This window comes from Anthonomus grandis, chromosome 7, assembly GCF_022605725.1.
Source record: "Anthonomus grandis grandis chromosome 7, icAntGran1.3, whole genome shotgun sequence".
Lineage (NCBI taxonomy): Eukaryota > Metazoa > Arthropoda > Insecta > Coleoptera > Curculionidae > Anthonomus > Anthonomus grandis.
In genome coordinates this window covers 16903531-17191888 of record NC_065552.1, presented here as the reverse complement: position 1 = coordinate 17191888, position 288358 = coordinate 16903531, and the positions used below count along the sequence as shown (strand labels likewise).

Genomic DNA, 288358 nt, shown 5'->3' with positions numbered 1-288358 from the left:
TTGTCACAAATATTCTGGACTAGAAACTTCCTGCTTAGGCCTTCGAAATTGTACGCCGTACGGTCTTGCTACGCTGCGATGGAGCGCGCTGTCTGCTTGCAAGATGTGACACTAATCGCGAAAAGACAGGTTATGGCCGTCTTGACTGCGGATAGATAATTGGAAACCCCCGAAAACACTAGACAAATCCGTCTCGATCGTATCAAAAATGGTAGTTTCCAAATAATAAAAAAGTGGACTGTATAAATATGAAAACGAAATTTAAATTAAGATAGTTTTTACGAGGCTTGTCGGCAGTAAATATCTCTTAATTTTAATTTCGTTTTCTTATTTATTTCGATAGACTTGTTCGATAATGATGTATTTTATCGAATTTTCCTTATGAAACAGATTTATAGTCCAGGCATGCCAGTTCTTCAGAAGACGAGATTGGGGTGGATTGTTGGTGGTAATTTTAATCCACATAAGGTTCTCATTTCTGAGAATAGAGTGTTGGCTTGTGTTTCTTTAGAATAGAAGATTGATCAAAATTTGACAAAGTTTTGGGAATTAGAGATATGCGAGGAAAAAACTAGAGTTCTGTCGAAACCTGAACAATATTGTGAGGATTATTTCTCTAGCACTTTTGCTCGCAATTCTGATGGTCGGTTTATTGTCAAGTATCCCTTCAAAGAAAACTTGAATAGGTTAGGTCTTTCAAAAACAGGGATATAAAAAACTTGATTTATTTGGAAAGGCGCTTACTTAAAGATGAAGTCGAAATTTAAATTAAGATAGTTTTTACGAGGCTTGTCGGCAGTAAATATCTCTTAATTTTAATTTCGTTTTCTTATTTATTTCGACCACTTCTTTATTATTTGGAAACTACCATTTTTGATGGAGCGCACTGTCTGCTTGCAAGATGCGATGCTAATCGCGAAAGACAGGTTATGGCCGCCTTGACTGTGTATAGATAATTGGAAACCTCCAAAAACACTAGACAAAACCGTCTCGATCGGACCAAAAATGATAGTTTCCAATAACAAAAAAAATTGGACTGTATCAATAAGAAAACGAAATTTTAAATTAAGAAATGTTTACTACCGACAGGCCTCGTAAAAAACTCTACAATGTAATTTACTTCACTACTTGACGGCTTCCGGCTGTAGTGGGAGTCCAAGCAACGTTGTCACGTTGTAAAATGAATAATAATGTAAGTTAAATTAATACGATAAACAAACAGTTTTCAATTAATTAAATTACAACTTTAACAAATGAAATTACAAAAAATTTTTACAAAAAATTACAAAAACATTTATAACATATGCTCAAATATTTATCCACAAACATTTTCCATGCCTACATAAGCTCGTCTAACAGTTGAATTTAGTACGTTTATAAGCATATTAGGGGTTATGCTATTAATGGCTTCGATCACTAATACTTGAAGAAAGGTCCTCTTCACGCTCAAAATTTCGCCCATAGACATATTTTTTTAGATATCCCCACATAAAAAAGTCCAAAGTCCTCTTTTAATTCATTTTGAAAAAAATTTAGGTAACGATTAGATGTCAGCGAATCGTGATAAATAAATAGCCCTAATATGCTTTTACTCAAAATGTCTAGCCAAATATTAAAATCAAATCGATGCTGGTGCCTGGATTATTATTTTTTCTCGTGGGTTTTCTTAAGTTTTCATGATGAGAATTAAAACGATTAAACAATCCATTATTTGTAACCATACTTTCATCTGACCATAGTACCTTGAAAGGAAAATTGCTTTTTCTGGTGTACCATTCATAAAATGTTAACCGTCGAGTATCATCCCCGGGTCTGAGACCTTGACAACTCGATAATTAAAAGGCTTGTATTTGTTTTTTTTTAAACAAAATGAGCCGTTGATTTTGGCACTCCTGTATTTTTTGTATTTTCCTTGTTGATGTTGTAGGATCTTCAACAACTGATTGGAATATTGTTATTCCTTTTTCTTCATTTATTGCCTTATGTCTTGCGGGCACAGATTTTTTGAAAGCACCATGTTCTTTGAGGTATTGAAGCAGTCACCTAAACATAGAACGACCAGGCTAGTTTCTCTCAGAATACATATTTTCACACATGTTTGCAGCGGGATCACAATTTTTCCGACACAAGATTTTTGCCGACACTTCACCAGGTCCAGTTTTTTCTCGTTTGAAAACCCTTGTTCCATAGCGAAAATATTCAAAAAGGATCGATACTTAGCAAACTAAATTATAAGCTACACTTAGAAAATTATACTAACATAAATCAATAAATAACAAAACACATTAACTGAGAAAATACTATTAAATTAATTATCTAAAAATACTGAACACAATAAATGTCAAGAGAAATGTTTGAAATTAATTTGTTTATCTCGTCTCAATGAGTGGAAATTGTTTTTCCAGCGCCTACTCGTGCTAGGCATACTGGCTAATTCTGTATTAATATAAATAAGTCATATTAATAAGAGGTAACTTATACCAAGTATTTGCATTAAAGTAGTGGCCGTTATTAGCATTAAATTTTTGTTATAGCTGAGAGCAAATGTAAAAAAATACTTTAGTTAGTTATTCCTTGCTCTTTTTTAATATGGGTAAGCGCTTAATGTTTTTTGAATGCTCCTTCATGGCCTACTATATCACAAACAACAAATTTTTATAAAATGCGACATTTAACCATTAAACTTTTTTAAATATTATGTGTGATACATCGTTGAAATTGTTATTTAATAGGCTTTTATACACAGGGTGTAGTTTTTTTTGGTCCATATAATAAATGAAAGTTGATGATTATAACTCAGAGACGAAACGTCGGATTTAAATTATTTATGCATCAAAATGTAAACCACAAAAAGTGACAATGAAAAAGTGCTTTCAGTTTTTTGGTATATGTTAAAATAGAGCTGGTAAAAAATAAAAACCATTTTGCCGAATTTCCTTTTTTTCCAGATATCTTTGGAAGTATTCGGAATTTTAAAATGGTTAAAACTGTATTTAATTAAGGATCGAATTGCACAACTTTTCTGTAATTTAACCAACCTCGTTTTTGCTTATTGCTTTGTTGAGATCCCCATGCAGTTCATCCTTATCTTGGGCACCCTGTGTATTATTAAAACAACAATGCAAAACATTTACAATAAAAAAAATTCTAAAAGAGAAAAAAAAATTATCCGTGTCACTCTGTTCCTGTTTGAGCTAATCTGAAACCAACACCCTGCCGTTACGTATGCATATACATTGACGATTTTGCATACATTTCCATAATGAAAAGGTATTTTTTTAATTTTTGTTCATTAAGAAGAATTTTAAACTCTCGATGAATAGTAAAGACTTTATTCATTAACTGAAATGACAAATCACGTTTTCCTGGGCTTCAACTTGGGTACTTGTGTATGTGTAGATCAAGGTGTTTTAGTTATATTTTTTTAATAAACGTATTATCTTTCTAACAAAGCAATTATTAGGTTTTAGGTTAGACACTTAATCATTTAAAACCTCTAATTAATATAGATATTTTATGTTACCTTTCTTACTTTCAGACCATATTTTGTCAGTATGTCAGTGTTGTATTAAAATTTGTAAGTAACTTCTTTGATAAAAATATATTGCAAAACAAAAACAATTTTTAAAGAAAAAAAAGAAAAGAGGCTTTTATGATCGGCATTAAATGACAGCATTAAAAATATTATCATATAAATGCTTAACACATCATGATACTATTAGAGTTTTTTGGTTTAGTTTATATAATAGTTATTTACGTAACAAGTGTGGAAAATGATCCTTTTTGTCATGGCAGGTAATGTTAGGGAATTTGACAATTCTCATGAATAAAAAAAGAGGATTTTACACACGTGTAACATACAAAACTTTTTCTACTACTAAGCATTTGTCAACAAATGCTTTTTCCAAGTGTAAAGTAAGTACTTTAGGCACGGTATTAGAACATAGTTATGTAACAAGTATGTAAAATGATCTTTTTTTATGAATGGGAAATTTAACAAATCCCATGAATCAAAAAAGGGGATCTTACGCACCTGTAACATACAAAATTTTTTCTACTACCGAAAAAAGCATTAAAAAAAATTAAAAAAGTTACTACTACGAAATAATACGAAATGGCCACAATTGAGTTTTTACCCGATATTGATATAGTTTTAATCGCGGATTTGTCAATGATTTTGCAATAGCATTATTGCGAATGTTAAATATTAGAATTATACGATCATTTTCGCACACCGCCCTTTGCTTAAGCGTCATTCGGTACTACTTACACAAACTAGATAATTCATTTTAGTTCCAAACAAGCGAAGCCGTCGGTTTAGGCTGGATTTAAATAAAAACATTAGAGATAAATTTTACATGCAGCTGAGTTAACCTATACTACGTTTCAGAAATGTATAGCAATAAAACCTCATTAGTTAGGCAAGAGACCACAGGTTGATCCATTAATAATATTATTATGAAAATGTAAATACGTAAATTATTCTTCTAATTCTTTTACTATTATATTCATATTTTGTAGTTGAAAGTTGATTTGTAGGGTTTCTTGTATTTTAAATTTTCTAAAATTTTATATTATACAAGAATTAGTTTTATATGTTAATATTATATAAAACTAATAGGTGGCATAATATATATTTTTCAACACACACTGTTTGCTCCTGTTCGTCACCTATTATATATTTATATATATATATATATATATATATATATATACAGGGTGTCCAAGATAAGGATCCTAAGCATGGGGATCTCGGTACCTATTGGAGATACAGCTTCGGTTAAATTAGGAAAAAGTTGTGCACTTTGAAGCGTATTTAAATGCCGTTGAGAAACTTCAAAAATTTCCATGGCCTGCTGAGATATTTGGAAAAAACGGAAATTTGCCAATATCGATTTTATTTTTTCCTGGCTTTATTTTAAAAGATATCAAAAAACTATTGACACTTTCTCATTGACACTTTTGATGTGGTACGTGATGGTGCTTTTAAATTTTATATCCGACGTTTCGTTTTCGAGAAACCATCATCAACTTAATTTTTTTATATAGCGCGAAAAGAAAATACACCCTGTATCTGATTCCAATTTTTATTACAAATTCAATGATGTCACATTTTTTTTGTTAGTTGAAAGGAAAAATGCAAATTTTCTATTTGTTTAGCATATTTTTTAAGTAAGCTTTGGAAACAAATGCTTTGACGTATGTAAATACCTGTTACCGAGTCTGTCACATTTTTCTTAATATCTATTTAGAGAGTGATGAAGCTAAATGAAGCATTGATTTGCATTGTACATTGTACTACTTATAAATAAAAAAATGTAATCAGTAATAGACAAATGTTTTATGATTTTTCTAACGATATGCAACAAATAATGAATATATTTTAAAAATAACGAAAAAAGCAAATAAATTAACGCATTTTATAAATTTAATTTAAAACAGGTGTTCAAACAGGTTTCCGTTATTTTCTAGACATAAGTTTGATCTTCTTACAGTAGCAGTTAAAACATCACGCAATATCTCTGGCGTAATACTTTAAAAAGCGTTCTCGTAACTCCTGCTTAGTTCCAAAAGAATGTTGATAGACTCGGTTTAATAAATCCCCAAAGGAAGAAGTCCAAAGGGGTTAAGTCCGGGGATCGCGCTAGCCAAGACACTTCACTGGAGGTTTCAATCCACTTTTCAGGAAAACGCTGCGAAAGGTACTGTCGAACTTGCCCAGAATTATTTGCAGGAGCCCCGTCTTGTTGAAACCAACAGCTATTGACTTGTGCCAGAGGTAAATCATCTAAGCAGTCTTCTAAATCATTTTGCAATAAATTAAGATATCGTTCTGCTGTTAACGAATAATGGTAAATAAATGGACCTAGTATTTTGGTTCCTAAAATTCCACACCACATATTAAACCCAAAACGTTGTTGATGTCTAGATATTTTCTGAATACGCGGATTTTGTTGGACCCAATAATGACTATTGCGGTGGTTAAAGATACCATTATTAGTGACCATACTTTCGTCGGACCATATTATTTTTGATGGAAAATTAAAATCCTCTTCACAGGCACGTGTATACCACTCACAAAAATGCCGACGTCGTTCGAAATCACCAGGTTTAAGTCCTTGGCAAATTCTAAATTTGTAGGGGTGATATCTGTTTTTACGTAAAATAAACTGAGCTGTAGATTTGGCCACTCGTACATTTTTTTCAATTTGCCTGGTTGATATCTCGGGGTTTTCAATAACTGCTTGTAAAACATTATTTTGAGTTTCTTCAAGAGATTCCTTTTTTCGAGATAAAACAGGCTTTTTAAACGAACCATATTCTTTTAAATTTCGAGCCAACTCTATGAAAATGGATTTACATGGTTGCTTTCTATCTGGAAATTTATTAAGATACATTGCTGCTGTATTTACAGTATTTTTGTAGCACAAAATATAGCACGACAGCATGTCAAACTTCTCTTCATGACTATAATGACCACCAGGCATATTTGAAGATAATAACACAATTTTAGCAATAATAACGACAACAGTAAATAATAATAACAATAATTACTCAACAAACAACACCTCGACAATCACGGTAACAACAACGGCAATTAATATTTAATAAAAAATATGTGACAGAGTAAAAGGTATTTACGTCAAAGTGTCAAAGCATTTGTTTCCAAAGCCTACTTAATAATATGTTTAAAAAAAAAGAAAAATTGTATTTTTCCTTTTAACTAACAAAAAAAAATGTGACATGTGATACATCGTTGAATTTGTAATAAAAAATGGAATTAGATACAGAGTGTACTTTTTTTTCGCGCCATATAAAAAAATAAAGTTGATGGTGGTTTCTCGGAAACTAAACGTCGGATATAAAATTTAAAAGCGCCATCACGTACTACTTCAAAAGTATCAATGAGAAAGTGTCAATAGTTTTTTGATATCTTTTAAAATAAAGCCAGGAAAAAATAAAATCTATATTGGCAAATTTCCGTTTTTTCCAAATATCTCAGCAGGCCATGGAAATTTTTGAAGTTTCTCAACGGCATGTAAATACGCTTCAAAGTGCACAACTTTTTTCTAATTTAACCGAAGTTGTATCTCCAACAGGTACCGAGATCCCCATGCTTAGGATTCTTATCTTGGACACCCTGTATATATATATATATATATATAATAAAATATCTATAATATCTATCTATAATAGATTAGATTATAATAGATTATATATACATATATATATATACTACGTAATACACATAGATAAAATTTTTATTAATAAAAGATAAGGTGTGTAGGTTAACTATAAAATTAAAGAAGAAGAAAAAAATATATAATAGGTGACGAACAGGAGCAAACAGTCTGTGTTATCAGCTCTGATATCTCCGGTTTTGAAGGAAAAATGTATATTATGCCACCTATTAGTTTTATATAATATTAACGTAATATAAACTACTTTAGTGTCCATAAACGATATTATCTCATATGCTCAATTATTGTAAGGAACAAAAAAAATTAATTATTTACGTATTTACAAGGATTATGAACTTAAACCCTTAGCAAGATTTTTCGTTATATTAAATTCAACTTAATCCAATAAATATTAAGTACGTAAATTTACTTAAGGTATATAAGTTTTTATATATCTGCCAAATTAATTTTGACAGAATAAATTAATTTGAACTAAATAAATTGTTCAGAAGTACAATACCAGTTTTTCTTAAGCGAGTAAAGGAGTATTTTGTGGGGGTATTTTCTATTTATATATAACAATTAAGATTTACTCCTTATCTGAATTAATACTAAAAGTAATTAAATTAATAATTTAATTAATTAAAAATAATAAATTATTCTGGAAGTATTAAAAAAAAAAGATATGAAAATGACCTTTGATGCCTGGACGAAATTAGAAAAATCGGTTTAAAGGCTCCTGTTGAAAAATGGCTCTAAATGCTTAAAAAATTACGGATTAAAATTAAAGGTTACGGATCTGCTCAAGTCTATTACATAATTGTATTCGTTGACGGTAGTAAATAATATTTCAAATAAGGAGCGGTTTAAAAAATCTAAGGGAGGTTAATGCAGCCAGGAAAAGTTATTGTATTAAATTAAATACGATATTATAAACTATAGCATAAGACTTATATTGCAAATATCAATGTCGAATAAAAATATTATGTCCTGTTAATTAATATAACTGGTTTCCTTATATTAAGTAAAGCTTGTAATGTTAGTTATTTTATTTTAAAAATTAATTTTAATAAACAGCATCAATTCTTATTTTAAAGAACTTTCTATCTACTACCAATACAAAAATCATATTTTTTTTAATACATTTAGTTTTTTTATTATTCATTACATAAAATTATAAAAACATAAAAATATAAAAGTGCTTAAATAGTATTATGTATTAAAATTTCTTATACTATAATGAAATTTTTTTTCTTATTATTTTAAGTTACATTTTTTTTTAATCTTTAAAAATAACATACAATAAAATATAATAATTTATTTGGTGAATGAAGACTTTTTTTATAAAAAATTGCTTTCAGTGATTCAGTGAAAGTTATAAGAATTATGTTTATATAAATAGTTTATTATACTCTCTAAACTCTTATTTATATAGTATTTATAAAATGTTAATTAAATAAATATGTTTTTTTGTCTACAAAATTGTCATTTAAAAAGTTTTTGAAGACTACGCTGCAAATTAATTTAGGATATCTGCTAGAATAGAACCTGTTTTGTTTTTTTACAGGCCAATACTTATTTATAAATTATAATTATTTCAAAATGGCTAGAATTTCTTGTGACAAAAACATAAAAAAACGAAAAATTTTAAAAGAAAAGTAAAGAAAAATATTTTAGAAATCATATCAATAAAAAATAATTTATTCGGATTTAAATATTAGTGAGGCAATTAGATTGCCATCTTCATCAGAGGACATTTCTATACCTGAAACGTTGAAAACTAGTCAGAATGTTGAGCTATTAGATATTGATGATGAAGTGGAAGTTATAACTAGTACTAATAAGGTTAAGGAACTTATTGACATTTTTAAAAATATAGAGATCAGTAGTGAACTAAGGATGCCGGCAATAAACTGTAATATAAATCGAGATTTTTAATAAAAGGATTCCAAATATTCCTTTGTATCCTGATCTCTCAGAATAATAAAATCACTTAATGTGAAACAGTCGTGCAAACCTTCAAAAATATTTAACCAAAAACAGCTGATTTTTGAATTTTACACCTATAAGCGCCCTCTGTTAAGTGTTGATAGCGTTCGCGTATAGAACAATTATGGTTTAAGGGGATTCTTTATAAACTAAAATTATTTATTAATTTTATTACAGATAAAATAATTATGTTATATTATTGTTTCTTATAAAATTAAATAGATTTATCTAATGACGCCATTTTTTAATTGCATTTATTTAGGTTTATTTCCGCCATGTTGGTTTTCACGAATAAAAGTAAATGCATACGCAATTTTAAGAAAAACATACTTGTTTAACTAATTATTAATTTATATAGTATAAATGTAGGATAAAATTGAGCGAAAAATTGGCAATTTTGTTAATCCTATTTTTAGGATTTTTTTTTACTCATATACAATCTGTAATATTGCGAAGAGGTATTAAAAACAAGATGCGAATATGCAAATATATTATCAGTAAAATTCGTTTCGCTCGATAATATTTGCCCGGAGAATCCAAATAGCCATTCTAGATTTTTCCATTTTTTCCTTTTTTAAAATGTATGGAACTAAATAAATAAAATTAACATAATTTACGTTAATTTTATTAATCTCTATGTTTGTGATTAAATACTCTCAGTCAAATTGTGTTGATTGAAATATTTATATTTTATAATTGTCATTATATAGTCTTATAAAGATATTTTTAGCTTGGGCAATATACAAAGAAAAATATAGGTCATGTTTTTGATAAATTTCAGCAAAGTTTTTGATAGTCTTATCCAAATAAATTTTTAATAAAATTAATATATTTTGGTTGAAGTGGAAATGCCCACTCTATCGGAAAATTTGTCGGTAAGTATTTGAGTAAGAGATCTTAGCAGGTGAAAGTGGGTAATACTATTTCTGAATCCCTTTAAGTACATAGGGACTAACTTGGTATTCTCTTTTTTTCATCTGGAAGCTAATGTTACCTAAAACTGAAAATGTTATTGCAACAGAATATATTAAGAAGAATTACTGGTTATTTTCTATTCATACTGCTTTATCGCCCTTTAAAATATTTATTAAGAAGCAATAATATATGAGTCAGGTCAATTTCTTTCAAATGCATAGTAGTGCGATATCGTACGTACTTCTCATAAAATGGGATAAACTTATTACAATTTATTTCAAATTAACTAAAATCATATAACCTACATTGATTTGTTTTATTAAAGTTAAGTATTCTTAGTAAGAGAGAATTAGTCATAATATCTCCTTTTATTAATTTTTTTTATCTCAATTTCATTCCACGAATCAAATTCAAATATGAAATATGGTTAAATTGCATGACCTATTTAATGAACTCATCTACCAGTATTGGTATTATAATAAAGTATGGTTTGTTTTTTAATGTGGGTACCAAGTAACTTTGCCTACACATTATTAGTTTTTATTTGTGAACTTTTGTAGATAGCTTATTTTTGCTAACGGACTGCAAAAATTTTTAACCTTTTTAGCATAAATAATAAAATTAACTAACAAATAGTAAAAAATATATGTCTTAGATTCAGCTACAATCTATAGAAATGCATTCTCGTTGGTATTATAATGTTTTTTAGATACATTTATATTCTTAACCAAATTAAAAACACTCAGTATAAAACAATTTATTGCTAATATTACAATATTATAATCTGTAAACAAGTAATAAACAATTTCATTACCGTTTCCAAAGAACAACATGCACCTTGTGTGTATATTCATCTTTATTTTACTATGAGTTATTGTTAAAATTTGTAAGTATAAATACAACCCCGAAATATAGGCAAAGCATTAGATATTTGATAACCACTTCGAGCTGATCGTCTACCCAGCAATTGTCTGCAGCTCTCGGTAAGTTTCCTTATCTGAGGGATTGGCTCGGACCTCTAGGTTCCGCGGAATGGCGGTGGTTCCTCACTTGACTAGACTAATGTAAAAGAATACTAAAGTAAGGTAATAGTTAAAGTTACGCTCTGTATTACCCCCAGCCTATGGTCGTAAGGCCGGTTGTATAGATTAGATAAGGACCTAGTGATCCAACATATGCAGGCACGTTGCCTGAGTAGATTATGACCATACTCGTGGAACGCCGAATAACCTATAGAAAAAGATGAAAATGAAGAAATAAAAGACAGAGTGTAGGAAAATGACCAGAAATACATACGCTGTCATTACAAAACCAGACACTGTATACACACTTATATACACCAATATATCTATAGAAACAAATACAAAAAGAAAACTCAACACTAATTAGATAAACAATTTTTTTAGGGCTCAATGCCAAAGAGTAACAATTGAAAGTGCCAGCAGGAGCTATCTAGACACCTGTTCATCACAGCATATAAGCCCAAAATAGCAATACCAAGAAATTCTCCACCAGAAGCAAATTGCTTACAAAATTCAACACACTGTAACACCATGAATATCGCCAAAAGAGCACTTGAACTAGTAACATAGAAACTTACTCTACTTACACAAACCTTGACTCCAGAAAACCTAAAAAACCTAATAAAGAAAATAAAGCGAGCCATATCCCTATAATTTACACCTAATAGACTTAGATACTTATGTAGAGTATAGCCACTCAGGAAATCTTCGACTCACTACGTTTGGATCCCATAGATCTAAAGAATCACTTATTATCCTTTAACGGATGAATACTATAAACTGTTGGTCAATGAAAGAGAAAATGATGAAAGCAGAATGAAAAACAGGACACGCATTAACTGAAGCAAAAATGACTGGCTAACAAACTTATGATGGATAAAAAATTTTACTCTAAAATTTCCTTATCAATCTTACATAGCTATCTGTACCTGTCACAAAAGATCATCAGGCTCACGAAAATTGTAAAAAGCAAGAGTTTCTGCAGTCCTTCTGACATCATCACGTAATCCTACAATCTTAAAAGCAGACCTAAAAAAAATAATTTACGAATAACAACAATATGGGTAATATCTTTCCGTAACGAGAGAAGATATTTCCAGATACTACCAACTACAGATCCACCCAGATTTGCCGAAAATGTATTACAAGGTAAAAATAAAATTATTAACCTACTATCAATATCCGAAATAAGCGAAGATATCTATATGATGATGACTTGGAATAGATCTACCCATAACTTAAAAACTCTTTAGAAACACTGAAACTGGTAAATATACCTCGAACACAACTATAATATATTAATCGTAATCAAATTGATACGGTTCAAGAACTTCTTAATTTTTTCAAATAGCATAAAGTCGATAATTTTATGAAAAGGTTGCTGGATTATTACTAGTCTCGTACTAAAGTAATTTTCTCATATTATAAGGAATTATTACTATACCTTAAGGCTTAGCTAATTTCATATTCGAGTAAACTGTAGAAATATTAGTTTTAATAAAAAAAAACTAAAAACCGTCCAGTCCGTGAATGTTAACTAAAAATAAACCGATAAAATAGAACAAACACGTATTAAATAGATATAATTTTTCTCTAATTTCAAGGATTTATTAAATAGGTAACAAGAAATAATTACGAATTTTTATTCGTTGTAGATAAATAATTTAGTTTCAGTTGTAAGTAAATACTGTGCTGGCGTACCATTTTGTAACCTACACCGTCTTTTTTTTTAACGTTTTTATGGAAATAGGTACATAAGGAAAAAAGTAGTTATATTTAATAATGTAGGTGGTTTTGTCTAATATGACTAAGCAATTTCCAAAAAGTTTACGATATGGTTTTTATATTAAGACAATATTCCTAATGATATTTTTATATGCATTAGAGGAAATTGGGAATACTATTTTAAATTTGGAATTTTAAGGAGACATACACAGTGCCGGATTTAGAAAAAATACCGCTATGTCCATCATGGAAAATGCCGCCCTAATTTTTCAAAGGAATATGTTTCTGTATGTGTTACTTATTTTGAAGAATCGTTTACTACCTAATTTAAACTGGTATTAAAGGCATTTTACGTAAATGTATTTATTAATAAAGAATCATAGAAAATCATTTCGTAATCTTAATAACTTTCAATTGTTGTTTAGTATTAAGTACAATATGCGAAGTACAAAGTGAATCATTTCGTCATCGAATAAGAACTTAATATCTTAAATATAGATTTTCCTCAATTGTTCCGATTTTTACGAACTTAAGTTGAATCAATGCCAAATCCAGTAATCGATAAAAATGTTTTGTAGATATTTTTATATGCTATGCATATTTTTCTTAATTCAGAATCGATGTTGTCAAGTAGGACAAAAGTATTCACCCAAAAATTATCACTATCTAATAACTGGATTTCCTGAATCGCTAGCCTGAAACTTTTCTTTTTTGTTCTTCTGGAAACAGTAGTCTTAACTTTTTTAGATGTTATTCGGCCCTTTTTTTCTTAAGTTTCACAACTTATTCCTGTATCAGCTATGACTTTTAATCAGTCGTGGATAGTCTTTTATCATATAAACTATTTCTGCAATCTTTATTAGCAGCATACAATAATTTTATTTTATAATTACACTTTAAAAGTACAAACTTTTAATTTAATTAAAATTAAAGGTAAAACGGGTTCACAGATACAAATTTAGTTTTTATTCCAGTTTGCTTCTGATTTTATTATGTATGAGAAAACAGGTAATATTTTTAATTTTAGAAAAATTATTATTGCTTGTATGATTTAAACTAAAATAGTTATAGAAGTCTAAAATTAACCATTGTAGTAGTTCCCTTTTCAAAAGAGTATATTAAAAAAAATATATTGTAAATTAGTAGGAATAAAAATTATATTGGAAAAGATGACACAAAAATCGATCTTATCCTAGTTGCAATATTCATAATATTGTATATTCTTGTACTCTTATTTATATTAATAATTTTTATTTTCTGCATTTTATACTTACAACTATGATTAAGCCTAAAATGTATATTCCTTACATTAATAACATTGGATTTAATAAAAACTCTTATAAGTGTATATATAACTTAGTTTTACACAATATCCTCCTAAGCAAGACTCATATTTTGCTAAATCCTAATAAATTAAATTATTTCATCTAAATCACCTAACGCTTTTCTTTTAATGCTTTATAAGCGATAAGAGGGGAACTAGGCACCAGCCACAGGGTACCGCCTGTCTCCATATAAATATCAAATTCAAGAACTCTGAAGGCATTCACTGTACAATAGAGATACGAGATTTGCACAATGAGGGCTTTCCAAGTAAGAGTTTATTTTCTTTAATATACGCACGCAAATTGCACGCAAAAAAAACTCAATTGTTATAATGTTAAAATATTTTGATTTTTTTTATGTTTTGTTAGGCTTGCTTAGTTTTCACTTTGGTAGCTGTCATTGCTGCCGGAGATGGAGCTAAGAAACAAGACAAAAGAGGTTTGATCCTTGGTAACGCTGGTCTTGGTCTTGTCCATGGTGGAGGTAAGTTTGGACTTAATGATACAAAAACAATAATTTTCGATTGACAATTTTTTTCTATACTAGCCCTAGGAGTTGGAAACACACTTGGCTTGGGTGGAGTTGGTATTGGGTCATTAGGTAAGTCATGTTTAATAATTTTAGAGTTGTTTTTCTTGACACTCTTTTATTTAAATTTAATTGTTAAAGTATTTCAATTTTATTCTTTTTTTTTATAATATATATTATGTTGTAAGATCACCATTTTACGTATCCTCTACATATACCTATATTAGTTCACGAGTTAATTATTATGACCAAAATTTTTTTCATGTGTTTTTTATATTGGACCCTATTAACCATATTCTATAAAAATATATAGGATTTTATAAATTATATTAAAAAAGTATTTCCGATATTCTGGGTTTATTTGTTTTTTCATAATTTTCTTTTATTTTGAGTCCTTAAAATTTAGTAAGTAATCCCTAAAAAAGATAATAATGTTCTTCTGTCATTTTAGACCAATATTACTCTCCCAAGCAAATTAAACTTTTGATTAAAAAAAAATTAAATACATTTCTATTACTGCGAACCTAAATGTTATTCGTTTTTTAAAATCTCTGTAACTAAATTTTTTGGCTCATTTTTGATTAAACAAAATATTTACTACATTATCTCTAGATCTATTTGTTCTTATGTTTACTTTTTAGGAAGTGGCCTCGTAGCCGGAAATGGACTTGCTCTAGGTGGCGCCGGTCTTGGTCTTAGAGGCGTAGGTCTTGGTCTTGGAGGTGCCAATCTAGGAGTTGGTGGTGTAGGCGTTGCTACTGGCATTCGTACCGCTTCTTCTTCTGCTTCTGTTATTGACCGCACTGTAGCCCTTCCTACCCCAGTCGGTGTACCAGTCGACGTACCTCGCCCAGTCAGCGTACCATATTCTGTACCCAGGCCTGTTGATGTACCACGTCCAGTACCTGTTGATGTACCAGTTCCACATCCTGTTGATATTCCTCGTCCAGTGCCTATTGATGTACCTAGACACATTGCCGTTCCTAGGCCAATTGGTTAGTTGATCGATATAAAAAATCAAATAAATAACCGTCAGTAATTTTTTTAGCTGTCCCAGTTGATGCTCCAAGACCAGTTGGTATTCCAGTACCATCGCCTATTGCCGTAGATGTACCAGTAGCTGCCCCAGTGGCCGTACCAACCCCAGTGAATGTAGGAGCCATCGCTGTGGGTGGAGGTCCTGGCCTTGCTCTTGGAGGTGCCGGAATTGGTCTTGGAGGTGCCGGAATTGGTGTTAATGGACTAGGAATTGGCCTTGGAAATGCTGGACTCGGTCTTGGTGGTGCTGGGATTGGTCTCGGAGGTGCTGGCTTAAACGGAATTGGTGTTAATGGCGGAGCCATCGGTTTGGGTGGACATGGAATTGCATTAGGAAGAGGTATGCAGTAAAAAATCTGTATAAAGGAGTTGTTATTGTTAATTAAATTATTGTTTTTAGGCATTTTGGTAGGTGGACATGGCAAAATCCACTAATTAATGAGTTGTCTGCAGACAATATGTGCATAGTATTTTTTTAGAAATCAATTGTAAATAACATAAATTTAAAATAAATTATTATTTTAATATAAAAATGTAAAGCCTTTATTCTGGACTTCTGTGTGACGTTTCACACAGTCAATACGTGGTTTTTATTTATCAATTTTCTTCTTCCTAAACTTGTTCCATGAACCTTTCTCGTCCTAGTCGGAGATTACCTGAACCTATTCACTGGTAAACAGGTCGAATGATGGCAGATGCATTCTGGGAGAAGCAGGCTACCGTCCCGGAAATTGAGAACTATTGAAGTCGTTAAAAAAGAATCCCTTGCTCGGTATAATTGCCATCTTTTAATATAATTGCCATCATCTATAATACCCATCTTCCTAAGACAACTTAGGACACGAAGGAGAGAGAATGTTGTTTTCATATTTCTTTGTATGTTTCAATAAAAATTTGTATTCTATACAATGAACCAATATTACTAAAATTTCAATAAAATTATCTAGATCTGCTGTTATTTGTTAGCTGAATTCAATATGTAAAATATATCAAGTTACCGTTTTTAACATACAGCTAGTTAAATTCAAAAGTATTACAAATATTACAAAAGCTCTAGTACATTTAGTAACCTTCAGATTAAACAGGTTTCTAAGAAAAGTAAGAAAATATAATACTAACATAATAATTTATCCAAAGAGTTAATGTCACACAGAACCAACTGCCCTTGATTTATATATAATTTATGTTTTTTTTTTGTTTTTAATTTATTCTAGTATAGGGGGTGTGGTATACGTATTTAAGGAAACAGAAGGATATAATATGGCGATATTCATAAAAAACTAAACATGTAATATTTATGATTTATTATTTTCATATTGATATTAGAAAGAAAATATCCGTATAAATCCATTTTTGGTTTTTTGTTAAATAGACAATCTTTAATAATTAAATTTAGTAATATGTAAATATATCTTCACAAGGTTTTAAACATTATTGTTTATTCTAATTTTATTATAAAAAATTGGTATTACTAAATTTATTTAATATTCATCTTATTTTAATGATCAGTATGGTTTTAGATGTTGAAAAATTTTCGGTCCTGTTTATTTTTCATTCCAGTTTTATCAATAATTTCTTTATGAATAGTAGCAATTTTATGATTTTTATGGCGTGAGAGTTCTTAAGAAAAAAAAATATCCACAAAGAAGATCGAATGAATTTAAAAAATGTCGATAAATGAGTTTCAAATGTAGGTTGGTAAAGGATAAGTAATGGAAGCCCTGATTTTAGAAACCTTGTTTTAAATGGCGTTCTAAAATAGTAGACTGTATTGAAAAATGCTTGTTTGGGCGTTTCCCTCAAAAAATTTAATAAATTAAATTTATTTTATTATACGAAATGTTAATAAATGATATATGATAATTTAAAGGGGCTATTATCTTAATTCGAAGAGTTTCTATAAACGTGCCCTAAAATGATTAGTTTCATTTAGATACAGGGTTTAGAGGTTTTATTTCAAAAAAAGGTAATACATTTTTTTAATGAAGTGCCAGGAATGGAAATGTCAAAGTTAAACATTATGACATTTTGAATAAAAAAAACAGCCATCAGTAGCAAAAAGTAAACTTAATAACGCAATATATTTCAACAACTGTGCAAAATAAAAAATGTTGCATGTAAAAAATTGTAGTTTATATAAATAAAATTTGATTTTAACAATGTCTAAAAAGTTTTAAGAAAAAAGATTTACAACAAAAGTAAAACAGGGTTTTCTTTTATGTCAATGGCTTAATTTTTTTTTATTTAATGATCCATGTCCAATACATATGTATATATCCAAACCTATAAACCTATATATACCATATCACAGTATAAAGAACAAGACAGTAGGTTCACTCTCTTGCGGCCGTTTGAAGTAGGGACTTCTAAACAGTGCCGACTTTTTTTACGCGGTCGTAAATCATTATTTAGTTTCGACGGCAATCCTTTACGATACGGGGGGTGTTTGAAACATTTTTAATAAGGAATATTTTCGTACATCGCGGCTGGCAGCGTGTAATATATGGAATTTTTTGAAATTAAAGGCACTTTGTATTATTGTTAAAATGAAATTGAAAGAATATTATTAAGTATCTCTTTTGAACAAATAACTGTAAGAAAAACACTTGGTAGATAGCTTTAAAATTAAGTTTATTAGAATGTACACAATTAAATCTTAGCTTTACGTTCCTTTCATGCTCTTTTCTTAACTGACCAAGAAACTACCTACCTAATATTACATACACTTAATTAATAATAACTTCGTTAATATACCCATTTTTTAAATATTTAATAAAATTTACATAATAATGTGATAACAACACTCAGCATATGGAACTCGGTAACAGTGAAGTATAAAAAGGCAGTTAAATAAAAAAAACTTATTAAATGCCTAATTATTTGCTTTTTAAATAGGGGATAAAAGAACAAACCACTAAAATTAAAATAAAACGAAAATAGGTATTTTACAACCTAGAATTCATATAAATATGCAAAATAAATATAGTTTTACATTGGGGATTATAGTACACATCAATATTTTGAAACTTAAACCCTTAAAAACCACCCTTAATGACGAAAAAAATGCAGTTTTAAGTATGGTTAGACGGTATAAGTGGCTAAAATTTATATCATTCAAATGATTGCAATGCAGCTAATAATAAATCGGATAGCTTTCACTATTAAAAACCAACACTAATAACAGAATATTACCAAAAATTTTGCATTTTTTTAGATTAAAATCACGATTTAAAAAAAATATGTACTCTAAATCGCTGACACTTTTTGAACATATTATTGGTACCTATATATAGTCCATTGTAGAAGGCTACGCTTTAATTTTTAAAATAAATACATAATTTTTTATAATAAATTTTTTTAAAACTGCAATTATTTTTATTTTATTCCTAACTTTTTTAATTTTCATGCTAATGACTTACAATCAAGTTTATTTTTAAAGTTTTTGATAGTCCATACTTAAAAAAATGTGCTAGATATTTGTCTAAAAAACGTGATTTTTAAAAATTATTTCACGTTATTATTTTACGTCATTATATTTTGTTATCTAAAAAAAGGGTTTATGTTCACACAGTTGTATCTCAGCGCCTATAGCACCTAGATAAATCAAACAAAAGCCAATCTTTTATTTTTAAACCAACTTTTGTTTATTAGATTTTTTTGTAGGATCTCAATTTTCCGAGATATTTAAGAAATACTGGAGAAAAGCGTGTATTTTTTTAGTGAACTCATCCATTTTTATTTAAAAAAATTGTATATAGACTTTCCTCCATTTATATAACCTGGTATTATTTGCCATTACAGAGATTTCCATGATGTTTATTCTTATCTTGAACACAATGTTTAGTGATATTTCAGCCTGTACTAACAAAAGAATTTTGATTAGCTCTGAGTTGAGACCTCGTATTGTTTTTACTATTCACTGTATTGAGTCGGATAGTCTTTCCAATAAAAAAAGGCGGCCGACACTCTAAATATAGAAGAGTTATGGTGTCATAATAAAATTATATTTAATATTTTATAGCTCGAGTTTTAAGAAGCAATGAAAAAAATATTTATTTTTATCCAACAGTACTCTATTATTTGATGATAAACTAAATAATATGCATTAATCACAGCAGTAAATTATGTAATATTACTGTTTAAAATATTATGAAATCAGTCTTACCAGTGATAAAGGCTACGATTGAGGTAATAAATGATTTTTCTCTGGTGATCAATGACCTACCACTGTTCCCAAAAGAAAATGCCTCCCAGGCAAGATTTTTCTTTATTTATAAATGTTGTCCGACTCTATATTTTTTAAGAACAGATAAACGAGTGCAACAAGGTGAGCTAATCACAAAATAATATGGGTAAAATGTGGAATAACGTAGCTACTATGTACATAGTTACAAAGTAAAAGGCATAACGCAACAAAAAAATATATCCAAATTAAATAATTTAGATAAAATACGTAACGCTTTACAAATTTTTTAAAATGGTTAATTTCATATTTTGTTTCTTATTCTTTTCTTTTATTTGTTCCTTAATCTGTCTGTTAGCAAATTTTATAGTAAAATATATTCGGACCCTAATATATAAAGATACAAAATAATCACAAGGAAAATATTCGCATGGGTGTACAAACGAAATATTTTTGAACAAATCTTTGAGATTTTTTCCAATATAATTTGGGATTGCCATTTTGTTAAACTTTTCTACAAAAATATTTTCTAAATTTATAATAAAGTCTACGATTTGTAAAGGAGGCGCATTTAACCCTCCAAATTGTTTAACTTTAGAATAAGCTTTCGACTTTAAAAATACTGTTGCTTCATTTTTTAAATTATGGCGGTCAATATAATTTAAACAGACTTCACACGAATGATGTAACAAACTTTTTTTTAATAAGTAGCCAGTAACATAAACCAACGCATTACCATCAGTACTAGATATATCTCTATAATCATTTGTAAAAACTTTTAATGGATTCACCGTTGTTGGTTCTGGGATTATTTTTTTACACTTTTCTAATAGCTCAGGTGTTATTTCTAATAAAACTTCTATTATATTATCTATGCAATTTGCACCGTCAACTTGATTAAAATACTTAAGTGTAAATAATTTTTTAAATGCTCTTGAAAACTGTATTGGTGTTGGATTTCTAGAGTTACCACAACAATTTCTAATTTGCCCAAAAAAGTTTTCAATACAGTCTTGGTTTAGGTTTCTCGTAAGCAAAAATGTATACTTTTTAGATTTTAAGATTTCCCACAAGGCTTTAATGGAACTGATCGTTAATTTCCATCCGTATATAAAATGCATTTGTTTATTTAAACATTTTCAACCCATTGTTCTTCGCCCGATTTTTTAACAATTTTTATGACCTGCAAATTATCAAACATAGATTCGATTTCATCTAGAAATTTCAATTGTTTTTCAGTGCCCATAAAAGCGTCAAAATTGTTTAAATGGCAAGAATTTATTAAATCAAATAAACTATTCATTGTTTTAATAAATTTCGCGGTAACACAAGCATCTGGTGGTAAAACCTTAAAATCTATATAGGTCTCAAGGGCAGCTGCTAACGAATGACTGAAGACTTGCGCCGCATATTTTACTTTCATTTTCTGAAAGTTGCCAGGATATAGATGTTCATTAGTCAACTTATGACAAAGTCTATATTCCTTTTTTTTGTCACATTCATAGAAAGTATCTAAATAACACTTTTTTGCTGTCCCTTCTGACAACCGGAAGTTGTAGGAAAAGAAATTATTTCTAGTAGATTTTAGAAGATGTGGTACATCAAACAAGTAAACAAGTCTTATATCATCTACAAAGAAGTAAATATTTTCTGGAGTAACTTTAAGAAGTTTAGTAACTAATTTTCTAAAATTAGATCCCTGGTCTGAAACAACTCCAACCACGTTAAAGCCTATTGCACTTAATTTTTTGACACTTTCAAATAAAATTTCTTTAATCTCCTCCGAAGGTGCTGTGGAATTATAGAAAAAATATGCAATGGGTTGTTTCCAGTTACTGGCTATCCCACGCACCATAACTACTAACGCATTGGTTGCTATTTTTGTGCTATATGAATTATATGATTCCTGAAAACCCACTATTGTATCTCTTGATATGTCATAAAACAAATGTGATTTTAAGGTAATTTCGTCTAAACAAATGATGCAATCTTTCTCTTTTTCTTTAAATACTTTTATCCTAAGTTTAAGTAAACCAAATATAAATTCATTAAAACCTGGGTTTATCGTCCATTTTCTGGTAAAACGGTTAAGTGTGCTTTTTGAAGGTAACCTGTAAAATGTTGAAAATTGTTTGTATGCCTTGGGACCTAAGAAATAAACACTCAAAGCGAATTTCTTGAATTCATCAGTATACCTACAACCTCTTGGCGATTTTTTTAGTAAATTTAGCTGCATTTTTAATGCATTACACGATTGTTCTGAATAATTCTTTTCAAAATATTTATGAATATCTTCTATAGTTATTCCTGTTTCGAGTTCCATTTGGCATTTTCGTTTTTTTGATGATGTACAAGGTGTTGCAGCTTTTTCCAGTGTTTTCGTTTCTTCCTTTAATTTTCGTTTTCTTGGAGTATTGGCTGAGAGGGCCAATACGGTTTGTGTAGATTTATCTAAAATTTCCAATAAATATTATATTGACGATTCAGTTAAAAAACAGAAACACCCTGTGTTTGTACTTGTTTTTTTAAGGAAAGTTCAAAAAACTGCAGCAAAAGGAAAATATTTGCGCCATCATTGATGTATAATTTTTCAATTAAACCGTCTTTTTTATACTAGGTTTTTTTTTTCTTCAAGTGGCTTAAATCTAATATATTTCACCTTTTTAATGTAAGGTTGAGTAGATATTTACTTTTAATAAGAACGGAAGAAGTAAAAATCAAATCAATAATAAGACAGAATTAACAGATTGTTACCATAAAAAAAGTTTTAAAGGAACATAAAGAATATTTATTTCCCTCTTTTTTTAAATATGTAATAACTTTTATAAATACATGCCTCAAAAATTATTTAACTTATATACATAAATTTGTTATTATAAAGTATTAATAGTAAAAATAATAATGGTGATATTAATTATAACTTTTGACGAAATTTGAATATATAAATGTAATTTCATTTAAAAAATGCTTACATTCATATCGAAAGTGGGAGGTTTTTAATTCAAATTGCCCGATTTTAAATTTTTTCTGGACAAAAATCATCGTGTGGCTTTTTTTTTTAATGTAAATGGTTCAAAATGTCAAGAATTGAACGTTGTGCCTAAATTTTTTGTTATTATACATACCTCTAGCAAAAGCGTCTGTTTGGACAGAAATATCTTTATACCATGAACTAATATCTAAAAGATTTATAAAGAATATTAATATCTAAAAAAATCGCAATCATTCTATATTGTGTCGAGCTGTGCCAGGGATGCAAAAGGTACGTAGTTTTTTTAATTAAAGGTAAAAATGGACTTTTCTGGGACATTTTTCTATCATAGAAAAAAATTACAGTCAGAATATACATTTCAGACGAGTAAAAAGACTTTAATCCATCATCATTATTGGTAAAAAGATGCACATTTCAAAAAACAGAAGAGCTAATTTTTTCCTTTTTCCTTATTTTCACTTTGGTGACAACATTTTGTGCATGAAAATTATAAGGTAAATAATAAATGCTAACAGCCTTTCTTTCTTAATGTTTTACTGAATAAACATGAGCAAAGAGAGGTAAAAAACTATCAGAATTGAAGACTTTGTGATTAAAAATATCATAAATCATAAGAAATTCTCATGTATTTTTTTTAGGGTTAAAATTAGTTTGGTATTTATCATAACAACAAACATATTTTTTACTTTAGTTTTAGTTTTATTTACGATAAAATAAAAATAGGGTGTTTCCATTTTAAAAAATTAACTTATTTTGATTGATATTGATTAATAAAATTACGATGTTGTTATGGTTGGCAAACGTCATTTTTTAACTAAAAATTGAAATATCTCAAAAACGGTTAAACTTGGTTTAAGATATTAAACATAAAATGAGTTTAGATTTTTTACACAAAATGGAAAATTGTAGTAATATACAGGGTGTTGCATTGAAATTAACGGAGTTGATATCTATTTCCGGCATAACCGGAATTGTTGCCAGATTTTTAAGATTTTCATAGCCATAGTTCCCGGAGGACTACCCTATATAGGATTTATGTCGATTAAGTGTTTTTCTTATATTTTTGTTAAAGCTAAGTACCTAATTTGAGGGTTCATTCCATTTGCAATTAATGGATAATCGAATTTTTAGTAACCTCTAAAAATTTTACATGAATATTGAAAATAATCAATAATATCTTTACATATAAAATATATAAAAAAATATCTTAATATTTATACCTATGTATTATTGGGTATTTAAGCTCGCCCCTGCTTATACTGTAATGTAGCACCGAACATAAACTAGAATTAATAAAATAAAACATAAAATAGAATAAATCTTGTTCTTTATACTGTGAATGTAGGTATAATATGTGTAAATACTTTCTATTTGACCTCTTGCAAAATCAAGTGTTTGAAGAGAAACATTTTTGTATGATTTTGCATCGTTTTGATCTTGTTCCGTTTGCACAGCGGCCTCTTTGTAATCTCTAACCTCATCTAAAATATTTATTAAAATTTAAACATACAGAGGTATACACTAAAAATATAAATCTACCTATAAAAATGGCATAGGAGTTTTTAATTTCGGTTAAAATACTTACTATTTTTTAGCAAATTCAGCGAAGGCACAGCATTATATTGCAGGTAACTCTTGACATTATTTTTCATATAACTGTTCACGGGAAAGTGTAAATCGCAAATAATTAATTTACTATAACACTGCTCAGGTGTTAATTGGGCATATTTATGCGTACCCAGGAACCCTAATGCGAGTTTCCAAGTTTCACATCTAAAGGTATAATTAAAAAAAAAATAATATCGAAACAGAATAGTATGATAAGCTAATAAATAAAGTATAGATAATTAATTTAAATTATATTACCTAGTTTTATCTTTCGGGCATCGAAAAAATGATCTTCCCGGTTCCCTTTTACTCCTGCAGCCATCTACGCAACATATCGCCGGCATTTTTAAAGTACAAAATTTCCGCACAACGCTATTATAGTTCTAATATTGAAGACACCCCTGTATAACGCAGTCGCCACCGGGCAGCAAAAAAGAGTAGCATCAAAAAGCGAGTGAGAAAGGCAACATTTTGGGCGGCGCTTAGAGTGATCCTTCTATTCTAGTTTATGTTCGGTGACCATATATACAATGATACAGATATTCATTTTATATATCCATGTATTATCTGATATCACATACCTAAAAAGCTTTCTGTATAAATGTTAATTTTATTATGTTTTTTGACTTCCAATATATTGAATTCGCTCTGAAGATGCAAATAGATTTTGCGAAACGTCGGCAAATTTAAAAAGGTTTGGACTTTATTTTATTGATCCCTAAACCCAACAATATTCCAAACGATATAGTTAGTTTTTTTTCGTAAAATTTTAATGAAAATTTATAACTTGATTTATAACTGGTTACTAGAAAAAACATCTAAGAAGTGTGTTTCTATACCATAATATCCTGTGTAATTCAGATCAGTAGCTCAAAGCATCTTTGAAAAATGTATTAAAAACTTAACATAAAATAATATTTGAACGCCTTAAAAAAACAAGTATTTTAGAACCCAAATTTATATGAACTTTTCGATTTAGATCGGTCCAGAAATACCTCATGTAATTAACCCAAAAATATTAATGTAACCTGCGAAATAAATATACTCATTAGCTATATAGCTATATATATATATATATATATATATATATATATATATATGCACAATACTGTATATATATATATATATACAGTATTGTGCAAAAAGATAGCAACATTGAACTTTCCTGTTATATATCTTTTAGTATCTATTTTATAAGTAAGGTTTATATATTATTTACAAGAATAGTTAGAATAGTTAGAGACTGTTTATATTTTCATATTATCATATTTTTTGTATCATAATAAATAAAATACCAAATTGTTTTAGGCAAATTTATTATTCAAAAATATAGCAACAAAAAATAGTTTTGATTCTAAAAAAAAATATAACCCAACTAAATTAAAATTAATTCAATATTTCGTGTAGTACCCCTTCTCCTTTATAACATCTGCACATCGTCTTGGACTCAATTAATTTCATAATATACTCATTGTTCACTTTTTTCCAAGCCTTTTCCACTACTTAAAAGAGAATATTTGTATTAGAGCATGTTAAGTGCCTGATTTTAGTGTCAATGTAATGCCATACATTCTGTATAGGGTTTAGGTCTGGCGATTAAGATTGCCAGACCATTACATTTATTTTTTCATCGGATAGCCACCTCTTAACAAATTGAGAAGCATGTTTTGGATCGTTGTCATGCTGAAATATGTATATATATATATATATATATATATATATATATTTTGCCAAAATTTGGGAAGAAGACAAAAAAGGATTTTCTTTGGAAATTCGTAGCAGCTGCCTATCCATCCTCAAATTTGTTTTTCTGGGTCTACCAGGAATGGGCGCCGGTACAGCTGTTCCAGTAAGGCGAAATTTTTTGCAAACTCTGGATACGATTGACCTGTGAAGCCGTAAGCTTCTTGCTATGTCACTCTGCCTAACACCATTTTCGTAATGCTCTACAATAATTTTTCTTACATCACCAGAGACGGTTTTTGAGCGACCCATTTTAAGTTAATTCTGAGATTCAAAAATAACAACTTTACAGCAGGTAAATCGATATTTAACTGATAAAATAAATGCGAAACAAGAATGTTGCTATATTTATGCACATTGTCTAAATAAACAAACATGAAGTTCGTTACTCTGCATTGGCATTCTTATGATATCTCGGTATATTTATAAATAATACAGAGGCGTGTACTTAAAAGTAATGAAATAATATGGAATAAATAAAGGAGCAAATAATATTTTTGAAAACATCGCTTGTTGCTATATTTATGTACAATACTGTATATATAATTATACTTATAATTATTATACATTAAAATTACATAACTATGTATTTATAACCTAAAAAAATTATAATAATAGCTAATCACAAACGACGTAAGAACGTTGCCAAGTCGCTATCTTAAGCTATAGACCCATAGTATCGACTATAGTCGTATCACACCAAGCACTTTACCATAAGTGAACTTATATTACATTTCTTCCTTCCTAGTTGAAACTACAAATTTAAATGATCAGGAGATTTAATTTCTGTCCTAGGTCGACTTACGATTATTTGTAGGTTCAACCATTAAGTTCTCATCCTCCTTAACTTTAATCTTATTTCCTAAACATTATTTTCACAATCTAAATGTTTACCACTATTATTGTCACTAAACAAATCATAACTTTTATCAGAAATACTTATAAAAATATCATTATAAAACCTTCCAATCTGAATTATTTAATTCATATGACTTTTCGATTTTAATCCTGCTTCTCCTATAGGCTGACAAATAAATGTATTCTCACCCAGTTTACTGATTATTCCCGCTTTTATCCATAAGTCTTTATTAGGATTTCTATAATCTCCCATGTAAACTATTTCGCCCTCTTAAAAAACAATTTCTTTATGCCCATGGAAGTATTTCATTTGATCTTTCCTAGCCTTATCTCTTTTAGAACTGGTCATAAAATCTTCACGACTCTTAACTTTTCTGTTTAACATCAACTTGGACAACATTTTACCTGTAGTATAATGTGAAGTACTCCTTTGCGAAAAAATAAACTTACTGACTAAATTTGAGTTACTTTCATGTTTAGTCACCTTATCTGTTAAATATTTAGTTAATGAATGTTTTAAATTTTTAACTGCATTTTCTGCTGCGTCGTTTGTCGCAGGTTGATATGGTGGAGACGTTCTATGGAAAATACCATTATTATGACAAAAAATTTATATAATCATTATTATGACTCAAATTCTTCACTAACCAATTGAGGCCCATTATCACTAATAATCAAGTTAGGCAACCCAAACCTAGAAAAGCAATCCTGTAGTTTCTCTATTGCCTTTGAAGAATCTGTTGATGACATTTCATAAGGTTCAGGCCATTTTAAATATGCATCCAAAATTATCAGAAATATTTTACCTTTCAAAGGACCAAGAAAATCAATATGTACGATCGAAAACATATTTAGCTTCATCCCACTTAACTAGTGATACCTTATTTGGTGTTTTAGAATTTATCATACATGCCTCGCGATTTCTTACATACTGCTTGATACCACCGTCCAGATTAGTCCACCAAAAATATTGCCTAGTTAATGCCTTCATTTTTACCATACCGTTGTGAGCCTAATGAATTTCTGTTAATAACTGATCCCTGAATTTTATTGGAATTATTACCCTAAAACCCCACATCAGTATATCATTATCAAGACTAACTTCTAAATGTCTCCTTCTAAATAATTAAGTCCTCCTCTAAAACTACCTCTGGCCAGCCATCTCTAGTATATCTAAAAACTTTAATCCATTTTGTGATCTGCTATAATAATACAAAAAATAGTACAAATAGTTTTACCCCATATGAATAATTAATTTTAAGGCAGACATCAAGAAAATTTTACAATCAATAAGCATTTATTTCAAAATACATCCGAGATTTTATTAACAAGATGACGTATATGACTTTTATAAAATTGCTCGGTAAAAAACGAAACTAGCTATCTAATATAAATCACACCTATTAAGAACACAATCGGACTCTTTTTCAACGAATAATTCAATATTAAAGGTTCCAATGAAACGTGGACGCTTTTAATCTATCAAGACTTACTTCCATTTAGAGAAGCAATCGATCATAATGATAAAAACCAATTGAATGATGGTAGCTTATAAATCGGAAATTAAAACAGAAATAAGTATTCTTAAACAAATTTCATAATATGCAAATACAAAATATCAAGAATTAGTGCTAGATACTAAGGATATTAGTTAAAATAGCGAAACCATTTGGAAAACATTAACTGGAAACTTAGATGCATCAGACCGGCAATACTATAATGACTGCATTGTAATGTAGCAAAGTAATGAAGCAAACATTGAAATGCATATGCAGAAATGAATTTCGATGAAAACATCGATTATAAAAAGTTTTGATTCTATATACAGATATCAAAAATCGATGAAAAGACATTCAATAAAAATATCGTTGAAATGGAATGAAAAATAGCCGAACTTTTAGACGACTTAACTTTTTATAATGCACAAATCAAAGCGTTGGATTTATGTAAATCATTAATGAAAAAATATTAGTTGATTAAAGATACATTAAACGACGCACTAAGTGCAGTGACCTTCGCACGAGTTAACTATTCGAATATGCCAAACGCCCTTTTAAAAAAATACAATATCTATTTCGTACCAACTTAGCGTAGCTACAATTTCAACTGAGTGACTAAAAATTACAAATGGTGGATATTTATATGAGTAAAAAAGCAAGTTAAGCATAAGCAATGGTCAGCATTCTCCATAAGGGACTGTGACATAACTCCTCCACCCCTAGTGACAGCTCTACCGCTAAGGAAGCTGGATCGACTGCTGGTTGTCCTCTTGGCATTCTTTCTGGGCACAGTATCTTTTTCTCAATTTGGCATAACATAGGTAGCTAATCCCAGTTACCAACATGATATAGATAAGGATTGTCCAAAATGAGGGTACAGCGGCTACTCTGGATAATTCTAGTGAAGGGTCGATTGCAACTATCTGGCTCTGCAACTCCTGAAGTTCATCTAGCTTTATATCGGTTGATGTGAAACTTAGGTTTAGTAATGGCAATGGTTCATTGATCTTGTTTAGATCTGGAAACAGTAGTGGTTGTGGGCTGAAGTTTGTGGGTTTATCATCGTTAGTAATAATAAGTTCGTTGTTGACCTTGGCCAAACAGTTGTTTGGAATATTAACCATATAGGATCCTATAAGCTGAACCTCTTCTTCTTGTGCTTGGCATTTCAGTAGAACTAGTGTTTCTTTTGGTAAGACAAATAACCAGTTGTTTGAGCTAGATAACTGGTTAATTATGATGTGGTTAAGAACGACTTGTATCTGCCTACATATGGAAGTGCTTTTGACATAGGACAGCAGTTGGACTTCGCAAGGGCTAGATTCCTGAACATCTTGTAGATTAGATTTGTCACAGAGGAACAGCTGTGTGGAGACTTCTTGACAAGCCTGGCTTTGATATGCGTAATGCAATTTGTTTTTTATTATATATTTATTTCGCGGTAATATAACCTTAAACCGACTAAACCGACTGTGTACAAGGACAGGGGCAGCATATAAGTGAAATATCTCAAAATTTTCGTTAAATGTTACGGGAACATGTAGGATAAATGTAATTTTATTATTTAGAATGTAAGAGCTTATTTTTATTATTTTTTCTATTAAAAGCATGTTCTCAAGTTCAATTTTTGTTGGTAGTTGATTATTAGAACTTACTCGTTGTTCTAATTGTTTTAATTCGTTAAATAGATCTGTGGTTTAAATAATACTAGGATGCATCGTTTTAAGTTTAGCAAAAGTTATAGAGTTTTCTAAGTCTTGTAACGTAGAATCTATAAATTCATAAACATTAACAAGAGCATCAAGAATGTTTCTAATATTAATACAATTCTGAGTATGATCAAAATCTTTTAGAACATCAGCTATTTCATTTATCCGAAATTCCAACATTTCTTCTCGCTTAGCAATTTGTAAAATTGTGTTGTTAAATTTCTTTATAACACTAAGGATTAAGGAGTTTTGCTTCATTACACTTTGAGACAATTTATTGTCGTTCTTTTGCAGTTCATCGATGAGATGGTCGTAACGTTCACCATCCGCTGCATCTAAGTTACCGGTTATAACCTTATACCCGGTTTACATGCAGCCACTGCCGCTGCTACTTGGGCTGCCCACTTCATGCCCCAAATAATTCCAGGCAGATTTTAATTCAAAGTAAATAAGCAAGTAACTATTTACATGCAGCTCGCATCTACCTGCCACTACCCGAATTATTTGTGCGCATTATTCTGCGGCAGTATGGAGGATGAAGATGTTTTTGTGGCGACATCGCTTTGCGTTTTAAATGTACAGAATTATTTAAATGTGTTAAGATATGCTATGGAAAAGAAACGTCGACGTCGAAAAAGACGATGGTGGATGACAGCGATTCATCGTAATAGAACGTTGTAACTAATTTTTTACTCCCCTAATGAAAAAATTGACTCCAGTTTTTTTACAGAATAAGTATGAATAACTTTTTTAATGATCTGACATGTGAGGAATCGAGAGAATTTTTTAACTTTTGCCGAATGTCCCGAATAGACTTTGAATTTCTGCTTAATAAAATTGAGCCCATGATCAAAAGAGAAACTAAAATAAGGGTTCCAATACTACCAAAAATTCGCTTGGCAATAACATTGCGATATTTGGCCACTGGGGACAGTTACAAAAGTTTACATTATTTATTTAAAGTTTCAACGGCAGCAATTTCGCTGATTGTACCTCAAGTTTGTGGAGCAATTAATTCAATTTTAAAGGACCAAATTAAGGTAAGCAATAAACAAATACATTTAATTTAGAAACATGTTTATTTATTTTAAATATGTAATACATTATATTATAGTTGGCGTCAGACATAATTTATTTTGGTCACCTGTCAAAAAACCTGCTTTCCACCCTTCAAACAATGTAAATAGCAGGTCGCAACCATTGTTTGACTCCATGCAACTGAGTAACTGAACAAAACAGACAAAATGCTGTGAATCCCCTAGTTCCTCGCGTAATTCACATGCATCATGTAAACACGACGTTGCTGCTCGTGCTGTCTATCCTTTGACTTCCGTCCAAAAAACCGCCACCGAAGGGAGCTTACGGCAGCGGCAGTGGGCAGTGGCAGGCATAGGCAGCGGCAGCGCGAGCGACGTGTTTACATACTCGCGTTGCCAACTTCCCTGTCTACTTCCCTGCTCACTGCCGTGGAAGTGAGCTGCATGTAAACCGGGTATTAAATGCTGAGCCTACAATATTGATGAAACCCGCGTTTCATTCTTTTAGGATGTGGTACAAGCTCTTTAAGTTTATTCTCTACTCTATTTTGAATTAAATCTAATATTTTAAGATAATCATAATTATCTGGCAGATACTGAGGATGTTTAATTAAAAGTGTAGTGATATTTATTGATTTTCTATGCAATTTGTTCATCTCCAACATTATCGGATTAAGGTCATAAACATGAATTAAATTATATTCAAAATCGCGAATTTTAGCATGCTCTAATTTAATTGGTAGAATTCCAGAATTGTCTTCTAATTTGCTTAAGGTAATCCGATCTTGAGGTAATCCGATAGTAGCATGCAGAGTCGCACTGCAAATAATAATTTTTTTTTCTTAGCCTAAGTCTGTGGTTCCGATAAACTAAATGTATGCTTAATATGTAAAAATTAATATAAAAATTAAAAGGTAAATAAATCTAATGAAAACTTAAATTAATTAACCAACCTACTTAAATATATATATATATCTATATTTTTTAGTCGAAACTGTACGTGTTTCTTAAAGGCCGTTTAATATTGTCCATATGTATCTTTTTATGTTTGTCTCTATTTGTCTCTACAGTTTTTCGGTTTTCGTTCAGGTTAACAATATGTTCTTTTCCCGAGAATTTGTCGCTAAGTTTTTGCCGACTATGTTTTTTAATAAAAATCTTTTGTTCGGGCTTAAACAACTCTGGGCTATCACGTTTCTGGTTAATGTTTTTTATAACATATTCTTTATGTCTCATAAAAATTTTGTTAATTTTCGCGTAAAGGATTTTTGATTTATCTTTATGTTCACTGATGTAATCTGATAGTAAAATATGATCAAGATTAAAATCAAAGGGGTCATCTGAGGTTATATGTCCGTTAATTATGTCTATGGGTTTAAGTTTGGTGACTGAATGAAGGGTGTGATTATATGCTAAGACAGCATATTTTATTTTTTGGTCTATTCTTGAGTTTTTAAATCCTTGGGCATTTAAAAGTCTAATATGTTCGGAGATAGTGGAATGGAATCTTTCTATTACTCCATTAGATTGAGGGTGATTAGGCGAAATAAAATGAATTTTTATTTTATGTAATTGGAGAAGTTCTGTGATAACTGTATTTTTAAATTCGGTTCCATTGTCTGAAATAACCTGTTTGGGTATACCGTGATGTGAAGAGAAAGAAATGAGGTGGTCTGCTATTTCATTAGCCGCCAATGATTTAAGCATATAAGCTTAAGCGTATTTGGAAAAACTGTCTAAGATTGTAAAGAATTTTGTTTTTTCTAGGGTGTAGGTGTCAACATGTATAATTTCAAACGGTCGGGTAGCAGTAGGGGTTATATTCATTTCGATATTAATGGGATGACGTTCATACTTTGTTTTAATACAAAGCTCGCATTCATTTTGTACCGAATTTTTCAAATTTGGCCAATAATATTTTGCCTTAATTTTATCTAAGGTCTCTTCAATACCTCTGTGGTTACTTTTTCCTTCATGGTAGTTTTGAATAATTTCGGGTATATTGTTTTTATCAGTGACATCCAATCGCTTATTAAGACATCCTTTAAATTGAAGACTTGGCCATCTAAAATTTTTTCGAATAACTTCGCAAAAAGGTTCATAGACATCGTCATTTTCAAAATATAAATAATAAAGTTTATTGGGAACAACTATTTCCTTAATAAACTTTAAAATGTCATTTTCAAAATTATTTTTACTAATCTGATCCAAAATTCTTCTTTTCTTTTCGAAAAGAATTGTTATTCTTGGTTTTGTTGGTGAATGATTTACCAAGGATATAAATATTTGGTTTGCACCATAATTAATAGGAGCTTCGATTATTGGTACACCTACAATTGGATCCTGTTCTTGATTTGTATGTATGGTGTCATTTTCATCGGGTTCCTGTTCATGTTCTGGTTCCTGTTGCTCATCAGGCATCTCCCTTATGTCATCGTCGGGGTTAACAAACACTGAGGCTAAATCTACGTTATCATTATTGGTGTTATTTTCCTTAGACGTTGAGGGTAGACCAGTGCCTTCTTCTTCAAGTTGTTTGTCAAATTCTTCTATATATTTTTTCAGTGAAAAATCTCCTTCTTTAACCTGTAACTCGATACGAGATAGAGTATCTGCATTGGTGTTAGCTTTTCCTTTTTTAAAAGTGATGTTGTAGTCGTATTCTTCGAGTTTAATACGCCAGCGTAAAAGTTTTGAACTTGGGTCTTTGAGCGGAAAAAGCCATTGAAGTGGTTTGTGGTCTGTGATTATGTTAAACTTCGACCAAATAAGTATTCATTGCTCTTTGAAACGTCGCGGGGGCGTTCTTAAGCCCGAAAGGCATCCTTAGGTACTCACAGTGTCCACTTTCTGTGTTAAAGGCGGTCTTTTCAATATCCTTTTCATCCATCTCAATCTGGTGGAATCCCGACGCTAGGTCCAAAGTAGTAAAGTACTGACGCCTTCCTAATTTGTCCAGTAAGTCTGTTATATTTAGAAGAGGAAATTTATCACCAATGATCTTTTCATATAATTTTCGGTAATCAACAACTACTCTCCATTTTTGTTGGCCGGAAGCGTCCATCTTTTTGGGACTACCCAAATTGGTCTCGACCAGGGGCTATTTGATGGTCTTATGATATTTTGATTTAACATTTTGTTTATCTGACATTCTACTTCTTTTTTATGGATAAACGGGTATCTATAGGACTTGGTATAAATGGGAATTTCATCCCATTTATACGTATATTTGTTTTTATTGAGTGTTTTATTTTTGTTGTAAAAGTTAAGGGCTGGTCTTCCTGATAAAAAACGTCAGCGTATTTTTTACAGAGGTTAAGAATAGCTTCCTTTTCTTCAGGATTTAAATGATCTACTCTAATTTTTGAAGAATCTAATGTAGGATTATCGCAATGCACGTCATTAAAATTGTTGAGGTTAGTGTCAGTAAAATTTTTTCGAGAAAATTTTTCTACTTCTAATGGTTTAGAAAAATCTAAAATAACTTCGTCACAGGAATTATTTAAAATCGTGGTTAGCGCATGACCGTTTTTTGCTAAAGTTAAACATTCGGGGATTTCGCAATTATGTATTTTCGTGTGCGGTAATATAACTTCTCCATTTTGAATATTAGTTTTAATTTTTATGACTTGATCGGTTCTAGAAGAAACAGTTACACAATTAAGTTCCATTTTGGTCTTATGAAATTCTAATTTGATTTTCGAAAACGGCGTTACTAGAAAGCCTTTTTTAAAATCGATATTAGCTTCTAGCAGTTTCAGATTATCTAATCCTATTAAACCGTCAAAAACATTATGAAACTTAAATAAATAAAACTTTAAGTCTTTATTTTTTTGCAATTTAAAAATTTTTGAAGCCGGTACTGTGGTACTAAATTTGTGAGAGGATTTTTGAAAAACTGTGCTAATGATAAAAGGGTCATTGATAATTCGGTCAGGAAAAAATTTAAAAGCAATTTCCGGATTTAAAAATGATTTTGTTGATTCTGAATCGATTAAAAGTTTTATACCGTATTCCGGGAAAATTATATATGATAATTCGCTGGAATTCGAATTAGTAGAGTTCAAGGATATTACTATTTCTCGTTGCTGAGATGACTTCGCTTGCGAAAATTTGATTCCTGTAGGTGATGATTTTCAGTATTCCCATCATCAGCTGTGGTTTCGTTGGCCGTCTCATATGAACTTGTCGCCTCATCGGTTACTTGGTATTCTTGATAAGGATTGTCGTACACGTGCTCTTGGTCGTAGTACGTAGGTGCATTATAATAACACATCGGAGAATAATACGGGTCAACATAGTTAGCGTTTTCGTTATCATCATACATTTCTGTGGAATATAATTCCTCAAAGATGAAATTGGGTTGGCTGCCTGTATTTTGAAATATGTTTTGATTTTTGTTATGTGGTTGAATTGGCTTAGGGCCACTAGAACAAATGCTCATTGGTTCAGGGGCAGGCAGTGGTTTATTTTGGTTGGGTCCAAATACATTGATCTGATTTGGTCTGGGATAAATTTTAGACGACGGGAAAGGGAATCGTTGAAAATTATTTCCAGGGTTTCGTTGGAAATTATTCCCAAAATAATTTTGCCTAAAAAGGTTAAGATTTCCAGATGGAGGTCTAAAAATATTTGGCCTTGGCATTGGGGTTTGATGATTATTAAAATAAGAAAAAGATTGGGGTCTATTTTGACTGTAAATTGCGTTCTATTTTGTTGGGGTTGAGATGTATTATTTGATTTAATTTGAGGATTTTGTCTTATGTTGTTTTAAAAATAATGAGTATTATTTTCTTGAGTCACGAATTGTAAGGCTTGAGCTAAATTCAAAGGTCTCATGCATCGAATAGTTGTCCTTAAGGGTTCTTTTAGGCCAGAAAGAAAAGTTTTTAAAGCTAGTTCATTATATAACTGTTTTTTGGTATTTTTTCCTTCAATGCTATTTTCGTCTATATCAATATGAGAGCATAAAAGATTTAAAATATGAAGAACTCTATCGTAAAATTGGCTAGGTTGTTCATTATTGTTTTGTCTCAACATGACGGGATCCCTATTAAGACATGTTTCATCTCGTTGGTCCGCAAAGTTACGCCTTAAAGTATCTTTCAAATCGTCCCAAGTTGGAACGTTTTAAATATTTATGATAACTTTTGCTTGTCCGGTTAGTTTTCCAATTAAGCAATTTAACAAAAAAATATTTTAAAAATCAGCTGGGTTTGATGCCCTATAAAAATTAGTTATAAGACTTTCACAAGTTGATAGATAGCGATAAATCGTTAGGATTTCCATCGAATGTCGGAACACAATTAAGATATTCCGGTTTGAATTGACTCATTATTGATGCTTTTGTATTACCGTTATTGGAAAGCAAATTTATTTTCTTGAGAAGTCAATGCAGAATAATTGTCTAATCACTAATTACTACTAAATTATCGATTTCCAATTTAAAATTACTTTCAATAGGATTAAATAATTGATTTGTAGTGCTTGAGTTAGCTGAAGGTTCACTTGTTTTTAAAATATTTAATTCTTCGATTATATCATCAAGCTCTGACATTAAAACAAGTTTCCAATTCAAATTGCACCTACATTAATATTCCCAGGCTTATTGTTCTGGTGATATCCGGTCCTATAAGGATGATCCTTCCAGAGGCAATGTAGTCCTACTCGAAGCAGCAATCCTTGCGAAATTGCCCTATGTAGTGGCAGTTTCCCAGCAATCCAAAAAGCACTTAACGATTAACCACTTTCCAGATCACAGTTTATACAGCTCACAATGTTCTTAAAAGTCCGATGTACCGTCGAACTTAGCGAACCGTAGATTCGAATCCGTGATTTTAAAAGACTTCTACGATAGAACGACTTTACACGAATACTACCGTCTGCGCCAGTTAACTATTCGAATATGCCACTTAACGCCCTTTTAAAAAAATACAATATTTATTTCGTACAAACTTAGCGTAGCTACAATTTCAACTGTAAAAAAAGCAAGTTAAGCATAAGCAATGGTCAGCATTCTCCATAAGGGACTGTGACATAACTCACGTCTAAAAATACTGAATGGCTCTATATTGAAATGCTTTAATTTAGAAGATCTCTTAAACAAATCTCTAATTCTCTTAAAAGAAAAAAATTACCCCTACATTTTCAACTTCCCAATACATCGACATAATCAAATTGGAAGCTTTTCAGTCCAATACGAAAATAGCCAATTTTAGACAATAGAAAAGATCTATATCATACAATTTTAACAGTAAATAAATACATTGTACGCAATGATAATTTATTAGATAAAGACATAAACCTTTTTTACGTTTTCCACAAGAAGATCCTCCAAATTGCTCCAATGTACTTCGGTATCCCATTAATAGCGACGCCATCTGTCAGGTAAAACTCCTTTGTTTACACTTATTAACTTAAGGCAGCAAAGCTGCTCAAAACCTGTAAGACTTTGATTTATCATGGTTAGTTACAACGGCTGGTCGGATCATAATTACCATGAAGTGTGAAGGCTAGGCAATTATCACGAACAACCTGGAAGCCAATTATTGAATGATCCCTGAAGCCTTTATTGGATCAGCTTGGATTCTCGTAATTTGATTGGGATAAGGTTTACCTTCCTAATCACCGTATCACCTAAACGATTAATTAAAGAAACCCCTTTTTAAGCAAATCCATCGATAGTATTGATTTCCTACATATACTGTGAACGGTTGCCAGAAAAACATAGAAAGACAAAACTGAAGCCATTGCATCAATGAAATTAACCTTGATGACCTGAACATCACTGAATACAGTCTTAAACTTCATTCTGTAACCTCGTTTAATTTTCTGTTTCCTCGTTTAAGTTTAAATTAGATTTAATTATCTTCTTCTTTCCTTTATAATTGAATCGGTCATTTCAAAAATGACTTATATATAAGAACATAAAAAAATAACATTGTAGTTCCGCATTATAAAAAAAAGTAAACCAAATTAAAAAAAAAAAATTAGGACACATAGTCAAATTCAAGGTCATTTTCAGCATCTTCTATTCCATCTTCATCGGTTGGCCAACGCAGGATGTTTTCGTAGAAGCCCTTATGTTCCTCTAAAATACTGTTCTGCACTTGTCGGATGTTTTCAATTTTTTTTTGGGTTTATTGGCACACAGTTTCTTGGGTAGGCTCTTCCGAGAAGTGGAAAACTAATAGGTTAAGCTTTATTTCTCAACAAAGAAAAAGAATGAGTTTTTAACCCATCAATATAGTTACTAGGTAATATAACTCCCTTTCAGTTCCTCTTGTATTCATAATACATAAACGTGGATGGTGCAAATGCTTGTTTGAGAGCCTTAGGTATTCCTTTTCCAACAGACTCAATAGCAATACATGTCTTCTTATAGTATTCTGGCCACCATTGAACAAAATCATAAATCTGGTTGGATTGAAGCATAAATACTCTAAAATCATTACTGGCATTAGCAATAATACTATAATATTCATCCGGAACATAAATACGATCGTGTTTTTTAATTTTCCTTTTAATAACTCCAAAATTCCGGTCATTAGGTAAAAAAGAGTGACCTCGGATAGGAAAATAGTGCTGAATGTTATTAAAGCGTCCCGTGTCAGTTAGGTCAGAGAAAAACCTTATAAGAGTTTGATTTTTATTTTGCCCTGGAACAATTATCCGAAAATAAAAACAATTCCTTAACATTCTCATCCAGAAAATTATCAAAGTAGTGTAGTAAAATAGAGCAGATTTCATTTTCCCCTTTGTTGGCTATACCTTCATGATACACATAAAATATTATTTAAAAGTTATTTATCATATCATATTATCATAAAGTATTATTCAAAATGCCCCAGCACTGATTGAGGCACAAGTACCTTGGGAAGATACATTGACATTATTACCTGCTATCTTAATCCAGCAATCTCAATATAATGTTCAGAATGAACATAATTATGCTAGACCACTTTTTACTAGGTCTGACGAAAGGTATCATCAGTGCTTTGCTGCTAGGAAGTACCAAGAGCACAATAAGTGAAACAAGTTCCATTGTACCAGGTCACTACTGAAAGAGGTACCTCACCTCGATAAGGTGGGAATAAGATCCAGGGATTCTCCTTGAATATTTAAGAAAAAGGACCAATGAAATCTAGAATTTAGGGTATACATCAGTGTTAACTAATTTTTAATATCATACTCTCCATAAAGAATATTTTAATTACAGGGTTAGTTTTTATATATTACCACTCCCCTAACATTTTTGGGCACCCTCTGTACAAAAAAGTAGGTAGTAAACGTAAAATTTTTAGGGCATATTTTTGAGAAATATAGTTCTTATGTCTATAAATAATTAATTTATAAATTTGATAAATCGTAATTTTTGTATGATATTCTCAAAATGTAGAAAAAGCAAAATACAACCATGGACAGTGTTGTGCTAAAGCAGCACAAAAACAAATTGTATCAGGATCCCTTTTAAGACAATAAATTATAAACTTACTTTACAATTGACTTTAATTCTACCCCTACCCTTGTTAATTTGTTGATAACAGTGAAATTAACATTGTTAGTATCGAGCATTTAATTCTCAAAATAGGACTTAATATATTATACTTAAATCTCTAAAATATTGTCTTACATAGTTGACCCATTAGATCTTTTTTTGATAGCGTATTGGGCTGTAAAATCTCTTTCACATTCTCTAAAAATCAATGAAAAAGTGCATTATTAACAATTAATTTTTTTGAATTAAAAAATGTAAAAAATAAACTTAAATTACATACATTATCACTCTTAGCCTCTTTAAAAATTAAATTAATACACTTGCACTATTTCATAATTTTTTAGAGTTTGTGATCGAGATTCACAGCCTTTACGCTGTTAAAAATTGATTTAATGGGTCAATAATTTTAAATTTCGCGCCATTCTAAAATTTTGAATAGCCTGCCTTTCATTTCTATGACGGATCGGTATTACAGTAGACTATTTTACCGACTGTGACAAATGTCAATTATTTTAGTTCGGTTAGACCGCAACCGTATGCTGCAATCGAGTTTAGGGTAAAGATGGTGCCTACTTGTCACTATAGGATTGAACCCTCTCATACCGGTATGAAGGTTGAATGTGGCGGGGCCACGAACTTATAAATATACCTGGACTGCCAATTCAATGAAAAGTAAATGACCACTACTAGGGGGCCGCCATTTTACGTGATTGTGTCCTTTCGATGTTGGTCACTCTGACAAATTTTAATTGTGCCAACTGTAGGGAAACAAAACAATTAAGTTTTTGAGAGGTTATGTTTACAAAAATACAAAATAGTAAGTTACATATAGGTAAGAATTTAAGATAGTTACGTTAGATCTGTGGTTTTTCTAGTACTTCTTTAAGAATTTCGTTAAAATTTATGAAAGAAAGTAATCCTCACCTAAAATGAGACAAAGTTTCAATCAACTTAGAATAGATGCGTGCACTTTAAAATATTTGTTTTATCATTCTGATAATCTTGAATCTTATAAATCCTAATATCATGAAAATCATGATATTCATTTAAATTTTTGCTTGTATTTACTTAACAAATTTAAAACACTTAAAACACTTATTTTCTTTCTATTTTTACTATTACTAGTTTTACTTTCCTTCCATGTACAGTGTTTCCACATTAATAGGTACAACCATATATAAGAATCAAAATATAGATGATTTTATGAGGGTTTGTAATTATAAAGGGTTTATATAGAAAAAATATATTATTCTGTCAACAACTCAATATATTATTCTAATATAAACAGCACAGACGGACAATTCACAATAATTCGGTTTTGAGAAACTGAACCAAATGCCTTTAAATAAAGATGGTGATACAATATTCACGTATTAAATAAAGAGAAAGATACATCGCCTGTTCCAGACGATATACCCAAGCGTCGTTTACAAATCGTCAAAAACTATGCAATCCGCTATACTCACACGTCAAATGTCAACCTCATTACCGTTATTTAATATATTTTTTGAGTGACCAACATCAAAAGGACACAACCACTACAAAAATGGCGGCCACCATGCTGTGGTCATTTTTGGGTATCGTGGCCATATGCATTAGCAGTCCAGGTATATTTTTAAGTTCGTGGGCGGGACGGAATAGTCTGCCACCCAAGATGGCCGATTGATTCTGATTGTCTAATTTTTGACGTACATCAAATATGACAATAGTGACATTTTAACTGTCGTATTTGACGATTGTCTTTTTTAAGTTTTCTTTGGGTGGAAAACAAGCCAAGCCTCATGATTTTCTTCCAATTTAAAGTTTTTAAGTAATTTTATAGCTTTTTTTTTTGAGTTCTGGGTTGGTACATTATTTTACAAACGTGCCAACATCGAATCATTGTGCAACTCCATAGAGCAGGAGACAGGTAAATTTCAATTATGACATACCTAAGTGTTTTCTAATAATGTTTAGGTGTATCTTGGATGTATTATCATTTTCCAGGATATAATTATAGATTTAATCCTATTTTGGAAATATCTATGTCACTGTTCTCAATTTAACTTTTTTTTTACAATTCAGTTTTAATTCTTGAACCTTCACTGGGAAAATATGAAGTATTTCCTTTTCCTTGTCTTCATCTAGATTAAGATATTCATGCAAATATCCTTTCACTAGTTTATATATGAGGAATTGCCCAGACAGTCACAGAAATCATAAATTTTTTTAATTGCCATTGAATCCATCCTTACAAAAACTTCTCTTGTCTGTCATGTAAGTCCGACTAAAAATGTTTGCTCCAAACACTTTTCTGGTTCTTAAGTAGAAATGATATTCACATGGAGTATAAACACAATACCTATTTGTTCAATTTAACGAAAACAGATTGAGATATACTTCTCAAAAACTGATTTCCCTAATCTACTTAATGCACCTTAAGTTATACACATTTATGGATGGATAGCCATGGTCATTTAGTCAATTTAGAGAAAAAGTTTTAGTTGGTTTATAAATATTTAAAGTATAAAATTAAAAGCCAACTTCAAAACCACAACAATCTTTAAGTATTGGTCATTCTAAAAAACAGAAAAATAGTTGACAATCTAAAATGCCTTTGAAAAAACAAAAATCTTGAATATCCTCATTTAATACTCATGACTCTACACCTACACAATCAGAATAATTTTGTTTTTTAACTTTTTAGCTAAGATTTTAGTATGTAATATCTTATTTTTTAAAATACCTAAATTACCTGAGACATTTTGATAGTAAATGCTATGCTTTTTACAGTCCTATTTTATTTTTACTGACCCATAATTAAATTCATATTATTAGCTTAAAGTAAAATTATGGACTAATATCAAATCCTTTACGGTATTATTTAGAACCTTAATTGTAATCATAACTAATGTGATAATCAATACTTACTAATAATGAAAACTTATGTATTTTGGATCATTAGGATGAAATACTTTTAGGAGATTTAATTTTAACCCGATAGAATATATAATATTGTATACACAATACACTGTCTTAATCTGTTTTCTTATGTTTCATGTTGCATACTTACTGAAGACAACCCCACCTGACTTGTGACATCTTTACCCGATTGTGACTAATCAAAAGTGATATTTTGTGTTTATTTGCTTATACTAAAAAAATAAAATGGAAAAAACATGCATATTAACTCGTACATATGTATTTGTGTTATATCTAGTCATTCTTAATTAACTTATTTGCAATGAAAAGCTAGATTTATTTCAAGTGATAGGTTCAGTTTCTATCTTTATAAGAGCTTATATTTTGTTTTCCATAATTTGTGGATATATATTATTTTATTGCAATTGTATAGATAGTTAAAAAATATATATGTTTAATTTTTTATTTAGGTATGTTTGTTACATATTTCTTATCATGTTTTATACACTTATGGAAACAAAAAATAGCAGGTAATTTTTTTCTGAAACTCCAGAAATTAGGATTTTCAGTTAAAATATGCTTTATACCTGCAACAATTCTATTTTTGTTATTGAAGGTGGTAGACACTGGTACAGTGAAAACATCTTGTCGAACTTGCATTGTCTTATTTATTTATTTAATGTAACACATGGTGTTACTTAACACATGGTGTTACTTTAAATAAATAAATAAGACAATGCAAGTTCGACAAGATGTTTTCAAATCTATTTTTTACATATAAGGTGTTATTAATACCATACTTACAGTTTGCAGTATTTCATTTAGAATATATTGTAACTTTTTTATGCATTTTAAAATCCTTTGTTAAATTTATTTTAATTCATCTTAAAATAAAACATTTAAAAAAAAATTTAGCTTTGTTTTTTTTTATTTAAAATTTAGTCCCATATCTATCGGGCCAATTTATAATTCTTGGTAAGTATCTATAGCTAAACATCTTAAATAAGCAATGTCTTGAGAACCAAATTTAAATTAAATAATATTTTAGTTGATGTGTTAATTCTTGATTAAAGTGATGAGGGATGTCTGAGATGCAATATTTTTATTTTTTCTCAACATTTAAAATTAACGATTTTAATTAAATGTGGGTATTTCTAAAATGATAAGCATATTGTTTTTTTTTTTAATAAAATAAAATTCTATTTAAATATATCTCATCACTCGTCAGTTAACGCATCAACTTTGTAATGCAACTGCAAATTACTTGAAATTTAAATATCAGGCAATACATCAAGCTTAAATTTCCCGCCACATGCCACCTAAGATGGATGCCTCCGTCTTTGTCAACAACGTCAATAAAGCTGTCAACAGAATTTCTGTCTGTTCATTAGGCAACACACATTTCTCTATATTTGTGTTCTGTGCCTCTCATACTTTTAATTACTCTATGCTCAATGCTGTAGCCAATCTCAAACACGGCATTCTATGATGAATAAAATGTCCCCACACCAGTTTTTGTTTCATTTCTGTTCGGTGTTAAAACGACCCAAGTCGACGACTTAGGATGTTTTTGCAGCGAACGTAGAAAATCTACTTGTGAATTATATAAACGGAAGCGTCAGACTTGTGTCGTTTTAACACAGAATGTGAGTCTATGGTCGAAGAAATGTTTGGTAGTGAAATGTCAAAAAGCAAAATTATTGACTTCAGTCGTTTTTGAAATGAATGATTCAACTACATTTTTAATAAAACAAGTGTAAATAACAATGTTCGTCAACCATCGGTCATTTGACCCATATATTTTTCGCGCAGTAAAATCTGCCTCAAATTTCACGCAGACATGCGCAACAAGCGCACTCAAACTTGACCAGCAGCAATACAATTTCGGCGCACTCGCAGCAAGTACTCGCAGTCGCACCTTAATCTGACATTGGCCTACTTTACTTCAGTTGATGAGTTTTTTTTACATATTTAAAAACTACGATATGAAACATTTTGGTTCGAGAATTAATTAGAGGATCCTCCGAAAAAAAGACATAGTTACAAGGTAGGTTCAAATTTCATATGTTTTTTCGGACAATTTCGTTCGATCCTTTAATTAATAGAACCTAATTATTTACCTAGTTATTTACATAACACTAAACTTCTCATAGAGTTCATTTCATCAAAACAGTTTTATAATACTATCGTCAAGCATTTTTGAAACTTGTTTTCTGCTGTTCTACCTGAAGGATCTCGTAAGTTTTTCAAAAGTTTTAAAACGCCGCTTCACAGCGGCCTTACTGGGTCCATCCTAGTGGCGGGCTGGAGTTGGAATAAAACTCCTTTTTACGGAATTTTTCAGCAAAAAATCTGATATGTCAGATAATTGGATAAATCCACGAATTAAATAAATTATTGATTTTAATGTAATATAACGTTTTTGCCATTGTGACTATACATTATTGTGTATAGATTCCGGCGCAATATCGCTTTTTGTATTAAGAAACCAACACTGCTTAGATCACCCCTAATTGTACCTCTAAACGCCTTAGTTGTGAAGGAAATAAATAAAGAAGGATAAGCCCTAATTATTGAACGATTGCGCAATTTTCCATTCTTGATAAAAATTGATCCGTAAAGTCTATGATAGTAACATAAAATGAACTATATTGAATGACACGGTCAGAAGGCAGTACTCGAGAGGACAGTTATATAGTTTTAAAAAAAGTCTATTTAGACTAGCAGATATTTCGAAACAATATTGGCGGCCACACCAAGGAAGCGTTAAACCCATTTACATCATCGTTAAAAAAGACCGCAGAGCATACTTTTGATAACCTTCACAGATTTGTTACCGCTGAGATTACCGCTGAGATGTTAATAAGACTATAAAAAAAACTGATATAAGAAATGATCACTATAATATAAATCTATATATACACATATATAACTATAATATAAAAAAATAAAAATAGTGTTAATAAAAAAACAAGACTTCAATTATCTTAGTCATACCGAGTGAGCCGTACTGAGAATATACTAGTATACAATTTGATAAAAATGATACATTTTTTGCCGGGTGTATTTTGTTAAGTAGTATAATTGGCCTATTACATAAGCATCTTTCAATACCTTTACCAGAGAAACCTTCTGATAATAATTTAAACATAACAGAAGCTATATTAACACCCGCTACAAACATGCCTGATATGCAATTAATGATTCGGGCATGTTTCGCCTTGACCGTTATAGATTTGGTATCCAATATTCAAAACGTTAGTTTTAACTACGTTCACTAGGTGTTGTAACTTTTACCATTTTGTTAATTTTTTTATCTTTATCATTGTTTTTCATGTAAACATTATGTAGTGTAATGTAAGATTTTTTAATATTTTAATATATATCTCTTAAAAAAAATAGATTATTAAAATGACGAATAAACTCATCAAAATGCATTACTCTTGACTAAAAGATTGGTATTTTTATTTGTGGAGAAAAGTCTTTCCACCCTTCCTTACCCGCGATATTATAGCGTTTCCAGTAAGAATGGACTTCTACTTACAATTCCATGTTTTCTTTTATAGAATGACTATCTAGACCTACTTTTCTTCGGCTTTCCAACTGGTTATTTGACACAACGTTGCGTAAAAAATCCGCTTGCGTAATGTTATATTTTTATCTTAGACTGCATTTTAACTTGCTAACTTTAATTGTTGACTTTTATTTTCTGCTCTGACCGCGGTCGCGCCGTGCCGTTTTTTTTTATGAAAACTGCTGTTTGGGACTATCTTTCTTCGATTTTGTGGGGTAAGAAGTAGACGCGTTTAGTAATTTTTCGGTTTTGTAAGGCAAGTCATAACCAGGTTCATGCGATTTTCAATGACTGTTCAAATGTTAACAGAGCAGGGATAAATGCTGACTTATTTGATTTATCTTATTTTGCTTATTGGTTCTGAATTTCTGACTTTGCTACTTGAATACCACCCGCATCCATATATAAAATGCATCATCCCGTCCCTTTAATCATACAACTTTAAGTTATGCTTTAAATATAGAATGCTAGAATTTGCAATATATTTTTACCGATAAACTGCCTGTGCTAGAACATAGAGATTCGAATTAGATTTTAAGGAATAATTTTCTTGTATCTAAGCGTAGAAATCTGTTACAATATTAAGTTGTTATAATAAATGTGGGATCACTGTCTGATTTCTTCATTGTTTTAAAGCTTACGCGAAAGGCAATAGGGAACTCTAAGCTCTTTTAATTACTTAGAGCGACGCCTGAGGCATTGTTTTGTCGATTTTCCTTTTATTTCTATAGATAATCGTACAACAAAGATTGAGAGAGAATGTGTCAGCAAGTACCCTTGATCGCCAAAGTTACAAGAAGTATGTTTGTATTGTACGTAAATTAATTTGCGTACACGCAGAGAAACCCGCTATATCAGTTGACCGCGCTTAAACTTAAACGAATGGAAATTAAATTACGTCATGATCGACGAGCATCGAAATTTATTTGATAAGGGCTATAGGTCGATTTACCAGAAGGATGATATTTCCTAATAGCTTTGCAATTATATTATATATATTGCTTGCATATTTACATTCAATTCTTAAGATACTTGAACCTTGAATAAAAATATTACAGTTGTTATTCAAAAATTGCTTTTTAATTATACAAATTTCAAGAGGTCACATATGAATTGTTTGACATTAAATTTCACAACTAATTTGTTAGGCATACTAAGTCTTTCCCATAGTTAATTAAAGTTTAACATTCAACTGACTCATTACATATTTATACAAAAAGAAAACTAATTATCGCAAACTTGTTTAATAATGGAAACTAGCGGTATAATCTGTTTTTAAATAGTCGACCTGTCGTTTGCTTTAGTTTTTAAGTTTAGTAAGTGTTAATAATATTTTTTGATGCAGTGTAACTACATATAGAATGACTATCAAGTTTATGTTAGAATTTTAAAAGCCTTTCTGTCTGCCTGCAGATTTTCTAAATAGATTTGGAGGTTAAAGAAAGAACAGGTAAGATAAATAAATAAATTCTCTTAGATAATTAAGTATGCTTAGGTTATAATATTGCAGAAACACTTCAGAAAACATCTTTTTAATCTAATATATTTTGACCATTTCTCCTATTTTAAAAAAATCGTTGTTCAAGGTGCTTATAGATATACTTGCTATAAGGTGATGATAAAATGGAAAGTAAGTAGATAAAAAATGCTAAAAATACATTTTACTTTACGGATGATCGAATTTTTACTGTAGGTAGTTGAGATTTTGCATTTGCTTTGGTTAAATAATCCTCTAACATAACAAAGCATAAAATTTAAAAAGTATATTAAGCGTTACAATACAATTATAATTTTATAATGAAGTTAAAAGTTAAAAAAAATTAGACTAAAAATTTAAAAAAAAACTTTAACAACGATAACCTCTAACTAAATTTAATGCCTGCATAATTAAGCATAAGCAACTAATCAGCTTACTTATAACAGTGAATTTCAAGGGTACATATTTTTATAGGATTTTTCATCCTAATAAATTGCCCAGGTATCAACTTGCTACTTTCGGGTCCTTTAATACTTTTCCGTATTTTTCAAAATTGTCAATAAAGGATCTGTTTATATTCATTAATAACCACAATCTTAAACTATTTTAAACTGCCACAATATAATGCTGCTCGAAACTTCTTTTAAATGTTTTTTAGTTAATATTAATATTAAAGAACGACATGACTGGTAGTGGTTAAAATAGTTGAATTTTTTGGACAAAAAAACTTTCTTAGAAACTTAAATAAAAAATAAAACGCCAAAATATTAAATCTTCTCTGTAGCATCTCAGGTATATCTTGCTTGCATTCGTGCAATATTCGTCTATCAGAAAATCTTCTAACGGATTGGGTTATGTAGCATAAATGAAATTTAAATGCTTCCAAAAAAAAGATAAGAAAGACAGATCAAGAAATGTGGCATGCCATTCAGTATGACTCTTGTTCTACTTTTCCCAGAAACTTATAATAGTAATAACAGAAAAAAGAAGAGAGAGAGAGAGAGAGAGAGAGAGAGAGAGAGAGAGAGAGAGAGAGAGAGAGGGAGAGAGAGAGTCCAAATATGCAGATCTTGCTATAAAAATCAAACAAATGAGGCACGTGCATGGTGTTGAAGTAATACCTATAATTGTTTCTCAGCAACATTATATTTATTTATTTGGCTGGAGTACGGTCTCAATGCTTCTTTCTGCTTTTCTATATCAGCCTTATTTATTTATTAAATTATTAATTATAAAATATTATTAAGCGGGCTCTGCTGAAGGTGTGAGCTCTCCGCTACGTTAGTATTTTTGCTTCCTTTAGAGGCCTTTTTTGACTCTGCCAATAGGTTGTATAGTTCCTGTCACCAGCAAATCGAGGTTTTGCTAGAGTTGTGGAATCTCTATAATGGCTATGACTTTTTCTGTAATTTTATAATGCAAGTGTGGATGCTAGTGGCGTATATTCCCATTCCTGCTAATTCTATTGTAGTAAAGAAATGTATCGATTTTCCTAGGGTCTTGGTACATTCTAGAGATTACGACAATACAGTTTAAGGTAAAACTAATTAGTATCTGAATATCTGACATAAAAACTTTATCAAAAAACACGTCAATTAACAATTAAGTTTGATATAAGTGGGGTGGAAAGTTTTATATCTATTACAGTTTGACGAAAGTGTTAATAAAGGTTGGTAAAGTTCCAATATTAAAAATGAAGAGGTGTTTACCCACAAAAATTCATAAAGCTGCTTATCTCTGTAATTATTGTCGTGTCTGCCCTAACTAACATGATATCAGTTCGAGGCACATCCTGCAGCTCTATAATTTGCGACTGGCAGTTTTCTACTAGTTTCACCAGATTCCTGTTGGATGATAGGATCTCAGCATCCACCGGTAGTGTGTAGTTCAGAGTTGCCATTTATGTCCTCCTGTTCTATCCCAAAAACTAGGACGTATATAGATCAAGACCTAGACGGTTCAAAGAAGTGGGTGCGTAAAGAAGCCGCCCGACTCTTTGTCGGTCTTTCGGCGCTTTTTGATGGCTGGCCTTGCATTTTTCTGCTCTGCGGCTGGATCGATTTCTTTGCGTAACAACAAAACGAATCATTTCAGCATTTAATATTTGAACTAAAAAAAATTGAAATAACCTTAATTATTAAAATTATCCCACACTCGGCCATCCTGACTTATGAATCCGACTCGGATTCACTGTAATTATTAATCCATGGTTTCAAATATTCTGCACATGTGGAGGTATTCAATGGACCTTCATGTAATCCGACTCTAACGACATCATACCTCTCATGTGGCTTAACTTTCGTTATTTCATAGGGTCCTAGAAATTTAACACGTAACTTTAAACCAGGGCCAAACTGTGTTCTCTTTATAGCAACCAAAGCTCCTTCTTTATATTGTCTTGCTTTCTTTCTTTTAGGGTTAAATGTCTTCTTATTTTCCTCCTGAACTTTCACAATTTGTTTTCTCGCTTCTTCTCGTATCTCTTGCCTTCTTTCACTAAAATCTAAAATAAGTTCTTCCTCTAAGATCTCTTTTACTCTTAGATCTTCTTTATTTTTCATTTTAACACCTACTAAAACTTCAAAAGGTGACGTGTTTATGCTCCTTTGTATTGTAGAGTTTAGGGCTCTCTGTACCCTATCAACATGTCTATACCATTGGCAAGGGTTCTCCAAACTTAATTTCGTGAAGATCGGAATAATTATGCGATTTATCCGCTCCACTTGCCCATTTCCTCTTGGTACACCGGTAGTGATCGTAATGTGGTTAATATTTTCTTCTGCGCACTAATCTTTAAACTCCTTAGCTGTAAAAGCTGTACCACGATCTGTAATAATTCTCGCTGGATTTCCAAAATTCTTTTGTTGAAGTTGACTTGACTGGATATAGCCATACAAACTTGGAAAAATCATCAACAACCACAAAAATATGCTGATAATTTTTATTTGTCGATTGTAGCGGTCCCAAATGATCAATATGGTAAGTATTAAAAGGACTATCAGCCTTGGGTATGGGGTGTAAAATCCCTTCTTTTTTTCCCTCTTTTTTATTCCCCAAAATACAGCGAATGCAATTCAAGATACACTTATTAACTTTTTCCCTTAACTTAGGTATGTAGAACTCCCTTTCAACAACCTCCTCCGTTTTCTTCGATGAAAAGTGTCCTAGATCATGCGCTTCCTTGATCACGTTTATTTGCATTCCTTTAGGTACCACCACTAAATCTTTTCCATCTTTTTGTTTATATACTATTCCACTCCTGATAAAATAGTCTTCATAATCATGTGTCTCTAAAATTTTCTTAATATTATGTATGTCTTGGTCATTCTCTTGGGCTTTCTTAATTCTAACAATGGTTCCACTTTTTTCCTCAGTCATCACCATAATAATAAGATAACGACTTAGCGCATCTACGTACCGCATCTGGCTTCCTTTTCTATGCACAATTGTGTAATCATATTCTGCTAGCAATAATGCCCATCTTGCGACTCTAGTGCAAAGTTCTTTTTTGTCCATAGTTTTCTGGAATGCAGTACAATCAGTCACAATGCAGAACTTGTTTCCTAACAGATACACTCTAAATTTTTTCACGGCTTGAATGACTTCCAACTCGTAACTTATGTGTCTTTCTTCAGCCGGTGTAGTCTTCTTGCTCATGTAGTACACTGGATGTAATTTCTCATCAACCAGAGACTCTTTGCTGATGCCGTTTTGGTCTTATAGTGAAAAACGCACCATCTTTTTACAAGGAAGTCCGTATTTTGCTTTGCAAGCTGACGCAGCACAACCTCTTTTGGTGCTTTCTTCGATTTCTCCTTCAGATGCACCCAAAAAATTGAGTTTTTCTTATGCCTATCTGGAGAATCCTTTAGACAGACAAATATACTATTTTGTTTGTATGAATTGTAGTATCCCAGTATATATTTACTTCTTCACTCTCTTGTATTATTTCCAGATGGTATTTGAAATATGGTTGTCTTTCATTTTTGAATTAGTATTTTAATGACAGTATTTTTTTTAAGCGTTTTAAGATATTATGGCTTTAATATAGAGAACAATAATGTGCGAGAGAATCAATGAAGATCTTGAGCGTAATAATTTATTAGCGTCTGAACATAATCTTTGACTTAACTCTAAAAAGATAAAATTTGCTTTGGCATTAAAAAAAAAACGAGTGTTATCGCTTAAGAAAGCTTTAACTAAAAAAAAAATAACCTCTAAAGTTTATTTTCTACGTAATCTAAGTCATGTAAAAAGTATAATAATAAAAGCATTATATTAAAACTTGTATTTATTAACGGAGATATATTACATTCTCACTTTAAAAGTTTAATTCTATTCAGATTTAGTTTTTGTAATTTTATTTATGGACATTTTCTTTTTACGAATACCATAAGAATTCTTTATTTCAGTACTTTTCCTACATAAGCAGTTTAATAACTTAAACAAAAAGTTGATATTAAGATCCAAAATGACATAGTTTTCATAAATAATAGTATTTTAAGTACACCGAAGGACAAAATGGTCCTTTATCAGAAATTTTTTTTTACTAAGTGCACTTAAACTATAGAATTGGTTACATCAAGATTTAAAGGAATGTACTTCAAATTCGTCTAAATCCAAATATCTTTGCTTACTATTTAGTAGGCAGGATGATCATTATTTGATTGCTTTATTAAGTAACTTAAGGGCAAAATAATTTTTATTCATTTTTATATAATTTTTTTCTAATTCTGTTTTCTTATTATCTATTAATTTTCATGCACCGAGTAATAAATAGGTTCTATTATAGATAGTATTTAGTTATAAATGTTTTTTAGAAAACCACATAAGCCAAATTTACTATTAACCATATTACTAAACGGAATATGGTTTATTATGGTTAAGAGTAGCTTTTCAGCTAAACGTCTTCTGAGTGATCTTATTTTTTTTCTAATAGTGCATCTAGATATTATTGATACAAGTTTGGTCTCAAAACTTAAGACAAAATTCTGGCTGCTTATTTATTAAGCTGTGTTATTTTGATAATATGATATAAAAAAGAATATTAAGATATTTAATGCTATACTATTAAGAAAATAAAAAAATTATTAGTTTTAATCTGCAAATGCACTAATGTGTATTAAAAACTTATCTGATAGTACCGAAGAGGGATAAGTCTATATTATAAAGGCACATTAATATCTAAGCACTCTTATATTTTAATAGTAACACTTAATTTCGTTTATTTGCTTATTTTATGTATTAATTGATATTTTTTTAATGTACGTCTTTATTTATTATACTGTTATACCACTACATTAGTAGCACTACGGTTATTCTCCTTCCGTTTTTCATAGGCCAAGATACTGCTGCAACATGAAGAAAGTACCATAGAAATAAAATCTGCATTACTTGTCTCGTAATCAGAGAAATTGCTTTGGATTTGCCGGTCATTACATAATCTCATTCCACGCAAAATCACCGGAACTGTATAGAACGTATATTAGATTGAAAGTATAAGTACAAAATAAAATTTTTAAAACATGCAGAAGCCGCTTATACTGTTGGTATTTTTATTGACAACTTTTAGTGATTTAGTGCATCCACAAAAGAAGCCTAACAATGTGTGTCCGACGTTAAGGGATTATTTTAATATGATAAATAATAGTAAGTGTTGGTATGACTTTGCCGCAGAAATGACAGTGGTAAGTTTAAAAATTTTGAAATTTATAATTATAGAAAAAATTAAGAAAATAAATAGATATTTTAATATACATATTATTATAGAATAATGTTAGGGAAGATGCTAGGATGTTAGGATAAAAATATTTAAATTTAATTTTTTAAAGATATTTTTTATTATAATTTTTATTCTATATATTCTTTTTAATTTTTATTTCTATGCATGTTAAATTCTTCTCAATCTTTTGTGTTACCACGAGGCTCTATACAGGATGTTTATTTGATATTTACTATTAAATATGTACTGAATGTAATGAGGGCCAGTGCTTTTTCCAACCATAAAAAGTATTTTTAAAATCCAAATTTATTTTGTAACAAATCTGGTTTCTTTTACGTTTTATGTTTTTCTCATTAGGTACACATGTTTTGCATTAATTTATTAGAATATTTTTTTTTTAATTAATTTTTTTTTATAGGTAGTAGAAGTTTTAGCAATAACTTATAATTTTTTTTGTGACTTTTCGTTAAAATGTGAGGTATATCTATCGGGCATAAAAATATTCCTTCTTGGATAAAAATCAATGATTTTACTATCATTATAATATTAAATATTTAAATAGATAAAAATTGCACTTCAAATTTTGTTAAATTGATTTGCTTTGATACTTAATCTTAATTCCGTAAAATATATAAATATTAGGGTAATATATAAGGAGAATAAAAGTTTTAAAAATTATATATAGGATGTTTCAAATTCGACCCACAACGTGGAGATCATAAATGGAGATGGTTAAATTGGGACACGGTTGAGTGTTTTTGCGTTTAACAATATGCCATTTAAAAAATTTAAAAATTCCGAATGGTTCCGAAGATGTTTGAAAAAATCCGAAATTTCAAAAAACCGATTTTATTTTTTTCTGATCTTATTTCTTTTCCTATTTTAAAATAATTCACACTTTTGCATTGTGGTGCTACATGATAATGTTTTTAGATTTTTAATACGGCATTTCGTATTTTGCCAATCATCAACTCTGTTTTTTCTTATGGGCGCTATATTGGACTTTAAAATTTTTAAAATCTCTGCAAGCTTACGTTTTTTATTTTATATCACAAGAAATTTTTTTTTTATTAAAACCTGAATTTTTTGAAAAAAGTAAATTTGCTACTACGGTTGGGTATAATAAACTGAAAAGGCAATATATAAACTGTCATAAATATCATATATTTTAAATATCTGTATATTTATAAATTTATGAGTAACATAGTTAGGCATTTTAAAAAGTATAACGTCATTTTTTAACACAAAAAATAACTTATTTGGTGAAAAAACTAATGCCATACAATAATTTTTTTACCCAAAAACTCAACACCAGCTTATACAATTTTTGAGATTGGTGGGACATTTTAGAAAATTTATCTCAAATTACTACTCCATTATAAAAACTGTTAAAAAAAGCAATCGCTATGGAATTGATGGGAACGGACAGATGTTCATAAAAAATTCATAGACGATTTGAAAAATTGAAACAAACAATTTGCAATAAACCTATCTTATCCATATTTAATTATAAATTACACATTGCTGTGTATACTGATGCAAGTCGAGACGGGCTTGTAGGAATTTTAACGTAGAAATCCAAAAATAAAGAAAACGCAATAGCTTCTTCTATTAAACAAGCTACAAACATGGAGAAAAAATAAAATTGTTTCAAACTAGAATTGTTGGAAATTGTTAAGATCTTAGGAAGGTATAAATATTTTTTAAGTATGTAATAAATAAATATGTTAGTAATGCAATAAATAAGCATTCGATAAAATAGTGCTAATATTAAAAATATACTTTTAAGTGGAAATATTAAAGGTAATAGGAATCTATTTAATAAATATGACTTGAGAGGAAAAAAAGTATATGATCAAGCACTTTTTGGTCGTAATTGGCTGATGCCTAATGTAGCAAGCAGACCACGATGATTTGGATTACTTTTCGATTCATAAAACTCTAGAGCACATATAGCAAAAGTATTGGTTTTCAAAAATTAAATAATTTGTAACAAAATACAATCAATCGTGTTTGTCCTGTCTAGTCCACAAAGAAACTGGAATTAAAAAAACCTGATTACAAAGATATATTAGTAATAGTTAACGGATTTTCAATTTTTTTTTCACTTAAAAGCAGTACCTGATACTTCCACAAATGAAAAATGTTTTTTAAAAAAAATGTTTTTTAATATTTGTTTTCCACTTCTAAAAAAATTACACTTCTGTATTGAAATGTTTAATATTCTAAAGTACATTGTATATGTACCTTGTATACAAGTACTATTAGGTATGGGTTGTGAATATATAGTCACCAGTACCCATATAGTATAGTATAAGGTATTTGAATATTATTACGAACAATTTTATGAAATATTTTCTAATAACTTTTTTTATAGCCGGAGATTATTAGAAACAATGGCTACCCAATCATCACATACAAAGTGCGAACTCAAGATGAATTTCACCTAACAGTATTTAGAATACCAGGAGTTAATCCAAAAAAGCCTCCAGTGTTTATGCTTCATGGTGTTCAGAGCACTTCTGGAATTTTTGTCGGGTTAGGAAGAAGATCAATTGGTAAGTTATTTAATTAGGTTTTACTTTTATATTTATTCTATAAATATTTACTTTGTCCCTCTTAGGAGTTATAATTCATAATAAATTATTTTAGTTATTTTAGCTGCCTAAAGCTAATTTTATTTAGATTTTTTTATGTTTTAACATCACAAATTATCTTTTAAATTACAATATTATAATAACTCTAAGGGAAATTTCACGTGATTTTAAAATTAATGGTTACTTACGCTAAATTAATGTTTACTATGCAGATATTTTTTTCTTATAGATATTTGGTACTATCTGGTTATAATAATATGATATTTTAATATTTGTTGTTCGAAAATGAACGCAATTATGTTACCGATATAAATAAAATAATAAACGATATACGGATATGTATATTAATTTTTTAAACTTATATGTTCATTAATATGTGACGTCGAAGAACTGGCAACATAGGCATACTGAATAGGCAGATCTGGCACCGCCGTTCTTATTTCTTAGGACGCGCAATATTTGCCGGTCAGCTTTCACTGGTCAAAACGGTTTCGATAAACGGGTAGTGCTAAGTAGTGTGACTTGGAGTTTTATTTATTTTTTGACATCAAACTTTGCCACAATTGATGAACATCTCTGTATCTCCTTAGTTACTGAAATCCTAAAAGTCTAAGTCTTTACACATACAGGGTGTCAATTTAATAACTTTTAATACGAATATCTCGGTAAGAAAAAAAGTGAGCAAAACTAAATTTATTAGTACAAATGTTATACAGATAGGGGAAACTATAATCACTATATTTGGGTTGCGGGGTGAGGGTCCTCTTGGACGCTATGTACCCTAGCCCTAAAACTACCTCAAATTAAATGTATTTTTAGTAATATTCATAGTATTCGCTTGCACAAGATTAAAAAAAAGATAGAGTTACCAAAAAATTAAATTTAAATAACATAAAATCCAAGTCAGATGATTAAAATATATTCCATTTTAGGCATTTAACTTTTTAAGACACAATCAAGTACAGGGTACCCCAAAGAGAATAAATTTTACGCAAAAGTGGTCGTACCAAGCCAGGTGTGAAGCTGCATCAATTTCATTTAACTTAGGCAATGAAAATTATCATTTAGCAATTTCAAAATCTCTTTGTGACGAAAAAAAACTCCAAAAAGCTTTACGAAAAAATATGCTGAAATGATTAAAAGCAGAAAATTAAACAAGCAAAAACCAAAAAGGCTAATTCAAAAGAAAATATACAAAAAAGTACGTCTTCTTCATAAAAATTAAGGTCCAGTCAAACCTAATTTATTACCTGAGTAGTTCGAAAGGCAACATTTTTAAAAGAATGTCCAAAAATATTGATATTAACTGCTTCAAACTTTGGTACGGTATATAAAATGAGAAAAAGTTGTGAAAATCTTACTAAATTTCTTCTGTACTCCAATTCATAGGAAATGTAGCTACTAACTATGGAATGAACAAGGAGCCGTTTGCAATAAAGAAATTTGAAAAATTGTATGGCACAAGTTTCAAAATGTATGCTTGATGTAGACCAATATTTGCCATATTTTGCAGCAAGTCCAGATGGACTAATTAACGAAGAAGGAATCATAGAAATAAAATGTTCATCAACAGCCGCAAAACTTACAAAATAAGGTGCAATTAACCCCCAACCCAACCCAACGGTGGGACGGTGAAAACTGCGACAGCGCCAGCGTTGCGACTGCGAGCAAAAACGGTACTTGACGCGGAAATACGACGGAACTCCAAATCTGATTTGATCACGCGCTCTTAATTGAAGTGTAGAAAAAATTTAGTTGTGTCAATTGTTAAAAGTTAGATACCATTTTTTTTAAAAATTGGTATTTATTTTTTGTAACTATAGGGTGAGTTAGGTCAAAAAATCAAAAGAGATATTATCCCTTACCTCGTACAAGGTCTTAAAATTTAAACAAGTGCTTGGCTAAGAAGCTTTAATAGAGAAAAATATAAGCCCTCTCTTGTGGAAAATCAGAGTTTAAAGCTAGATCCTAGTCTCTCATCTCTTGTAATGTTAGGGCCAAAACTTTATGCAGAGCTAGCAGGTGGGTAGTCTTTAAGTCTGATTCAAGTAACAAGGGAAGATCCTGTAAATGCCTAGCTAAGGAATTATGCACCTTCTAGAAACTAGACTCTGTTAAAATACACTCACATAAAGCTAGTGAATATTTCAGCTATCAATGGGTAACGTCACAGCGACTCAAGCCTCATAAACCTAAAAAATTAGATTGGAGCTGCACTTGCTACTCTGGGTCAGCTGACAGCAAAAGTTCTGATTTTAAAAGAAGAAAAAAAAGAAGAAAAAGAAATACTCATATACATCAAATTATCCATTAATGCTAGCAGACTTCTTTTTGACCTTTATCATAAATACTCAAAGATGATTGTCAGAATATAACTCTCCTCAAAATTTCAAATTAAATCTCAATAAAGGATGGTCCGTTTTAAAAATAAATCCTGATTGCTGTAATAAGTACTAATAAATAGAAATATGTACGATCACAGATTTAACTAGCTAACGCAAGCGTTAGCTATTAAATTAGCATTGCGTTAGCTAGTTAAATCTGGTATGATGTATTCAAGTTATAATATCGATGGTATTTGAAATTGCGATATTTTTTTTTGATGAATTGGATCAAAAAGGATCGTTTTTTTGGTTTATTGTAGTTCATTTTGGTACATTTAAAACCTGGATATGAATGAAATGCTCAATTAAATAAAAAACCGAAAATATATGGTATTTTTTTTAATAAATAATAAAAACCAATTATAGGCCAATATTTTTTTAAAATGTTATATATAAAATGTAATGTAAAATGTTGTAAATATAAACCATAATTTTAACATTTACTTATTATAACATTTTAATTAAAAGATTGCTAACTTGGAGTTTTATTCAAACTTATAAAAGAATATTAAAAAAATTAGTTCAGTTCCTCGTCACATACAAAATTTATATTTACTTAAATTATTAAAAATATGTAACTTTAATTTACTTGCTATAATAATATAAATTTTTGCTGCTAGAAATATTTTAAAACTTGCTGCTGAAATATCACACAGACATGGATTTAACATAAAATCTAAACGTCTTGTAAAAGGCCAGAGAGCTTTAGCTAAATTATTGAGTATTACATCACTATTTAAATAATGTACTTTTCGTATAATTCAATCATTTTTTTTTACATCATTGACACTATCATGATTTATGACACCAGCCTCTGCAAAACTACTTAGAAATGTATACAAATTATGTTATCTGTTTTTTTATCTATACGAATTTTGTAGGTTAAATCACAGAGCAAAATTACGATTGTTACGGCAAAAATAGGCTTTGTAGAATTTTTTTCTAGTAGCTTATATCTACTTTATAATCATTTTTACAGATAGATGATAGCATGATCTTAAATCATCCACCTTCGTTAAAAAAATCTACAAGCTATTTATTAACATATATTAATAGTAAATTACTCTGTAACACACTCCTTTTTGGACTTGTAATGCAATCTAACGCATGCTCACTCTTTTAGCAGGATGAACACTTATTGGCACATTTAAATTACAGCACTTCCTCCTAATTCGCGCTGACTGTCGTTTAATGCTATCCACGAAAAAAAAAATTTAATAAACTGCAATCAATTTTAAAAACTCACGAAACAATTTGGAATAGCTTGAAAGTGTCTAAGTTGATTTTGCCGATGGTCACCAATAATTTCAAGTAAATATTGACAGTTAAGAGTCAGAAAACACAAAGCATGCAAATCCACAATATGGTAAATTCATGTAATTTACAAAAAAAAACCACTGGTGCTAGTCGACTTTATTTATCTCCAATATTTAAATATAAAATAATAATAAGCTAACCTTTCTTGTACTATTTTACTAATACTCCTAAAATGACTAAAAAGAGAAAACTGCTTATACAGGGTGTCCGGAAAAAGGAGGCTAATCCGCCGGCTAATAATTTAGGGTCATTATTCTATGATTTTTATTATAATAAGTAATTCAGCATTAATTTAGAAATAACAATTTACGTTTATTTTGTGAACTTGTTAAAATGAAAAATCTAGATTTTAAAATTAAGATATCTAATAAGCGGAATCTCAGGCCGACATTTACTAAGAATACTTTTTTTACAAGAAAAGATTGGATGAAAAGAATTTTTTTCTTAACTTTATTATACAGGGGTACAAAAAAGTTTTTGTATTTTTAACACATGCAATATACCGCAGGTGGCGCCCTCTGCAAGGTATAGCAAATCCGTGAACGGATTTCAAAAAATGGAAGCTACGTACTTCTGCTTAAGGTATAAATTTTTCAGTGCTGTGTATTGGGTTGTGTACAAATAGTGAAACCCAATAACTAATATAATGTGACCACATTGCAATCATTTTGAAAGATAGGTTTAGAAATATACAGAAAACACTGTGGACTTTCGCGTAATTATTATATTTAATAGGGAAAACTTTCAATTTGGCAACTGCGAATATTTATGTCAGAAGCTTGATAATGTAATTATTAATAGCAGTGAGTCTAGACGATGAAATTGACTAGAATAAACTTAAGCATATTAAAAAAAAATTCTTGTTTAGCGTTCCATGTGAATAATCTGATTTTTTTTCTATTAATATATTCTTTTCAAAGCACTCTTTCTACTCAAATCTGAAAATACTACAAAATCGGAGATGCCTATAGATACAAGACACTAACGACGCAAAAAACCTAAATTGATGCCCAATGAATTTTACACATAGGATGAACTGCTAAAAACTAACCCTCTAGGTAAAAATATTAAACCAAATTTAAGTAAAACTCTGATTACTTGATTAACTTTACTACAAAATAAGTGTACAAAAAAACTATGAGAATAATTAACTCCTCCCATTTTAAATCACGAATAGGGTTGCTACGAATGTCATGAAAGGAGTTGGTTTGAACTAAGGTTCATTTTCATCATTGTTGTCAGATGTTGCTGGATCCGGCACACTACGTGGTTTATTTTGGGGTCCACATTAAATGGATCTACTAAATCCTTCTGAAGCTTTGGTGACTAACTCTAACCTTCTGAGTTCTGAAGCAGCACTTTACCTACTTTGGTTACTTGTTGGTCCGGGTTCTTAAGCCGTTGGTTGATGAAGATTGCCCATATTATTAGTTTCAAGAACATCTGAAGTCTGTTTTCAAAGAAGGACTGTTAATACCTTTTCTATTCCATCTACGCTCTACCAGACTTTTTTTAATAATCAATCTTATATATCCAACAAATTTTATTAAGCCTAGAAAGTTTTTGGTTTTGAAAGATTTGCCTATTGCCATACAATGACAACCAAATATTTTTTGAATGTTCAATTCCTTTTAAAAGACAATGTTGACATTTTTCAATACAAGTTCTTATGGATAAAGCGTTTTTTGGTGATGTTTGCCTACTAAATATTCCATTGTAAAGTGATAGTCTTGAAGCGGTTATAGCCAACTTGCTATATGTCCTTTATGCTACTTAAACTGAAATAAACCATTATTGACACAATCTCTTCTCATTTTTGTGAGAGGATGGCTTCGATTCCAACATTCCGACATTCCGGATGACATATATATCCAGTCAACGTCCAACGTCCTTTTAGGTATTCGATACCTTAAAAATGGAGATATGCACAGTGCTCTTTTTAGCTCTTGAACACCAGCTAAATACCATTTTGAAGTTCGTGAGCTTATATAGACGTTTTGCAAAGTTGACAAAACTTCTTAAAAACTTCCTCAAAATCTTCTACACATTTTTTGTAATGTGTGCCAAGGCCCAAAATCAAACTATAGGGTTATACAAAAGCTGGTTTGGGATTGCCTCATAGAACTGAAAACCTTAGGAGAATGTAACTCAGTTAGGATTATATGGGTTCCGAGACATACATTTATTCCAGGAAATTAAATAACCGATGAACTAGCAGGAAAGGGTTCTACAGCACCTTACGCCGAATCAGAACCTGCACTGGGAGTGCCAAGAAGCACACCTCAGTGACTGGGTGAAAAGGAAACATCACGTTGTCTTAAAAGAACACAAAATTTATCACATTATATATATTAAGTAATTTTTGGGATTGCTTTTGGATAAAATGGGATATTTTGTCTCATGAGCCGTAGGCAAATGCGATAACTGTCAGGAATAGTATAGGAGATGGTTGGAATTAATATTGGAATATTAAATTTAATTAATTGGGGTTGGTGTTGTATTGGATCGTGCTTAGGATAGGATATTGGAGAGTTTTTGCATTGCTATGTTTTGAAAATGGCGTATTTTAGTAAAAAACTTATTTTTATTTTCTAATACAAAATATGGTTCATCCACGTTTTTTTGTTTTACTACATTATATAGACCTTTTTCTACTAAACAAAACATTTTTCGGAACATCATTATGTTACTCAATTATTTAAGCACCACTAACGTAAGTCAAACCATAAATAAATTTAACTATGAGTTAAGTATTATAGTCAACTTAAGTGATAAAATAAGAGCAAGACAAACAATTATATTTTAATAATAGTATGTTTTTTTTAATTTTCTTAGCATTTCAACTCGCTGATGCAGGATATGATGTTTGGTTGGGAAACTATAGGGGAACTGAATATTCTGAAGGGCACGAATCTTTGAATGTTACACAAAAAGAATTTTGGGATCATAGGTAAGTGTTTCTTATAAGCTTTTGCCCTTTAATACTAAAACTTTTATATTCCATTCCATTACCATTCTCAGATATTTAAAAAAAAATTGAAAAATTTTGATTTATATACTAGAAAAACTTACATGTAAGATAAAACTATAATATAGCTTTAAATTTATTTTTAGAAATAGATTAAGCAACCGCATTATTAAACATAACTGATAGTATAATTAGGGCTGCAGATAAGAGCATATGCACAGCTTAATTCTATTAGACTTCTCTATGGCATTTAACACTATAGATCATAAACTCTTTTCTTCAATCTTAAATTTTGGTGGTTTTCAGAGCACGCTATTGTACTTTTAATGGATTATCATTTAAATAAATTTCAGTTTATTGAACCATTAGATGGCAGATCAGAATATAGCAAGGTGAGTTGTGGTGTTCCACAAGTCAAAACTTGTGATTTTTGGTAGAAACAAGGAGAGTGTTAAATCTTTTATAACCATAATTATAGGTGATTCTTTATCATGTGAGAAAGTTTTAAAAAGTTTAGGGTTGTATCTATATATCGATTTGCGCTTTAAATTCCATATTAAAACCAGTCTACAAAAAGCATATATCCTCATAGACATTCACTATAGAAATTTTAAAAATTAAGCTGACACTTTAGTGTTGAGCCATTTTAACTTTTATGATGTGATTTACTCACCTTGCATAGATTTCATTAACCTACAAAAGATTTAACGGGTACAAAAATCTTGCTTAAGATACATCTATGGAATTAGAAAGTATGAGCCGGCTCTCATAAACTAAAAGACTGTAACAGGTTAAATATGGCGAAGAGCAAATAACTTAAATTTAAGATCTAAGGGGTTAATTACCCCACCACCTAACAAGACCCGTTTTTTTCAGCGATCTTTCTCTTATAACTTTTATCGGCTTTATAATGATATTTCTACAAATTTGAAAGCTTTATCGGAGGACTATTTTAAGAAAAAACGTTTTTTTTTTTTGTCTTCGGAGTCAAACTTGATCTTTTTTTTTATTGATTTTGGCTCCCTATATAAATCAATGACAAAATTAATAATATATATATTTATGTATCGGATTGTTTTATATGATTAACAAAATAAACACTTATTATTATTATTAATATTATTACTTTTATTTTTATTAAATAAATGTACTTGTATAGTACACGTAGCTTTAGTAATGACCATCTGATTTAAACTCTAGTTTCATATAGCATGCAATTTAAGAAAATACAAATTTGTAATTTTAAATAAATAATTGCGCATTAAAAATGCACAAAATTTACTGTATGTTTGCTTTTAGATTTAGGGTAATTTCTTCGAACAATAGTATATTTTATATTTTTATGGAATTTTGAAAGCTGAAGTTTATGCATTCGTAATTATAAAAGTATCTATATCAGACCAAATTGAATGATATCCGGCGATCATTAAATTAAAAAAAAACTATATTGAAAAGTTCTTATGGTGATCGGATTTATCACCGTTCGGCAGTGTTTATGGGGTCTAGAACCAAATTAAAAAGAGAGAAAAAAAAGAGTTTAGCACCAAATGTATGCTACTTAACTGATTTTTATGCCCTGTTACATTTTAAAGAAAGAAAGAAAGAAAATGTGCTATATTACGTAAGAATAATCTTGTGTACAAGCATCCTACAAGCTAAAAAAACAAAACACAAATACAATTTCAAAAATTGAGAAAACAATGAACAAAATTAAACACAAGAAGACAAAACTTTTTGAACATACTTAAATTAAAGATAACTAAATAAAACAATCAATTACTAAATAAAGGTAAATAATTTTGTAATATATATTACGTATATATTAAAATAGATATATCTATCCCAAAAGAATGCTTTTGTTAGTTACAAGATAGTATACATAAATAATTATCCTCTTCTGTTGAGTTGCGAGTAGGCGGCAACAATGTGAATTGTAAGCATCCCTCTTAAAAACAAAGTATATAGAAGAAAACAAATATTTAATACAAATGTTCACACGTAGTGTTGTCAGTATTTTCCTTTAAAATCCTAAAGCACTAATTTGGTCTCTTTTGCAGATCTTATTTTTTAAATTTATACAAAGTTCGGTAATTTGATGCCTAAATTAATCTTTAAACACTTTCTTAATTTTTTCTGATATATTGAGAATGATGTTAGCTGTTATAGTCTTTCTAAACTAATCCTAATAACTTTATAATACTAATAACTGCTAGTTTTTGCAAAGAAAGTTATCAATAATCAGTCAATCAATCAATGCTTTATATTCAAGAAATTATTACAATTTGTAGACAAAGCTGTAAAATTAAAAAGACACAAAAATACAAACAAAACACAATTAAAGAAAAGAAAAACAAAACAAAATTTAAAAAAAAAATAAATAAATAAATAGAATAGAATAGAATATCTACAATATATACAGATTAATACAATTTAAAAAGTGTAAGTAGTCAAAAATATTATTATAAAATATACAATTTAATGTATATCATCAAAAAAAAATCAATAAAAGATGACTCCATGTTAAAAAAAAAAATTAAAAAATGTTAAAAAAAGTAAAAAATTATAAAAAATCCTAAAATAGCTACACAAAGCAGTATACCTAAACATGTACAGATAGTAAAAATACATAGCTCAGCTAGTGCGAAATTTCAAATCAATGATTACAAAAAAAAAATCGTTAACTGTGTAAAAAGCTCTCTCCAGTAAGAATGCTTTTAATGCTTTACGAAATGCAAAAAAAGATGTGATGGATTTAATTTCCAATGGCAGATGATAGTGCATTTTTTTGCATTATATAATATGGAACTTTTGAACAACTCTGAATGTGGGGTAGGCAGGTATAGATCATGTTCCGTGTTTCTACGTGGATAACTATGGGAAGGCCTATCAGATGCTGAACCGTGTTTGCGTATAAGACAAACACACTCAAATATGAATAAAGATGGAAGAGTTAATATTTGAAATTTTTTGAAGAAATGCTGGCAATGACTTCTGTATTTAAGTCTCATTTTATAACGTAAAGCTCTCTTTTGTAGTCTAAAAATACGGTCAAATTGAGTTGCACTACATGTACCCCAGAATGGAAGGGCGTATCGAAGGTGCGATTCAAAAAGGGCAAAATAAACTGTTCTAGAAGTAGACAGGCTAAGCTCCTTAGAAATTGATCTTAACGCAAAACAAGCGGAACTTAATTTTCTTGATAAAGAGTCAATATGTGTGTCCCTTTTAACGAGTTGTCAACAGTTAGCCCTAAAATTTACTTTACAGAATCAACTTCGTCAATTATTGCGTTAAGTACAAAAGATTGCAAGGTATTTTTATAGGACAATATTTTAGTTTTGGAAATGTTGAGACAAAGGAGATTAGAGTTGCACCATGATTTGATAGTAGTTAAATCACTTGATACGATTCTATGAAGTGTAGAAATATCCGGATTACTCCAGGTAAAACTAGTATCATCAGCAAATAGACAGACTTTACCGTTAATATTTAGATTAGCAATGTCATTGATGAAGATAAGAAACAAAATAGGGCCAAGTACGGAACCTTGAGGCACTCCACTTTGTATTGGCTTGCAAGAAGACATAGTCGAATCAATTTTCACAGCTTGACTTCTGTTACTGAGATACGACTTAAACCATTTAAAAGGCGCTCCTCTGAACCCGTAATATTGCAACTTTTTTAATAAGATGTCATGATTAATACAATCAAAGGCTTTAGAAAAATCACAGAAAATTGTTGCTGTAGGGTGTTGGTTGTTTAAGCTAGAGTATTCATTATTAAAAAGAGAAAACATAGCATCATTTGTGCATTTGTTATACCAAAAATCCGATCCAAATAAAATCCAAATTGATGGGAAGTAAGTATTTTATATTTTAGCAAAAATGATTTTTTTAACCAATCTTTCAATAATTTTTGAAAGTGTGGGAAAAAGAGCGATAGGGCGATAGTTGGAAGACTGATCTTTGTCTCCTTCTCTATGTAGTGGAATTATTATCGCCATCGTAAGGCAGTTAGGAAAAACACTTTTTTGAAAATAACTGATAAATTAGAGTAATAAGATGACATAATGTACATTCGGGCAGATTTGAAAACATTTTGAGATTAAGTCCATCAATTCCAGAGCCTTTGTTTTTGATTTCCCTAATTGAACTGCAAAGCTCTGGTAACACTACGGGCGTAAAGAAAAAACTGTGGAAATTCTCATTTGAAATGGGAAGATATGAAAGTGGATCATGGGAAGGAGTTATGGTACTCATTAAATTATTTGCCAAATTTACAAAATAATCATTAAGGTTCTCAGATGAAGTGGAGATACTATTCGCCAAAGAAGGCTTATTTCTTAAAGCATTAACAATCGACCATGTTTCCTTAGCCACATTTTTAGATTTAGCCAGTCTCCTAATAAAATAATAAATATGTCTGCAAAATGCAATTGCAATAGTAATAAGTTAATAGTTAGTAAAGTAGACTGTAACGCTTAGGTGATTATTTAACACTTTCGCTGCCGGTAGATGAGCCTAGCATACTCTAGGTGCCAAGAAGTTTTTTTATGTCAGATTTAATAAAATGAAATTATCTATAGTTTTGGTAATTTATATTTTGATATAACAACAAATAGGAACATAAAAATAAAATTGAAAAATAGTAATTGTAAAAATTGGTGCCAACAACGCTTATAACGCTTGCGTTTGTAACTTGGTAATTTCCAGTTTATTTATAACTAATAATAAAATTTATAAAATATAAAAATTTATAGAATTACAAAAATATATAAAAATTTAAAACATTTATAGAAATATAAAAATATATAAAATATACAAATATAACGAAATACAAAAAAAATATTTACATTTTTACACTTTTTTACATAAAATAACCATTATATAATGCTTTATAAAAATAACAATCATAAAGAAAAAAAAACATAATTATCTCTTGCTTTTAATCAATATATTATCTCAATCAAATCCAACTTACGAAATTCACAAACCAACATTTATATTTAATAGATAACAATGTTAACACTATGCCACCACACAGAAAACTGTTGTTCTAACAGGCCAGTAAAAATAAAACCCCATTTGACACCTGAGGTATTAAACGCGGGACCCGAGTTGGAGGCACCTGGAAACTGAAGAACGCGGGTGCCGCGGTGTCGGCACTGGACGTGTTAACACCGATTACATTATCCTATTACTCTTCAATTGAGACTCATTTATTCTGCAACTTTTGCACAAAAAGTTTAAAGCTTTAGGCTCGTATTTTGATAAGCTGCGAATCTTTGGTGATCAAAATATTTACCAAGAATATTCCATTTTATGCTTAGTGCCTTATTGAGAATTATTAGTTCTTTTTAATACCAGTCCTTGCCTCAATTTTTTAGTTTGACTTTTGTTTCACCACAAAAAATACAGAAAATAAAACATAGATGTAACTTAAAAAATACTTTAAAAAATTAAAGTAAAAAAAAATATAATCTCTCCAGCAACATGGACGATGAAAAGTATTTTATAACGAAAGTTGTCTTATAGCTTACAAATTATAAACAATATAAAAAATAAATTTTCACAAAAAGCGTACCAACATTTTTATCCTTATCTGTTATAACCTCGAGTAGCTGTAGTATAGTTTTCTTTCGGCAATTTCTTTTTTTTTGGAATTCAAACGTGGCTTCCAGCAAAATATCCTTATGCCATTTTCATATGTTTTCAAAATACAGCGTAATTACCAACAAACAAAGTTTTCTACATTAACTTTGTTTTAATTATAACGCTGTTTTAAGAAATGGTTAAAAATACGACTATTAGCCTCTAAAGATTGTCTACTTCTTCTGCAAAGGGTACTTGTTGCTTTTTTAAGTGATTTATGTCATTCTCTAACAAACACTGCCGCATTTCTAATGCGTCGAATTATGGACTCTATATAACTTATAGAGTGTTAATTTTCACTTTTATTCTCACTCATTTTCTAACCAGCACCACAAACAATAGTCTAGTGGTGTGAGGTCTGACCATAGGATATATTATTTATTCTAGAAGAGTAGTTATACTCATAAATAAAGTTTCCCTAGAGTTAAATATAGCCATAAAAATATTTAATTTTAAAATTATTTATCGATTACAGCTATTACTCTAAACTTGATCCAAATTTAAACCGACCTATAATCTATAATATATTGAAATAATATCTACCGTTTCCACTTTTACTACCCAGCGTAGCTAGAATGTTTAAGCGTTGATTGAATATTTGGGTATATTAGTTTTTAGTTAATTAAGTGCAACGGGCTTTTTATTTGAAAACTTGACCCGCTTGAACACAAAATGGAGGAAACATAATGTTTGATGGAATTATAACTTGTATTAAACTTTGTTGGTAATTTTGTAAAAATAGCTTTTTATATATTTTTTTGTATTAATTTTTGTCTCAAAAACATATTTTGGTAAGTAATTATTTGTTTATAAAATTTAACTTTTAAGAAATTTCAATATGCCTCCCCTCTTAAGTATATCACTTATCACTTGACCACCACATAAATGACACCGTGTTGTATGTTCAAAAAAAAATAAAAACATAGTTGGCAGCATCATCCCATATCTTAAAAAAATATCGAACACGGCCGCGTAACCGGAGATTCCAGCGTCGTTGAAAACCTGACTCAGAAGAAGCCAAAAGCCAAGTCCACGCAGCTAAAATAAATCGTTCCTAGATTTGACGCTTCGCGGCAGCACCACACGGTGCACGAAACTGAACGGCAATCCGATAGTCGACCGGGTACACTTTTTAACACAGGATTGCGTATCTTCCCAAATATTCAATCAACGGTTTAAGTGTGCGACCACACATAAAGCGGACAGCGGATCGGAGAGGATAGCAGAGCGTTCGATTGCGTTAAATAAAATATACAGATCGTGTTATCGTGAGCTACGTAGATTTTTTTTTTATTACCCAAAATAATGGCAACATCGCTTGGTTGCGGCTTGCAGGCGGCGGAATTTTTCGTTTTTATTTTTTGAACCGGGAGTCAGCAGACCTCACTTTGCTGTGTTACTGTACGTTGCATTAATAATTTTTGAGCGTTATTTTCGTGTTTTTTTTCACTATGGCTGTTTATACCCCTTCCGAAAAAGTTCAACTAATTAAATGGTTTTATGGAGGCAATTCGGCAGTACAATATAGAGATTTGTTTTCAGTGACATTTAAGAATAGACTGATTTCTTGTGCAAAAATGGTTTTAAATGTGGTTACAAATTTTGAGACATCTTTTTGTCTTCAAGATTGTAAAAAAATGCCACACGATACGTCAAGAACCACCTGTTGAAGTGGTCCAGGATATAGAACGGCGGGAAGAAATGGTTTGCAGTACCCTAGAATTCGACATGGTCCACTAGAAGTGTTGAAGAGGAACTGGGAATGAGCAATAAAACTGTTGCTCGTATCTGGAAAAAATATGGGTACAAATGTTTCAAGCATTCAAAAACTCAGGAAATGTTTTCTGAAGACCAGTGGCGAAGAATGGAATTTTGTGAAACCATGATGGAAAAGGCAAATGAAAACGAATATTTTTTTTTAAATATTTTGTTTTCTGATGAATCTTCTTTTCCATTACATGGCAGACACAATCCTTCCATTGTTCGTTATTGGTCTCAGGAAAGCGAGCACAGAAGTTTTCAGTTTCGTACCCAGTATCCTCAGAAATTGAATGTTTGGGCAGGTATTTTGGGCGACAATGTTATAGGGCCATTTTCTATTGATGGCACTTTAAACGCCCAAAAGTACCTTGAGTTGCTGCAAAACCAAGTTCTTCCTGCCATTCAAATCCTACCTGATGTAGACCTGGGACCGGTTTAGTTTCAGCAAGATGGCTGTTGTGCTCATAACGCGACTAGGGTAAAAGAATTTTTAACAAATGCTTTTCCTAACCGCCTCCTTAGTGGGACTAGCGATATTAAATGGCCTCCTAGATCTCTAGATTTATCTCCAAATGACTTTTATCTGTGGGGTTACCTTAAGCAGACCATATACAAGCATGAATTTAGTAGGCCAAAAAATTTAGAGGAGTTGCGAAATAAAATTGTCGAAGGTGCCAATTCCATTTTACCTGAAACTCTTTTGGAGGTGCGAAATAGCTTTTACGATAGGTTAAGTTTTTGTTTAGCGGAAAAAGGCGGTTTATTTGAGCCTTTTATTAAAAAAATTATATGTTGTTAAGTTTGTTTATTAGAGTTTTATTTCTGATTTTTTATTATATTTTTATCAGAGTTGATATTTTATTTTTTATTAGAATAACGCTTTAATTTTCATTATGCAAAAGACAGCATATTAAACATTTTAAGATTACAATTCTATGCGGGTTTTACACATTGTCATGTCTGTAAAACCCGCATTAGAATAAATATTTTTAAAATGCCTGGATTTTCGCGTAATATTTTGGGACATTTTGTCGCCAAACGACGCAGCTCCCACGAAAGCCAGATGTTTACTAATCCCGTCCTCGGTCCTGCGGGTGTCGCAGGCACTCGTACTATTAGGTTATTTCGTATTGAGTTTTGAAGAAGTACAATTAAAATAAGCTTCTAAACCAGCGACATATGTAGCCAATATCCGAAACACTCTCCGCCACTTTCTCCGCTACCAGCTTTACGTGTTGCCGCTCACTATAATTCGCCATACGTAAATTGGTGCTTGGAATTTTTCCGGTAGCCGATAAAATTGATGACATAGTAGAGTCGCCAAAGGTCACGCTAAAGCCTTTATATTGGCAACATGTCGGTAGATACATTAAAGAAAACACAGTTACCATTTAGAGCAGTGGTTTTAGAGCTATAATAAAAGTTTTAAGAAACTATAATCGTTGTATTTCTTTAGTGTCATTCATGGACATTTAATCGATATTTTAAAATCACAATAAACTAATTTCATTAAAAGTTACTGAAATAAATCTTATCAAAATATTCCACTGACGCAATATATAAATTTTACATCGACAATCATTTATTTTTCAATTATATAATTTTCGAAACTCTAAGGTAGTTCTATACTAGATTGGTGTTATCGAAAATTTTTATTGTCATAAAACCTTTTTTCTAGATGTAGCTTCTTGCTTTAAAACCGTACTTCTCTTTCTTTAAATCTATTACTCGGCTTAAAGACCGCACCCGTTGTCATCAATCATCGACATTTTTTAAATAATTTTTCATCTTTAGATATACATTTTTATGGTAGGTATAGACTTCAGTATATTATTACAGTTAAGGCTAATAATCATAAAAATCGTAAAGCATAATGAAAAATATTATTTGAAACAATCACATCCTATATTATAAAAGATAGATTTTGATATAAATTAAACCAAATTTTGAATTAAACCCATTTGAATTAAACCAAATTCAACTAAACGTTAAAAAAGTGAAAAGTGTCAATGAATCACTTTGTAAGCATTTGGAGGTAACTGGTTACTAAAAGCTAAAAAAATATTTTAGATTTTATAAATACAATTTGGCAAGATTGCTAAAGAAATCTAATTTATTTTTGGCATTTTAATTAGTTTAAAATTACGCAGCTTTGATATAATTTAATTTTTGAGATATTAAAGATGCTGCAATAATTTTACTATAAAATGTTTTTGAAAAAAATGCTCGTAACTTAAAAAATAAGCTGTAACTAATAACAAAATTTTGCATTTATTGCGTTCTAGGTAGAATTATAAAAAATAAATCATATCATTCAAGAAAACAACGTTGTTTTTGTAAACGTATAACACTCTTTGATAAATTAGACGTATAGCTATAGATTTAATTAAAACAATTATTTTTCTACTACCGTGCGTAAAGTACTTTACTTGTTTACCATTTTGCAAAATTTTAAGCGACCATCAAAGTAGTCTTTATTTAGCTCTTGCACTAACCGATAAAATTTGAATTTTTTATTATTAGCTCCTATTCCATATTTATAGGCCTTTTGTTATGAACATAACATCAAATTTTTAAATGTTTTCAACAATTCGCAAACAATTCGTTAGGAATAAATTTGTCAGCATGCCGTTGATTAAACAGCTCAACATCATAACTAACAAATTTAAAAGTTTTAACTATCATCAAACACTTTAATCACAAGTCCTAAAACAACTAAACTGGCTTGACTGGCTGACTCTAAATGTGAAGCATCAACCCGAGAATACTGAAATAAGCCTAAACTAAAAATCAACAAAAGTAGCGCATTATTTTGAAAGAATTTGCTTTGACTAAATACGATAAGTTTTAAAGTCAAATTGAATTAATTTTTTTATGAAACGCATTTTTGGAATTTTAAAGCTCCATATGTATATTCAAAAACTACGCAGTAGCTTATAGGGAATAAAAAGTGCTTTTTAGTAAGAACCATTTAACTCGTACTCTCATCTAATAAAAATTGAGGGATTAAACCTTAAAGAATTTAAGGTTTTACTATATTTTCTACGTCACCACTTTTGCTCCTCAAAATCAAACTTAAGGTATTTTTGGATCTTACCGAAAATGTTTTTTATCATATGTTAATGCCTTGAATTTCTTATGGAATTTGTATAGGTAATTATGTTAAAAACGAGTATTTTAACTTAAGATTATCTATTTTACAGTGTAGATGAAATAGCCAAATATGATTTACCAGCAATGTTGCAACTCGTCCAGTACCACTCTGGTGACAAAGGCAAGATCATTTACGTTGGTCATTCACTAGCTTCAACTGCAGGATTAATGTTTGCCTCGGATAATCCAGATTTCGCGAACAAATTAGTACAGCTATTCATATTTTTAGGACCTGCATATAAAATGACACATATGAGAAGTCCTTATAGACTATTTTTTCCATTGTTTTATCCTGCTTTGGTAATGTTTTAATTAATTAATCAAAGACAAAAAAATGTATATTTTTTTTTTAGGATTTGACAAGTGCTTTAAATATTGTTCAACTGGTATCCCGAGGGTATGCTCGAAGACTAACCAGGCCCACTTGTATGGCCTCGCCTATAATTATGTTAGGTTGTGTCGCTCTACTTAATATGTTTATTGGACCTTTTACTGAAATAGCACCGGTAAGTATCGTAAAAATATCTTACGGCTTTATAATAAAAACATGTTTAAAAACAAATTCATAAATACCCATCTTTCGTATGAATAAAGAAAATAAAAAAGACATGATTTTGAATATTGTCATTCACTGTTAATTAATAATAGCACCAGATATTTCATAGTATATGTTGGTAACAAAAAAGAAACTCGACGCTTGGCAAAATATATTTGCAAATAAAAATAAAACATAGTTTTGTTTTATTAAAATAAGCACAATTGCTGTAAAATTTGCTACTTTTTCAGATATAAATATATTAGAGACCATTTTCTCCCTACAAAAAAATATCTTTCTAAATTATATTGCTTCCAAATTTTCATTTTAATGGTTTATTTAAAGTAATGATATATAACAAGTCATAAGAATTAAATCAAAATCAAGTTAAGACTAAGGTTTATAAATAAAACAGGCACAGCATACCTTATATGTTCCTGAAATTAAAAAATTCTTGACGTTAATCGTTTAACGTCTAAAATTGTAAAACATAAAATTTTAGACGTTATTTAAATAAATGGTTTTATTTTAGACAGACCCATTATAAGCAAATTAATGCTTTCTTTGGAAGTGTTTGTTACTAAACCGCATATCAAAAATGCCACCAGGTTTCTTTATATATTCGGCTAACGCTATGTGACCATAATTCTAGTCAGTTGTGGAAGACAAGATGTGCATTATTTCTGATTTTCATAAGGCTTTCAACGTTTTGCATCACAAAGTATTGGTTGAAAATATAATTCAAGGCCTTGAAAACTATCGACGTATATTAGTTGATAATACCCCCCCTTAAAGTATTTGCGTTAAAAGTAAGAAACAAACCCAAATTTCTGCAGTTCACTCAACCAAAAATTTCTACTTTATTAGGGTTTAATAAAATATTGGCTTATTGTTATTCTAATAAATTAATAACTTTGGTTCACTAAAACTGTAAAAAAAATAAAAAAATTACCATAGATCTTACTTACAACATCTTAAACCTCACCTTTCTAAACTATTTTGGGGACTTGTATCGCCCTCTCACTCACTCCGAGAGTGGAGTGGAGGCTGTCAATTGTCAGGATGTATTCGATCCATTATGGCGGATTAGGTTGCACCTGAGTCGTGACAGAGACTGGTTGTAAAAGTCGTTGACTTCCACGTGTCTAAGCTATGTAGCTGTTTTCTTGTACGATTGGTACAATAAAGTATTGTTATCCGTTAACAAGTGTATTATTTTGGTGTTTAAGAGTATAGGATCTCTCGTCTGGTGACTACAAAACCTACAGTGGTGACCCCGACGTTCATATAGTAACGGTTGTGCGTGTGCTGTAAGTTAGCAGTGAACTAGTACGCTATTTGCTAATTTTACCCTGGAACGGTGATGTGATCGCTCAGTAGTGTTGTTAATGAATTTTATTGAAAAATTGTGCCGTCTTCAGTATCCTTACCGCCAATTTTTCCCATCTGCCATCGTGTGCGTCCGGCTTTGTGATTGTTCGTATCGCTAGGCAGAATTCTGGCACGCAGTTGCTGCCGGTTGAAATTGTGCTGTGTGCAGCCGGCTTTTTCAGTTCGACTGTTGGCCGCACTTGTTGGTAGCGTTTGTACGGTTGCTGTTTGCCGGTTGCCGGATGTTTGGCTGGTTGCTGTACTTTGGGGCGCGACGTTTCGCCACTTGACTCTCGCATCTCGCCGTCTGACAGCAGGATCAGCTGATTTCAAACTTCAAACTTGTGATTGAGGGATCAGCTGATTTGATACTTCAGTGCAGTGCGTAAAGGTACAAAAGTTTAAATTTATTTAGTTTTTTATTATGGGTGTGTGATAATCATCCCTTTTGATTAATTATCGTCACTGTTTTTACTGTATTAAATATTGTGTTGGAAAACTATTTTTAATTTAAAATTAGATCATACTTTTTTATTTTATTCATTTATTTCACATATATTATTCATTTTGTTCCATTATGTCGTCTGAAGAGCTACAAGTGCAATTAGATCAAACTAATGCTCAACTACGTGATGTCAGGGACTAATATTGACTAGGCTAACGTTGTTGCCGGTAATGGCCGTAATGAAGGCCGCATCGACGCTGTTTCGCCTAAAATTCCCAAAATTATAACTTCTGATATTCAGTGCTGGCTTTTTCAGGTCGATGCCGCTTTCCGCCGTGCCAATATAACTGTAGATTCTACAAAATTCGATTATTTAGTTATGGCTATTGACGATGAGGAAGCCTTCAAATGTATCAGCTCAATAATTAAATCGAGTCTGCTTCCGGGTGATGCGTTTGAACAAGCAAAAGCCAAGCTTGTTTCACGTTTTTCCTTATCTAAGGAGGACAGCTTAAAAAAGTTATTAAAGGGTCGTGTCGATGTTAATTGCAAACCTTCTATAGTATTGAGTCAACTTCGTGATTTAAATGAAAGTAACCTCTCGGATCAAGTTCTTAAAACAATCTTTCTCGAGTGTCTTTCGCAACAACAGCGCGACATTCTAACGATTGTATCAGACAAGGACCTTGAAACTTTAGCCACTATCGCCGACAAAATTTCGTGTCAACCGGGTTCGAACGCTGAATTTCCCCAAGCTTTCGGGGTGTTTAAAAAACCCGTACCATCATTGCCAGTAGACCGCTCTGAATTTCAAAAGCTCGAGGCAAAATTTGACACCATGATGGAATCATTTAAGCAAATGCAAATGGAATTTAAACGCTTACGCAGTCGCGGTCGGTCACGGTCTGGGTCCAATCAGGGTCGCAGGAGTAATTCTGCGAAATCCGAGTTATGTTATGCGCATCAGAAATACCCGAATAACGCTCTTTCGTGCAAAGAGTGGTGTAAAATGTTCGCGGAATTTTCAGCTAAGCCAAAAAACTAAGTTCTACACCTTCCTGTTTGGAGGCGGCAGGTAAAGGTGTGATTGGACCTTCTCGACGTCTTCATATCCGTGACAGGACCACAGGTCAAATTTATCTTGTCGATACCGGTGCGGACATTTCGCTAGTGCCAGTCGATCCTAGGTTTCGCGACAGACCGGCTCGGCTAAAACTTTATGCCGCTAATAATAGCTTCATAAATACTTATGGTGAGGCGCTTCGTACTCTGAATTTGGGGCTGCGGCGCGATATATCCTGGAACTTTTGTATCGCGGAGGTTCCATATGCCATTATTGGCGCCGATTTACTTTTTCAGTATAATTTGGCGGTTGATCTACGCAGGAAATGTTTACTGGACACTTCAACTGAGCTATGCTCTAAAGGAATTGTCAAAGAGGCTCCTGTACACTCCATACATTGTGTGCTGATAGATAGTGAGTGCAAAAAAATTCTTTCAGAATTCCCAGAAATTACAGGCAGCTCCTGCAATATTCCTCCAAAAATTCCTAGAGTTTTCCATCATATAGTTACCTCAGGACCTCCCTTGTCAGCTCGGGCTCGTCGGCTACCGCCTGATAAGCTAAAGTATGCAAAAATGGAGTTCCAGCATTGGATAAACACTGGTAGGTGTAGACCCTCTTCTAGCTCTTGGGCAAGTCCCATTCATATGGTCAAAAAGGGTGACACCGAGTGGCGGGTGTGTGGTGACTATAGACCGTTAAATGCTGTCACCAAGCCGGATAAATATCCCATTCCCTATTTATATGACTGCTCCAGTGAATTACATGGTAAAAAAATCTTCAGCAAGCTTGATCTTATTCGTGCTTATCAGCAGATTCCAGTTCATCCTGAGGACATCGAAAAGACTGCTGTAATAACTCCCTTCGGTTTGTTCGAATTCATGTTCATGACTTTCGGCTTGCGTAATGCTAGCCAGACCTTTCAGAGATATCTCAACCAAGCCTTAAGGACTCTTGATTTTACCTTTGCTTATCAGGACGATATTTTGGTATTCTCCAAAACCATTGAAGACCATCACACTCATTTACGAGCAGTCTTCGAAAGACTTAGAGAATTTGGTCTTCGCTTAAATCCCGCCAAATGTGTTCTTGCCGTTAATGAAATTGATTTTCTGGGTTATCGCATTAACCATCGTGGTATATCTCCTATTCCTACTAAGGTTGAAGCCATTTTAAGTTTCCCCAAGCCTTCTACGGTCTCTCAGCTTCGCCGCTTCTTAGGCATGGTAAATTTTTACCATCGCAGTATTCCTACCGCGGCCTCCTCTCAAGCTCCTTTAAATGCATATTTCAAGGACTCGCGTAAAAATGATCAAAGTCCTATCATCTGGACGGATCAGTCTGAACGAGCTTTTGAAAAAGTTAAACAGGAGCTGGTTAGTGCGGTCTTACTAGTCCATCCCCGCGCTGGTGCGGAACTCCGTGTGGTATCCGATGCCTCTGACATTGCGATTGGTGCGTCCCTCGAACAACTGTCTGAACCGATTGATGGAACGAAGCAGTCCTGGGAGCCTTTGGCATTCTATTCTCAGAAATTGTCCCCTCGGCAGACTCGATACAGTCCTTACGATAGAGATTTGCTAGCCATTTACGAGGCAATTAAATACTTTGAGCATTATCTTGAAGGTCAGGAGTTCAAGGTTGTGACCGACCATAAGCCCTTGATCTACGCTTTTCTTCAGCGTCCAGACAAAGCTTCTCCCCGGCAATCTCGCCAACTTTCATACATTTCCCAATTTACTACGTGCATTGAATATATTAAAGGTTCAGATAATGTGGTGGCTGACTGTTTGTCACGTATTGAGTCTCTCTCTCTACCCATAGACATCTCTCTAAAACAAATTTCTGATTTGCAGAGCAAAGATGAAGAACTGGCAGAGCTTATTAAGACACCCCATAAAGACTTCTGTTTTAAAACCTTCGACTTTGGTCCTAACAAGACATCTTTATATTGTGATGTCTCTGGCGACTCCATTCGCCCCTTTATCCCTTTGCCATTACGGCGCGTGATCTTTGATCGTATACATAACGCTGCCCATTGTGGAACCAAATCAACTGACAGGCAAATTCGCATGAAGTACATTTGGCCCGGTCTGCACCGTGATGTTGCACTATGGTGCAAAACCTGCTTAGATTGCCAGCATGCCAAGGTTTCTAGGCATGTCAAATTTATTCCTGAACATTTTGTAACCCCTGATGGTCGTTTCGACCACGTACATATCGATCTGGTGGGCCCCTTGCCTCCAAGCAACGGCTTCCATTATATTTTGACAATGATTGATCGGTTCTCCCGTTGGGTAGAGGCCATTCCAATCCCGGATAAATCTGCCCAAACTGTTTCGCGGGCCTTTTATGATACATGGGTCTCTCGTTATGGGTCTCCCAAAGTTATTACCTCTGACCAGGGTCTTGAGTTTGAAGCCACCTTATTTAAAGCCTTACTTAGCCTTATTGGCACTCAACACATCCATACGACTGCTTACCACCCCGCGGCAAACGGAATGATCGAGCGTTGGCATCGTTGCCTTAAAGCCGCTTTGAAGTGTCACAATGACAAGAATTGGACGCGGACCTTATCCACGGTTCTTTTAGGGTTGCGCTCTCATGTTCGTGCTGACACCGAGGCATCGCCTGCCGAATTCTTGTTTGGCACGACACTTCGCATGCCTGGCGAATTCTTTCTTGAAGGGGATTTTACTCCTGATCCTCGCACATTCATTGAGGAGTTTCGTGAGTTTATGCGACTCGTCAGGCCTGTTCCAGTCACACATAACCACAAGAGGCGTGCGTTTGTTTTTAAAAATTTATACGAATGCTCCCATATTTTCTTACGCAATGTTGTTGCGAAGGCACTCGAACGAACTTATTCCGGACCTTACAAGGTTGTTAAAAGACTGTCCGATAGGGTGTTTGATATCGATATCAACGGGAAAACGAAAAGCGTCTCGGTTGAGCTACTTAAGCCGGCATATCTCATGTCTGAAGACTTGTTAGCTGATACACTTGATAGCGACCCTCCTTTAACCACCCCTTCGAGTCTAGCTGGAACCCAGGACTCGAATGGTGCTGGCAATTCGCCAGTCACCTCATCCAGTTTGGCTGGAACCCACGACTTGGACGGTCCTGGCGATTTGCCGGTACCAATGGTTGAAAAGGTTTTAAAAACTTACGCTCGTAAAAAGCAAGTGAGATTTTCAAATATATAATTTTATTAATCTTTGCATATTATAGTGTTTGTAACTTTGTGTTATTCTAATGTTGCTAATGCATAATTTTATTAATCTTTCCATATTATATAATGTTTGTGACTTTGTTGAATTGTAACGTTCACACTAGGAGGGGAGTGTGTGGGGACTTGTATCGCCCTCTCACTCACTCCGAGAGTGGAGTGGAGGCTGTCAATTGTCAGGATGTATTCGATCCATTATGGCGGATTAGGTTGCACCTGAGTCGTGACAGAGACTGGTTGTAAAAGTCGTTGACTTCCACGTGTCTAAGCTATGTAGCTGTTTTCTTGTACGATTGGTACAATAAAGTATTGTTATCCGTTAACAAGTGTATTATTTTGGTGTTTAAGAGTATAGGATCTCTCGTCTGGTGACTACAAAACCTACACTATATTTAAAACTAGCTCCATCTATCTGCAAACTATATTAAATGCCAACTGGCATTTTGTAAAATACCCACTTTATTCAATTTTCAACAGCTAGGGAAGCTTGTATAATTAAAAGGCTTGATTGTTGGTTATTTAGCCCGAAAACAGAAAATTGTTAACTGTCGTTTAATTGGCTACCGGAGTCTGCTTGTGTGTTCTATTTTGCAGAAATCTTGCTTTTCGTTCTGTTGACGAGGTTTACTACAAATGGTGTTGTAAGTGAGTTTCATAGACAACATAAATTAATGTTCTACTACTAAGGCTTCAAAATGGTTTTGAAGTCCCTCCAAAAAAGCCTGAATAGCCCAATATCCGCTGCAAACTCCTATAACAATTCGCTGAACTCGATTGATCCTAATGCATCTCTTAATGAATTATATATTTGCAATCTTTCTGTTGTACTGGCAGCAATATTTGCAATTACATTCCCATTGATTCCACTGAAGGGAATAAAATGAGGTTTATTACTCTATACAAATTGTGAAAATACTTTATATGTATATATTCTTAATTAAATCGATATTTTAATACTAATATTAAAATACAAATTTAATAGTAAATATATTTAAATAAAAAAAAAGAGAATATCTTAAGCTATAATGAATAAACACTAAGAAAGGGATAGGGTAGAAGTAGGAGGATCCATCATAAAATTCGTTGTCTTATTGATACCCTTTGTAAGAAAATCTACTTTAAAAACCCAATAACCCATAAGAAATCTTTTTTCCTCGTTCAACGTGGACGTGGACGGATGAAAACAGAAATAATAATAGAGCATATTTAACTTAAAAGATCGATAATGTCGAATGACATTTCCGTAATAGACCTGAAAAAGCCCATTAGTCATAAAAATAGGGTAATGTTTCTGGATTGGGTAGTATAAGAATGTCTAAAGCCGAAGATGCATGACATAGAGAAAAGGTTAGCGAGTGCTAATCGCGCTAATAGAAAGAAATTTTCTTATTTAATCACTTTCAAATTGGCAAAGATTCAAATAATTTGCTTTTCTTCTGATTAAGCGTTAAACTTAAAAAAAATATATATATATTTTTTTATTAAAATACTCTATATTGTAGACATGTAAATATTTGTTTGATTTTTTTTATAACTTTTAGGAGACAATTCCAGTATATTTTAACCAATTGCCAGGCGGAACCTCACTTAAAACCTTGACGTTCCTTGGCGAATCAGCAAAAGGAAATTTTAGAAAATATGATTATGGACCCGGAAAAAATCAGTTTCTCTATGGAAACATGACACCTCCAGAATATGATATTAAAAAAATAAAAGTGCCTATATTTATTATTTATGCTAGGAACGACTGGGCAACTACAAAAGAGGTAAAAGCAAACAAAAGTACAAAAAATAAGAATTTTATTCTTGTTTACTTATTTTACTATATTGGGTCACTACAGAGCCCGTTAAATTATTATGGAATTTTCCAAAAAGTTAACTCAAAGCTAAAAAAAGTGTTTAATGAAATAAAGAAAGTTTTTCATAATAGGCAATAGGATAATAATTTTTATTAATGAACATTTACAATTCTTTCTTTTTTTTTGTAGGATGCGCTGCTTCTTTACAAACAACTTCCCGAATCTATTAGAGTAGGAATCTACGGAGTCGAAAAAAACAATTTTAATCACAACGACTTTTTTTTTGGTAGAAACTCGGATCAACTTGTGACAAAACCTGTGATGCAAATTATAGATACATTTTTAAAAAGAAAAGAGCTACAAATCATGAAAAATAGGGGCCAACCATTACAACGAAATAGAAAAAAAAATTATCATAGAGTGGAAAGTGACAGATTTAGAATAAATTTATGACTTTAAAATAATTATCCAGTTTCTAACATTTGTATATACATTTTTTGCCATATGAAAAACTTTTTATTTAAGGCTGCCCATCCAAATCGTACCTTCTGCCATCCACTATAACATATTGTATGCCTAGTGGAAAAATTAAATTTTGGTAAAATTCAAAGACTTGCTAAACTTGCTTTTGAAAAGGATAACATAAAAATTATCATAAATCATTTGTTTAATCACATAATATCAAAATTTACTTTAATTTTAAAAAAATGCATTTTTTATTCTTTTAAAGTACGGATACTTGTACAAGTGAAGATAATTGTCAAGATTCATTTAGTATCAAATTTTATTTCACGAAATTCAACCATCACTTTAAAAAACACATTAAAGATGCATCATTTCTAGAATAGTGTTGCTCAAATAGCTCTGCCACGTAACTTTTACATTTTTTCAATTAATATTTTAATTTTCAATAATTTCTACTTTTCTATGATTATGTACAGCATAATTAAAAGGTTTAAAAGCTTTTTAATAATTTCTTCATAGGACAACTACCTGTCGACTATCTGGCAAACTTAAATATGAAGTACATATCTGATATTTGCTTACTTAAATACTGTACAAATAATGTGGTTAGTATTAGAAACCAATTAAATTAAAAATTTATATTTTTGTCCCACGTATTCATAATATTTCGAGGCATAATTTTATTAAAAGTAAATTTATTAATTATAAAAAACAAAGCATCTACTTTATTAAGATATTCCGTAAAAGCTCTCCTTATTGCTGTCTTTGACCTTATTTTTATATTCTTTCACCTTCTGAAAAAATTTGTTCTAAAGTTGTACTATACTTTTTGGTCAAAAGTTGTCTTCATCAGAATTTTTTTTTTTATTTATAAATTTTTTTTTCTTGACGTGTTTTTGGATTTTTGCCGCTTTGCTTTTTATTGACGCGTAACCGTATTTAAACTCTTTTATTTATCGTACGTGTCGCAACTTTTTATCTTGTTATTTTTGGTTATATAAATATGAATTATTTTTTAAGTTGCGAGTATATAGTTTTTTAGTAATAGTGTTTAATATTTTTGTTAATATTTTTTATTAAAATTAAATTTATAGTATACTCATACTTTTGCTTAATTTAATTTTTTACATAAAGCCTCAATATGAACAACCGATCCAGTCGGTTAAGTGCTGCATCAACCCGAGTCAATGCAAACAGCTTTACTATAACAGATCTGATTTCTTTAAATAATAAAAACACTACAGGGAATTAGAGACCAAATTGTATCTGACCACTATCTAATTTATTGCATTTTACATTATGATAATTTTGAAAAACTGCCCTTCAACAATTTCAGCTATTGTGATATTAAAAATATTGATAGTGAGAGTTAACATATTAAAAATATGGCTTAAGGTATATTAACTTGAATATTCTATTTAACCTGCAAAATGTAAACGATAAAGTTCATTTCTTTACTGCAAATATTCTTCAGCTTTTTAATCGTTACGCGCCAGTAATAAATATAAATAGTAAGAGGAAGCCTTACACACCTTAGATAACTGATAATATTCGTCTTTTGATTAAACTTCGCAATAAGCCCTTCTTGAAAAGTGTCTGGAGTCGCAGATCAATTTATTCTTAACAAATAATTCTGTAATTCCTGTAAAACAATCTGTTTTTCGGTTCAACTAAACAATTTGTAATGTAACCGATGTGTGCTGTAACCGGTATTTTCAGATCTTTGGACGAAAGCATGTCGACAGTGTTGGTTATGTTGGATTACAGACACGCTTAATCATGTGATTTTATTATCAATTCTTGGTTTTGTAGGATTTTCTATTCAAGCAGTGGATCTCATGAAGATTTATTACTGATAGGAAACACAGAGTTTCTTTGAATGTCTTTTGTCTTTTATCAGGCGTACCATACGGATGTATTTTGGGTCCCCTTTTTTATTCCATTTATACGGGTCAACTTGTTATGTATTTAAAAAGTTCAAAACATCATATTTACACTGGCACTCAGATAATTTTTGCCTTTGATATCTTTAATCCTGAATATGCCAACCATTATTTAAATAAAGCCCTAAAATTGCTGTATGACCTTAAGGCATTATTTGCAGCTAAATCCGAAAAAGTCTGTTTCTATATTGTTTACTAAATACAGCTTAAGACAAAACTTTCTTAATCGAATTCTTTTCCACATCAATAATAAACTAAGTTCATTTCAAAACATGAGTAGGAATCTTGGTGTATATTGACTATGACTTGAAATTTTCTCTTCATGTAACAAAAAATTTACAAAAAGGTTATTCAATGCTTAAATCTCTTTATTCACATATAGTTGAATATAGAAACAAAAAAGCTGCTCTGCGATTCTGATTTTTTTACATATGAATTTCTGTGATACTAGAAGGACCATTCCTTCCTTGTCTTGATTATATGGACAAAAAGTATGTGGAAAAACTTCAAAATGCATGTGTGAGATACATATTTCAAATAGGAGGACCACGGGGGGTATTACACAAATTAAAGGACTGGCTGAATATGTCTCAAAGGAAAGAGTTAAATTACACTGTATTTTGCTACTTAAAAAATAATTGAATCGCTCATTTCAAAAACCACATAAGTCAATTTTTTCCAATATGTCGTTTTTGCCATGAAACGGCTTGTCATGTGTTCCTACACGTTATAGGCAAAAACCACGCAAGTCAAATATACCGATATAGAAATGAACCGACTCTAATTTCAGAATGCACTGCAAAAACCACATTAGTCAATGACTTATGTTGTTTTGCAACGATTTTGGTTTTGCAACGATTATCTTATTAAGAGTGGGGGCATCATCATGACGTTTCTTCTGTGTGGCTATTCTTAGTTGTTTACATTCTCAGTTTGTCGTTGATTGTTAGTCGTCGTAACGTAATTTTTTATTTTGGTACGTAAATATCGTCAAAAAATGTCCGATAGTTCAAGTAGCGAAATAGAAAATCGACCAGAACCTCTGAAAAAGAGGCAACGGCGACTGGAATCATACAAAAGAAATATTATCAAGAAATCAAAAGTTAAGGGGCTTGAACATATCAACTGGAAAGGAAAAGTTTTGCCACCACGTGCTACCGGACCCCGTTGCACGTAAGTTTTTCGTTCTAATTGGCATGAATCATTAGTGAGAAATTCTAATATATTTTAGATGTAAAATGGCATGCTTTGAAAATCTTACTCAAGATGATTTGGCATTTTGTATTAGTAAAATCAATTCTTTTCAAACTAAGAATGAACAGGATATTTTCATGCAACAGCTTATTGAAAAAAAAGCAGTGAAGACCCACCGACCACGTAAAGAAGGAGCTGTACCTAGAGATTATGCTTTCAAATATTTCATCGTTACAAAATTGAAAAATAAAGTCGTATGCAAGAAAGCTTTTATCTCCATTTTTGGCATAACAGAAAACCGAGTAAGACGCCTATGCGACCTACTTGTTAGATCGGAAACTCCTTATGACAAACGAGACCAACATCCCAAGGCCAATACTACACGGCCTGAAATTTTAAAAGAAATACACGATCATAATTTGGATTTCCCTCGAAAGAGAACTTATTACTCAGGCAAAGATATTGAATATTTAGATGCAAGATTGGATGTTAAAACCATGCATGATTTGTTCAGAAGAAAACATCCGAATTTAAAAGTTACCTATGCGTTCTACGCCAACTATTTCAAAAACACTTTTTCTTTACGGTTTGGAAGACCACAGGTCGACACATGCATTACTTGTGAAGTATTAGGGGTCAAAATCAGGAGCCCCACTTTAGGACATGCGAAAATGGCAGCCGACGCAGAACTCGCGGTTCATAAAAGACGAGCGAAAAAATGTCATAACAAGATTGTAGCTGTAAAAGAAATTTGTCAGGATCGGGACGATCTGGCTGCTTTAACGTTTGATTATATGCAAAATTTGCCACTCCCAAATATACCAATACAGGAGATATTTTACCTTAGACATCTATGGGTCAATTGTTTCAGGATCAAGAATCTCAATACTAATGAATCCGTATTTTACATTTACTATGAAGGAGTGGCAAATAAAGGTGCCAACGAGGTTTGTTCCATGATCCATCACTATTTGGATAATTTTTTGGGGGAAAATATCCAAGAACTTCACCTTTTCTCAAACAACTGTCCAGGTCAAAATAAGAATAATACAATGATAAGATTCTTACTATCTCTAACTGACACAAAACGTTTTTTAAAAATAACACATTATTTTCCCATACGCGGTCATTCTTTTCTTTCCAATGACCAAGACTTTGGCGTTATGACGAGAAAAATAAAGAAATGTGACCGTATATATGTCCCTGGAGAGTATTATGACATAAAGTCAAAGGCAAACCCAAGCTTTTCCGTATTTTTGTTGTCAACGGGTGAAGTCATGAATTTTTCAAAATGGTGGCCTACCTACTATAAGAGAACAGCCTATCAGATGAGAGTTTTGGAAGACACGTTCCAAAAGAAAATAAGCAGTTATTTTCTCCATCCACGTGTATGTCCTTTGAATATGATCGGAATAAAAAAGGAGCCATTGTTACCAGACAGTTCATTGATGGCTTAAGTAGACATACGTTCCAGTTGGTTAGAAACAAAGCTATGGAAATATCTTTACCAGACAAGCAGGCTTATCCAAAAATATTGAAAACATCAAACAAGTCAGAAATAGCATACTTCAACAGCATAATTATGCCATTTTATGAGGAAATTTTTCGATGGCCAACAGGAGAAGAGCAAGATATCCAAGAAAATGTCGAGAATAACGAACATTTTGACTATGTACCCTAAATCCCTAAACATTATTTAACCTACCTGTTTTTTTTTTTGTTTGAATTTATAATTATTTTTGAATAAATATTTTGAACATGTAATTTTTAGTTTATATCTTCCTAAAAATGCAAAAAAGAATTTAACAAATTTTCTCCATGCAAAAACAACATAAGTCAAAATTTTTATTTAATTTTTTTTAACAAATTCTAGTTTTTTGGAATTTTTCTGAATGCGCTTGCTTTTGGTAACTAATCACTTCAAATAAAAAATATTTATTTCTACTAAAAAAAATACTTTTTTAAATAATCAGTTTTCTGAAATTATATTTTGTTTCCTGAAAAGTATACTTTTTTGACTTACGTGGTTTTTGAAATGAACGATTCAATTGTTTTCCCTAACTACTAGGCAGAGTTACGTGCAGGGCTGTTACTCACGGAGTTAATGTAGGATATCGACATCTTACGGCATCGCAAATAAATTTTTAAACGCAGCTTTTCCTATATTATGGCAACATGTGTGAATAAACATATATCGGACCTCTCGCTACCTATAAATGGTTTGCAAAATGGTACAAAAAATACAATACCATATAACTACGTTGTCTTAATTAGTTATGGTAGCTTAGAAGTTACCCTCATATAACTTTATATTTTTAAATACATATTGCTAATAGTAAATTAAATATTAAGTAGCAAGTGTAAGATTTAGTTGTTACTATTTTATGTATTACTATATTACTACTAGTTGTGTATACATATATTATGCAAATTTTATTATCTATGTCTGAACTTGTGTTGCATCCTAGATTTACAAATTTGTATTACACCTATTCCTTAAGGTTGTGACTTGTATTTTTTGTAGGTTAATAATTTATTTACCAGGCTGCCACAGCTTTTATCTTTTTGTTTCAAAGCTAAAATTTGCATTTTAATCCATGTGTCGGTTATATTTATTTATTACTACTTCCAACATAAGCATACTAAGATAATACACAATAGGTATACTAATATCCCAATTAGCAATTTTTCGACGCGACAACGTTGCAAATTGAAACACAACGATGCATTGTTACGTTATCTTAAATCTTAACCGTAGAGACAACCCCGTTTTACACCAATTTGAAAGAGATTTTTTTAACTTCTTTTTTTTTTAAACTTTTTACTTTAAAAATACAACCTTTTTAATCCATCTTTTAAACAGTCCTTATTAAAATTTGTTTTGTATGTAGTTTAATATAGTAAATTATACGGGTAAAATACCCGTTTTAAAAGATCTACAAGCACCTAATTTATAAACGGAACATAGTTTACTGTGAAAAGATGTTATTTTAGCCCTAAATAACACGCGCGCCCTGAATTTATAGCAGATTTCGAAAAAAAAATAAGTAATTTTTTTTATTGGTAGAAACCCGTTGTCGTTGTCCCTGGTTGGCCTAAAACAAGAAGAAGAACGGATGGACCTAACCTAAGATTTTTATATTTCATCTTTTTTTTTATCTTCCGTCACTTCCATTGATTCTACATAATCCATATCAACTTCAGGGAAGCTAGTTGTAGGCATTTTTGCTTCCATTGCAAGTCTTTTTTTGCGTCTGTAGTAAGGTGCAGAATATTTAAAGTCTTTATATCTCTTATTTTTTAAAGCAAAATGAAAATAATAATTCCCAATTATTACGAGCAAAAAATGAATTATAAAAATAAAAATATAGATTAAGTAGGTTATGTTTAATTAATTTTTTTTCCTCCTGTTCTCTCTACCTTTGTTTTTCATCTTCTTCCTAAAACTCTTAATATGTCAAAAAGCTCCCTCTACAGCGAAAAATGCTCAACACAGACGATCAGGCAATGTAATACCCATTCGCTAACGATGAGATAATGTTGTTCTTACTGGGTTTTTGATTAGAAAAATTGTACACGTCTGCACGTCGTTGTTTTAAGTGTAAATTACTACTGCTACCATCTATAGTAAAAAAATACGTTGTAAAAATAGCAGAGTTTTACAACAGTTGCGATATAAGTGCAGTACGTCGAAGTTTGGTCTAAAATAAACGTCGTTGCAAAACTAACTAAATTTTACACTGAAAACAACATTGCAACTAGTGAAAATAAGAGTAATCTGAACTTAGGTGACTGCAAATTGTTATTTCGGATATAATGTATAAAGTTATAGAAATCCGATTTATTGGATTGTTTAAAATATGTGATGCTTGAAAAAAGTTATATGCAAAAGGTTTCAATAAATGGGATATGAATTGAGAAGAGAGCCAAATACTTACAATTAAAAGCAAAACAGACTTAAATTTTATGCCTGTTTTGCTTATAAAGGCTATTCAGCACTTTGTAAGCAAAACATACATTAACTCTTTCAGGGGCAACAAATTTAAAATTTTTATTCTTTATTTGGGCACAGATTTTTTTTTTCTTATTATGTTTATTTTTCTGTAAACTATAACTTAAGAACATAAATAATACTAGTAACTTTGTTTATTTTTTATTTTTACTTATTATTTTGTACATAAATGTGAAAAAACAACTGGTGCTATATATGTACCACTGCCCCGTTCTTATTTATTTCTATGAAAGTCTTGAAAACATGTTTTATTTTCAGTTAAGCAGAGAGGCACGTTGCAAGCGCTGCAAACCCATTCCGTTCTGACTTGGTTCTTTTTGGTGCTACAGTTAGCACATCGACGTCGAGTACCACGTTCAGGTTGATGTGTCGAACCTTCAAATCGGACTTCTTCGGAAACATATGGTTCATTTTTCTTTATAGCAATAGTTTCAAAACTTGAAGCAGATCTTTTTCTAGCCACCAGAGCTTCTGCTACAAGTCCTTCTATTATACTTCGTCGGAAATCTTTCATAGAAAGAGGTGGAAGCTGCAGTCCCTTATATAATACAAAAGCATTAACAACTGCAGCGTCCAGAAAAAAAAAGAAAATTCGATGCCACCATTTATGACTTTTTCGATCTATTTTGTAGTAAGACAAATTTTGGTCGAACTTGTCAACAAAATTCATATTTGCATTATAGTCAGCAAGTGCCTTTGGACAGGGTACTTTGGTAATTGATCCATCCTTTTCTTTCCGGTTCACTTCAAGCATATCACGTGGATCGTGGAAGTTGGACAAAAGAAAAACGGAACGCTTATCCTTCCATTTAATGACCGATAAATCACTATTGCTCGTAAACCACTCCATTTCACCTCTTTTCATGTTCTTATCAGCTTTAAAATTCGGTATATGTCCCCTAGAAGAATTAACAGTGCCGCAGGCATGTATATTCATATTCTTTAGATCTTCCATAAGTTCTACCCCGTTAAAAAAATTGTCAAAGTAGACAAGGTGGTTTTTATTTTCTAGCCCTTCACATAGCTGTTTGACAACTCTTGACCCTAAGTTCTTCTCGGCATTACCACTTGGCTTTCCTGTATAAATATCAAATTTTAGACAATATCCGTTTTTATCTGCCAGTACCCACACTTTATACCCTCTTTTAGTGGGCTTCTTTGGCATATATTGTTTGAGGGAGCTTCTCCCTTTAAATTTTATCATAGATTCATCTATGGCAACTTCACGACTTGGCAGCATGCATTTGCCAAAAGCCTCTGCCATAGAAATCAACAATGGCCTTACTTTATATAGTTTGTCGTAATTTGCTTCCCCTTTTTTTGCCATCAGTGAATTGTCGTTCAAGTGAAAGTTACCAAGTAGCCAACTAAAACGCTTCACTGACATTAGATTACTTACATAAGAGTCATGAAGATCTGGCGCACTGGACCAATGGTCCCTATAACTCGGAAGGCGCTTTATGCCCATAAGTAAATTCAACCCCAAAAATGTTTTTATTTCGCGAACATCGGTTGGTTTATGCTTGCTAAACTTTTGTTGAGCATACAAATTTGTTTCAAAAACCATATCTTTTATGAAATTCTCAGAAAAAAACAGCTGAAACAGTTTGCACGGAGTTGGATCTATCATATTCGTCACGCAATCAGCTAAACCAGACTGAGCAGCAAAATCTGGAGGTGAAGCAGGAGTTTCCACATTAGACCAAATTGGAGGTTTTCTGTCAGCAGGTGTGGCAAATGCAGCTGTTTGAATTTTTCTAGCAATTGTTATCAAAGGCAAATCATCTTCAGAGTCACTACTTGAATATATTAGCACATTATTTCCGATGGTTGCTTCCGTGTCGCTTTCTTCTTCGCCCTTGTTACTGGCTAATGATTCGCTATCAGAAGGAATTTCTTCAGCGACTGCATGATTTTGTTCTATTTCTAAATAAATATTCTCTATTTCAGCGAATAGATCATCTTGCGTCATGTTAACCAACTTAAATGGCAAGTCGGACATGTTGGAACCTGAAAATAAAAAAAAGCTGTCGCAAAAAATAAAAAACCTAATGTGTGCGGTGGTACGCATAGAATACCAGACAGATATCAAATATTACAGGATTTTTTCAAATAAATATTCAGTCTCCATCATAAGAAAATAGCTTTATAATATAATTACAACGCAAATATACAAATATACTTACTTTTTTAGTCTTCCTCTCACTCACAGTTAGTTTACACTCTTGACAACTTAATTATAACCTTAATTTATTTTTCAGGCAGTGGCTCTATGTCCGGCGCCGTTACCGCAAGGCGCACTTCTTTATAAGGACGTAAACAACTTATTTCTAATGGTGGTTCATAAACTAAACCACTGCTCCATTCGTAAATAAATTTTATACCAGTGGTGCTAAATATGTACCACCGCCTAACTAGAGCATGCATTAAGGTGGTACATTTTGTACACCAGGGTCCTTGAAAGAGTTAAATTACATGCCTCGACTCGCAAATAGGGTACATATTGTAGTATCGTTTATACTGCTTCGAACACACACTATCAAAAAAAAAGTCCGATGTCATTCCTTTATAGTGTGTCGAACGCACAAGACGGTACGGTTCGCCTTTTTTGAAATTAGTGAAATTTACGCGTGGTTTTCGCGCGTTTAATATAGCATTACGCCAAAAGTGAAAGTGAGTATATCTAAAAGATCCGAGATTAGGAAATTGGAAAAACGTTTGAAAAGGATGGTTGAATCATGTCGTGAACATGATTCCGATAATTCACGCCGGGAGCGTGTGCATAGAAAGAAAGACCGTGAGTCTAAAAAATCACGTTATAAACGTAGGACTGTAAGTTCTTCTGATAGTTCAGAATCGAGCTCTCGCAGTACATCCCCAGTGCCCATAAAGAGATTTCGGCGAATTATTTCCTCAGACGAGGAGTCAAGTAGCCCGAATGCGATGAAAAATATTGACGATCATCCTCCCTCTGTTACCTTGGGAGATGACATTCTATCATTATTAGGTCCCAATCTAGCTCAGTCCGATAACAGGCTTTCTAAGATTCAACAAGACCTAGCAGATAGATGGATGGCAATCCTTAAACAAAGTTTATCTACAGAGGACCGAGATTCTTTAATCTCAGCATACCGTATTCCTGAGAATTGTGATAAATTGAACCCACCTAGGCTCAATGAGGTAGTCCAAGCGGCATTCTCGGAATCAGCAACATGAAGAGACATACGTCTAGCTCTTTTACAGACTCAAGTAGGAGCCGCTATCTCCGCCTTGGGGCTAGCTCTGTCTGATTTGCTTCAAAATGAGGGGGAGGCCAACAGGATAAATATAAAGAGGCTGAGCGATGCTGACCGTTTATTGGGAGATCTTTTTCATTCAGAGTCGAATTCTCGTAGAGAACTCGCATCTATGGTGCTTAATAAGGAGTTAAAAGATACTCTGGATAAGACTGTTATAACGGAATGGCTCTTTGGTGATGACTTAGAGGATAAAATAAAGGCATTGAAAAATATGGAGAGATCCGGCCAGGAACTTAAAATCCAGAAACCCAATCCGTTGAAAAATTTAAACTCGAAACGTCTGTCCATAACTCCATTCGGGACGCGCCAGGGCAGACAACAGGTACAGCAGTCCCGGAGCCGACACAGCAGAACCTGGAAACAGCAGAACTTCCGTCGCCGACAGTACTCCGACAAGAGGAACCAACCATCGACTTCCAGGAGACGAGACATGAGAATTTAAGGTCTCGAGAGCCTCAGGTGAGTGAAACCGCTGGGCGACTAAGACATTTTTATGAACATTGGAAACTTATTACATGTGACAAACGGGTTTTGTCATATATTAAAGGGATGAAAATACCCTTTTATAAGATACCTCGCCAAAAGAATATGCCCAATGAACCAAACTGGTCTTTCAGGGAAAAAGTTCAAATAGAAAATTGTTTATGGGATCTTTTAAAAAAGGGTGCCATAGAGAAGGTTAAGAAATGTAAGGGACAATTTATATCAAATATTTTTTTGACACCCAAAAGTGACGGGTCCCCCAGGTTGATAATAAACCTGAAATCGCTTAACAAATATATTAAAAATGAACACTTTAAATTAGAGGATTATAAAACTGTTATGAAACTTATTAAAAAAGATTGCTTTATGGCCACCTTAGACTTAAAAGATGCCTATTTTTTAGTTTCCATTAACAAAGTTCATAAGAAATATTTAAGGTTTTTCTTTAAGGGAGTTTTATATCAGTTTAACTGTTTGCCTTTATGAAACCAGTTCTGTCATATTTAAGAAACAAGGGCTTAATCTCAAACTTATATCTGGACGATTTCTGGCTTATGGGAAATACCTTTTTGGAATGTTATAATAATGTGCTAGTAACATGTAATACTCTTTAAAAGTTAGGGTTTATTATTAACTTTAAGAAAAGCTCTCTGGATCCTAGACAATATGTACTTATTTAGGTTTTAAGTACGACTCTAAAGAGTTTACCGTTTCCCTACCAGATGAAAAAAATTCTCGACTGATTAAACTAACTGATATGTCCGGCAGAAAACTTCTTGCAAAATTAGATATTTTTCTACCCTTATTGGATCCATTGTTTCATGTTGTCCGGTGATTCCTTACGGTTAGTTATACACGTAACTCTTCGAACGCGAAAAATGGAAAGCACTAAATAAATGCAGGGGCGATTTCCATTCTAAAATGAAAATTCCATCCACCCTATTATCTGGTGATTTTTTATGGTGGCGCTCACATTTTACTTCTAAAAAATCACTAAGACCTCCCAATTATGTCATAGAAATCTTTTCGGATGCCTCCCGAACAGGGTGGGGTATTTTTTGCAATGAACAAAGAGCACATGGTTACTGGTCGGTAGAGGAAAAACGTTATCACATAAACCACTTAGAACTTTTAGCTGCATTTTTTGGGTTAAAATGTTTTGCAGAAAATCTTTCAGATTGTTCTATTTTGTTAAGAATTGATAACAAGACCGCTATAGCATGCATAAATCGCATGGGAAGCACTCGTTATCCCACATTAAATGACATTGCTAGAAAGCTTTGGCAGTGGTGCGAGAAAAAGAGTATTTTTGTGTTTGCTTCATACGTGAAGTCGTCAGATAATCGGGAGGCGGATAGGGAGTCAAGAGTTATAAACTGCGAAACAGAGTTTGAATTAAATCCCAAAATTTTTAAGAAGGTTTTTGCATTATTTGGGAAACCAGGCATAGATTTATTTGCAAGCCGGATTAACTCGAAATGTGAGAATTTTATATCATGGCAGGTAGACCCGGAGAGTTCCGGTGTTGACGCGTTCACGTTAAAGTGGAGTAACTTGAATTTTTACGCATTCCCTCCTTTTTCCTTGTTGATTAAGGTGTTACAAAAGATCGTGGATGATGAGGCAGAAGGATAGTAATCGCACCCTTCTGGATGACCCAGCCATGGTATCCTTTATTAACCTCCTTGTTAATCCGGGATGCTGTTCTTTTTAAACCAAGTACCAATTTAGTTTTATTTCCCGATAGATCGCGGCACCCTCTCTACCAGCAACTTTCCCTGGTAGCATGACGCTTATCAGGCAAGCGCTTCAAAGAGGCAAAGTCCCAGAGGAAGCTCTAGACATATGTATGGCATCCGTCATGAGTTCAACGCTGCAGCAGTACAACAGCGGGCTAAAACAATGGTGAAATTTTTGCCAAAAACAAAAGATTGACGTCTTCTCAGTGTCCACTGAACACTTAATCAAATTTTTATCAGTTTGTTTTAATAAGGGTTACTCGTTTGGGACGTTGAACTCGTATAGAGCGGCAATCTCGCAAATAGCTAGTTACGATTTTTCTAATGACTTTAGACTTAAAAGATTTTTTTAGGGTATCTATGGACTCCGGCCGAATTTACCTAAATATGAATCTACCTGGGACCCTTCAGTCGTTCTAAATTATTTATAGAAATAAACCAATGAAAAAATAAATTTGCAAAATTTAACGCAGAAGGCTGTAGTCCTTTTACTCCTAGCAACGGGACAACGTTTACAATTCATAACTAGCATAGAACATTGTAATATTATAGAATCTTCTGAAGGTTTAAACATTAAAATACCAAAAAGGTTAAAAACATCTGGCCGAAATAAATGCCAACCAAATATTTCTATCCCATTCTTTAAAAATAATAAACAAATATGTGTCGCAAGCACATTGAAATTACACTTACAGAAAACGCGGGGTCTAAGAAACGCTGAGACAAACCATCTGTTTTTAACTCACAAAAAGCCGTTCAAAAATGCTTCATCGCAAACATCTCGATGGGTTAAAGATATTCTCGGGAAGAGCGGCATTGACACAAAAGTGTTCACCGCGCATAGTACCAGGCACGCCTCTACATCAGCGGCAGCTCGGAGGGGTGTAGGGATAGACGTAATTAGACGTTCGGCCGGATGGTCAGAAAAGTCAGGGCTGGGATTCTAAAATCACGATTCGACGCGATTACTCGATATGACTGATTCTAAATAAAATTTCAGTCGTGAGTATCTTGCGGATTGCCTAGTTTTTAACGATTTGTCGACGACACGCTTGGGTATATCGTATACACCAGACGATATAGCTTCTTCCTTTTTTAATACGTGCATAATATGACAGCATCTTTTTTTAAACGTATTTGTTTCATTTATTGTTTACCAATAGTCATACCAGCTGGTTTTCATTAGTATATCAAGAAGCTTTCTTAAACACAAAAACTAATAGATTTAATTCGACCCTATTTTCCACAAACTTCTGTTAATAACAGACGAAAAACAATGAAAAACACAAAGTCACGGTCTCATCACGGTTTTTCATTGTTTTTCGTCTGTTGTATACGTCGGTCTCTTTGTGAAAAATGGATGAGATTTTCTTATTATTACTTCTGTTAATAATACAGGCAAAGGAAGTAGAGTTATCATTGAATGGTCAGTTTTAGTATGTCAAGATTTTATGCCACGGATTATTACCAATGAAGCATTGGACAAGATTTTCAATTTGGAATTAGCGAAACTACTGCAAGTCGTTAAATCCATAAAATTACTGAAATTATTGACAATCACCTTGCTGACCGATTAATTTTCCAAATATAAGAGATGAGAGAAATTAATAAATTAACATTTATAGAGAAATCCAATTTCCCTGGTATTATAGGTCGTATTGATTGCACCCATGTTGCCATATTAAAACCAAAAGTGGATGAACACAACAAGTTTTTGTGATTTTCCATGAATTGAATTATTATTTTCCAATGGATAGTGGTGGTTTTAAACGAATTTTTTTTATTTTATAGAAATAATATAGGCATATATTTAAATAAAAAAACACGAAGGCAAAAAAAATTTACAAAATAAATGAAAATTCTTAGTGTTTACTGTTGTATTTATTGACGTAGTAGTGTTAGTTAACGTTTCCATCTGTCAAATATTAGGAAAAATAACAAATATGTACCAAGAAACCTAAATCAAATCGAATAAAACGAGTTTAGCCGACGATTGAAATGTAGAATCACCCTTGTCGTCACGACTGAGTCGCTGATCGTATCGAGATCGAGTCGTGATTTTAGAATCCCAGCCCAGGTACCTTCGCAAGATTTTATCAACTTTTGTGGAATGGTCTTAGGTGATTAACATTCTGTTTATGTAATTAAGATTTCTATTTTGTTTTGTTACTTATTTTGTGTATTTACCTCTAGAGGCATATGTTTGATATTTTTGTTAACATCTATTAAAGAGTAGGTAGTAAAACCTATTTTGTTTGAACACATGGTTAATTTATTTCCTCATAACATAAGAGTTCATTATAGATTTGGGTAGGTATTCTTTATTTGGCATAATATCGCAAATCTGTTGCATGTTTTGGCTTTAAACATCTACAATATGTACCCTATTTACGAGTTGAGGCATGTAATATAACTAGTAGATCAAACGAACTTACCTAAGTGATGTTCGATCTAAATTATATTCATCCCTCGACGAAGTAAATAGGCTCCCGCCCGCCCTTACCAAACTTGGAATAAAATTTGGTAGTTCCCCTAACATGCAACATTATGCGACTTTGTAGAGAATGACATCGGTTGACAGGACCAGTTCAGGTGCCGGCGGAAAGGTATTTACAGCCTTTTTTTTTGATAGTGTGTGTTCGAAGCAGTATAAACGATACTACAATATGCACCCTAATTACTTCGTCGAGGGATGAATATAATTTAGATCGAACATCACTTAGGTAAGTTCGTTTGATCTACTAATTATAAAATTCTCTTCTTAGTAACAACGCAGTAGTAGACAAATAAGACAGTTCGCTCAGTATTGAGAACTACCCCAGATTTAAATAGTCTGTATCTTATAAACTTTATAAATCTGGATTGGATATTTAATACCGGCATGTTTATAAAACCCTTGCATGATCTCCTTACGAAGCCGAACAGTTTATTTGCCTTACAGATCATAATGTCAAAATGGTGAGAAAAACTAAGCTTTGCATGTAGGTAAACACCCAGATCCTTCACCAGTTCAACACTTTTTAATGCAATATTGTTAATGGAATAATCAACAGCGTGAAGATTTTTTTGTCTACTTAATTTCATAAAACAACATTCATTTACGTTAAGTAGCATGTCATTTTGTTAGTTCCAGGAATATAATATTTTTATAATTAATATTAATAATATAATATAAATAATAATAATATGAAAACTTAATTATATAATTAAGTTTTTATAGTTAAGTTTTTTATCATTTTGCAGTATTTATATCATTTGGAGATAAGATTTGCCTGTAGAATTTTGGATCGTCGGCAATAAGTAGGAAATGGGATTTAATGAGAGATTCAAGATCGTTTAGAAAAAGACTGAAAACTGGGGTCCGAGATGGGAACCCTGAGGAGGTCCAGAAGATGCATGAAATGGTGAAGATACGAGGCTTTCTATTTTTACTTTCTGCTCGCCTTTGGTTAAATACTATCTAATTCATTGTATTAAAGAGATACAAATGCTAATTTTTACAAGTTTATCAACCAAGACACTATGATTGACTTTATCAAATGCCTTACTGAAGTCTGTGTAGATGGTATGAGTTTCACAGCTTTTTCCAAAAGATTTAAAATTATAATTGGTAAAGAAAAAAAGATTTGTTGCAACTTAACGCCCCTTAATAAAACCATGCTGCTAATCAACAATTATCTCCCGAAAAACTTTAGATAGAAATTTTTTCATACAGTACTTGAAAAGTTTAGGGATAGATGATAAGATGCTGATGAGGCTATAATTTAAAACGCAATTTTTGTTACCAGATTTAAGCATTGGATAAACATTTGATAATTTCCAATTATTGGGAAACTCAAAAACACTCCTAAAACTCGTACTTAGGTAATAAAGATTGATTAATATAATAAATAGGTAGATAGAGTGAGTGGCAACATTTTTTTAGCACTCTACTGTATATAAGGTCAGGCCCAGCTCTTTTGTTAATGTCTAGTCTAAAAAAAAAATTACATCGGTAGGGCTTATTAATACATCAGACACTAAATTAAATCTTCCACAATCATGAATATTTAAAACATTATCAGATCCCACTACTGTGTTTAAAATACTAATGTGTTTACTGTTGAGACGAGAAGTGTTAAGCAAATAATTCAGCAATAATGTAAGCTACCAAAATTTGTACCTAACTCAATCAATTAGAGGACGATGCCAGGGGAAATTAAACTACGAGAAGGAAACAAAGAAGGCAAACAAATTTAAACTATGTCTGAGAAAAGAAGCCCGAAAATGGCTTCTTCTCTCTATTTTATTCCAAAAAGGCCAGCAGCCTATGCAATTTTATAAAATCATGATTATAAAACAATAAACATACAAACTTAGCAAAATACTGAACGAGGCGGTTCTTTTACCACCGGGTACTTCCTGTCTTTGGCAACGGGGATCTCAGCGACGTTGCAAATTTTTATTTGAATTCTTTTCTAAGTCGCAAATTCGATGAGTATGCATTACAGAAATACAAAGAATAGGGCCATCTAAACATCTTTCTAATTTTAAACTTTCTTATATTCAATTTACATTGAAAACAATAGCTAAGCAAGATGGAGTTTCTTCAATGTTTCAAATAATGAGGATACAAGGAATGATAAATCTAATCCAGTGATCTTTGACAACTCCAGTTGTATAAGTGGAGAAAAAAAGGATATTTTTTAATTCATGTATACTATCGGCGACTAAATGATATTAAAAAAATAAAAAAAAATAAAAAACGACTTTATTTTATACTCGGTGAGATTCAGCACAGCTGTTGCTAGCCGAGTATTCATAGCAAAAACAAAATATAAGATTTCAATAATTACAACAACGTCGAAACATACAGTAAGGTAAATTAAATATTCAAATAAATAGAAAATACAACTGAAAATTGTCCCTAAAAAATCTACAAAACAAAAAGTAAATCAAAATAAAAAATAGTCTCTAACATCACAAAATAGTCTCCAGTCTACCAGACAAAAGTAAATCAAAAACAAAAAAAATAAGGCAAAATTCTCTCCAGAATCCACATGACAAAAACAAGTGATTAATCAAAAAAAAAAAAAAAAAAAAAAAAAAAAAACAATAAATAAAATAAATAAAGTGATTAGTATTTAGAAAAAAGGTAACTTTTATACTTCTTTTTAAAAGTCGAAGTTGAATTGATTAAACATTTTTATGTTTCCAGGCAAATGATTTAATAAATTAACAGAAGTATAGCTAAAGCAAGATTTAAAGAAGCTTCCCTTATGCCTTGGAATTTCATAATAGTCTCTATATCTAGTATCTCGGTTATGAAGGCTTGATCTAGGTGTAATTTTTGCAAATAGATAGTTTGGCGATTCAGTTTTGAGCATCCTATGAAGAAAAGAAGCAAAATGAAGCTGCTGTCTGTCCTCAATACTTAACCACTGAAGCTCCTATTGTATATGGCTGACGTGATCTTTTAAGCGTAGATTAAAAATAAGTCTTATGCAGGAGTTTTGTATTTTTTGTAACTTGTACTTACTACTCATATCAAGACAAGGGCCATAGACAAAGTTGCAGTAGTTGCACTGGGACAAAACCAGGGTCTCACATAACTGCTTCTTTATACCGAAGTTGAGAAAGTGCCTGCTTTTATATAAATTACGCAATGAAAAATAGGATTTTTGTTTAACCCTTGAAATATGTCCCCTAAATCTTAATTTCTCATCGAACCAAACTCCCAAGTTCTTGTACTCTGCAACCACTGGTATATCAACACCACCCATTTGAATTTTTATATTCGATTTAGCCCACCCGGTATTTGGCCCAAAGAACATTACTGCGAATTTATTGGGATTTAACTTTAAACCGTTATTATTTGAATATGTTAATATACTATTTAGCGTTTCATTAAGTCTGTATTCAGCCGCCTTAAAATTATTTTTTGAGAATTCTGCTCCTATTTGGGTGTCATCAGCATACTGACTTAGGTTGCAGCCTCTAACAGATTTCCACATGTCCGCTGTAAAAATAATAAACAACAGTGGCCCCAGTATTGATCCTTGTGGCACACCCCTCTCCACGCCAAGACTTTCAGGTTTATTATTATTTAAAGACACACGCTGCCATCTCCCCTCCAAATAATCCCCGAGCAAATCTAAAGTTATTTCTTCAAAACCATAATATTTCAGCTTTGCTCGAAAAAGTTTTGGATCCAAAGTATCGAATGCCTTGCTAAAGTCGAGAAACACAACCGCGGACGTATATCCACGATCTGATGCCTTAATTATGTTATCAAGAATATTGAGCAGGGCCGTTGCTGTACTAAATCCCTTACGAAAACCAGACTGGCCCTCAAAAAGTAAATGATGTTCGTGAAAATAAAGCAGTATTTGCTTATATATAAGCCGCTCATATACCTTAGACAAAACACTCAAAAGGCTAATTGGCCTCAAATCTGACAGTTGTTTTACACCTGGAGTTTTTGGTATAGGAATAACAATAGCTGTCTTCCACTGAGATGGAAAAACACCCGTTTCTATTGATGTATTGAATATATTGGTCAAAAATGGAATAACAAGAGGACAGCATAGTCTAAGCATGGAATAAGTTATGCCATCAGCGCCAGCAGCATTCGATCTTAGTTGGGATAGAGCACTTTCAACATCCTTTTCAGTAACAAGATTTAACTTAAACCTGCCATTAGTCCCGCGGTTTGTATTATAGTAATTTATTGTGTCTTGGTCGACAGTGGGACATATTTTGCGTACTGACTCAATAAAAAAATGATTAATCTTGTCTGGGCTATTTAAGTTTAATGGTAAGTTAAAATTATTTTTTGTTTTATTGTAAACATTTAATTGATTTATAGATTGCCACATCAACTTATCATTTTTGCTGCTTGTCACATATTCTAGATATGCTTTCTTTTCGCTGCGGACAGCCTGGGTAAACATATTTCTTAAGGTTTTATAGGCCTCCCAGTCTTTGATCTCACGAGATTTTTTATACTTTGACAAAGCTTTATTTCTTTCAGCTTTCATTAACTTTAGAACATCTGTAAACCAAGGTGATTTTGGTTTGGTGACTTTAATCCTACGCTTAGGGGCATGTATATCAAATAGAGCAACTATTAAGTCAGTAAAAAACTGCAGCTTGTCCTCAACGTTATCGTAGTCTAAAATATTTGACCAGTTGCAATTGCACAAATCAGTGTGAAATCGATCAGAATCAAAATATTTAAATTTTATTTATTATTAAATTACGATTGATGATACCCTGGACAGGCTCATAATGGTTTTAACGCTGGATCTGGTATGTAAAAATGCATCATCTGAAATTGGATTTTGGCAGTTAATTAATGATTTTTGGATACTGTAATGCTCGGACTACCTTTAGAAGGCTTATGGAAAGTGTGTTATGTGGAAAAATTTAGGAATCATAATTAGCTTATCCGAATGACGCCATAACATTGAGAAAAGTATTTATAGAACAGTTAAAGAAGCTTCCGAGCTTCCTGTTTCTTTCAAAAAAAGAGTTAGAATCGCATATATAATATCCGAAAATAGTGTCAATACTGATCCAAGTAAAGTAAAAGCAATCGAAAATTGGTCACTACCATTGATGAAGCTTTTCAAATCTTGCCAAACCTCTACATAAATACATAACGCCTTTTAATTCGATTTATTAAATTATAAGAAAATAACAAATATCAGCTCATTTCAACGAAAAGATAAAGAAAACTGGTATCAATAGTATCTAGAACAAAAATTAAAAGTGACAAGGGGAACAAAAACCAGTCTGGTAAAGTCTAACTAATGGTCCACATTGGGTTTACAAAATTTCGCATATGGGCATGCCATGTAACAATATCTAACTAAATAAGAAAAATTATACAAACAAAAATCTTTAAGTGCTATTTAATTATAACATGAATAAATAAATTGATTTAAAACACTTTCTATATGCGCTAATAATTAATAAAAAATCTTAACTGTGTGTAAAAAGAGTGCGCAATACCTGGATTAAAATCTAAGAAATATCATTTACATATATCAATCGCTTTTATACAAAACTACGAACGCAATAAATGAAATTCCAACCCGTATCCCAGAAAACGAAGCAAATTGTTATTATTTTTTTATGCGATATTACCTCCTAAAGTTTTTGACCCTTACTCACTTATACCCTATATTTACTTTTGTAAGCTTAAATTTACTTACCTCTAGTTTTAAAAATCAGTGGAAATGAAATAACTCACACTCATGTCGACGGAATTAAAGACAGAAAGAAAAAAATAGTTTAAAATTTTTTTGTACAAATTTTAAAATCTATTGTATTACACTATGTAGAGTAAGTGTGATTTTTACTTTGAGTCCTTAAAATTTTAGTATTCATAAAATAAATATGATATTATCTTAATAAAACTAATTTTATTTTTAATTAACATACTAGCTGACCCTGCGAAATTTGTTTCGCCTTAGATATAATAAATAAAGTTTTTGATTTTATGTTACTTTTTTATTAGTCAAGTATTTCAATGATTCTTTAATACGTTGCACTCTTTAGTTAGGAACCTTGTGATACACGATATTTTTTATTTTATTATCAGGTATAAGTACAAATAACACAGATGGTCTTTCGACCTGCGAACATGCAACATATAATTGACCATATGAAAAATATTGATTTTCTAGATTCAGTCCACAAACTTTTAAGGATTGATGATTGATCTTATGATTTGTCATTAGTCAAGGCGAATGCAAGACGGATCGGAAATTGAAGTCTTTTTAACTCAAATGGCATATCAGTTGGGATCATCGGGATCCTTAGAATAAGAACTTTCTTACCTTCGAATTTTCCTTTGTGTATTGTCGTATAAAACAAATTGTTCATCAATTTACTGACCACTGAACACATTTACTGCTGAATTATGTAGTTAAGGTAACAGTAAAATCATTGCGCCTCTACAACATATCGAGTATTGCGTATATCTTTCAATGTTCGTTTAAATGTTTCTAATGCATTTATGCGCCATTGTGCATTCGTCTTAAATTACGATTTTCGATGCTGATAAAAATTTGGTTATTGCGGAGTTTTTTGAAATACTACATGTTGGTTACAAGCCGTACGGCATCCTTCTAACAACATACTGCTATTTTGAAAGAAGCAACTACAAGCGTATAGTTGTATTTCGCACGAACAATGGCTAAAACTCATGACATGGGGAATTTTTTACCGCTTCCACCAGAAGCATTCAGAAAATATAGATTACTATTTCCATTATCAATTGCCTTCATTAATGCCTTCAATAACTTTCTTTTGTTGGGGATTCAATAGTGGTACATTAGCTTGAACTACTATATCTAATTCCAGGTGATTATACTTATGGTCCCGATCCAATTCTTGATTAAATGCGTCATAAATTTCACGATTCGATGAAAAGCATGTCGATAATGATAGCAAATAATGTACGTATCTGACTTAGAGATGCGGAAATAATGGCTTCAACGATTATCATATCCCAATGAGTATCGTTTTCTAGTAAATTGTTCTTTACATGTAGCACGATATGTTGGGAATATTGTACCATTAATAGTCCGTAGTGACTTAAATGACGTTGGCCCACACACATTTATATATATATTATATATATAATATATATATATATATATACATATATATATATATATATATATATATATATAGATAACTATAACTATATGCAAACATTGATTTACGTAACTTGATAACGTTAAAAATAGGTGAAGGATAATAATCCAATCCCAATCGGATTTACTAAATAGAAAAACTGTACCATCTTAAAATGATAACCGTACTAAAAAAAGTTATTAAGTTGAGCTAGTTCTGCGTTATGGTAATTAACATTCTGCATTATATATCTACTTAGTCTTTAATTCCACCCTGCAGCAAATTATATACAATTAAAAACATTTCATTAGCAAGGTAAATAAAATAAACCACGGGCATATTTTCACCAATCGAGACAAAAATTTTTATTGCAACAACTAGTCAAGGTCTTATCGAAGCCTAGACTACGGTGGTTCACCAAGTAAAATGTACCATTTACCCATTTAGATGGTGGCAGTGACCATTTGTGCGAAACATGACCCGTTTTGTAGTGGGTACCCAGTTCCTAACACTAATTTTGGGGATTTTTGGGTTGGTAATTAGTCAGAGAGAAAATAATGTGTGTCCTACATTTGAAGATTATTATACTATGAAAAACAATTCTAAATGTTGGTACGATCTTGGTGCAGACTATGTAGCGGTAAGTTAGATATTAAAAGAAAATTATTCTTTTTTTATTTAGTATATTTACAAACGGACATCCCATCGAAATTACAACTTCGTATAAAAGAAGTTAGAAACTAATTTATAAAATATTCTTCTTAAAATATTGGAAGTTAGAAGTTAGAAGAAGAAAGAAAATAATTAACTCTTTTTTTTATCTAAATTAATTTAGAGGTAGCCTTATATTTTAGAGATATATGGAATATTTAATATACTATCAGTTTTAGGTTTAATTTAAGGTCCCTATAAATTTAAATAAAAAATGTTTTTTTTTTGATAAATTTTTACGCAAAATTTATTTTGAATTTACTAATTCCTCTTATGTTTAGAAAGGAAACGGGTTTAATATGGTTAATTATTTATGTCATTACAGCTTTGCAAAATTTGATCTATATATATATATATATATATATATATATATATATGCTATATATATATATATATATAACTCATTATATATATATAAATTTATCAAAAAAAAAACATTTTTTATTTAATATATATATATATATATTTTTTTTTTAAGTTTTTATATATATATATATATATATATATATATATATATAACAAAACAAACAAACAAATAATAATATAACAAAACAAAAGAAGCGCTGATTGAATCTCATGCGTATCTAACTTTGCCATCACTTTTTCACAAAAATCTGTTCTTCAATCAAGATTGTCTTCCATGAGTTCTTGAGTTGGTAACAATTTATAGGCATGCATTTTATTTTCTTTCAATGTTCGAATAATCGATGAATGGCTACCATCTAGATTGGCGCTGCTTTTCGACCAGAAAGCAAGCAGTATTTTGTCAAACTCAAGTATAAGATAAGATCCGATTTGGTATCATTACTTATTCCATTCCCAGCTGCTTTTTTAATATGATTTACATATCCAAGCTCGCGAAACCGCTTTTCTATTAATCGTCCCTTGGGATATAGAAGAATTGGGAAATTTTTCATGGAACAAGCGAAAACCAACTTGCATTTGTGCTTGTATGTTATCTCGATAATCATTTATCTGTAGAATTATTATTTTGTGTGGTTCTGTTAAATGAACCCTTCTTTTGTTAAGCAGTTTACGCAATTCAAATGACTATGACACTGATAACGATTGTTGATAGACAACAATTTCCAACGCGAAGCATTTTAAACTAAAGTGAAGAATACAATTTTATTTATTTATTTTTTATTAATCTCATGCGAGTAAGAATGTATGTTCAAATGCTTTATGTTTACTGTGCCATTATCAAAACTGAAATGAAAAATAATAATTAAGTGTGTTGTAAGGAATTTTTCTAATAAATGGGAACACTAAATATCTCCCAAACAGTTGAAAATTGCTACATTCGGACATTGCGCATGAAATTATGGATTGATTTCTAGTAATAGTGCAAGTCTGCACTATTACTAATTTATTTATTCTTGAACAAATTCAAAGCAGGTTGAATTAACATTTTTTCTCCTGATTAACCAGTCAAAAATACAAAACAATAAAACGTCGCACTTTCAAGTTTTTAAAAGAAATATTATTTTCCTAAATTGGGCTCTCGGTGTATTATGATAAAAATCAAAATTTTAATAAATAATAATTTTTTTTACTTGTATTCTTGTTAATAAGTAGTTTCGTTATTATATTTTATTAGAATAATCATAATCAGGAACGCTATTCACATATTGTCTTAAGAAAAATAAATTTGTCGAATATCTCTACTTGAGCACAGATTTTAACAATATTTTTTCAATTCAAATAAATTATACAATTTTTATTTTATTATATTTTTTTCTACAGCATGCTCATTTTATATTAAGAATAATTTTAAAAATAATAATCAGTAGGTGCTTTACTAAACTATCAGTGGCTCGATAAATATAAATAATTTTTTTCTTTTTTATCAATATTTAAACTGCATATGCCTCAAAACCAATTTCATACTATACTGGAAAAATTAACTCTATCTAGAATAATATGTTAATATAAACACCAACTCAGGTAATATATTTCCAGCTGAATTGAGCATGTAACCAATATCATCCTCTTACTAAAAAATCGTGATAGCACAGATAGCAACCGACTTTCAGGCCTCTCTTATTTAATTTATTATATATTTGAGTAAATTTTAATGTTTTATGAAGATATAACTCTAGATGTTTTAAGGCACCATGCTTGCAGGTTACCTAGGGAATTTTCCTACCGAAATTTAAATTGCAAATTTTTGTGCCAGGAAAAAGATGTACATTTTCCATAACATTATTGTCTAAACTTTTTAAACAATACCTTTTACTTCTGTTGTGTCGCCTACCATCGAATTGCTAATTATCACTCACGGCGGGTATATATTCAATTTCTTTATTAAGAATTTGCTGTATGTGCTTCATGTATCACTCGTTTTATCGTATTCCAGGGTGCAGCCGCAGCCGTTTCATTTGTCTTTATTGTATTTTATTTTTTTAGACGATACTGCATTTAACCAATGCAAATTGTTATTTATCAATGATAAAAACCATATAAAAAGATAAATATTATTTGGCATGCTTTAAATACCTAATATTAATTATTTAAAACAATAGTTACAATTTTTCTTTTTTTTATTTTAGCCCGACATTATTCAGTTATTGGGTTACCCAGTACAAACCTATAGAGTGGTTACAAAAGATGGCTATATCTTAACCCTCTTCAGAATTCCAAACGATAGTAATAAGAATCCGTATGCCAAGAAACACCCTGTATACTTACAGCATGGACTTGTGGCAACCTGCAATAATTTTTTGGCATTGCAGAAAGATTCTTTAGGTAAATTTATTTTGAAATATTGACATAAGAATCATTTTATTGGTATATTTAATGAACTTTGAACAACATACGAAAAAAGATATTTTTAATAAATGTGTGAGTTTATATCGCGTTAAAGAAAGAACTGTGTTAATTTTTCATTGTTAATATTTCCACAATAATAATGTTATTATGTATGTAGTATTTAACTAGGCATAAACTTTCAAACTTAAAATACTTTTAAATAATAAGAAAAGTTAAGGTCACTATTTTTATTCGAACCTTGAGTTAATCAACTTAAAAATGTATGACAAAATCTTTTAAGTCTTTTTGATTTAACAAATACATTTTAAATCACCAAAACAGTCAAAATTTTGTTTTTTAATGATATATTAAACATGCAAAAAAATCAATAGTAATAAGAATTAAAATTTATAGGTAGCATATTTAAAATTAAAAATTTTAATTTAATAATTCTGACCTAATTTTTTTTTGTTAAAATAAAATAATAAATAAAGACTCAAAAATACCATTTTATATCGATAGCTTGTCGACATAAAATGAAGATATTCACTTATTCAAATAGTTATATAAAAACAACATAACCTAAAAATAACGGAATTATAACTTAATATCAAACATACACCTAAAAACGTCACATTTTATATTTTGGCAGACTTAGGCTGTGACGTACCTAATGACGTACTTTTAATGAGAAAGCAGTACTTAGTTTTGCATTAATTTTTATATTTTTTGCATTAATGTAGATTTTTTTACCTAATTGTAGTCACTTTATTCATTTTAGATGTGTATTCATCTATTTGTTAACCTAGATCTGCATTTCTCTTCCCTTGATATTTCGAGACAATATAATTCGCTTAAAGGCACTTCGAAGGTGATGTTTTTAGCCTTTGTTATTAGTGTTCTGGCTTTCCTTAACGAGTTATTAATATTGGTCAGTATATCATAGATTGCCAAAGAAATAACTTATTACAGTAATATAATAATCTGCCCTTCTAAAGACTACCTGGTTTTAACTTACCCCAAACTATGTTAAAGGTGCGACATTTATCTAATCCAAAGATCATTCCAATGTCGTCAGATAACTCTTTTAATAATGTTTAGAATTGGTTAGCTAATTGGTTTCAAAATATTTTTTAGATGGCTTATTATTAGATGTGTTATTATTCTGGTATTATAGAGCTATTCGATATGAGCGTTTAAATACCGCATTCTGGTACAAGTTTGGTATCCGCGGTCAAGTTATTCCTAAAAATAACCAGAAGCTGATCTGTGACTCTTATATATCTCTGGGACATCGTCATTAGACTGAACTTCTCTTGCAGTATTCGACATGTAGCTGTTGCCTGTAGCCAGTCATATATCGCCCCAAATTTATAACCTAAAAGCCAAAAAGAGTCTAAAGGGGTTATAAAGGTAATTCAATATAACTTGGGTTCAATTTTGATCAATATCAAGGATAAACTTGACACACTATCAAAGAGTGGTATTTACAGACTGTAGTGTGATTCTTGTGATTGTTCATATGTTGACGAACTTGTAGACTCTTAAAAAAACTCATAGCCGAGCACTTAAGTAGACCGTCTTCTGCATTTGGTGAACATATAAAATCTAATAATCCAATTAGATACGCATCTTTTTTTGAGGTAGAGTAAATTTTTCAGTTTTGTTTTAAGAAAATAAGTCTTTAAATTTTTTTTGTGTCGTTATTATTAAGCCTAGACTAAAGTGTTCGAACCCTTTTTTGATCCTAATTAATGTTCTACCTCTTGGTAATTTTGATTTTTTAAAAATTTAAGTCTTTCAAAATTTTTGGCCTCAAAATTTGAGGTTTTCAAATAATCGCCCATAGCTCCTGTAATCTGCAATTTAGGGTAAAAAGATTTTGGAAATTATTTTTAGGCACTCTGGCATAGAACGGAATGTAATAGTAAAGACTTATTTTCCTGATATTCCAGAGAAAATTGGGTACTAATGAAAACCTGTTTTCTTTAGTTTTCTTGAAAATGGTCATAGATAAAATTATGAAGTAGATTTTAAATTGGAGCCCCTCTCAGGCCCTTTTAAGTTAAAAGTTAAAAATTGTTTTTTAACTTTTATTAAAAAACAATTTCGCTCTCAGACTCATAGATTTTCCAAAAAAAAATTAAAACCATTTTTTAAAGAATTTCCCTGGGGGGGGGGGAGGGGGGTTCTAGGGTATACCCCGGAAATTTCGACCCAAAAATTGATTTTTTGGTTTAGGAAACTTACTTATAGCAATTTTAACTCATTTTTTCCCTTAGACTATTTGGTTCAAGAAAATTTTTTGAATTATAGCAATTTTTGAGTAATTTTAATTTTGAAAATTTTTTTGTGCCATTATGAATCTTAGAAGAAAATTGTTTTCTTATTTTTTGAAAATTTCCATTTATCTTAATTTTTCAGTTCAAAATTTGGGCTGTTTTTAAAGAATCGCCCATAGCTCCTTTAATATGCAATTTAGGGCAAAACGGGAATCTAGCTTTATTTAGACATCGGAAAATCGGTTTTCTCGAAAATGGGTATAGATGAAATTGTGAACTATTTTGCAAATTGTAGCTTCTTTAAGGTCCAAAAAATAATTTTAATCAATTGATTTCCAAAAAAAAATTATAACTATTTTTTAGAAAATTTCCCTGCTTTATTCTCTGTAAATTTTGGGCCAAAAATCGATTCTACTAATCGATAATTTTTTGAGTTAGAGCCAATTTTTAAGTATTGTTTCCTGCCTACTGCAGATTTCAGGTGCTTTCTGACTCAAAAAGCTGGTATCTGTTTAGGGTTCCTTGTCCAGAGTTACAAATGAAGAAGATGAAAGAAAAGCCACAAATAAGGAACAGCTTCTGGATGATTCAGTCTTTGTCAAAAGCTTGGTAACCTTTGTCCTACTTCCTACTTAAGATAAAATAATAATAATATATAATTATTTAGCATTAAAGCTACAAAGAAAATAATCAAAATTTATAATGTAATTGCATACTTAAATATTTAAAGGCATAATATGGTATAAGTATGAAAACAAAAGAAAAATACACATAATAAAACAATATTTATAATAAAGCAACTAGAACAAAATTTTTTAATTATCCTTTTAATGATTAAACTTTTATCAAAACTTTTATTCACAATAGTGTTTAACAGCTGTATCAATTAGGATGAAATTATCACGGTTTCTAATATAAAAGGTGGTCATTAGAATAAAAATAATAAATTTATGCAATCCTAACTAACAACAGCAATTTCTTCTACTTGATAGTAAAATTTCTTCATTTCTTCAAGAGTTGGTGCCCTGTAATAGAGTAAAACCTAATAATAGTTAAAAACTAAATTTTAAGACTGGACACCCTGGACGTTGGATAGGGTGATTCCTGTCAAACGTCCAAGTTAGTGTGGGGTTAGAGTTGGCCATGCCCCGACTCACTAAAACTCATTCCTCTGATCAAGTTTTCAGGGTCAAAGCACACTATTTACGTGATTGGTCAATATTTTAAGGGGTTTAGGCACATTGTGTGTATGTTAGTCAAATTTTCAAGTTCCCTTGAAAATTTGACTAAGCCTTTCTTCCTTTCACCTTTCCAGGTGCACTGGCTAAGTGCTTTGTCAATATTTCAGGGGTATACAGTATCAAAATTATGAAAAATTGTACATACAAATACAGTTAAATATAATAGAGTCATATATATAATGCTTAATAATACTTCTTCGAGGCTTATAATTCATAATTATCGTATGCTTTAAAAAATACCAATCCTCGATTTTAAATTACTAATAATAAGAACAAGCAGTATAGAGTAAATTAACTTAATAAAATTAAACAAGAAATTAAGATAGAAAAAAGTAAGTAGTAAATATTGTATAAGAAATAAATTGTATAGAAAAAAAAATTCTGTTTTTTGGAATTATTGCGAATGATTTAAATTTAGCACTCTCTATCTTCTTAACAAACATTTTTTTATTATATTTTTAATCATTAATTATTATTTTAAAATTATTTTCTAAATATCTTTTATTTTTTAAATGTCTATGGGAAGCAATAAAAATTTGCCCAAATTAGCTCCATCTTTCAAATGCTCTCTCTCTCTCACACTGCGATGGAGCCGATGTATTATGTCCATTCTATTATGTGAGTAGAGACACTAAATGATTTACTTTAATTTTTTTATTATATTTTAGCATTTGTTCTGTGGGAGGCAGGCTATGATGTATGGCTTGGGAATTACCGCGGAACATTTCCATCTGAATTTCATGTCAATATGACAACCAGAGACCGGGAATTTTGGGCAACTAGGTAAGTAATAATAAGAACTACTTAGTGATTTAAAGATAGTAATTATTTGATTTAAACTGCCTGAAAAATAATATACAATACCAAAAAAAATTCTTAAATTTACAATTATATATATATATATTAAAATTTTATGCAGAATCTACTTATGCGATTGTGCTGAAAAAATATTAAACCTAAAGTGAAGAAGAAAAATAAAGATCATTTAAAGTAAGAAATATCTAATTATGCATCATTTGTTTAAAACTGCATTATAACAAAATAAATAATTTTCAGGTGAGCATTTCTTCATTTGAGATCTGCAACAATGGTTTCATTAGATTTAGGAATATTTAATATGAAACTAGTACTAAATTAAGAGAATTTCTAAGATATAAACTTATTTATAAGATTACAAAAATTAAGCCGAAATGTGACAGTATAATAAGAGAACTGTACGCCATATTTCATGATAGATGGTTTAGGCTATGGGACCATGGAATTGGCCGACGAGATCGCCAGATCTGACATCCCTTGATTTTTATTTGTGGAATATTATAAAAGAAAGGGTATCTGCAACACCATTAAATAGTAGAGAAGAGCCAGTTATTAGACGTTAGCCAGTTATTACCTATTTTGAAGAGCTGGATGAAAGCAAAATTAGAAGAGCGATGAATATATTCATCAGAAAACGATTTTATAAATGTTTAGAGAATAATGGTAGAGTAAAAAATTTTGTAGTGTAAAAAAGCTTTTTTATGCATTGGTTGTAAATCTAGATACAATCTGTTAAATTTTCTACGCGTTCTTGCTATTATTTCAGCACATTGTCCATGGAAAATAAATAGTTCCATCAAAACTTTATTTGAGTAATAATATTAATTTTGTAAATTTGTATTTTGTAAATAATATTGTCCCTTTTATATTACAAGGTTTATTATAAAACATAATGGTAAACTAAAACTGTCACTGTCATAACTAAAAATGGCACTTTTAATTGTGTAAACCATTGACATTTTCACAGCTAAGCAATTTATAAAAATAAAAATGTTTAAAATTATTACATGTTATGAAAATAAGTATTTATTTCTTACACGCGGGTACTTAGATATAAAAATGTGTTATATTAAATTAAAGGTATTTAAACTGTCTATTAGAATAAGAAATAAAATATAGGGGATTCCATTTAAAAGAATTGACATTTCGCCATTTTAGTAAACGAATAAATTTACTTTAATTTTTGATGTATACTGCTAATTAAATTGGGCTCTGGGAAGTTAATCAAGACGATCGTTTTAAGTGATCTTAAAAATTTGAGCTTTTTAGGAACTTAAATGGCTGAGAAATAAACAATTAGTTATTCCCTGGTCTTTACCACAAAACAAGCATTTTTTTTCTCGTAAACCGGGTATAAGAAAGTATGACTAAAAAAGACTCAAAATAAAACAGGGTATCAAAATGTCAAAAATATATGTCTATATATATATATATATATAGGGTGTTGCTATTTTTCTATATTAGCGGCAACGCTGCAGTGCTTAAAATATTTTAGACCCATAAAGAATTGTCTGCTACCATCGCTACCAAATTTTCATAAAAATTTCACGCTTCCTGCTACAAATAATGCCATTTTCCATGTACGTCTAATGAACCATCGGTCGTCAATCGCCCTGTATAAATGTAGCCGACTGAAATGTTATTAAAAATATGCAAATTACTCATGAACTCAAAAAGTTTTAAGTTTTACTATAATATTTTATATATTACTATATAATATATTCCAAAAAAAAGTCATAAAGTTAAACTGAAACAAATTAAACAATTTACTTTTATAAAAAATTGTCAACAATAAAATTCTACAATATGTGGTAATCTTTTTTTTTAAACAATACAAAATGAAAATAAAGAAAGTTAAAACAACAAAAAACAAAGAATAGATGACTCCTAGAAATAAACTGAGGGGGTAATACAATAAAGGCTAGGCGAGACAGAAAGAAAAAAAGAAGGAAAATAAAATTCGTCAAAATTTTATTCAATAAAACCTATTATCTTTAGAGACAAGGCCCGGCAAGCCGATTCAATTATGATTTTTCAAAATTTAAAAGACTTGAATTTTGAAACAATCTTTAATTAGCTTATTATAAGCTGCTTTATTTAATTTTTTTATATATTTTATATATTTTCTTATGCTAAAGGTACCCTGCCTATTACACATTTATCTGCCTAATATTACTTTTAATAAGTACATTCTTTTTTTTTTAAGTATGGACGATGTCGCTTTAATAGACCTTCCGGCCATATTTCACACAATTATCTCTCACACTAGTAAGGATAATCAAATAATATACATAGGGCATTCCTTAGGAACTACTTTTGCCCTTATGTATGGAAGCGAGTTTCCTGAAGAGGCAAAAAGTATGATTAAAATGTTTGTCCTTCTCTGTCCTGCATATACGCTTAATAACATGATCTCACCTTATAAGTGGTTTGCTCCTTATGGAAACTGGGTCGTGGTAAGTCATAATTTGTATGTAAATATATTTAAAAAATTTAGTTATTAAGGAAAGAGACTTAAAACAGATAAAGGTATTGGTTAGAAGTTAGAATACGCGAAACATGTGACCAAATTCTATACATTCCAAATATCGAGAAGAAAATCACTACATAAATTATTATATACAGCGTGTTGCACCGCCAGGCTGGACATAGGAAATCCCATGTAATTTTTACTAGGTTTAAATATTGGCTTCCGTAATTATTTTAAAGAAAAAAGGTATGAGAATAATTTAAAGAGCACCAAAATCTGCAACTAACAAAATAACTTTAAATATTTTTGGTTTGTCCGTTTGTGAGGAGTAACAGCCAAAATTCTTTACAAAAATTTGTATATTTTTATTGCCTCGTATTCACAGATATGCCAGCCAAAATTTATTACTTTGACTGGTGATGAACCTTAAAAAATTTGTCGTAATAAAATTACTACATTAAGAAACTCAGCTACGAGTTACACTACCGAAGAAAAAATACTAATAGTTAAATGGTTTTACCAAGGCAATAGTTATCGAAAAATGTCAGAATTGTTTGAAGCTTTTTTTTAAAGATACCAGGAAAATCAAGAGTTAATAAATTTGTTACAAGGTTTGAGCAAAAGGACACTGTAGTAAATAATTGTAAATGTGAGGCAAACAATGAACGAAATAATCATCAAAGGCAAAAAAACGAAGAAAACTATAGAGAGTTGTAGGTTTTTTTACATGTAGAAGATGAAGAAAAAATAGGTTCAATCTTGGATAGATCATGGGCATTGATCATATAACTTCATTTCGGGCTTTTAAAAAAAGGAAATATTTCTCGTACTAATATGGAAGGCATCAGAAGCTTAGAGATAGAGATGAATTACGGGGACAGGAATTCTCTTTGGAAATGTCATGGAAAGGGCAAACATGGCTAGGGATTTTATAAGAAATATTCAATTCACAGATGAATGCACTTGCACCTTAAACAATAGTTAGGACTTTAGAACCATTCTTTCTCAATCGAAACTTGAAAGCAAATTATTATTTAGAACTACTTGAAGAAGAAATTTTGCCGACTTTGAATGATCTTGCCGGAGAAAATCAAGAGGTTTGGTATCAAATAAATGATTACCGGGCGCATAGTATACTTGCTGTTGAAGAATATCTAAATAGCGCTTTCAATAAGAATGTTACTAACCTGCCACATGTAATAAATTAGGCACCAAGGTCTCTTGATCTCTTCCCCAACTTTTTTTTTCTGAAAGGCCATTAATAAAATAAAATTTACAAGGATAAGGATTATCCAAACCTCGAAGAGTTAAAAAATGGCGATTTCCATGGAATGTAACAAAATTTCAGTTTATCAATTAGCGATTGTTAGAAATGAGTTTTACGACCGTTTGGGTCATTGCTTAGTGGCTTACGGAGGAATATTTAAACATTTGTTATAACATTTTTTTAAGTAAATTTTTTAGGTTTAATAATTTTTTTTTAATAAAAAACTAAGTCTTAAAGTGTACAAGTTTTTTTTTTAATATTTTATGGTTTATAATATAATGATTTGTACGCATGTGTACGAATTTTCAATAATAATTTAATTACAACCACAATTTTAATTTGACAATTTTACTTAGTACTTTACCCTTACCTAATTTTCTGACATTGAGCGATACTTGTGAGTACGGGGCGACAAAAAACAAAATTTTCACCAAAATATTCACCAATTACTTCTAAACGGGCAGACCTACAAAATTAAAAGTTGTCTTTTTAATTGCAGATTTTAGTCCTCTTTAAATTACTTTTATAATTTTTTTTTAATAATTAGAAGAGCCAATATTTGACTCTATTAAAAATTACATGGGATTTCCTATATCTCGCTTGCCAGTGCAACACCCTGTAGAGTACTGTAGACCGAAAATGCGTTGGGCAAGAGTACTATACTCCCGATACTCCTGCCTAGCAGTTGTGCGGCCCTGGGTTTTATTGGTCGTTTGTAAGTTTCTAATATAGTTTTAAGTTAGAAATTGTTCAAAATATATACAATAATGCAACAAACTGCATGGATAAACTGGCTGTATGCTAAAAAAATTGTATACTAGAGATTTAATAAACAAGCTTCTTTTGAAACCTAAAGAAATTATTAATTTTGTTTTCCAACAGAATAAAAACGTTTGTAAGCACAAAGATCTGATAAAATTAAAATCGTTTATTTTTGTATTTTTTATAAATATAAGCTTTTTTCTACTGTCAAATCTGGCTATTGAAATAAACATAAACCACAAATCTCTTGGGTTTTAGTTTATCTGTAATTCACTTCACTATTTAGAAACTGACTTTTGACATATATGAAAAATTTTTCCGGCTGCCCACTTACATAAAATCAATAACCTAATTTCTTATTCCTATAGGTAAGCTACCTATTTATAAAATTTATGTATTTTCTTCTGTTAATGTTCTTCATTCTTTACAATCTGAAAAATAGTAGTACTGTAAACGTAATACTAAAAATTTCTGAAAATTAATCCAGATTTTGAAATAAACATAGCTACGATTTTAGTTCATTGCATTTTTTTAAAACTTTTGACACCCTGCACTACGACTAACTCACCTAGCGGTAAGCTCTAATACTCCCTTGATCAAAGTTGCATAGATCTTTTAACTATCTAAATTATTTTTTCAAGTCACACATAGATTCTGCATTCATTCAATAAATATTTTGAAATTCAACAGAAATATTTAGAAAGTAAGGATCAAATACCTGTTATGTTGCTACTTTAATGATATCTATCTATTGAAAAATCATACCGGCACTTTTAAATTACATTTGGGTATACCACAATATATAATATATAATATATATTGTGGTATACTATAATATCTCTTTAACTTTAACGTTTTAATTATTCTTAATTATATGTCATAGACAAATAAGTTACTAGCCTTCTAACAAAATCGCAGTTCTGTTTAGCGGCAATTTACATTTATATGATATTTTTTATTGCAATTTTACAATCACCCGTTATACGAGTAGACCTCAACAATATCAATGTTATAAATGCCATATATCACTTTTTGTTCCTTATAAATAATGAAAATTATTTAAAAATCTACATATATTATGTATGATAATTGAATTAAACTATTTACTACAAAAAGTAGTTGAAGGTTAAATGCGTGTAATATAAATTTTACAAATTCATTATATAAAAAAAAATGGGTTGTTATAGTATAAATAGATATAAGTGCGTTTAACTAATTATGTGATTTGAATTTTTCAGGATACAATTCGTAACTTAGAAATAGAGCGAATAGTATCAGAAGCATCGGAATTAAGCAGACTGGTGCAGCCTTGTATGGAATCACCACCTGTTATGAGGCTATGCATGCAACTGTATAATTTATTTTATGGACCCAATGCTGATTTTGGTCCTGTAAGTATTGTGCATTTATATTAATTGTATTCTTTTGATCAAAGGAATGACATTATTAGGTAATATTACTTCCCTACTTTATACAGTAATATTACTGTATAAATTAGATTTAGATAGTACTTTAATAACACGTTAATTTAGATATATAGAAAGATGTTTGATTTTATATTTGACAAAGTTCTATCAATCACCTCCTCACCTCCAGGTAGCCGTACTTTAATAGGTCAAGTAGGAACTCCCATTGTGTGACACAGTGCTAAAAAAACTTAAATCGGTTGACGTACCAGCGAATAGTGACTGAAAATGTCTGGTAACAATGAATATATTATCGACGTCCTAATTTGATATGTCAAATGGCCATCGTGCTAGTGTGATACATCATTTTAAAGGGCATATAATCTACCATCCAACGCTGTATAAAAAATGTATGTTAATAGACTTGTAAACAGTAAGTAAACAATTTAATTAATTCATAGAATTTATTTTAATAAGTGCTCAAAATTATAATATAATAATAGCTCCGCTATTCGCGAGACAATAATAAAGTCTGTATTGAAATTCCTCACAAACATTGTCTGGTGACCGTGCAGGTCTTTTGATTGCACCATACCTGCCAATCCACGTCCCTAGAAATTCTTCATTAAACCATCCTCTCGAACTGTCACAGCCTAGTGCGGGGCATCTCCATCTTGTTGTAGATACAAATTATTTTCGTTTAGTCTCTCAACACTATTTCCATCCAATTAATTTTATACTTCGGCAAATATAAAATTAAGCGTCTTCCTGTATATCTAAAATTGAGTATTTTTTTTAAGTAGTTATTAAGGTTTGTGTTGTGTTCCAAATTCGTCAAAATTCTAGGCATACCTCTTATCAAATAGTTTAGGAAACTACGATGTATAGCATCCCAGGAAAATTTGTAGATAGTAGATTTGTAGCCCACAAAGTTGAACTACTCTACTTCTTCCAACAAAAATGCAAATGAAGTAAATGAGCATTAATTGACTCATGAGGATCTAAATCAATAATGAATTCTAATATTGCAAACTTATAATCTGATTTGTTATTTTTTAAATCTTTTGAGTAGTAGGTAAGTAGGCATGCAAAAAAATTATCATAAAAATTGGCAGATTAAATTTCCTCTTTTCCAAGAAATTGGAAGTATGCCTGATCTTAATTGGTTATAACTAAAAAGTTATTTATAACTAAAAACCTTAACAATCTAAATGCTATTTAAGATTATCAAAATAGGTGAGTTTACTTGAAAATACTTTTACAAAATAAAGAACTACGATTGTTACTGGGGTGAGGATGCTATTTTTCCTTTGTCTTAGATTAACAAGTCTTATAATGAATAAAAACTTATTACATGAAATTCTACATTTAATTTCCGGCTATTATATCAAATTTGATGAAAGAATGATTTACTCTCACAAAATTATTTTAAAATAATTAAAAATTCTCCTACAAACATCACCTAGTACCTACACTATCATAATGTCAATATACACTAATATACACCATCATAATGTCAAGAAATTAAATATATAATAACTATGAATATTGTGATTTAATTTTTAACAGTAAGACTAAATATAACATTCATACGACAAATGAACGCGCTGTGTATGCAAGATCTTTATAATAAGTATCATCTAATTAGAATTCAGAAAATTTTAGATAATCAAATTATAACCCCAACAAATTATTTTAAAATCTAAAATATTTTCTCCAGCTCTGCCATCATTAATATTTTGCTTTCAGTATTTGCATTTACTAATTACAGTACACCTAGTCTCAAAATTATTAACAATATTCTACACTATTGTTTTACTTGGAAAATGCGTATAAGAGGAAATTCACAGAGAACATTTCGGAGACTTTTTGAAAACTATTCCCTATGTAGTACCACTTAATAATAGTTATTTTCTCTTGACTAGTGTAATAATTATTCATACTGACCACTAAATAAATAGATGACAACACTTTGACATAACTAATAAGTTTGATATTTTGGCTAGTGGTTTCATATTTTAGTTTTTAGATTTTTTTCAAATAAATTTCAAATCTCTCATTAAAAAGTGATGAAATTTGGCATAGTGGCCTATCTTATTCTTGCCTTCAAAAAAGTTTAATACAATTTTTCTGTAAAGTATATAGGGAAGCCAATGTTTGAAAGTTTCATAATTTATATGGGATTTCCTATGGCCAGCTTGGCGATGCATCACCTGGTAGGCGCGTATTATTCATACTATACTACTCCTGTTAACTTTATATTCAATAGCTAAATTAAGTGATTCACGGTATGCTCTTTGAGAAAATGAAAGCAAAAAAAAGAGATATCCTGATAAAAGCCCACAAAACTGAATAATAAGTCTTTACACGACATGTTACTTATTTTCATGATAATTTTTGAAATGAAGAAAAATTATAGTATAATAATAAACATTATAATAGAATATAACAATAATTACATTATATTACAAACAGTATAACAATAAAACCTATTGGAGAAGGAAGATAATATTATAAAAATTGAAGGAAAAACGCTCGATTCGAGGTCGGGAAGTAAAGGGTGAGTTTTTAAGAGTCGAAAGCATAATAATATTAAATTCTGTCGAAATCATATTATTAAATAATCAATAAAAACCTGAAATTCAATCGAATAATCACTTGTCAAATTATTAGGTTTTTAAAAAAAAGTCGGTGGGCTATTTGTTATGAGTAAAAATAGCTGAAATATTCTCAAAAAAAGCAAAAAACTCGATTCGAAAAATAATTTTTTATTTACTTATGTACAATTTTGAGGTATTTATTAGAATTAGCACCGTAATTACTCATGTAGCATAAAATTTCATGTTGCATTGAGAAACAAAAATATTACAAATGAATAGAACATTATTATTGCAAAAAAATATGCCAAAATAGTTCAAAATATTAAAGATAGAGATGGTGGTGAGTGCGCTTTTTAGTAGCTGCTGTAAACATTTGGCTTTTTTACTCTTAAAACAAAAAACTAAATAAAAAACCTGCAAGTATAGATAAGTTAGTTTATTTCTGTTTGAGTTTTTTTATGTAAAAAGTGTCCTGTGCTTCGAAGATTTTAATACAAACAAAGTGATGTTATAAGTGAGGTTAACAAAAACGGCTCGAAAGTGGTCGTATTGAGGAGCGATTTCGACAATATTAAAGGAATATTTACTGATTAATTCCTGGACACAATTGCCGGAAAAGTGGCTAAACTTCTAGAAGAGTTGTTTAGTCAAAAACTAGCAAAAACAGCAACAGGAGACTATAAATCAGTTACATAGAGAAATAGGGGACTTAAAAATGGTAAACAAAACCATTCAACAGACACTCGATGATCCTGAACAGTCATCAAGAAACCTTAATTAAAGATTCTTTGGTTTGCCCAAAACTGATAAACAAGACCTCTGCTATAAAGTAACCCAACTAGCATTTATAGTGGGCAGGAACGATATTGCCACTCTAAAAGAAACTATAGAGGGGACGGCGACCTTAGGCGGCCATATCCCATATTCGTAAGATGCTGCGAGGCTGCGACTAAAATGGGGAATGATTTTGGGTAGCTGGGTAGTATTTTGGGTAGTTTTTGCCACTAAGGCATTTACTCTGTTGTGCTACTATAAAGTAAATAATTTCGTCCCAGATACGTAGATGCCACGAGGCTGCCTAGTTAGTGCGTGGTCACAAGTTCGTGGCAAACTAATGCTTTTTCGAACGTCTTCACCAGCGCCACCTTTATGAAATTGCAAGATTGTTTTAAAATGGCATGATGACAAACGAATTATAAACACCCATTTTACTTATTATATTATGATTTTTCATAATATTGATTTGAGTTTTTCTTAGGAATATGAAAGTAAATTTATCGACGCAATTGAGTTTACTGGTTAAAACTATAGGCTTATATTAAAATAATTTAAAGCGCCGCACCAACTATCTGAATTAACCTTTTTATTTATGTTAAAAAATTATATAATATTACGAAATTTTTTTCAAATTTTTTTAATCATTGTTTGGTATCTTGCAAAAGTATTTTATGGTCAAAAATGGTTAACATATATAAGGTTTTAATGCATATTTTGAGAAAAAATGCATAATTTTTTAGTTAATCTTGGAGACTACCTCGTAAGCTTTCAAAAAATATGGCCGATACCATGAAAATTACGAAAAAGTTCCATACGCTACTATAAAGTGGTAAAAATTATGAATAATTAGGCCAAAACTACCCATTTGAAACCTTAAAGTATATAATTCAATAAAGTAACAATCATAACTACCCAGAAGTGACTATATCAAAACAGGAACTCTTTTGGAACTGTATTGCCAAGGGTTTTTAGTGACTATAAAGTAACACTTTTCTATAAAGTTCCCCGTGCAACCAAAACGCCACCTTTCAGAAGCGCTCGCCTCGATATCGTGGAGACGCGTCGCGCCGCATAATATTTTGGCCACTATAACATCCTTATTATATATTATGCACCTAGCTACCCAGCTAGTTTTCATTGTTTATTTTAAATGTTTTAAATGTTCTTTGTGATTTTTTTAAATTGATTTATATGCCAAAGAGCAAGAATTTATTTTATTTTTTTTAAAGAATAATTATTGTTTTAGTTCCTGTTTAGTGTTAAGTGTTTATTTACGGTAATCATAATAATAAATAAATATATATTTTTATGTACCCAAAAACAGAGTTTTTATTAGTTGTTAAAGTATGAAGCAAAGGAAAAAATACAAGCTTGTCCTTCCATTCGATTGCAAATAATTTACATTTTATTTAGTCTAAACGGTATGATTTAGGCAAACTAAAATCGTTTTTACTTTTATGCTTACATTCATAAATATTTATGTTAGACGATTTAAATGGCAGAATAAAAAAATCTGCATAATTTTTTATACCAGCACCGTAAACGCAGTATATTATATTTTTTTATCTTGCATTACATACATTAACTCAATAATAATATTATCACTCGTCATAAACCATTTATTTTTAATATTATTAGATAACATAATATTTTCTGACACACAAATGGTTTTGTATAACCTGTATCCTGCAAGTGCTAAAGACTCTGGTTTTTTCTTTAAAATTTCATTTGTCGCATAAGGAGTTACTAAACCAGGAAAAGCATCTATTTTTAAGCTTTGCATTTCTGTCAGCCGTTTGGCAATTTGTGCTAATGACCTTTTACCAGTACGAACTAATGATTTTAAACTAAATAAAAAATTTTCAAAAGGATATGCACTTATATCAGTTAGAGAACCAAACTTTTTAACGTCATTCACAACATGGCACAGATTGTGCACGTTGCTCCCAATAGCATCCTTGCCATATAAATTACTAAATGTTGTAGTAAACTGAAATAACAATTTCTCAGCTACAATAATGTGTTTTAAATAAGCTGAACAACTCAAAATAGTAGTAGCATAAAATAAATAAATATAATTTTGATATGGACCAGCTAAAATATCTTTAAGGAGTACTGGTCCCAAGTAAAGTAAAAACGTCCGATATTTAGATCCTTTCCAAAATTTTAAATTCTTTAGTCGTCTTATTGCTCTGTGAAGTTCAGTTGGCCTTCTGATGTTACATGATATTAACATTTATGAGAGATATTCAATATCTCTGCCAGAGAATTTGGTTTTAAAATTGTAATTACCATAAACCCATCCATTAAGGCACTTCTTCATAATACCTAAAAAAATTAAAGATTTTTTAAGAAAAAATTAAAAAATTAAGAGATTATTAAATATTATATACATATTACCTAAGTCAAATAAATGTAGTGAATCAAATAAAATATTCTTGAATAGGGGGTTTCGTTGGTCCACAATAAACAGCAATAGCCATTGGCTTTAATTTAGGGTATTCATGTACTTTGAGTAATATTGGCTAAAATTGTAAAGGAGAACTATTAAACGGAGGCAGTCCATCAATGTTAAAAATAAGAGAAATAGAAGAAATATCTTTATCCTTATTTAACTCGGTTAAAAATGATTGCTGATACAAGTTTTTTTGGATCCCATTATACCAGAAATGACCATCTCCCATTGGTACTATGGAACAGGAGCTTGGTGTTCTAATTAAAGTTCTACTGTCTCTAGGTAGTTCTTCAAGCTTAAGTTTATTTTTTAATAAAATTATCAAATCCGTTAAGGCTACGTGGGGAATTGAGTATTTTAAAGCCCATTGAATTAATTCTGATTTAAAGTTACTTCCAGGTTTTAAATTAATTTGATCTTCACAGATAGAGTCACCTGAAGGAAATTCTAAAATTTCATCAACGGGATTATGTTGATCTAACAGCATTACATAATCATGCAAAAATTGATTTTCGGGTTCTTGAAATTCGCTTTCTGGTATATTCCGTTTTTGTTTCTCTCCGGTAAAAGGTACTGGAATGTCTGAACTTTTTTTTATTTACCTTTGGCATTTTACTGTACTATAAAATAATGAAATTTTATAACAAGTGTAACACTATTAGAAAATTTTGATATTTTTGTGGTTCTGATCTATTATTTTGCTCTTTTAGTGGGGTGTATTAAGTAACGGCCACTTTAAAGTACCTATTTTTAATCCCGGTGACTTTTTAGTAGCAAGGCGTATGGGGCAGCTACTTCATAGTATCCTACCATAGTGAAAATAACTATCTTGGAACTATATGTGCGACTATGTTTTTAAAGATCCTAATTGTCGTAGCCGGAACCACCCTGGAATTTAAATTGCTACCACAAAGTAACAAAAACTATTTCGAGGCATTACAGTAACATTTATAAGTAACTGCTACCATAAAAAGTGACTATAAAGTTTCTGGTCTTTTATCGTGGCATTTGTAAAGATTCGGGTAGTTCCAAGACACTACTTGAAAGTGAACCGTTGCCACTTAATATATGGGTGCTTATCTTCCACGAATATTAGTGGCAGGAACCAGACAGCGACTTCTAAATTATACTTTAAAGTAACTATGTTCTATAAAGTAACATTTTAAGCAGCAAAGTGGATTCAGGAACTATATTTTAGTAGCGAATACTTTTTAACAAGAATCAGGGACTATTATTGCTAGTTGGGAAAGGATCTATTTAAACAAATAAGGGTCATATTGGTCAATAAGGGTCATGTACCAGATACCCAAATTATAAGTTGCTTTCATGTCGCTTCAAAAGTCCTCATCGATAAGCCCCCCGCGCTACTACTAAATTTTGCAAGCGATGAAGCAAAGCTGGAGGACGGACACTCCAGCACCAAAAAACATTGAAATCGACAAACGTTAAAATGAAGGAAGACCTAACTCGTCGAGATCTACTAAGTATTGGCGAGCACTACTAACTAGCCGCTGTACAGAAATTTTCGTTAAGACTGTGTGGAGTTATAATGGTGTAGTGTTTGTAAAGAAAGATAATTTGATTAAATACCTAAAAACAATGGATGAATTAGAACAATTGTAAGGCGAAAAATTGCAGTTTAGTTGACCATTTTTATAGTATTATTGCAGTATACTAAGAAATACATATTAATGCCCATGTGCATTAAACTTACTTTTTTTTTAATTATATTATTATTTTTATTATGGGTTTAGGTCTCCAAGCTGGTTGAACATAAATATGTGACATAGTTTTATTTTTTTACTTATTGATTTGGACATTTCTTTCTTAATAATGTCATACATTGGACTTCATTTTTTTTGTTAAGCGGAGATTCCTTGGTCATTTAAAAAAAAATCAATTGGTACAAAAATACTGACAACTTTTAATCTTAATAAAAGGAAGTGCGTGCCTAAAAAACATGCCATGTATTCCTATATTTTTTTTAATCTATATACAAGATTAGATCAAGATGACATGCTGTAAACACTGTAAAAGAAAACTTTTCTTGTAGATAAACGGAATATATTTCGAGCGGACATAAGAGGTTATGTCCGCTCGAAATATAAAAGAAGATAAGAAGATGTTTTAGAGGTCAAACTGATGTTCCTAAAATGAAGGACGTCGTCCGGATGTCATTTTAGGTCAAAGAAAGTCTGTGTCCCAAATGCAACCTAAAAGTAATGTTAAAGTGACAACGTCATTTGACGTCTTCTTGCTACCCTCCCCACTTTTTTATGAAATATCTTTTGATAAGCTAAAATTTTTACTCAGGTAAGTAAAATATCTTCAAATTGCAACAAATAAACATCTACGCATTTAATTTAAAAAAAATAATTCTATAACTTTCTTATTATAATTTTTCTGCTTACCAATCTAAAATGGAATCTTACACTACATAAGTAATTTAAGTGTTAATTTTAATGAAATAGCTTAAAATTATATACCGGGTGACACAGAAAAAAAGGAACACTTAATAACTTTTTTATTTTTTAAGCTAAACCAATGAAATTTGGTATATCGATAAAATAGTTATAAGGGCATCTTTTGACATATTCTATTGTTTCCATCACTTCCGGTTTAACATGAATAACTTTCTTATTTTAAATGGGACACTTAATATAATATTACCTATTTCGATAGAAAAAATATTCTAAAAACAATGATACTCTATTTGCTACTTTTTGTCTTATACTCATAGAAGAATTCATTTTTTAAATTTTAAAATAGTATGCCATGAAGGCGTTAAAAGTTAAATTCTTAATTAAGTAATCACGAAAAAATAGTTTTTATTGCATTTTATGACTTAAATCGTTTACACGCCTATTTAAAATGTCCAAATCATGAATTTTGGCATTTACCTAAGTTGTTTAAATAGCACATTATTGGAAACAAGTACTTTTAAATACGATTTCTTTTTTCCAATAATTTGATATGATTATTTTTTAAATCGGTCAAGAAATAAGCCCATAAGAAAAAAAAAACTAAATCAACGAATCACCATCTTCTTGTCATTACGCTTGACAAGATGTCATGTACTATGTTATTTGAAAAATAATTGAAGAGCGCGTCAAAACGCAGCCTCCTAGTCAAGAAATCAGTCATATTAAATTTGTTTTTTCTACTTATGGGCTTATTTATCCACCGATTTAAAAAATATTAATACCAAATTATTAAGAAAAACAAGACCTTATTTTAAAAGTGGATGTTCCCAATAGCGCGTTCATGGTACACTATTTTAAAATTTAAAAAAAAAAAGATTTTTTTCTATAAGTATAAAACAAAAAGTAGCAAATACAGTATTATTGCTTTCAAAATATTATTTTCTATCGAAATACGTAATAATATGCCAACTGTCTCATTTAAAATAAGAAAGTTAGTGTCACTTCCGGTTAAACTGGAAGTGATAAAAAAAACAGAATATGTCAAAAACAATTCCATCGATATACCAAATTTCATTTGTTTATCGTAAAGAGTAAAATAGTTATTAAGTGTTCCCGTTTTCCTGTGTCACCCGGTATATTAATTAAAAACTAATTTTTTGATTCGAGTTTTTTTCGTTGCTGAGATTTTTTAAGGTTTCTCAAACCAACACAAATTTACTTTTTTCTTAAAAAAACTGATATTTTGACGCAATCATTTTCGATTGAGAATTAGGGTACTTTTTTAATAATAAATCAAAATAAAGTAAACATTTTTTTTTCCTCTAGTTAAAAAATTACAGTGTGTTTGGTACATAAAAAAATGAGTTTTTACCTAATTCATTAAAAAAAGAATTAGTAAAAGATAAAAAACAAAAACCAAAAACTTGTTTATTTGCGGTACTTGCTTACTTGCATTTTGAGGTAATGTGAAAAAATATAATACAATTATATTTTTATTATTTTAATAATAATACAATTATATTTTTTATTATCTACAACTTTGCTACTTAACTTTTATTTGAAGGACTTGCAGTTTTATCGAAAATCGAGATATATATTTACCTTTAAGAGGCCACCACTCGCCAAAATATATATGGGCTTTATAATGCTTTGAATATCCGGTGTATTTTCTGAACGCCTTAAGCTAAAAGTATAATTTAAAAACTATTCAACAAAAAGACATATTTCTCATTTTGTTTTTAAATTTGAGAAATCGGCTGGAAAAATAATTAAATTTAAACCCTATTTTCAAAAATTAATTCTGTAATGTTGAAGGCATAAACCCAAAAACGGCTTTAATAGAGACATAGCTTTATGTTTTATCTTTACATTGGTACCAAACACTACCTATTTTTACTAAACTTAGACAATGAAATTATGGAACTACTGAGCCCTTTCTGAGATTATTTAATTCGAATATATTTGAAATTTAGTGTGGCCGATCCACGTGCATTTTCCATCCACGTTGCCTTATGGTGGGGCGACCATAGCCGGCTTTCGATTTAGCTGTATTTTCTTTATATTACGTATTTTATATAATTTGGTATACTATTTTCATTTAGTTTTTAGTATTTAGTATTTGGTAAATGTTTTTTTGTATACTGTGGAACGTAGATCTGATTTTAATATCAATGAATTTATATTTTTTTTGTAAGCCTCTTTTGTAAGGCTTTTTTGTATTCCTATTTGCCTAATATGCTATTAGATCGCAAACTGCAAATGTCATTCGTACGACAACTTTAGCTCGATCTTGAGTTTGAGTCTGTGTCCTTTACTCGTTCGTTTGTTTTTAGTTGGTGTTAGTATTTAAAAGCTTAGCTTTTTGAAATTTGTTATTGTGGTATTTAGAATAATATTTTTTCGACTACTTATATTGTTTATTCAACTTTATTATCACAGTGCCCCTCCCAGGGAAAAGGAGTTAAAGGCAGGTTGCGCTCTTCTTAGGAAGGAAAAGCCTTAATAACATTGCGAAATTCAACTTGTAAGTAATTGTGAAATTCATATATTCATTTTGTACATTTGTAATACCAGTTTCAGTTACAGGTAGATAGTAGGTTGAAAATTTGTGGTAAATGAAAGGTTAACTGTTTTACCTTAAACCTTAGGCCTTTACTCTATGGACTTGTAATTATGCTACTTCTACAAAAATAAATATAAAATAGTGAAATAAGATTCCTATATCGAAAGTTATAAAAAAAAAAAGTTAATTCCTCTACGCTTATATTTAAAAACAAAAAAACGTTAAATGATATGTCTTTAATAATTAAATAAATTATAATATAAATGTCTAAATTTTCTGAGTCATATATTTCATATATGACTGTGGTGTGTGATATATGGTGAACATAAATATTGCTCAAAAATTAGGTATTTTTGCACAAAAACTGAAAGTGATGTCAATAATTATATGCCTAATTTTCATGTATTGCCATCAACATCGTGACGCAATTTAACTAAAATCATTGCTCAAAGGCTTGGGGGTAAAAGAATCAATTACACCATGAAGCAAAGTTACTATAGGGTCGGTGTTATTCCGCGGTTGTTTCGACAAATTTAAGAAGACCCTTATATAGCATACACAAGCATTTAAGTGGAGGTTACAGCCCTGGAAAAAATATTAAAAGGCTTGAGATAGAAAAGCAGAGGAAAAACAAGCGGGAAAAAAAATAAAACAAAAAGACTGATAGACTTTACAGTTCGTGAACCAACTCGACCCGATCCCCATTACGGAGAATCTTGCCAGTCTGATTTAGAAATTATTCCACGATTTAAAAAAAGAATTCCTGCTTTCTTTAAGCAAATCTGAGTCTAAGTTTCAAGAAATATAACAGAGCACTAGACTTCAGTCAGATTCTGTAGAGTGGTAGCAACAAAGGAGAAGACTGCTAACAGCCTCTAACTTCGGAAAAATGTGCAAAATGCGATATTCCACAAGTTGTTCATCCACAGTTAAAGGTATTTTATACCAAGAGGAAATATGTTACTTTAAGGTTTGGACTTTGAAAGAAGTTATATGTTTTAATTGTTTCCAAGGTAAAAACTGACTAAACAATTAAAACTGAATGAATTGTCACGAAGCGCGTCCGTTTTAAAACCCGATGGAACAGTTTCGAAATATTTAGAATTATCTTCATTGTTTTTGCCCAAAGAGACCAATAATTTTAGGAGAATACTGACAGTCAAAGCAAGCAAGTATACAAATTCTGGAAAATTAGAACTACAGGGATTTACAGTAATATAACCTAAATAACCTAAATTGGGGCCAAAATGGGGCTCTCGAACAAGATGAACTACTTAAAAACTAAACATTATAGATAAAAATAATAAACCAAACGTAAGTAGAACCCTAAAGAAACCCTACGAATCAACTTTAACTACAGAATACTAATAAAATTGTACAAAAACTAGCGGAATAATTAACGTATTTACATTTTCATAATACTGCTCTCTTCTCAAGTTTGATCGTCCCATGGATCAAACATGGAACCACCTGAGTCATGATAGAGCGCTAGCCGGACGATGTTTATAATTTTCATCTTCGTTGTCGGATGTCGCTGGATACGGTACACCACGTCGTTGATTCTGGTCACCACATTGAATGGACCTTCCCAATCCTTCTGGAGCTTTGGTGACTTGCCCTTCATCCTCCGTGGATTGTATAACCAGACTTTATCCCCAGGATTAAAACCGGTAGAATTTGCCTTTATGTCATAACGCGATTTCATTCTGTTACTTTCTAGATGAAGTTTATCCCGTGCTTGGTCGTGAACAATTTGTAAATGCTCTTGTAAATGCTCGACGTACTCCTCAAAGGTTTCAGACTTATGGGGTCTTCCAGTAATAATATCCAAAGGTAAACGAAGTTCATCACCGTAGATAACTTTTGCCGGGCTTTTTCCAATTGACTTGTAGATAGAAGAACGATATGCCAATAGGAATGGTTGTATACAGGTATCCCAGTCGATTTGCTTAAAGTTTACCACCATCCTCAAATAGGTTTCAAATGTGCGGTTAAATCTTTTAACCATTCCATCAGACTGAGGGTGTAGTGGGGTTGTACGGGTCTTATTGATTCCCAGCACTTGGCATACTTGTTGGAATATTTGTGACTCAAAATTCCTTCCTTGGTCTGAATGTATCTCTCTGGGTACACCAAATCGACAATCCCACTCTTTAGAACTGTAAAGGCCAATACGATTACAAGTAAATATCTCTGGATGCTGTTTTGATTCCTTTTTAAAACAATGTTGACATGTTTCAATGCAGGGTCTTCTCGATAAAGCATCGGCATTTTGGTGATATTCGCCTTTCCTATGTTCTATTGTAAAGTCATACTCTTGTAATCGTTGAAGCCACCTTGCTATTTGTCCTTCGGGGTTTTTAAACTAAAACAGCCACTTCAACGAAGCATGGTCAGTTGTAAGGATAAATCGTTGACTATACAAATATTTATGGAAATATTCAATAGCTTTTACTGCTGCCAATAGCTCTCGTCTGCTAACACAATAGTTTCTTTCTGGTTTTGATAACGTTTTACTGAAATAAGCTATCACTTGCTCGCCATCTTCATATTTTTGTGATAGAACGGCCCCAATTCCAACATTACTTGCATCGATATAATAACAATATAATAATAATAATAATATAATACCAAAATAAAAGTTTGTTTAGGAATCATATATGTTAAAATTGGAGATGTGCATAGTGCCCTTTTTAACCGTTGAAATGCTTCTTCATAGTCTGTTGACCAACTAAATACCATTTTATCCTTCGTGAGCTTATGTAGAGGCTTTGCAAGATTAGCGAAATTTCTTACAAATCTTCTGTAATAGGTACAAAGGCCCAGAAAGCTTCTTAACTGGTGTTTGTCAGTGGGTCGTGGCCAATTTTCGATTGGCTCTACTTTATCTGGATCAGTCTTGACACCTTTTTGTGATATTACATAGCCAAGATATCGAACTTCTTTTTGAAATAAGCAACATTTTTTAGTTCCTCTCGCAGTTTAACCTCTTGAATGTTCTTTAAATGATCTTCAAATGTTTTTCTCAATATGATGACGTCATCCAGATAAACTAAACATGATTCCCAAGTCATTCCACGTAAAACTGTTTCCATAAGTCTCTCAAAGGTAGCTGAAGCATTGCAGAGTCCACAGGGCATTACTGTAAACTGCCAAAGTCCTGTTCCAGTCGAGAATGCGGTCTTTTTCTGTCGTGTCGCATCTTTACCTGCCAGTATCTACTCTTTAGATCGAGTGTTGAGAACCATTGTGAACCTGATAGCGTGTCCAGGGTGTCGTCAATTCTTGGTAGGGGATAACTGTCTTTCTTGGTAATGTCATTCAGTCGCCGATAGTTTACACAAAATCTAGTGGATCCATCCTTTTTCTTCACTAGCATAACTGGAGATGTCCAAGGACTCTGAGAAAGTTCTATAACTCCTTGTGTCCTCATTTCTTGAAGCATTGGGGAAACTTCTTCTTGTTTAACTATCGGAATTCTTCGAGGTGCTTGTTTAATCGGAGCATTGTCTCCAGTGTTAATTCGCTGCTGCACCAAATCAGTTCTTCCCAGGTCATTATCGCGCAAGGAAAACACATCTTGATTTTCTTCAAGAAGTCGTCGCAATTTACTACACTGGTTTATGGTTAAATTGGCAGAAGATTCTTCAAATAGGTTTTGTAAACATACAGGAAAAGGTCTGTTTGAATAACAACTTCTATTAGCATTTTTCATGACTGCCACTACTTCAGAGCATACGCCAATGTTCTCTCCTTGATTCAGGTGTTGATAATATCCTTTTAAATTTACCATTCGAATCAAAACAGTAAATTTCTTCTGCGTAGATAACGCCTTGGCTGGAAAAATTCCTTGACCATATAGTTTGCAGTTTTCCATGGACTCAATCAAAACAGTTTCTCCCTCTTTTCCTCCAGTTGTAGCATTAACCACGACCTCTGAATTTCCTGGTATATTACCATCCTTGAATAACTTAACGACTCTGGTATTTACTTTATCTTCATATAGGTGGTGCATAAAAATCTCTTCATTTCATGTCGTCAATATCCAGTCATATACATCCATTTTAAACTGCTGAGCGTCCATAACATCTAATCCTAATATGACATCATCCATGATTTCTGCCACTAGTACTGGCTGTTGAAATGTTGTTAAGCCAATCTCATAAATCTCATCTCTAAGGTACCAGTACGTCCAGACGCACCAGTACGTCGAAGTTGAGCTGATCGTCAGATGGCACCATTCTTAATATTTCTGTAGCTTCTCCTCTAAGGCTTAGCTTAAGATTAATTGCCTTTTCTTCGTTATCCCAGCGATTTCCCCTTGCAGTGGCCTCAAATTGATTCAAATAGGTACTCCATACTTTTTTGCCGTCGAATTTTGGTGGCTTTACTTTCATCATTATTTGCATTCCAGGATCGGGATGAAGAGGAATCCGTTTTACTTTCATCTCTAGTTCTTGGATCTTTTTTTGTACTTGCCCCAATTCTTCTTCTACCGTTGCTTCAAAGTTAGTCATTAACTGTTTCTGATTCTTCTCCAGATCTTCTTTAAGTTGTAAAACTCATTCCTCCTGTTCCTTTTTAAGATCATTTAAATTAAGTAAGTCATCTTTCATGGTTCGAATCAGGTCTTCATTTTCTTTCTTTAGGTTATTTTTCATGGTCCTTATTAGGTCTTCATTTTCCTTCTTCAGGTCAGATTTAATTGTCTTTAGTAAATCTTCCTGTTTCTTTTCTCGCTCTTCTTGTTCTTTCCTTTGTTTGCGGTTTCGTTCTTCTTGTTCTTCCTTCTGTTTACGGTCTCGTTCTTCTTGTTTTACTTTTTGCTCGTCAAACTTCCTTAATAGCAGCTCCATCCATTTCTCGGTCTCCACCTTGGCCTGACTTCTTGTTAAAGGCACCCACTAAAATGAGCTTCCAAATATCCTTTACTTCTGACATCAATTGTAACGAAATTCGAGAACACATTTTTATTGGCAACGTCAAAAACACTAACCTAACTCGCCTTGACTGTCGTTTAATTGTTTCCAAAGTAAAAACTGACTAAACAATTAAAACTGAATGAATTGTCACGAAGCGCGTCCTTTTTAAAACTCAATGGAACAGTTTCGAAATATTTAGAATTATCTTCATTGTTTTTGCCCAAAGACCAATAATTTTAGGAGAATACTGACAGTCAAAGCAAGCAAGTATACAAATTCTAGAAAATTAGAACTACAGGGATTTACAATAATAAAACTTAAATATCCTAAATTGGGGCCAAAATGGAGCTCTCGAACAAGATGAACTACTTAAAAACTAAACACTATAGATAAAAATAATAAACCAATAAGTAGAACCTTAAAGAAACCCTACGAATCAACTTTAACTACAGAATACTAATAAAATTATACAAAAACTAGGAGAATAATTAACGTATTTACATTTTCATAATAATATTAATATTTTTTTAATATATTTGTTAATAAAATATATATTCTATAAGTAAAATAAATTGGTTTTTATTATTTTTTATATTGCGTGTTTTGTGAATATTGCGACAGAATTCCGTGACATATTCTTTGTATTTCTTTACTGCAAGTTTTTCCTTGTGAGTTTTTAACTAACTATTTTTAGAAAAGAAAACAGTACGCGGTAAATTAAGTTATTTTGTCTGCATTGCCGTATTTAATATATAAGAAATAATGTAATGTATTAACATAGTTATCATTCCATTTTTTATTTTAGTCAAAAATTATTCTTTTTAACTTAGGATTCTTAGGAATAAATAAATATCAAACTTACCAAAAAAAGGCTTTTTCCTACAGCTTTACTACCCCTGAAAAAGTACCTTGTATATGTAACACAACTCTTTAGATTTTTTACGCTTAGATATAATTTTTATCACTATAATATTAACAACATATACGCTTTTGTTTTTATTAAAATTGTTCCAAATAACTGGTTGTTATATGTATTTTTGTAGTAGTTATATGTATATGTATTTTTTTAAAAAGATCCCGTACTATTTCGTTATGAAGGATTTGTAACATAAAGAGCAAATTGATGAAAACAAAACGGTAACAAACTAAACCTTTTTTTATATTTTTTTAAAACTTAGATTAACGAAATTATTGAGTGGCATTTTTCAATGCTCATACTGTATATTGTTTATTTTGCCTTTAATTAAGGCATATTCGATTTCGATATTTTTATTATCTCAATGAAAAGCTAATAAGTTTTAAAAAAGTACTATATTCGAGTAATAATAATTAATATTTAATGCTGCTCACCTTATTCTCTCAGTTTATTATTTGTTGATTTTTCTTGTATGGTATTTAAGACGTAAGAACCGCGGCCGTATTATTCCCTGAAAAAATCTAGCAAATCTAGAAAAAGAATCTGTATACTGAATTTGTATACCGCCCCCCCCCCCCCCCAGAAAACGCTCCCCGTATCGAATGCAAGCAACGCAACGGCTTCTTAAGAACTCACCCTCTTCCACTTCCCTACCTCGAGGCGAGCCTAATTTATTTTTTCTTTAATTTTTATTAAATTCTCTTCTGTTTCCAATAGGCCAATCAATAATCAAAAAGGGGGAAAATTTTTCAATCTTTTCAACCCGTCTTTAAAGGCTTTAGCACTGGTTTAAAACTTTATGGAACATATAAACAACGAATTAACCATTTACAAACTAGACACTGAAAAACGAAAAAAACCAAAGAAAAATTTTGAAAATTTACCAAAAAGTATTTGAACAGATTTGTAAAATCTAATCCAAACATAAAATAAATAAACAAGTCCTATTTATGGACTATCCGAAGGCCAAACTATTTAAAAAGTCGCTATAGAAATAAAATTAATTCATCTGTAAGACCCATTAAACTTAAGTCTGTAAACGTCCTTAACTCGGAAGACCTGCTCTCCTTCATTAGGAAGACGGGTACTTAGGGAGAGTGGAGAGGATGGTCAGTGGTGATGACGGGGTTTCAGGGGTTGGCGGAAAAGGACTTTTAGTCCTACCTACCGGATATTGTTCCCCCACCCTTCATTACTACTACTAAGTCTGTAAAAAATATACTTTTACTGGACTTTTTAAGAAAAAAACAAGTAACTAGTTATTATAAAAAATTAAAAGATTAAGTGCTTCAGAAAAAATAAAAAAATAAAAATTAAAAATTAGTGTAATCAAGAAAGTTAGGATGCCACTAAGATAATGTGATATGAGTCACTAAGATAATTTGTTTTATAGTGTTTTTCTTAACTTTGTACAACTTATATTATGTTGGTTGTATAGCCCCACACTTATAAATTGTACAGGATTTATTGGTCTTCAACTTAAAACTAAAGGTATACATCATGCCCCTAACTACAACGTGGTACCAGCGTTACATTAAAGTAATCAAACATCTATCAAGGTCAAGAATTGATCTAGGCTGTTTTAAATTATAAATAGTGGCTTACTATAGAACCTCGATTTTTCGAATCGGAACTAACTTTTCATTACTATAAATCGATTGGCAAATACCAGAAAAAAATTCTCTCACCGTGACAAAGTATTAATTTCTGATGGGCCATAACATGAATAAGCGGTATCACCTTACTCTAATACAGGTTCTAATAGGTGCCATTTGCACAAAAAAGTTATTTAAATATATTGTTTCGTCTATAACTTAGAGAAGAAATTTAATCATGTAAAGTTTGTTTCATTACACTTTTTACTTTTCTTTCCACGTAATTACACTTTTAATATTAAAACCCTATACAGTGCATTCGTAAAGTAGCGGATATATTCAATAAAAATTAAATGGACCGTTTCTGAAAAAATGTCCGAACCCGTCAATTTTAATATTTGGTTTAGGGTTTTCCTACGTGAAAATTAAATATACAGGTTGACTAGAAAAAAGATATGACGTCATCAATAGGTTTTTTAAATGGAAACCAATACTTTTTAATGCAGAATCAGAAAGAACGCATTTTTTAACAAAGGATATAGTACAAATAAATAGTGGTTACATAAGCAATTTTGAACGAAAAATTATGATAAAATGTAAAATTAAAGAAATACCTATCTAAATTAATTGTTTAAATTGAGCACCGTTAACAACCTGTCAATAACCAAGGCGATTGAAAAATCTTTTTGAACATTATCAATGATAGCTGGAGTAATATTTCTAATTTCCTGGCATATTTGTTCTTTTAAATCTCTTAAACTCGTTGGTTTAGTATCATATAATCGAGGAGAGTTAAATCTGGCGATCTGGGTGGCCATTCAAAACTTGGTCTAGATATTTGCAAACGGGTAAACCATAGTGTGGCGGGGCTCCATCTTGCAGAAAAAAAGGATCATGTTGGTGCATGACGGGTTCTCCCAAATCCGGATACAAAGTTATCAGAGGGGGATCATTTTGAAGAAAGTTCAAATATCTCTTACCAGTGAGAGTGTCATCAAAAAAGTAACTAGTCCTAAACCTATTTCTTCCACTATACCGCATTCTGTCTATTCACATGGCCGTTTAGAGTAAACGTTGCTTCATCAGAAAATCTTATCCGTCTTACAAAATTATTGTTATTATCACATAATTGCTGCACTTGCTCGCAAAATTCATTTCGGAAATCAAAAATCATCCTCCGATAGTTCTTAAAGTAAGAATATTTTATAAGGGTGGAACTTTGCTTTTTTTCAATACTTTATGCACAGTAGAACGTGGTAGATTAATATTAGAAACCATGCCTACGATTGTGGCCTTGAGATTATCTTGGATCGTTAACAGAACGTTAAGCTTATCTTCTTTAATTATAAAACCGTATCCCAAACATGCTCGAATTCACGAAACTTTGCTTTAACTCTGCTTAGCATGCTTTGGCTAATAGGCGACCGATCAGGATGAGTTGGATAAACAACTGAACCACCTCCTTTTGAAAAACTAAGTCTAAATCGATTATAAATTGTTGCGGCATTCTAAGTATAACTACGTGAGAAATGAGCTGTGTAGTGGTGTGGCAATGTCAGAGTCTTATCTCTTAAATCTCTATCATGCATCGCATTTCGTGGAATTAATTTCAGCTTTCAGCTTTTATTTAACAAATAGTTCAATTTTTCGCTTTCGTTTAATTCTTATAGAGCTGTTACATAAATGTAAAAAAATGAAACTTAAAAAGAAATGACATTTTTAGCCACTGCAATTGATGGATATATGATCAAATTTTATTAAAAACTTAATTTACACAAAGTACGACAATATGCATTTTGTACACCTTGCAGCTTCTGCTGGGTTATTTTATTAAGACAAGGATAATAAACGATAAAACAATAATTTAAAATGGATAACACTAACGATACTGAGAGTTTTTTCTTGTCTTAGAATCTAAAATATGCTTCTTAGCATAGAATAAACGCATACGCAAATAGCACCTCTGCAAGACAGCACTTATATGTCCTTGGAATCTTAAAGAAGAATGAATAGTTAAACCTAGAATCTTGACGCTCTCAGCATAAGCCAAGATTATTATTTTATTATACTGAACGTATATATTTTTTTCAATGTTAGCTCGACGATTTTTATTGGGAAAAAGTAATACCTTAGATCCTATTGGCATTAATATTAAGATTATGTTCTTTCGATATGATGATTTTCGATTATTTACTTTAAATTTTATTATTTGGCAGGAGATAATTCCAGTTGTTTTTCGCCAATTACCAGGTGGTACTTCGATACAAATACTTAACCATGCGGCAGATTTGGTACTGGGTAACTTCCGAAAATACAACTATCCACCTGAGGTAAATTTGCAGAAGTACGGCTCAAAAGAAGCGCCTTTATTTGACATCTCAAGAATTGAAGTTCCTACTTATATCGTTTATAGTACTCAAGACTGGGCTACACCTGAAAAGGTAAATACGTGAGATTACTAGAATTATGCCATATATTTTTTTGTATTTTAGGACGCCAAACATCTTTATAGAAATCTAAATGCAAAAGCAAGGTACGGTCTTAGAAAAATCGATCTTCCTAATTTTAATCACATTGATTTTGTGGTGGGAAGGAAGGCCAGAAAAGTCATTTATGATCCTCTAATTAGAGTTCTTAATAAGGCAATTATACCTTGATTTAATTTTTATCTTTTATATTGTATTAAGGCACAGACATTTTTTAGCATAATATGGTTTCACAAAAAAAAAACTAATATAATTTAATCGAAAACGTGTGCATAGGCTAAGCAAAAAGGTAGAAAATTTTAAATTTCGGCAGTAAAAGTATGCAAAATTTAGGCCTGAAATATGTGGGTCACTTAAACAAATCACTACTTTATCACTGTATAAATACATATGTTATTTTTTTGACATCATGTAAGTTCTAAAGAGATACAAACTTAAAAAAATAAAATATGATCTATTCATAAAGATTTATAATTTTTAGATGATTTAAAAAAAGGGTATTAAATAAAGAAAAAATATATAAATGGATTGGACATAATATTACTTTTGACCGATTACAATGAGAATAAAATATTTTCATTTAAAAAAATTACTATTCATATAAAAAAAAATTAAATGAGGCAATGTCCAGAAAACAGATAATACAAGGTAAATTTCCATCAACCCCCTTGATCGATTGTGGGAAAACTATAATTAGGAAAAGTCTGAAAATTTGACACTATACTAAAGTGCACGGGGACGACTCTGCCAGAATATTTTCAATATAGCGTCATATCATTATACCAGAAGTACATGTCAACCGTGTTATTTTCAATAAAACACTCTATTTATTAAGACATTTTTGGATTCTAAATACTTCTTATCTATAATTCTATATCTAAGTCTAACTGTTTTTGATATATTTAAGATTTTATGCCAAAAATGACGTTTGCAGACCGAACAATAATTACCAATTATAATTTACTACTTTAGTATAACTGGAACTGCCGCCACCTTAAAAATATCTGAGCCGAGTTGCCCTCATTGATTTAAGTATACTACCAATGTTTAAAATTTTTCCTACGCAGTTTCCTTACACATGATTAATGCGGTTCTGGAGGCTCACTCTGTATAAAATAGTTACCTGAAACTTAAAAATTAAAAAAAAACAATTGATGTGTGAATCTTTGAAAAAGAAAATTTTACATGATTCAGAACACTGGACCTATATACCAACATATAAGTACCTACAATAGAAAGAACTATATTATACCATATTTTTTTTAAATTTAAGGAAAAACAAATTACATATTGAGTCGCCATGAAAGGTTATGACCAATTAACTCTTATATTTTATATTCCAATAACTACTATACAAAAAATTTCTAGCTTTTTGCTTAAATTTAAGAATATTCTTAATGGATTATTATAGATTTCGGGTAGCCCAATATTACACTTGATACCATAATTTGCCAATTTGTAGTCAATTGATATTTTTCTCTTGCGGTTTAATGAAAAATTGACTTAATTTTCTAACGTCAAATGTGATTTCCTGTTTGTTTAGATATTTTTATGACAACCTAGATATTTTAAAATAAAGAGAGCGTACTTGTCATTTTATTAACATATAAAATCACAAAAAATCTTAATATATTTAGTTTTTGAATAAAATTCTATGAAAAATTTAAAAATACTACATTTGCATCAAGTAACCATGGAAAAAGAATTTTGGTCATATTTTGCTTTTGTTTTTGTTGCACATGGATGTTCAAAATAACTAAACATATATGTTTGAGTTTTAATTATTTTTTCAAAATCCACCGTATTGAGAATAATCAGTTTTAGGACTACCAAGTTTCATCTAATATGCTTAAAAAGTAAAGAAGTTAGAGAGAGTGTCCCTTATTCTGGGCTATACCGGATGTCAATGATATTACTAGCCAAGAGATAAGTCAGTACATGATTTTAAAACTAGGTTATATTTTGTGGTTAACAGGTGGTCAAATTTTGACATATTAAACAATTAAATATCACTTCCGATTTGACCGAAAGCGATACTGTCACTCACCGCTGCAGTGCAGCAAAATCATGGAAAATTCCCGGCGTGATGTCAGATTTCTGTTTCACTTGCTTTAATGTCAAAAATCTGAGATAACAAAAAAATATTATGGGTTCTATTTTTAAGTCAAAAAAAATATTTAATTTTTTTAGACGGTTGTACGATATTCAAAAGAAATAAACTCTCTTATAGATTTGCTTGAAAGAAAAAAATTATAATAAACAAAGACACCTGGGTTTTTTTATTATAAGAAAGAGCAGGTTGATACTGGCTCCAATTAAATTAGAAGCTATATTTAGTTGTTTGATATGTCAAAATATAGCCACCTTTCAACCATAAAATGTCATCAAATTTTAAAATTATCTATATTTTTTGACGTAGTCATCGCTTGGTTAGTAACATGAGTTGATAAATTTCATAGATTCATCCTACTAATTTAAAAACCTCCTATATTTATTTCAAAGTTACCACTATACCTATAGGCGCTAAGTATGTGTTCAATCTTATAGTCTTTTATAATTATATTCTATTTTTATATCTTATTTTTATTTGTTTGGTATTTAATATAAGATTTTGTAATATTTTTTATGTTTATTAATATAAAGCATTTTTGACACAAAACATTTGTTTTACTAAGTTACTCTTTTTAATACGCATAATAACCGTATATTATCGATCTATAAAATGATAACTTATAAACTTGTTTTATCTTATATTACTTATATCTGATGAACAAAAAAGAACTAAAAAATTAGCTAAAAATAATTTGGCCCTTTCACCTTGTATAAAAGCTATTAAGAAATTATTTTTAATGGTACTCTTGAAAGGTGCTTTTGGTCAAGGAGTTTTTTCGGTAATTAAATTAAAATAGAATCCTTTTAAACCCCCTAGAAACATTTTCATTACTGTCGTACAATTAATCTCGGAATTTTTAAAAACTCTTAAGATTAGAAAATACCATTTTTGTTTATGCTTAGGCATAAAACAAGATTTTGTAGGTGATCATTATAAATCCAAAAAAAGTGTTAACTTCTCTTTATGGTGTAAAGAAAGCCAAACTAATATTTTAAAAACTTTTATTCCTATTAAAAATTGTGCTATCTTTCCTGAATACTAGTTACATTTATATTCTTATTAAAGCTTACTCAAGCAGTAAAATAATAGTTATAAATAATACAAATTAATCAAATCAGATGAATTTAAAGAAATTTGATCAATGCTAACTGAAAATGAGTTGAGTGTTATATGCATGAAAAAGCATTATAGCTAAAGGCGCATAAATGAGATGTACCAATACCTCCTATAATAAGGCCGACGTGTGATGTCACCATATGTAGGCCTAGGCATTTAGCAGTGTATATAAATCATCAGAAGTTATAACGTAAAATGATCATAGTATGTGCATTTTCTGAATGATATTTAAGGTTTTTTGGTTTAAAAAGGGCTGCCAGGACGTGAACATAACCCTTAGTCGCACCACATTCGATTTTTTTAACAAAATTTCAAAGCACAAACCCCTTATTGTATTTGTTGAGTACTAGTTTTTCTTAAATATGCTTTTAATATTATTTTGGTGAAAGGTTCTTGATACTTATCGAGTAAATGTTTTTCCTTAAGGGGAGTTTTTACATTTACAATTTTCCACCATGCCATCCTAATAAAAACTGCTGTATCTTGTGAAAAAGACATATTATTAACAAAGCTCTTTAGAGTCTCGATTACAAAAGGATTAAAAATTTTAAGTGCTAATTTAAGAGTTTGTCTTTCTATGGATGATGGATATAAAACTTTTAAGCTTTTAACTTTTTTGAATTAAGCTAGCTATTAGAAATATATTTCAATAAATGAACTGTGCCAAAAAGATAAAATAGGTTCTTGCTGGATCAATAGTATGTGGGTAAACCATGATGAGTTTATTAAAGGCTGAAATATTACTCAGTGCCTTACTATTATATTATTATCACAAACTGTACAACATACTAGGTAACCAATTTCCTCTAAAATATTATATATTTCTATAACTATTGTTTTAATAAACTGATATAACATTTTCGAATTCATTCTGGAGACAAGACATACATATATGAATACCTTCATTAAAACTTGAACATGGGCTAGTTAGCATAAATGCCACCGCAGAGGATGCAATAGTATTGTTATTTACTGCAGCTCCTATAATATTAAGCACTTTTAGAACCCCACGTCTATACGGTTTACCCAAGTTACATAATTTATGTCTAACTAATCTTTTCACTACAGTACCTAAATCTGAAAGTGTAAATATCATTAAAAATGTTTTGAGGGACAAAATAAATTATAATAATCTTATTTCCCTAATAACATTACTGCCTTTCTTAAGATTTTTTCCTTTTCAATAATACGTTTTACTAATAGCCAGATGGCGTGGCTATGGGCAGTTGCTTATCTCCATTTTTGGTGATGGTCTTCATGGATCACTTGGAATCAAATTTTTTAATGACTGATAACAAAAGAGATTTTCAATTTTCATTTTCATAATTGTGTTCTAATTCTGTTCAATTTTGCGCTGTTGATGAAGAAAGGAGAATTCAATTACCTTTAAAATAACGTAATACTTGTCCCTGATAATATTTTTTGAGCTCACCTTTACGAGAGGATTAAAATTACAAAGCTGATAATGTGCTCAAGATCTTTCTACCTCAAAAGAAAAATCACAGGATCCGAGCAATTTTTGTTAATCAGCAGTATATGAAATATTAGCCTTTGTTCGCATTGATATACAGAATAGATATTATTCTGTATATCGACTGTTATAATACCTCCTATATGCGAAAACCAGAATTGAAGATTGGAGGTATTGGTAGTAAACAGTCGATATATAATGTTTACGTTTAATGAAATGGTACACATTAGGTATTTAGAACATGGAATTTAGATACCGTGACTTCCAGATTGGATTAATCGTTAGATAAGTAACATATGACTACTAAATTCAGAAACATTAATCAAAGTATATAATTATGTTTTTAATAAATTTTTAGAAAAAGTATGGATTTATATTATAATTTAAAAAGATCGTACTTCTTAACTTAACCTGGTAAAATTTAAAACAGTTACCACCGAAGACGCTAATAGGAAATGAGGTCATCGTATCCGCTTGTTGTACCGTTCTTCAGTCGTAAAATCAAGTTCATGGTTAAGATAAGACTTTTCATAATTTCCTAAGATTCGCTTAATATAAAAAAAAATATTTTAGTAAATACCATTTTTATTTTTGAAATTGTTCTAGCTCTCGTACAAGTAAGTTTTGTGTAAAATGAAGTGGAATATTCTTTTATTGTTAATAGCCGGTGCTACTTCTAGCGTCTTTTGTGAAAAATATGTGCCTAAATGGAAAAAACAGGTAAAAAATTAATCGATTTACATTTAAAGTGACTTGCATATAACAATATATTCTTATGGAATATTCATTTTAAATAATAATTGTAACTGCTTCAAATAGCCTAAGTAAAAATCAGGTCTACGACTATAATATTTTTTACCTTGATTAAGATCTTTTGGTGATAGTACTCCTAAAAATAGTAAAAAAAGTTTCTATAGGTATAGTAGAAAAATGCATATTAAGGAAGTTAGGGGCACTGAAATAAATTTTAATCCTAAATCAAACGGTGATACTAAAAAGGTATTTGGAAAATTCGAAAAGGGTAGTTTTTGCAAGGGTAGAGGATTGTTTCGTGAATATTTCTTTTGAGGTTTTTTTTTCACAACGTAAGTTTATTTTTTGAAAACCTCATACTTTTTCCTATAATAAAGGTACTCTTGTTGCACACCGCTCAGAGCGATGGTTTTCGAAAAAATTGAACATAAATAGCTTGCTCTGATGGGTTGCTAACTGGTTAATCAACATAAACTTATGGCAGTTTTGGCGATTCAAAAGTAATCAACTAGTTATTAAATAATTAATTGAAAAACTAAAATTTGATGATTTTTTAAATCATCTTATAGTTCTAAAAAAAGAAATAAGCCAAATACCAGAATTTCTTATTAAATGCCTTATTTGTTTCATTTCAGAAGGTATGCGGTCTTATCACTAGCTTTATTTATTTTGCATGTTCGCCAAAAAAATGTTCTGGTTTATAAGTATTTTTGTCAGTTTATTATTGTTGAAGTGGGAATTAACGTGACATTTGACAAATTAAGGAATGCACTGTGCCTGAACTGGCAGATATGCATTTTATTTATGGAAAAGCGAACGCAAATAGTCTTTTGGCTAAACACTTGGATGTTTAAAAATATCCACATTGCAGAGCATTTGCGAGACTTCATCAGCGCCTAAGAGACACAGGTTTATTTGAACCTAGGAACCAAGACCGTGGCCGTAATTACGGCCGTACACCTAATGTGGGCGAGCGCATTTTATCATATGTAGAGGAAGATTCGGGGATATCTGTAAGGAGAATTATAACGCCGGAAAACGTGAGTCGCCATTTTGTGTGGATGACCCTTAATACTCAACTCCTATATCTTTATCACATCCAAAGGGTACAAGCTCTTGCTCCGACAGACTATCCCGCTCGAGTCATTCGTTAATTATGAAGAAAACTGGTAGTCGCTTATGTCTTAAAAGAATACACATTTTAGGCTAAATTGTTGAAGTTAACTTAATTTTCTAATACGTGATCTACCAGCGCTTTTAGACAAAAGTTTCCATTGCATAGAGACAGATGCACTAGCTTTTTTTCCGCTTTCGGTGAGAAATCATTTAAACAAAGTTTTTGAGAGGTGTTAAATAGGACATAGTGATCCACAAGCTGGATCAGCAAGATCACCGGATCTTAAACCACTAGATTTTTACTTCTGGGGCCACCTGAAAACTTTGGTTTAATAAGTCGCGACTAATACTGAAGAGAAACTGCGGCAACGCATTATTCACAGTTCCAATCACATTCGTACAACACCAGAGTACAACACCATATTCCACAGGGTATATGATTGAAGAGATGAAGAGCAAATGTCTGCATTAAATTGGTGGTCACTTTGAACATTTATTATGAACAAAGTAAGGAATAGATTGTTTTAGTAAGAACTTTTGATACTTAGTTTATTTCGTTTTTTAAAGCAATAACATGTTTTAAAAATTGAAAAATTTAGATTTTTCAATAATTATTTAATAACTACTTTATAACTTTTGAAAAGCTATTACTTATGTTGCCTTAACAAAGTTTATCCTTATTAACTAGTTAGCAATCCTTTGGAGCAAACTCTTTGCCTTCCCCTTTCAGGAAACAATCGCTCTGGGCGATGTGCAACAAATACCTTTTTACCTAGAGCCTTTACCTAGCGAGTACCTTTTTTGTAGAAAAAACTATGTAGTTTTTAAAGAATTAATCCACAATGCAACCAAAATAATCTCAATAAAGTTATTTCCGAAACTAACCCCGACCCTTGAAAAGCTACCTTTTTCGATTTTCCAAATAATTTTTCCGTATCAAAATTTACATTGTCAGAGAATTGAAGTGTTACAATGACAGAGAATTTTTTTAAAATCATATCTCATTTTTTAAACCTCCAATTTAAAAAAAAACGGGTTTTTAAATATACCTTTTCAGTGCCCCTAACTCCCTTAATATGTATTTTCCGTACTATACTTATAAGAACTTTTTTTACTCTTTTTAGGAATATTATCACCTCCCAAATTTTTTTCTATTTACCTAAGCTACCTTTTTCGATTTTCCAAATAATTTTTCCGTATCAAAATTTACATTGTCAGAGAATTGAAGTGTTATAATGACAGAGAATTTTTTTAAAATCTTATATCATTTTTTAAGCCTGCAATTTAAAAAAAAAAACGGGTTTTTAAATATACCTTTTCAGTGCCCCTAACTCCCTTAATATGTTTTTTCCGTACTATACTTATAAAAACTTTTTTTACTCTTTTTAGGAATATTATCACCTCCCAAATTTTTTTACACCACTTCAATTACACGCTGTTTAAAGATTTTTATTTTTTAACTAGTTTTTTTAATAATGAAAGAATAATTACTTTATGTTGTTTTAGTAACAACAAAAATTAGTTTCATCAAATAATTATCATATTTTAATTTCTCTAATTTTTTAAAATTGTGCACAATAAACAATTATGATTCTTGCTGTATGAGATTTATTCGAAATCATCACTAAACTAAATTTTTATGCTACATTTGTATGCTAAATACTGGAAGCCTGCAGTATTCTGGGCAGGTATTTTCAGGAATAGCATAATATAGGTTCAATTTTTATCGAATAGAGCAAATTTATAGTTTAAAATTATAATTGTATATTTCAAAGTGAATAACTTTTCAAATTATGAAAAATACGATTTATTAAAGTGTTTTATTCGAATCATGTTTAATTATATCATCGAAATGAAGCAGAAGCTAAAGAAATGCATTTAAATAAATAACACGAAAGACAACAACCTTGTAGAGCAATGTCTAGACGTCTAAAGAAAAACCTCGTAGCTCACGGGAGTTTTGCTAAGGTGAAGGAAAGCGAACTTCCAAACGAAAATTTAAAAAAATGACAGTTCAATCGTTGTTTCCACACCTTGTACGTCTTTACGTCAAATTGAAGGACCAACAGAAATTGCGCGATCAGCGGCGAATAGTATTTTAAAGTGTCACAAACATCACTTCTCTCATAAGCGGCTGCCAGGGACTCCAGAATGACAATGCAATTTAAAGAATGGCATTTTACCGGTGGCTTATTTAACAAAAGAACGAGATCCCAAATCTTTTTTTAATTTTTTAAGTCAAGATGAAAGCCAATTCACTATATTTAAACCTCTTACAAACTAACATACCCAAAGCACTAGGAAACCTCCAGTAGCCACCCTGCAAAAGTCGTATTCCCAACAAGACGGTGCTACGCCGCATAATGAATGTTTTATCACACAATTTTTAAATAAGATACTCTAACATAGCTTCAGTTGTGATTTTTTGACATGGCGTTTCCTTAAAAATGTGGTATACTCTAGATCATACGACACCGACGCGACGTATAATCTAGAGTATACCATATGCCGAGATGCCCAGAGGAGCTAAGACATGTTATAGAAGCTGCTAACAGAATTACCAGAAAATGTGCAGTATTTGCGAAGCAGTAATAAGACGATGTATGTTGTGCGTGCGGGAAAAATGGTGGTTGACTTGAGTACCTTTTTTAATCCAAAGTATTCCGTCTATGATCAATTTAAAGTAATATAATAACATAATAGGAATATCGAAGCGTATTACCATGAAATCTTGTTTTACATGATTGAGGAGCATTTTTAAAGAAAACTTGAACATGTAAAAATTCAATATGGCGCCCACAAGAAAAACAATAGTTGACTTTGGCCTCATTCTAATTATTCTGAAAATTTCGAGTTCTTCTTCCGAGTTCATATAAGTAGATTTCAAATTATTTAAAGGCCATTGATTGCGCAATCCTTTTCTCATTTGGCGCAACCCTGTTTCTTTAACGATTTCCAATATCCTCATGTAGATTATTTTAAACTGGACACTCCGCGTGTAATTATATTGAGGTATACAGTAAGATTGCTCGATTTTAAGGTTATGACAAACAATAATGATTTAAAACGCTCCTTAACGAGACAGTCCCAATATTTTTAACTAAAGTATTATCTGTTACAAATATAAAGCCTTGTCGTAATTCGGACTTACAAGAGTTTCAAGTGGGTTGATTTATTACTTAAAATTTCTATTTTAAAATGCTATAAATTTTGCACTAAGTAAATAACATTTGTAAGTTAAATTGAAGGTATGTCTTTAAGATATATAGTTCTAATTTGTTTTTTTATATTGCTCGATTACCCATCTGCACAATGTATCTTTTTTAGCTTAAACTAAATGACTAATCGCTATCTTAAAAAATTTCTGTTTTTTTTTATGATAAAAAAGTTAAATTAAAGCCTTTTTATAGATAACCAATAAGTCATTGATATGCAATGCTCACCGAGAACTGTTTTTTTTACTTACGGTTAAAATTACCTAATATAAAAATATAAATACTTGTGAAGAATATCAGGTTTATTTTATAGGTACATTCTTAATTTTTTTGATCTTTTCTTATTTTAATCCTTATACTTTTATTTCCCGCGGGGTACTCCTACTTTCTTAAAATGTTAATGCAACTTAAATTACCTTATCAAAAAATACGGTGATGTACTCTTGTGGATGTATCTATGTAATAATATTATCGACTAAACAACATATAAAATTAGAAAAACTACTAATTATTTAGCTACTATATATTCTATTACATTATAACTGTATAATTGTATTATTCAAAAGGCAACTATTTGCTTTGCAGTAAATAAATAAATCTGAGGTGTGAGAACGGGATTTTCTAGACACTATTTACAAGTAATATTGGCTGAACGGTAGTGTCTTTAATGTATTTAATAAAAAAAAGTTTTTGGATTTTTATCTTTGGGGATATGTTACAAATGAAGTTTACGAGTTTGAACCTCCTGCGACTCTCGAACAACTAGAGGACAGAGTTCAGAATGCCTTAAATAAACCCTGCGTGTTTTAAAGAAATCTGAAAAATATTTTAACCAAAATGGCCGTCATTTTGAATAGTTTCATTTAATATTATTGTTACAAGTAGTTAATTATATTATTTCGCAATTACGTAAAAGTATAAGTTAGCAAGTTAGTAAGTTAATAATAATTGTGTGTACGACAAAATGCCAATAAAAACCATGGCCAATTCAGCAAAAAATAAACTATTTAATTTTTTGATGTAAACATAAAATATTTTCATAAAGTGTTAAACATAATTTTAAAGGGACAAAAAAGATCTTTTAATTTAGTAAAAAAACAAAATGGCGGCCATAAGAAAAAAAGAAGTTGAGGATGGGATCTTAGAACCGAAACGTCAAAAACAAAAACTGAATTTAGGTATGCGTTGTCCTTAAAAAGTTGTCCCAATAATGTTTTTACAGATTTTAAAAGTACGTTAAAACAAAAAAAATACAGCCGTTTTTCAAAAAAGCAACTTTTTGATTTTGTCCAAATATTTCAAAATCGGAAAAAGATAAAATCGTTTTGAAACCGGCACTTAATTGGTAACTAAATGCCCTACAACTTTCTCCATTTACCCAATTTTCTATCACTTATAGTTTATATGATACCAATACATGTACACCCAATTTGGGCCACACTGAATGAAAATGTGATTTTCACTATATTAATCAGTTAAAAATCTACGTTAACTTTGCTAGTTTAACCAGATTTGTAATTTTGGAATAAAAACTTATTGATAGTGCCGACTTAATTTTAGGCACCCTGTATATACAATGTTTTATTTCTTGCAATACTTACAATATGTAAATAACAAATGAATCTCATAGCCATATATTCAGTCTCATAAGTATATTTTCAACTTTTAGTTGATCTCTTATACTAGGACATACTCTGCACAAAAAAAATTCTTAAATATATTGAATGATACAGTTGATTAAAAAAATACAAATGTTTAAAACATAAAAACCGATAACAGACAAATAAATATGCCGCTTCACTTAATGTTGCTATTTTTATTAACATAACTTAGTGCAAACTGCTTAAAATGATACACAGGTTAGGTAATAAGACACACAACTCTTTTAGGCTTGTGAATTACCAACTTCCAGAAGTGAACATTCCCATTATATCTGCACAGATGAAGGTGAGGTTAAGTGCTTACCAGGTTGGGATGGTGATCTTTGCGATGTGCCAAGATGTCGTTCTGGATGTGATCCTATGCAGGGGTTAGTTCAATTACTAATTTGTATGAATAAAAGACTTTAAATGCAAACATGTACGTATGTACTTATTTTACGTAAAATATTATTTATTTATTTATTTATTTACGAAGTCTACTTAGAAAAGTGTTATATAGCATACATAGAATATTTATACAAAAAAAACTATTAAAAAAAATATGTATCTGTATATAATGATATACAGATAAAAAGAAATACAGGGTGTCGCAAAACTAGACGTTTAGATGAAAGGGAGTGATAGAGGAAGTCTTTTGCAATCAAAATAACCGTATATATTATTCTCTAATTGATAATGGTTTCAAAATTATTATAGTTTTTGTGTTTTTTATAAAAATCATCGTCAATCGTCATGTATTCTGTAAAAGAAATAGTGAAAGAACATCCTCAGGTATTTTCTTAGTATTTGTTATGAATGTTGCCTTAAATAGTGTATCTTTTCATTAGTATTAATTACATACATAATTGCCGCTGTCACTATTTAGAAAATGATAATAATTGTTTAATCTGCTAAAGTTTTACTTACAATTTTTTGCGTTTGAATCGATCTGCTACAAAGCACATGTACGACCAAAAATAAACATGCTTTTATTAAATAATTTTTAAGATATTTGCAGTATGTTTATGTGTACTATTACTACTACATTATACAAATACAAATACTATTACAAATCGAATTTTACAGAAGAATGTGTATATGTAATATTCTTATTATCTATGTAATATTCTTATTATGTGCAACGAGTTCAAGCGTTTCTGGCCACTAACTATGAAAAAAGATTTAGTTTTGTCAGGAAAGGCTGCATCTTAATAGACAATAGCCCCATTTTTTGGGATGACAAAAGCAGTTGGTCAGAAATAATCGTTTTTAAAAAAGAGAAAAAAGACAAATCAGAAAAGACATATATATCATTTATCTAAAAGTATTTTATCGTATGAGAATCGTCATTAAAGGTGTAACATTTCCTGAGAGTTGTTAACTATTTTTGCCAGCGTCAGTTGAAACGCAAATAATTTGAATGATAATATTAAACATATTAAGAAATTATTTTTTTCTTATTACTGAAAATATTTTTGTAACAAGTATGTAAAATAAGCCTTTTTTGATCAATGGGAAACTTGATCAAAAAAAAATTCAAAAATATCATTATTAAATGACTTTGCGGTAAAAAAAAGTCAAAACATTTGTTGACAAAGTCAAAAAGTAAACACTTTACACACGGTAGTAGAAAAAAACTATTACCCATTGAAATCATATTAAAATTTATGAAACGGTGCACGCTTTCTTAGTATGCCTCTAGTCACACTCGCACCAAATAATAAGCAAATAAATTATGATATTCTTGCTATAAAATTTCTACATGATGCATGAAGCGACTTTTATAAAAATTTGAAAATGCTAATAATTTTTAAACCATCAACAATTTGAGAATATTATATACGACTATTTTGATTCCAAATGACCTCCTCTATCGCCTTCTCTGATTTGGACGCCCACTTTTGACACTCTGTATATACCAAGCACTAAATAATTACAGTATCACAACAAAGAAACAAAGAAAAAAGACAACATATCACAAAGTCACTGTACTGAAGAATGTATAAAAATCAAGGAATGGTGTAGATGAATTAATTAGAGACTTTATAAAATAATATTTTTTAACTGCCTCTTAAAAGATGTCATTTTAGAGTCAAAAAAGCTTATTTGCCTCGACAAACCATTAGCACTCCAAAACTATTCTTATAATTGGCTCATTAATACCATAATCGGTTTGGTAGAATGGTACTAAAAATATGTCTAATTGTCTATTCAGTCTGGAAGGTACCATGAGCTTCCTCTTTATCAAGTTCAATCTCCTCGTCAGAGGTTTGAATCAGTCAGGGCAATTCGTATTTTACTGTCAGCTGAGTTTATAAAGAGATAATAATTTAGAATTTATAGTAGCATTTAATACCTTATACATAATATATAAGTGGAGTAATGTTTGTAACGGGTCAATTCTGTTTAGGGACCTTTCTTGTTATAAAGCGTTGAAGTTGTCAAATAAGTTGTCTCTGCTAGGTTGAGACCACAAAAATACACTCTTGTAATAGTAATCAAATATTTATTGACTATAATAAGTCCACTACCTTATTAATAAATTCTCTTTGAGGGGCCATTATAGTGGCAATGTAAAACATTACCCCGAGACTATGCGTTTCCTGAGCTTGTCCCTCACGAGTCCCTTCGCTGTGGTTTTGCACCCTGTGACATGACTAATCTGCTTGGTTTCCGATCGATGTCCAGTAACCAAAATCGACATCATCGCTATCACCAACGCCTCCAGCAAATTCTTAATGGCCCTGCCCAGTTCATTGAAACTCCAACGCATTATTCTACCAGAGAGTAATAGACCCCTCTACTGCGCAGTTCAGGATGGGCGTATACGAGTTTATGTACCCGCTACCTTTCAGCGAGATGTCTTCCTGAAATTCCATAGCCATATATGGTTGTGGTCTCAGTTTGGTACCACTCTGTTGTGCCGGTATTTCGTATTTTTCACTGGTTTTCTGTTGTTGATTGGTCACGATATGATGTTTGTTTTCTAAAAGGGGAATTTCATTGTTATCCTATAATCTGTATACAGAATTTGTGGAGTGAAAGTGTTGAGAGTCCCAGCGGTTGTGAGCGAATTGTTCGAACTGTGATGGCGGCTTGTATAATTTTATGGTGACTATTTACTTACCTATTTACTTAGATGTTGGTTCAGTGGGATGTGCGGGGATTCGGCTATCTTTTGGTGTATATATTTTTGGAATTCATTTAAATAAATACAATAATTACACAATTTCTGGTGGTACCGTGGTCTCCCTGAAAAATATTGGCAGCGGTGCCTGTGACCGTCATTTCTGGTAGGGCTTTGATGCTGGATTTCTCATGCCTACGGAGTTTGTCTAACGTCCTCTTATTCGTGTTGACTCGGGTATGACGTCTTTCACCCGTATGTTGTGTTTTCGCCGGCGATGCTTGGCAACGGGAGTTGAAGCTGTTGTCACTACTCGTCACTTTTGTAGCAGATATAAATGGGTTGTTTTTTTCTATAGTTTTGTTTTGACGAGGAAGAGGGATAGCACTAGATTTCCGGTAGTTTCATCGTCTCTTTAAATAGGGAGTTTCCATTCGGCCATCTCAGTTCAGTCGAGTTAATGGTGCCAGAAGGTGCTTGAGCAGTATACGGTAATTTTTGCCAATTAGGTCAGGTTCGTTGTTACTGTGGCTCCCAGTTAAGGGGAATCTAACCGGCGCTGCCACTAGTGGCATTTACCATTTGATTTGATGATTGATATAGTTGATGGGAAATCGATACTCATTTGAGGTTTCGAAGCACGGGCCCACTACTTATCTCATTTGCCAGCCTTAACATCGGCTCACTGGACTGGATTCCTTGGAAGAGGGCTACCAACTCCATCGGCAGGTATCGGGGGAAGAATTGCTGTTACTTTAGAAGTTTTGCTATTGCTGGAATCACTTGGACATACAGAGTAATCTGTCTGGAGCTAGATTTGTTATACTAGAGGAAGAAAAACTCTCCGTGGAGGGTTTTGTTTTAATTTAAAACTTTAACTTTAGGGTTTACTACCGTTAATGGTCCTATCCCTGCCTTGTGGGTCGGTTCATCGACTTATTGTGAGTACTGTTGCTGTACGACTTCAAGAATCAACCCGGAGACCACTATTTGAAAAGCTCTGCTTCGCTGTGGCTATATTATTCAACGGGGCTGCTTCGCCATGGTTTGAAGCATACTCAAGAAGAGGGTATGTAGAGTGGCTTGACTCTACTAGCGAGGGTGGTGACTCGGACTTACTGGTTTTTTACTTTTTCTTTTATTGCTAATTTCTTTTGACTTATATTTTATATTATATATGCCATATCACAGTGTATTATACTTTATTACAAAAATATACATGTATTAATTATAATATGTCATGCGTAAATGTGACATTGGGAGCTTATAACGTCATCCACTAACAGTGAATTACGCTTAACTGACTAAATTTATATATTATATAGCGGTCTTAAACATTGTAAGTTATATCAATACTTCATCACATATATCGTTGTAATTATTTAAGCATAGCTTAACCTTCTAGTTCTTTTATCAACAATTTCTCTTGTTTTTCTTAAGGTAACATTGTAGCAGCATCCTCTATATAGAATACTATTATTACATTGCACTTTTACCTTTATGCTAAGCTTGGGTCTTAGGGAAATAAGAGAATAGTATTAACATCTTTCTCTTGGTATTATGGTGTTTAATTACGTGGCGTCCTCTCTATAACTATTAGTAATCCACCCTGGCACATAACTGATTTGTTATTGTTTCTCTTCTACACATTAATAAATATGAGGGTTTCAAAGCTGAAGTGGTATCCGTAAAATTGTTTTATATTTTTAATGGTGTCTTAGATGCTCAAACTGTTTTCCTTCATTTTCAATACACAGTCGAAGTCGTTGCGTCGTTGACAGAACCGCTGTCTGGATTTATGCTGTGGGTAAGGAATTTATTCTTTCTGGAAATGTGTGTTTTGGGTGGGATGACAAAAACTAAATCTTTAATCCTTCCCCACAGATAAAAATCTAGAACAGTCAGATCTGGGGATCGAGCAGGCCAAGGAAAAATACTTCCTCTTCCTATCCACAAACGATATTGTCTAGTTAAGTATTAACGAACTTGAAGGGCAAAATGTGCAGGGCAACCATCATGTTGGAAAATTATTTGCCCTCTTGTTTCCAAATCAACATCTTCCAGTAACCGGGAGATCATTTTGCAAATAAATTAAATACACATTTCCAGAAAGTGTTTGATTGAAAAAGAAAGGACCAATAATTTTTCCGCCAATAATTCCGCACCACACATTTACAGTCCATCTGCCTTGGTGTTGAGTCTCGCAAATCCAACAGGGATTTTGTTCTGCCCAATACACCACCATCACTGCTAAATGATGCCTCGTCCATCCATAATATCTTTGAGATAAATCGGGTATCTTCTCTAACCATGTTCAACAGCCAATAACAGAAATTGAATCTGTTATCAAAGTCTTTTTCTAAAAGCGCCTGGTGCAGAACCACGTGATATGGATGAAGTTTAAGTAAAAAACAATAAATATAATATAATAGGATGCTTATTAGTGTTGTAACAAATAAAAATAGGTACCTGTGCTCTTTCAGAATATTTTCTACTGGGTCGAGGGACACTCCCAATTCCCTACAAATATTTCGTATGCTTACTTGAGGGTTTATTCCAATATATCCCTAAATATTTATAACGTTTGCCTCTATGCGCCCTCGCCTACGTCTTCATCAATATTGCCGCGAATAATTTCAGTATTTCTTAGCCTGGTAGCTAAACCGGTAATCATAGAGTCTGATTATTGTGTCTTCTGTCAGGATATCTTTGGGCTTATATACGGGCTGCAATGCGTGCATTTTGCATTAACTCAAAATACACTGCTAGCTACGTTTGGCATTTTTAAAAACTTAAATGATTACAAAATCTGTCTTCGAGGTTATATTTGACATCGATCATAAACGTTTTATCATGGCCCCGAAAATATTTATTAAATATATTTGTTTCCAAAGCTTACTATTGACTATGTGACGCAATAATGTCAGCGCGGCGACAGATTTCATTGTTCAAAAACATTTTAATTTATAATTTTGGAATGAAATCAGATATCGAGTTGCGGTTTGCTACAGTTTTTATGTTTTTTCATGCTCTTTTAGCTTAAGTAAAAAAAATTATATCGTATTTAATATTTGCCAGAAAATCGCTGAAAAAGTACAAATTAAAACAAACCGGCCTCTAGCGCTCAACAAAACAACTAAAACGGCTAAGTAATTATACCACATAAAAGCCTAATAATTATCCTTTAAAACAAAAGTAAGCTCGTTGAAATTCGTTGGACCAATCCAAAGTTATCAAGAGTTTTAGATATAGATATCCAACCTCAGATATGGCCGGCGACCTCTCTTAGTTGTACACCCGGTACATACATAGTCTTGATAGTATTCATACCCATTTGTCGATCATATCTATATAAATCAGAGTTTCATATTTTTTTAACACGTCCGAGATAAAAATATGCTTTATTGCTGAATCTGCAAAATTTTCACCTTCGCGAATGTCCGCTTCTCCTAAAACCAAATTCTGATTACGATTTGTACAGTTTCGATATGGTATCAAAGTAAATCCCTGTTGCAGATGGTCGTTCCCAATTTCTGTTGCTCTAGAGTTCCAGTCCCAGCATATGATACTATGCAATCCTTGTATCATATGAAGATGATTCTAGTTTTTGCGATTGCGCATCTAATCTCTTACGAGGATATGTTATGTTATTATTAACCCTACAAGAAACCTTTCTGCGATTGTCACATGCACATCTAAACAAAAAGTTTCTTACTTTCCTGAAAATAACAAGCTTGGGTACAAAACCCGAATTGCTTACTTCCATAGTTGTAAAGATTCAAGAAATAAAGAATGAAGACTCAAGAAAAGCGTTGGCAACTTTTTACAACAACTTTTACAATTTTATCTTTAAGTAAAATTACAGGTAATTAACTCAGCAATCCTTTTCCAGTATTTCTCCTATTTCCGGATCCAAATCACTCAATACGACTCTAAAAAATAAGATGATACTACAACACAACACGGTAAGTGGTACACCGCACGATATCTCTAAGGTTAAGCGGAGTCTTCCGCGGCAGCATTCTGCCGAGTATACAAGCAACTGTATTGCACATAGTTGTGAGTTCAGTAAAGTAAAGTTCGGTAAAATACCGTCCAGGTCTCCTAGCTATAGCACAATAGCTGCAATGTTTTCGGCCACACGTGTATGCATAAAACTCTTCAAACTGTACTAGAGCTGCAACAAAGATAATAAGACCCGACTTAGTAAAATCTGTAGAATAGGATTTGGCAATCAAAATGGTATCTACGAACAGTCACCATACAAAAAGCCCCTTTTGATTATCATCTGATAATGGCTGAGATTGAGGATAAGGTAATCATCGTAATAGATATAATGACCAACAATGGCTGCAAGTTAATCTTTAATCATGGAGCCCTGAAGATATAGGATGAGGAAGTTAGTTTGCATCGTGAGAGTGAGTATAGTGTTCGAGTCCTACTTCCGGAGGAAGCCTTGATACCAGAACGGAGCGAGGTTGCTTTGGAAAGTTGCGTTCATAGCAAGACCACGGACGGCGAAAAAGTAATGTTCGAACCTGCAATGCATGACGAGGCTGTTGGTCGAGGTATAAATCTTGTACGCGTGCAAGAGAGTATTTAATTATCATTAATAATTATCAGTACTAGATTTTACTAGATTCTGAATTAGAGTTGAGCCCAAATGAATGTCATCTGTTTCAAAGACTCGTGCAGTATCTGGGTCAAGTCGTTTTCAGTCAAGGAGTTGCTGTTGATGAACTTGACGGTAAAGGTCCACACTCTCAAATATTGGCCTGTTCCCAAGAACAAGCATGGGCTATGCAGCTTTTTGGGATCATATACTTACTACCGACGCTATATGGAGGGATTTGTCAATAAAGCAAAAACATTGAATAAGCTGACAGAAGAAGAACGAAAATTTCAATGATTCCAAGACTGTCACAAACCCTTCGATCACCTAAAAGGGGCTCTGACCAGTGTACCTATCTTGGGCGCTCTCCCATTGTTCTAGAAAATTAGTACTGACAATAACAATGTGGTCATAGGAGCTGTGTGTGTCGTCCCAAAAAGATCGAAATTTTAAATCCAGTCTGTCCAAGAATAACTGTAAGATGCTTGGAATCAGGAAAACGAGAACTACTGTATTACAGCCGCAGTCAGATAGCATAGTGAAATGAATAAATAAGAGTATTCATCGGTATTTGGCCAAATTAGTCTCTAGCTACCAAAGAAACTGGGGAAGGTTTCTTCATTTGTTTCTAGTGGTTTATCGTTCGGCATTCCATGAAAGCACAGGTGAGTCACCGGCTGGCATAGTAATGGGAAGAGAACTTTGTCTCTCATGCGATCTGAAGTTTGGTTGCCCACCAGGAGCAAATATTGCCGGGGAGGATCTACGTAAGTGAGCTGCGTAAGAATATGATTCGCCATTATAATCAAGTGCGCTTTTTTATTTAAGTCGTAGACTAAACTGTTGATTGTTATTTTTACTAAAGGCCTGGTTGCAAAAGATGAACTTTTTTGCCGATATCGGTGAAATAAGCTTAGAGAGGAGGCAATGACATTGTAAACAACGAGAAACTAGCTAATTCTCCGTCTTTCCGAAATGACGCAAGTGGTACACCGCACGATATCTCAAAAGTTAAGCAGTAATTTTCCGGAACAGTGTATATAAGGAAACTATAGAAGGAGCCGCATTGCTGATACTTTAGATAAGCCACCAAGTTGTAAGCAAAATATTTCTACGTGTTTTTGTAGAAATATTTTAGTATATAGGTAGTTTAATTGTGATTTCTATCCCATAAGAGAGCTTTTTTAATAGTCAAAAGTAACATTAATTGGCCCGTAAAAATACTTAAATTTTGACTTTTTTTTGTATTTTTGCTCCCTTTAAAAAATATTTTGTTTAATTCCTAATTCTGATTTTTTTTTTAATCTGTTAATTTTGGACGTAACCAACTAACCTCTGTGTAGAGATGAATATTGGTGGGTTATATTTATAATTTAAATTTTACTTCCGCATAAGAACAACCTTTCTAGTGTTTAAAATTTTAAATCACAACCGTCAGCCATATTGGAATATATTCGTGAGCTTTTATTTTAAACTTTTTCTTTTATCAACCATTAGTATAAAAAGTTTAAAATATGTTTAAAATAAATTGATTTTTTTTTTATAAATACTAAATTACAATATGAACATGCAGAAATAAGATTTATCTCGTGAAATAAATCTATGCTTTAATATTATATATGTGCCTAAAATAATACTCATATAGTTTATATAAACTAGTAATATGTATAATATATTTGATATTGCTCTTAATGGAAAGAAATAAGACGTATTGTATTTTTGACTTATATGGGCATTTTTCAGATATTGCAATCGTCCAGGCGAGTGCCTTTGCAAATTGGGTTATTATGGTGACAAATGCAACAAATGCATTCCCCTTCCCGGATGCCAGCATGGTTACTGCAATACGAGTTTCGAGTGTATTTGCCACGAAGGTTGGGATGGATTGTTTTGCTCTGAACGTACGTAATATAATAAATTTGTCAAATTAACACTCATTTAAAAAAAGTCATCCATGATTTTCTAAGATACCTATTTTTATTACAGTTAAAATAAGAAATAAAAACCTATTACGAAATATATTCTTGTTTAATTTTTGACATGCGCCCAGCGAGATTTCCATTTGTCGGGTGAAAATTCTTCAAAAAACTCAACAGAGTATCCTACAACTTGCAAATCTTTCAAAAACTTTAAATTCAACCAGGCCACAACTTCATCTGACAACCTGAATACAGGTCTGGAATAGATGCATAAAGATTTCAGGCTGTTGTCTACAGGTTAGACACGATACAAGGTTAAAGCTGTTTACATTTCTATAAAACACGCCATGCAGAGGCTATGATCCTTCATATGATCTTCTACAAGCCTTTGTTGTTGAGCTTTTTGTATTGCAGATGGTTATGCCCTGGACTCAAGTAGTCTTAACACACTGATCGTTACTTGATTAGAAAGAATTATAATTATTACTTCGAAAGAATTCTTTCATAATCGTGTTTTATCTCTTTTGAATGCAATAGACTCTATGACTTTATTTATTTTGAGCTCCTAATGGTATAAAGAATTTTGATTTTCAGAGTGTCATTAGTTTTTCGATACATAATGTAAGAATAGGAGAGACTGTTAGATCTATAAACAGATGTATTAATATTTCATGTGATGTTAGCAACAAGCTTTTGTATAGTCAATCTAAGCTATTTTTACTGCTCTAGGTATTTCTTCTTGAAAATATATTTAGATTTTTTCACGCAACATTAAAAAGGCTAGATCATCATTGCTTATATGAATTTTCGGGCGATATAACAATTTTTGTCTTTTATACAAACCTTTCTGCAAGTAAAGTCGATGACTAATCATTTTAGCCATATGTCGCCAAGATTGTCACCAAGCAAGAGGCTACTGCACAGAACCTGGCGATTGCAAATGTAGACTTGGCTGGTCTGGAAAAACCTGTAGAGACTGCCAGGTATTGCCAGGATGCATTAATGGATATTGTGAAAAACCTCTGGAATGCAAATGTTATTCTGGATTTACGGGAATTTTATGTCAAACACGTAAGAAGTATAATTTATAAATAATAATTATAAAGTTATTACATACATTTTTAAAATTTCACTTTTATTAAATTCTAATTTAATTTTAAACCCTAAAATTTAAATTGAAAGCACTCGTCCATTATCTCATAGAGCTCTACTTAACTAGAGAAAAAATAAAAAAACTCCAAGTCTCAGTCTCAAAACATCTTTTTATGTGTCTCGAAGGTTACATCTTTTGCTAATAAAGCACCATCTGACCTTATAGCTAGATGACCTGCTAAGTACTCATGTACTTTGAATTTTTTACTGAGACTTGGAGTTTTTTATTTTTTCCCTAAAAATTAATATTTATTAAATTAAATCGACCTCTTTGTGTACCAAATATTGAAGGCATTTTCTAATAATTAATATGTTTTACGGCAACTTCCATGTATGAGGTGAACTTAAAATAAGTTTTATAAAAAAAATATAATATATAGTAGTATATAGCCAATAATAGGCTACTTTATTGTAGCTATTTGTTCAAGCACATGCCACAAAGAAAGAGGATACTGCAGAAAACCTGGAGAATGTCGGTAAGAGAGCATTAAGCCTATTCAACAACATTGGACATATTAAAAAAAACTTTGTAATAGTTTTTTTTTTAAATAATTATATTGTTTCAACTAGTTAAAGCAATAGAACATGTATCTAGATCTAGGCTTTAAATATCTACGTATATTTTATTGAAATTTAAAATAATAAATTTATTTTAAGGTGCAAAGTAGGTTGGTGGGGTAAGGATTGTGAAAAATGTTTTCCATATCCTGGATGTGTTAATGGAACATGTAATAGACCATGGGAATGTAACTGCAAGAAAGGATGGGGAGGAATGCTTTGTAATGAAGGTATATTTTTACTCACTTTTATTATTATTTTGCCAAAAAGGATAAGAAGTTTATTAAAAGTTTGAATAGCCATTAAAAAGATTTTGCTAAAATTGGCTTGAGAAAGTGCGATCCTTCCATGGTATATATTTCGGTCTTATGTGTATGAAATAATTTTTTAGTCAACAATCAGTCACTTATATATAAATATATAAAACAATAATATTAAGCAGTGATCCCCAGAAGAAATACCAGAAGTAACAAGCATTGCTTTTGAAAGATACAGTTTTAGTATTCAGAATGTTTTGAACATAGAGGCATTATCAGAGAACTTTCAAAAATATTTTTTAACTTATTCAAAAAAATCTGATGGTCCACTCTTTCAAAGGTTTCAAAGGCTTAAAAAAAATATATGTATATAAAATTTATGCTTAAGTTCTTTCATATTAATAAGATGATATATATATATATATATATATACTTATATACTCGATATATATACTCGATACTTTATATATCTTATATATATATATATATATATATATATATATATATATATATAGAGTATCTGTATAGAGTATGAAGCTGAGTTGTTATTACCAAACTGATACCGTTTGTCACCTGTTCAACATTAACATGGCTACATGGTTTGAAAGAAATCCCAAAATAAATTGGCCTTTAAATTCATACAGAAAAATATGCACCTTTAAATGGCTTTTTAAATGTATACTCTGTACTTCCAATTAATCAGTAAAATAAAAGGACTATGAATTGATCGGTTACAAATTAACCGAAAACATGTAGGATAAAACAAAGCGTGCAAAATAAAACTTCTTTAAAATAAAAATCGTAAAATATGTAAACCATAATTATACTTATCAGGGAGGTTTACGACTGTCATAATAACTTATCCGCACAACTAGGTACTAAATTGGATATTACTAAGATTAAAGGATATAATAATGCTACTGCTCTATTTAGCGACTGATCGTTTTTGAACAGCTTACTTCTAAGTTCTTTCATTGTACTTTTCATTCTTCTTGTCCTACCACAGCCTTAGAGACACTGCTAAACATGCCTCCACTTCACATAAGCCTGAAAAAAGAGGCAATTAACAGTGCTCACAGGCTTTTCCAAACCGGCAAATTCAAGCCTGGGTATTTAAGTGGTCACCTGTGCATCCTCGAAGAAATTAAACTGGAAAATGCCAGCAAACCACGTGACCACATAACGGCCATGCTGGATCTAGAAATTCCATTCGAAGTGATCATAGATGATCGCCAATCATGGGAGAAAAAAGAAGTACCAAAAGCCAACAATGCATCGCTATGGTACACAGACGGTTCCAAACTAACAGAAGGAGCAGGACTGGGCGTATCAGGCCCTAACATTAAGATCTCAAAGTCACTGGGCAAATACCCTAACATCTTTCAAGCTGAAGTGCTTGCCATAGACATATGTGCAGAAGAGTGCATCAACCAAGGCCTCCAAAGAAAACACATATTTATACTATCAGACAGCCAAGCTGCTCTAAAGGCCCTGAAAGCTTTAGTCTGGGAGTGCAAACAAACCCTAAAGCGCCTTACAACAAAGAATCAAGTAACACTAATGTGGCTACCTGGCCACCGGGGTATAGAGGGGAACGAAGAAGCCGATCGCCTTGCAAAAAAGGGGCTCAAACACCATACTATGGTCCAGAGCCATACTGTGGTTTAATGAAGACCCACATTACCGAAGACCTAAACAGGTGGGAAAAAGAACAATTGCTGTCGCACTGGAGATGAGCACCAGGACTAAGATAGGCAAAAAAGTTTATAACTACTTCTAGAAAAAGAGCTGAACAGCTCCTAGACATGAACAGATCAGACATCAGAACAGCAGTCGGACTCCTAACCGGTCATTGCCCAGTGGAATATCACCTAAAGGCAATAGGTATAACAGAGGACGACCAATGTAGATTCTGCAGCAATGCCACAGAAACAGCAGAACACCTGCTCTGTGAATGCCCGACCCAACTCTGCAAGAGGCTCAAGTACCTGGAAGGGGTACAACCAACACCTCAAGAAGTGGGACAACTACCTCCCAAAAATATAGCTTTGTACGGCAGAAGTCTAAGACTTTTTGAGACAAACTAAGACAAGTAGAGTTAAGCACAAAATATCTCACAGGTAGCAGTGCTGAGCGGCGGATCAGCCGAAACGACTCCCTTCTCAATCTACAATCTACAAGTTCTTTCATAAACAATTTCCTACATTTTCGGCAAATTTAATGTCGGACAATGATATCTGAGTCTCGCATAGGAACGGGACAATTTTTAAGTAAAGTTGTCAAATAAAGCAATTATACGCGATTAATAATCTTTTAAATATTTTTCATAACTTTCAAAAGTAATGAATATGTTGTTAGAAAACTTTTCAAATGTTCCTCGTAAATAAACAGTTGTTGTGCGCACCCCGTAACGCGTAGTTTCGTACCCGGTGGTTGAGGGCGCCGCGCGTTAAAATGCTATCTGCTGATTGGTCCGCCTGCGTCGGAGAGTGATTCCCCGCGCCATAGTGAAGCGGAGGAGAGGTACGATTAGCGGCGTAGGAAGACCACGCGTCGTTGTTACTAATCTAACTTATTTTGACTCACCTCACGCCACTTGCACGTGGCTGATCGAAGACTGCGGTTTTCTCTTTTAAAAATGGAATAAACCAATCCTAAAGTTTTTTAACGCAATATATTTTCACACTGCAACCTAAATTTATCAACATTTTGGTCCTTCGAGCCGGATAAAAACGTACAAATACGTTTAAAAGTCGATGTGCCAGTGGAAAAAGTAGTGAAAGTGAAAACTTGAGAAGCAGCCAGCAGATACCAGATATAATAAGAGGTTAGTTAACGAGAGCAAAATCTATTGGAATTTCAATTAAATAAAGCCAGCCTTCGCCGTCTAAGTCGAGTCTCAAAACCTAAACGTAATCCTAGGGTTATAAGCTGAGATTTTTACCCAAAATTTGAATCACATTGTATTTGATTTCAAGTTAAACCTAAAAGCAAACCTGTTGCTTGTAGACTTTACATACCAGGCCCAATACCTACTTGGTGCTTTAAGTTTTGTTACATTTTACCCGAATTTTAATCTTTGAACCCTAAATAAACCCGAGAAATCAAAGGCTTGCTCAATTTAAATGAAATTCCAATAGATTTTGCTCTCGTTTTCTCATTTATTTGCAGTCTTTTATGCGCTTTATTATTATTGAAATAAAGTATAACCTTAACCAATTGATTTTACGCTATTAAATTCAGTCAAGTGTGTATAAGACCACCTCGATATTAATTTTTAGCCTCTAAAGTTGAACCTTTTTGCGCTTTTGTAAGTATAATATTTATTGATAAATAATCAGCATTACCTGTAGTAAACAATGACTGAAGAAATAACTGCAGAACAGATTTTAGTTAAAGCTAAAGGTGAAATAAAGTTTTTTACTTTAAAAAGAGGTCATCTTAAGGCATCTCTTGAACCCGATTTGAAAGATTTTTAGACGCATCTACCGAAACCTTAAGCTCACCAGATATAAAAGTTCAAATTGAAACTCGGTTACAAGCTGCTAAAACTACTCTCAATGAATTTGAAAAAATTTAGTCAGGCATTGAAGATATTCATCGGAGGTATGATCTTCCTGAGGCAGAAGATCAGGATGATGTGCGAGCAGATTTCGAAGAAAAATATTTTTCCATTATATCCAAAGCTACATTCATGCTTCAAAGCTTCACTCACTTAAGTGTTCTCATACCCGAGAACATTCCATTAAGCTCAGAACCTATAAATAATGTAACTACGCTTATGACTAATCTTGAACTCAATTCTATGAGACATTTGAATCCATAATAGATAAAAATCCTAGCCTTCCCAAGGTTCAAAAATTCTACTATTTGCAATCTGCTATAAGAGGTGATGCTGCTCAAGTCATCAGTTCACACACTGCCAGTGATGATAACTATACCATAGCATGGAAACTTCTTAAAGATAGATATCAAAACAACAAAGCAATTACACATTCCTATATCAAAGCAATTTTTAACCTACCCATGATTAAAGAGGAAAATCATTCAAGCTTACGCAAATTCTTGGATAGCTTTCAAAAGCATTTTTGATGCCTTAAAAACTTAGGTGAAAAAGTGATCCGCTGGGATACTATTTTAATTTACCTCTTATCCTCCAAACTAAGTCAAATTATTCACAGAGAATGGGAAATTACATCTAAAAATATAGAGAACCCTACCATTTTAGATCTCACTATCTTTCTTACTGAGCGGTGTTATTTATTAGAGTCTATTGACTTCAAGATCTATAATAAACACGAGTCACAATCCTCCAAGCATGTTTCTATACACAAAACCTTTGCCCATCCAGCTTTTGAATATTTTTGTCCAATATGTAAGGCTAATCATTTTGTTTATAGTTGTAAAAAGTTTATAGATTTATCCATAAATGAGGTATAATGTATATTGAGGCCAAACGACTCAAACTGTGCACTAACTGCCTGCGTCCAGGTCATCTTAACATGAATTGCAAATCGAAGCGTTTCTGTAGAACTTACAAACGCAACCACCATTCCTTGCTGCATCAGCTTGGAAGTCCTAGAACTTTCGAAGTTGCTGTAAATCCTAAATCTGATCTAGTTAGGCAAGCCAGTAACAATCAATCTCCTCAAATAGCCTTATACACTCAGTTAAGGGTGAACCCAGGTGCAAATCCAAATGACATCAATTCAACTTTGCCCAATCCTCATTCTAGCAATTCACTTTGCAATTCAAGAATTGTAAGTTCTAATCAAAATATATGTGATAGAAATAGTACTTCATCACCTCATCAACCATCTTCCTTAAAGGTATTGCCAGATAATTCCAGAAATACTCTGGCATTCCACCACGCAGAATATCAAAATAATCCCATAACCAATTTAGCCTGTGCTAATTCAACCTCGAATAACTTTATATTGCTATCTACTGTTTTAATTCAAGTATATGATGGGCACCAGATTTGCATTCCTTGCAGAGCTCTCTTGGATAGCTAAAGCTTGGATAGATAAGCTAAGCCTCAAATGGGAAAAGATTAATATACCGGTATGTGGTATTAATCAAGGGACAACTTATATAAATAAAAGAACCATGTTGACTTTTCAAGATTTGAATCTAAACTATAAATTTAAAATCTTTGCCCTAGTAATTGATAAAATTACAGAAGAATGTCCCCAGCAGGTTATTGATATTTCCAAATTCTCCATTCCACATGACGTTCAGCTAGCAGATCCAACATTCTATCAACCTTCTGAGATAGACATACTTCTGGATGCTAGTATATTCTATGAGCTATTGGTTTCTGGCCAAATAAGACTCGGAAAAAATAATCCAATTCTCCAAAATACGCTGTTAGGATGGGTTGTCTTCGGACCCATATCAGCTCATTAAGACCAATTTTGTAAACCTATATCCTGTTTTTCTCTCAACAAAAATTTTGATATTGAATTAAAAAATAGTCTTGAGAAATTCTGGCATATAGAGGAACCTATTCATGAACCCAATAAATTATCACAAGAAGAACTTGACTGCGAATCTCATTTTGTTGAAACGGTTTCTCGTACTACTTCAGGTCGTTTTGAAGTCAGTCTTCCTTTTAAAAAGAATATTTTCCAAATAGGTTCTTCTCGGGAAATAGCAGAAAAAGATTTTTTGCTATAGAAAGGAAATTTCATAGTTCCTACTCTCAATTTATTTAATAATATGAGCTTTTAGGCCATATGTCAAAGGTTGATATCACTAAGGTTTCCTCCTCGGAGCCTATATACTATCGGCCTCATCATGCTGTGGAAAAGCAGGATAGTACCACCACTAAATTGAGAGTGGTGCCTCAGCTAAATCGACCACAGGTATATCTCTAAATGACTTCCTTGTGGTCGGCCCCACTATTCAAATGGATCTGTTTTCTATCATCATCAGATTTCGTGAACATAATTACGTTCTTACAGGAGATCTTGCCAAAATGTACAGGCAAATTTTGGTGAAACCCTGTGAGAGAAATTTTCAATGGATAGTCTGGAGGGGCTCTCCCGATAGTGATTTACAACACTTCCAATTAAACACCGTAACTTACAGTACTGCAAGTGCTTCATTTTTATCTACTAGATGTTTAAAGCAAATATCCCTCGACAAAAAAACGTCATTTCCCAATGAAAGTCGTATCAAAGCCCATGATTTTTACGTTGATGACGCCCAAAAAAAGGATTAAGCGTGCTAAGTTTACTTCTGGCTTTAACCCCACGGTTGTGTTCCAAATCAAATATTTCTTCAGGAAATCTATCAGCTTGGATAAGCTTAATAAGGCACATTTGGTGACAAATGCCCAGTAATTCTTTGAGCTTTGTTTTTTAGGTTATGAAGGAATCTTTGACAATATGCTACAACATTAATTAGCTTGGGGTACGAAGAAAATCTTGGACAGATATTGGTGACAAAGTCAGTATTTGGGTTTGCGATAAAAACAAAGGATTTTGGGTTAATTTCAGAGATTTCGGATATTTCACGGGCTTGACGAGCAAAATTTGAGACATGTTTGCCTGCGGGCCAATACTTTTCTGGTTTTTTCAAGTATTGAGGTCCATGCCTCCAAAGGAGATTATTTTTGAGATCAGTAAGAGTCATGCCCCGCGATATAATATCAGCAGGATTCTGAGATGAAACAACATGGTACCAATTGCCTGCATCAGATAGTTGCTGAATTTCGGCAATTCTATTACACACAAATGTTTTTAAGCTGCGAGGTTCTAAGCTTAACCAGCACAGTACTATAGAGGAATCGGTCCAATATAAAATTTCCGATATGGGATAATTAAGAATCTTAGTGACCTTTTTTACAAGTTTTACGAGCAACAGAGCGCCACAGAGTTTCAATCTGGGTAAAGAAATAGCTTTGAGGGGGGCTACACGAGATTTTCCACAAAGTAAGTTGCAGTGGATATTCCCATCTTCATCTTCGAAACGGACATACATGGATGCACCATAAGCATTTATAGACGCATCAGAAAACCCATGTATTTAAACCCTTAGAGGATTTTTAATTGTAACTTGTCTAGGTATATTAAAGGTATTTGCTTTTGCAAGGTGATTAGAAAAATTCAACCAGATTTTGTGAAAATCACTGGGAACAGGTTCATCCCAAGATACTTTAAGTAGCCATAGTTTTTGTATTAGAATTTTTCCTTGTATTATTATAGGTCCTAAAAGACCCAGTGGGTCAAATATTGTTGATATTGCGGCAAGAATGGAGCGTTTAGTCACTAAGACATCAGGTATATTTTTTAGACTTCACAAGTATACAAATTGGTCCTTTGGAGAATTCCATGAAATTCCTAATGTTTTACTGCTTGATCCCTCATTAATTACATACTCTATAGACCCATTGTCAGTAATATCAGCTAATACAGTGGGGTTATTAGAAGCAAGTTTTCTGAGTTCAAATTTCCGTATTCTTGAAAAATTAATTTCGATTTTTGTCACCAAATTGTTTTTTTGACCGCTCTAAAATTCTACGAGTAGGTGGTCGATTAAGTCATGCGAATATAGACTTTGACTATAAACACCCTATTGTACTTCCTCATAACCATTCATTCACCGAGCTAGTTGTTACCCACGAACATGTGAAAAACTTACATCCCGGTAGTCAAACAACCCTGTCCTTTGTAAGGCAACAGTTTTGTCCACTAAAAGGAAAACCTTTAATTAAACGAATTATACGGAAATGCATGCCTTGCTTTAAGACCAATCCGCGAACTTTAATTGCCCAAATGGGAGACTTGCCACCATCCCGAGTAACCGCTAATTATGCCTTTTAATACCGGCGTAGACTATGGACTCTTTTTTCTAAAGGATTCAAAACTCAGAAACAAAAAACTCTTAAAATGTTACATTTGCATCTTTGTATGCCTAGCTACCAAAGCTGTTCACCTGGAGCTAGCTACAGAACTGACAACTCAATCGTTCATAGCAACATTTATGAGATTTATAGCCCGACGAGGTTTGTGCATAAATATGCACTCTGATAATGGTTCTAATTTTGTGGGGGCTAAAAATGAATTTAACGAGATATATAAAATTTTAAATGATGAAAGACTGCGAAGCTTTTTGAGCGAGAGTAAGATATCTTGGAATTTCATTCCGTCACGTGCTCCGCATTTTGGAGGTCTTTGGGAGGCGGCAGTAAAGTCGACAAAACAGCATCTTAGGCGAATTTTAAAAAATACGTCATTACACTATGAGGAATTTTACACGGTGCTGGTTCAAATTGAGGGCATTTTAAATTCTCGGCCGCTGATACCCTTAAGTGACGATCCAAACGATTTGGATGTTTTGACCGGCCATTTTTTAATCGGTCGTCCCTTGAATATGCACCCGGAGTTGGACTTCACAAAAATTCCTGACAATCAACTATCCCGATACCAGCACATGCAGAAAATGGCACAGCACTTCTTCCCGATAGTCATCGGAGTTTTTGCATACCTTGCATCAAAGGTACAAATGGAAATTCAAGGTCCCGCGTACCGAACTACTAGGCTTCCTTATTCTACTTAAGGAGGACAATTTACCAACCTCGCAGTGGAAAAGAGGGCGAATCATTGACTAACCTCATGCCACTTGCACGTGGCTGATCGAAGACTGGGGTTTTCTCTTTTAAAAATTGAATAAACCAATCCTAAAGTTTTTTCACGCATTATATTTTCACACTGCAACCTAAATTACTCAACATATGTTTGTTCCCCTCCAATAAAAATAATGTGAAAACCTAGTAAAATTAGATAATTAACGCCCAGATGCTCGTAAGGGAATTGGCTAAGCGCAGCATTAAGGCGGTAAGGTTGGTGTTTGATATTTGTTATTCACTTATTATATCATTGTTATTTGTTACTTCTTTACATTTTACAACATCAGATTATAAAACTTTTACCTGACTTGCGTTTACTGTATTTAAGATGTTTGCATATAAACGTAAGATCCTTGGCTCTAAGTATAGATGAGCTAAATGCATTTTTGCCTGCCTCAAGTTTTGACATAATCGCAGTATCTGAAACATGGCTGATTCCACAGATAAATTCTCAAGTAGCTAAAATTCCGGGTTATAACTTCCTAAGGCAAGATAGAGTGGGCCGAGGAGGGGGAGGAGTGGGTTTGTATGAGAGGGATTATTTTGATTATGTTCTGGTGAAAAATAAATAATTAAATATACTCAAAGCCTTTATATTGAACAAATATGGATTAAATTAAAAATTCTCTGATCATGACTTCATATTTTGTGATTTATGAATACCCCATTATAAAAATCAAATTAAGTTTAATGAATACAGAGATATTAAAAGCATCGATATTATCAAGTTTCAGTATGATTTTCAGTTTATATTGTGGCGAAATATCTACGATATTCATTTCTAAAGAATCAACTATCAAAATCGAAAAATTATTGGCAGGGCTTACGAAAATATTGTCATAGAATTAAACAAAATAATACCTAATCTCTTAAAAAATCCTAATAAATTAAATAATTTTTTAATATCTGTTATTCCAAGAAAACCAAGTCAATAATAAAGATGTCATGAATCTTTACAAAATTAATTTTAAGGAAAACTTAATAAATTCAACTTTTCAACTTCATTCTCTTTTTCAAGTCAATGGAAATGTGTTATAATAACACCCCTGCCCAAATGTAGTGACCCAAAAGATTATAAGGTTCTAAGACCAATTAGTGTTCTACCTTGCTTCATTAGAAAAAATTATTTACCACCAATTGACCAAACATGTTCAACATAATAAAATAGTACCGAATGTGCAGCCTGGATTTCGAAAGGGCCATAGCTGTTCTACGGCTTTGGCTATAACAGATAATATTTTGAGAGCCACCAACATGGGAAAAATTACAATTTTAACACTATAGATCAAAATTTATTATTGGCAATTTTATCTTATGTAGGATTTAAAAGAGATGTGATTCAATTTTTTAAACATTATTTAACGGGAAGAAGTCAGCGTGTTAGGATTGATGGAATATTATCTAGCTCATAGCATATTCTCTGCGGGGTCCTTAGAGATCGTTATAAGTCCATTAATATATGCCATATTTACATCAAATGTAAATAAAATAATAAAAACATAAGTTCACTACTACGCGGCTGATTGTTTCAAGATTTTGGAACCACGAATCTTTATACATAAAATCTTTAATTATTATTTTTAGCAGGAGAGTTGAGTAAAAAAATATGCCTATAATAAAACTTCAAAAATTTTTTAATTTTAAAATGATAATTGATAATATATATTTAGTTATAAGATTTTTCTCTTGAATTAAGGTACTATGGATATCTTAGGTTAAGTAGAGCAGGGTAGATAATAGCAAAATTATCTTTAGGATAATATAATTATTTGTAAATCTAACTTAAATTGTGAAAGTAAAGTCTTTATTATGATTATCATTATTATTATTATTATTATTAATTTAATGATGCACTAAATCAGTATTTCCCAGGTTAATGTTTAGCAAAGGAACTGTATCTTCAATTTTTTATATAACTCATCGCATTTTAATTCATTTACTTATGATTAAATTAGTAGAAGGTTTTTGAAAAGGCTTTTGTAAACATACAGGGAAATAAAGGTTACACATGGTTGTCGTCCTCTCAACAATAAACATTCAACCATGTTTATCTGGATTTTAAGACTTTTGTGATGTGTTTTATGTAGTTCTGATTTGACGATGGCTATTATAATAGCCAAAATGTACTCTACATTCATATAAAGATGTTTTGCATTTTATTGTGGGGAGAACGACAACCATTCGTACGTAACCTTTATAGTTTTACTCCTCTGCTAAGTATTGACTAAGTATTGAATACTAAGTATTAACAGGGTGTCCAAAAAGTCAACGATAATACTAAAAAGGCTAATAGCCTTAGACTTTCGTAAAAAATCGATGATTTTCGAAATATTAGCACAAGGTCTGCTGCTAAAATAAATAAAGGTCTCAGTATTTTTATAGCTGCTATAACTTTAGAGCATACGCTAATCTTTTCTCCTTCTCAAGTGTAGATCATGCCTTTAAGTTTACCATTCAAACCAAAGTGGTAGACTCTTTTTGGATAGGTAACGTCTTTGCTGGAAGAATTCTTTGTCCATACACTTTATAGGATTCTCTGGGTTTAAGTAAAACCATTTCTTTATCTTTTCCAATTATGGCATAAACTATATCTGAATCATTTGGTGATTATTTTTATTATCATAATATAGCTGGTGCATGAGAACATCTTTAGCTATCGTTGTTAACATTTAGTTATAACGGGTAACACAGAAAAAGGGAAACACTTAATAACTTTTTTACTTTAAAAGAGAAGCAAGTGAAAATTGGTATATCGATAGAATAGTTATAAGAGCTTCTTTTAACATATTCTGTTGTCTTCCGTCACATCCGGGTTAACCGGAAGTGACATTACCTTTTTTATTTTAAATGGGATACTTTGTATATTAATACGTTTTTCAATAGAAAATAATATTCTAAGAATAATAATATTTTATTTGCTACCTTTTGTTTTTAACTATTAAATTCGTTATTTTTTTTAACTTATATATTAATCGATTTAAAAAATAATTATATAAATTGCTGCAAAAAAATTGCATATTAAAAGTGATGTTTCCAACAACGTGCTATCGAAAAAAATATACTAAAGTCCAAAAATATTGGTTTGGAAATTATAAATAGATTACTTGAATAAAAATTAAAACTTTCAACGCATTTATGGCATCCCCTTTTAAAATTAAAAAAAAAATATTTTTTTATGAATATAAAACAAAAAGCAACAAATGCAGTTATATTATTCTCCGAATATTATTTTCTTTTGAAATATGTAATAATATACCAAGTGTTCCATTAAAAAAAAAAGTTAGTGTCACTTTCAGTTAAACTGGGAATAACAACTGAATATGTCAAAAGATGCTCTCATAACAATTTCATCGACATACCAAATTTCATTTGTTTACCTTTATGAGTAAAATAGTTGTTATATGTTCTTTTTCCTGTGTCACCCGGTATATATAAATTTTAAAATACTAGGCATTCATGACATCTAATCCTAATATATTATAATATTAATAAATCGTTTAATACAATATTGAAAAAAAAACAATAAAAAACTGTCCAAAATATGTCAACATGTCATGAGGCGAAATTCAGTCATAATGGTTATTCAACTCTATGTGTGGTGATGTTAATAAGAGGCAACCATGTAAATAATAAAACTAGGTTTCAATTAAAGTAGTTTAAAAAGCTAAAACTATCAAAAATAAACTAGAATTAAACAATAAATATAGGTTTGACCTAAAACAAAATAATTTAAAATAATATACAGGATACCTCCGATTAAGTTGCCACTATTAGTATCTTTGCTAATGTTTAAGATACATACATTACGGGTAAATTAGCAAACTAGTAGGATTTTTTTCTTTTGATTAAAATAGTGAAAACATAAAAAAATTAACCTCGCATTTTCGAGATGATATAAAAAATTGACTTTTGTTAAATGGAATCCCCTGTATATTTTTACATAAATTGAAATAAAATAATTTTTCTAATAAAAAAGTTTATTTACGCTAATACCCTAAACTTAAAAAAAACAAAGTTATAGCGATGTTATTAGCTTGGTCAAATCCAGGCAAGTTGGCTTTAAACATTTTGAGAGCAAAACAAATAAATCATTATTTGAAAAATAAAATGACAGTAACACGTTAGCAATGTGATTTTTGTAAAATCTAAATAAGTAAAATACCTTTAACACATATTAAAAAATGTGATGTGTTAGAATGTTATGTAAGGGTAATAGTGACATACAAGTTTATGTTAAAAAAATATGTGACAGACTGCTAGAAGAATACCTCCAGATATTCCACACTCGCTAAACTGATGATACTTTTTAATTCTCTACAGAAAATTCAGAAATAACGAAAACGCGTTAAAAAGAACTAGTAGAAGGAATTCAAATTCGAAGAAGGGAAAGAAAGAAACCAATTTATAATAAGCAAGGATATTGAAATTTTTATTTTGGCATATTTTGAAGCTCATATGGAAAGTTTAACTACAGATTTAGCAAGAGATTACTATGGAAACTTAGCAGTAGTAGTAGCAATAAAGCGGGTATTAAAGAAACACAAATTTGTGCGATATAAGTATCGACCAGTATAAACTTGACTGTCTGGGGACGAAAGAAAATTTGCTTTTTGCAACTAGTTTCGTAATGCATATGCAGCAAATGATGATATTTCAAGCTGTATAATTTGGAGCCACAAAGCTAGCTTTGCAAATAAAAGTATGTTTAATTGTAAAAATCTGTCATATTATCTATGATTCTCCATAGATAACATGCATGCTAGCATATTCCCATGCAAAATAAGGATCTGGCATGGTTTCATTTACTAACTAAACAAAGTTGCGTCACTGCCTATCTTACTTACTCTATAGTGGTATTTCTGAACAGGTAATACTCGTACAGGTAGATAGGGCGGGGTAGAAAAATAGCCTGGCGCTATGTTCACTAATATAAATAAATTATTTAAATTTATCTACTTTTCGAGGAAAAATAATTAATAAAAAGTGAGAAATTAAATTTAAGAATAAGTTTTACGCTAATACCAATAATATAAGTAATCCAATTTAAAACGTCGTATCGCAGTCGTACAGGGATAGAGGCAGACAATTTGAACGCATCCGACTTAAGTAAAGTCTTATTTCGTTTATTTTGACTGTACAATTATTAACTTAGCTTAGATTCTCGGCGTACATTTGACTATGTACTCGTACTAAAAAAAATATACCCCCATTGAACCAATAATCTAGAAAGTATCTTACCATTTTGAAATCTAGATTACTAATTAATTTGATACTAAATTTTGATTGTATTGTATTAAAGAGTGAAGTAATTTTGCAAAAGACTGATAATTTATTAAAAATGTGAACAGTTATGTTTGAATGTCAAAATAGATAAGTGGCGACCATCAATAAATCAATACGATTATTATTATTAATATGAAAAGGATGATAAATTGGCCACAATGTCTTTTTGTCAATTTTATTTCTTCTTTGTGCATTTAGTATTTTTATTATATATTTTAAAAATATTTAACAATATGCATATATTTATTTTTAAATTTTAGCTCTTACCTATTGCGAAGATAATCCTGATATCTGCAAAAATGGTGCCAAGTGCATCTCCCTCACTCGCGACGACGGCTCTTTCAGGTGCTTATGCCGAGAAGGAACCTTCGGTAAATTCTGCGAATTAAGTGACCATTCTTTTTCTACGAAACCAATATCAACTACTAATAAGACTTTTATATCATTAAATAAGGAAAATCAAAATATCACAGACTTTCAGTCTGGTTTCAAGACAGAGAAACTTATTCTAAAATCAAATGAGAAGCCTATTCAAAATTTAAGAAAACCACTTAAGAATTCGAAACCTGCAAAAATAGTAAATCCTATGAAAATAGAAAATGTTAGTTTTGTGTTTGCGCAAGATGCAGATTCCAACATAAAACAAAAAATTATTGGAAACATTATTGCTAAAACAGAGGCAAAAAACCTTAGTAATTAAAAAAATAGATATGTAATAGGTATAAGTAAATTTTAAGAAAAAAAAATAAATTTGTTAGATCTTAGTTTGCCTACAATAAATTAAATTATATTATAGTTAAAATGATAAAGTTATTATAGTTATATTAGATTAAATTATATTATATAGTCCAAATTCAATTCTAATATTATTTACATGTGCAATTATGATGTAAAATAATTAACTAATTTATGTACAAGACGATGTTTAAAATGTAGTTATTTTATTTATTTATTTATTTATTTTTATTTATGTACTTTTATTATATCGCATGTAAAATTATAGAAATAGATTTTTTTTTATATTCGATTTATGTAAAGATATGCACAGATGTCTTTTTTATAGCACACTATAACAATGTGCAGACGATTCGAAACCTTACATGTCAATTAACCGTGAAAATGTAATAGAATGAAATTTAAAATAAATAAAGAGTTAAATATAATATTTAATATGCCAATGATCATAATCAGTGCAACGTAATTATCAGTGCAACGAAATCCTAGGTAATTCTTACAAGTCAAAATAAACAAGTAAGGGAGCACGTGAAAAATAATATGTCGATTATCTTAAATAATTAACCCATTTCCTTTTAAATAGGAAACAAAAACCTGGGCATAACTATCGACGAAACAACAAAGTTTGAACCACATATCAACAATAAATTAAATGCAGCTTACTATCGCTTAAAAAACTGTCTACGTTTAAAAATAAAATACTTTCTTTGTGATACCCTCATTTTATCATTATTTGATTACGGGGATGTAGTATACTCCGAGTTAAATAAAACAAATGAGTTTATATAAAACAAATCAGAAATTACAAAACATATAGATAATATTCTCTTTTAAGATCCCCAATAGAGATTATATATTTTTCACGTCTAAATAATAACAATTTTAATCACGGAAATCACTGGAAAACCGGAGTTGAATAGTTTTAAAAGACAAGTTAAAATAATACTCCTGCTGACTTAACTATAGGCTCGTAATTAATATGTACCATATGTACAAAAATATACAGGGTGTTTGGTGCATCGTGTGCCAAACTGAATTCAGTGATTGGGGAGGTCTTTGGCTACCTCTTCAGCCCTCATAAAAAAATCTTGCTTAAACAGATTTTTTTATACTGGGTTTTAATGGTTTTGAGTGAACATTTATTTAAAAAACATTCAAAATTTAAAAGTTGTTAACTTTTACTAAATTTTATTTTCGACCTTTTATTTGCAATGTTTGACGCTTCTTTTGAAACTAAAATTACCCGCCAGCGACATCTAGTTTTTTTTTTTACAGCGCTGCAAACATTCTTTTTCAGTAAAAAATAAGCTTAAACGTCAACTTTCGGTTTAAATAAAAAAAAAACTAAAAGTGATCATGATCTCCCAATTTTTTTAAAAACATCTCTAGTCTGTTTCCATTCTAATGATGTGCAATATGTCATAAAAAGTAATTGGTAACATGACTAATTTTCAAATTTACTAAACATAGTCGCAATTTTCTAATATTCAACAGGTGAATAAAAACAAGTTTTTGTCTTAATCAGCGATTCAAAGTAGGGAAAAAAACATTTTAAACATTTATTTCATCATTTACAAATCCTGCTCAAATTGTTCACCTCTGTTTCGAATGCAGGCCCGACATCTTTGTCGTATTTCTACAGTTGTAGTCCGCAGTCGTATTTCGTTTTTGATTGTATTAAAGGCTGCTTCTATGCGTTGTATCAGTACCTCCCTCGTTGGAACTTCTGTGGCGTATACCAGCTCTTTGGCACGTCCCCAGACATAAAAATCTAATATAGTTAAGTCTGGGGAACGTGGCGGCCATGCAATAGGCCCATTGCGCCCAATCCACGAATTGGGGAACACATTGTCAAGGTATTCCCTCACAGTTAAACGCCAATGCGCGGGACAGCCATCGTTTTGAAATACTATGGGCACATCTTTATTAAACACGGGCACCTCGGCCAATAATTCCGGCAGATCATTTTGCAGGAACTCTAAATAATTATCGCCATTGAGGTTATCGGGTAGGTAATGTGGTCCAATTACCTGATTCCCAATCACTCCTGCCCAAACGTTCACACTGAATCGATATTGAAAAGAGTTTTGTCTTTTGGCATGTGGGTTTTCCTGTTTCGGTGCCCAGTGGTGCAAGTTGTGTAAGTTAAGAATCCCTTCTCTGGTAAATTTAGATTCGTCCGTCCACAGTATTCTTTTTAAAAAATCAGGATTTTCCACATCTGTGTGTAACAAAAACCGACAAAAGTGAACTCTTCTGTCAAAGTCACCACCCTCAAGACCTGCAACAAACAAAAATCATTTTAATTCCTCTGGAGCAGTAAATCATTGCACTAAAAGATTTTCAAGTGTGTCATGTCATAACATAATATCCATTAAATTGCTAAAAGTGGCGTCATAATTTTCATTACCTGCTAAACAAAGGTAACGTCAAATAACTACGTAAACTACGTACCTTGAACAGGAGTCACGTGGAATGGATATTTTTCGTTTTGTCGAAGGACCTTCCACACTTTCCATATTGAAATATTAAGTTGTGCCGCCACATCTCTAATGCTTCTTGTGTCCTCTTCTTCAAATAATGCCAGTATTCTTTCGTCCACTTCAACATTATGTCGCACAACATGTCCCCTTGGTTCACGAAGAGTGACACTCCCAGTCTCGCGTAATCGCCGGTATGTGTCTGGGAAAACTCTGCGGCCAGGCAATCGTCGACCAGGAAAGCGTTCGTGGTAAAGCCGTTGCGCTGCACGAGCGACACCATGGGCCTCACCATAAATCATTATGATATCCGCATATTCTTCGTTAGAGTATGTCGCCATTGCAACAACAAAATAGTCAACAAAGTTTAAAAATAACAGAAATCGAAAAAATAAGATTACATGGCTACTGCGCCATGTAATGGACTTCGGACTACAACTGTAGAAATACGACAAAGATGTCGGGCCTGCATTCGAAACAGAGGTGAACAATTTGAGCAGGATTTGTAAATGATGAAATAAATGTTTAAAAGGCTATTTTTGTTTTTTAATGTTATTTTCCCTGCTTTGAATCGCTGATTACGACAAAAACTTGTTTTTATTCACCTGTTGAATATTAGAAAATTGCGACTATGTTTAGTAAATTTGAAAATTAGTCATGTTACCAATTACTTTTTATGACATATTGCACATCATTAGAATGGAAACAGACTAAAGATGTTTTCAAAAAAAATTGGGAGATCATGATCACTTTTAGTTTTTTTTTTATTTAAACCGAAAGTTGACGTTTAAGCTTATTTTTTACTGAAAAAAAATGTTTGCAGCGCTGTAAAAAAAAAACTAGACGTCGCTGGCGGGTAATTTTAGTTTCAAAAGAAGCGTCAAACATTGCAAATAAAAGGTCGAAAATAAAATTTAGTAAAAGTTAACAACTTTTAAATTTTGAATGTTTTTTAAATAAATGTTCACTCAAAACCATTAAAACCCAGTATAAAAAGATCTGTTTGAGCAAGATTTTTTTATGAGAGCTGAAGAGGTAGCCAAAGACCTCCCCAATCACTGAATTCAGTTTGGCACACGATGCACCAAACACCCTGTATAGTACATATATTTTTGTTTAATGCTTGTCTGTGATTAGTACATATGTACAACAATATATAGTACAATAGTACAATTGTACATATATTTTTGTTTAATGCTTATTTGTGATTTTCCCTTCTTTGTTTTAGGTACAGTTATTTCCTTTTTTATATAAAATATATAAAGGTAAACATCTCACTTTTGGTTTCGTGTGCCAATAGCTAACGAGTATCGGTGGTTTAAAATCGCGGTACAGACCTTTTGGCCAAGAGACGATGTAATTTAAATTAAGTATATTATTTTTACTTCTTTTTTAGCAATGTATTTACTCTTTATCGCAAACAAATTACTTTAGAATTTTGAATTTGATTAAAATAGTTTATTATGTAACAAGACAATTTCTACCCTCGTGTGTGTCAATCAGTACCGCAAAACGTTTTAAAGAAGTAGGCGCAGGAAAAATTACAAAAGAACAAAAGGAAGATGAAGAAGTAGTCCATATACAATAATACGTATATGTCTATTAAGTATGTCCATTAACAATTATCGTAGTGTTGTAATTATATGATTTTAATATTTGTCTAGATCCCGTTTTAGTCCCATTCTCATGCATCTTAATATGTCACTTTTATTCATTGTTAGTGGTTTTAACCTTTTGACCTTGCCCGAGGCACTATATCTTTAATATGTATTGACGAAAACCCTCAATTTTTATCCCTGATGATGGACATGGTATATGTCCGAAACATGTAGGATTATTAATTATTAAATAAATTTAGTGGAGGATGACCGAAGCATTTTTAATTACCCACTGACAAAAGGAAGTGTTAGTCGGGAAGTAATTAAAATGCTGCTTCTTGAATTACAGCATTGAGAATGGTATTAGCAAATACGTGTTTCAGCTTGAAGGCTTCTTCAGAGTAAGGCAATCAGAAAAACTCTGTAGATCCCGTATGCTTTCTTTAAAACCGAAGACTAACGTATGTTTTTAAAATGTTCATGTTTACTGAATAGACATATTGGTTAGATGCATCTATTAGTTATCTTTTATCGCTTTCTTTTGGTTTCGATTTCTGGTTGCTCTGAAAAATTCAATGAGCAAAAACACGCTTCCGCAAGTACTATCTGTTCCTTCTTTTATTCTTTACTTACAAATTATCCTGATATTTTCTACTTCTCTTATAAATTTTTTTGTACTTATTTCAATCATTCTTTAACTACTTTAATGTTCTAGCTAAGTTCTCTTTGCTTCTTTTCCTTTCTCTAAGTCTTGTCTTATAGTCACTATTTTTCGGTGTCATTCTTCATTAATCATTAGTTTTTTTGATTGTAATGTACCTTTTGGCTAGACAAACTAAATTTACTGAAAAACATTTTTTCCTTTTTTTCACACAATATAGTATCATGTCATTTGTAATAACTGTCTAGACTGTATTGTAAATGCGTGCTTTGAATTTTTTTAAATTACATCATAAACATTTGATATTGGTTTTGTACAGTTAGTCTATGATGCTAATCCATAAGTTTCCATTCCTTTGTTGCCTACGTAGTAATTTAGTTAATATTATATAATATTTGTATAAGTCACATTTTTGTTTTTTCCTTAATTTGTCTGTAATGTTTCATGCAGCGCATGCAGCTATGAAAATATTTTTATCGTCGGACAACAAGCAATACCAAGATTTATTTCAAAATAGAGGAATAAGTCGTTTTCCATTCTTTGGACTTTTTTATCAAGAAGAGTCCTGCCTTCTAAGAGATGAAAGATAGCTTTTAAAACCGTTTGTTTAATAAAAAATCATAATTTGTGAAAAATAATAATCTTCTCATAATCAGTGGAGTTATGATTTAAAGGGCAATCAGTATAAATAGTGATTCTTTTTGTATTTTTTTAAAAATAATTGAATGATCAAAGATGTATTAATGAAGTTCTGAGACGTTTGCTATACACTACATTAACTTTATTAGTCAATTAGTAACCCGACACTTAGAGCGTAAAAAGTCACCGTGGCTCTAGGTGAAATTCTAAGATTTATTATGAGAGATAATTTTAAATCTATTTTATATATATTTACTTATTGTCTAAGTATTTAGAGTAACCGGGCGTATTTTAGACAAACTAGAATTTATTCATCTGATAAAAAAAAACCCTTGCTGTGTTTTTTTTAGATATGTTTAAATAATATCTGCCTTTTTGATTAGGGAATTGACGGATATTAAAAGAACTTTCTAAGAAAATCATTTTAGGGAACTGACTACTTTACAAATAACCATACAAAATATTTTAAAACCTATTGCCACTTTAAATTTTACAAGAGATTTGCAGGCAAATAAAACCAATGAAGGACAGTCTGGATAAATCTCTCAGATAATTAAAGCAATAAATTTTGGTCAGAATGGTTTATTTAAAATTAAATGAGAGATATATATAACGGATGACAAATGAAAATAGATATAACAACTTGCGGAGTGAATAGATGGTTTTAAAATTATTTCAACTACCAACTATATTGGAGTACAAAGAACAACTAACTTAATCTTTTAACATAAAAACGGTCGAGCCGGTCTTATCTCAAAGTTCAGCCGGGATATTGACGACTTGGCAATTCCCGCGAACATCGTTAAGCCCATAGCCATAACAACTTTAAGAAAAAAATTCGGACTTCATAATTATTAAATATTTATTTTGCCAAATTGCCTACAAATTGGACAAACTGACAAAAAAGACGTCTGGGCTTTCTCAAAATTAAAAAAAAAACTAAATCTACTTAAAACAAATAACTAAAATAACTTTACTAGAATCTATGAATTTAAGCTTCTCAATTATTGTGGAATAATTAACAGATATGTGGTTTTATGTTATCGGGTGCGATCACCCCGTTATAAGAAAGTTAAGTAACTTGAAAGTCTTCAACATCTTCAATTATCAACAACAACATCTTCAAGGCCCTTTAAATTTTGAAATAAACTTTTTATTGACCCCCGCAGTAGTATCAACATTCTTAATCATTATGTAATCCCCCACATCATATACTGAAGCTTCGTTACGCATTTTGTTATAACTAGTCTCGTTACACTTTTACACTTTCACTAGGTTTTGACATGCTTCTTCCCAAATTTACTCAAAATTACGCACTTTCTTACAGTTATCCTCTAAAATTAATTTAATACAATCATTTGTCTTATCTAATTGATCAATTCCAAATAACAATCAACTTGGTGAATTTTATTTGTCGCTCGGGATACCGTGTTGTTACAGGCAAACTCAACTTTGTCCAAGACAAGGTCCCAATTTTCTGGCAAGTCAGATAATTTTGCGATAACCATACAAAATATGTTAAAACTTATTGTCACTTTAAATTTTACAAGAGATTTGCGGGCAAATAAAATCAATGTAGGACAGTTTGGGTAAATCTCTGTAAATTAAATGAGAGATGTATATAACGGATGACAAATTTAAGTAGGTATAACAACTTGCAGATCGAATAGATGGTTTTAAAGTTATTTCTACTACCAACTATATTAGAATACAAAGAACAACTAATTTAATATTTTAACATAAAAACGGTCGATATGGTGTTATCTTAAAACTCAGCCTTGGCAAATCCTGCGAACACCGATAAGCCCATAGCCATAACAAATTTAAGAAAAACATTAGGACTTAATTAAATCGTTAATTTGCCAAATTGCCTACACCAATAAGGTCTATAAAAATATTAAGATGCTGTTCTTATCACGACTAAATCCTGATTCTAACGATCGTTTTGATATGCATATAATGCCTAGGAATCAGCGAAAGTATATTCAGATTACTAACAAACCTCTCACTGTACTGCCAATATTCTTTTACAAAGAGCAAATTGATTTAATATTATGCGCTTTTAAAAAAATAGAAATGTCACTTTACACTTAGATGCTCCAGCCATAGCTCCCAGCCAGCTTGCGTTCTAAATATATAAAAAATAGAGGTTTTCCTTAGTACTCGGTTCCGTTAAAGGCTAGGGAATTTGGTATTTATTTATTTGTCTTATCTGACTTACTCTCTTTAAGTTACTTGAAAAGCAGCGTCGTTCATTAAATCAAGGATTAAAACTTCCAAAATATTTGATGATATGCCATCCTCAAGATATGGAAAGTATCTGGATCGAACATAATGAAACAATTTATGCATATTTGCTGACCAAACTTCATTAAGACGGAAAAGTAAGCCAGATTCAAGAATCGAAAAACATCGGCTTCAAGCTGTTGGAGGCCTCTGTATCTTTCTTTGCACTTATCTAACTGTTCAACTATTTGTCATTATCTTTGTTTCTTTTCAAGTTGTTAGTTTGCCTCATTTTGTTCCTTTTAGAGCTTTAAGAATTTTAGAAATTAATCAAGTCTTCCATGGTAAAGTTTTCTTGTTTTCTTCAGATTGTCTTTATCGGGTATTTATGTTTTCTCTTTAGGTCTCATTTTCTTTTGAACTTGAGCAGTTGAAAAACTTTAACAGAATTCAGAATCACACTCCTGTAGGAAACCCCGCTGCGCCAGAAAAACTTTTACCTGGGAGTTAAGTGTCTACCTTCGTCCCTTCAAAAGAACCACTAAATATTTTGTATATCCTTAGACAGAGTTTAACGGATGAATATCAATTATTGACTGCTGCAACATACAATTATAAATTCCAAAAAATAGATTTATAAAATTCAAGTTATTAGACTAAATTGGGGCCTAAGAACAAGATGAGAAACTAAAATCTAAACTCTATAGGTGACCTACTAATAAACTAGGCGTAAGTAGAACCCCAAATAAACTTACTTGACTTACTTAAATTAAAACAAAAATTGTGATAATAATTAACGACTTTTACATTTTCATAATATTAGTGAGAAAGGGTAATCTAAATAAAAAGCATATTTTTGTAATCGCTTACACCTAATCATTTACACCTTGCCATCCTTCAGGGAATTGAATTTCTAAACGTTGGTATAGTTTAAAAATAGGCGAAATGTTATTAAATCTTGACCTGCTCTTTAGGATTTTTTTGTCGAAATGATATAAAGTAATTGGTATTAATCTGATAAATATGTGACACATAAATTGCGATCAAACATACAAATTTATAATATATACTCCATAGATTTTTAAAAAAATTTTGTCAAATAGGTCAATAGAAAATGCATAATATATTGCTTCTCATTTTTGTTATGCACGCGACAAGTCTGCGCGAAAAGTGAAGGGTCTATATAAATTTAATATATTAATATCATCCAGCGAACTTAGTGCATTAGTAGAATATCCACCTGTTGTCTTCTGTTAACTTACGAAAAATAATGAAAACGGTAACAATGGCTTAATTAAATATCATATATTCAGCTTATCAGAATATCTCTCTTCTGTTTTCTTTAATTGGCTATTCAGACGAGGAAGGTTATTGGTAATAGCTAAATTGTATGTGCGGTTTTATACAGTAAGTTCAGCCGTGTTTTATGAAAGTGTTTGAAAATATTGGATCAGATAACATGCAGGTTTGACTTTTTATATTATTTAATTTTTGATGCATGCATTATATTATAAATTATCTTGTGGCACTAAAGGTATTTTAATAATTTTTTAAGATCTTTGGCAATGACATACTTTTATAATTTATAATAAATGTAAAATTTTAATCAAAAAATTATAATCATTATTTCCCACAATTTGTAAAAATATAATATTAGAAGTGATTGTAACGTGGTATAAATGAGCCTTCAAGAAATTACCAAAAAAAATACTCAAAATTACTATATAACTGAGCTGTAAAGTTGGCTCTGAAATACTCATTATGTATAAGGGTGTATATTATTTGTAGTGAAATAATATGAGAAATGTTCTAATTTATTAGTATTGTTTAGCTAAAATATATAAAAATTAGCAAATTATTAATAAATATTAATTTTTAAATTTATATTATCAAATAAAAATATATAAAAATATTTTTTTCTTAATCTGATTTTAATACATACTTTCGGAAAAAGGAAAAGCAACATAAGACTTCGAGACTCGGTAAATCTAACTAAAAAGAATAAAAGATTGACATATAGTTTTATTATTAAAAATACTAAGAATTGATCACAGAATTTAAATCTATAATATTAAAATGTGTAGTCTTTTCCTTTATGCAATTGCTTTTTAAATCGACTTTAGGTTTCTCTAAGCTAAAATGGCTCAATCGTTGTGTGAAAAACCTTTTTTTAACAAAATATATTTTTTCTGAGACAAATATATTTAGAAAAGAATATCATTATCGCTTTAAGGGCCACTTTACTGTCAAAAGCAAATAATTCATATATAAAAGTATAACTTAAAATAATATTTTTTTGACTGGCATGTAAGACAAACATGTAAGTAAGTTAACATAAAATGCTACTTACAATCTCATTAAAATATTCTTATACATTATCTTCTTAGCGATGAATCAAAAACATTATTTTTTTACCTGTTGTAGAGCACATCGATAAAAAAAAAGTTATATTAATACAAATAAATTATTACCATTTAAGATCAACTGAATGTATTAAAGACACTTTTACTAGCTCAAGGGTATATTGCTAACATTTTGTAAGTTTATCTCACAAAAATATAGAGCTTACTAATCAATTAGCCTAACCAGTCAGAGTTCACATTTTATAAGGTGAGAATAAATATTTAAAAATCTAAAGTTTAACATCAAATGTTTGCGATATGTAGAAATACCATGAATCTCCTATAGTTTATCAACATTATATTTTATAATTTAATACAAGTTTTTTTTATTTGAATTTTAAATTAAAGTAAAGAATATATTTGGATATATTTGTTCTTTTCTGTACCTCCATTTACAATGATAATATTAAATAAAAATATAAAAAATGCAATGCAATAAAAGATGTTTACCATCATATCTGGTCGCTAACTAGTTTTATTTTGAACATAACTTTAATAAAATCTCTGACATTATTATATTTATTGGCTCTAGAATATTTTATCTTAGTTTAGTGTTATTATACATCATAGAATATAATTTCATAAATTCTTGATGTTAAATTACCGCACCCATTAATTTACTCAAGGAGAAAGTTTAGCTATCACAAATTGGTATAAATTATTTAAAAAATTAACTTGCTTTATTATAGGGAACAAAGCAAAATGAGTTGTAGAGAAAGTTATCAATTTTGCATATTATTACGCATTCGGAACTAGAGCTTTAATAAAATAGGAAATGGCATTGCGTAGGACTTAGTATTGCATTACTGGTTTCATGGTCTATGGTCACAAAAATGAAGTAGATACTAGATTTTGTATATTTTTATGCATGTATCAGTTTCTTAGACATGCATTAATTATTTTACAAATATGGCCTTTAGTGGCTTAAACCGTAATCAAAGCAATTCGTATTAAAATATCAAAATATTTGGTTTTGAATAACCAAAAAGAGTTATAAAGACCTATATTTTTTAAAGTTTTTATACATTTTTTAAGATTTCATGAAATTATATTTTCAAACAATTTAGATTTCATTCAATAAAGATATGTTAGTTTTTAAAGAGGTTGCGATTAGCAAAAATATTATAAATTTTTCAAAATATCTGTTGCAGAAAATGAAAACATGATAGTGCATCATAGAAAACTAATGAGTTGGGCTGGCTTCCTGGGTTTTGGTCCACATAATTAATGTTACATCTTCACCCTTCTATGTGTAACAAATCGGCACGTAGAGAAAAAGTACATAAATTCAACGTAAGATTTTTGGGTAGGAAGAATTTCTCGGTATTATTACACATATTTCAAGCGAATTTTTGTACAATTCTGTCAATATTTACAGCAAGATTCCTGCAAGTACAAAGCTTTTGATCGAAAGCATATTTCGTACAAAATTCACAGAATTTTATTTCAACAATTAAATGTACGGTAAATATAAACTGGTAGTTTTTTATGTTTGGTTTTAATATTTATGTTGTTATATATATGTATAGATAATTTGATATACTTTTGAATGTATTTCTTATTTTTCTTTTTTTTACATTCTTACGTTTATTTTTCTTTTCTTACGTTTCTTTCAATTCCTTTAGGTTATAAGCACTATTTCTAGGTTTTTATAAGTATATTACGGTCATATCACACGTGTCTACCAAGTATAGTCATCAGGCATTTATGAGTCAGCATATTTACAACGACGAGTTCGGGGAAAGAAACAAGAAATGTTTTCGCACCAAGACGATTGAAGATAATATTGAATTGAATTGAATTGACGAAACAGTGGACTGCCAATGCAGTTGTGCATATAGGTCTCCTGATGGACCCGTCATGCCCCACCGGGGGGTTACCAGAGCCCAACGGCCTTAGAGAAACCGATAACGCTCTCTGGTCTGAAGGACTTAAAGTCGCTCGGTACACTGAAAGTATTACCCAAGTATTTGAACCTGGCGCGCGTGAATGCTGGGCACTCCCCGACTACATGGTCAACGGTTTCATCCTCCTCACAGCACCATCGGCATTCCGGGTTGTCCGCAATACCGATAGTATGGAGATGGCTTCTTAAGTGCCAGTGACCGGTTAAAAGACCTGTCACTAGCCGAATTTCGCGTCTTTTTAGGCGTAGTAGATTTTTGGTGAGACAGGCAGAGGGCCCACCTATGTGCGCTTTGGCCTGTCTCATACCAGGGGACTCAGTCCATCTTCGGTGGGTCCACTTGTCCAGCAGACCCTTCATTGACACGACCGCAACGCATTTGGCGATACCAACTATGGGTTCCGGCCCCATCGGCACATTCGCGGATCCCAGTCTGGCAAGAGAGTCCGCTTCCTCATTACCTGCATGGCCTGCATGGCCAGGTATCCAGACGAGCTGGACCCTGCATCCAACCTGTACCAGTTTTTTCAGGACTTTTATGCACTCTAGTACAAGCTTGGAGCTTACCTTTGCGACCGTGATAGCCTTAATGGCAGCTCTGCTGTCCGAGCATATTGATACGACTGTATTTCGGTGTCCGCAGCTTAGGATTTTCTGTCCGCATTTTAATACAGCGAATACTTCGGCCTGGAAGACAGTGGCGTGCTCCCCCAGCGAGTATGCCCTACTGATATGTGGGATCCCACCAATAAGCCCTGATCCAGCTCTGTTATTCATTCTGGAGCCATCTGTGTACCAGATAGTCCCCCTATTTAGCAATGCAGGTCTGTTGGAATGCTGCCACTCCTCTCTGCCTGCAATGTGCGTCATAAATCCCTCGCAGTCTACAGTCACTGGAGCCATGCAGTGACTCCCTATCAGAAGGAGAGGACATTCCTGTATGACCCGTGACCAAATTTTTGCGTGACCGGTCTCGCCAGCACGTAGTTCGCCGAGGACGTATAACCTGTACGCAGTCCTCATTGCCTCGAATTGCACAACGAGGTCCAGAGACGGAAGGCTCAGCAGAGTCTCAAGCGCTCTAGTTGGCGCCGTCCGCATGGAACCCGTTATGCTGAGACATGCAAGACGTTGAACTCTGTCCAGTTGAGCACGAATTTTCGCTTTCTCCGTACATGGCCACCAAACGATAGCCCCGTATGTGAGAAGAGGTCTCACAATGCGCGAGTAGATCCAGTGGAGGATCTTAGGAGACAGACCACAGGTATTGCCGAAAGCCCGCCTGCAGGCCCATAGCGCGCAGGTGGCCTTCTTCATTCTGGTATTTGCATGCTCGTGCCAGGAGAGTTTGGGATCCAACTTGATTCCCAGAAATCGAACTGTCCTGGAGTAATGCAGCTGCACGCCACCTCAAGATATAACAGAGGGCGTGCCAAAGTTACGTCTCCTCGTGAATAGTAGGAGCTCTGCTTTTTTGGGGTTAATCCTGAGACTCCCCGAGAGGCACCATAAGTCCACCATACACAGGGCTCTCATCATAGGGCCCCGCATTGAGACGGCGTCTTTCCCTGGGCAAAGTATTACCAGATCATCAGCGTAGCCCTGTTTGTATAGGCCAGCATTGTTTAAAAGATTTATCAGGCTGTCGACCACAAGGCACCACAAGGTAGGGGACAATACTCCTCCCTGCGGGCAGCCCCTAGCCGCCAACGTATCGACAATCTCGTTGTTGAGCTGGGCAGATACATGACGTTTCGAGAGCATGGGCTCTATCCAGCTAACCAAACAGGGTTCTGAGCCGCGGCTAAGATAATATTATTTATCTTTATTTTTCGAGCAAAATGGATTAGAATATCCAAGCGTAAAGAATTTCAAAACGCAAAGGGAGATTGCATTGTATTTTCGTATTGTTAAATTGTTATTTATTGATGATAATTGTTGGTAACGTATTCTTTATATATTATACATACAGTTTATGATTTTAAAATAGACTTTTATTACAAAAGCCCACATCAGAAGTGGTTGAATTAATATTGTGCGGTGTTTTGTGCAAAGTTTATGATAAAATGGGAAAAAATGATCAAGGAGGTCCCAATCTTCATCGTCTTCTAGTAAGTTTATCATTGTCTAGTACTTCATTGAATGACGCAAGGTATAGGAAAAGTCATAAGAAATTAAAACCAAAGGGAGACATTAAACAAACTGTAAGTTATACACCTCCACGTCAGTATATCGATTAGCCATCAGTAGAACCAAGTTTAATTTCAAGAGTGTCCACTATTATCTCCAACCCTAAAACTATGGATATCATCGATTGGATAGAAATAGTTCAATATAATGCTAACACATATCGATGGCCCGATAATCTAACAACGTTTCAAGCCTTAAATAAACTAAAAGGCACTGCAAAAATTTGGTATGATAGCTATATCGAGTTGGTGGTCTCACTCAGGTGGTAATATTTTAATATCTACAGTTCAATCAAAAATGGATGCTGAGTTAGAGACAACAAACTATATTGGCGAATCTATTTCTTTATTTAGTTATTAACTTTTGGTTTTTCGATAGCATAAAAAATTATTCACAGGGCGCAAATCTAGTTCTATCGCAAGTTCAACTGGATTACCTGTTTTAAATAGAGATATAACAATGAAAATAATTCCACTGGTTAGAAAAATGGATCTCTTTGTACACATCTTTCAAGACGTTTAATTACAGAGAGTATTAATAAACAACAGTAAAGCAACATGTTATATCATCGTTTTGAATGGCCTTGGTTTTATTATGAATTAATGCATTATTAACTTCGGTTATAGTCAATCTAATGCTAAAAACAATTAAGTTTGTTAATAACATATTTTTTGGACAAAAACTCAACAAACCAGTATCTACATCATCTTGCAAAATATTAATAAAATAAGCATTAATATTATCAACGGACAACAAAAGACTGTTGCTAACCTTTTACCCCGTTTAGTTGTTTTAGTTACATAATTCCTTGAGAGCATATATGAACAATGAACATAAAAACAACACTATTAAGACTTCTAATCCTAAACTCTGTGTTGTTATTTTTCCTTTTGATATCTTGCCTTAGAGGTGCTACTGTCTTATATTCAGAGATCTCAGAAAAACTATTTTTGACGTTAATGTGCCGTTTTCCATCAATATCTAAAAATTTAAGAAACCGTTTCAGACCACATTTTGATTCGCTTTAGCTCATTCTTGTTATTTTGTACTTTTGTACCTGGATAAGCGGATTTTAGGATTTTAATTTAATATCGTGCGCTACTATCTTAAAACATTAAAGACTAGAATCAGTAAACAACAACGTTGTTTGAGTTCAACATATACTTAGGGGCAAGGGAGTGTTTTATTTACAAAAATAAATAAAGTACCGATTCTCTCTTGACAAGTTTAAACACATTTTCAAAATAGAAAATTTTTGACTAAATATTAACACATATAATAATGTTAATTTAACTTATTTGTATTGGATTTTGGATTAAAAATTTTAAAAAAATAGAAATAGATATAACCTATTCTAAAAGTAAAATTAACATCTTTAAACTTAAAAAAAAGTCTTCAAATTTTTATTCCTAAAACCGCTTCAAAAAAATTTAGAATGATAACACGGTAAGCAAAAGCTCAGTGATGCGCAAATGTCAGGCATTTGTGTATTTATGTTCTGTATTTTTTCTTTTTAGTTTTTGGTTGATGGGAGAAATAGACCTAAATAAATACTTGAACGTAAAGCGTGTGTAAAATACGAGAGTCTAAAAAGATTTAAAAATATAATTAAATAAAAGCTAGAGTCTATAATTTTTTTTTTTTGAAATTGATTAACTACTACTATTTTAAGTGTTTTGGTCAGCTTGGCAATGAGAAATGGCCTATCAAAATCTTAAAAATTTGTATGTTAAATATGTTAAAACATGAATTATTAAGGAATCTTAAATAATTATTAAATATTTAATTTGCATTAAAATGCTTTTTATTAGATAAGTACATTTAGGCAATAGAGTAATTTAAAAAAAGGATAAAGATTGAATAAACTCCACTATAGAGTATCTTATCATATTATTTTATTTAAAAAAAATCTTTATATTTTATAAAAGAGGAAAGAGTATTGTTTTGTGCCTGTAAAAATAAAAAATTTGATAAATTTTTATGATATTATAAAATGTTATTTGCTATTTTTGTATAAACATTTGGCACCGTTGCATCAGAGACGTTGCAAGTAAACAAACTGCCCATAGTTCTATGGTAATGCTAATTCTAACCTTTAAATGTTCTAAGGCTATTGTACAATTCTCACGTTGTAGTATAAACTAAACAGAAGTCGTTCTATTATGATCTACAAGTTTGAATTTAATCGCGAACAATGGATTTATGGTATAAGTACAATTAGTCATTCCAGAAAGCTTTATCTCGTATAACTCGAGCTTCCATTTCCGTAATATTTTCGGAAACTCAAGTAAAAAAGACCTTGGCAAGTGCCACTACAACTTTTTGCCAATTGCTTTATTTTAAGCTTAACAGCTTTAATTTACATACCAACGAAAATAATTAGCGGCAACATCGACCGGCACAGTTCCTTTCTCAGCGCAAATGAATACAAAGTTCAATGACGAGTCGTGCAACCTGCAAAATCATAAAAAAAAATTTAGAAGAAATAAATTTTCGACTTACCTTTATGATCGAAAAATATAGTATATTTCTAAAGCTAGTGTATTTTAAATGAATAATATGTTATTTCGCCTTAATTATCATTCTCAACGGTCTTAAAAATATTAAAAATTATGGCAAAATTTTTAGGACAATTTGTAAATACCACTTGAATGATGGTAGTTAGTCGTTTATGAATAACAAAATTTTTTTTTCCAAAATTTAGCAACTATGATCTAAACAAAACAACCAGAGAACCCAATCTGTTTTGAGATCTTTATTTATTCTATTAACAGGTGTTTTTATTTGTAGCCAAAAGACTTCAAGAACGCTTTTCTTTAATTAAGCAAAGATTAACAAGTCTTCTCATTATAGCACTTTATTATAGTACTAATTTGATGTTTTGGTGTTAGAAAAGTATTAAGCAGCTCAAACTACTTTTATTCGAACTTCTCTTATAAATACAAATCGGTTTTATCAATCGCATGTATTTTCAACTATATGGTTGTCTACATAGGTATGCAATATAAAATTGATTATGTTTAATATCAATAATCATATAAATAGAATTCTAAATCTACACGCATTTTTTTCTGGAGATAAAAACTTCCCTATTTAGAAATCTACATATACATATTCTCCTACAAAATATGGACTTATATTCAACTAACAATCATATGCATGATTTTGCTTATATTTTATAATTTTTGTTGGTAAGTTAAAGTTATTCAGGGCGTTAAGTTTAATATTTTCACCTACAGGGTGTATAGTTTTGGAAGGTTCATTTTATTTGAGTGTGCTATTTGGGCCCTAAATTAACTAATCATAATATTTTAAATTTTCTAGACTTTATTATTGCTTATATTATCGCTCTTCATTGACAAAAAGAATGTTAAAACCTTTAAGCATTTTAAAATGTTTTCATGGGTCTTTAAAAGGGACCGCATTTCATGATATTTTAATTCGTTTAACTGACATTCACCTTGAAAACAAAGAAACGATAATTAGGGCAAGTCAGGTAAATTTTGTAATTTGATGTTGTCGGTAAAAAGAGTGTCTTCCTGACATAGAAGTCTATTTTTGTCGTCAATATAATCCGAAAAGTAGTGCGTATCTGAGTTACGTTATAATTGGCGTCAGAAATAAAGGGTGCATAAAATAAACAAAAGCCTAATTGAGTAGATACTGTTAAGCGTGGTAAGATGATAAACGAGAAATTAATGCTGCTATGTAAGAAGTTTGAGAAGCAGAAAAAAAAGAGGTACGAGCCCGTAAAGAGAGAGAAGAACAGAAGAAGCGATCCCGTAAACAAGAAGAACGGGATAAGAAACACAGAAAAGAACAAAACGAATTAGACGAAATGAGAGTAGCGAGACTGTAAACAAGGAAAACAAGATAAGAAATAAAGAAATTTAGAATACCTAGTTATTAAAAATTTTGAAAGCTTTGACATATGGACTGGAGTATGAGACAAGTTTAAAAGCAAATAAAAGGCAGATCCAAATAAACCAAGTTAGAACTTTAGAGCGTAACATCGAAGACCGTCCTCTGAAGAAACTTGAGTCAAGAGATCATTCCACTGCTGGATTTGTAATGAGAAGAGGTATCTTAACAGATCCGAGGAATCAGGTAAACGTATACAAATCAGTAAGGGTGCTATTAAGGCTGACGTATAAATGACTCTATAATAAAAAATTGACTATATTGTTCTGAAGAGCTTGTAGTAACGAAAAAAAATGTACGACTCTCAATGCCAGATGGTGGTAGATATAGGATCAAGTCATGAGAATGTGAAGTCGAACATCGATCGGGATCTCAGAATCTCACTGCAGAATTTCACTACCACCAAATTTAATTCTTCAGTAAGCGAATAAAAAAATGATGCCGATCATTGGATAATACAAAGCTAAAGTCACAATTGGCTTAACAACATTGCAAAGCATAGTATCGGCAGAACTTATGACGTCACATTAGAATTAGACGTTGACTACTTAGCAGTTTAAAATATTTACAAAATGTGTTATACCGCATATTGATGACGAAAACTGAAGACGTCCTAATGCACAATCTACATAAAGTCCATATTTTAGCGAGTAAGCGCCTTACTCGGTTGCCTTAGGATATCTTAAGCGTTACGTCATCATATGGTTGCGCTAAAATGACGTCATGTCTATCAACTGTCAGAGTCTAAATATTAGTAAATATTAGCTATACCTTTCATCGGTATTGCATTCGTTTTAGAGGCTGACCTAAACCATAGAAACACCCATTTGTCTAAGTTTTCAAAACGGTTTGAGTCTAAATCCGACCTCATGCATTTTAAGGATCAGATCTAGATCGTAACAAAATACAAATTAATTTCGCCCTGAAAACGTTTATAAAGGGCAGATATTTGCCCAAGTGGAAATACAATATATAAAGAAGTTACTGGCGTAAACACAACCTCACTGATATTTTTTCCATAAAAATAAACACAAACTAATCAAAAATAAATTTTAAAAAAATATTTGTGCAATTTCACCTTTACGTTTTTCAATGTATTTTTTGCAAATCTATTCGTTCTTTTGATAATTTATTCTTTTCTGCATTTGTATTTGGTTTGAATGTCTTAACTATCTCATATACATTAATATTAAATATATTAAAAATAAATAAACTAAGAAATATAATGCTTCTTAACTCTAAAAAAATATCAAAAAATTGATATCAATATTTATTGTTTATTATTGTTTGTATACTTTGACATATCGAGTTTCATAGCTGTCTCGGGAGACCGCTAACAAATGCTTAAAGCGCCTTATAGGGTGACGTCATGACTTGATCGCTCGAATGAGATGTCTTAAAGACGCTTATAGCCGCTTACTCGCTAAAATACGTCTAAAAATAATGAAAATAAGCGGTGATGGTTAATTCCCCAAATGGAGAAACTGTGGTAGGTATGTATACGCTGCTAAAATTTCTCATTTAAATAAACTTTTTTCTGTAAAGTTCTTGAAGAATCTTCTGCCTATTTAACCATGGACCAGAGTAATAAATTACGGCGTCTTATTGAAGAGAATTAGGAGGTATTCTTCTTCCACGATAGTGGCCTGAAAAGTTCTAATTTGATGCAGCAATGAATTAACACAGGAGATAATGCTCCGATGTAGCAAGCACCTCGAAAAATTAGAATAGCAAAATAAAGTGATAATTTCTTAATGCTCCAAGACATGAAGACAGAAGTAGTGATAGAACCATCCCACAGTCCTTGGATATCTCCAGTTGCACTAGTGATGATAAAAGAAGGATCCATCAGATTATGTGTGGACTAACGGCCGTAGTATAATATTACGAAAAAAGAGAGTTATTTCCAACCAATAATTGCCGACATCTTGAACATACTATCAGGTTTAAATAGTTTATAGGTATCTGAAAAGACATGTAAAAATGCATTCACAAAAGAAGGAAAAGTATTCTCGAGTGAAACAGGTAGTTAACAATCATGCCCTTTAGACTTCAGCTCCTTTTGTATCTTTCCCACCCGCCTTTGAAAAGCTTATGAAAACTTGAAAAATGACTCAAGAAGCATGCTTAGTTTACCTAGATAACGTCATTTTACTAAGAAAAATATTTTGAAGTATTAGTTAAGCTGCGCGAAGCCAAGCTGAACTAAGGTTTAGGAAATGTTGAGTCATGTAATAAAAAAATGGTATCAGGACTGATCCAGACAAAGTAAAAGCAATAGAAAATTGGACACGTATCATTGGCAAACACAAGTTAAGAAGCTTTTGGAACTTTGTTCATATTAAAGAAGCTTCTCAAGAAATTTGTCTTAATTTGCAAAACCTCTACATAAGCTTACAAAATGATATTTAGTTCGTCAAGACTTTTTAAAAGCATTTTTAAAGCTGAAAAGAACAGTGTGGGTAGATATCTCCAACATTAACGTATTTAATTCTAGAGAAAGGGTAATTTTGATTACAGATGTCAGCAATGTTGGAATAGGAGCCGTTATTTTTCAAAATTATAAAGACGACGAGTAAGTATAGTCCAGTTCAGAGATCTATTAGAATATTTGATGTGCCGCGAATAGTCCGTGTGCCGGTGTTGCTTGTATTGTCACATGGCATGCATGTTTAAATCGCAAAATTTTATGTGGAAAGAGTCATAAAGTTATATTCTAAGCGATATATAATCATTCCATTAAATAAATAAATGTTTGAGATTTTTTTTTTAAATTTAAACATTTGATTCGTAAAATTAAACTACATCCGCCCACGTACTATTTTGTTAGACGTCTGACCCTTGTCACAGCCACTCAAGCCTGAAAAGTTGCACAGGTCCGGCCTTTAATAATTTATTTGTATTTAAAATTTTATTATTCTGAATTTTTGGGTTTAGTTTTATAAAGCTAGAAATTCAGGATAGTTGATAGCAAGATAATATTTAATTTAAAGGTAAGATTTAAGTACGTAAAATCAGTTTAATCAAAAATTTTAATTTAATTTAATATGTAGGAGAGAATAGGTGGTACAAATTACTTAGGCCTATTTATTCTGTGGATTAAGGCATTAAAGATTTACTTTTTGACACAAAAGGGTAAAATGTTTTGGTTTGTCTTTAAACTTTATATATTTCCTTTTTTTGGGTATTCAGTATTAACGGTATTAACGGGGATTTTGGCTGCCACATTCAATGTCCTTTATTATTTTTTTTTAAATTTCTCTATATTTAGTACCAACATCTTTTCATAAAAATTAATTATGTAGTCAAAAAGTGGAAGTAGATTTTTTTAAATAAACTTTTACATTAAAAATCATCTAGCTGTCTATATCTTATGCGTGTAAAAGGCACAATTTTTACTTATAAAAAAACACACTTTACATCCTGAATGTAATATTAATTCATTTGTTTGCCTCATATTTAGTTATTGTGCATAATAGAACAGATTAGATAAAGATTACTAAACATAAATGCATAAGCATTTATGTTTGTTATGTTATATAAACTATTTTGTATAAACTATAAACTAAAAACTAAAAATCTTATACAAAACACTACATTTTAAGTATATTGGATCGTAAAATTACAGCGAGGATACTAAATACTTTTATAAATTTACCACTCATTTGAATCTGGCCCAAAGAGTTAATACAATTTTCTAAACTCTGTTTTTTTTTTTGTCTTTTTTCTTTAGCAGTTTCTTTCATTTAGAAAGGAAACAGTTTCTTTGTTGCGGCTATGGATTCCAACTTCATCTCGGCATATGGATACTAAAACAGATTTAAAAAGTATACATGAGTAGCAGAAATAATTTTTAAATTTAATTAGTAATAATAAATTTACAATATTTTTTTTTTAATAATTACAACTCAAATGTAAAATAGGCTTTTTTCATTCAGTGAATTATGAAAGAAGTAGTCTTGCCTTTCTGGTACAGGACAAGTGTGGCAATACCAATAACTGTAAAAAAAATAATTAAACTGGTTTTATAGTGTCTCTGTAAGACAAATCATGGACAAAAAAATGGTAAAAACCAAAATTTTAAACTTGTTTTCTTAATAAAAAGACTGTTTTTCTTACCATAGCAAAAAAGGGTTTTTTCCCCAGAGAATGGAGGAAGGGGTAGACTTTATGACGCCGAAGGACAAACAGGGGCAGTAAGCTGAAAAAAAAAACTTTAAACTTGTCTTCTTAATAAAAATATGGTTTTCTTACTGGCAAAAACATGAATTTTTTCCCAGAGAATGGAGAAAGAGGCAGTCTTTATTGTGTCGCTGAAGGACAACAGCTAAAAAAACAAAACTTTAAACTTGTTTAATTAATTAATAAAAATATGATTTTCTTACTATGGTAAAAAGGGACTTTTTCCCAGAGAATGTAAATCATACATCAATCATAAATGTATCATACTATGTTTCAGCTAAATAATATATGGATCTTTTTTCCTCCCAAATTTTTTTAATTTTCTGCAAATACTCTATACCCCACCTGACAATTTCATTACAGCAGCTCTTTTGTTAACCATCTTTAGCTTAAATCCAAGTTTTATTAGGTATCTCCGCAAGTCTGAGATTGAGAAATATTTGTCCCTTGCCGATAAAGTGTCCTTAACCATCTCTATGGTCAGAACCTCATTGTTTTTGTATTTAGAATACACAACTTCCCTTAGCAATTTGGCAATATCCGTGTTAAGTCCCTTTGATTGTCCTGCATTTCCTTTTTCTTCTGTCATTAATACCTTTTTTTACAAAATAGCATATTGTACTATAGAGAATTCCTGTTAAAAACGCTGTTTTTTGCAAAGCACTACAATCATTTGTGAACTGAGGACAATTCCTTACATTGTTATAGACAACTAGATAAATTTGTTTGTCGTCTGTATTTAAACAATTACGTTTTAAAACTACTTGACTTTCCCCTGTAGCTTCTACTTCTCTTGCTTCTTTTTGCTTTCTCAACACTAGACAATGAACTATGAGAGCTATGTGAGTCTAAATCACTGTCCAGATCACTCTTATTATTTTCATCACAAATGTTATTGTCTTTCTTGTGCACCCACAGTCTCCATAAGACCCCACAAACACTTTCCTCTTCATTTGCCCAATTTTACTGCCTATTTTCCCAGGGTCCAAACATTTTAAGGTCTTAGGTATAATACCTGAAACAAATCCACAAACACAAATAAAAAAAAACATACTTCCTCACAGTAAAAACTGCAAAGAATTTAGACGAATACAGGCCAAATTCTTCACTTTTATAAACGTGTAAAAAGCCAAACCGGCAAAACCCATCAAATAATAACCTCACATGGCCCCCCCGCCCAACTATTAAAGGTGATAGACCCATCCAACAACTATTTTAAAGGCGATAGACCCAACCTTAAAGATCTCTTTAAAAAACGACGAAAGTAATACAAAAACAGCCCAAAAATGTATTTGGTTACTGCCCCGTAATCCTTAAAATCAGTGGGATAGAGAGAGATACACAATCACTTGCACAGCCTGAAGTAGGAATCGTCAGAACGCAGGTGTTTTATCTTTGTTTAATAGACTGGCTCAAAAGAGGTGAGAAGTCTGTGAGTGCTGGAAGTGTTTAAAATAATTTGTAAAATGCTTGGATTTTAGTCCGCGGTAATTTTTTTGATATTATTTTCTTGTGATAGGTATTATTTTCTTTCTAAAAATGGACATTTTCGCAAGAAAAATAAAAAATAGTGTAAAACATGCGGTTTTACGTATATCTAAAATGATTTCATAGATAAACTATATAAAATTTTGCCATTTAAACATATACATATATATATCATGCGTTAATAAATACGACATAGGCGCACGGACTAGTTAGTGCGGCATCTGCGATACATCAAAGATTCTAATAGATCTCTGAACTGGACTTTAATAGCTTGTTTTAGTAATATTCCAGAAAAAACTATTTGGTGACTATGAATATTTTTATCTCCGATGAATAATTCTTTTATTAAAATACGATATCAACAATGCCTTAAAGAGAAATTTAAACAAGCCCAGAGATTTTTCCTTGACATCGTATTGGCATTAAGAGCTCTGAAAATTGAGACGCAGCTAGTATAAATCAAGATCACTATGATGACCCAGTATCTGGCCTTATTTTGGCTTTTCTAGGCTTTGGTTTATAAAGCCTCTAGAAATGTCATAATCAGAATAGAAAAAGAAAAGAAATATGTCTATAAAATCTGAAAAACTAAAAACTTACTGGGATCATTGGAATTTGTTGCTTATGCAAGATGGATGGTTAAAAATAGTCTAAGAGAATGTCGATGCAAAAGAAGACATTTCTGACAGTCCTTGAAAACGGTCTTCTTAAACTATTTATGGCGGTGTTGGCGGAGGTTATTTTGGAGTCACTCCTTGGAAAAATTACAAGAAAGGTTTTACTGGACCGAAGCTCAAACTAGAAGAAAAAAATGCACTATTCTGCTGTTGCGCCGGTTGAACGAACCTATAATGATATAGTGAGACCTTTTTCTATATGATGCTCCGGAACTCAATATGCTCTTATTGCTATGGAATATTTGTGTTCTGAAGTTCCCCGAGGTTTATTCGATTTCAAACCAAGAAGTAGCAAGAAGCTGAACTGGTGTTCTAGAACTGGATTTGCCGATTACAGAAAGATACATTTAGACCAAGGAAAGAACAAGTATTTCAACAAGTATGCCAGTTGCTGGAAGTTAGTAAGACCCGCCCAATAGGCATTGAAGAATTTTTCTTGACGCCTTTGACAAATGGTTCTAAGTAATCGATATGCAATGTGACGGCTGTTTTTCCTGCTTTACTTTTATTCTTAAGGAACTCCTAACAGAAATTTTTATATTTTTTCCAGATTCTCTCATAGAAGCAATCCAATGTTTAATTTTTATTTATTTCATAGTTTTGCATAAAATGCAAAATATTCCGGAAGAGATAGACAATACAAATATCAGATTAACTTTAAATCTCTACTGGAATCAGACAGCTTAAAAATCTTAAGCATGATGGCCATCGAACAGAACAGGTGAAAGTTCAACGTGGCGTTAGATAGGGACCTCTCGCTTTTGATATTCAACTTATTTTATAAAAAATTTTTAACGAAGTAGAAGAAGGTATATTTATGAACGGCTCTTATTTGGATTTCTCTTGATCCGAATTTCACCCGATAAAGTCAATAAGTCACTGTCTCGTGTTAGAGCAATAGTTACTGGGATTTATACATCTCATTTACCGAGTAAAGAAGTTTACAAAATAGGTTCAGGACTTATATTAAACGCAATTTGTTCATAATTTTCTACTATAATATAACCCATGAAATATGCATGAAATATTATCTATAACAGTGACAGCAACTTCAGACCTCCGGGAGAGAATACACCTACTACAAAGAAATATAAACCTTATCCAGTCGACGAACACTTTGCCATAATAATAGAAAAAAGCATTAACCAAAAAAGACCTATGGAAACAGAAGAAGACGATGAAGATAAACTATTTTGCTTATCATTATTTAAAGAACTAAAGAAAGTACCCAAACCCAACCGACTAAATTGAAGATACATAATTATAAGCAATAAATCAAAATAAATGTGGTAAACTAACAATTATCTACAAACATTCACCAAATACACTTTTCATAAAAAAAAAAGTTCACATACTAGACGTATGTTTCTAAGGCTCTACTATTTGGTCACATTTTTATGGTTTAAAGTAGCCCGCTCATAGTAAATGTTATATCATATGGGAAATTTTGTTTTGGAGATAACTACGAAAACGAGAGGAGTGTTTCTCAATACAGGGAGCCTCAAATAAAGAAATTCCACTCCAACTTTTAAACGGCTGCTCTGCCCAGTTCTGCTAACAATTGATGGTATTTCCATTGTTATTCTCGCACCTGGGATCCACTAGGCATTTTTAACATTATTCACTAGATAAAAACTGAACTAAATTTTTATGGACTATCTAAGGCATGTATTGTTATTATTTTTATTTCTGTTGACATTTCAGTATTATGCCTCGAGCGATAATCTGAGGTTATAAGGTTGCGAGGCTATAAAATTTTGTGTACGGAAAGATGTTAGACAACTTTTAATGAAGAAAAAGGTCAAAGTAGGGCCTATGAACAGAAAATTGAGAGTATGATGGAGGAACTTAGGGAAAAGGATAGACACTTAGAGAGAATTCGTAGAAATAGTCTGGTTTTTGAGGATGAAGTATTTCTAGCGGAAACTTAATATTCTCAATAAAAAAAATGACTAACTTAGTTACGAGATTGACAATTTTAAGACTAAGGAACATGATCTGAATTTGTTGGTAAAGTCTCTGGTACAGGAAAAAATGGATCCTTCACTCAAAATAGACAAATTAACGGATTTAAATAAGGACCTAATTACCAACACTCACGCTATAGAAAACGAGAGTCTTGCATATAAACATCAAATTTCTTTGCTACAAAGAGATGTTGATGAGTATTCTTCTATTAATGAAGAAATGGTGACTTCTATAAGAGTTTTAGAAGCAGAAAAAGAAAGCCACCTTTTGGAAATTGAGCTTTTGAAAACTCAGCAGGTGATATCAACAGTCACTGACTCCGGGAATGTCAGGAGAGAGTCAGACTAAGATCAGTAAACATGATGATTTTCGTCCAAAGCTTCTGTTTGTAGCTGGAAAATGTAATAGATTGTTTCTTAAGCTTTTACGTAACAAAATGGGACATGTGTACAATATTCAATATTTTCTAAAACCTGGTTGCTTGACTCGTGATTTGGTACTAACTGCTTCAGTTCTTGCTTCCAATTTTACCAAGAGCGATTTGGTGATCTTGTGGTTGAACGGAACATATTCTTTTACATCTATTATTAACGATTTTATCATTCCCTGTAAAAACACTACTTTCCTCGTTATGACAAGCCCTTATTTTGGACCAAGTTGCAGTGTTGTATATAATAGCAATCTGTCATTATATAAAGCTTTTCATAAAAATAACATTGACCTAAGTCGAATACTTGAATGCAATTATGCTAATCATTTAGCTGATTTGGCCTGTATATTACATAGCCCCATAAAAAAATATTTTCTAAACCCACTGCATAATTCTAAGCATCTAAAACTAAAAAGATCACCTAATTTAGCGAAAGCGTGGGAACTGCGTCTGAGCGTGAATTAACTCACTAGCTCGAAGATTTTCCTTTTTAAAAAATTTATTTTACAAATAATATTACATTAGAGCTTAAACTACTTCTAACGTATTCAACTGACTGACTAAACAATGGGTAAACAAAGAATATATAAACATGCAATCTGATATGCTGAGCTAAGGGCTTTCCATAGAGGTAACTCCTCCCTTGTTAGACAGAACTACCACTTCAAAAGGGTAGTTGAATTGGAGGGCTGGAACTGATGGCTTCTTCTTCTTTCTTCTTTAGGCAATAAATCTTGGTTCTGTAGATAAATAATAAATATGTACAAAAAATAGCAATTAGTACATATATGAACACGGTCCATAGGCTTGGTGTTCTGGAAAACTCTGGATACGATGAATAATCAGGAATGGATTCGATCCGGTTTCGAAAACTTTGTAGTTCATCCAGCTTGATATCTTGTAAATGAAGACTCAAGTTAAGGATGGGCACTTCTGTAGAAACAGACTGGAAATCTGGAAATATTATTGGTTGTTTGTCCACGTCGATTACTTTTTGGAAATTAGTGATTGATAGGTGAGCGACTTTGAAGTTGCATCTGCTGGGTAGGTTTAACAGAAAGCTTCCAGATAGTCTTCGAACTTCCTTCTGTTGGTGACAACTCAACTGCACCATTTCTTCTTGAGGGAGTACAACGATCCAATCAAATGATTGATCCAGTTGATTGACTATTGATTTTGTGAGACTAATATCAACTTGTGGGCATAAGGTGGAGTTGATAATTTTTGGGGTTTCAAGTAAGCCTACTGCGCAAGAATTATGGACTCCGAGATCTTTCAGGTCATCTTTATCGCAAAGGAAGGTTCCAGGTTTAACTTCTTTGCATGGGTCCTCTCGATGAATGTAGTGCCATTGATTTTTTATTAAATATTTACTTCGCGGTATTACAACCCTAAACAGACTCTGATGCCTTATCGGTAAAGAATAAAGATGATAATATTCAAATAAGTTAGGACTAATTATAGGGATTCGAAGCAAATATACAATTCTATTGTTAAGAATAAAGCTATCTACATTTATGATCTTTTCAAAATTAAATATTTCTTCAAAAGTAACTTGCAAGGGCATACTTGAAGTTCCTACGATTTTTTCAAGGTTTTTTAATTCGGTTAAGAGATCTTTCATATTTACAATGCTGGGATGCATTAATCCAAGCCTAGAAAAAGTTAAAGAGTTTTCAACGTCTTGCAACACTGCATCAATTATTTCATATAAGTTTATTATTTGATTTAAGATGTCTTTTATGAAAAGTTCATATTCATGTCGTGTTATAGCATTTTCTACAAGTTGATTTATATGTTGAATTTTGATCGCAAGAAGGTTTTCGTTATCGCTTATCTTATTAATTGTAGCATTAAAATTTTTTTATAATGCTTGTTGAAAGAGAGTTTTGGTTTAATAAGTTAGAAGCCAATTTATTTTGATTTTGTTGCAGTTCTTTAATAAGTTTATCATAATACTCGCCATCGCTAGCATCTAAATTGCCTGTAATTGCCTTAAAAATAGATCCAGCTACGTTTATTATGCCTCTTTTAAATCGTTTAGAATTAGGGATTAATTCTCTTATTTTATTTTCTACTCTTAACTTAATTAATTGTAGAATTTTTAAATAATTACTTGTATTATTATAGTAATCTTTATGAGTCATTAAAGCACTTGTTACATTTATCGTTTGATTATTTAATTTATTTATTTCGTCAAGGATGGGGTTAAGGTCGTAGTAATGTATTAAAGTGTGGGTGTATTTTGTAACTTGAGCTGTTCCTAATCTGTACGGTAAAATTCCTGGGTTATCTGCTACCTGCGTTATCGTAATTCGGTTGTCATTTGCGAGCACGATCGTCGCAGAGCTGAAAGAGAATAATTGTGCTTTTAATCAAAGCTGTAAAGTTTTTTTAGTGGGCGTCTTAAATTGCTCATATGTATTTTACCGTGATTTTCGGTCGTTATTGTTTTGCGGTTTTCATTTACTGTTTCAATATTACAGGGTTTTGTAAATTTATCTGATAATTTTTGCCTTTGATGTTTTTTTATATACACACTTTGATTAGGCTGAAATAGCTCGGGCCCATCGCGTTTTTCATTAATTTTTCTAATTAATGTTTCCTTATTTTCAACAAGTTTTTTATTTAGATTTTCGTATAAAAGACGAGATTTTTCTTTATGGGAATTTACATAATCCGTTAAAAGAATTTGATCCAATCTTATATCAAAAGGATCACATGGAGAAATGTGTCCACTTATCACTTCTATGGGTTTAAATTTGGTTACTGAGTGAATGGAATGATTATATGCTAGTAAGGCATAAATCATTTTTTTAATTATAGGGGTATTTTTAAATTCTTGATTATTAAATAAACGTATATGCTCAGATAAAGTTGAGTGAAGTCTTTCAATAACTCCATTTGACTGAGGATGGTTAGGTGAACAGAAATGTAATTTAATTTTATGTAAATTAAGAAGTTCTGTAAAAATAGTGTTTTTGAACTCAGTACCGTTGTCAACTATTATTTGTTTAGGTACACCGTGGTGACAGAAAAATATTAATAACTTGTCCACAATTTCTGTTGCAGCTAAAGAATTAAGGGGGTACGCTTGAGCGTATTTTGAGAAGCTATCAATTATTGTTAAGAATTTAACTTGTTCTAATGTGTAGGTGTCTAGGTGTATTATTTCGAAGGGTTTCGATGCTGTTGGCGTTACATTCATTTGCATAGTGACCGGGTTTCGTTCGTATTTACTTCTTTGGCAAATTTCGCAATTATTTATATATGTTTGGATTGTATTTTTTAAATTTGGCCAATAATAGCGTTCTTTAATTTTCTGTAGGGTTTCATCGATACCACGATGATTGGTCTTAGATTCATGATAATTTTGTATTATCTCGGGTATGTCGCGTTTATCGGTTACATCGATTAATTTTTTTAAACATCGTCGAAGCTTGAGAGAAGGCCATTTAAAAGTTTTTCGAATAACTTCAGAAAACTTTTCATAAACTTCTGGTTTTTCAAAATAGATATGATATTGTTTATCAGCTATAACGTATTCTTTTATTAAATTTAAAATATCATTTTCAAAATTATTTTCGGAAATTTGAGCAGTAATTCTGCGTTTTTTCTCAAATAAAATTGAAATTTTTGGTTTGGCTGGTGAATGTAAAACAGTTGAAATAAAAATTTGATTCGCACCATAATTGACTGGGATACCATGGATTGGTATTCCCACAATAGGGTCTTCACTTTGATTCGTATGAACGGTCATGTCGTCATCATCAGGTGGTTGTTTATCAGCTGTTGGAGTTGTGACTGGGTCAATGACTTGATGCGTGACGTCATCATCTGGTTGAACCATGGTGGAAATTTGATCTAAATCTTCTTGTTCTCGTGAAGGTCCTTGTCCTTCCTGTAATTCTCTATTAAACTGTTCGATATAATCTTTAAGATCAAACCTGTTTGTTTCTTTAGTATGTATCTCTATTCTTGAAAGGGCGTCCGCATTTGTGTTAAGTTTACCTTTTTTGTAAATTACATTATAGTCATATTCATCAAGTTTAATGCGCCATCGCATTAATTTGGAACTAGGGTCTTTTAACGAAAATAACCACTGTAAGGGCTTATGATCAGTGATTAAATTAATTTTCCTTCCAAAGATATAAGGGCGGAAATATTTCGTTGCCCATACTAAGGCCAAAAGCTCCTTCTCTGTTGTCGAATAATTTCTTTCCGAATCATTGAGAGTTCTTGATGCATACGCTATTGGTAAATCATGCCCTATTGGTCCTTGTGATAGCACTGCTCCAAGGGCTACATTACTAGCATCCGTAGTGAGATTAAATGTTTTTGTAAAATCTGGATACTGTAAGATAGGTTCATTTACCAAAAGATTTTTACATAAATGAAAACATTCTACAAATTCTTGGGTGTGTTCGATGTTCGCACCTTTCTTTAAACATTTAGTTAGTGGTTTTGTTATACGGGCAAAGTCCTTAATAAATCTTCTGTAATAGCCCAATAATCCCAGAAATCCTTTGATTTCTTTTGTCGACTTCGGTATTGGATATTTCTTAATTGCTTGAATTTTGTCCGGGTTTGGTTTGACACCGTCTGCTGTTACAACGTGTCCAAGATAGGCGACTTCCTTTCGTAAAAATTCGGACTTATCTAATTGTATTTTGAAGTTAGATTCTCGAAGTCTTTGAAATACACATCTTAATCGTTCTAGGTGTTCTTGTAACGACGTGGAAAATACAATAATGTCGTCTATATAGACAAGACATTTTTCATTCTGGATACCTTTTAAAATATTGTCCATTACACGCTGGAACGTCGCTGGCGCGTTCTTCAAGCCAAAAGGCATACGCAAAAATTCGTAATGTCCCTGCTCTGTATTGAATGCTGTTTTTTCGATGTCATCTTCATGCATCTGGATCTGGTGAAATCCACTTGCCAGGTCTAATGTGGTAAAATAATGACACTTGCCAAGTTTGTCCAATAGATCGGTTATATCAGGCAACGGGTATTTGTCACCTAAAGTTTTAGCATTTAGTCCTCTAAAGTCGATAACGACTCGCCATTTTTGAGTGCCCGATGCATCTTGCTTTTTGGGGACAACCCAAATTGGTGAACTCCATGGAGAGTTACTTGGTCGAATAATTTTTTGTTGCAACATTTTATCGATTTGTTTTGCAACTTCGGCTTTGTGTACTTGAGGATAACGGTATGATTTGGTATAAACTGGTATTTCATCTGATGTCCGAATTCTATGTTTAATTTTATTCGTGAATGTTAAGGGGTCATTTTCATTATAAAATATGTCACTATATTCTTTAATTAAATTTAATATTTTAGTTTTCTCTTCTAAGTTCATATGATCAGTTCGAAATTTAGAAAAATTTAATTTGCGTTGGTGTGAATAAACGCTTTCGTCATAATTATTTAAAGAGATTGTTGGTCTTTCAAGGTCTTCTTTGTTAAATTTTTCTACCTCTATCTCATGCGAAAAGTCTAAAGTTACGGGTTCATTGGTGTTATTTAATATAGTGGTTAAAGCAAAGCCTTTTCTTGCGACTGATAAGCATTCCGGGATCTCGCAGTTATGAAACTTCTGATGAGGTATTATAATTTCGCCATTTTTTACAGACGTTTTAATTTTTATAACTTGCTCGACTCGCGGTGCAATTGTTATGCAGTTTAATTCATTTTTAGTTTCTTGAAATTTTAATTTAATTTTTGCATAAGGTGTTATTAAATAACCTTTGTCAAAATCGAGTTTTGCTTGTAATAATTTAAGGTTGTCAAGTCCTATTAAACCATGAAAAATTTTATGAAACTTAAAAAGATAAAATTTCAAATTTTTTTGTTCAGGCAAATTAAAAATTGTTGAAGCGGGAATTAAAGAACTAAATTGATGTGCAGATTTTTGAAAAACAGTTGACACTAAAAAGGGGTCGTGAAAAATTTTATCAGCATAAAATTTTTCTGCAATGTCAGGGTCAATAAACGATTTTGTTGAACCTGAATCAATTAAAATTTTTATTTTGGTTTCTGGAAACTCTATATAAGAAAGTTCGCTAGAGTTTGAGAAATTAAAGGAAATTAATTGAGGTTCATGTGTCACATTTTGGTGTTCGTTTGAGAAGTTTCCTGAAAATTTTCATTTTCATAAGGTTCCTCAATTATACCTTCGTTACTTTGTTCAGAACCATATTGAGCAAAAGAGTTTTTGGTATTATCGTAGTCACAATAATTATAGGGTACATTTGTACATTTGTTGGTGGTTTAGTTTTGCCAAATACTTGTGAGTTTGTGAAAAACTTTTGAGGTGGTCTATTAGGGTTTGGCCTAATAGGCACTGGTTGAGAGGGAAAAGTTGGTCGAAAATTATCTCTAAATGGTTGAGAATAAAAATTATTATGGTATTGTCTATTTTGATTTGTGTTATTTTGATAATGTTGATTAGGTACGTTATGCCTTATGTTATTTTGATTTTTTGGCATATTTAACAAATGTTTTGCGTTATTTTCTTGCAAGTAATGAATATTATGCTCTTGAGTGACAAACTGTAGAGCTTGCATAAGATTTTCAGGTCTCATGCATCTAATTGTTGTACCTAGTGGTTCTTTTAAACCTGATAAGAAAGTTTTTAAAGCAAGGTCGTTATAGAGAGATCTTTTTAAAATTTTTGCAACATCTGTGGTTTCATGTAAATCTACATATGAACACAACAAATTCAAAATATGTAAAATACGATCGTAATATTGACTTGGCTTTTCGTGATTTAATTGTTTCATCATAACCAAATCCCTGTTTAAACAAACTTCGTCCCTTTGATCCGCAAAATTTCTTCTTAAGGTCTCTTTTAACTCATCCCATGTACTAACATTTTGGATATTTATGACTAACTTAGCTTGCCCTGTTAACTTACTTATTAAAGAATTTAAAATATATACATTTTGAAAATTAGCAGCATTTATTCTATCATAAAAACTATCAATAAGTGATTGGCATGTTGTTAAATAACGATTTAAATCATTTGGATTTCCGTCAAAAACGGGAATGCAATTTAAGTATTCCGGTTTAAATTGTGCCATTTCTAAATTATTTGTAATTATAGAATTAAAATTATTATTAGAATTACTACTACTTGATTCTAAATAAGATTCTAAATTAGATGCTTCCGTAATTTGGGAAACAGAGTCAGCTGAGGGTTTTATTCTTAATTTGTTAAAAACATCAATTATGTCTTCGACGTCAGACATAAAGAAAATGCAAATATTTAAATATCAATGCATTAAAAATTAAATCAATAGCACTTACATTAGTAGAAGTCCAATCTTCGGCATAACTCTAAGGGTGAGGCTCTGGTTAGGCAATGTAGTCCCTTCCAATTCCTTATCCTTGCGAAGACAGGCAATGTACGTCCTATCCCCCGATGTTTAGTCGAACAATATGTAATACACAGTTCTACGATAGATTGGGATCTTTTGATTTTCGAAAAAATCCACTCTGCGTTTCACAAAAAGTCAACTTCACAACAATGTTCTTTCCGGTTAATTCGTTAAAACGAAAAAATCGATCGGCGATTCGATTGATTTCCAGAAATCCGACCCGACTGCGCCAATTAACTCACTAGCTCGAAGATTTTCCTTTTTAAAAAATTTATTTTACAAATAATATTACATTAGAGCTTAAACTACTTCTAACGTATTCAACTGACTGACTAAACAATGGGTAAACAAAGAATATATAAACATGCAATCTGATATGCTGAGCTAAGGGCTTTCCATAGAGGTAACTCGTGTGACTCAGGTTCTGACTCTTTTTTATAGATGAGACCGTAGAGGTTGAAGCTTCCTTTCATTCAACTACAATATCAAAATTAAAGCATTGTAGTGCATTTTTATTAAATATTCAATCCCTTCAGAATAAGGTGGATGATCTTCAACTTCTGCTTGCTAATTTTCATTTTCCTGAAATTGTTATATTAACAGAACATTGGCTATACCTAATGAATTTTTTCGTATTGATGAGTACGTACCACTGTCAGTTTATTATAGACAAAACTCTCTGCATGGAGGGACTGCTGTTCCAATTAGAAGACATTTTCAAAACTTTTTCTGTACTATTGATAAGTAATGATATATAAGTTTGGTGATGCCTCAGTTGAACGGGTTTTTGAGTGTTCGGTGTGTTTTTGTAAATTGTTTAATATGTACGTTATTTGTATACAGTGCTTTCATTTCTAAACGATCCACCCTTAATAACTTTCTTAAAAAAAAAATACGTCAAACTAGATATACAGGGGGACGTTTAATTAGGCATTTACTGAAGTTCTGTCAATCACCTCCTCACCTCTATATTAAAGTGAGCTAACCTCACTTTAATATGTCAAGTAGGAACCCCCATCGAGTGATACATCATAGTAAGGAGCGTAAAATACTATATTCAACGGTACAAAAAAAATTAAATCGGTAAATGTGTAAGCAAATAGTTAGCGAAAATGTCTAGAAATAATGAATATTTTATTTACGCCAAACTTTGGTGTATCAAATGGCTACCCCATGGTGTGATACATTATTTTAAAGGGCATTCATTATGCTATCAATGGTTGTAAAAAAAATAAAATTGATTGACCAAGAAGCAATTAAAGTGTAAATCGGTAGGGTAGAAAAACAAATTTAATTAGTTTAACAAATTTATTTTATTAAATGTTCAAAATGCGCGCCGTTATTAGCAAAACAATAAGAAAGCCTATTCAAACTCCTTACGAACATTGGCAAGGGTCTGCCCGCTAATTTCTCTGCATTCTTTAAATATTCTATTTTTTAAATTCTCAATACTCTCAGATGGGGTTTTATAAACTTTGCTTTTTAAGTAGCCCCAAAGAAAAAAGTCTAGTGGGGTTAGGTCCGGAGACCGCGCAGGCCATTCGATTGCACCACGTTTGCCAATCCACTTTTCTCGAAAATTTTCATCAAGCCACTCTCGAACTACCAAAGTGTAGTGCGCGGGAGCTTCATCCTGCTGAAAATGTATATTATTTTCATTCAATAATATAGCACCATGTTGATCTACTTGATTTTCCATAGATTGGATGATGGAAGGGTATATTGCATTTTCTAAAAGGTTTAAATAAATTTCGCCACTCAAATTTTCTTCGAAAAAAAATGGCCCGATTATTTCATTCCCATAAATTCCTGCCCAAACATTAATTTTTTGGGGATATTGGGTATAGCCTTCCCGAAAAACATGCGGATTTTCATTATCCAAGTATCTACAGTTATGTCTGTTCACCAGGCCATTAAAAAAAAAGGTCGATTCGTCACAGAAGCAAATGTTCTTCAATAAATGGGGATCGTCGTCAATTCGCTGGCACATCACTTCACAAAATTGAATTCTCCGAGTTCATGAAGAATATGAATTTTATAAGGAAAGAACTTTTTTTTTAAAACCTTATGTACGGAACCAGTGGAAATATTTGTTAGTTTTGCGGCCTTTGGTATAGACAAAGTTGGATCCATAGCAAATTGTCCTAGTACTTCAACTTGGCATGCTTCATCGACAACTCTATTTTCATATTTTTTCTTATTGCAAAACGATCCCGTCTCTTATTCTCTCGTATTTATGGCTCACGTTTTTATCTTGATACCTTTCATTAAATGCTCTCGCGGTTCTGCGAGCACACCGATCTTGAGCTCCATGAAGGAAAATTATTTCTATTCTTTCGGCTAGCGTATACACCATTTTATTAACTCACTGTTTTAACTAAAATTAAAAAATTGCACGCGTCAAACTGACAGTTTTAACAATAATAAATCGCCTGCTTTTTATACGCCTTAAAAATGTAAGGTATTGCAGTGTTTTTTTTGTACCTATTAGGTAGGTTTCGCAAAAACTATAAGTGAAATAAATACACATACAACATTATAAGACTGCAAAGATTTTTGCAAAAAATTTAAAGATACTCTTTTTTCTCGCAAATAACGATACACATTCTTTACTTAAAAAAATAAATAATTTGCTTGAACTAAATATACTGTTTGTTACCACACATTTTAACTTCTAAATTGCTTGTATTTTTTTTGATGATCGATTATAAAAAATGTAAGAATTTTAAAATGATGTAGGTACTACACTAGAAGTATTCATTTAAAATACCAAAGTTTGACGTAAATAAAATATTCATTATTTCTAGACATTTTCGCTAACGATTTGCTTACACATTTACCGATTTCATTTTTTTGGTACCGTTGAATAGAGAATTTTACGCTGCTTACTACGATGTATCACACGATGGGAGTTCCCATTTGACATATTAATGTAAGGTTAGCTGGAGGTGGTTTTTTTTTTTAAGAAAGTTATTAAGGGTGGATCGTTTTGAAATGAAAGCACTGTATACCGCCCACCCTCTGGGGATATCAGTGTGTTTCTTGACAGGTTAGATTGTCTTCTGTCCCAGCTCCCTATTCACTCGCGTGTTATCTTGGCTGGAGATTTTAATATTAATTATTCAGAGGTTTCCTTACCGCAGAGAATTTCTCTTGATGGGATCTTCAAATCATTTGCACTCACCATGCATGTTAATGCACCCACTCGTATTTTGTCCTCTTCATCGACCACTATTGATTATTTCTGCAGTAATTTGGACGGTGTTACCTGTTCAGTGCACTCAGTGGGTATATCGGATCACGAGGGGGTGTATGTCCAATTCTCTGGTGACTTTAAAAAACAAATCTGGCCGTCGCATTGGGAGAGTATTTAGTGGGCACAATTTGAATTTATTTTCTCAATCCATTTCGTCTGTTAACTGGAAAACAATTCGCGCTGCTCCACAACCATTTTCTTCATTTTATTATACATTACGTGATAAAATAAATATCTGCTTTCCCTTGGTTAGACTTAAATCCAAGAGACGAAAACTATGGATCACCGCGGGACTATCATCATCTGCCCAAAATTTGCGATGCTTAGCAAGACTTCGCAAATCTATTGACAATCAATTCATTAGCTCTTATTTTCAGGATTATCGGGAAATTTATAGGCGTCTAATAAAAGTCAGAAAGGAACTGTATTACAATGAGTGCTTAAACTCGTCCGGTAACAGACAGAAGGAAAGTTGGTTAATCATTAACAAATGTAGGCAGTTTTCTCGTCGGCGGTTGGTTGAATCGGACTTGAGGCCCGATTATTTCAATGACTATTTTTTTAATATTGCTGAGAAGTTACTGGAATCAGTTCCCAGTGACGGCGATCCATTGCAGTATCTTAATCGGAATGATATCAGCCAATCATTCTTTTTCCACCCTGTAGATGCCATCGAGGTCCTTAAAACAATTCAGTGCTTGAAGAATCATAGGTCTTCGGGTTCCAAAGGTATCAGTCATTTCTTCGGGGCGAGTTCCCATCCTGTTTAAAGGAAGCTATGATTATCCCTCTTCATAAATATGGTAGCTTGGACTGACCCTCTAACTTCCGTCCCATATCAATTTTGTCTACCCTCTCCAAGGTTCTTGAGCGGCTTGCAAAAAAGAGAATTGTCTCTTTTTTGACTAAATATAATGTGCTGTCCCCTAATCAGTATGGATTTCAGTCATCTAAGGGCACGCAGGATGCCATTTTCAGATTCTTGGACAGTGTGTATCTATCTATGAACTCCAAGGAGGCTGCAGCAGCGCAACAGCAACAGATTTAGGGGAGTGGCTTTGAGGTGGTTGAAGTCATACCTGTCTGGCCGCACCCAGAGGGTGGTTGCATCTAGATTTTCGTCAGGGATAGCACACCTTAAATGTGATGTACCTTAACGGTCGGTGTTAGGTGCTATTTTATTTTTATTATACGTTAATGACTTAAGCTCTCTATCACTGCATGGACTAGTGGTTCCGTTTGCCGATGATACTTCAATTCTGTGGCATAACAAAGATCAAAAAGTAGTCAGATCTCTCATAGAAGAGGAACTTCACAAAATTAAAGAGTGATGCATCTGCAATCAGCTTGTATTCAATGTTGATAAGACTTTTGTTCTGGGCTTTAAGTGTAATGTAGAGGGTTTTTTGTTTGATGAGCGGAGCCCACTACATGGTGGGGATTATTGTCGATTTCTTGGCCTCTTCGTTGATGAGAGTTTAAGGTTTGACAACCACGTTTTGGGCCTCGCTGCTAAACTTTCTTCTGGTTGTTTTGCAGTCAGGGTTGCCAGGCATGAGTTGGGAGGGTTGTTTGCTCGTTCAGTTTATTTCGCCTTAATAGACTCTCATATCTGTTATGGGTTGCCATTTTGGGGTTTGTGCTCCAAGGAACTCTTTAACATAATTTTTACTATTCAGAAAAAAAGCATTAAGGTATCTGTGTGGTGTTGGTCTGAGAGTCTCTTGTAAACCTCTTTTTGTAGCTGAAAGAATTTAAACAGTTTTCGCACTCTTTATATGGGAAACTGCAACACTCATATATAAGTCCGTAAGTTTACCATCCTGCACAAGTCATAATACTCGTCAGTGTGGGCAACTTATCTCTTCCAATCCCCACCTCCTCACTTACGAGAAACTCTCTCATATTTATTAGTCGTAGAATATTCATGTTCATATTCATAATCATCATGTTCATAATTCATCAAATATTCATAATCATGTTCCTTTTTCGATTAGGACTGTTACAGATCTTAAAAAGTTTAGGAGAGAACTAAAGAAATTAATCTTACCAAAAGCTTACTAGAGCTATGAAGAGTATTTTAGCGACTCATTTTAATATTTAAAATTAATTATATATCTGTTGATCCGATTTATTTTATTTTTTTTTTTATTATTCTTGTTTTGTGTTGGTTCTTGCCTTTTCTTTTTTCTTTTTTAGTTTTTTCTTTGATTATATAAAATATGCTTCTATGTACAATCAAAATCGATTCTATATTCTGTTTTTGTCCTGTATCATGTATAACCAAATAAATACTAGTATTATAAATTCTAGGATTAGGAAGCTTTTAGCACAAGTTTGTAAACTTAGCAAATAAAGTATATTTTGACTTTGACTTTAAGACTGAAGATTGAAATATATGATTTAATAGCACGAAACAAAATATAGTCAAATGCTCCGCAATTCCAGGAACGTCAGCCACTGTCTTCTATTTACGATTTTTCTACGTCAACAAAACAGCCATCTATTTCATACAATCAATACAATAATCGCGGGCGCTATCAACGCGCGACTATCCGAATGTATCATTGCGCGTTAACGAGCTACAAACATTACACACACGTCGCGCGACTATGTGAACTTAGCCTAATGATTTCTCTTCTCTTAATAACACATTATTAAGTTTCCCATTTAGAAAAGGTTGTCCTACAATAATATGAGTAGATTAGATTTAATGTGGTACTATAAGAATTTCTACAGTAGCAGTTGGCAAGTCAATAGTTAAATGTACCTGCGTAACTCACCGAAGTAGACAACACATTGTAGATTTGAATTTCAAATTGTGACAGTACCACAAACCGAGTCGACCGAGCCACATAATGGCTCACTATTAAAGTACAATTAAAAAGATTAGAATAAAATGTTAAAATAGATTTTGACTTACCCTAATTTAAGTTAAAATACCATGTTTCGCCTTTCAGTGCTATCTTTGGTTTATACACTTCGACTAATAGTGCCCCTTTAAAAAAAAATTAAAATACTTTATGTTTTTAATTCTATTCTTTTCCGAGCGTAAATATGGTTAAAATCATCTCGTCCCATTCATTTCAACAACTTTTGAATTCACGGCCACGATTTGAGTAATCGCTTGAGGTAGTATTTCTCTCTTCACACATAATAGCTCCATAAAAAATCAATTTCGCAAAATCAATATGATCTGACGGCAGTATGAGGATTTGTCAAAGACCAGGTAAGAGATATCCAGGTGGTCCCAAACTGGTTGAGGGAAGAGAAGAAGCCATCTTGGAAAAAGCTGCGATATTAATAGTTATATTAATTATTCTCCCAACGTGAAGTCATATTGGGCACATCTTATAAGATGGACTATTAAAAATTTTCACACCCAGAAAAATATTTAATCGCGACGGCAAAAAGAAAGAAGTCAAGACATTTTACCTAAATATAGGATTTTGAATTTGCTAAAGAAAATCAGTCAGGGAAATATCTAAGAGTAACAAAGATTTTTGGAAAAGTGAAGAAAAAATTTTACTGACTCAATAACAAGGCGGACTTCAGGGATTGATGCGCCGGTACAACTTGAAAATCCCCTTTGAAAGGGTTGGAAGTAAAGCTGCCGGCCCGTTTCCGGAATGAGAAATGATAAAAAACTACACATTAGTCGGGATAAGCTACTTCAGAAAATGGATTGAGGTATATTCTTAACGAACCCAGGAAGTCTCTACTGTCGACGGCGCTTTATTAAAAGAAAGGATCTTCCAATTTGGTGAACCTTTGGAGCTATATTCAGACCAAAGGTGAAATTTTCATTGCAACTTGATTTAGAATATGTACGAATAGAACCATTGTTATTTGGACACAGTAGTCTCTACCACCAAAGGAACTATATTAGCTTTCTTTACTTGTTCCTACTTGCTGATCGAATAGCCATTCGTGAAAGCACAGAAGAGTCTTCAGCTAAAATAGTGATGAGAAGAGAACTGCACTTTCCATGCAATTGCTAATTGATTGATGCTTATTCCATAGATTAGAACATTGGCACTTCATAGTTAGAACGCCTTCCAGGAATCGATTTTTCCGAGAAGGACTACATCAGTGAACTGCGTACAAAAACGGATGTCATTTATAGTCAAGTTAGGATTTCTATTAAAGATACCAGTGCTCGGATAATCAACATCCTGCGATGGGTCGTATAATGTTCTGGAAGCCATCACGAAGAAGCTAAGCTACGGCAAATATATCCAGAACTGGATTTGACATTTAATGAATTCCGGGCCAATCATTCTAATGGCCGAAAGAATGGGTACGGCGTGAGCTGAGAAGTGCAGCAAAACCAGCTCCAGCTGAGTATGGTCTGGCACATTGGGTGGCTAAACACTTGTAAATATTTGAAGTAATTGCCAAGGTCATCCGCAGAAAAATTTTAGAAAAAATTTAGGAGCTTTGTCGGTCTAACCCTAGGATCGAGCTCAATATAGGGCACACAGACGGGTAAAAAGATTTTTTAGCTGGTTACCAAAAATGCGTTACATAAGCCAACGTACAAGGACGTTTGAAAAACTTTGTTTTATCTAAAGAAAGTTTTGCTTGCGGACTCGAAAACTTTGACTGGATAATGACTTGCAGCATGTTAGAAGGCGTATAAGTTTTAGCATGATTTTACGACTCAACGCCTTTCTCTGGAGAAAAGTGTGGATTCTTATTTTTATAAGAGGTCCTCTTCGAAGAGGGAACCCTTCAGCTAATTTCACATTTCCGAGCTTAAAGGGGGGACAGTGTAACGATCTTATCTGCCGTGAATATGCCAGCTTTTTTCGGACATTTGAGAATCATTTGTCGCAAAGGACAGGCACACCGCGCGATATCTCGGGTATTTTTATCGCGAAAAAAAAATGGAGATATTAGATATAGCCTAAAAAAGTGTTTATAGTAGTCTTAAGTCGCCGTATTTAGTCTGTAATAAATTAGTTCATTATTTTGTACATCCAGTGTGAAACTGGAATTGTACCGTTTTAAAATAAAGTTTTATTGCAGTTCGTATAATCGCAGTTTTTATTTATAGCTGTAATCACACTACATCTAATCAAAAAAAAAAAAAAATAGGAACACGCAAGTTAAAAGAGAAGCTTTTCCAAATTGTTTATCAAGTAACACTTTTATACAAGCCTTAACCCCTTAAATAATCAGAAATTCAAAAGACATTAATCATTCCCTTATAACTAAGTTAAATATAAGTTGGTAGCCGATGTTTAATTTTTTCAATTATTTATTACCCTGTCGGCTTAATAGATCAGGTTACCTATTATAAAAGTATACTAAAAATATTGGCAAACATATTTGCAAGCAAAAAATCTATTTAACTTTCGATTGCCGTTAAAATTGGAAATAGTATCCGCCTGATTTTTCGTACTGATAATTTTGTGTAAAATACTTTGCTCAGACATATAATTCAAATCCATACTAAAATCTAAATAAACTTTACCGGGCAGTTGAGGTGGAAAAAAGTAGGGTGCAATAAGCACAATTTATCACGCCAACTTACAAATTTAATGAAAATCTATGTTGAAAATTAGATATTTTACAGCATGCGGATTTTCTGCTGCCTATTCATGATTGTTGTGGAAATTTTATATTCAATCTTATGTAAATGTGACCTTGTCTGTACACAAAATTGATTTCGTAAAAGTTTTACCGAACTGTTCTAAAAGCCACTGGTAAAATACAATTTTTCTAGGATGATCTTTAGGTTGTAATACTTCTTCCACACTTTACTATGGGAAACGTCAACTTGAGCTGGTATGGCTCCAGTACAGCTTAAACAGCTATTTGTGGCCTCCTTCGCACAAAATAATCAGATAAATAAAATATATATTACAAGACAGATACAACTGATTGCACCAAAGTTTCTAAGAAAACAAATTTTTAGTGAAAACCATACAATAACACAAATTTCGATAAATGGTAAGAGCAGTAGATAACAGGTGGCAACGGTAAGAATTTACACGATATTCGCCGAAAATCAACATAAGAAACATCAACATCAATAATTTGTTTATTAACATACTTATTTTTTCAATTTTTTGTATGTTTTACGAAGTCTTTTTAATTATATCAACTCTCTTTGACAAGTCCTGCAAAGAGATAAAATAAATCACAAAACTGTGAAAATATCCTGTATATTAACTAAATCGCAAAATATATATAACATTTTCATAGAGAGACAGATATACATAAAATAATATCTGTAACACATTTTTAACCGTTAATTTATGCAACAAAATATTTATACCAATTTTCACCAAGCACCGAAGGTTATAACTATTAGTTACAATTCCATTTGAGACAAAGGTTTTGCAATAACTAGTACTAAATCAATAAATTGTGTAAAATAAGTAAACTGCCACTATAAATTTATAATATTAAAAAAATATATATAATATAAAATATTTACATATTCTTTATTGGCGTGGTGGACTAATCTATATACATTATTTTTTGTCTTAATTTAAATAAATATTAGTAAATTATGCAATTATTTTAGCATACAATAGCTCGAATTGTGTTTTATACAGACATCTACAAAGTTTTATATTTATAACATAATTATTATTATTAGTAATGCACTTAAATAAATGAAGGCCAATGAGTCGAATTTGTTGAATTGACTAAATTAGTAATATTAATAGTCTACTTGGGTTGGTTTTTATCTGCGGGGTAACAAGAAACCGTGCTATTTTTCATTATTTTCATTATTCAGCCGTTGGCTGAGTGGGATTCACCGGTTTTTTTGATGTTAACAGTTTTTACGTTTTTACTCTTAGCATATTTGGTTGAAGACACATCAGTAATATCAGTATTATTTTGTCGGGCGTATTTTTAAAAGTTTAATAAAATTACCGTCTTGTTAATAATAAACTGTATTTTATTATTCGAACCGAATTACGAAAAGAAAATCGGGTAGGTTTTTTATATCGTGACACAAACATTCTACTTAATTGATCAAGCAAGATTAGCTTTAAATTATTTTTTAAAGTCAATTAATTATATTTGTTTATGTAACAAGAGTGTAAAATAATTTTTTTTAATTAATCGGAAATTTACACAGGTATAAAATACACTTTTTTTTCCACTATCGAACAAAACATTAAAAATATAATAAACAAATATCAAAATATTTATTTTATAAACTATTACTTTTTTATGTATTTGAGTGTATCTTTATATATAAAATATTAGTGTACTTGTAGTGTATTTAATATACCTCAAATAAATTTAATAATTAAATAGCTTAAGTAAATTAAACAATAAGTTACTTGAGGTGTATAACTATATTTTGTTCATAGAACATGTAAGAGAGGTAACCTGGAGATTACTCCAGGTTACATCTGTTAAAATATTAAAATTAATTTGAAAAATTGTGCGCTTGAGACCACACGACTGAAGTAAAACTTCTTTAGCTCTATTCAAATGTATATTTATTCACAATCTCCGTACGTAATTTCTTCTTAGTTGATGGTCCTGGAGCACTACTTCCATATTCAGAGTCTGTATCACTTCCTGCCATAATTCTTATTATTTACCCGAAAATGCACAAAATATGAACTTTAAAATGAATTTATAAAATTGTTCAAGAACGAAATAATATTACGAAATAATGAATACATTATTGTTTGCGTAACGCTAGCAAACGCGCAAACGAACTACTGACTGAAACATATATATATTTCATAATGAAAGAAAATGTGCGCGCGCACGGCTCTCTTTTGCTCCTACAGTAATATACGAACCATAACTCTCTCTCTTTCTATCTCCACCAACTCATATCTCCTTCTCAACTACCGTTGGCCTCGCCTGATCACATTTTTCGTAACGCATTCGCCAGCTTACTCCCCAATTTAAGCGTGCGTTAGGAAGTTTTACTTCAAAAAGCAAACAAGAAAGTTAAAAAAGATATGTTTTTTTCTAAATTTCATTTAAATTAATTTTATTTTATTTACTTTGATAATGCTAGTAGATTTAAGTACCGAAATGTTAGTTCAAGTCTATTATACCTCAAGTAAATTATTGTATTTAAGATTTATTGAACTAATAGGTGTATTTTCTTCTTCTTTTCAATCATTGAGCATGTGAGATAGTATTTTCTAAATTGGTTTTTACTATAAAAGTGATGTTATACCCAATAATCCTTTTTGGGATTTTAGCAAATAACTGTGTGCATGTTGACACGGTTTTACTGGTATTTAAAGTTGATTTTTAGTTAATAGAATTTATCCAGCTAACAATTTATTCTCTGCATTTATTTTTCCGCCTCTTAAAAAGTTGAATGTCAAGTTTGCGAATCTAATATACATATAAAAAACTATTTAAATAAAAAAGAAACAAAATCGGTGCTTCTGATACTTATTTACTGTGAAGCACACTAAGAAATAGTTTAGAATTAGTTAAAAATTTATTTTTCAACTATATTGATACGGAAACAAACTTTTGTTTTATTCATAAAAAGTAGCTAATCTCATCCTTAATTTATATAATTTAAATTAACATTCTAGTGGGAGCAAAGGTATGTAAAGATTAACATCCATTTTGCATAATTTTTGAATAATGAAACATTGAGAGACAATTTAAAAACCTAAGGGTAAATATTACCAATCACTTGACTCATTTTCAATCATTTCTTTTCATTCAAAGTATTGAAATATACCAACGATTTTTTTGACATCATTAAGGTTCTTGACTTACGTGACTAACTCTCGAGTAGTCATATTATAATTATATTATAATTATATAGTAAATATACTTCAAAATTATATTGATACATATATTAGTTTGGTATTCTTGAATACAGAATTTAATTACAAATCGGTGAAAGATTTGCATAAGATTCGGATAAGAATAGTTAGTTAAAGATTTTGATGATTTTGAATCCCATCAAGGACTTTGGAATTTATTTGTGCTTGATAATTGATTGGAAAAACACAAAACATTTATTTTCGATAACTGAAATCGGTATAGAAGCAATTAGAGTTTTATTTAGTAGAATTAAATTAAAAATTTTCACTTCTTTTAACACAGCCATTTTTAATGTAATATTAAAGTTTTTCCACTTTACCATACCTAGGGTACTGTCTTCTATCTTGATGTTTTTATATTCGTACTATATGCGGTGGCCAACATACCTGCCTTCTAGAGAGTCTAAGAGTTTTAGTTTCCTGGGATTTATTTTACCGCCTCACAGGTAAAGTGTGAGATTAAATCTGTTTTTCTAATGACGACCAAGAAAATATTTTTCAGGATCCACAGACATTGCATCTCAATCAGAATGTCCTTGTACTTTAGCGTTTAGTGAGTGCTTTTCCAACTCTTTCAATAATAGATATATATAAGAAATAAATATTGCTTTTAGCTTGTTGATATATGTTGGCACACCAAAATATAGGAGTATGTGTGAATCTATAATATGCCTATAATATTTAAAAAAGCTTTATATATTTATGAGTTCCCTAATATGCTGACATATATGCATTTTTTTTTTGTTTTACAACAACTATATAGTGAATTATGTAAAATTGTATACATAGAATATGCACCCCTTACAGACTGTTATAATCCATGTCGCATATATTGATATTTGTTATGTACCACTATGTCCTAGAAAGTAATAATAGTAATTAATTCTATTTTAAACTAATCCAATAACCTTGATGAGTGCCAAGTAAAAAACTTTAAACTAGGTTAATGCTATATTGTTGCTTGCCACAAATTAAATCAGTAAGACTATTTATCTTCTTACAGATTTGCACCGGGTGAAAAGATATTTAAGGTCATAATAATATTTTCGTACTCCTAATACATAAACGATACAATGATTTTTTTAACAATGCACAATAAAGATATTATCTTAGTGATAAAAAATTTTATTTATGAAAATACGTTAATTATTCTTATAGTTTTTTTACTGGGTTGCTTGTATTTTGTAGTTTAAGTTAATTAGTTAAGTTTATTTCGGGTTCTACTTACGCTTAGTTTAACATTTTTATCTATAGTGTCTACCGGGTTTTACCTGAACCGAAAATTTGGTAATTTTGCAATTAATTTAATTGAATAATTCAAGATTCGCTTATTAAAATTTTTTGAAACTTTGCACGAGGGTTTGCCAGATTGGTCTCTTCAAAAAGTTATCTTACATTGTTTTTGTAAAATGTACAGGGAAGCCAATAATTGACCCCTTAAAATTTACATGGAATTTCCTATGTTCCGCTCGGCGACCTACTACCCGGTATATTAGGCATAGAAAAAATTGTATGCTTAATATAAATCAAAGCACTAATTTTATCAAAGCACTTGAAAATTACAATGTTATCCAATGTGTTAATACATGGGAAAAATGGCTTATTTTTAGTAGTTACATGTTATTAAAGTTAAGCTTTTTTTTCATATTATAATTACTTGGGTATGCAATACAAGTAAAGTCAATACAATAAAAAATCAATATTCCGATAAATACTGCAAAATTTAACTATTTATTAAGTCCAGACATAAAAAAATAAAATTTAATAACTGAGCGTATGTAACTTTTTATATTGATTTTTATTTAAATAGTGATGTGATTCGCAACAAAATAGGTAACTAACTATGTGTTCATCAAAATATTATAGATTTTACTTTAAAAACATCTTGATAATACCCTAAATATTTATATTTCATTTGCATTATATGTGTGGAATAAAATGTTATCCAAAATAAAAAATAACAAAAGCATTTTTATTATCAAAAATATTTTACTAATTTTTGCTACATTTATATTATTTAAGGTTTAAATTTTGTAATGTAAAATAATAATTTGTTAGTAATTGTTAAATAACTGAATTAATGCAAATAACAGAAAGTGGTAAATCATTTTTTGAGAATAAAAAAACAACTATTCAAAGAACGGCAACACGTTTATAGCAGAATATCTTTTGTAAGCTTTTACGCGGCTTAAGTCGTGAAATATCATAAACCATTTAGCCTCATCACTTTATTAAATTAATTTTCAAATAAGTGCACTGGCTCCAGCAAGAATACTTAGTATACATATGTAGGTCTTATCTTTACTATTAATGATAATTTGGTATTGCTTCGGTTGACTTAAATCTAAATAATGAATAGCTTAAATCCTTTTAAGTACATATATGCAACATCAGAACAGAGTCTTTATAATAAGAGTCCGTATAAATTCTTCTTTTCGATTGTTTCTAATATGCTCAATGAGATAAAGGTCCGGTGATATAGAGGACCATGCTAAGAATTTAAAGTTATTTTTTTTTAAATTGGGCGTAGGAAGGCGTGCTTGATGATGCGGTGCATTATCTTGTTGCAATAAACTAAGTATTCGATTAGGAACCATTCCGCGAATATATAAGACAACTGGGTAGCACATAGTTAGAAACATATTTTCGATATTTTATCATGTAGTTATTCTGCTTCACATATAGCAAATTTATTGAAAAACTTTTTTTTTATTTATAATTAGTATCATTATCCTAAAGATTTATATTCCCAAGTATAACAATTTCCTCCAGAAATGACGGAAAAATAATTAAAAAGCCGGTAAATTTTAAAGCAAGTAACTGAATTGATAAATTAATTTAATGCAAAAAGCTATTAGGCTATTTCACAAAATATTTACAGATATAGTTAACTATATGTACTGCATTAAGTATTTTCTAATTTTTATGAAGAAACGAAGAATCTGAATTCAAGAGAGTGGCGTTAATTTTCACTACCTCTTTCACTAAAGCGAATTAACATTTTATTATTTTTAATTGTTTTTCATTTTAAAATAAACTCTATTAAATAACTCGTAAATAGCTGTTGTAAATACCTTTAGGCCAGTAATAAGGAATTTATGTTTTACCATCGAGAAAATTATTTAATTAAAATATGTTTTTAATAAAATGTGATTATTCCATAAAATTATAGAAAAACATATTTGTAATTCAACTGAATGTCAACAGGTTTAATTAGAATATTAAAAAATATAAGTATACATGAACATCAAAGTACATACATAGTGTTTCAGAAAATTTTGAAATTAAATAAACTAAGTCAGTGATATCAGGAAAATAATTAAGAAACTATTATTGCAATGTTCTAAAAGTTTCGCGAGTCAATGAGCTGACGGTGCAAACAAACCAAATTTTTCAGTTCAAAATTTTAAATAAATATATTTGTATAAACCATAGTTAATTTGTCAATAAAGCAAAAATTTTAAAACAGTTGGATTAATGCGCAAATGAATAACTAGCAAATAGTTTCTTTGCTTTACGGCTCACACGCGTTTATTTTAAGTTTTTTTGATACTTATTGATTATGATTTAATACTACTATTATGATTTAAAGCACTAATATTCTTGAAAACAGACTAGGAATTAAATTTTATAATTTTCCCTAATTTAGCCCTAATATACCAATGTCTTCTATGCCTTAGGTTATCTTTCTTCGAGTATGATAAATGCTACTTATATCTATAAAAGATTAAAAAAATTATCGAAAAAGTTCAAAGTACTTGTATATCTTAAATACATAATTATGATAATATTAAACCGACATATTTATAATTTTTTAAATAATTGTAAAAACGTTATATTTTAGGTCTACAGAATGTTTAAATATAGAAGAAGTATGAGAACTATATATTTCAGATATAGAAGTTACTCATTACGACCTTAAAAATAAGCTTAAAAAATAGCGCTAAATATAATAATAATCTTCATACCAAAAGTTAATTCATAATTATTTACTCTGCTAGTGGTTTTATACTATTTTATTTACTTTTATTTGGTTGTTAACAACGTTAAAGTTTTAACACTTTACGTAAAAGTTCAATCAGTTTTGTGGTTTATCTTGAAAACAATTCAATGATAGACAGCGTGAGTCAGGTAAATATATTATACACTGAGATTAAAAATATTCTTGAAATAAGAGTGTGTTGCTGAGTTTATTTGAATTGGGTTCAATTTGACAGCAAGTGTCAATGTTTCTCTTGAAAACCTTATGTTATATTTATAATTTATTTAATAGTGTTTTTATTCTAAGGGTTCGAGAGTTATCCCAAGTTGTATTTGAATTTCACTTTTTCTTAAAAGATCATCTAATAATTATCGCCTAAATCTTAAATTTTATTGGACTACTGTAATTTCTCTACCATATTTTACTACCACGTGAATAAGCAGTTATGCACCTCTTGCCAAACAGTAATATTTATCGGGAATAATACAATAATTTTTTAAGGTAATATCAAAATCCTACAGTCTCCCTCTACCTATATATTAAACATTTAGTTTATTTAAATTTTCGACATTTGTCGAACAGAGTGGAGTCCATCATCGGGGAATACTAAAACGAAATAGTTCTGAACAAAAAAACAAAAGACAAACAGACACAGAAAAAAAAACATAAAATTAATATAAGGCACACTTACAATGGTTTAAAATTGTATAAACATATTAACAATGGAAGGAGTTTGTCAAATATTCAAGTAAAACCATAACTGAATAAAAGACTTAAATAAATCCTTAAATACAGTAAATATTTTTTTTACTATTTTTGAATACTTCAGTTGAGCTAAAATAATTAAGACCAAATTTTCAAAAAATAAAAACTTAAATCTGAGTTACTTTAAACAATTCATGCACGATCAATAAATCTTCAACTATCTTAATTAACTGGAATAAGTATAATTCATTCTTTATAAAACTAGGTCTGAGGTACTAATCTAATACTCAATTACATAGTTTTAAATTTGCTTTTGTAAGCCTATATTTTTTCAAATCAAATTAGATCAGAAATAACCTACCTAAAAAATAATACCTAATTGATATTATTACGATTTTTAAAACTTCTTTTTTAAAACTAATTAAACGAACGGCACTGCTCCGTGAAGGCGAAATGTATCTAAAAGAATAATTGAAACAAAATAGCTTGTATTATCAGGTTAAATTAAATAATTATTTATAACAACATGTTTAGTGAAAATTCTATAATAAATGTAGAACGCCTCTCTATTTAGTGAAAAAAAAAAATTATATATGAACCATTTCAAGATACCACATTTCCCTACAACATTTCCTTTTAGTAGTTTAGTTTGGTATGTTCTTACGTAAATATCATTTTTCAAAAAATTATTTTCGCATATCTATTATTTTTTAGTGTGTGTTTTTAAGCGTGTTCCCCATCAAAAAAATATTCACATTTCCACAGGTTTGAATCCACTCAAACGGTATTTGATTTAGAACCTGAGATTTAAAGAAATTTACATTATTGTTTTTGTTTCTTTTTATTATGAAGTCCTTTATTAACAACGCTTATTTTGATTTGTTGCCAGCATCTGTATATACAAGTATTATGCAAGAGAAGCAGCTTTTAACCACCCTACTAAAGAAAATAAATTAATGTTTCATTATTCAAAATGTCCACAAAAAAATTAAATAATCTTTTGAATATTAAAAGAGTGTTTGAAAGGTAACTGATCATCAAGTTTTAAAACTTAACCTAAGAAATTTAGTTCGGTTAGACGGCATCGAGGGCCAACTTCTGTCATAATTGTCATTAGATTATCGATTTTCTTTCGGACCTTGCCATCACCCACCTTCGCAGCATCATCGATCGTCGCCATTGGTTATTCCTTTTTATTTGGGCGTCCATTGGGTGTGTTCTTTTGTTTTTTTCTCAACAAAAAATAGTTAAAAATGTAGCTTAAAGTCATTAAAGTGTAATTTCATCATATAGGTAGAAGCTTTTTTGTTGTTTTATTGTGTGGTTTCAGATCCCTAGGATGGGGTAAGTGCAATTTTTTTTATCAAATAGTTTTCGCCATGTTGTAGGTCACCTAAAATTGTTGTTTACCATTTTAAAACTGCCCTAATAATGTCATCACCAGGAAAATTAATTTTTAAATGCAAGGCACCTACTTGTTCTAATACATACTATTGTCCTATTGAAGATTCATACAAAAATAAAATTTTCTTTAAATTTCCTGAAAGTGACATTATTAGGAGGTCCGAATGGTTTAAAATACTTGGTTTAAGCCCAACCTCAACAAGGTGTTATTTATGTCAAGACCATTTTGATGATATTTCATTTACTAGTACTATACACACTTGTGTGCTCTCCCAATTGCTGGCCCAAGTATTATTCAAAATGGCCCAGTACTGGTTGAGGCACAAGTACCTTGGGAAGATACATTAACTTTATTACCTGCTGTCATAATCCAGCAAAATATAATGTTCAGAATGAACATAATTATGCTAGGCCAATGGTCATTCAACCTATATTGTATATAGTAGTTTTTTTTAACATAGTTTTTTTAAACTTTTTTTACTAGGTCTGACGAAAGGTATCATCAGTGCTTTGCTGCTAGGAAGTACCAAAAGCATAATAAGTGAAACAACTTCCATTCTACCAGGTCACTACTCAAGGAGGTACCTCACCTCGATAAGATGGGAGTAACATCCAGGGATTATCTTTGAATATTTAAGAAAAAGGACCGATGACATCTAGAATTTAGGGTATACATCAGTGTCAACTAATTTTTAATATCATACTCTCCATAAAAATTAATTTATTTACAGGGTTAGTTTTTATATATTACCACGCCCCTATCATTTTCGGGTACCTTCTGTACAAAAAACTAGGTAGTAAACGTAAAATTTTTAGGGCATATTTTTGAGAAATATAGTTCTTATGTCTATAAATAATTAATTTATAAATTTGATAAATTGTAATTTTTGTATCATATCCTCAAAATGTAAAATGTAAAAAGCAAAATACATACCATGGACAGTGTTGTGCTAAAGCAGCAATACTTTACAATTGACTTAAATTCTACCCCTACCCTTGTTAATTTGTTGATAACAGTGAAATTAACATTGTTAGTATCGAGCATTTAATTCTCAAAATAGGACTAAATATATTATACTTAATCTCTAAAATATTGTCTTACGTAATTGACCCATTAAATCTTTTTTGATAGCGTATTGGGCTGTAAAATCTCATTCACATTCTCTAAAAATCAATGAAAAAGTGCAATTAACAATTTATTTTTTTTAAGGGCCTAAATGCATTAACTTAACAGCTTAAAAGCAAATTTGATGAATTTAATGTCAAAACACTAAGGTATTCAATTAAAAAATGTATAAAATAAACTTAAATTACAAACATTATCACTCTTAGCCTCTTCAAAAATTAAATTAATACACTTGCACTATTTCATAATTTTTTAGAGTTTGTGATCGAGATTCACAGCCTTTACGCTGTTAAAAATTGATTTAATGGGTCAATAATTTTAAATTTCGCGCCATTCTAAAATTTTGAATAGCCTGCCTTTCATTTCTATGACGGATCGGTATTACAGTAGACTATTTTACCGACTGTGACAAATGTCAATTATTTTAGTTCGGTTAGACCGCAACCGTACGCTGCAATCGAGTTTAGGGTAAAGATAATGCCTACTTGTCACTATGGGATTGAATCAATAACACCTCTATAAAAGGACAAAGTAGTGTTGTAAAAATCCGGATTAACTCAATATCCGGACAGCATTGATTCGGATGAATTGAAAATTCGGTTTTTTCATCCGGATTAATTCATCCGCTCGATGTCTCGCCCGTTCGGCAAATTATGCCTTGTTTCGGGCTCGATGCTCGACCGGTCCGATAAACGTTTTTTATAGCTGTTTTTCGAATATAAGGTATGCATTATGCAACCCATTAGACATTTCGTTTTTACGCATTTCTACATGATGTTAAAACTAAAATAGCTAATTTTGTATGTATTCAATTATGTATGTATTTTAAACGATGTAAAATATCACTACATAAATGCTTTGTTTACAAAAAACTTCTGAGGTCAGGCGACCCTTAAAAAGTTTGGGCGTTCTTATATTGTCTCTTATGTTACTAAATGAGTACAATAAGGATAGATAAAGCAATAGGTTTACACAAGGCGACGCGACGATATTGCCGGGTTATTTGTCCGGACGATTTAGATATCCGGATTGATTCGGAATAATTTGATATTCGGATTGAACGGACGATTAATCCGGACTCTTCGCATCACTAGGACAAAGCGCTCAAAAAAAATTTGCTCGTGACGTCACGCGTTTGGACCATGCACTTCGGGTTGATTTTCAGGTGAATTCCGCTGTTGACGCTGCCGTTGTTCGTCCACGGAAGGCTGCCGTAAACGCTGCCAGAGTTTGCAGATTGCCGTGAACGTTAGGATGCTCTTTTACTATCTTAAAATAATTAAATCTACCTATATCTTTAACTGCTTTTACTTTACAATTTAGTTAAAAAGAGTGCATCCTTATTTCTCTTTTTATAATTTAAACTTCCATTTTTTCAAATTTTATCTAATACCTTGTTACTTGCCAATAGGAGTTCTTTCTATATAAATCTGACAACGACGCACCTACTAGTTGTGCCACCTGATGAAACGAGAGGTTAGCCGTTAGGTTGTTTATATTTATGTTCTGTGGTTGCCGGTATTTCTGCGAGATCCGCAGTAAACATTGGCTCATTTTTGTGTTTTTTTCTAAAATGGAACTGTTTATTTCCGCGAAACGTGTATGTTATGCGCGTTAACGGCGCCGCGGTTTTATTTGTTTATATCAGACTTTAATACTTTAGTTCGTGTTTAATTTAATGTTTTTCTTCGAGTTCGGCTTGTAGTTAATACCAGAGTGTAAATATGCCTTAAAAGTGTTGTGTTTCGGGTTGTAAAGGAAACTATAAAAACGGACCTAAAGTGATAAAGATGATCATGCAAAAGCCCTTGAATTAAGCAAAATTGACTTTGGTGAGCATGAGAAACAAAATAATTTTGACAGTTTTGAAGAGTTTACAGAAAAATTTTCTGCTTTTAAACTACCAAAAGATTGGTTTACTGCTCACAGTGAGTCTCAAGACAGCAAAGAGCTAACAATTTTTAAACTTGAATACACACCTGGTCCATGCATTAATTGGGCAATTGTTTTTAATTTTAATTTAAATGTTGAAACTTTTTTATATAGCAAGCCAGTTTGTGTTTTAACATGAAAAATTTAAAACTCCATATACTTCTCATAGTTTAGATGATTTATATGCAATACTTGAAGCAATAGACCTTACTATTATTACACTGCCTTTGGAGGAAAATGTTACCAATAATGACAACCCCGACTGTGACTTAAATCCAAATACTGCTACCGAGACTGTATTACATGTATTACATTTTGATGGATGCACGAGTCATAATGCAACAGATGTTTTAAAGATAATTATTAAAAGTATATCCAATACATTTTTAAAAAATTATTGCACTAAGAATAATGATCAACTAAAAAAAAACAATTAAAAAAAGAAAACTGGATACCCTAACGAAGTAGGCTATATAATATACCAACCACTAACACTACTAATTAAAATATAATAGTTCTTTATCAAGTTTATTTTAACTTTAAATATTCTACTTAAAAAAACATATAAAATATATATTTGAATCTAAAGACTATGTAGGTAGTATCCTAGGTAATTAATTTAGTTATTTATCCAATTGATTTACTTTAAATAATTCTAATTAATATGACATTCCTGATGACAGTTTTTTTGAAAATTTCTTAATTATGACAAGGTGTGGAATAGTTCAATATATGCATTTATGTGTATATAATAACATTTTTTAATACTGGATGATATAAAAAAATTATTATAAATACCTAAATACATATGTTGAATTTTGGGGCAGATGTAGGGGAGTTGGGAGTCTGCATTTAATAGGTATTAAACCATAATATTTAACCTGACATTCAACCAGAACTAAAACATACCTTTGAATGTTTCCTGAACTCTATTTTATTCCTAGCATTTTTTAAAATAAGCCAAATATTGAGATATTAGCATATGAAATCCCTTGGTTTTTAAAAATCGGTGGCCCACATCGATGACGTCACGCGCCAAGCACTAAGGCCTTGTCTTTGAGTGGGTGTTGATTGAACCCTCTCATACTTTTAATTACTCTATGGCAAAGCAGGCAGGCAGGCGGATAGTGACTGTCGGCACACGCCTTTGGAGAAATTGTCGGGTTCACTACTTGGACCGACGCGACGGTGTCGCCATCCCGTTGTTGGAAACCTTTGAAGGTACATTTTCGTCCATAAGGTTGTGCATCTTCTGAAATATTTAATTAACTGTACTAATCCGTTTCTTTCCTTCTTCACAACGTACTAATCATTATGTTAATCGCGCCATATAATGTGTTCTTTATGAACCTTCTGTTTTGCTCTTGCTTTCACAAAAAAAATTTAGTAATGCACCATCAGATATCATGGTACTTTTAGAACTTTTCCCATAGATGTCACCTACCTTTGAGTTAAGTAGGATTTTTAGGATACTATTCGGTCCTTCTCAACAACAGAATGTAAATAAATAAAAATAAGAGTTATAAAATAAAAAAAATAATAAATAGAGGGTTTTTTAACATGGAATCAAACCCTGGGGCGTATATCTGATACCAATATTTAGGCTTTGTAAGTGTGCCTTATATCAATTTTAATTTTTTTTGTGTGTCTGTCTTTGTTTTTTTATTCAGAACTATTTCTTTTTAGTATCCTAATGATGGACACCACTGTGTCCGAAACATGTCAGGAGTCTTAAAGAACCTAATGTTTAATAAATAATTGGAGGGAGACTGCATGATTTTTATATTTTTATCTTAATCTACGACTCCACTGCAAGTATGGACTATTTCTTTACTAATAATTTTTTAGAACATAGTTACGTTCCAAGAAAACATATACTTAGTGAACATAGTTATGTTATACTGAAATATTTTCCTAAATATTCACATGTTTTTGGATTTAACATAATAAATTACATTTAATAGAAAAACTATTTTAAAGTACTTAACAGCTAAGTAATATATAAGTTAAGAGACCGTTATTGACGAATTGCCGTTATTTCAATTATTTATATATTCATTGCAGTTGATATAGAAACTATTATAGATGATATTATTAACAGGTTTAAAAAAAAATAGGCAAGTAGGTATATTTAAAACTACTGTATCCACTTAATTGTTTTGATTATCCGGTCATATTTTAATAATTAATTTAGAAATTACCTGGGTAGTTTATTTAATCGATAATATTTTACTTCAATAAATTCAATTTATAGACTTACTTTTTTTTTCAGATTTTATTGACTTTGTCAGTCTTTATTATTCTTGGACATGCGGCTAAGCAACCTCAGGAACGAGCAAGACGAGGCTCCATATCGAGCTCATATTCTTTAACAGATGCTACTTTGAATTTACCTACAGCAGGGTCATCTTTATATTCTTTAGGCATTGATTCATTTTTACCATTTCCTGAAGGTAACCATTTTTACAATTAAAATAAAGATACTAATGCTAGTAGGATATTTGAGAATAAAAATGTGAAATAAGTATAATACCGTCACGGGAGCAATTTCTTATTCAAAATAAAGGATTTTTTATTATTTAAATATTAAATTAAAATTATGAAATTCAGGAGATATCGCGGTATATTGCACAAAAATAATGTTTTAATTGTTGTAAAGACGAGAGCCCCAGAATAATTATGTTCTATGAATTAATACGTACGCAATAACTTAAAAGACTTATACGTTTGATAGAAGTATAGTGAATCTAAGTGAAATAAAGCGTAGTAGAAAGTCATAGCTTGTTCTAAATATCCTTAAAACCTTGGATGGAAACAAAAGGATGGAAACAAAAGTATGAAATCTATTTAACCTTATTTGGTATGATCTTACAAATTTTAAACAATCTCCTAACCGGTTATTTAAGTGAAGAGATGTGTCGCATTGCTGTTTGCTATCTACGCTACTTTCTACTGTCACATATTAGCTTTAGCCTTTTATAAAAAAGAAGTATAAAAACATTAAAACTATTCCTGGGTCCTAAGTTAAAAAGATATAATACGTTGCACGTAATCAAATTTTTTAAGAAGACCGAAAATTATGATTTCCTATATAAGTTTCTTGCTATTTATGTTATTTGGTTTTTCGGTGAAAACCTCTATAGATTATAATATAGTCAATAAAATTACGAAAAACTATGAACGCTGCTAGAAAAGTGATAAAAACTAGGGACTCTTACTTGTCATCTAAAATCATAAAATGAAGTAAAATAAGTATTGCATATATTACAATACCTGTCCCATTTGATCGAAATATTATATGTTGTAAATTAAATTAAAGCTTCGATTTAAGATAATTCACTAATTTGAAAATAAAAGAACTTTGCCCATCAGTGATTGACTCAGTTCACCAACCTATATGTCACAGATATTGAGCTCCTTATGCAATAATTTAGTATAACCTGTATTTAAAAAAAAATAACGCTTATTTATCTCTAGGTCAACTACCTGTATCAAAATTAAATATAGCACCTGTGGCTTTATCGAATTCTATTGAAAAGCCTGTACAAGAAGCTTCCGATCCCATGCCACAACAACCTACAGGTAATAAATTTAAAAACATTAAATTAGTTTCTATTTATCGAAGAGCAAATATAATTTTTGTTCTATAGTTCTTTTTTTCAGCTCTTTAAGAAAACTAAACACATACGTTTTATTACCATTGTCGGTTTGTTTAAGTTAGTTTTAAATATAATATGTATATATTTCTTTCATTGATATTGTTTTGAAAACTTAAAAGTTATACTGCCCTGCAAAGTATGAACTTATTAACTCTATTATACTTTGCAGTAATCTATAAATATTTGTTAAATTTTAAAAAAATATTTAATATAAATTTTTTGCTTTTAAAGGTTAAAAAATTTGATTTTTGTAAAATATGTTTTCAGAATATAGTAAAATTGACCAAAAAAAATTAACCACTGGTAAAAGACTCCATTTGTCAGTCATTCATCAATTTGATGTTATATGTAAAAAAATATATAAAAAAAAATATAAGAAGTTTAGATAAATAATTATTTTCTTATAATTTTTTACATAGTTTAAGATTTTTGATACTTGATACTGCCAATAAAAAAAATACTGAAACACTAATAATTAGTACCTAAAAAAAATAAATATACTGCTATTTGCATTTTTAAGTGTTTGAACTTGTAGTATGTAAGATGTTGCATATCAAACATCAATATAAAACGTTAATCTTTAAATGAAAATAAATATATACATAAACAAAAAAGGTTTTAAGTTCAATCCAAGATAATACTACTACTACTACCCGTAGTAGTATTATCTTTGGTTCAATTCCGGCAACCTTTTTCTGAATTATTACAATTGCTACAATAGTAGTTGCATATTTTCAAAAGAGACTTATTTAATTTAGTTAATTTTATTTAATTATAGTAACAATTTTGATATTTTTTTTTAAATTGGTATTTGAGGTACGTTGAAGATATTCGTAATTAAAAATATAAGTATACATACCCAGGCTCTTCAGATTAGGTAAAAAAAAATGATTATGATTGACCTAAACCATGTTCATACTTTTGCAATAAGTTGCAACTAAAGATAATTGATTGAAGGCTCTAGTGATACATTATTTATTAAGTGCTAAATATGATGTCCAGCATACCTACATAATGACTATGTTTTTGCTTTATATCTGGATCATACGACAAAATTAATCTCTTTACGCTAAATGAAATTCTTACAAACAACTGTCTAGATTTTCGAATTTTAGGAACTGCTGTTATTCCTTTCTTACCTCCTCCAGCTGTACCAGTCAATGCAGCGGCTGCTAATGTACCTTCTAATAATGGAGCAGTATTTTTAGGATCTGGAGCTTTGGGAGTTGTACATTTAGGAAACGGTAATAATACATAATTTACACTTTTGTGCCTATACTAATATATATGTAGTTATTGATAATAAAAATACGTACCTAGCTATATAAAGTTGCTCTTCCACTAATCGATTTAAAATTATTTTTAATAAGGTAATACAAACAAGTTTTAAAAATTAAAAATGCAATGTAAAAATTTAGACTATTTAATTTAATATAAGGTAGTTGGTATAGCATGATATTCAAAAGAATATCTATTTTCTATTATAATTGTAATAAAAGCACTACAAAGAGAATTCTAAAGATAATATTTTTTTTTAAAAGATATGCAAGAATCAGATCTAATCTAGATAATAGGAATAATAAGGAAGAAAAACTAGTTCTATTTTAATTAAAAGAAATAATATGCAGTGCTTGCATTTAAAAATCACCCTTAATAAATTCTTAAAAAAACAGGTCAAACTAGATACAGGGAGACGTTTAATTTTATATTTGAGAAGTTCTTTCACTTAGCTCCTCACCTCCAGCTAACCTCACTTTGAAATGTCAAATGAGAACCCCCATCGTGTGACATATAAGCACCAATAAAATGTCTCTTTAAAAAAAATTAAATCAGTTTACGTACCAGCAAATAGTAACCAAAAATGTCTGGGAATAATTAATATTTTATCGCCTCCAACTTTCGTATTTGAAATCGTTTTCCTAAGTGTGATACATTATTTTAAAGGGCATAAAATCTGCTGTCTAATTAAACCGATTGATATATCAGCAAATAGTAAGCAAAAATGTGTGGTAATAAAAGACATTTTATCAACTTAAAAATTTTGTAGGTCAAATGGTTGCCTCATAGTGTCACTTATTATTTTAAATGCAAACAGTTTATCATCTTACTTCGCCAAAAAAATTGATGCAAGTTAGAAAAAGCCCTTTTTTTTGGAGGAAAATTTACGTGGACAAATTTATTTAGACTCCCTCGAAAATACAATATATCCTCCAATCGTCGAATTTTCGGAAAACCAAGTGGTTAAAAATCGTATTTTAATACTAAACGAAAATAATTAATAAAGTATTTCCAATAAGATGGAGCTCATATGCTCTTTGACAGTTCGAGAATGGCTTAATAAACAGTTTCCAGGAATGTGGATTGGCGGGCGTAGTGCAATTAAATGACCCGTACCATCGCCAGGGTAAACACCACAAGATTTTTTTCTTTGGGGGTATTTAAAAGGCAAAGTCTATAAAACTGAAATGACATCGATAAAATATTCATTATTACTAGATATTTTAGCTCATTATTCGCTATTACATCAACCGATTTAATTTTTCTTTGGCACTGTTACAAAGACATTTTAATACTGCGTACTGCGTGTATGATATGTCACACTATGGGGGTTCCTATTTGACATATCAAAGTGAGGTTAGCTGGATGTGAGAATGGTTCGTTGTGAAATGAATGCATTAAATATCTATAAAAGCTATTCTCTATTATATTATGCAATAAATTATATACGCGTAGAACCATATTATTAAAAACATACTAGAATAAATTAATCAAAATAAATTTATAAAAAGACATATATTAAAAAAGATGTATATAATATTGATGTGGTACAAAAGACCTGTGTTTTACTTGACCCCACATTCAATTAATATAGCGTAAAGCATAAATAAAAATGTGAGTCACAAATCACAAAAATAAATACAGTCTGCTGCTCAACTGTCAAAAAAATTTAACTTAGTAGGGTTATAATTAATATAAACAGGTGTGTTAAAAATAAATGGTTTATTCAGTTTAGTTAAATAGTTTACTTAAAGAATGTATTTTATAAAGTGCTTAAAATGTATGCCAGTACAAGATAATAATAAAGCCTATTATGAAATTCCTAACGAACTAGCAAGAGATTTTCCGCTTATAGCTTTACATTTTGCAGCAATTCGATTACCTAAATCATTAATATTTTCAAGTGGGGCCTTATAAACTTTTTAAATACCCTTATGGTCCGCAGGCTTAAAGAAAAATAGTATACATATAGTTTGGGTATTTTGTTTTGAAATTAGAAATACTGTATATTTTACAAATTAGTAATATATTTATAAAAAAAAAGTTAAATAGGAAAAATGAATGCATTTAATATAACTACTATTTTAGGCGCTTTTGCACTTGGTTCAGGCGGAATAGGCTACTCAGACCAACGACAGCAACCAAGGCCCAATGGAAGATCACCCTTGTATCCTCCTCTAGCTGCAAGTCCTAATCTTGTACCAGCAGCTACTCCTAGTCAACAGCCAGCACCAATTCCTAGAGCAGATTTATCTGGACAGCTAAGTCCCAATGGATATGGTTTTCAACAACCTTTGTTTTCACCTAGCATTTCGCAACCACAAGTTGCTTGGGGTAATTTTCATATGATATTATATTTATATAAAATGAATTTATACACTTATTAGGAAATATTATTTGAACTAAATAGTTATTATTTCATTTGTACAAATCTGAAAAAATTCCAAAATTAGTAATAACCTCTACAAAGTCTATACAAATGTTTAGTACCTATAAATTATTTCTTTAAAGTAATAAAATAAGGATAAAGTAAGTTTTAAAAAAATAGCACCAACTTTATTTTCCTTGATACTAATGTTTGTGCTAAAACTATATTATATTTCGAGAGAAAACAAATACTTTATAATTTAATAGCGACAATGCTTAATGAAAATATTATGAAATAAGAAACGAAAGATTTGCCTTTAGTAATTATTAGATCTTTATCATTCATTTGTTAACATTAAAAAATATTAAGATAAATGTCTTTTAAAGCCTTATTAATGTATATCTCTCAAATATATGTAGAATAATCTGAAGCATCATCACAAAAATCACACTTTCAACAAGCTTTACACAAAAATTCACCATCTAATAAATTTATATCTTGTTTCACACACTAATGAACTTAATGGAATTATTAATTAATTTAAAAAAATATTAATAAAAAAAAATTACTGAAATACTTCAAAGTCAAAATAGTGCGTAATACGTGCTATAAAAGCTATGAACTATTAAAGAATAAGAAATTATTATAGATAGCAATCTCCGTTGAGACCATCACATCAAATATATTGTTCAAAAGGTTTGTATCACGCCAAAATTTAAAGATTTGAAATACTTCTTGTGAATTAATCAATTAAAAATATTAATTATATTTTTCACTGATACAGGCGCATTTGATCTTTGGAATAATTAGTTGGGAAAAGGTGTAAGTTGAACAAGTTAAATATCTAGAAATAATTAAAAAATGGATACTTAAAGTGATATTTAATAAATGTATGCTTTTTCTTTTGAATAAGTTATAAGTTATATAGTGGTGTTATGTATATTAGACAGCTTTTTTGTTATAGAATGGTTTTAAGATCATTTAGGAAACCCCAAGAAAGTTTAGTTTCTAGTAAAACAAACTATAGTCTGAGATCTATAAACAAAGTAATAGCTTCAAAATTTAAAAAAAAAATGCGTGCAGAGAAGCTATAAATACCTAACTCAAGAATATATAATAAAATGTACAATATGATATTAAATGTTGTACAATTGTTATTAGTTTTAAGAAAAAAGTGTCAGATTGGTTAATAGAGGTACATTCGCGTGAATATTTAAATACTTTGGTAATCAAAAGTAAAGTAACTGCGGAATTATAAATTTAATTAGATTTTTTTTTAAATATTGAAGTCATAAAGGAAAAAATTGGATGAGAGTGTCATACAAAAAGCAAAGCACCCTTTGCTTTTTCGATTGTACTAACTTATGAAAATTTATTAATAATTGATATGAATCTTTAGTGAATTTTGGACAAGACTTGAATTCACGAAATCCCAACTGTTTAAATATTTTGATTCATATCGTAAAACATTTTATATTTTCGAAAATAATAAATCTATAGAACAACGTAGATATAAAAAAAGAGATTTTTATACTTTTTTACTTTTAGATCAAAATGGATATGAACGGTTAGCACAATCAGGATTCGGTTCACCATCCAACAGAATTCGACCATTGAAAACAAGGATGAACTACGCGACTGCCACTCAGAATGAATTAAGAGTAGAAGCTGGCCATATTAGTCAGTTACCACAACCAGGGTTTGGAACTCCTATTCCTAGGTTACCTGCCCAAAGTGTGACTTATTTATAAATACTGATCATATAAACAATAACATTTTTATATATATTATTATATTTTCTAAAGTAAACCCTAAGTAAAATATTTATATTTTGTATTTAAAATACTTACATAAAATCAGTTCTAACTTACATATTTTTTATAATCTTTTATGTTTATATCAAAAACCAAAACCGAATAATATATTTTATCTTACACTAATGACAGGTTAAATATTTTAATTTTATCTGGTTAATTTAAACTTCTTTAGCTCAATTTTAATTCACATTATGTTATTCTGAGTTTTGTAATAAATTAATACGTGATAAAATCGGCTAATTATTTTTTTAATATTAATTGTTCATAAAGTGGGCGATTTAAAATTCTTATACAACAAATCTTAATTTAGTTGAATTATTATAAATGAATGTTTCTTATTTTATGCTAAATTTTGAAACCTGATGAGGGCTGTATTATTACTGATGTTTCACATGTGTAAAATAGTTCCAAGTCATAAAAGTAAGTTAGTCCAGTTTGTGAATTTTATAAAAAAAATATTCTTTTTATTTTTTTTTTACTTTGTATAGAGATCAATAACTACTTAAAATAATTCCTAATTCGATGAAATTTTGAATTTAGATTATGCTTAGCTGTGCTTGCCTTTGATACCCTTTTAAGCTTAGTTTAGGTTATATGAAATAGTAAATGTAAATATTATGTAATTATTATATTATAAATAACTGTAATATTATTACCAATGGCCGAAGGTGAACTAATTCTTTTCTAATCATTTTTAAATTTAGAATATTTGCTATATTGTTCAATGCAGGCAAAGCGTTTTCGCCCTTTACATCATCTTCAGTACTAATTAAAAGTAACATGGAAATGAATAACTTTGTCAAGGGACTACAGGAAAATATATTTCTTTGAGTTAGAGCCATAACAAAGTTGCTACACTCTATACAATATTTTCAATACTTTTAAAAACATAAAATTAATGGGTTGAAGACGTGTTCTCCAAAAGCAGACGATGATGGCCTGTTAGAATGTTCCTTAATGCGAGTTTTTAAAGCTTTATATGTGCGGCCAATATAGATGCAATCACTTGAACTACAAGACTAATAAATGTTTCGCTCTTAGAGAGAGTTTTAATCCTACCTATGCTTTTTACAAGCGGAGATTGGGTCTTAAGTACTTCTATGTAAAAATTATTATCTCATGATCTGCTTGATCTATCAGTTGAACTGCACGTACTCATTAAGCAAATTTCTACAAAAGATCTTAATAAAGTTAATTTCTCTGAATGTGCATTGGACTATAAGGTATTGAAAAAGCTTAAAACTTAAAATTGCTAGCAACAATCTATCATACATCTTCTACCATAAAAAAATATAATAACCTTTTTGGACGAAATAATGCTTCATCCTATCCTAATTCTAGTAATCCTTCTATACCTCGCCTATTTGGCCTTTATAACATTAACACAGTTAAATGTTGGTTTCACCAACACTCCTGATAATTTTTTATCTGATTTCGTTCTTACAGTTCCAAAACAATTTTCTAACCTTACCCCTAGATATGGCATTAAGAATTCTATTGACGGTTAACAGAGTCAAAAAAGTTCACCTCAAACTCTTTTTTATTCTCCTTCGGCGTAACTAACCTTTACTAAGTAAGAAACTATTGAGATAAGCAGGAACGTGATTGAACATGACCTGTGTTATCTACAATCGATGAGCTAAAATTCTATTTTCTCAAGATTTCTTCTCTACAATATAAGTTAATTCAAGGTATGCCAGCCTCCTGACGGTCTAGCCATAGGAAGGAATTTATCACCTATGCTGGCGGATGTGTTAATGGATTTTTTGGAAAATAATCACATAATAAATGGTAACAACTCAAAGATTTTACATTGGTTTAGTTTTGTGGATTATTGCTCTAATTTTTTTAAATGCAAACGAAACAATTGAGAGAAGATGCTGCTACTATCCTGCAAAGAATTTCCCAAAAGAACAAGAAGTGTGTAAGGCATTTGGAGATGCGTTATGGCCAGTCACACCTGAAATATGTCTTCCACACGCAGCTGAAACACTGGGACTAAAAATCAGGGGTATCCTTGAAAGGCAAATCGTGCCTATAAATGTCGGATTTTGGAAGTACTAAAGGAAATCCATGCGGGTATATCAGGACGATACCTTGGAGTAACAAGTACCCTAAAAAAAGTCAGGGAAAGATTTTACTGGGTCAATATCAAGGCAGACATAAGGGACTGGTGCAGAACATGCGTTGGATGTGCAGTAAGTAATGGAACGCAAGGAAAGCAGAAGGTTTTGATGCGTTAGTACAACAGACAGAGATTCTCTTTGAAAGGATTGCTATTGATGTTGCTGGTTTGTTTCCCGAATCAGAAGCAGGGAATAAGTATATCGTGGTGGTGATCGACTGCTTCAGCAAATGTGTTGAGTCGTACCTGCTACCAAACCACGAAACCTCTACTATCGCCGATGACTTAATAAAAGAATGAATCTACCAACTTGGTTTACGTTTGGAGCTACATTTAGATCAAGGACGAAATTTTGAATTCAGTTTATTTCAGAACCTCCGTGAGACACTTGCAACCAAGAAGACAAGAACTACTGCATTACACCCGCAGTCATTATCGTCCATGGCATGGTGGAATAAATAAAAAGGACCGTTAATAGATTTGATCAAAGTAGTCTCAAGCCACAAAAGACGCGCGGATAGGTTTCTTCATTTCTTTCTGCTAGTTTATCGATCGGCCATCCATGAAAGCACTGGCGAATCTCCCGCTCGAATAGTGATGAGAAGAGAACGGAATATTAAGGAAAAAGTCCATTCTGAAGTGGAGTCAATGTAATATTGAAATGTTAGTAGGGGAAGACTTTTCTCCACAAATAAAATGCTAATCCTCTAATTTCAGGAGTGATACATTTCGGCAAGTGTTCTTGACATCATCAAACTCTAAACTATATTACAAACAGTTCAAAAACATATACGGACATTTTTTTTCTCTTGACAGGTGACATAAAAAATAGAGATAGAATTATGAAATTGTAGAATACTTACTAAGTTACTTAACACATACACTAATTCTAAACATGTGCTTATGTCTTTGGTCACATTGTCCATGAGTAATAAACAACTAGATCAAAACTTTTATTTAATGCACTAATTATCAAATATTCATAATATCATTTTTGATTATGACATTTCATGCCTATTTACAATAAATACTTATTTTGGAATAGTATGACGTAGACTTTATTTATGGAATAGTAATATAGCAGTTGAAATAGATTTTGATGGGTTTTTTTAAATTAGTAGATAATATATAGAGTTTTATTTTATTTTTTTTAAATAACTGTTTAGAGAATCTTGAAATGCTACATCCAGAATTTCAAGCTTTTATGATAGCAGACAGACTTTACGGAGTTTGAGGTCCGATAACTATTTGAAGAGGACTAAATATATTTCATTTTTAGTTATTTAACTTATTTAATATAACAACGAATTTCTCAACATAAAAAATATGAAAATTATTAGCCCTTTGTTAAACTAGTTTATTTTTTTATCTGAATTATCTCATCTTTTACATATATTTTTCAGTTATTATCATTTTTAGAAAGAGAAAAATATAATTGTTCTGTTAAACATTTTCAATAATACGACTTAATCAACAAAAATATCTATTATTTATTTATATATTTACATACGACTTAACCTACCGACTAGACAACAACAATCACGAAAAAAATACTTTAGTCCCATCCATGATGTCCTTCAATAATTTGATGACTATGATGATGGTCAAAGTAATCGTGATCATCATGGCTAAAGCCTTGACTAATATGGTGACCCAAGTCATGACTTACATGATTACCAACAAGATGATCATGATGAACATCTACTTGTGTATGAATATGTACTGGCTCAACATGTGCATGAATTGCAACAGGAACCTTTTTCTTTACTATAATTGGATGTGGGATAGCTATAGGTACTTTTTTGATAATGTGATAAGGTACTGGCACAGGTTGTTCAACTTTAACTGGATGTGGGACATTAATGTGAACCGGCACCTTTACTGGTATTGGAATGGGCTGATCAACTTTGACGGGAACATCTTTATAGACTTTCACTGGATATGGTCTTGGCACTCGAACTTCATAAGGACGATCTACTGGAATATCTACTGGGGTTGGCACCTTAAGAAATAAAATAATGGCTAAAATTTATTTAAAAAATACGATAAATATATATATTTACCTTAACTGGAATGCGCCTTTCTACTGGTACTTGATAGGGCTGTGGAACTGGTATACCAATCTTATGCAAGACAGATATGTGGCGTTGAACAGCATGTCCTAAATGGTAATGATTAACATTGGCGTGTAGGTCAGGACCTCCAAGTGGACCAGGAGCTGGGGCATTTACACCACCTCCCAATGGACTTCCAATCACTCCCCCAAAACCTGTTTCTAAAGCTGGACCAATTCCCAATCCTTTATCAGCGCCAAAAGCCGCCCCATCAAAAGGGCCAGCATTCAAAGCACTTCCTGATGGCAAATCTGCTCCTTCAAATGATGTTGTGACGCCGCCCGCAGTTTTAAAAGAAGTTGAGCCTAAAATGTAACATAGGCTTTAAATTTCATGTTAAAGAATTAACTTAATAAACTAAGTAAAGGCTTATTAACCTGCAATAGCACTAGAAGTTGCAAATCCTCCACCAGTTGATAGTCCACCTTCAAGGGGTAACGAAGACACTGGAGGAATGTCCAAGTGTCCGTCGCCAACTGCTATGTCTCCAGATGCCAAATGGTTTTCACGAAGAATCCCACGTTTTATTTTTTTACTGGTTTCCGCCCACGAAGTGGACAGACATAGGAGAAGAACAAACGCCTGTTTTTAGAAGGTGATTAATTTTTAGCAGATTATCAGTTTTGTTATAGATAAAAAAAGTTTATATAAGTTATGTTATAAAAAAATAAATAATAATCTTAAAAATGTAATCATTTATGTACTGTAACCTAAGTAAGACTTTTAAATGTAGCCTTGATAATAGCGGAAAAATACCCTTGCTAGTTTTAATGAATGAAACAAAAGAGGAAAATGTTTCTCTTTTTTATTTATTATTGTAAAGGTTATATTATCGATATAACAAAGTAATATTAAAATAAATATTGACCGTGAAATAAATTAAGTGTTTTATTATGTTGGACAAGTATTTTCGAACAGCCGATTGATAAGTTAAGCTGTTCTCAGCGATATTTTATAGCTGGGTATTATTTAAAACTATTTAAAGGTTTACTCTTTTCATTAATTCATTTATTCTACCGCCGAAAAAAATTTAAATTTAATTTTAAATAAATGTTATTTTCTAACAGACTCTGTAACCCTCGCAGTTTTTTTTTCTTTCAACAATGCAACTTAGTTTTGTTGTGTTGATCAGGTAAATAAGTATGTTTATAAAAAGTTATTGCTCTTATAAATATATAAGGTCTTCAGGAGTGCTAAAAGTTTTTAGCTTGGAATGAGCTCACTTTTACGAGAAAAAAATTATTTTATTCAGATTAAACTTTCTGCAAAGTTGATTTAGATGTTTGCTTTAACATTAAGTCAGCATTTGTGAATCGGGTGGAAATAGTGTGTAATAACGTCAATATGGTGTTAGTTCTTATAGTAAGTAACTGTCGTAGATTTATAAATTTAGAAGAGTTCAAAACTTTGTACTTTTTTTTCTACGTTTTAAACATATTCCAGTTGTGCTCTTTGCTCTCGCTACTTTTGTGCTCTAAAGTCTATGTTGTAATATATAAAAACCCAAATAAAATGTCACACATTTGTGACTTATATGTTCACGGAATCAAATCTATGATTCTTGTTATTTAAGAATTCAAGCAATAACCCAAGAACAGTTTCTTCAAAAAAATATAAAATAATGACTCTTCCTTCTTTATTAAAAAGTATGTGTCTTTATTAAAAAGTAATTCCAGTAAGCCCATCTCACAACTACGTACAATTCATAGAATGGGAATCATAATCTTCCAATAGTTAATTACTATACTTATATTTTGACCATGTGCAACTTTTATTATATTGGATAAAGATGTATAGTACTATTTTTTGTATGTTTTGTATTGTCTTTGTTTAAAAATTTACTGTTGTATAGGTTGACTGGTATTTCTTAATTAATAATGGGTCTACCAATAGAAGTGATAGAAGTTTAGTGGGCCATGTACGCAAAATGGTATGTGTCAAAACGCGGATCAAGCCTCAGTTGTGTTAAGTATACTTTGACATTTCATCATGAATCGTTTAAGTCAAAAGCAACGTATAGCTATCGTGAAAAGGTATTACGAAAATGCGCAATCGGTTAGAGCCTGTTATCGTGCTCTTAGACAAGATTTTGGCCATCGTGGACGGCCTTCTAAGCTTGCAATAAGGCGCACAATTAATAAGTTTGAACGGGAGTACACTCTTCTGGATAATAAGCCACCAACGCGACAAAAAAGTGCAAGGACCGCTGAAAATATCGCCGCTGCAAGAGAGTGGTCATTTTGCGCCGTTCTCAGCAATTAAGCATTTCACCAATGTCTCTGTGGCGCATTTTGAAGAAAGACTTAGGCCTACATCCATATAAGATGGTTCTAACTCAAGAATTGAAGCCTGCTGACCATGGTTTGCGAAGAACGTTTACCGACTGGGCCCTGTTGCAGTTGAAACAAAATGCCGATTTTGGGAAACAAATCATCTTTTCAGATGAAGCCCATTTTTGTCTTAGTGGCGTTGTCAATACGCAAAATTGCCGCTTCTGGTGTCAGAACATTCCCCAAAAAACAGTGCAGGTGTCACTACACCCGTTAAAAGTGACTGTGTGGTGTGGCTTGCATGTCGGTGGAATATCGGTCCATACGTTTTTGAGGATGCAAGGGGGCGTACTGTGACAGTCAACGGAGAGCGCTACCGCGACATGATAACAAACTTCCTTTGGCCTGCAATTGATGGTGGAGACTTCGAAAAGAATTGGTTTCAACAGGACGGAGCAACATCACACACCGCCCGAGCCACAATTAATTTATTAAGAGATCGTTTTGAAGATCGAATAATTTCGCGACATGGCAATATCAACTGGCCACCAAGGTCCTGTGATCTTACTCCCCTGGACTTTTTTCTTTGGGGATATGTGAAGTCGAAGGTGTATTCTAATAATCCTCAAACCATCAATGAGTTGAAAGTTAACTAGGGTTATTCGCGAAATTCAGCCCAACTTGTTAGAAAAATTGATTGGAAATTGGGTTCATCGTCTAAACGTCTGCCGCCGTAGCTGAGGCGGGCATCTTAATGATATTTTGTTTAAAACATAATGTTACATAATAAACTACAACATGAAATATCAATCATAGAAATTAACCAATTCGTTTTTATTTTTTAGCAATTTAAACTTATATCATTCTTATTGGTAGACCCTATATATTTCAGGAAATTTTTATGGTTAAAATTTATATTAGTTTAGCAGTAAATTAATTCATTTTGAGTACATATAAGATAGGATTTTTTCTTCTTATATATGCAAGTTCATTAATTTTTGCTAACGTTAAATACTTTTAAAATGTGAATAGGATTTTAAGGATATCATAAATTAATTGTAATTTTTTCCCTAGAATATTGTTAAACTGTGAAGCTTGTACTGCTTAAAATGAATTTACTAAATAAACCTATTTCTTATAATAATAATAATCCATAGTCCTTCATTATTTTAATAAGCTTAACAAAACTGCATTTGTGCTCTGGAATGGTCGTTTTAATACTTCTTAGAGTAATAAAATAATATTAAAGAATTTCAAATAAGAACTTCATTTAGAACTAATTTTTCCTCTACCGAACATAAACAACTAAAACCTATTGGCAAACAATGCTGCATTAAGTACTTTTTAAATGGGATTTTAATATTTTTAAAATTAATTATAAACAAGCATACACTTATTCTGTTCGTTAATTAACATAATATATAATTAATGTTATACTTACTATGGTCTTCATGTTACCCAAACAAAAATTATTGAATCTATCAAAATACTAGGAAGACTGATAAAAATTCTCGAGTTTTATGTTTTTATACTAAAATACTTCTTGGGTGGGATTTTTTCTAAAATAATTTCAAAACGCTACTTTCACTATTTAAATTACTGCATAAAAATACCATATTTTTTGAGCCTAGAGGCTTAGATTAACTAATAAATTATTCATTTGAAATTAATTAAGAATGAGTATCATATTTGGATGCTATCAGCTCGTTTGCTAAGTTTTATTGCAGTGATTATGTTAATAGTTATGCTTTCTGTTTTTAATACTTTTCTACTTTTTAGCTCATAGGTTCTCATGTTAAGTAAAGTTACGCAGTTCTATTAATATGTTACAGCTGTTATAAATTAATCTGTTTGATATTTCATTGATACTTAAATTTTTGATAGTGTAAAATAAAAGATATCTTTTTTGATAAAAGATATTATACAGACAGAGAGAAATAAACTTTGCGGTTAACTCACTCCTAGAAGAGATAGTATAGTATCTCTAAAAGCTAATTAGTATAAGTTAATTTTACTTAAATCAATAGTTTTATAATAATTCCCAAAAATTATTCAACATATATTTTAAAAAAATTTAAAGGGAAAAATATATATAATAATTTGCGAAGATTTTTCGGTGACGCTTGCAGAGAAGTAAGTCAAAAACAACTCTTTTCCCTTGCTGCATCCTATATCTTGAGTTCAGCTTATCTAAAAAAACATTTGGTATCATTGGTACTTTAGTGAAATATATATGTAAACTTCGTTGCAATATAAAAAAATTTCATATTGCACAACTCAGTAAGGTTCTCTGCTTCTGTTTGTCATGCATACAATCCTTATTTTTTTGTTCAATTTTAGATATTGCCATTTTTAGATAACGAGAGCCATAGGTATACCTTGCGGTTCCAGGAGTATAGTTCAGTGGCAGCAGTCGAGTTGAATCGCAAAATGTCATTCTTTATTAGGCTTTAGTCTCGACTGAACGCAACTCCACTTATTACTTATCGGCTTATTGCCCCGATGGCCGGTAAAGGGAATAGTATATTGTATACCTAGTAGGAAAAGCTTAACATTCCCGGGCGATCGTAAAAATTGCCAGTCGAGGCGCAAGCCGAGACTGGCCATACGGAGTCCGGGAATGTGGCTTTTCCTACGAGGTCTACATACTATTTTTCCGAAAATCGGGAATCATTAAAATTACGGTAAATTATTACTAATCATGTTAAAAATTTTAAATCAATATTATTATTTTTCCCTTAAATAAAAGAAGTCATGAAACATTGTTTTATAACTACGGAAACGAAGTACATAATTTTAAATTGTCAAACTTGACGAGTGAAAAGTTTATTTGTGGCGTCTTTCCAAAGTGTTGATTTTTTAACGTTTTAAAAAGCCAAAGTAACGTGTAAAATGATGAGTGATGATGACTGTTCCATTTCTGAAACCCTCCCAGAACTCACGGAGGCAGTGAATGCTGCATCATTGGAATTGTTACCAATAAAATCTAGAAATAAGTATAACTATGCATACAACCGCTTCATGGACTACCGTACGAATAAAAATGTAACTTCTTTCTCGCAAAATGTTGTAATGGCATACTTCTTGGAGCTTGGTTCCAAGATGAATTCTTCAACTTTATGGGCCAAATGTTCAATGCTGAAGGCAACCCTTGCAATTAGACATGATGTGGATATATCTGAATATTCAAAACTTCGGGCATTCCTGAAACAACAAGCACATGCCTATAAGCCAAAAAAATCCAAGATTTTAACTAAAGAAGAAATAAACAAATTTATTCAGGAAGCTCCAGATAAGGAATATTTAATGATTAAGGTAACTTACAAAACTTCAAATTATATTTGGATTCTTTACATGCTTATTTATTGTTGTAGGTAGCTGTAATATTTGGAATTTCCGGAGCTTGCAGAATGGACGAGCTGGTTAAAATGACTGTACAAGATATACAAGACCTACTATCTAAACTTTTAGTTACCATACCGGATTCAAAAACCAATACATCAAGATCATTTATAGTAATAGTTATTGTCATACAAATAAAATTATTAGTTTGGAAAATATTCAACAAAACAATGCTATTAGTTCCCAAGTTCTTCCAGTTTTCAATACTTGTACTAATTGTCAAATAACAGTAAATATAACAAATAATAAGTAATAATTTTAAAATATAATGTTAACCTTGTTTGTGCTGAAAGTTTTAAAAATAAAATTGTTTAGGAAAAAGCCTGTTCGCATTTATGTTCTAAAGTTTACTGTATGGAAATAACATTTCCTTACAGTACAGAAATGAATATTTCCTTACTGTTATTTTCGGTTGCCAGGCAACAATCAAGTTGGAGGAAATATTGACTTTTTCTTTCAAATATGTTGTCAAAAATGTTATTATTTCTTTTTTTCGATCGATTTTCGGAAAAATAGTTTTTTTTTGTGCTAATTCTCTTTATATTTTTTGTAATTTCAGAAATATAAAAAGGAAATGTATGGGAAAGAACAAGTATTAATAACAACCAGTTTTAGTCGAGTGAAATACCTGTAGGCTGTGACATGTAAGTTTCTTCAGAATTCAAATTTCCTGCGCATAATTGGATTCCAATTTGGCGCTGAATTCGACGACGCTTTCGTTTTAAATCTGATTGGTTTAATGGGTTGTCAATAGACTTATGGCTTATAATGACAAAATTAGTTCAAATTAACGCACCTTTAGAAGAGGGCCAGAGAATTTCTTCCCATTAACACGGCATCCCGAAATTCTCTATATTTGTGTTTTTGTTAGCCTTCGATTTCTGGCTAGTAACCTATGTTTTTGTTCGATGCTAGTAACTAGTAAATCGTACGAGAACTGAAAATTTCCTATAGCTCGAATATTGGGTCAACTTATAACCGAAAAAAAACATGTTCAGTTTTAATATTTATTTATTTAATAAAAATAAAAGTGCACTAAATCTAACGCTAAATATCTCTATATTATATCTTAGGATTATTTACATAATATCACATAATGGCCGCATTTTTTTTGTCAACAATAACATAAAAGAAATAAAAGGAAAGCATTATGATATATACGTACTTAAGAGTAACAATTTTTACCAACTCTTCTTATTCCAACCAGAGGCTTTCCATCCAGAGCCAAGATCATACCCATATCCTAATGAAAGTCCACTATAGTCTCCAGTAGAGTAGCTACCTAAAGAGTAACCTCGAGAAGAGTAGCTTCCAGAAAATCCTCCTGTATAACCTCCTAGCGAGCCTTTAAAAGATGAACCACTATCGCCAATATAAACAGGTATGGGTTTTCTTACAATTACAGGAGTATGAACAGGGACGGCTACAGGCTTAGGTACCTCGACAGGTACTGGATGTGGTACAGTTACTTTTACAGGTACTGGTACTGCTACTTTAATAGGAACTTTCACAGGATAAGGTATCGGCCTATCTATATGGACTGGGTATGGTTTTTCAACTGGAACAGGTACTGGTCTTGGTACTTCAACTGCATAGGGACGATCTACTGGAACCGGAACTGGGTACGGCTGAGGTATAGGCACGCCCACTCTGTTGGTGATTGTTATAGTACGTTGTACTTGTGCCCCCAAATTAATATTTCCTGTTCTCAAACTAACTCCAACTCCACCAGATCCTAAGCTAATATCATTGGATCCAAGGCTAATGCCGCTAGATCCTAGGCCAGTTCCGATAGATCCGAAGCCAATTTCATTACCTCCATGTCCTATGATGCCATTTTTAAGACCGGAAGAGAATGAACCTAAACCTAAGCCAGATGAATAGCTGCTTGTGTAACTATCTCCATAACTACTTCCTCGCAATTCTCCGCTGTTGAATCCGAGTGATTCACCAAAGACACCACGCTTAGTGGTCTTCTTTTCGGAGAATTTGGTGTCACCTGCGAAAACGCAGTTGATCGCTACGGTAACCAGAATTATCTAAAAATAGAAAATTTTTAAGAAATCTAAGCGTTGTAGAAAACTTAAACAAAAATATCTTTTAGAGCGGTTAAATTATGAAAGACTTATTGCCTGCTTTAAATTTTACAATGCTTTCTAAAAGAGAATCCGAATATTTTTGAATATATTCCAAAAAAAACTAAAATTCTAAGAACAGTTATTAAAAGCATTATTGTAATCTACTGTAGCGGATATAAGGAAAAAAAGATGATTTTCGCCAAAAGAGACGTCATATAAAATTAACCACCATTATAACGTTAAAAAATTGTAATTTATTTTGTTTAAGTACTTACTTTATCTCCAAAGTTTTTAAAATTTTCAAACGGTATCTTAGTTTATTAAATTATGCAACTTTGCATAAATTTAATCAACTTATTATATTTTATGGTTTACGAGATCTCAATAGTAAACCCAGTTACAATTACAATCCCAGTCACCCTCGAGTTTTTGATACCCTGTATATCAAAATGATTCATGATATCGTCTATTATAGGTAAGAATTGGTAAATTTCAATAACTTAATTCAAACATAATGTACACAGGCTCTAAAATTTTTCGTAAGATTCTTTTAACACAAGTAAACTATTTATTTTATATTAACTATTTTTAACTAGAAAGATTAACCCTTTTTAACAGATTTTAAGAGAAATTTAATAAATGCATCAATAATTTTTATAATTATTAAAATATATGATATATTGATCGTTTAAGTTCGCGATAAATGTATTATTTTTGAAGATAAATGATAGAAAAACTTATTGTTATAAAACTTAAAACTTATATATTGTTGTTCAAACAATAATATAAAATTTGAAAATTTGAATAGTTTTACCTTATATACACATATAGTAAAATTGTACTTACACTGATTTTCATTGTGAATAATACAAGAGTACTGCTGCGATCTTCCAAAAGAAATCTGTGTATATATACGATACATCAAAGATGAAGAAACAGAGGAGGTGGTCATTTTTTAGCAGGTGCTCCAGTTACAGGGTTAAAGGATGAACAACTTTCGTGGTTTAATATATTATACATGTTGATGTAACGTGTAACGTCAAAGAATACATCATATGGAGAGCATAACTTTAAACTAGACTGTTCGCATCGTAGGTGTAATTGAAGATTTAATTTTATACAGGATATTATAATTATATGTATCTATTATTTTATTGTTATAACTTTTTAATTGATCAAAATAAGTAAAATCATTTGATTCAGTCGCCCGTCAAAAGTATGGTAACAAAATAATTACAAATTACATTATATTTTTATATATAAAATACTTACACACTAATACTAATGATCTACAAATTCATTTATAAAAAAATCCTTCTAGATTTATAATTCATCCTAGCAACCATAAAATCATTTAGTAATGCATTTAAAACAATGATGCTTATGAACTCTAAAGCTATTTCAAAGAGAGTAGAATTGTGTAGATAATTTGTACTTATTATCTGAAATTGACTAATGATTTGTTGTTAATGAATTGAAGTTTGTATAAAATAATGCAATATTATGTCTCACTAACCTATTCATGTAAAAAAAAAGTCATGATTAAGTTAACGGAAATTCTCTGCTTTACAAATGTTATAATATATATTTATTATATTAGTATTAGTTAATATATATACTATATACTATATAGCACTGGTAAGCACTAGTTAATTATCTAATTACTAGTTAATGGAATATGACTTTCCCAGAAGGTTAGGCCATAGTTTAATCTAGGCTGGACATAGGCAAACTAAAAATATAATATATAATATTCTCTATTATTTTTAAGTTCATAATAGTTGACTGTTGACTTGTTTGTTACATATGCATACATTCGAATTTAATTTTTTATTCACTATAAAGCCCAAAAAAAATTTAGATTCGTTCGGTGTTTAGTTATGAGTGCCCAGTCTTATATATCGAGCCTTCCGAATCTATTTTCAGGCGGGGTTTTATAAACTTGTTTAAATATATGAAAAGAGTGAGAGTTTAAGAGAGTACTAAGAGAAACAATTTAAGGGAGTTAACTATCGAGACCGTGCGGCCTATTTAACTGCATGACATCTGCCAATCGACGTCTATAGAAAGCAATTCGGTTTTGACAGTCATGGTGTTCGCATTGCTGCTAGGTTAGCTCCGGAAAAAGGCCTGGAAACTCCGATCGCGGAAATCGAATTCTACTAGCCAGTTGGAAAAGTCGTTGCTGCAACCGGAACTAGGCGCTGTAAACGAAGATTTCTATTAATCCAGAGTTAATGGAAGACGCGAGGGAAATGGTACGTGGCGGCCATATTTAATTAGTGAATTTTGATTGAAATCTTGAAACTTTTGAACTGAAAGAGACTGGTTATTCATAATACGAGTAGCAGTATGGAGAGGTAGCTTCCACACGGTTGTGCCCTAAAACAGAATAGCTTCATCGTGAGGACACACATTAAAAAGCTGTTTGTTGTTTGTACAAAAATCAGTTGTTTGTGAAAGTTTGTATGGGTGCATGCTTAGAATAGCCCAAGCTGCTTAGACCAGAAGTTCATCAAGTGGTGGACATCCGAAACAGAAGAAGAAGAAGAAGAAGTCCGTAAAAAGTACTTATTGAGCCACTGCCAATGCATAATAGGAACTGCCAACGCATAATACGAGGAACCTCCTTGCAGTTGGAAATAAAAATAATTGTCATTTCGTATCAACTATTTTCATTCATTTTATTTCACAAAAATGGGACAATATAAAAAGTAAATTGTCTTTTCTAGAAGTTTAAATAAATCTTTTTAGTTAAATAATCTTGAATAAAATAAAAAATATGATCCAATTATTTCATTACCTTCAATTACTACCACACGTCATTTTTTCGGGATTTAGAGGGTCACAGATTGCTCGGAAAAGTAAAGGTATTAGCGAGCAAACTCTTGAGGAATTTAGAATAGGCTTTATTATTATCTGGATTTAATAAAATATTTTTTTTTAAATCTAAGTACATTATTTATATTTCATAATTGCAGTTATTGGGCCCTTTATCTTTGTATAGAATAGCCATTTGACATATTAAGGTTTAAATTCGATAAAATATTTATTATTACCACAAATATTAGTGGCTTTATGCTTAGAATGAATCACATAACAGGAGTTACGTGATAACGTTTTTTTTTATTTAAAGAAAGGTATTAAGGGTTCGTGCCTTCAATTCGTTTTAAATTGAAGGCACCGTATATCGTCAAGCAGTTTGGAATTTTATATTTTTAATGAGTGATAAATTGTTAGTTTAACTTTTCTTAAATTTATATCATAATAATGTGCAATTTTAATTATAAGTTTTATGAAAAATTAATTCTAGGTATTTGATAGACTTTATCTCTTCTATCTGTTTATAAGTACGTTTACTAGGATAATGTTTATATTAATTGAATTAAATCTAATGAAAAAGCACTATTAAATTTATTTATAGAACAATGTTTATATATTGTTTTTGTACATTAACCGATAATTTATTAACAAGTAGACATTGATATTTATAGTATTAATATCACTCTAAATTTGTTTCGAGAGGTCACATTTATTGTACTGCATACAAAAGTGCAGCATAATCTAGGTAGCATTATTTACAATTTATTATTTCAAGTATTCCTAATTTAATATTGCTTTATCTCTACCTTTACAATATTATTAAAAAGAAATAATTATATAATAATCGGTTACAGTTTCAGCAACTGCATTCTTTCCAATTTCTTTTAAGCCATTCAAATATTTAGCATTTCACGTTTTGCCTCCATAAATCGTGTAAGCAGGCTGGCCAGATCTCGCAACCCAATTACTATTATCTGACAATACTTCGATAACAGCTACTAAATCCCGTTAATACTTCTCTTAAGTAATTTTTTCTTACATCATTACCCATTCGGATGAAAGTACTGTTTTCGCGAACAGTCCCTTCGACAATTTGGTTAACCGTGAAGCTACAATGATACTATTCATTATACAAAAACAAATAATACGAAACCTTTCGCAAAAAATATAATTTATTTCTGTGTTAACCTCATAGGCGTACTGCAATTTTTTCTTCTTTTTTTTCTTGTTTTATAGCGCTCATTAAACTTGTGGAAATATTACATATCATGATGTATAAGCACTATTAGCATCCTTAATATGGAGTTTAAGAGAACGAATGCAAGATAAAAAGTTCTGCCTGGGCTAACCCTGATCTTCAGAATGATTCTTTTAACAGTAGATACTGCTTTCCTTTCTTGTATTCCACTCAAATTAATACCAGTATATAAATTAAATTTGAAATTTTCAAGTCTTTTAATTATCAGTTTAAATAGTTTCTCGCAAAACGTTAAAAAAGTCAGTAGATCTTGAAAAGTCAGCAAGGCCGATTTATTTGGTCTGAAAGTTTATTACATTATGGTTAAATATGGTAATGATTGGGATAATTTGAGCGCCCTAATTAAGAAATAATTTGTGCTATTAAGCATGCTCATGCTTAATAGAATAGAGTTTCTAAATAATCAATTGGTTTGTATCTTGGTGTCAACACTTAATAGCATGACAGCATCAGTAGATGAAATTAAAATTCCTAAATTCTAACATTCTTTTATTTAATCAGGAAAGGATGCCTAGGATATTCAAGGAATTATTCAGGAAACTTAAGGAGAGTTTTAGGTTGGGAGCGTTTTTCGAATATTAAACCGACTGTTAATAAGTAAGTTTAACTTATTTTGCTATTAAAAAAGCTATTTCAAATATCATTATTAAGCTGTTAGAGGAAAGAGTTGTATCTCAGTTTCACCAAGATCTTCCTAAGGTAATTCATTATAACAATGGACCTCATTTTTATTTGTCAAAATTAAAGTTAAAATATAGTACGAAAATTTAATATAATCCAGAGTATCATCCATCTCCTAGCTTGAGAGATCAGAGTAAATCAAATAATGAGGCTGATAATAATCAACGAGACATCAACTGAAATGCTAAAAAGTTACTTATGCTATTAATACATGCATTTAGTTATTAAACTAAATACTTGTTTTAATAATGTCAAACCATTTATTTTATCAACTCTAGAGTAGAAATAAAAGTACATAGTTCTAAATATAAAGATAAATTTCATGATTTAATCGGATGATTTAACTGTCATCCTAATAGTGAGCTAAAAGTTGAATCTCTTTCTAGGGTAAGAGATTTTGTTAGAGTGAAAATGGAAAAGGATCATTTGGTTGTTAAAAATCATTATAATTTGTACTTAATTTGGCAAAAATTCTTTTTGTTACACTGGGAATTATACGGCAAATAAGGTATAAACATAAACAGAAATATTATAGGAGACTATAGAAATTAGACAATAAGAAGTGTGAATATGGCGACAACACTGAAGTGTGTCCCTTAATGATAAGCCTTTGAAGGGTCGGCATGCTAATAATCTAAAACTATTTATGAAGATAACTTAAAGCGAATTTACTTTGCATATCCTCGTTTAAGTTATTAGTAATCCCTCCTTAGTCTAAACTATTTTCCATGTTTAAGAATTACTAGTTTTCTTCTGAAATGATGAACCAGCAGACGGGTATTTAAACTTTTTTTGCGCCATTATAAATATGGCTGATGTCATTTATGTCTTCTTCTGCCTGTTAGTAAGGGATTTTTATCCATGTGGAAGTTATATTCATAAGAAACGTAAACTCTTTACTGTACATATTTCTAATGGCGTATTTGATTAGTTACCATCATAAAAAGTGCTGATTCGCTTTAAATTGTTATGCCCTGTTGCTTCATGCTGTTGTTACTTTCTTAAATAAAAATCTTTTTTAAGAATTTAAAACTACAAAAGTCATTTTGTAGTTCAACGTACATAATTTGGTCTTTCGTTAGACTTTTTTTTTTTTACTTTATGTTTTTAGATGGTTCTCAGTTGACTCGAGGTTGTATTTCTAACCGCACGGATAAGGGATTCAAGAAATTAAATGTTAGAATAGTTATACTCTTGTTTAACGACCTCCAGAAATTAAGACCAAAACCAGTGCGCCATATTCCTTTTTGGGTAATTCTCATTAATTTGCGAGGTAAATCTTATGATTTATATTTTTAGTTTATTATATTTTAAGAGAGGATCATTTCTTATGGGGTTCATTTTCTTTTTGTTCTTTTAGGCATTTTTTGATTTACTTTTTGGATTTATCCTGGACTTATTTCCTGGATATCTGATGCACCTGACTTAACTTGGTGGTTGAGTTGAGTCCTGGACTCTCTAGGATTCTCATCACTAAATCAGCTATTCTTCTTGGAAAAGGGATTTTTTTTGGTATCAGATCATATCACCCTTGTATAATGGATTTTCGCTACTATAAAAAGAGTAAAAATGGATGGGTCACATAACTGCATCCTATAGCAGCTTAACAATAGCTCAATACCTAGTTTTAACTTAGTAAATAGTTGTTCTTCGTATCTATTTAGAATTTCACACACTTTTGACGTTTTTTCGAAAAATCTCTGCTTTGAAAAAGATAAAATTGACACACTTAATCGTCCATTATTAGATTTGGCAACTTTAGGTCAATTATGTGCATTTTTAAAATTTGGTTAAGAAATAAAATGTTAAAACAATTGCCAATTTTAAATTTAATTTTCTTTAGTAGAAAAAGTATTAAATTACCACGCTATATTTTTCCAATAATTAAGTTTTTAATTTTTTTATCTTAATAATAATGTCTATTTAGCATAATGGCTACATACAAAAAACTGGTATCAAAAAAAGTATACAAAATATACAAACTACAAAATGCATAAGGTTGCAAGGAGAAAAAAATACAAAAACATTGAGAAGCACGAAAAACTAAACACTAAAAAGTGATAAAAACTAACCTATACTAAATTAAAAATGGTAAAGATAAAAAAATTTAAAATTGTAAATACAATTCCAAGATTAAAATTAAATTTAATTGCTAATATAAAATAGTGAAGTTAAAATTGTAAATATAAAATGGTAAAGATAAAATTGTGAGCTTAAAATGGGAGTAAAGATTTTACATATACAACGGATAAAAAATATTACAACAAAACTGTCGAAGACAAGAATAAAATAAATTTCACAATATTTCAACATTTATTTAAAACAAATCCTCTTAGGTGCCGCTTGAACTGGTTCAAATTATCACAACGTTTGATGTCATTGGGTAGCATATTAAACTCAATTAAGCCCTTGAATAAAACAGTATTGAGCATTTATGCATGTATGTGAGACTGGTTCGACATCTACCAGAATAAAATCTGTACGATTTCTTGTGCCGTATTCATGTACATCTGCGAATACTCTTAATTTTTGACAAATATATTCGGGTAGTAAACGTTTCTTTATTTTAAAGATAAACAAGTACACATTAAACATAATTCTTTGGTTTCGAGATAACTTATTTAGGAGATTTAAGATAGACTCAACAGATTCAACGATCACATTTCAATACTAATCTCATGGCTCTGTTTTGTTTCATTTCCAGTTGGTCCAATTTATACTAAGGCAAACCAAACAGCAGCGCAGGATAGAATTTTAAATAGGGAAGTGCAAGGGCGTTGTATAGCTGTAATTTTGTTTGCATAGATAAATTTTTAGATTAGTGTCAGAAATCTTTGTTTCAAATTTTTTTTTATGATGTAGTCTGCATGAGTATAGAATTTTATGATTTTTTTTCAGATACTTATTCTCTTTTTCATAAAAAATTTTTTTCCCTATTTACAATAATTCGCACATTATTCAGGACAGCTTGATAAGTTTTTGATTTCTTTGCAACGACGCAAAATTTAGACTTGTTTGTATTTAAGCTTAATTTATTTATACAGATCGATTCGAATAAATTACAAAGGTAACCATTGATGTATGCCTGCATCTCATGCAGGTTCTTTCCTACTACATACAAAATAGTGTCACCTGCAAATAAACTTATTTTATACTTTTTTATTGCATGTACCTTATCGCTAATATAAACAATGAATTAGTGGACCTAAGACCGTTCCCTGGGGAACACCATATGAAACATTAAGAATTTCTGACATAACATTTTTATATTTTACTCGTTGGACCCTATTACAAAAATAGGATTTTAGCCAGTCTAAAACACTCCTCCTAATTCCTAACTGTTTCAACTTGTTAATTAAAATATCTCTATTTATAATTTTAAAGGCTCTTCTGAAATCTAGGAATACCACCAAAACCATTTCACCAGTATCAATGGCCCTGAGAAAATCATCATTTAAACCAACAATAACTGATTCACATGAGTGAGACCCCTGAAAACCCAAATGATTTGGTATTATCAATTTATTCTTAGTGCAAAAATCAAGAAGCTGCTCCTTTACACATGATTCTAGCAACTTTTCATAAATGGGTACTGTGTTTATTAGTCTAAACTCATCGTGATTTTTTGTATTTGACACTTTGGCAACAGGAATCACTGTTGATAACTTCCATGATTCAGGAAAGATGCCAGTACTAAGAGATGTATTAATCACATGTAAGATACGTTCACCAACAATATATGCGACGTCACATAGAACCTGTTTCGATATTCCACTCTCACCACCTCCAACCTTTTTTTGAACTTTTAAGAATGCTTTTCATTTTTCCATATATATTATTTCAAATTTAGAAAAATCTTTATTGTCGTTGGAAGTTCTCAAATTAGGATCTATAACTGTTGCTGGGTGTGGAATATTTTGGATAATACTAGCAATGCTACTAACAAAATATTCGTTAAATTTATTCTCAATTTCTGCTTTTTACTTTACTGTTGCCACCTTAAACTTTATTTCGTCTGGCATCGTTTGATTTTTTCTTGATAAAAGAGTTTTAAGGTTTTTCCACAGTTCTTTTGGGTTGTTTCTATGTGCATCAACGGTCTCCTGAAAATATTTTTTCTTCTCCCATCTGATTTTATTTACAAAACTATTCCTTTATCTCATGGGTAGTCCAGTTTTTGTTAAGAAATTTTTGTTTTTGAACTATTTTGATCCTAGGACACATATTGTCCATGACGTTTTTGATATCTTATAATTCTTGTCTAAATCTCTTGTAATTTATCACAAACGTAGTTTTTATAAGACCGTTGATATGTTATATTATCGACAGGTTGTTCTTTTTGTTTACTAAAAGTTACTGACAAAATGGAGTGGTCACTTATTTTAGGTGTCAAATATACTTTGTGTTAGAGATGTTTAACATTTGTGACTATAAACTCAATTAATGTTTGGCTTCTTGGGACTATTCTAGTGAGCTCTTTTATTATTTGTGTAAATCTATTCGTGTATATATTATTCAATATTTTACTTTCATAAAAGGTGTTTTTCAATAAATCGATATTAAATTCTCCCATGATAATATTGGTACCATTGAAACTAGTAACTTGATCAAGATATTCTTTAAAAAATTCAACGAATCTAGTCTATTTTGTAGTGGGTGGTATAATGCAGGACAAAGGTATTTAATACTGGACAAAGACAATCCAAGTGCCAACAACTACACATAATTACATTACATTACCCAACATCAGTACATTATATGGGCCTTATTTTATACTTGACATCCCATCTGACTAAAGCTATAACTCCTCCTGTTCTATTGTTAGTGCTAGTGGATTGTTCTAATTTATAACCATCTATATCATGTTCACACAAATCAATTTCGAGAGATACGTGAGTGTCACTCAAAAATACTATCATTTATTAATGAAATAATGTAGTCTTTGTTATTTAGATACCCCTGGCAATTAAAATAAATTATACTAGAGCTTAAAACAATATTTGAATTTAATTGCTATCTTATGTATTTATTCCTTTGAATGTCCTCGATTCTTTTATATGACTGACATTTACTTACATCCCAACTAACATGACTAACATCTAAACTTTAGACCATATTTTTATTTGAACATTACACAATTTGCACATTTGACAATATCGACTATACACTCTTTAAAATCATGGTCACCACCAAACTTAGAAACAACTCTATTCTCCTTATAATCCTTAAGAATATGTCCATAATGGCAACACCTAAAGCATCTTTTTATACCATAATAGTTGAACACCAGACATCTGTTCCACCTAATATTCATACGCCTTCTTTCAATAAAAATTCCATAAGTGGTAGCATCAAGTTCCAGCACCATAGTAAACTGACAATTATTAACCTTTGATTTCCTGGTAACTTTAATTTTCGTTTCGGAGGTACAATTTAATATATTTTGGCATTCAATTTTAGAAATAACTTCATTCTCTGTTAAGGTATGCTCACATATACTTATTTCAACAACTTTAGTTCGATGCTCCAAAACTTTTGAAACATCTACACTATATTGATCGCCCATTTTTTCCTGTACCTGAGTTTAAATACTTTTCAGTTCCTTTTTGTTGCCACATTTCAGAATTATACCACCATTTTTTGTGGGTGTTCCCTTTGACAAGCCCGCTCCGATATCTGTGGGATTAACTTTTTTTTAATATCCTCCTTAACCTGCGTGGCATCTCTATCTGGACGTTTTGGTTTAATTTAAACTCACCAGGACCCTATTATCATTGTTTCCTGCAAGAGATTTTGGATATGATAACACGTTCCCTGATGTATTATTTGTACTTTATGCACCCTGATGTACCACGGCAGTTGATGTTACTTTGTTTTCTTTCAAACTAGCAATTTCAGCCTTCAGATCTTTATTTTCTCCAATAGTAAGTCTACTTTTATATTTAACTCCTTTGTGCTATTCTCAAGTAGAAACTTTAGAATAGCACTGAATAGCACATCTCGTTTGCAAAGTCTCGGTCACCAGAATCATCAACTCGACTACGCTTTCTGGTACGGTCCAGTTTGAAAACCTCTGTCGTATTCCCAACCTCCCTGGTTTGTATATCACAATTTGAACACTTCCAGGTCGCTTTTCTCATATAAAATCCTCGCATATCATCGCACTCACATTTTCATGGAACATTATACCCAAATTTAACTTTTTTTCTGCTATCATAGCAGAGTTATAAAAAAAATGTGAATTTTATTAAACCGCAATGGTACACCACTGTTTAAGCTGAAATTTTAAATACAAATAAATCTTACAATGGCGAAACTTTAACAAGAGTGTAAAAATGGACCAAATTTCAGATGATATAACTTTGACCTTTGTTGTGAAAAAATACTAAAAAGCGCTTGCGCCGATTTTTCGTAGTTGATCAATAGATAACACTAGGTGATAAATTGTACCTAAAATGTACCTTAATTGTACCATAGGTAACTTAGGATTTTAAAGGAATAATATATTGATGTTTATTATAATTAACACCCAGTCAGGGGTTTCCTTGTAGAGAAGAGTTGTTACTCTTCTATTGAGTATTTTTCCTCTTTTTATGTAATATGCAAAGGATATCAACAGTTGGTTATATTTATTAATAGGAATCAAGATGTAGATATGCAGTTTGATATTTAAAATTTCTGAATATATGTATATATTTTGTTAACTTTTATACAATTTATTTATATAGATATAAATGTATATATCTAACATATTTATAATTGTTAATTTAGGAAAACCCATGTAAATTTTAAGGAGTTCAATTATTGGCTTCCCTGTACATTTTATAGAAAAAATGTTAGATAATTTTTTGAAGAGATCAATCTGGCAAACCCTTGTGCAAAGTTTCACAAAATTTTAATAAGCGAATCTTGAATTATTCAATTAAATGTAATTGCAAAATTAGCGAATTTTCGGTTCAGGTAAAACCAAACGGGCACCAGTAAAATGAATATTGTCACTGACGTAAGGAAAAGTGTCAATATTTCAGTAAGACAGTCGATATTTGAAAACAAGTATGAATTATTTAATCGACGAAAAAATAGCCATAATTAAGTGGCATTATGCGGGAAACAGTTTTAGAGCAGTATCTGAAATGTTTTTAGTTTTTCGCCACCAATCTTATTCCGTCCATTTCAACTATTAAATGTATTGTCAATAAGTAAGTTAGTACGAGGTTTCTTGGGCAAGAGGTACAACGGTATTGCGCACTTTAAAGAAATATTTGTTTGACCGATGATTGTACATTTACCCTCAACAATGAACCAAATGTTCAGAATTGCCGGTATTTAAAAACAAATGTATTCGTATGAATTATCGGACACCATATCATTGGACTATAACCTAACAGCTGAAACCTATTTGGACTTATTTCAAAATCAAATTGGACCCGCCTTGGAAGAAGTTATTCAGGAAGATCAAATGATCTGGTATCAAATGGATGGTTGCCCGGCCCATAATGCCCGTATGGTTAGAGAGTGCTTAGAAAATGCTTTTAACGGCAATATTATTGGTCCACGGTACCGGATACTTTGGCCAGCCAGGTGATCTTTCACCGAATGACTTCTTTTTGTGGGGTCATTTAAAAAGTGTTATTTATAAAAGTGTAAAATTTGAGAATCTAAGCCAGTTACAAAACGCTATTTCGTACGAATGTAATAAAATTCATCAACTTAGTAACGTTAGAAATGAATTTTATGATCAGTTAGGATATTGTTTAGCTTTCAACGGGGGGTTGTTTGAATATTTGATCAATTGATGTTTATATGTAATTCTCTATTATTTTTAGAAAATAAGTTATTGTATTTTATTTTATTTTATTTTATTTTTCCACACTTCAACACAGTCAAATATTAAGAGTTGTATTCTCTCTTTTTTCGGATCTATTTTTAATCTTCTGAGTTAACCATTTACAATTATTTATTGCAATGTCTTTGGACTCGAATTTACTAACAATAGGTTTAATGGTTGAAATGGACCAGATAGGCTGGATGGGAAAATAAATTGAAAATATTTAAGATACTGCTATTATATATATGATAAAATTATTTTTTTAATAATCGAAAATAATAATTGTTATTGGTTTAACTTCATCGTTATATTAAATAAAAGTTTAGATAAAAAAGTAACGTTAACGTGTCTTACTTTGAATGTATGGTTGTGAGATTGATAAAACGAAAAAAAAAACATTTCTTGTATTCGGCTGTACGCCAGAGTTGAGAAAGCCTTATAACAAATTGTTTGATGGTGGCTGGTGTCTGGTTTTACCTGAACCGAAAATTTGGTAATTTTGCAATTAGATTTAATTGAATAATTCAAGATTCGCTTATTAACATTTTTTGAAAATTTGTATGAGGGTTTTCCAGATTGGTCTCTTCAAAAAGTCATCTTACATTTTTTCTGTAAAATGTACAGGGAAGCCAATAATTGACCCCCTTAAAATTTACATAGGACTTCCTATGTTCCGCTCGGCGACGCACCACCCGGTATATCCTTTTTATAAGTAATAAAAATTTAAAAAAATAGCAAGTCATTGTCTTATCGCATTATTTGTTGTTATTCCAATAAGCGATAATTATTGTATGAATAAACCTCTTGTTTGTCTATTATTTAGATATGATAAAATATTGCTAATGACTGAAGCAAATAGATCTTTTAAAAAAAAACCTTGGGATTTTCTTAAACTACACATTTCATTTTGTTTCATAAAGCAAACAACAAAACTGAAAAAAAATGTTGCAACCCAATTGTAGAAGTTAATATGTTAATTGTAGATGGTTAATAACTGGTCTAAGCAAGTTATTCATTTTATTTTATTTTATTTATTTTACCAGTATCAACAGCTACAAGGCCACTAACAGGTACTAACTTAACATAATATGTACCTACATAATTAACATAACTTAATATAGCAAAAAGTACTGTAATAAATAATAATACAATAACAAACACCCAACACATCACTGACCAGTTCACTTCTGTTCTAATTTATTTAGTATTATTTTTTTAAACTGATTCAGACTAGTTGACTAAATACTAAAATATGCTTCCGATATTGACAATATTGGAAGCATATAAGTTAAAATATTCACAAAGTTTATAAATGGAAGAATTCCTATAAAGGTTAGTTCGTGAATAAGCCAGATAAAAAAACAAAAGGTAACTAACTGACTAATAATTTCAGGACAATGGACTGTTTTTCAGTGTTTTGAAAAGAGTACACAAAAATATTATAATTCTTCTCTTACTATAGCAAATATTAATAGATTTTTCTAAAATACATGCATTTCAAAAACTTTCTTTAAACGCCTTCAAGCATAGCCACCCAGATACTGTACTGATGGGATCAAATAATGGACCCATATTCGAAGATTGGCAAAACTAACAACATGTACAATGTCTTTATGCAGATCTTTATAAAATGAAAAACAAAAATATTGGTACCTTATTTTAGAGAAAAGCGAATAACAGTCCTATATTGTCCAAAATTATAAGGTCTCCTATAATAATAAGTATAACTGTAATAGAATATAAGATATATTGAGATTATTATTTTATTGAAGCAAAAAATTACAATCTTTTCCTCAAGTAAATACAAACTTACTCATTGATTAAAATAGATAATAAGAAAGTTGTAAAACCCTTAATTAATGTTATATTTTGTGAATTTATAAGATAAACTTTTATCAAAAAAATCGTAGATAAGCTGATTATTAATTATTATATGCATTTAACTTATTTAATCGGAAAAAAAATTTAAATTACTTAAAGTTAGCAATACTGAATTAATAAGAAGAAAATCATTTTTTTGTTTAAGTTTGCTTAAATTATAATTTTTTAATTTTATCTTTACAAATACATAAATATTAGTTAAACATGTATATAATAATATTATTATAGGTCTAAAAATATAAAAATGTTATTTATTTTCATACTTGTTTAGTTTTTAGTATTTCAACTCATTTAAGATTTTATTTAGGTGAAGACGAGATACAGTCAAATTTGCAGCTGTTATATCGACAATCAAAATGGTGTCTACAAACAGCGACGGGAGTTCTGAACGAAAGTTCAGACCGGATATTAAATCTATGGTCAAACAGACATCACGATGTTCACCATACGATCAGCCACATTTAAATGTTCTGTGATAGTAGCTGAGATTGAGACTCGTTTTGGGTGGCTCCGTTGATGGCAAGACCTTAAATGGTGCAATATTTATGTTTGAACATGCAATGCATAACAAGTTTGTCGAAGGATAGCAGTCAGAAAGACCCTTATAACAAAGTATATTATAGATTTCAACTTGAATTTCAATTGTTAGGCTTTACTTATAATGTTTCTGTGAGGGTAATAAATGTCAATTATAATCCTGTGTTATTAAAGGAGGGCACCGAATTAGTATACTGCTACTCTGCACTTTAATTAATACTTCGAAGAGTTATGACTGTAGAAATCAATCGACAGGCCATTCCAAAGAAGAAAGCTAAAGCAGTTGATCCATAGATATTGATACCGGAGTTGTTTTTAGTAGTGGGAAGAAAGGAAAGACCAACGTAGTCCAGCACAAAATAAATACGGAAGATGCTTGTCCCAGTGCGGTTGCTAAACCTTGTGGGTGCTAAATTATGGCAATTGAACGTAATGCCATTTAGACTGTATAATACACACTACGCTCCTGCCGGCCTATGTGGTATGCATCCATTTTGTCCAGATTGGCCAGCCATGAAAGCGCAGGAGAGTTTACGGCTCGAATAGCGAGAAGAAAAGAACTGTCTCCTATGCGATCTGAAGTTTGTTTGTCTGCCAGGAACTAGTGGTGCCAGGGAAGACGACATCTGTGAGCTGCGTAAAAAAACTTATGTCAGTCATAAATAAGTGCGCGTTTCCATTCAAGATGTCAACTATGGGCTAAAGCACGCATATTCAATGCCAAAGACCAGAGATATAACAACGATAACTTCGTTTGTCTTTATAGCCTTCAGAAGCGAAACAGTTTGCCACCAAAACTTCAAACATCCTTAGCTATATAGAGTTCTAGAAGCCACCAACGATGTCTTTTACAGAGTGCAAAAGCCGCCGACGGGTGAAGCTCGAGACATTTACTTTATTCGACTGACTTCCTATTATGGAAACCACGAAAACGCTAACCTGCGGCAAATTTAACCAAAGTAACCAAGTAAGTCAACATTATAGTAAATTAAACAGATTAATCGGATTTTGATTTTGACCTATGAATTTATCGGTATTTGAAACATGCACATGTGAGTTCATTAAAGTGTGATTTATATTTTTGCAAAAAAACTCATATATTGAAGAAATAGCATTGGTTAGTTAAAGAAATAAGAGTTAAAAATTAATCAGTTAGATCTGGAACTTCCTCAACAGTTTCACAAACATTATAAATAATATCAGGTTCCTCTGGATTTCTATGATTTTCGTCATCATTGTATTTTTGGAAAACATTATTAAAGTATTCTAATGCTTCTATTGCTCCCAGTGTTTTTCTAAGAGCACCCTTACATTCTTTGAAGAAGGGTTCCATGAACTAAAAAGGGCATTATGCACATCTCCAATTTTAACCTATGCAATTCGGGGACCCACATTTACTTGGGTACAGAACCTATTTATTTAGATATAGAATAAGAACCGTCCTTTTGCAGAAATTTAGAAAGGGCGAGCGAGCATTTTTCAGTAAAATGCTATGAAAAGCAGAAAGAAGCTGTTCTATGAGCAGGTGAGAGATAATTGCAGCAGTAAATGTTATTAAATACTTATATTCGGCCTACGATTCATTATTAGGATGATTCTGACTCGTTCTGGCCATACTTCTCTGAATTAAAAGTTTCAGAACAACGAATAGTAAGGTGGCTATGTTGTTCACAAGAATGTAGCTTTACAATTGAATTTTAGAAAAGGCGAATATCACTGAAATACCAATATTGTATTAAGACCTTGTAATGAAACTTGTCTGTATTGAACACTTAAAATGTCTTAAAAATGAATTGATACAATAAACAGAGTGATTATCCGAACAAAAGTTATTGGTTATACAAAATATTAAACTCTGGTGCTGTTGGTATATTCTTGAAACGAATTCCTATCAATGTAACGGGATATTTTCCTACTAGAAGCCGCAGAAAACGACATGTTTTTGTTGTTATCGACTACTTCAGTAAATAGCCCAAGTATTACTTCAGTATATATCCTTTTTCAAATTAAGCAGCAACTTAGTGGCTAAAGTGCTGTTACAGAACTGGTGATGTTGACTTGGTATCGCCAGAGAAAAATATTTGGACCAAGGCAGAAACCTTGAGTACAAGTATTTCAATAAGTATGCAAGATGCATCATACAATATCCTTTTATCCTCAGTCTATCGAAATAGTTTAACCTCATTTTAAAACAGATTTAAAATCATAGCGGGCAGGGATGAGCGCAAAGACTTTTTTTTCTTTATGATGTCATCATAATAATTGCTTTTCATGTAAACATGTCATGTTTTAATTTTTGGGTTTGTTTTTCATGTCTTGTAATTTGAGTGTCACAGCAAAGCTTCGAATCATAAGACAAATTTATATTATTCTTCTATCCATAAGCCTCGATAGAAAAAGCTCGACAAAAGTTGTCTTCGGCGATAAACTTTGACTAAGTCTGAAATCCTTAAAAAGTATTCGACCATCTGCCAAAGCGCTTGCAAATACTTTATGAGTACTCACTTTAAGGTGAAAAAAGAATAATTTCAATCTCCAGCAGGATCATCGTAGTCACCGGAGTCAATGACATGCAGTACTGAATCAAGTAACGCCCATTAATAAAGATGAAAATTATAAACCTCATACGCTATGTTATAATATTAAATATTTCTTTAAAAATTTCAAAACTCTTGGCACTTGCTTATTTTGATTATAGTCTAAGTCTTTGAATAAGTCTTAAGGAATAAAGCCTGATGGAGGGTAACCTAACTGGTCTGTCAATCCTGAAGGGAATCTAGGATATACTTGATATGTCTCAGGCGGCCGACCATATGGACCCTGTAAATTGTTTCTATAAGAAATAAAGGATCCTCTTCCCTACAAGGAAAAAATGGTGCACAATCCGACGAGATTTCGGGATGAATAATTATGGTACACATGGATCCAAAATGCAAGGAGTTGTGATTGGTAAAATAACACTGAGCACAGATACAATTTTTCAAACCGAACTATAGGAGACTGTGAAAATCCTACTTTGTCCTTTTCCCAATACAGGGAAATTATAAGATGCTAAGATATTCTCGGATAGCCTTAAGGCTCTACGTGGTGACACATACAAATCCAAATTACTACTTGGATTCCACAGCAGGTTTATTGGCCTGGCATTAGATTACTCTGACCTGGGTACCAGGACATGAGAGACACGGAATAAGATGGCGGAAATCTACGCAAAAAAAGGAGCTGAGGGGACCGACACCATCTTTTGTTCTTTAAGGTAAAGGAGCCGATGAAATACTTGCTTACATATTGTGGGGAACTAGGTCACAAGAGATACAGAATCTTACACACATATTCGCTGAGTGAAGAGGATCTGCTGACCCTCGTACTGAAGAAGCTGATCCTGTTTGCAAAAGTATTTAATAGATAGGGACAGGGGACACACAATATAGATAGGGACAGAGCAAGCACTATGTTGATCGTAGTACAAAAGGTGCCACCCTGGACCTGAACCCATTACAATATATTGCAATTTGTAATCCTGACAGTAGTGTATTCTTTAGTTCTTTTACAATATGATATTGCTGTACTATCGCTAATATTAAGACAAGTTAAATACAATAAAAATAATAATGCAGACCATTAATTTATTCAAGGTTTTTATTTACTTAGAATTTATACATACATATATAATAAATAATATAATAAATAGAAAATATTCATAAATATATATATGAATATATATATATATATATATATATATATATTTATATATATAATTACTTATAGTTATTTGCATCCCCTTAAAATATAAAAATGCATAAAGTCAAGTACCTAGTGTTGTTAAAACTTAAAAAAATTAAAGTAATTTAATATTTCTAATATCTAATAATTATCTAGACATTTTCTTGTAATTCCTTGAGATATATCACAATTTATCACAATGAGTATAACCTACATATGAATATCCCAAGTTTTTCGCAGTCCCAAATTCTGCTTCGTAGCCGCAGCTTGCTCCATTTTGCCTTAAAACAGCACAAAATTCTCCAGCTTCAAAATCATTGGGCATTTCAATTTTTCCAAAGTCAATCAGACTTAATTTTGGTAAAGCCCGTAGCAATTGTTCAGCTGTAATACCACTATTTTTTATTACATGCCAGGAAATACCAAGTTTTGTGAGATGATTTTTTTGACTTGCTAAGACACTAAGATCCAGATGGTCTATATGGTTTTCAAATAATGCTAATTTTTCCAATTTTGTTAGTTTTTTAAAAATTTTTTTCTCTAGGTTTTGCAGGTGATTATAACTTAAGTCAAGAAACCTTAACCTTCCTAAACTATCAAACGCATCCTCTGCTAAACAAATTAAATTAACATCACTAAGTACTAGCCCTTCCAAACTATTCATTTCCCTAAACCAATCTTTTGTAACACATTCTTCACTAAAATTAGCTTGAGAGACAAAAAAGTTCTCAAGATGCTTAAATTTTTTTAATGACTGAACATTAATTTCAAAATCTTTGTTACCTATGAGCAAAACAGCTTGAACTTTGGATAATTTCTGTTGAAGATCATCATTTAAATTAGGCAAATGCGAGCCTAGAGCTACTAGCGATGAAAGAGGTAAAGGTGTGTTGATTTCTTCAATATTTGACTTTAATAGAGTTAATTTTTGAAGCTGAAAAAAACATAAAAAAAAGTAAATTAATCGAATAAGACCTGAATTATCTAAATAATTCTTTTAATTAGAAAAAAAAATCTTATTATCCTTATTCCTTATATCTATAAGGTGTATATTTTTAAAATATTTCATAAAAGATTTTTGGGCTTAGATAAAATACATTAGCACTTTATAAAATTGATCAAACTACTAATATATTGATTAAACTTTATAAAACTACAAAATCTACTTAAATTATTTGAATATCCAAAAGTAAAAATACTATTCTTTCAACGAATAAATCTGAAAATCGTTCGGCTCCACTTCATTTTGGAGGTTATTTTTGAGAGCTAAAAATCGTATTACTTACTTCAGAAATAGTTTTAAGTAAACTAGTAAATCTAAATGTAAGTTTAAGAACTGCAAAACAGATTTTATTGAAAAAACATAAATATGTATTTTTTAAAGCCTAAATGAAATATTATTTACTAAGCAAAAAATATAGGTATCTATTTACTAAAGGCTATATTTACCTTGGGATAATGCTTAAAGGTTTCTTGGTCAATAACTCCAGAGCAGTTTTTTAATAAAATCTCAGTAATCTTAGCCTTATTAATTTTCTTTATGTTCTCTGCTGGTAAGGCTTCATTTTGTAACAAAATTATATCACTAACTAGCAGATCAGTAGATATTTTGCTGATATGGTAGGCAAAGGTATAGATATTTAGACATAATATAACCAGCACTATCCTAATCCTAAAAATTTTATAAAATTATACATATGCATGTCGTTAGTTTAACATAAATTAAAATTGTTTTATCTACTTAGTCTCTAAAGATAAATATTTTACATTTTAATATATTTTAATAACCAAGATCAAAATTTGTTATATACTTTTGTGAATTTATACTTATATAGTTTACAAAAGGATCATATTGTTCATACTCACATTTTAATTATTTAGTCTACAGCTAAACACAACAAAGTCTATAACAAAACCGAATATAACTATTAACTCTTTAAAGAAAGATAAGACGGTGACCACATTTCTTTATTTAGATAAACAATTTTATCAATATAGATTGCTTACTAAATATTAAAATATTCTTATCATTTTACTCTTATATTTACAAGATGCTACAGCTAAGAACATTTTGAAATTTTATATAAACCATTACAATAATTGGAAAATTCTCTGGAGTACAAAAATCATTGTGGATATTTTTATCCAAGAAAAATATAAGCTTTATAGTTTTTTACTAAATTGCTTTATTGAAACCGTCTCAACAAAAATAAAAAAATTACACTAGGTATATAGTAGCGATTTTTGGCGTTCAAAAAATCTATTGCACAAATCTTCAACAAAACTATAAAATAAATCAAATAGAGCATTAAAATCCCATCTAAATCCTGATCCGGGTGAGATAAAGAGGGGAGTTTGAAAGTATATCTAACGCTTTCATAGAACGAGATAGTTAAATTTGAAGGTGGTGAAAGACCGTATCGCGAAAGGGGCAAACCTTGAATAGCTAAGAAAAAGACCAAGTGTAGAGGTAATGTTGACAGGAAAAACGATATCACCGATTGGCTTAAGTTCGACTAAATCCTGCAAGATTCTTTTCGAACCGATGTATTTTAACCTTAGACGCCAATATGTCTTCCTGTGATCCTTTGCTACTTCGTTGATACACTTCTCGATATTCCGCTTGTTGGCTAAACTGTAAAGAAGAACTTTGTAATAAAGATGAAGACCAATAAAGATAAAGACAACAATTATAACTCTAACAGCATGAGTTTTATTCCGATTCGTACTGACCCTGCAATCACTTTCTCGACTGTATCACAGCTACTTGTGTGCACGTAAGCCTTCAACGACAAAAATCGTAAGGGTTGCGCTCGATGAGCCATTTCGACAATAAAACCGATAAGCTTATTACAGTAAGAAAAGTAGCACCATCATATTAAGATAGAAACTCTCAGGGAGCAGCTGTTACAAATTAGACGTCTAATATACTGCTTTGGTTCATGATCAAGTCCCTAAAATACAGTAAAAAATTTTTACGGCAACCCTTGCCCCTTCAACAGCATAAATGCTAATTTTACAGAATTTAATTGTAAGCAATGATTTTCTCAACTCGTAAAAATTAGCAAAGTCATAATTAATGACATCCACTGCTTATGAACTTTCACCTGGTTCAAATGAAAGATATATTTGAATATCATCAGCATAATAGTGCTGCTTAGATGATATAAATATTTTTTACATGTTTGATACGTAAATTGAAAAAACAATTAGCCCAAGGATGGAGCTCTGGAGCACGCCAAAAGAAATCTCTAAAAAATCAGATTCTACCTCATTATAAGAAACAGCTTGATACCTATCATTAAGATAGTTAGCAATCGATGCGCATGCTTCTTCCCCTAAACCAACAACTGACAAAATATTGATTTGAAGATCATGGCTCAGAGCATCAGATGCCTTGCTATAGTAATGCATTACCAGTAATGTTAGTTTATTGAAATCCAAAAAAGAAGCATTTTCTGTAATTTTTATAATATTTTTGATAGCGTTAGAAGAATTCTTATTGGACTCAGATCGCTTAATGTAAATGGATTTAACGTCTTAGGTAAAGTAATCATCATCCAACCATTGCCTAACGGTAACGAGGAGGTACTACATCCTAAGCAATTATATATTATTATATTTAATTTCTTTAATTTTGCCGTAAATGTACGGATTAAAGTCATAATATCAAGTATATCAGGAAGTAAGGCATTAATATGGCGACAAAAATTAGAGACACTTTTTTTTTAAAATCGATTCCTATCTTTGTTGATCGTTAAGTAATTTTTTTATAAATTTAAATGGTGAACGTCCGTACGAGAAATAATTTTGTGATATAAGTAAGAGGGGTTCGATATTTAATCATTTTATATTACAGTAAACTGGCAATTTTATTCTTCTTCATTGATGATTTTCAGAATTTTGTATGGTTCATTCTAGGATGTTTGAACTTTCGGTAACAGACCCTTTTCTTTCATAGAGCTACAAAGCCCAAGAGTCTTGACCATCCAAAATCTACCAGAATCGCATATCTCGCATTTGATATTTTGATCAAGAACCATTTACCGTAGTCTTATCTACGGTAAATGGATTTTAAAGCTCAATTTGACTTCTTGAGAGAATTTGCTACATGACTTGAAAATATCAGGTAGCAAAAGCTGGATCACTGAAACTAAATTCTTAGTGTTTTCTACACCTAGAAATACTTGACTTCTAAAAGATATTATTTTTTCGGACTTTAATTTCCAAAAAAAAAATAATTACATATTTTTTAGGATTTCATTTTAACATGACCCGAAAGCGTGGTGGGTATATACCTGCCAAGCAGTCGTGTGGCCCTGGGATCGTGTCCCAGACTTAGCATGGTCATTTGTGAGTATCCAATTTAGTTTATACAATAATAGATATTGTTCCGGTTGGAACTCGTAACTAAATGTGCTCAGCACAAGGTCAATAAAGCAAAATAATTTTAACATATGTTTGTTTCAGATTCTAACAAGAGAACAAGATCGGAATTTTTGTGGCTTAAACAGTTATGTATCGAAAGTGTAAAAACAAATACAGCTGTGCATCATCTGCATTTGAGTGGTTCTTAAAGTATTTAGCATTCTAATATCATTATTATCGCGTGCACAAAAAGTTTCATGGATCACATTTGCCATTGCAGTCGCACAACTATAGTCACCTTGGAATCTAGACTTTTTTAGTATTTAGCAATACAATAGCTTTTCTTCCAGGATTATGAAAAATAGTTGTTTCTTAAAAGTTTATTTATCATATGAGTAATTTACTCACAAACGTGAAAAGAACAAAGATCAAGAAAAGTAATATTGGAACTGTATAATCCAAAAGCTTTAATTTTTTTAATGATATTGTACGCCTCAAAGTTATCAATTTATAATATGTCACATGTTTTACTTACTAAATAACAACAATATAAAAACTTAAAAGCTATTATTATAAAATATGTTTAAAATGTGGTAATATTGATCTAGTTTTTAATTTTATTTGAAAACAGTTAACCCCAAAAGTTTAGAAAATACATTAAATAGTTAAAGGAACTTTATGTAAATATGTTCACTGCGTATCATTTCCAATTTTTCAAAAATAAATTTAACACCTAACTTTATTTACCACCCGTGCACATCGTCTCCATAACCGTGGTGTCCACTATCAATAACAACAGGATAAGGTACCTTTTGTTCAACTATAACAGGATAAGATTCCTTGACAATCTTTAGATTTTCAATTTCCACAGGATATGGTTTGGGTACCGCGTATGGCACTTTTACTGCATAAGGCACATGTATGTATGATTTAACTGGTACCTGTACCGTTCTGGTTACTGGAACTTGGACAGTTTTGGTTACTGGAACTGGGTATGGTTTTGGCACTTCGACTGGATATGGTTTTGGAACACTTACTTTTACTGGTACCTTTAAAGAAATATATAATAATACAAAAGGGTATAAGCGTAATCAAAAACTTACTTTAATTTTGATTGGTACATGTTTGACAACAGGATAAGGTTTAGGTACGTAGACTGGATACGGTTTGGGAACAGTGATGGTCTTAATATCGTGATATCCACGTTTCGATCTCTGATGGGGTTTATCAGCATCGGGAATAGCGAAGACAACACTTGCTAAGCAAATCAATATCTGAAAAATATGATATTTAACTATAGTTTCTTTAGATAATGTGGTAATACCATAAAGTGCAGAAGTACTATTTAACATCATTAGTTTATTATAGATTAAATATATTTAAAAAATATTAAGTCCTAAATAGTCCTATATAAACTATTTTAGCATATTTCAACAACAGAACTCTTTCTACTTGTTAGCTTAATTGCCTCAACACGATATTCGTTAAACCAAAAAAGTGGTTATAGCTGACAATATCATTAACCGATCAGATTGGACGTAAGGAAATGAATACCTACTAAAAAATTAATAACCGTTAATGAAATGAACCGATAATATAAGAAAATGGCAATATTATTTTTAACTTGCCTTTAACTGCGCCCTGATAATAATAATGATGAAAAGTGTACTATTTTTTTATACCTAGGAGTTACGCCTTTATCTGTTGATCTCTGAGCTATCTAACTTTATTTTCATTTAAATTGAAAAAAAAACACATCATTTTAATAAATAAAAGATTCTAACTTGCACCAACATTCCAATACTGAGGTAAATTAAGTATATAAAATTAATTATATTTTTTTCTATTTCTCTGATTCAAACATATTCAATTCATTCAATACATAGAGAGTAAATAAAAAATATTAATTAAGAGTAATTTGACATTTGTTTAACTTGACTAAAAAAAATTAACAAACAAAAGTAACAAAATACGTAACTAGTTATGAATTCACCACAAAAATATAGATTTTATTTCATTATGATAATGACAATTAAAAATTTTACTATTTTGGTTTCTTAACTTTTTTGTCTGAATAATTTATATTTTAAAAAGGGGTTCTAACGATAAATCTATCATTCAAATAAGTAAATGCTCTTTATTAATATAAGTAAATAGGTGAATAAAAAAAAAAATTTATTGAGATATTCCGTCACTCAGGAAGCAGAAAAAAAGAACGTTGGACCCCTTTTTTCTGCTTTCTGTCTGTTTGCGACATCCGGTATCAATAAAAAGAATAAAATATTTCTTTTATACGATAACTTAAGGTACGACACCAAAATCTTTAAAAAATAACTGCTTAAAGAAATGTAAAAGATATCATAAAACAAACGCTACTCGGTAACGTTTTTTATAAGGTTAATAAGTTCTATAATAGGTATTTATATAACAAGGGTGTGAAATGATCCTTTTCTTATGAAAGAGACATCTGTCGCATGAGCCGTAGGTGAAAAAAGGGAATTTTACGTATGCAATATTTTTTCTACTACCAAAGAAAACAAAAAAAATTTAAAATAATAAATTACTTTACACACTAATCCGTAAAAACAAACGTCAAAAAAATGTTTGACATATTATAAATTAAATGTCAAATAAACGGCAAATTACTTTTTTAGCACAAGAGCGTAAAAATTGAAACTTTATAAACCCTGGAAAGTGTGTAAAGTGAATACTTTACGCACAGTAGTAGAAAAAATATTTTAGTTTTCATAATAAATCTATTTATTTTCGAATACTTTAAATTATATTAAAAAAACTTGTCAGATCACTTATACTTACTAGACCCTTCATTGCTCTTAAACTAGTTACCCAACCTACACTGTCGATCTCATCGCTTGAATATATTCTTATATATACTTTCATCATTTGTAATACCCTTAATGCATTTCTCCTAAATAAAAAAACTTGTCTATTTTGCTATCAAATCTTGCATTCTAAAGGAAATTAATTACTGAAGCCAAATAGCAGAAAATCTTACATTGGGTTTCCGGAAGCATGACTGTGGAGATTGTACGATGCAAGGTGTTACAGTAAAATAAAGTCTTAGCGTAGTGTTTATTTTTCGTTACGTTAATTTAAAACTTATAGATAATTTTTGCTATAATAGAATATTTCTTTAAGCCGATAATAATTGTACCCAGTTGCAATATATATTTATTATGACGTTTTCGCTTTATTTGCTATTAAGGTATTTAGACGAGTCGTACATACAGGGTGTCTCACGACGAATAGACGCGATCGATATCTCGGAAACTAATTTTTCAAGAATTTTGAAAATTTGGCAACATGGCACAGTCGATGGGGGCTACACAACTAAAATATTTTGACAGTTGTGACGTTTCCGGTTATACCGGAAGTAGGTGTCAACTTCGTTATTTTAAATATAACACCCTGTATATTTTTACATTTTTTGCTTTTACGTGAAATTCTAAGTATATTTTGTGTAATAATGTCCTATACCTAAGTGTAACCGTTTTTGATATATTTTTAATTTCATGTGAAAAACTATGTTTATAAGCCCTAACATAATTACCGATTACTCCCTTTTAGTAGCCTTTATTTATTGGTTAGTTTTGGTTTTATTTTAGAGGAAGGAACACTTTAAAAGACTATTTTAATATTTGGCTAAAAAAAAGATACAGGGTGGTCAAAAACTAGCATTAAAAATTAAAATGAAAAAATCATTAAAAGTCAATTTTTTTAAAAGGAAACCCCCTATTTTTATAATTTTTTCATAAAGATAATTAAAAATAAGGTTAACTTTGTATAAGGTTATCTAGTCCAAAAATTGATAGTTTCCGAAATATTGGCAGTTTAAATTTGGCCTAATATTAAAAACCGTAAATAGTCCTGTATATAGCAATTAATATTATTTAGAAGAAAATATTAAAATTGTCAATAGTAAATAATTAAAAGTGTTTCAATTTTGATATAAAATTTAATATAATATATGACATGTATTGTGCATTTAATAATAGTCTTTCTACCTTACGCAGTAAACTTCATGTATCTGGCAGTCTATTACCATAATTTTCGTTTCTGGCCCGTATAATTAAAACCGCTCTTTACTGTTGCTTTAATTGAAAAATTTTGTTAATATTTCATTTTTATTTGACAAAATATTTCAATACATATTTTTAATTTAAATTAAAGATGACTAAATCATGTTGATATAAAAAGATAACATGTAAAATGGCTACTCTATAGTGTGGTATTTTAAAATGACGTTTTAAAGATCATACAACCTGCTGCAGAATGCAGTTAAGAAAACTTTAAAAGACATATGTATAAGCAATACTGATGTAAACAAAAATTGTGTAAAAACATACTGTTTATTTAGTTCAAAAAATTCTTTTAAAACTTTTTAAATTCCTTACCAACTTTCGCAAGAGTTTGTACGATAATTCCTGAGCAATTCGATCTCCTATTTAATCAATAAAAAAACTACTACTTCGCAGGTCGCTTTGTCGGGTACCAGTAAAAAGAATTGCAATTTAAAATTATAAAGTTAGGGTAGCAGCAAGTGAAAGGGCAATAAAGAAAATTAGCTATTACATTATTTTTCCCCTCCCTATTATATACATTATTTTTAATTTGAGTTAAAAGACTTTATTGTTTTCAAATTATCACCCTGCATGTTCTTTTTTTACAAAAATGTTTGTTTTACGAAAATTAATTTGATCTAAAAAATGGTTAAACAAAAAAAGCTTTGAACATTAAAAGGCTAGAGTTAGTAAATAACAACGTTGTTTGAGTTAAACATGTGAACATAGGATGTCTTGTTTACAAACATATTCATCGATTCAGCTATATAGCAACACATATCATAATATTAATTTAACTTATTGATGTTAGATTTTGAACTAGAAATAGGTATATTTCATTCTAAGCGCAAAAATAATATTTTAAAAGCAAAAAAAAAATTATTAACATTTGTATTCCTAAAACCGCTTTTAGAAAATTTGAAATGGCAACACAGCAAGCAAAAGCTGATGTCATCTTCTCAAACTTCTTTACATTCCGCATTTGTGAAATTCTATGTTTTTTCGTTATTTTTTGGTAGAAAGGGGAAAAAGAACACATTAGAGTGTTTTTGTGAACTGTTACGATAGTAAAACTTGTGCCGTTTGTGCCGCACCATGGGAAAAAGGCGATTCAAGTCGATCTTTTCACAAGTAAATACCGGTATTGTCATAACATTATATCAAGGGACAACCGTCATCATAAACGTAAAATAATAAAAACTTATTAAGAAATCTATAATAATTATAAAATATTTGATTTCCATAAAATGCTTTGTATTAAATAAGTTGCGTTGCTCTAATGGTGTTATTTTTAAGTGCGTTAAAAATGCATAAAAAGTTCAAAAACGGTAATAGTGTTTATAATTTAAAGCATAGTCTACTAATAATAATTATTTATCACGTAAATACTTTTGGACAACGTCACTGGTAAAGATTCCTTGTGTTACTGGAATCAACAATGCGATTGAGCGGCGAGTTATGGACTATACTAACGTATACTCCCTGACTACACGTTATTTTTGCTTATTATGTGTAATTTAATCCGTTACTGTTTTTTTAGATTATAAATAAGAGTAAAAGCCCTATTATAACAAGATAGATTTAGATTTTAGCTTAGGTTAAGTTAACATTAGATTTGTCTGTAATGCTCTTGAATAACATTTTTAAAAAGCTTTTCTCGAGGTTTCGTATCATAACTGACGTTGCGATCCTGTTACCTTTTTTCTTACATACGTTATCTGCATTCATTTAACTTTGAATATTAGCTTCTTTTTATTCTGAGTATCTTATCATATTTTATGAATAAAATGCTTCATATTTTATTAAAGGAGAAAAGTAGTATTATTTTGTGCCTGTCAAAATAAGTGACAAATTTTTATGAAAATATAAAATGTTTTCTTTTGCCATTTCTACATAAGCATTTCACATCAATGTATCAGCAAACAAGCTGCCTATAGTTCTAGGGCAAAGCTAATTCTATCACAAAACAGAAGTGCAATTTTGCCAGCAGCATTCGATGATAAATATATAATACATATGTTTGCCAAATTTTAGCAGTGATTGACATGTTGATATTTAATCTTCTCTTTTCTTTCTAATATCATTTAAAAATTTCACCAAACATGCTTAAGTGATGAACTCCTTTCTAAAACCTATCTGACAACTTTATTTTTCTGCGTTTCTTAAATGAAAGATGATACTTGGTAAACTAATGGTTGGTAAATTAATTTTTAAATGACTTCGATATGACTGAGGTCATTTGTGTTTTTCGGTTCTGACTTCTTGGCAATGGTACTTATTAATGCTTTTTTCCAAGCTGGTGAGAAAACTCTCTTCAAAAAACAAGTATTTATTATATTTATTAAGGAGTTTACAATAATATATACATTTTTATTAGTTTTACAAAAATTTTTTTATTTATTTACTAAAATATTATAGCGTATGACTATGCAAAAATGTTTATTGTTTAAATGAATTGCTTACTTAATATGTTGTATCTTAAAAAAGAATTGGCTCAGTTAAATCGATCAAATATACGAGACGCAAAAACTTTGTTTAGTCTTACGTAATTTGCTTACTTTTCGTTCTTTCGTGTATTAAGGCCTGTTTTTGGCTATAGTATTGCTTAGATCGCCCTTATTTGCATATTTAAAAGGCTATATTTTTGACTTATAAAGATGGTAAATTGAAAAAAAATACTAAAACCCGAAGAAATGGATGAAAATCATAAATACTTTATCTACAACAGGTTAACTTTTTACAATAAATGTAGCGAATTAAAGAATCTAATGTTAAAATTTTATAGTTTTCTTATGCTGAAAGTAAGTAGATGGCAGTAAGTAAATAAATAAATAAATCTGACCTTTATTTGAAAAACTATACAAGTTTATGGCGAAGTCTAGTAGCAACACTGCTATTCTACTTAACCACAAAAATTAAGAAGAATAGAAACAATCTTATAAAAACTTATTATTACATAAAATACACACATTCAAAAAAAAAACAGAAAAATACAAGTATTCTTACACTACCTAACCTAATAACATTTTAAAACACATTTCACCATTGTAAAAAAAAAATAGCAATCACAATTTTTAAATTTTTTATTTTTATTATTTTTTTCCCCTTTTTTTCCTTTCTTTCTTTCTTTTTACTTTTATTCTTATTTTGATGGCAACAGAAACATAATTATCGAATTATATTATCCAAATAATGTTAACAGTCAGTTAAAGCTTTGAGAAATTAAAGGAAAAAAAATCTTTTATTTTAGCCAAGTTGTTCAGCAAATAATATTTCTCTAAGTTTATATTTAAACTTTCAAATGTTGAAAGACTTCATGTTTTCATGTAATAAGTTAAGCAAAGTAATTGAATTATATGCAAACGATTTACTAAAAACGGAAGTACTGAATTTGGGAATGGTGTATTTATGTTTGCGCCTAATGTTAATATTGTGAACTGCAGACCTAGTAAGAAACAGACAATCTAACTGAGTACTATTTATTGATAAATTCATGGACTTATGTAAAAAACTACCCAAATAAAGTCTTCAACGATTTTCCATTCTGAGCTGTTTAAGCTGGTTAACCTTATGTGATATATGATCACGTCTACTCAAGCCAAATATCAGTCTGCAACAGGCATTTTGCATGACTTGTATCTTTTTTTTTTTAAGATAAGTTAGACATGGAAAGTAAATAAAATCACAATAGTTGAAACTTGATAGTACTAGTGATTCAGATAGCATTTTTGCAAGATTTTTATTTAGATATTTACGATTTGTGTAAAGCAGTTTTGTTGAAAAATGCTTTTTTTCTCATGTCTGCAACGTGATGTTCAAATCTTAGCTGAGAGTCCATTATCAAGCCCAAGTTACGAGTCACCTCAACAAAATTAAGTGGCACTTGATTAATAGAAATATTAATATTATTCTTTAGAAATACTGATTTTTTTTTATTTGCAAATAACATTACGTTAGATTTAGAAGAGTTTAATGTTAGATTATGCTCAGTTAACAAATGCTGAATAATGTCTAATTCTTGATTAACTAAATCATTAACAATTCTATATTCATCAGGTTTGAATGAAATGTACAGTTGTGTGTCATCAGCATAGGTAACCTTTTTACAATGTTTTAAAGAAGCGAGTAAGTCAGACGTATAAATTATAAATAACAGTGGGCCCAAAATAGATCCTTGTGGAACTCCAGTTAAAATATTAATCCTATCGGAAAAGTTGCCTTTATAAAATATGCTCTGGGTTCTTTCTGATAGATAAGACTTTACTAATTGTAATGCTGACGATTTGAAACCATAATATTTAAGTTTAGCAATAAGTAGCTGATGATTTATTGTATCAAATGCCTTCGAATAGTCTAACAAAATAAGCGGAGTTGCAAATCCCTTATCATAAGCCTCAAAGATATCATTAGTTACTTTTGCCAAAGCAGTTGAGGTGCTGAAATCTTGTCGGAACCCACATTGGCTAACTGGTATAATTTCGTTGTCATTGCAGAATTTTAGGATTTGCTGGTATAAAACCTTTTCAAATATTTTTGATAAGGCAGGTAAAATACTTATTATACGTAAGTCGGAAAAGTTTTTTGGGTCGTTAGATTTAGGTAAAGGTATGCCCTTTGCATTTTTCCAAATAGGAGGAAAATATTTCTTTTCAAAACAGCAATTAATAATATGCACTATACAGATTTCAATGTGAGGGATACAATATTTAAGCACACGCAGAGAAATGTAGTCAGAGCCGACAGAATTTTTTTTTAAATTAAGTAGTATTTCATGGACTTCTTGTTTTGTACACATTGTAAAAGAAAAATTAGGTAAATCATTCTTAAATTTATTGGAACTATAAAAATTTATTCCACTTTGACAGTCATTACTTGAGTTTTGAAAAATCTGGGCAAAATAGTTATTAATAAGTCTTGGCTATTTTTATTATTGACATGAATATTGAGGTTACTTAATGCATTCCAAGTTCTTCGTGGGTTGTTTTGTGTCGATATAAAAATTTAGATATTGTTGTTTTTCCCTCCTAATGGCCGAAACCGTCAAGTTTCGTAATTGCTTATATGCTTGCCAGTCTGCGTTGTTTTTCGACAACTTATATGTTTGTAGGGCTTTATCCCTGTCTCGCATAAGCATTTTAATATTTGCTGTTAACCAATCTGCTTTGGGCTTTGTGACCTTTCTAGTTTTTGTTGGTGCATGTTTATCAAATAATTGAAGAATAAATGAGTTTAAGGTATTCATTTTTGCATCAATATCTTTCGTGCGTATAATTGAAAACCAGTCCAAAGAAAGAAGGTCATCTTTAAACTGCTCTAAATTAAAGTTTCTGAAACAGCGGTATGTAATAATTTTTGAACGAGTTTTTACCTTAGGTGACGAAATATCGCAATAACACAACTTATGGTCTGAGATATTGTCAGCATTCATCGTCCCAACCAGATGAATCTTAAAACTTTTTGAAAGAAAAATCGGATCGATCAGAGTACCAGATGTTCCTGCAATTCTTGTAGGCTCACTTAGGTTTTGGATTAAATCATAAGTTTCTAAACAAGATAAAACTGGATTTGGAATTCTCAGAAAGTCTATATTAAAGTCCCCGAGGCAGATAACACTATCAAAAGTGCTGCAAACATTGAAAACATGTTGTCAATATCGTTTAAAAAGTCCTGCATTGAAGAGTTAGGTGGCCTGTAATATATTCCAACTCAGTAGGTCTTTCCATAAATTTTAAATTTAAAAAACAAATATTCAGTAGTTTCACTTACATCAAAATCAAAGCCAACCTCAGTAACTGAAAATGTATTCCTTATATAAGCCAGCACCCCGCCTCCTCTACCATGTAAACGATCTTTACGAACAACATTAAAACCCTGAAAGCCAAATAGTTCCGAAGGAATTCCCCCATTCAGCCAAGTTTCTGTTACCACCACGACATCAAAATTGTTTTGTAAGACCAGAGTAGAAAATTCGTCAAATCCAGTAAATAGAGATCTAACGTTTAAATGTGCAAATTTCATAATTAAAAATTTCAGACTTAATTCTCATAAAAAAAAAGAAAAAAAAGATTTGATTCACTCTATACATACATACTTAATTCAATAAAATAATAACTAATCAATATGGTAAAATTTCCCTAAAGATGGTTAAAAAAAAGAGACGTACACTATAAATAATTGCTAGAAAGGAACGATAAAAAACAAATAGAGATTAATATAAACACGTACAGAAAATATTAACATATATATAACAATAACTATCCTATTTATTAAGAACACTACTATTAGGTTAAAAACTAAAAACAAAAGTTGATTTTTGCATAAACGAACAGCACACCATTAATTTAATTTTTGTTTCTAGATTTGTCCACGTGTTTCCCCAAACTAGAATTTGTTTTCCCTGCAGCCGCTCTGGTTACAACTTTTACTGCAGTTGGAGTTTGATTTGTGCTAACCTCTGGATTTTTGGATTTTTCTTCAGGTTTTTTTGTTAGATCCACTTGGACTGTAGTAGGTACTGAAACTGGGGCAACTTGAACAGTTGGAGATGAACTTTCTCTACCAGCAAACCTGGTTCGTGAAACTGACGTTGCAATGGCACTACTATTTCGAAATAGTTGTTTTTTATTAATAAAAAAATCACAGAAAGCTACCTCGTCACCTTCCAACAAGTCGTTTACAGTAAAAATATCTTGATCAACAAACAATTGATTTTTACTAATTTTTGCTGAAAATCCTTTGCCTCTCGCTATTTTAAAATACTTATATATGACTTTCTTGTCCTTTTGCTGTTGGTGTGTCAAGTCGTTCGAAATGCCTAAATCTGTGCATCTTAACCTATGCGCCTTTTTTAGTGCCAACTGTTTGTCCAAAAAACGAAGGAATCTAACTATAACTAGTCTAGTGACTCCTCTGTCTTTGCCAATTCTATATACGTTGTCAATGTTTTGTAATCCAATTTTTATTGGCAACTTCTTTGTCAACACGTCCAGCACTTTTTCTTCTAATCGCTCGTGCTTTTCTTCTTGTAATCCAAATAAAATGATTTGATTTTTCTTAGAATGTTCTTCAAGGCTATTTATTTTTTTTGAAGCACCAACTTGTCACATTCGAGGTCCAAGATTCTACCTTCGAGTTCCTGTGTTTTCTCTTTATAACGGGTTAACTCCTCCTTTATAGATTGTACGTCCGTTTGTATAATATTATTTTGCAACTTTACTTCCTGCAGTAGATCAAAAATCTGCTGATTGCTTACGATAGACATTTCACTTTATAACGCACTACGGCCGATCTTGCTATATAGTAGGTCTAACAAGCTTGGTATTTCTTTTATCACTCTCTTATCTACTGACAATTTACGATGTTTATGTTTATTTGTTATAAAGCGAATTAAGTTAAATGGTTCATAGCATGCCAAAGACTTTAATAAACTTACAGTTTTTGATGCTAGTATCACTTTTTAAGTTTTAAATTCCATTAAAAATAGCGATTTTGTATTATTAATCGGGAGCCCATTTAAAGGTGTGTTAATGCTCTGCCTACGACGTATGTACAATAAATATAAAATGGTAATATAAAATGAAAGATACTTTTTTATCCTTCATTTCAAATTACCATGGGAGTATTTTACCATGGGGGTGACGTAGATGATTCGCCGGAGCCTAAAGAATTTAATGATTTCGCGCCCAAATTCTTTACCAAAAGTCATTAAAAACACATTTTTGGAACATTTGAGTACTCTTAAAAACTCTGGCTTTGCATTCTCTGTTTTAATTATTTTTTTAATATCATTTCTACTGCATATAACTGGAAGTTTGATGCGAAATTGGAAGTTTCCACTATTAGTTAATGTATAAGCGCTTATACAATAATTGTCCTGTAGATTAAAATCTATCTTTGATTGGTGAAATCAAAATATTGTAGTATTCTTTTAAAATTAGTCTGTTAAACCCAGGCAATTCAATACGTTGTCGTTTATGTATATGCTTGTTATTTTCATTGTTATCAATTTCAAGATTTCG

General features: G+C 31.3%; 11 protein-coding genes and 2 long non-coding RNA genes across 23 annotated transcripts; 6 read left to right on the top strand and 7 right to left on the bottom strand.

Annotated features, from left to right (window-relative positions):
* Positions 1 to 10827: 10827 nt before the first annotated feature.
* Positions 10828 to 12631, bottom strand: LOC126738986 (uncharacterized). 3 transcript variants are annotated; one of them, XR_007661512.1, is made up of 4 exons: positions 12552 to 12631; positions 12037 to 12136; positions 11200 to 11315; positions 10828 to 11144 (listed from the first exon to the last, which is right to left on the bottom strand). It is a non-coding gene; the product is annotated as an uncharacterized LOC126738986 (long non-coding RNA). The 3 variants fall into 3 exon arrangements; XR_007661511.1 differs by having other exon boundaries at positions 11200 to 12136; XR_007661510.1 differs by lacking the exon at positions 12552 to 12631 and having other exon boundaries at positions 11200 to 12505.
* Positions 12632 to 14282: 1651 nt separating this feature from the next.
* LOC126738984 (elastin-like) lies at positions 14283 to 16257 on the top strand. The gene is made up of 6 exons (XM_050444506.1): positions 14283 to 14425; positions 14527 to 14641; positions 14705 to 14758; positions 15328 to 15681; positions 15735 to 16064; positions 16125 to 16257. The coding sequence occupies exons 1-6, from the start codon at positions 14411 to 14413 to the stop codon at positions 16157 to 16159; spliced, it is 903 nt and encodes a 300-aa protein (XP_050300463.1). The 5' UTR covers positions 14283 to 14410; the 3' UTR covers positions 16160 to 16257.
* A 31344-nt stretch (positions 16258 to 47601) lies between these two features.
* Positions 47602 to 83366, top strand: LOC126738580 (lipase 3-like). 3 transcript variants are annotated; one of them, XM_050443977.1, is made up of 9 exons: positions 47602 to 47775; positions 53142 to 53489; positions 55902 to 56082; positions 62658 to 62772; positions 73406 to 73655; positions 73709 to 73861; positions 81540 to 81764; positions 81987 to 82028; positions 82088 to 83366. In XM_050443977.1, the coding sequence occupies exons 2-9, from the start codon at positions 53328 to 53330 to the stop codon at positions 82172 to 82174; spliced, it is 1215 nt and encodes a 404-aa protein (XP_050299934.1). In that variant the 5' UTR covers positions 47602 to 47775; positions 53142 to 53327; the 3' UTR covers positions 82175 to 83366. The 3 variants fall into 3 exon arrangements, with proteins under 3 accessions (XP_050299934.1, XP_050299932.1, XP_050299933.1); XM_050443976.1 differs by having other exon boundaries at positions 47603 to 47775; positions 53142 to 53298; positions 53375 to 53489; positions 81987 to 83366; XM_050443975.1 differs by having other exon boundaries at positions 81987 to 83366.
* A 1437-nt stretch (positions 83367 to 84803) lies between these two features.
* LOC126738511 (uncharacterized) lies at positions 84804 to 87163 on the top strand. Its single transcript, XM_050443882.1, has 2 exons — positions 84804 to 85378; positions 85437 to 87163. Exons 1-2 carry the CDS (start codon positions 85203 to 85205, stop codon positions 86854 to 86856), a joined length of 1596 nt encoding a protein of 531 aa, XP_050299839.1. The 5' UTR covers positions 84804 to 85202; the 3' UTR covers positions 86857 to 87163.
* A 2462-nt stretch (positions 87164 to 89625) lies between these two features.
* LOC126738769 (piggyBac transposable element-derived protein 4-like) lies at positions 89626 to 91413 on the bottom strand. The gene has a single exon (XM_050444204.1). It carries the CDS (start codon positions 91411 to 91413, stop codon positions 89626 to 89628), a length of 1788 nt encoding a protein of 595 aa, XP_050300161.1.
* A 13557-nt stretch (positions 91414 to 104970) lies between these two features.
* On the top strand, positions 104971 to 176827 carry LOC126738429 (lipase member J-like). Of its 2 annotated transcripts, XM_050443769.1 has the most exons (13): positions 104975 to 105199; positions 107823 to 108018; positions 112213 to 112327; positions 114567 to 114816; positions 118098 to 118250; positions 138733 to 138957; positions 139009 to 139049; positions 150676 to 150815; positions 159909 to 160066; positions 160964 to 161155; positions 161652 to 161712; positions 161894 to 162024; positions 176230 to 176247. In XM_050443769.1, exons 1-12 carry the CDS (start codon positions 105035 to 105037, stop codon positions 161902 to 161904), a joined length of 1707 nt encoding a protein of 568 aa, XP_050299726.1. In that variant the 5' UTR covers positions 104975 to 105034; the 3' UTR covers positions 161905 to 162024; positions 176230 to 176247. The 2 variants fall into 2 exon arrangements, with proteins under 2 accessions (XP_050299725.1, XP_050299726.1); XM_050443768.1 differs by lacking the exon at positions 150676 to 150815 and having other exon boundaries at positions 104971 to 105199; positions 176230 to 176827.
* On the bottom strand, positions 123253 to 124480 carry LOC126738430 (uncharacterized). Its single transcript, XR_007661334.1, has 2 exons — positions 124043 to 124480; positions 123253 to 123970 (listed from the first exon to the last, which is right to left on the bottom strand). It is a non-coding gene; the product is annotated as an uncharacterized LOC126738430 (long non-coding RNA).
* A 1448-nt stretch (positions 176828 to 178275) lies between the features above and the next one.
* Positions 178276 to 179771, bottom strand: LOC126738768 (uncharacterized). The gene is made up of 2 exons (XM_050444203.1): positions 179159 to 179771; positions 178276 to 178985 (listed from the first exon to the last, which is right to left on the bottom strand). Exons 1-2 carry the CDS (start codon positions 179523 to 179525, stop codon positions 178276 to 178278), a joined length of 1077 nt encoding a protein of 358 aa, XP_050300160.1. The 5' UTR covers positions 179526 to 179771.
* A 5709-nt stretch (positions 179772 to 185480) lies between these two features.
* On the top strand, positions 185481 to 242210 carry LOC126738179 (uncharacterized). Of its 2 annotated transcripts, none has more exons than XM_050443382.1 (6): positions 185481 to 185587; positions 234321 to 234501; positions 235526 to 235630; positions 236823 to 236951; positions 239074 to 239319; positions 240902 to 242210. In XM_050443382.1, the coding sequence occupies exons 1-6, from the start codon at positions 185579 to 185581 to the stop codon at positions 241102 to 241104; spliced, it is 873 nt and encodes a 290-aa protein (XP_050299339.1). In that variant the 5' UTR covers positions 185481 to 185578; the 3' UTR covers positions 241105 to 242210. The 2 variants fall into 2 exon arrangements, with proteins under 2 accessions (XP_050299339.1, XP_050299338.1); XM_050443381.1 differs by having other exon boundaries at positions 185519 to 185773.
* LOC126738180 (uncharacterized) lies at positions 198186 to 205066 on the bottom strand. 3 transcript variants are annotated; one of them, XM_050443386.1, is made up of 3 exons: positions 198982 to 205066; positions 198847 to 198928; positions 198186 to 198726 (listed from the first exon to the last, which is right to left on the bottom strand). In XM_050443386.1, the coding sequence occupies exon 1, from the start codon at positions 205037 to 205039 to the stop codon at positions 204137 to 204139; it is 903 nt and encodes a 300-aa protein (XP_050299343.1). In that variant the 5' UTR covers positions 205040 to 205066; the 3' UTR covers positions 198186 to 198726; positions 198847 to 198928; positions 198982 to 204136. The 3 variants fall into 3 exon arrangements, with proteins under 3 accessions (XP_050299343.1, XP_050299342.1, XP_050299341.1); XM_050443385.1 differs by having other exon boundaries at positions 198186 to 198928; positions 198982 to 199054; positions 199113 to 205066; XM_050443384.1 differs by having other exon boundaries at positions 198186 to 198928.
* Positions 242211 to 244765: 2555 nt separating the features above from the next.
* LOC126738767 (uncharacterized) lies at positions 244766 to 254300 on the bottom strand. Its single transcript, XM_050444201.1, has 6 exons — positions 254006 to 254300; positions 252267 to 253120; positions 250715 to 250883; positions 245787 to 245991; positions 245359 to 245714; positions 244766 to 245297 (listed from the first exon to the last, which is right to left on the bottom strand). Exons 1-6 carry the CDS (start codon positions 254015 to 254017, stop codon positions 244851 to 244853), a joined length of 2043 nt encoding a protein of 680 aa, XP_050300158.1. The 5' UTR covers positions 254018 to 254300; the 3' UTR covers positions 244766 to 244850.
* Positions 250447 to 251403, top strand: LOC126738188 (uncharacterized). The gene is made up of 2 exons (XM_050443401.1): positions 250447 to 250994; positions 251054 to 251403. Exons 1-2 carry the CDS (start codon positions 250572 to 250574, stop codon positions 251306 to 251308), a joined length of 678 nt encoding a protein of 225 aa, XP_050299358.1. The 5' UTR covers positions 250447 to 250571; the 3' UTR covers positions 251309 to 251403.
* A 424-nt stretch (positions 254301 to 254724) lies between the features above and the next one.
* LOC126738176 (P-granule-associated novel protein 1-like) lies at positions 254725 to 273895 on the bottom strand. Of its 3 annotated transcripts, none has more exons than XM_050443379.1 (4): positions 273757 to 273895; positions 273340 to 273562; positions 272674 to 272824; positions 254725 to 255363 (listed from the first exon to the last, which is right to left on the bottom strand). In XM_050443379.1, coding segments are annotated over exons 1-4 (468 nt in total). In that variant the 5' UTR covers positions 273759 to 273895; the 3' UTR covers positions 254725 to 255271. The 3 variants fall into 3 exon arrangements, with proteins under 3 accessions (XP_050299336.1, XP_050299335.1, XP_050299334.1); XM_050443378.1 differs by lacking the exon at positions 254725 to 255363 and adding an exon at positions 271789 to 272274; XM_050443377.1 differs by lacking the exon at positions 254725 to 255363 and having other exon boundaries at positions 271789 to 272824.
* Between the last annotated feature and the right edge of the window lie 14463 nt (positions 273896 to 288358).

Coding starts and splice junctions, on each gene's coding strand:
- LOC126738984 (XM_050444506.1), top strand. Junction 14,642..14,704: donor TGGTCTTGTCCATGGTGGAG/GTAAGTTTGGAC, acceptor TTTCTATACTAG/CCCTAGGAGTTGGAAACACA. Junction 16,065..16,124: donor TGGAATTGCATTAGGAAGAG/GTATGCAGTAAA, acceptor TATTGTTTTTAG/GCATTTTGGTAGGTGGACAT.
- LOC126738580 (XM_050443975.1), top strand. CDS start 53,328: ATGCAGAAGCCGCTTATACTGTTGGTATTTTTATTGACAACTTTTAGT. Junction 62,773..73,405: donor AAAGAATTTTGGGATCATAG/GTAAGTGTTTCT, acceptor TCTATTTTACAG/TGTAGATGAAATAGCCAAAT. Junction 73,656..73,708: donor CATTGTTTTATCCTGCTTTG/GTAATGTTTTAA, acceptor TTTTTTTTTTAG/GATTTGACAAGTGCTTTAAA.
- LOC126738511 (XM_050443882.1), top strand. CDS start 85,203: ATGTCCGATAGTTCAAGTAGCGAAATAGAAAATCGACCAGAACCTCTG. Junction 85,379..85,436: donor GCTACCGGACCCCGTTGCAC/GTAAGTTTTTCG, acceptor AATATATTTTAG/ATGTAAAATGGCATGCTTTG.
- LOC126738769 (XM_050444204.1), bottom strand. CDS start 91,413: ATGTCCGACTTGCCATTTAAGTTGGTTAACATGACGCAAGATGATCTA.
- LOC126738429 (XM_050443768.1), top strand. CDS start 105,035: ATGACCCGTTTTGTAGTGGGTACCCAGTTCCTAACACTAATTTTGGGG. Junction 118,251..138,732: donor CCAATGCTGATTTTGGTCCT/GTAAGTATTGTG, acceptor ATTATTTGGCAG/GAGATAATTCCAGTTGTTTT. Junction 161,713..161,893: donor AGAAAACCTGGAGAATGTCG/GTAAGAGAGCAT, acceptor ATTTATTTTAAG/GTGCAAAGTAGGTTGGTGGG.
- LOC126738768 (XM_050444203.1), bottom strand. CDS start 179,525: ATGGCGACATACTCTAACGAAGAATATGCGGATATCATAATGATTTAT. Junction 178,986..179,158: donor CCACGTGACTCCTGTTCAAG/GTACGTAGTTTA, acceptor TGTTTGTTGCAG/GTCTTGAGGGTGGTGACTTT.
- LOC126738179 (XM_050443381.1), top strand. CDS start 185,735: ATGAAAGTGTTTGAAAATATTGGATCAGATAACATGCAG. Junction 236,952..239,073: donor AGTTGTACATTTAGGAAACG/GTAATAATACAT, acceptor CTACTATTTTAG/GCGCTTTTGCACTTGGTTCA. Junction 239,320..240,901: donor GCAACCACAAGTTGCTTGGG/GTAATTTTCATA, acceptor TTTTACTTTTAG/ATCAAAATGGATATGAACGG.
- LOC126738180 (XM_050443384.1), bottom strand. CDS start 205,039: ATGCCCTTGCAAGTTACTTTTGAAGAAATATTTAATTTTGAAAAGATC.
- LOC126738188 (XM_050443401.1), top strand. CDS start 250,572: ATGATGAGTGATGATGACTGTTCCATTTCTGAAACCCTCCCAGAACTC. Junction 250,995..251,053: donor AGGAATATTTAATGATTAAG/GTAACTTACAAA, acceptor TTATTGTTGTAG/GTAGCTGTAATATTTGGAAT.
- LOC126738767 (XM_050444201.1), bottom strand. Junction 245,715..245,786: donor AACTTCTAGTGCTATTGCAG/GTTAATAAGCCT, acceptor GTTACATTTTAG/GCTCAACTTCTTTTAAAACT. Junction 245,298..245,358: donor AAAGGCGCATTCCAGTTAAG/GTAAATATATAT, acceptor TTATTTCTTAAG/GTGCCAACCCCAGTAGATAT.
- LOC126738176 (XM_050443377.1), bottom strand. Junction 272,825..273,339: donor CCTTTAAGCATTATCCCAAG/GTAAATATAGCC, acceptor TGTTTTTTTCAG/CTTCAAAAATTAACTCTATT.